This window comes from Zootoca vivipara, chromosome 8 (genome assembly GCF_965207765.1).
Source record: "Zootoca vivipara chromosome 8, rZooViv2.hap1.1, whole genome shotgun sequence".
NCBI classification, from domain to species: domain Eukaryota; kingdom Metazoa; phylum Chordata; class Lepidosauria; order Squamata; family Lacertidae; genus Zootoca; species Zootoca vivipara.
The window spans coordinates 31747111-31980600 of NC_142591.1; the positions used below are offsets into that span (position 1 = coordinate 31747111).

Genomic DNA, 233490 nt, shown 5'->3' on the forward strand with positions numbered 1-233490 from the left:
ATATCATTTGCTGGTTCAGAGTGCAGGATTTGGATCCGCTGCTGGATTGGTTTACGCTGGAGGGAATCTTTGCCATTGGTTCCCGCCAAAATGTATCTTTTCCCTGCTAGTTCTCTGTTACTATATAAGTCCCAGTTTTTCCCCATTCCCTGTGTTCTGGCTCTTACTTGTTCTTTGAAGTAAAGAGATGTTGTACCAGATCCTCGCCTCCTGCTTCTTATTTGCACTGAGCTGAAATCACTGAAGACCCACTACACAACATTAAGGATATTAAACATCTTAAGCAGACAGTGGGTGGGTGGGGGAACGGGGTGGTGAGGAGCTGAATACTTGTAGATTCCAAAAAAGGAGCTGTAGGTACTTGGCACTTAATAAAAAAAAATCTACTTAATTCCCCTCATCTGTTACTCATCAATAAAATGAGATAAAATGACCGAGTTTTGCAAAGTACCATTTGAGCTCCATGATGAAGAGTGTCATTATATTATATTATTCTAAAACTGATTATGCTGAGATGAGACATCATCACATGACCTCAGGTGGCTGCTGCCAACAGATGGCAAAGTAAAATCCTTTGGGCCCGATTATTTACTTATTCAGAAGATTTGCAATTATGAACAGTGGACAAAAAAATACATACCAGGTCTTTCTGATTTTATTTTAAAGCCTATTTTCTAGGTACCATATGACAGATATCATGCTATAATGGCATGCGCTTGAAACTTTAACTCATCACGGTTGAAACGTCTGTCTAGAACGTTCATTTTTGGGTTAATTTTTACTTGAGTAGACAATGTAAATCTGAGGATGATAGAAGTTTCACCACTGCATTCTGCTTCATGTAAATTGGCATGTGTGTGTGATTCAACTTGGAAAAGTTTGGCAAATCCAATTAATATCAATAAAACTGCTGGAGTTCCTAAATTTATCAGTTTAATGTAAAGGGTGAGGGGAAAGCAGAAGGGCTTGAATTTGGAAATAGCTCCACTTTTTACTTGAAGAAAGGAGCAGCAGGGAAAGGAGCAACAACAACAACAATAATAAAAATGTCACAGAAGTTAAAAAGCAGTCTATCAAGTCCATTTTCATTGGCAGCTTGCTTTTCCTCCTTCACTGTAATATTTTGTTCACTGGAGTTCTCCCTCTGCATACTTCTAAAAAAGAAATTCTAACAGAGTTGCTGTTTGTAGAGTTTAGGGGCTGTGCCCCAGCTCCTCCCGATTCTAATTGCATAATTTGATTTGCCAATTGCGAGGAGAGACTCTGGTGGCATACTTGTTTGTTTTATCTCCCTCTTTTGGAAAGGTCACTATCCCGTCTACGCAAGTCGCTAGCAGAAGAACTGTAAATTAATTCAATCTAGTGGTCAAAAGAAAACACGCAGCTCCTACTCCTTGGCTTCCCCCTGCCCTGCTGCAGATATTTCCACAAGTTCCTCCAAGTTACAGAGTCTTCCCTGAGGGAAGCACCTCTCCTTCCATGACTGAATCACCAAAAGCCTGGAGAGAGCAGGAGTGAGTTACGTCCCCTTCTGGAGTTGCCTGCCAGTGACAAGCCGAGCAGAGTAAATAAAAAGCTAATTTCCTCTTTCTTTCTTTTTTTGAAAACTATGTAGCTTATTGCTGAAAACACACACCTATGTATAATCTTTAAAAAATATTACTGAAATATGAGTGTTTTGCAGGAGTTGCTACAGAAACACGTAGTGCTATGTAGAATCCAAAATAGGATGTCTAGACAAACTCCTACTGTCTGACCTTTTATGTATTTCCTAATCCAACCAATCTTGCCAACCAAATTGGTGACTAAGCAGCAATTCACTTTATACACTGTCATAAAGACCTGACAGGGCCCAGGTCACCATTATAAATTTCAGTCTGGCTACTTCAGCAACTCTCAGCTTCCTTTACCAACACAACTCCCGAGTGGTTTCTAGCCTGTGATGTGTGCACTGGATCATCGTGAAGTAATTTTTGGGGGCCGTAAAATCCGAAAGCCACAACTCGGCTGGGAAACAGAGAGCACTTTCATCCAGCAAGACCCCAGAGTTTATATTAAACCGTAAAAGAAAGACTGGAGAAAGTCTCTGGTGGAAACAAAAATTTAAAAAGCAGTGACGTTAAGGTCAAGGGCAGCTGACTGGTTGGGCGAAGGAGATCAGCGTTTGCATCTTTGTCATTTTAAACGTCGAAATGGGCGTAAATAGCTCTAGCCCATATGAATCACAACCCCTCCCCCCTCCTTCCTCCATAGTCAAGGCATCCTTCACCCTCCCTAGTAGCCATGTGTAAAACAAGCCAAGATCATTTAAAATGGCACTCAACCAAAAAGTTAAAAGGAATGTCCAGTCCAAGATTCCTTCCACATTGAACATCCAAAATTGAGCTACCTCAGAAATCCTGCAAGGTACGGTATCTGCAGCCAGGAGTCTGCAAGCACCCCCCATTGTTGTTAATATTAATTTCATTTATGAATCTCTTCCTTGATTCAAATGTCAAAGCGATTTATAATACATCAGCGTTTCTGCAAGTTCTGTTGTGAGTCCCACGGTATCAGCCAGGATGGGCGTGGCAAGATTTGCTGGAGGAGGAAGAGGAGTTGGGGGAGCTTGAGCAATGGCATGAGAGCAGGACCCACCATGTTGTTGCCAGATGACACAGAAGGAGAGGGAGAACCACCTGAGTCAGTCTCCACTCCACCCAGCAAGTTCAATAAAGTCAGCTGATCTGGGTGGTCAGCATTGCTTCATGACCAGACCACATGCAGTGGAAACTGCAGATGACCTCAGTGTGAAGACTCTCCCACATATATTGCTTCAACACATCATTCTGACACCTAAGGTAGGTTTCCCCAGCCGCCTTCTCTCTGAAAAGATTGCTGGCTACTGAGGCAATTTACACAGCATAATCTGTTTGCTTAGCTAACGATAAGGGAGATGGAAGTTGTAGCCGAACAGTATCTGGCGAGGACCTAACTTGCGCCAGCTTGCTGTACGCCAGCTTCCTGTCTGTAGGATTGCTCCCTTATTCATCCTAACTGTACCCACACAAGTTACTAATAGTGTGATGCAAGCAGGGCCTGCAGCAAAATGTTGGCATGTAGAATGCTCTTCTTCAGGATACTCCATTCCACCCCCTGTTTCAGCTGGTTTTCCAGCCTCCTCTCCCACAGAGGAGATATTCTTTTGCTATGTATTGCACTTGAAAATTCCACTGCAGCTGAAAAAGATAATCATTCCGTGAGGTCTCAGAGGCACAATAAATTATTTGTGTGTGAGAGAGGTGTTTGGGGAGGTTTTTCTATTATGAAGAAAAAGAAAGTTACTGTTTTCTCCCACTATTCCCAGGGGTGCCCACCCCCAAACACTTAGACATCTGCATAATTTCAAAGAGAAGCCTTTCCAAAACACAGTCACACGGCTTCCAAGAGGAATAATAATAAAAAATGCCTCACCTTGTAAAACAATTCATAAGGCGTGTAATTTTTCTACAGGCATTTTTGTTGTTGTTGTTGTTTTCTATCCTTACATAGAACTTGTAACTTTGCTCCTGTTTAATAAAGTTTTAGGTGGTTGGTTATCATCACAGTTCTGCACTGTGGGGCTTTGTACATTGCACAAGATCCCCGAAGGAAGACTGAAATTTACCAAGGACAAACTGTTGCGCACACCTTTCATTCTAAGTGCGATGTGCACCTCACTGCTTCAGTGAGATTCTTCAGGGATGCAAGGCAGAGTGAGGGGACCCTCTCAGGCAGCTGCCTTGGGGTATCATGAAAGGGCACAGGGAATGGTTGTTATTTATTATTGCTGTATTTTTACTGTCAGGGAAAGGGAGAGCTGCTTGCAGGATTTTCTGCTGCAGGCGCCAGCATCATGACTTGGCTAGCCTCGGGGACCTTGACTTGGGTTGGGTAGGCAGGGGCACTATTTGTTGCCAGCCCAGCAGTTGCATAGTGCTAACCAAGGCTTGATTCCCTTTGGAAGGAGGTCATTTAGCTTTTTGTAGCATCTGTATTTGTTTATACAGGTTGAACACTAGACATATCAAGAGATCCAACGCACCCTGGTCACCATTTCTTTCAGCTCCTGCCATCGGGACGGAGATATAGAACTATGCAGGCAAGAACGAGCCGTCTAAGGAACAGTTTCTTCTCTAGAGCGATTTTGGCCTTAAATGGAAAGCCTGGACTTTGAAGTCATCTTATTTTGCTTGTTATTTGTATTATATTTACTGTTTTTAATTAGGTTTTGTAATTTTGGATTATGCAGAATGCTTTATCTGAGTGGATGTAGCAACCGAGTAATTTCGTTGTTCCCGCAAGGGGACAATGACAATAAAGATATCTTATCATAGGTGGAAGCACAGCTTGAAACACTCCGACCAAATCCATTCCTCCCACATAAATACCTTACGACCTTACGACCTATGCTTACAGCAGGGGTTGGCAACCCCAGCCACTGGGGCCAATGGCATTTCTTCAGGCTTCTCTCTCAAGCCCCCTGGACCGTCACCAGTCCTGCCACCCACCCTCCTCGAGAGCATTTGCCTGGATGAAATAAGCTCTTGAAGTGTGATGGTGCCTCTTAGATGCATCTGATGGGCTAACCCTCCAAGGAGGTGAGCAGCAAGGGATCTAAATTACTAAACAGGTAACAAAATCAGCAGCCTCTCAGATCACACCCACACACCATACATTTAAAGCCGTCTTACAACTCTTTAAAAGCTGTCGCTCCCTTCTAAGAATCCTGGGAGCTGTAGTTTGTTAAGGGTGCCATTAGGAGACCCTTAACTACAGTTCCCAGGATTCTTTAGGGAAAGCTCTGACTCTTAAAGTGATAGGAGGGTGTTTTTAAATGTATGGTTTGGATCTCACTCCCTTCAACAGGACTTGCTTCCCAGCAGCAAGAGTTCAAATGAGGTTTTATACATCCCAAAATGACTGCTGGAGCCCCACCTCTTAAGCTGAAAATGCTCCAGGATCTCTTTCTGTTGTCATCCCTCATGCCAGGGTGAAACTAGGATCCTGTGTTGAGATATCACATGACACAATGGCTTTTGACATACTTTGTGGTTTATTGATTGCAACATTCACAAAGCGCGACCGAAAGGGAACTGAATTATGTGAAATGATCTGGAATCCTACCAGCTCCTCACTCATTGCACTTATTCCAAACATGAGTTTGGTCGATGAAGAGCATTTCATATACTGACATGGAACCTATTTCACAGTATTTGAAACAAAACACCTTTTTTTTCGTTTCATTGGGAAGTGGAGGAGCTTAACGTCCAGATCCCATCTTAAAAGGGCTCACTGTTAAAACCTGTAAGAAGAATCAATTCTGTTTGTGTGAGATGGGATTGGTCAGAGTTTAGCTTTCTACAGGATATGTGAAAGCTTGAAATGTGCCATTGTAGTGATGTTTTTTTCCTTATGATGTGAACCCTACTGAGGTACACATAACGTAAATGCACCCATTAGTGATAATGCCTAGGTATCAGATATGATATGGCAAAGAAAGGCACAGTGGATTATCTCTTTTACCACCCCACCCCCCCATTTAGCAGCAAGCTATTAATTGATGAAGTGCAATTAATACGAAATTCCCTCTTTAGTTGTGCTTCCCCGCTCCCACTTCCACTCAGACCGTTCTGCTTAGGGAATGAATGTGTGTGGGTAAGAGAGGAAGATGCAATAAGATGGCGGAGATTAGGCTTACTGAGCGGCCGCCGAGCCAGTCTGGAAAAGCTGTCAAATCGCCCCATTTAGCTCAAGGGGGGGGGGGAAACGGTCTTTAGCTGGTGGGTGATTCAACGATCTGCAGAGCCAGCTCATGGATGCTGCTTTCCTGGAGCAGCTGTGGTTTACATTCCCACTTCTTTGGTTAATTCTGGAAGTGCATGTGCAATTGCAGTAAGTTCTTGAAACTGCTTCAGCAGATACTTCTGTAGCCTGGAACAGGGGAAGCACTCGAGAGGAAAAAGAGAAAGGGAGGGAAAAACTCCTGGCACAGAAGAGAGGAAACTCCTTTGCTGAATGGTTTCTCCATATCCAGAGTGGGAAGAGCAGGAAAAGCCTGAAACTTGCTGTTGCTGCTGCTTTGGATGAGTCATAGTGGAGGGTTTTCTTGGTCACTGATGTATTAGGACACATTTGCCTTTGGAGACAGAGATGTGCGCTATGTGGGCAACGGAGGGAAAAGTATTTAACGTATGTTGTGCTGTCGGGTGGGAGCAATGTGTTGAAGCTGTGGGTGTGAAAATGATCCATGGGTCAGTGAAAAAGCTAGTTGTATGTTGTTGTTGTTGTTTGGAAAGGGAAGCAGAAGATAGTTATTCAAAGGTTTTGTCCTCATGGGATAAAATCCTGATATTTTTGTTTTGTTTTGTAGCGTTTCGAAGCCCTGCACACTCTTGGCCAGAGGCCAGAAACTAAACATTTGCACAAACATTAGGAAACGATGACACTTTCAGCTCTCTTGAAAACTGCTGTCTGTCTCCAGACTTGGACTGTATTTGCTGTGTTGGTACGTACCACAACTTGCCAATAAAAACCAAAACAAAACAGGATGTGTCTGCAGTGTTGCCTTTGTCACGCATGGCTCTTTAATCATTTGAATTTGAGCTCGCGCTTTAACGAAAGCATTTGCGTGAGGTGCAGCAGTTCAGCATTACTTTGGTTCCTGGTATTATTTGTGGGCCATCTCAACACACATTCTACAAGCTGCTGGTCACATGTCCATCTGGCTCTCCTCTGCCTGTGCTTCCCCCCAATTCTTGCTGCAATGGCAATATGATCACAGAGTTCTTGCTCATCCAGATATGGAGCAGTGCTTCTCTTGTGAGAGGTTATGCTGTTTTAGTTTTATTGCTTTCAGAAACTGATCCAGAAAGTTGACACACAAGCAGACCTTGCCTGCAGGACAGCCCAGTTCATCCAGCATAATTAAAAGCATTCAGAAACCAGGAAAAAGAAACTGCGTGTCACTTAGAACAGCAATGTTGCATTGCTAAGACTGTAGTCCTGTACACATATACATGAGAGTTAACACCTTGCATAGTATTCTGCGTAGAATTGCATTCTAAGTGTAGGCTACTTAAATTAAGGGTGCAGAATCTGTGGGTCTCAAGGTGACACTGGACTCCAGCTCCCATAATCCCTGAGTATTTACCATGTTGGATGGGGCTGATGGGAGATGAAGTCCACAGGCTCCCCACCTTTGACTTTGTTTAATTACTGTAATTAAACAAAGGACAAATTAAACAATGTTAGGACCATGATGCAAGCCTGAACTATATTGACACTTGTGAGCCAAACCTGACCACCTCATTCTGAAATTCAATTCCCCTTCTTAGCCTCTTAGCAGCAGCTCCTCATGTGCAAACTGAAAACAACGGCCTGTTTTGCAAGTGACAGCAAATTAGTGCGACAGCACTTTGCATGCCACGGGAGGGCATGTAGAAGTAATAGCCAAATTCATTTCCCTTTCTGAACCTATTCGATGACTCTGTGCACCACAGCTAACTGCACAAAAGGCATGATGGGAATGCTTCCCATTTTAGAGTCTCAGGACGCAGAGAATTTAATCTTCTGTGACTGCTGGTCTCCAAGCACTCCTGCCAACTGAAGGCGTTGCTGGCACAAGAAGCACATTTGCCAGGTCTCCAACTAGCAAAAAATACCCATGGCTTGTAGTATTAATCTTTTCTTTTGGGTTTCGTTCAAGTAAGGTTGCCAGGTCTCAGGGTTTTATTAGCCTCCTTCTTGGGGACTCTGGAGAAAGGGGTTAAAGCTCAGGCTGAAGAGGTGGAAGCCAGGGTGCAAGCTCTTTCCCAAAAGACTGATCCCCAGGTATCCCCTCCGCTATATAGATCACGTCACTCTTTCCCAGCATCTCTCTCTCTCACACACACTCACTCACACACACAGTGAAAAAGAGGCAGCCACTAGCAAAGGCACAAAACATGTATTATGAAAGTATTTGGGAGCGAAAGCAATGACCCTACACTGGATATATATATTAAGTTTACCTTACACTATGGACTCAGCCACATTAGTAAAAAAAACCAATGATTTGAATGTGTTATAAACACGCAACACCAGGTGGTGCTAGAGAGCACAAAACCTTTCTATAGCGTTTTTACATAGGGTTTCTTTTGTTATAATGATTTAATTCAGGCATCCCCAAACTTCAGCCCTCCAGATGTTTTGGACTACAATTCCCATCATCCCTGACTACTGGTCCTGTTAGCTAGAGATCATGGGAGTTGTAGGCCAAAACATCTGGAGGGTCGCAGTTTGGGGATGGCTGATTTAATTTCTGACTTCTTTATAGTCCCTCCCACCCACCCATGTGTAGATCCACCCTGAGTCAGTCAAGTCATGGGCACCCTGAGTCAGTCAAGTCTTGCCCATTATGGTTTGCCCGGACTAATGTGCAAAGTATATACTCTACTACTGAGCTATGGCTCCTCCTCTAAAAAGATAAAATTGAGATCTCTCTCTTTTCAACAGAAAAAAAAATCACCATGAGCCTTGAGGCTCTGCTCCCTTCTCTGACAAGGTCCACCTTTAAGCTCCAAGACTAGTGTGGACATGGAAGATGACACCAATATCCTGAGAGTGGTAAGGTGCTTGGCTTTCCCAGAATCTTGGGGCTAAGAGGATATTCGCAGCTTGGACCAACGTTTGGACCAGGGCTGCCTCCGCCCTAGAATTGTGAAGAAAAGCTATATGCAGCAGAGTTATAGGCAGCAGATATGAGTGACCACTTCACACCTGCCTATTCCTACAAGAGGGGAGGGTTATCCATCAGGTATAGCTCAGGTTTGACCTCAGTAGTGTCAGGGGACATCATGGCTGGCCTCAGTGAGCATCTTGTAAGGACGACTTAGAACTACCTTCTCCACAGGGCTAGCCTGAGACCTATTGCTGTTTGAGTGAAGGCAAAATGGTGGACCTCCCATTTCTTGTATAGAAGCTGACCAGACTGGAAGTTGAATCTTAGGCTGGGTAGACAATAGGGGTGCCAACTTGAATAAAATATTTGGGTGGGGGGCAGGTAAGCCCCACCCACATAACTGATCACATGACGTGGTACACACACATACCATTTGAATGGCAATGCCCATCCACTTGGAAGGGGGCAAATATTGGAGATCCCTTGGCCCCTAGGAATTGGCAGACAACATACATTTAAAGCAAACACCCTCCGCCCTCAGGATTCTGCCATTAGTTAAGAATGTTGGGAATTGTAACTCTGTGAGGGGCAATCTATAGCTCCCAGGAATCTTTCTGGTCTGGATGTGCTTTAGATGTATTGCGAGTATGCAGCCTTGCTTGAACACTGCCTGTGTACTTCACTGCAACCGAAGGGATCAAGTTTGTTTAGTGGGTGGAGGTCACACTATCAGGCCTGTTTTCCAGCACCACTTGTCCCTGCTCTCCCCCACCACTCCAGTCTTTGCTGCCTGAGGCTGCCATCCCAGACAGTCTAATGGTAGAGCTTTCCTTCCCCCTTCACACTGGTCTTAGCTGATGGAATAGGCCATGTGCCTTCAATCAAACTGTGGCTTTGTTCATCCCATCTATTGGTTTCTTTCTTGCTCAGGCGGCAACGCAATTAGAATACAATGTTCAGCTGCTAACCCTTAATGATGCTAACCCACATTGACAAAACTCAAGGGAACTCAAGGAGGACGTTTAGAGCCATGGTGCTGGTACAGAATGTGACTGAGAGAAGAAGAGGGAAGTGGTTGTCTTTTTTGGGGGGGAGAGGAAATTACTGAAAAGCGTCGGTAAACTGCATTCTGTGGGTGGCAGGGTTTCTAAAATAGCTCTCCAAAAGGCAGAAAAGGAAGCAAAGATGAAGTAGAGGAAAAAAAGTGAAATGTGAAACTGGTGCAGATGCAAATGAAATGTAATAAATGCATGCCTAGACATAGCTATGCTTATGGTGTATGTTCCCTTTGACCTACTTAGCCGGGACCCTAAAACTGCAGCAGTCAACTTTTTCATGTCCAAACCCTTCTTAATTATAACATGAGACAGTTTTTAAAAATATCAAAATATATATATCAAAAAATCACCACCCTGAAAATTGGGTCTTTGGTCACAGCACGGCATTTCTGAAGCACGGATCAAATCGCTTATGGATCAAACTACACTGCAGAATGACTAATTGTGGGATGACTAATCCCCATTTTCCCTCCAAAACTCTATTTCATAGTGGCCCAGAAAACACAACCATCAAGATGTTGTTATCTCATCACGGGCTTTTGCATTGAAACTCTCACCCCTTTGCAAGGCACCAAACAGAATAATTTTTAGCCCACAAAATAAAGAACCTGCAATCCTGCACACACTTATCTAGGAGAAAGCCCCCTCAAACTCAGCGGGGCTTACTTTTAAACAGACATATGCAATATTGTGTTGCCAGTCAGTGTAGCATTCCCATTTTTTAAAAAGAATGTATTTATTTATAAAACAGTTCTGAGCTGACACTGCGTAAAAAGAGGAGAAAAAACAACAGCCCTCCTCAGAAGATTTTTAGTCAATGAACAGAGACTGAGTGGAAGAAATTGAAGGCAAGGCCATTATATGCTGGGCAGGATATTTTGTTCTTATAGTTGTGATAAAGGTCCAATGCCACCATCATGGTCTGTTTGTGATAGGAATGGATGAATAAATCAGTTTGCTGTTTCTCCCTGCTTCTCATTTTTTTCATTCCTCCCAATTTCTGCATCACTATCAACTTGCCACAATCAGTCTCTTTCAACTGAATTAAGTGTGTCAAAACCTGTATATAAAGTCAAATAAGCATTACTCAGCTTCCGGTATTCTTACTGGGTATGTGAGAGAAAAGCTTTCTGTACAAGAAGTGCTATTAAAGTGACACCTTACACAATCTTTAGACATAAGGGATGTGAAGACAGTGTGGCTGTAGTGGCTGAAGTATTGAGAGATTCCAAAATGGGCTCCTAGTCAGAAGAATCCATTTAACTCTCTCAGCTGACCTGATCCTTTGCATTTGAAACTAGTCTAATATTCTTGGCTTCAAAGAAATGTAGGAAACTGCCTTGCACAGGGTCACAGCAGTGGTTGCTCGGTGTTGTCTACTCTGACTACCCATGGCTCCTTAGGGTTTCAGGATTAGGGCCCTCACTCCACTGTGCTGGTTATCAAAATCTGCCAATGAAGGCAGTTAATCCAGTGTCAAGTTTTTGACACTAGATTAGCTGCCTTCATTGGCAGATTCTCCATTCCACATTAGATTTTCTGCTACAGTCCGTTCTGAGATGCTGCATGGGCAGTTACATTTGATCAAGGTGCAAGAGCTGGCCCTAGCATTAGGCAGAGTGAGGCAACCACCTCAGGAAGCTGAAATGGAGCGTCACGAAGGGGGATAATCTATTGTGGTTGGATTTTTAGTGGGACAGATACGAGAAGGCACTTGTGCGCTTTTCTGCCTTAGGCGCCAAAATAATTACCCCAGGGTTTTACGCCCAAAGGGGAGGGCACCATTTTCTGCTCTACCTCAGGCAGCAAAATGTCTTGCTAAAATGCTTGTGTGAATGGTCTTGAAGTTTACAAAGTGGTGGCGATGCTGACATTGTCGCCTGTTGCAACTTCAAAGGAGAGTGTTCATGCTTTGGGTGGAAGAAGATTATTCAGACTGACAGCAAATGAAAAACTTACCATACTCTTGGTTTCATTAGTCTTCATTATATGACCACGACAGCTTTAATTGCTGCCCTGCATACATAAGTAATAAAAATGTAAAATGTTTAAATGAACTGTGCCTCCCAGAAGCCATTATAAAAGATTAATGACAAGCACTCTTTGCTAATTTAAACGTCTCTAAAAACCACATCCGAGTAGCCCTTGTGGTTATGATGATACTAGAACAATATTTGCAAGACCTCTTGTCTTGAACTATTATGCACTGAGCTTTGATGACTTTGATTATTCCGTCCTTAGTGAGTCTGACTTCAATACATATTTGACTCCCATTTACTCAGGCCTGACAACCCATCTCATTCCTGAGGTCCAAAGTGGCTTCAGGTATTGATAACAGTCTGTCTTGAAGAACTGCTGATGGTGCTCCGAGGCCTCGAAGTGCAGGCATTATTAGCAGCACTCCAAACTTACCTGTTGCAAATTTCACTTCTTGGGCAAAGAGCTAGAGAAGAAAACAGTACTTGGCTTTTCTAACAAGCTTGGAAAATGGTTGAAGCCCTGCAGCCCTGCATCTAGCCCTTTATCCTATCCTTCCAGGAGGAAACGTGCCCTCTCCCCTCCTGCAGTTTCCAGCAACTGATATTCAGAAGCATAGTGCCTCTGACTGTGGAAGCAGAGCATAGCCATCATGGCTAGCAGCCATTGGTAGACTTATCATCCATGAATTGGTCTGATCCTCCTTTAAACCCATTCAAACTGATGGCCACCACTGCTCCTGTGGGAGCAAGTTCCATACTTTAACTATGCACTGCATGAAGAAGTTCCTTGTACTCCTTTACATCTTCCAAATCCTACCGACCTCATAAAAGTAATGCAGTACCAGCTGGTTGGCCTCCATTGCTCTTCTGGCTTCCCATCACCAAGGGTCTCTGGTACTTACTGAGAGGGAGATGGTAACATGCCTGGAGCGAGGTGGCAGCAGGTATGTCAGATTGGCTCCTTACTCCATGCCTCATTTCCCACACTTCTCCCTTTTAGAAAGTGGCAGCAACTCATTGTGTTGGGAAGCTCCACCTGCACCGCCTCATTGGCTGCTACTGAAATAATAGTTGACCAAGTTTAGCAGATGAGCCGAAAACTGTCCTGGCCTCAGTAGATACAGGAGATTATAGCCAATGCTAGTTTTGCTCAGAGTAGACCCGCTGAAGTTTATGGGCATGTCTAACTTGGGTTCATTAATTTCAACAGGTCTACTCTGAGTAGGACTAGCACTGGTTACAACCCCAAGTAGACGTGGGGATCCCTTTCCACGAATCAACTTCTGTTTGTGCAAAGGGCAAGCAAGCTCTCAGGAAGTACAGCATGCAAGCAAAACAGAGACACCGTTAATTGTCATCTAGATAAACAGAGACCGAAGTTACTCCCCAACACATATATTTTTAGCCACTTTTGGTAGCTACCCAATGAAAAGATCGTCTTACCTATTTTGTATCGGTTATTCCATGAATCCAACACAGCAACAGTTCTCCATACCAAAAAACAGATCAGATATAGTTAAGAATGGCTCATGTTTCTGGAAGAAAAGTGAACAGGATCAAGGGAGGGCTAACCTCAAAACCTTGGATTTAGCAATTTGGCAGAATATCCTGTAAGCAAGCAAGGAATGCTTGCCATGACTCCATTTTCTTCATTTCTCCATGTAACAAAGTGAATGAGAACCACTAAAACAGAAAAAAACAATAATTGATATATAATAGAACAATAACACATATATAAAAATTACTAAAACACATATATAAAAATTACTATATAAAAATTACTAAAACCATGCAAATAATTTCAATAAAACAGCTTTAATTTATAGCCTGATATCATTTGACAACTTGCTAAGCTATAGGACAAACAGTGAACTAGTTCAGACATAAAGATCAGCCTTGGTTTAGTGTAACAAAAATGAGTCACAGCAAACATTGGACCTGTGTGCCCCCACATATCCTACTCTAGCAGAGTTGAGAGGAGATCAGAAGCCATTTTTTAGTAAACAGAGTTGACCACGTCTGAACCCTAAACTGGATAATCTTAACTGTGGTTCCTTGAAACAACCAAATTCATAACTCATGCTTAGGAGCTGGTTTCTCCCAAACAAGTCCCTGTTATGATCAACCAGCTTGTTGAGTTCAGACCAAACCACAAGATAAAATAGTCACCAAACTCTTTCTTTTAGCAGCACTGGAGGACAAGGGGGTGGGTAACACACAAGCCTAAGGCCTCTTGTGGCTTTTAATGTTTGATGGATTTCTGTATTTTGGTGTTTTGTTGGAAGCCGCCCAGAGTGGCTGGGGGAACCCGGCCAGATGGGCGGGGTATAAATAATAAATTATTATTATTATTATTATTATTATTATTATTATTATTATTATTATTATTCCTGTGAGGTCTGAACTCTTCCAGTATGTATTACCACCAATGAATCTCATACCTCGATCCCCACTTCACTAGCAGCTTCTATCAGGGACGGAAATTATTCATTCATAAAGGCAAATAGAGACTAAAACAATCTGGGGACAGGAAGTGCCATGGAATATATGCTCCTTGCATACTTTCCCACAGATTTCACAGATGGCAACAAGGACAACTGTGTACAGTACTACAAACAGATAAATTATTGGAACGGCATGCCTCATTATGCGTTGCTGCAGGCTTGTCTCTGCTTACTGTAAACTGCATTAATTTATAAACTGCCCTGAACTGACTTCAGAAGCAGGGTAAAACCGCCCAAACAATTTTATTTAAATCTTAAGTACATTTTTAATATAATGAATGCTTGCAACCCAATCATTATGGGCATTTCAGAGAAGAACGCATGCACAGAATTGCAGCCTTTGGCGAAACAGGAGGTGCCATCTCATTTCATCCCATGACAAGTGATCATGGTGACTATAATATTCCGCACACTAACTCTACAGTAGGGATGGGTAAATTTAGCAGTTTCTGTTTCTCTCCGTTTCTCATTATTCCAATCTTAAATTCAGTTCCCTATGTTTCGACATCAATTTGCGATTTTAAAAAAGTGCTCCTGAAAATTCACCAGCTTTTCACAGTGCATATCTCTCCCAATAAACACCTTTTTGTATGCAATTTTGCCTATTGTACATATTTTTTTTGCAAAGCAATTTCCCCTAATATTAATGCTTTTTTTTGCACCTATTACTTAGCTGGAGAACCGAATTAATAATAATAAAATGATAAATAATAAAAATAATAAACCTTTATTTTCACTACACCACAAGTGCAGTGAAATTAAATGAGCCTCCACCTCATACACTCAGTCTTTTTTGCACTCTGTGTGCTTGTCAGAAGTCAATTGCACCACTATTTTTTCCCCATTCAGCAGCCCAACAGCCCACGGATAAAAACTGTTCTTTAACCTGTTGGTGCGGCTGACTATACTTCTGTATCTCCTGCTTGAAGGTAGGAGATTAAATAGGTGCTGGATGGGGTGTGAGACGTCCCTGAGAATTTTCCTCGCTCTCCTGAGGCAGCGGTCTCCTGCGATGTCATCTAGTGAACTCAGGGGACAGCCCATGATATCATGTGCTGTATTCACCACCCTCTGTAGGGACGTCCTGTCTGTGGCTGTCAAACCAGCGTACCACACTGTAATACAGTATGAAAGGACATTTTCTATTGTGGACCAGTAGACAGAGATCATCAATTTTTGTTTGACATTGTTCTTACGCAAGACCCTGAGGAAATGGAATATTCAAATTTGCAATATTCAAAGAATATTTTTTACTTCACATATTGTTTTGAAAGTGTGAACCAGGTAAATAAGAACTGGCTTGAATTTCTGTCCCATTCCCACTCTGCAGAGTGGCATTGAGCTCAGTGAGATTGCCTCCAGCCAAAAAGGAAGGAAGCCAGGGTCTCCAAGATCTGTATCTGTATTAGTGATCCCGAGAGCAAGAGAATGTTATTACCTTAGGTTATCGAATCCCTCCAAAGGGTCACTTCATAATACTCAATTCCTACAGGGAAGGTAGTTTTCAGCACAATCCTATACCTGTCAGTTAAGAAGAAAATCCCATTGAATTCAGAAAAGTAAGTATAGAAAATTTTGGGATTGGGATTGTAATGCATGAGAGTTGTGCCCTGGGGTTCTTTCCATTGCAAGTGAAAAAATAGCAACCAAGCATCTGTTTATAGGTGTCATGCAGAGGTACAGGGAGGTCAGCCAGAAATCTGGTGTTGTCCAGGAATCTCCAGCTTCCACCTGGACACACAAAACTACTGAAAGCCAAGTTTGAGTCAATGTTGCGGCTTTCATTTTGATCCAAATAGTTCAGCCACATTATTGAGATAGAAATCAGGGTTACATGGCAAATAGTGACCCCCCCTCTGTGCTCCCTGTCACCTTACAGAAGTGATGAACATTTCATTTTGCAGGGTTATGCCGCAATCTGATTCCTGTGTGTAAGTGCGTCAATTGAAAATGGATGGAATGTTTATTATTTCTAAATCTCATGGTGCTGGGTGTGGGGAAGGGAAAGGGAAATGTTGGGGTTTTAGGTCAATTACCAGACCTATAGGTAGCCACGCTGACAGATGAGCCCTTTGTTCGTTTGTACTCTTTAAGTACTACACCCAACACTGGATATTTTTTGTTCATCAGATGAATATATATCTTAATATGCAACCATTCCTGACCAGAAGCCTGTGTCCTAGGAATATTCCACTCCCCCTAGCATTGATGATTTGGCTGGACTATGAAATAAAGCAGAATAAATTCTAGACATTGCAGGGATTACTGCAATGGGAGGTACAGAACAGCTCACACTTGCTTGCCACAGTGATGGAATTTGGGCCAAATGATGGGGGAGATGCTTCCTTCACTCACATTGGCTCATAGAAACTCCACTTCTGAAGTGGAAAGTTTGGTTCCCATGGGCAAAAGCTCTAGTCCCAAATCAGAGACCACTGCACTCACAGAAACCTTTAGAAAACCGAAGTTATTTCTACAAATTCAAGTCCAAATCCTAGAGTAATGATCAGAGACAGGTGGTATCATTTTTAAATGAAGCAGAGGCTAAATGGTTATACATGGTCTCAGTGCTTTTTTCTGGCGGGACGCAGGGGAACACAGACCCCTAAACATTTTGTGAATCCTTGTACAGTACTTTTGTCCATTTACTGTATTTATTTTCCCTGATTTGAACTATAAAACGGTGATTTTTTTGAGTCAAAATGAGAGTGCCCCTATACATTTTTATTTTTTTAGAAAAAAAGCACTACATGGACTTATGCTTTGGCTTTGGAAAAGATGGCAATAGTTTTCCCCTTCAGAAAGATTGGAGTAATTTTTTTGACTATATTACTAATAACTGTAGAAGTTTGAAGATACTTGCAGGATTTAAATAAATCCTACGATGTGAACTGGAAGTAAAAAACGGAATTGCATGATTCAGATTGAGCAACAAAGCCGAATGGTGGGAGGGAGGGAAGTCTTATGCTCGGCAGAGCGAATGGTATTGAGAAGGGAGAATATATGTTGGATGTAATTTGTTTTATTTGGAAACTGCAATAAAAATTATTAAAAATAAAATAAAAAATAGGAGTACCAAATGCCCTACAAAAGAGCAAACTTTATAAAGGACTTTTGCATATTCTAAACAATAAATGGCCTCCATATACCTATGCAGTAGTCATAACCTTAGGTATCAATATCCCAGGTTAGGCCTCAAGTTGCATGTGGCGCATTAATTCTTCTACAGTGCCAGCCTATTGTAGTTAAACAGTTGAGGTTTCTAACAGTTGGGTGGGAATGGACCCTGTGAATCAGCTATGCTAACCCTTCACTCTGAGGCTGGCTGTTCTGTACTTAGCAGTTCACAGGTGCCTGTTGATATTCTTTTTGAATGGGGATTCTATAGGCTATTTGCAGATGGTGTGCTTTGGCGTCTGGTCTTAAATCAATATCCACAGGAGCTCCTGCTGGCAGACCAGTCTCTCCAAACACTATTGCTTCTCCCTGCTTTCAATAGTCCCCCTTCAACAGCTACTCTACGACTAAGGAAATTATCGTGGTTACGACCTGATATCACATATGCTATGAAGAGAAACTGGTTTACTTTGTAGCTTGTATAGTGTTCTAGACAATGTTCTGTACCCCTTGACCATGTAAAATGGTATCTGCCTCATGCAGAATTCTGAAATTCTGGGCTCTACTTTAGGTCTCTTCTGAAATAACTTGACAGCTGCTCCTATATCTGTTGTGGAGTTAACCATCGTCTGGCAAATAGTTGAGTTTTTTCCTCTGCTAAGAAAAAATGGCTGTCCAGAGCTGTTGTCACTTCTTGCACAATCCGCCTACAATACAGAATAGTAAAAAACGCCCTGTTTTTGAACACTTACTGCTGGACAAATTCGTCTAATGTCGTGGTTTTTTCTACAGGTAGTGCATAGTGTCTGAAAGGGTGTCTCTTTATTCCATTCTCTTCCAGGCTTCAGATGCAGACGAGGACAGAGAAGCATGGCTCTCTGATAGGTATCCACCATGTAATTTAGCAGCATGCCTGGTCTTCGCACTCTCAAGGAGTCACTGGTTTAAATGCGCTGTGGTATATGCAGTGTGAGTTACACTGGGCTGGCAATTTGCTGGGGGCGGGGGATAATTTCCTACGAATTTGCAAATCCCAAGTACAAATCCTGTATTAATCTAGCATGTTGTCCTATATAAGAACGACACACTTGTAATTAAAGGGAAAAATCACTGATTTATACACATGAGCAGTGAATGGGAGAGGTTTGGGCACTGACTTGCATGCATTTTTTTTTTTTACAAATCTATGCTCCTTAAAGCTCTCTGAATGCACATGTGCATGAGCACACAAAACCAGACCAGAATAAATATCTTACAAAACGCAAGGGAAAGAACAGAGACCTAAACAATGCCTGACTTGTTAAAGAATTGCAAATCTGACCCTCCAGATGTTTCTGAACTACATGACCGTGCTTGATGAGCATGAATGGAATTGTAGTTCAGCAGCATCTGTAAGGCCAAAACTTCCCCACATCTGCAATTCAGCATTCCCATGTAATTTTGTTTAGACATTGACTTCGTTTTTAAGATACAAGCCTTTTCTCTTAAAAAAATAAAATCAGTTAAAATAGATACACAGGCAGGTATTAGGTGCTACATATGCGACCCAGGTGGCGCTGTGGGTTAAACCACTGAGCCTAGGGCTTGCTGATCAGAAGGTCAGCGGTTCGAATCCCTGTGACGGGGTGAGCTCCCGTTGCTTGGTCCCAGCTCCTGCCAACCTAGCAGTTCGAAAGCACGTCAAAATGCAAGTAGATAAATAGGATTCCTACAGCGGGAAGGTAAACGACGTTTCCGTGTGCTGCTCTGGTTTGCCAGAAGCGGCTTTGTCATGCTGGCCACATGACCTGGAAGCTGTACGCTGGCTCCCTCGGCCAATAATGCGAGATGAGCGCGCAACCCCAGAGTTGGTCACGACTGGACCTAATAGTCAGGGGTCCCTTTACCTTTACCTTTATGTGAACTATATATGGTAACATTTCTATTAGTTTTCCTGTTTATTTTGCACAATCCTGAGTCACAGCTAGCATATATAACAAAAACTGAACTAACTGTAACTATATGACAATTTATATGCCTGTGGTGCTGTGTGGTTCTCCAAGGCCCTTGGCAGAGCTCTTTTCCAATCCTTTTAACTGAGATATTTCAAATGGAGTTGGAATCGTGACCACTGTGCATAGGAAATATCTGTTCTATCTTTGAGCTCCTTCCCTTTCCAAAATGCTTTCTGGAGATGCTGGGGATTGAACCTGGGATGGGCTGCATTCAAACAGCGTATCAAACAAAGTTATCCTGTTCATACAAGGACTTTCATTTTCATAATAGAACTTCCTCTCCATCCTCTGTCTCCCCAAATGTTCTGGAGGTTTGAAAGAACTCCCAGAATGGATCGTGGGCACAGGTGGGAAGAGAAAGGGGGGGGGGCTCTGTTGTGCAAGCAGAAGTCCTTGCCTGAACAAGATGACTTCATTGGATACAACCCAATGTGTGAGTACAGATTAGCATCACCCCTGATGTCATGCATGTAGGCTTGCCCCGATTCCTAATGTAATGCAATGCAATGTAGAAGACATTGTGCATACAACTGTACACACATCTTTCTCACTACAGACATTAAAATATGAAGTATTCGTGCCTTGAACTGGGACTTAATTACCCTGGTAAAAACTGCCCCCATAAATATCAATCCCAAGAAACCATAGATGGAATGCAATATCAGGCATTCCTGTTGGAGGGTGGGAGGCTACCTGGAAGCTAGAGTCAGGCAGGCCTCTAGCACCCTTCTGGTGTCACCTGACCTCCAGAGACAGGATGCTGATGGGCTGTAGTACAGGCATCCTGTATAGCCTACAACTCCCATGATCCCTAGCTAACAGGACCAGTGGTCAGGGATGATGGGAATTGTAGTCCAAAACATCTGGAGGGCCGAAATTTGGTGATGCCTGCTGCAGTATGACTGTAACTGACTTTATGTCCTGCAACTGATCATCACAAAGTTCTTTCTGGCTCTTACCCTGATAATCAATGGTTGTATGGTTGGACTGAGAATTATCTGGAATGAGTAGCACTAGCTGGCACACTGCTACATATACTACTGGGTAGTACAAATTCATGTTGCCAGGAAGCAAACCCACCATGGCTCTGGAACTGATGATCTCCAAGGGATGAGAGTCCTGCATACATTTTGAACTTGAAACAGTATGCTGTATTCTGCCAGAGACAGAATGAATGAGCCCTGGTCTATCTATGCATGCCACAGAATGACATGGTATGAGTGGTGTGTAATAGCTCAGAATGCAGGGCTAGGAATGCCATTTTGGGGTGCTTCTCTCCATGAAAACACACACACGAAAACTAGCATATCCTGGAGATATCAGCCTGCTCTGTGCTCTGCTAGTTTTGTTCTTGGAATACTCTCTCCCTCCTTTCTTCACCTATGGGAGCATCAAAAAATGTGCTTCTTTGTTTGCACTGCTATAACCCATTCTACATTTTTAAGACGTTCCCACCTTGTTCCCACCCCGTTCTGTTGCATGTGCTCATCTACCCTGAACCAACAGCATTTCTGCCAACAAATAAGCAAAAAAAACCCACAAAATGAATGTAAAATTCTTATCAGATACGGGTTTTTCATACCAGGTTTTTATTATTATTCATGGATACATATACAAGAGATGCATAGTTTTTCAGAGCTAGGGTTGAATGTAACAAACTTCCAAGACAGCTCAAAAGAAATGAAACAAACAATGACAAAAAGGGGGTGTGACATACTGGGAACAATACATATGATTATCTTGCTAAAGTTATTGCAGAAATGCAAACATTGTGGTGCTTGTGTGGTCAGCACCTCGCCCAAGATATTTCTGTATCAGAGTCAAAAATCCTTTGGCCCGCCTGAAGGTTCCTCCACTTTCACTCTTCTGACATTTCAGGAAAATCGAAAGAAACGGACGTCTGAGAATTACACTGGAACTCCCTGTCTTTCTTGGCAACTACATGTTTTAAATGTAGAATACATGAAGAAAGAGCAATGGTTGGCAAGGGACGTCCAAAAATATGTTTTAATCTATGGAGTGCTGCTCCAGCACAAGTTTCTGCTGCAACAGATGAAAATTATACAGAAGCACTTCTTGATGAATGGTACAATTATGATATTGGAAGACTGAAAGTTGCCTGAAACGGATGTGCCTGCAATATACAGAATACAGATGCTAACATATGGCATTTTAAAGTGTATCGTTTTATGAAAAATCCCCCTCCCGCAGGAGTCAAAAACAGTTGAAGCAATCTAGCTTTCTGTGGAAAGTTGTGCTTTGTTTGATGTATTTTCTAGCTACAGGTTTAGCTGAAAATGTCAAAGTTTATATGTATATATAATATGGCAGTCTAGGAGAAATGCATGCAACTGCTATAAAGCTGAGTACAGGATAAATATCTCTTGCTAAGCAGTTGGGAAGTCACCCAATTAGAAGGACCAGTAACGTTATAATATTTACATACAGCCATATTATATTCTTATGTTTTCACAGTAATGTGCAAATGTTACAAATATGGCTTTTCATTTTTTAAAAAAAGTAAGTAAGACATAATTGTACAGAGTAATATTTCTAAATGTTTAGGACTGTTTCACCTTTTTGTGAAACCTGTTGAGTTTGCTCTAACTGTACACTGCACTCATTCACCACCTTAGTAACTGTGGAGTTGTTCACTCGTATTTCCTAAGGCACAATATTAATGTTAAATGCTTTTAAAAATGGAGCCATGCTTTCTTTTTGTCTATGTGACATAATATGCCATTACTAGCTATACGGTAACAACATTATTGGTTGTATGAAATGCCATGTCAAAGACTACATTACATGCTTAAGTTTCATATGTACTCTATAAACTTGAAGCTGCTCTGAAAACATACTATACAGCATTGCATATTAAAAGGTTTGGGTTTTTTGGTAATATTTGTTGTACACAAAGCAGAGAGTTATAAGGCTTCAGTGGAATAATTATCTTATAATTGAACAAATATTTTACATTCTTTGAAAATGGTATTTACATTTGCTTTTAACTCATCTTTTGTCATTTGGTAATTAACACATGTTTCATATGCATCCTTCTGGACTGTCTAAAGTGCTTGCTTATCAGCTTGAGGAAAGAAAATGCATTTGTCTTAAACATAACAAACCCACAACACAGTAATGGCAAGAGTGTTTGCATGGGATCAGAACTGCATTCTCAGAAGCAGAATCAGAATCAGAAATTATTGCTGAATTCAAAGCATTCACAAGGCATATATATATATATATATATATATATATATATATATAAGCATAAATGCTAGTTTGTATGTATAAGCATATGCATAAAACAGTTGAGGAATATTTTGTGCTGTTCAATTTTCTTGTGCTATGTCTAGAAATTGATTTAAGTCAAAGTATTAACATGCAGTCCTATGATACATGAGCAACGACCTGCAATAGGCTGAAAAGTATAGAAATGAGATGACAATCTGGGTTTGTTTGTTTTTATAAAAAATGCATCAGGAATAAGGCAACAAGATGTAAAATACAGTTCAAAAGTGAAGAAATCCAGTAATTCAGACACGTATTTTACTTTCCATGGCTTGTAGCTAACTAAATCATACTCAGGGTAGACCCACTAGAATCTTGCCTATCATCTGAATGGATCTACTCTGAGTATGAATTAGCTGATACAACCCAACAGGGGTTTTTATACCCATACCAACAGACAGTTCCAACACACCCCAAGTTCCAGTATATGTTTGATGGTTACTGTGCCTAGAAATACTTTGGATGGCAGCATATCCAAAACAGCCAATGCAATGTCCTGATGTCAGAATCTAACAAAATAAGGCACTTCCAGGAGAGCCCAAAGGAAAAGAAAGCCAGTTTTCAGCCAGTCACCAGTTGTGCCACATTTCCTATTTCAACTTGCGAAACGCACCATTTCAGAGTTTGTGTCCTCCATTTCCCTTGAGATGATTTTCTTGACAGAAGGTGCTTCCTTGGTTGAAGCCAGCCAATTAGTCTTATGTATAGATATACAGAGAAGAGGTGATTGTTCCAAACATTCCAGAAAGGGAAAGAGCAGAGCGGTACCGGGGAGGATCTTCCCTTGATCTGAAGCCGATGTCTCAGCAGAGCTTAAAGCAGGGTATCTAGACGGCCAGCTATGAATGGACATTGGTGCTGGAGAGGTCGTTCCTTATTATTTCATTTACTGCAAGGAAGAAGGAAACAGAAGGAGAGAAGGATTATTGCTCTATACACACTTCTGCCGAAAGTGACACTTAAAGGCACTTGAATTAGTGTTGCCTGTTTCTCTTGGGTCACGGATGCTAAGCATAAAATGCCAGTAAGTAGCCAATCAAACCAGGACGGGACCACAAGAGCAAAAGGATCGCATAATCCTAAAGGAAACTCATGCAAGGCTCCCAGGCTCCCATTAGAAAGGAGTGCCTGGGGCCTTGTCGCATTGCATCACTCATATTCCAACCCTGCAATTTAGTTACATATATATATTTTAAAAAAAACCCAGTTGGGTTGGCTTTGAAGGGGAAAGGGACAAAGAAGAGGAAGTCTATAGAAGAACTGATCCATGGCATATAAGCTGACCTGAGCTTGCAAGCATAACACGCAAAACAGCAGGGGGCTGACTTGAATGCTAGAAAATGGCTATGACTCAGTTGGATTCTGTGTGCTGAAGTTTCCACAGTGGGAAAGAGAGTTGATGAAAGAAATAAGGGACCTAAATTGGTGTTTTTGCTCTCTCACAGCCGATAGCGGTGAAACAGATAAATCGACATGTTTTCCTCAACAGTGGAAAGCACACAAATGTGGTTTTTTTTGTTTTTTGTTTTTTTAAAAAACGCACAGCCCCTTATTCGCCATCAGAAAACTTCTGAGGACAAGGCAGCAAGCCATAGCAGGCATTTAATGAAAGAAGTTGACAGGGTCTATAAACTAAGCATTAACCTGCGGGATCAACAGAGTAGTGCAATGTTTTCGTTACTCGTGATTATCGTTCTTTCATTCCCTTCACCCCCTGCTCGACTTTTGAGCTGTACAGTTTCTCACACTCCGGCTATGTCCATTTATCGCTTGTGATTTTTGGCAGATGGGCAGGAAATGACTGAACCTGGCAGAGCATATCAACAGTGAGCTGCACAACATCCCTTCTATTTCCACCCCTCCTCCCTGTGGTCCCTGCCACTGCTTGATTTACATTAAGATAGACAAAATGTCATCAGGAAGGCTGTCACCACTTTGGAGCTTTCCTAACACCACAGGGAAGGGGAAACACATGCCCACGTCATGGAATTTGCCTGGAAAAGCCCACATTTCCCTTTGCTTGTGGGCTGTTGATCCTTTCTGCTTGGATAATTCCATTTGTTTGTGCAAGAAAAGACCATGCTGATCAAAAACAAAACTTCCTGTAGCTGTGAGCAGATGATTTTTTTTTAAAAAAAATGTTTTTAAAAGATGAGTTTGGGTTTTTGTAAAGTATTTCATCGCTATGGCACATTTTTAGAGAGAGAAAGCAACTTAAATTGGGTTCCAGGTTGGCATAAGAGAAACTGGACTATATAGCTTTGTACATCTAAATGCCAGTTTTCCTTAGGAAAATCTGTGTAAGGTATTGGGGCCCTTGAGCACCAGAGGTCAGCTACCTTAAAGGCAGCTCACGGCCTGAAAGGCTTACTGAACTGATCTTTCCTGTGCAGCAGCACCACAAACGTAATGGCCAGAGGAGGTATTGCAGCTTGCCAACCAGGCTGGGTCAGGTGACCTGATCAACCAATGGGGGCCTGATTGGTCTGTATGACTTCTGCTCTAGCTTTGCTTTCTTGGTGTGATCAGCTTGCTGCTTGCCTTGTCTGCTTGTCTGATCAGCTTGCAACACTACCTGCCTTGCCTAATCCAATTACTTATTCATATCAAGAAGGATGCTTTGGTGAACAACCATGGAAAGTAAGGGATGTCGTACGTCGTACTGCAGTAATGGAAAGTGCCCTGTGAGAAGTTCCTGACATAAAATCTTCTGAAAAGATGCTACAATCGGGGGGGGGGGGGCGGGGGACACACAGCCGGCCAATCATCAGCAAATATTTGAGCCTCTGCACCTTGGGCATTCTGACAGAACATTTGATTTTGGACTTGCTTTGAAATTCTATTGACACAGCACTTTTAAGCACCATTATGAGTCACTGCTCCTCAAGTAACCTCAGAAGTCCCAGGCCATGTGGAAGGGTATGCAGCTTAAATATACCACACACACTGATGTTTTGAGGACCATAGCTTTGTGGAAGAACATTGACTTTGCATGCAGAAGGTCTCAGGTTCAATCCCCAGCGTCTCCAGTGAGAGTTGGGCATAACTGTTGCCTGAAACCCTGGAGAGCTGCTGCCAATCCATGTAGACAACACTGAGCAATATGGACCAAGTTAGCTTTGTATAAGGCAGCTTGCTGTTTCCAGAAACTGGAGCAATGGCAGACTTCTTCCATATGGAGCAGGAATTGCCATGCCCATGAGAAGAAGCCCTTAATTGTATGTACAGTGGTACCTCTACTTACGAATTTAATGTGTTCCGAACACACATTTGTAAGTTGAAAAAATTTGTAAGTCGATGCAACCCTATCTAAAAATTCGTAAGTAGAAAAAATCCTATCTAAACTGCATCCAAGATGGCGGACGGAGCTCCATTTGTAAGTAGAAAAAATCATAAGTAGAGTTATTTGTAAGTAGAGGTACCACTGTATGTACTTGAGGATTCCTTCTCAGAGGCCTGACTTTTGGATCTCAAGGGGCCCTACTGATTGGCTGTCATTGAGAATATGTCATGAATATACTACTGTTACTTTAAATACCCACCAACATCTGTCTGAAAACAAAAAGAAGAAGAGTGGATATGCTTCTGGGTTAGATTCCCTTTATTAGTGCACTTGAAGTTGAAAACAAACCCCGTTAAGCCAGATGGGGAGAAGGGGAGGGAATCCAGTTTGTTTATTTCATTAGGGTCTACAGCTAAATGTTGTATTTGATGTTTGTCGTGGCATACTAATACTTCTTTTAAACAAGCAAAACCTGTGATCTTGCAATGGGGCAATGGGCACATCAACAGAGCTGGAGAAAAGCTACCGTATTTCAAATACCCCTGAGCATGAAAAGTTACTCTTTCGTCCAGACAGAAAGCACAATCAGTAAGCAGACAGTTTTGGGTCTATTCCCCAGCAACTGCCTGAAAATGTAGTCAATTTAAAAAACAAAAAACAAAAATTGTTGCCCAATTGATGTTTCAGCTGTTTTACAGCAAACACATTTTAGATAGCTTAATGTGTAATCCTTTCTTTTATGGACTATTGTATTTCGGGAATGAAAATGTGGTTCAGTCACTAATTGATGTCATTCACACACATATATCTAGAAGCAAACAGGATAACTAATGGTTTGTTTTATTTATTTTCATTTTTCAAGAAAGCTAGAACATTGCGTCCCAATGTCAACAGATGCAGGGATCCGTTCATAATTTTTAAAAAATTAACAAACACCTCTTCCCACTTGCACAGAACCCTTACAGAAGCCTTACATTAGTGGCTTTTATATAAACCAATCTGGTAATTACATCTCTTTAAGACTGGGCTTCTCATGTTAACACTCGTTTTGCACGTGAGGTAACTTAGGGACACAGGCAGATAGCTGGCACGCTAAAAATCATACAAGTCAGTTTGTGGTCAAACTGAAATTCAAGACATAAACTTCAGTCTAAGATTATACTGTTCTTGGAGATGAGCAGAATCCTTCCTATACTAACCATTCGCACAGCATTTTAAAAATATGTGAGGTTTTTTTGTGAGCTTGCCAATTACACCTACAGTTTCCCAACATGCTCTCCGCTTAAAAAAAATTGTCAGAGTGAAAGTTTCCATGTCATCCTCACTTTCCCACTAGCACCATGCACCCTCTCTCTTAAAAAAAAGAATTCAAAATAGATTTAAGAAAGGCAGGTTTGTCATGTGACCACGCTACCTGTCAAGGGACCTGAAAAATAAAATTTTCTGTTGTTAAACCCATCGGATGTTGCAGCAACAGGATGTGACAAGACTGTGGTTTAATAAGGAGGTTTATCTTCTTCTGAATTTAATTTTAAAATGACCTTGCCATGGAAATGTTTGCTTCAGAGTAAATAAAATAGCTTAACTGATAACAATAGTTTTCTTTCTTTCTTTTAGAGGCAACTATATTTCACCACATTAACATACAAAGTTCAAATACTTTGCCTACCAGGCAAACTCTTCTGAAGTTCCTCTACCCTCCCCCCAATATTAAATTGGATGCTCTTAGAATCACAAAGTAACCTTTGCTATAAAATAATGATCTATAGATGTAATCCTGGTCCTATCAAAACTACTATGAAAACATCTATTAATTTTATATTAAGCCAAAGCACAGACTATTTTAGCCAGAGATCAAAGCTTTCTTAAGGCTTATGACAATGAAAACAAACAGGAGATAATTGGCAAAAGAGAAAATAATGAAAATAATGAAAATAATAATAATAATAATAAGAATAAGAATAAGAATAAGAATAAGAATAAGAATAAGAATTCTGCCCTTCCTCCCAAAGGAGCCGTGGGTGGCAAACACAAAGAGTTAAAACAATAAAATTAAAGCGTCTTTTGTTTTCAGTACAAATCAAAACTCTTTTGACTATAGGCAGATTTAACTCAGATCTTCTCTAAAGTAAAGGTGTGAGTAACAAAGGCTTATTTTGACCCCCACAACATCTCTAGAGTATAATTCCAATTTTATTGATGAAAACCCTGAACCAACCCGGATCCTGTGACCACCCTCTGAGGCCCGTCTTTGTTTGCCTCTTCCATGAAAGGTCAGCAGTACGAGAACGAACCTTTTCTGTGGTAGTTCCCAGCTTGTGGAATTCTCTCCCTGGGGAGGTTCGCCTGGAACTTTCAATACATATCTTTAGGCACCAGGCAAAAACATTCCTCTTTTCCCAGGCCTTTGGCTAATTACACAATCTATGGCATTTATTACACAATTACACAATCTATGGCCAGGTGGCGCTGTGGGTTAAACCACCGAGTCTAGGGCTTGCTGATCAGAAGGTCGGCGGTTTGAATCCCTGCAATGGGGTGAGCTCCCATTGCTAGGTCGCAGCTCCTGCCAACCTAGCAGTTCAAAAGCACATCAAGGTGCAAATAGATAAATAGGGACCGCTCCGGCGGGAAGGTAAATGGCGTTTCCGTGCGCTGCTCTGGTTCGCCAGAAGCAGCTTTGTCATGCTGGCCACGTGACCCGGAAGCTGTCTGCGGACAAACGCCGGCTCCCTCGGCCTATAGAGCGAGATGAGCGCTACAATTCCAGAGTCGGACACGACTGGACCTGATGGTCAGGGGCCCCTTTACCTTTTTATGGCATTTAAAACTGCGTGGGGAAGTGTTTTTGTTTTGTTTTGTTACTGTGTTGTGCATTTTTGTGTTGTTATGTTTTAAACTGCCCTGAGATCCTTGGATGAAGGGTGGTATGGAAATTTAATAAATAATGATGGTGATGACTTCTAAGCTCGCTCTCAGAAGAACTTTCATCTGTCCGCACATTGTTCCACAGGCTGTGAGAAAGCTAACAAGTTAAAAGGGGTGCTGCCTTTTGCAGACTCTTCTCTCTCACGCAGGACATGGTCCCTTGGGAGGAGTTCAGAGTCGCATATCCCTTACTCACTGGCTGCAACACTGAGGTGATTTGCATGTTTAAAATAAATTGAACACCTCAGGCGTAGGCAGGGCTTGCATCATGCACCGCCTCAACCACAAGTCCTTTTCAACAGAGGCAGCTCACACCTTCGGCAGCAAGTCTTCAAGTTACAGGATACCCATTGATGTGAATGCAAGCGTGAATCAGCCCAGAGGAGCAGGATGACTTCTCACACATCATTAATGATGTGCTCCCACATTGAGCTGTAGCACAGGAAATAATACCAGCTTATAATAAGGGAACCTACTTAAAATAAGTTGGGTTGCATTTTGTTGCATTGACTCTCTTATCTGTCTTGTTTTGCAACATTGTGCCTCTGTTAGAATGCAAAGTCCCTCATATTTGAATGTTACAGCTTGTGTCATTTATTTGTCAGTTTTTCCTTGATAAGACTAGGCATAGTTCCTCAGGAAAAGAAAGGGAAAGAGAAAACCATAGACAGACATTGTAAATGACCCAAGCGACTTGTATTAAATAAAAATATATAGTCCACTGGGAAGAATTCTTTCGCGTTATTGGCATAAATGTTCACCTGCTCCATTGCTGTCATTTTTATTATTTGTTTGAGAGTTGGCCATGTACTCAATATTGTAAAAAGCAGCGGGCATTTTATTCTCTGGGAAGGAATTTACAATTTATTCCGAATTCAATGGAAACCAAGGGCATTCAGCTCTGAGAAGGATCAAACAGTGTCCTACATGTATAGTCAGATGTTGTATTGACATAATTCCATGCATTAAGGACCATTGTTAAGAGATGAAGCCAAATAGTTAGTTTTTCATGAAATACATTCAAGGATGACAAGTTTATCTTCCATCCTAGGATTCACAAAAATTAAGCATTTTACTGTAAGTTAGCTCCACCTGAAGTGGAAACCAAGTTTTCAAAAGTCAGGGACAAGTAAAAGCCAACGCTGTGTTTTATGTGTTTCTGGAGCACTGGGTCCCACAAAATTATGAGAAAAATGCATAAATGGTAGCAACTAAGCATGTTCCATTTCTGTACTGCCGTCTCTACATTAACTCCTGCCTGCCTTGCAGGGCCCTTGTGCTGATACAAGTCCTCGGTGCCCTGGTGGCTACAACAAAATCCCTACATGAATCGCAGCATGGATTTATATAGCCAGGATTTCCGCTCACTACTGATTAAAACACAGCAATCTTCTTTCATGTAAGAAAAGTGTAAATAGGAATATTACATAACCACAAAGGAAGAAGGGTGTTGTTAGAAACTCTGTCATGGATGGAAAGGCAATTCAGAAACTAGCAATATTTCCCTGAGGTAACAAACAAGAGATTCAGCCACAGAATAATAGAAATACAAAACAATTAGCCAACAACAACAAAAGGTTTATAGAGCAGTGGAAAATGTAACCATACATTCCATGAAGGAACCAGATCTTGTGTTACCTCAGGTATTCTGGATGTGTCTAAATCATAAATTATTTTTATCTCTTTCATCACAATAATCCACCGCCACAGGGCATACTATTTATGGAGCAAGAGAATAGGCCGGTTTAAACATGGAGTGACAACAAGTAGCAGGTTTTAACAAAACATGATCCTCCCATATGTGAATAGGGTTTTGGCATGACAGCCATTGGAGGGGAATAATTTTCCTACCTGAAATAGCCTTTCCTTTTCCTTTTGTTTCCTAGCTTGAAAAATCCAAATTGTAAATGCAAAACAGGCTTGGTTGGTAAATGTACTTTGCTGATGATGTTCCAGATGAAGCACAAAGCCTTTCTTTTCCCCCAGTCAGCTTTGAGGGTGCAAATTATTATAGTCACCTGCTGCATTGCCAGTCATAAAACCATAGACTCAGAGTTGGACGGGACCAGGAGGATCATCTCGTCCAACTCCCTGCAGGAATCTTTTCACCTAACATGTGGCTCAAACCCACAACCCTGAGATTTAGAGTCTCATGCTTTATCAACTTAGCTATGGTTTTTATATATATCCTGGCTATTACCAGCCTTGGCCTGCATGCTTGGGTGGAGCTGTGGAGCCATCTCCCTGACACCGTCATTGCTGCAGCGGAGCAGTGAGGTCAGGTTGGCATGAGCCCATGGAAGGAGTTAATCTAGTGCTCCTGCAGGCATGCCCCATGCAGACCTGACCTTGCAGCTACCATGCCCTGTCCAGACTAGGTAGGTTGCAGCAATGTTGGTGTCAAGAGGGTGGCTCTGCCCTACCACACAATCATACCTTGGTTGTCAAATGCGTTGGTCCGCATACATTTTGGCTCCCGGACGCCGAAAACCCGGAAGTAAGAGTTCCAGTACTTTTCCGAGCACAATTCAAAGTGTTGGTGCTGACCTTTAAAGCCCTAAATGGCCTCGGTCCAGTATACGTGAAGGAGAGTCTCCACCCCCATCATTCTGCCCAGACACTGAGATCCAGTGCCGAGGGCCTTCTGCGAGAAGCCAACTTACAGGGAACCAGGCAGAGGGCCTTCTCGGTAGTGGCCCCTGCCCTGTGGAACTCCGCCCCCCCACATGTCAAAGAGAAAAACAACTACCAACTTTTAGAAGACATCTGAAGGCAGCCCTGTTTAGGGAAACTTTTAATGTTTGACGGACTATTGTTTTTTAATATTTTGTTGGAAGACGCCCAGAGTGGCTGGGGAAGCACAGCCAGATGGGCGGGGTATAAATAATAAATTATTATTATTATTATTATTAATGATGATGATGATGATTATTATTATTATTACAGTTTTCAAATGTTCTTTGGAAGCAGAACGTCCGATGTGGCTTCCAATTGAGTGGAGGAAGCTCCTGCAACCAATCGGAAGCTGCATCTTGATTTTCAAATGGTTCCAGGAGTTGAGCAGACTCCTGCAACGTATTAAGTTTGACAACCAAGGCACCACTATATTACTATAACTATGTGTTCCAAGCTTCTAAAATTTTGTTGTCTTGTTTTATTTTGTGGGAAGCCATTTTGAACAGTGTAGATGAGGTACAGTATACATATTTTGAACGAACAAATGAATGAATACTGTACACCAATAACTAAGGTTGCAAAAATTATACCATGGATATGCTTTGGAAGGTAAACCAGGGAAAATTTCAACAGCGCTTGACATCTGTGTAGAAGGCACTTGACTAGAACTCTTGCCTGCGTTCCCATTCCATATCAGTGTCATTCCTGGATTCAGCCACTCACCCCAGGCAAATCTTATTAAGTTCAATATTTTCTGCCAAGCACAAATGAAAAGCTACGATAATTTGGATTTGTTTTGCTGCAAATGGGGTCAGATTGGTTGCTGCTAGATGTCAGTTTCTCCTGACCACTATGTCATCTATAAATTGTTATGTTGATCTGGCCTATAAATATTTGACAAAATAATGATAACACACAAACACCCACACACACAAGCTAAAAGTGATGCTGAAGATCTCACAGTCCTTTCTTAGTGGGAGTTTAAAGGTACAGAAATAGCTGCCCAGTATAATGCAAGTTGCAACTGTCCACACACCCCTCAATTCACACATACATATACGTATACACTCAAAAGAAGGAGGACTAGGGGAGGGGAAGCCACATTTTAACCAAAATTATGTATTTACATTCCTAATAGCACAAGTGAAGCAAAAGCTAGGCATGCATTCAAGTTTTACACAGAATTTCCATACCACAAAAAAAAAAAAAACAACCCACTGTAACCATATGTCAAATAAAACAGCAAATGCTCAAAACCTGAAGAGAGGTGAGGTGGACTCCATGAATTATTTATTCTATTTTCTAGTACTATCTTAAAAATAGTAATAGTAATGGTAATGGTAATAATAATAATAATAATAATAATAATAATAATAATAATAATAATAATATTTCATTAGGATTTTGTCGACATTTGATACCCTAAGTCATTGATGGCCAACGGACAGTTTGCAGACCCAACATGCCCTAGTAGTTCCATAGTAGTAGAAAAGGAAAAAAAAGAATGTTCTGATTAGCTTTCAGTACATGTGCTTCATAACTCTAAAGCCCTTCCTGCATGGGTGAGGAACTTTCATCCCTCCAGAAAAGGCTGGCCATATCATGAGGCACATGGAGCCATGTGACTCAGGCAGCAAATGGCGGGAAGACCTTGCCCTTGCCCATCTACAGCCCACAACCAGCCAGCCACTGGGGTCCTTCCTCAGAATGAGACACTGTAGGTGTGGTGGATTAGAGTGTGGTTGTGCCATCATTTTGCAGTGCTTTAAGATGCCACATTAAAATACAGCTTAAAATCCTCTTAAAACATAAACTGCGTTTCAAAGCTATATTTTCAAGCACCGCAAAGCAGTGCGCAAGTGCTCCCTGTGAAAATAGGCCACACTGGTATAGACATGGCCTAAGTCATCTCTGTTTTCTTGGTTCCTTTTTTTAAAATATTATCTTTAGTCCTGTTTTTCATAATAGAAGCAAATAACAATAAACCCAATAAAAACACCTCAAACAGTTTTCTTGGTCCTAATTGAATGATGATGAAGGCTACCCCACCATGCCTACTGGTCCTGATATAGGACTGTCATGAGAGCACAACTTAAAACAGGGTTTTTTTTTTTTTTAGGATTGCATTATTTTAAATAATTGACATTTTATGGTAAAAAACAAAACCAGATGGAATTAAGTGTGGCTCAAATTATGGTCAAGGACACGTCATCTCACTGCAAACATCTGGCAACAATTATAGTTCACACCAAATCTTGTCACATGACACTTAAAGACATATCACTTGTCAGCAGACATTTTGTACCCACCCCCCAAACATACAGTATCTAATGATTTTACTAGGAAGGAATGACATTTTCTCCAGGCCTATGACTGCAGCATGCAGTCTAATCTTATGGAAGTTGAATGGCAACTTCCACCATTAAGGCTGCAATCCTAAACACACTTCCTATGATACAATCAATCATAACATCCTTCTGGATCGTCTAGAGGAGCTGGGGGCTGGGGGCACTGTTATACAGTGGTTCCACTCCTTCCTCCTGGGCCGTGTCCAGAAAGTGGTGGTGGGGGACGAGTGTTCAGACCCCTGGGCCCTCACTTGTGAGGTGCCTCAGGTTCCGTCCTCTTCCCCATGCTTTTTAACATCTACATGAAGCCTCTGGGAGAGATCATCAGGGGGTTTGGGCTGGGTGTCCATCAATATGCGGATGATACCCAGCTCTACCTCTCTTTCAAATCGGAACCAGTGAAGGCAGTAAAGATCCTGTGTGAGTGGTTGGAGGTGGTTGGAGGATGGATGGCAGCTAATGGATTGAGGTTGAATCCTGACAAGACAGAAGTACTGTTCTTGGGGGACAGGGAGCAGACTGGTGTGGAGGACTCCCTGGTCCTGAATGGGGTAACTGTGCCCCTGAAGGACCAGGTGTGCAGCCTGGGAGTCATTTTGGACTCACAGCTGTCCATGGAGGCACAGGTCAATTGTGTATTCTGGGCAGCTATCTACCAACTCCATCTTACCAGATGAGACCCTACCTGCCCGCAGACTGTCTTGCCAGAGTGGTGCATGCTCTAGTTATCTCCCGCTTGGACTACTGCAATGCACTCTATGTGGGGCTACCTTTGAAGGTGACCCGGAAACTACAACTAATCCAGAATGTGGCAGCTAGATTGGTGACTGGGAGCGGCCACCGAGACCATATAACACAGGTCCTGAAAGACCTACATTGGCTCCCAGTACGTTTCCTAGCATGATTCAAAGTGTTGGTGCTGACCTTTAAAGCCCTAAACGGCCTTGGCCCAGTATACCTGAAGGAGCGTCTCCACCCTCACTATTCTGCCCAGACACTGAGGTACAGCACTGAGGGCCTTCTGGCGGTTCCCTCACTGTGAGAAGCAAAGCTACAGGGAACCAGGAAGAGGGCCTTCTCGGTACTGGCACCCGCCCTGTGGAACGCCCTCCCATCAGATGTCAAAGAGATAAACAACTACCTGACATATAGAAGACATCTGAAGGCAGTCCTGTTTAGGGAGGTTTTTAAGGTGTGATTTTTAATTTTTGTTGGAAGCTCTCTTTATTATTATTTTTACTATGAAGCGAACCCCACTGAACACACTAGGACTTACTTCTGAGTAAGCATAAATAGGAATGCACTATTAAGTGTGCAGCGCAAGAATTCCTAAATGTTGTATAAATGTTTTCCTGATCCATGCTTTCTTCAGATAAGTTACCATCCTACTTGTGTTTGGAAATGGCATTCCACTTTCCTCCTCTGAAAATCTGCTTTGGGAGGGGGCAGTTTTCAGGAGAGAAATAATGGGTGGATGGATGCGCAAGCTTTATTCCACCTGCCAGTTTCTCCTTGCAACTTGGCTTCACGCACTTCAAGAGAGTTCTAGACATGCATTTGCTATCCCAGGAGAAGTGGCATCCACAGAATATGTTGCTTTTGCCTCAAACCTTCTCTATCCTACTCCCCAAATCCCTAATTTCTCCACATATGCACTCTTGCTTGTAAAGAAGTTTCCACTGAAACCACTTGAGAGTTTCATCCACGAGAACAGGAAGCTTACAGTGGTACCTCGGATTAAGAACTTAATTCGTTCCAGAGGTACGTTCTTAAACTGAAACTGTTCTTAACCTGAGGTACCACTTTAGCTAATGGGGCCTCCCGCTGCCGCCGCGCCACAATTTCTGTTCTCATCCTGAAGCAAAGTTCTTAACCCGAGGTACTATTTCTGAGTGAGCGGAGTCTGTAACCTGAAGCGTCTGTAACCTGAAGCGTCTGTAACCTGAAGTGCCTGTAACCCGAGGTATCACTGTATTCCACTGCATCAACGACTTACATCAAGGGACTTACACCTTGGTCAGACCATATCTGGCACCACAATTTAAGGCGGTTACTGACAAGATGGAGCATGGAGGGCAACCAATATGATTAAGGGTCTGGAAACCAAGCCTTATGAGCAGTGTTCGAAACTCCCATTGCTCTAGGCACATTTTGTGACAGGGAATTTCATTAGTGCGAGCAGTAATGTGCCTAAGATTTCAGATTAAAATTGCAGAGTGGAAGGAAAAGAAGAGCTTTTTTTGCCTCCCCACTTCCAGCTACTCTCCGAAGACTAGAGAAGAGACCCTCTTAAGAATATTAGAGGGGTGGGCAGGGGAAGGACTAGACCATGTGAAAAACGAACATAATATTTTAGCTGCAGTTCATTCATTTTCAGCTCTGCATTCTTGTTATTAAAAAGTGTGCCTCAACATTCTGCCCATAACCTAGGTTTGAGGTGTTATTTAGCTCCTGGCTTTCATATCTCAGTTTCTAACACTGCTTAGGAGGAACAGCTGAGAGAACTGGGTATGATTATCTGGTAAAGAGGAGACTGAGAGGAGATATCACAGCCATCTTCAAATATTGAATGGGCTGTCACATGGAGAGTGGAACAAGCTTGTCTTATCATGCTCCAGAGTCTACGACACAAACAAATGACTTCAAGAAATGATATTCTAACATCAGGAATAACTGTCCAACAGTAAGAGCTGTTCAACAGTGAAGCAGACTCAAATGAGAGGTGGTGGCCTCTCCTTCCTTGGAGGTCTTTAATTAGAGATTGGGTAGCCGTCTGTCATGTACGATCTAGTTGAGATTCCTAGATGACCCTCAGGAGTCCTTCAAACTCTACAATTCTATGATTTTATTAAAAAATAAGTGCAAGGTGGCATAGGAGTATAGGATGCTTCAATGTGAAAATGGCATAAGTAATTCTCTCTTCTTGCTTGCTTCTGGATAATCAATATGCCAGCAGGCACTCTCATCCTGATATGAACTGTTGTGATAGCAGAATTTAAATCACAAACATTTCTTAGAATTGCACAATGTTTAAATAATTCAAACATGTTGTGGTTGAAATAAAAGCAGATGGCTTTATATGGGTATAAACTCCCCTAAACGCCTCATAATGAATAGTTCACAAAATATCAGCCTTTAAAATGCATTAAACTTTGATTTATTTTTTGTTAATGGCTGTTACTATGATCTTCTTATGGCCTCTACACTTACTCAAACAACCCTTTTAACCTGGTACTTAAGGCTATAGATTTCAGATTATTCCAGTCCTTACAGTTACTGCTGCTCATACTTGTAATTACATAAAATCAATTAGAGAGCATACATGTCTGGTCCATTGATTTGATTTGATAGTAATTAATGCTGCAGCAATGTGTAATTATAAGAAACCTAATGACCTCTCTCTACCGAATGAAACTATCATTACATCTAATATTCTTTGATGAATTGCTCATTATGTACAATGTTGAGAAATATTCTGTAATGACTAGTACTTTTTAAAATCAGTACCAAAATTTAGTCTCATTTGTGTTCACAACCAGCTGGTGCTTAGAATTATCCTGCCTCATTGATGACCCAGGTACTGTTAAATACAAATATCCCAATTAAACATTTGCTTGTAATCTGGAGAGACAGACCCATGCATTTTTTTAAATAACAAAAGCAGAAACAGTGATGTGGGTGTGTATTCTGATATCTCACACAGCTAGCCATGATAACTACTATCTCCCACCAAGAAATAAACTAACCAGTTAGCTGAATGATCTGAATTGGTCTGGGACTCACAACTTTCCGCCCCACAGAAAGCCACATACAGTGCACTGTAAATAATGATGGTGACAGAAGTTCATTGCTACTTGGCTGAGGAAAGATTAATGTGTGGTGGGAAAAGGAGAAATGTGTGCATGAAGTGTACAGAAAAGCTGAGCTCTGCTGTACAACCCCTCGCTATAGGTCAAGGGAAGGCACCCCCACCCTCTGAATTTTGTGAACACATACCTGTTTTCTTGGGAGAAACCATCTTCTGCTCAAACTGTGGAGAGTTTATAGATTAGCTTCCCAGCCTGAGAGCCACATGTGAATACCCAAGTCCAGGCTCTCAAAGTGATCTGGTGAAGAAGATTATGCAGGATGCCTTGAAAGTGAGAGCTGTAGAGCATCCATTTTTCACTAGAACTACTTAAAGAGTTTGCATGTACTACTTGCTTCTCCTCTCAGAAGAGATGCTACTCCCAGGACTAGCAGTTAGGTGAATCTAGGGCAGGGACAGTCAATGTGGAACCCGCCAGATGTTCTGAGACTACGGCTTCCTTCAGGCCCAGACTTCATGGCCAATGGTCTGGGGTGATGGGAGTTGTAGTCCAACAACATCTACAGGGCATCACGTTAACTACCACTGATCTAGGGGTAGTGGTTAATATGATCCAACCAATAGGCCCCAATCAGATTATTCCTTTCTCCTCTTCCTTGGCAGGTGAGCGAACCCAATTGTCAGAATATTCACTGTGGGAAACAAGGAAGAATATTCTTTCTTTTTTTACAGCCCACTGGAATGACTCAGAACATTCTGCATTGTACTTTCAAAGCAATCAATAGCAATCTGCCTGTACGATCATTTTCTGTTTTCTCTTAAATTTCCTGAGAAAACACCTCACCATATCGGTATTTGGAAAGTTACGATGTGTCATCCTGGCTTGGGTTGTGATTCCGCAGTACATAAGAAAAAAGATTCCCTGAAATTTAGCTGTGCTCTTTCTTCAATTGCTAGGCAGTTTAAATAATAAAAGAACTGTAATAATCTTGAGCATTCAGCAACACATTTTGCACACAAAACCTGTAGCAGACAAAACAGGCTGCCTGTATTAAAGCCGCAATGTTGATTTCCTTTGGTATCTGAAAGCAAAACCACTTGCAACCTGCATATTCAGGAGTCAAGGGGTTGCCTCCAACTAAGTTTTACTCAGAACAGAGACAGTGAAATTAATGGGCCTAGATTGAAAACAATCTTCATTGTTTTCAATGGGTCTTCTCTGCAGAGTAGCAGCATTGGCTACACAGCATATGGTCTACTTTATTGTTACACACTGGAGGCCTTATTCTGCATAGCACTTTGTGTCTCGGATCTCTAAGTGAGCAATATAAATGGGGATATTCTTCAGTCCTTATGCAACTCTAAACTGATACCAAATTTTTACTGATTGCTTGAGCATGCACAGATATATTCGCCCCATTAAATATGGCTAAAAGCTCTCCTGTGCCTTCTGTATGTTGTACTGTTTATTCTGCAATAAGCTTGCCTTGCACTGGCTTTCTGAAGCATAGGGCATTAGTAAGCTGACCATAGTAGTTACAGCCTTGGTTGATGAACCTTGGTTGATGAACACCTTAGCAGTTGAACATTTTGGCTCCCGAATGCCGCAAACCCAGAAGTGAAGAAAGCAATTAAAGGCAGAAGTACTTGAAAATGATAGGGGCCCTAGACAAGTTGTCCCTTTTATGTTTCATGGCTATTAATTCTATATATCTTTTAACTTATTTTATTGTTATTAACTTTAAACTAAATCGTGTCTGCCCTTGTCCTTGTCCTTGTTATGTCTATGAGCTTAAAGCTGAAATAAAGTAATTGGTACCATTGATTTCATGGCTAACCTGGCACTGCCTAAAAACAGTTAACATGATTTGTTTAAAAACTCTGATTAAACATTGTGCATCCTGAGTTTCTTCTTTGGACAGGTAGAAGTAGGAGCCTCTCCCACTTCACCACACCTTTTCTAAAGCAGCATTGCACAAATGATTATCTTGGGTAGCTTCCCTCTACACACATTTCTGAAATACTTTCATTCCAACCTGTTTTGGAAGGAAGTTTTAAGAAGAATGGAAATCTGGCATTTAACTCAACTGGGAAGAAGTGGTTTCCACTTCAGTGAGAGAGGGAAAATGCTTATAAAAAGAACACAGAATGTTACGGCAAAGCATGGAGATGGAAGATAAGAAAAGTTGAGAGAGAAAGAAACTCAGGCAATTACCTGTTTTTGAGTGGACGCTGAGTCCCTTTCACTTGCCTTTCTCTTATCCAACTGTGTAAATATTTTTAACAGCCAGGTGCCAGATGGATATTTTAAATCATTCTTTAAAAAATTGGGACTGCCCTGATTTTTTCCTTAAACCTAATGGGTGGGAGTTTTGCCGGCCGAAATCTGGACAAATCGTAGTTCTGGATTGCGGAAGAGAAGATACCAACTTTCTCCCACAAGACTTTAACCTCCCGTTTGCCACAGAACTTAATCTATGCAGGGACCTCTCCTTCTGCCAAAAGGAAATAACTTTCCTACACAGGGCATCTGGGAATACCAGAAAACAATCTTAAATCCATAAAGTAATTGTAGTGTAGTTTTACTGAGTTGCTCAGTTCGGTTCGGGGTTTTATTACAATGTCAACAAATGTTTAATTTGTTTTAAAGTTTAGGTTCTTTAAATCTGAGTGATATATGGTAGTTTACAGCTTGCTGGCAACTGCTACTGTGGGGGGAAAAAAGAAAGTGCATATAAAGGCAGTTCTACATTTTGACATTATAAAGCAGGGAGCAGAGCCAAAAGCAGCAACTAGCAGTTGCTTTCCCAGTGCTGGCCAGCTTTAGGGACTGCTCGCTTATTGACATCAGTCGCTGTGGGATGCATTTCTCTGCTCTTATCCAATCTCATCTGGAGAGCATAATTAAAAAAGAAAAGTCTTAATATGTAATTTCTCTCCCCCAAACATTTACAGATGTTAACTAGGGAGTCAGTCCACGAAACAGCACTGCTCTGTCACACAGTATCCATTAATTTCGGGAGACTGGGGGCAAGCTTAGACAAGCAATGTGGGCTGTGTGTGTGTGTGTGTGTGTGTGTGTGTGTGAGAGAGAGAGAGAGAGAGAGAGAGAGAGAGAGAGAATTGTGCTCTTCACTGCTGGTGGCTGTGGGCTGACTCCCTCTTTATCAGCTCTGAGGTGGCTCCTAGGACCTTATTTTGAAATAAGCAACTATTTAGTATATGAGAGGGGAGGGGAATCTGAAATTGATATACTATATGTATGTATAATGTCTGTGGTTTTTTTTTAAAGAAAACCTTGGCTACTTTAAAAAATGTACAGCCAATTGCTTTATTTTCCTGTATGTTTTATGTGCTTCAGCCCTCCTAAACATTGCTGGAGAAAACAGATAAGGCGGCATCCTATTCTCCTGACTTCAAACAAAGAAATATCAGAATGCCGTTTTGAGTTTCACTGAGTTTGCTCTCTATTTTCTGTCGGCCTCCTTGGCCAAATGCTTCTCCCCCTCCCCCCTTCCAGGTGCTGCTAAAAGCATTTATAGAAACGCAGTGAACAAACCTTGGAGGCAATGTGCTTTTATGCGTACATTGGGCATGAGAAAGCGATAGCATTAAACGGAGTGGCTTTATAGAAGGCCCTGTCCCCGGGGAAATTTAAGAAAAAAGGGGGGGCTTTCCCCAGCTGGCTGAAAAGTGTGTACGCAGACATCTCTGCTTGTGCTGGCTGCACACGTGTCAGTCCCACTTCTGCAATGTTAACTGAAGTGGAACTTTTTTCTCAGCGCCAAGTACTTCATGATTTACACAGCCGTATCAAATATCTCTGGAGTACCCTGCAAGAAGGTGATGGCTAAAACCTCAGTTCTGACATTTGCAGCCCAGACACAGTTGTCTGATTGAGGGCCTCTCTCTCTCTCTCTCTCTCTCTCTCTCTCTCTCTCTCTCTCTGGCTTTCGTTGGAGCCAGAGCCTTGAGAAAACCAGAGGAATTTCTCGATTTTTCTGAGGGCCGTGAGCACTAAGTGTTTTCCGGTACCCGCTTCCTGCCGTATCTAAAACAACAGCAGCTGCAAGGGCCTGATAGAGAAGCATCCCAGGGCACAAATTTTCATGAATCGGGTGGGAAAGAAGAAGGGGGGGGTGAAAGAAGACATTTATTCTGGAAGCTGATAACAGAGGCATACATACGGCATCAGATTTGTGCTTGCCGAAGATAGCCCTCTAGGCCGAGGGCAGTGAAGTTAGAAGCAAACCCAGCCCTCTGCTGTGACCATGGGAATAATAAGTTTCCATGCTGGTTAGGATAACAGAAAGAGCCACTGAGCACTGGTCCTATTGTACTGAGTATCAAACTTTGATTAGCTAATGTCTCCAAAGGACAGATAAGGAAGGAGAAGTGACTCAGACGCTAAGGCTTTCATGTCCTTTCTTTACCATGACTCTGGGAGAAACATATGACAGAACTCAGAAAGATTTCAAATAAATAGCACATAGTTTCATGGAAAAACTGGAAGATTTTTAAACAATATTATTGTTGACATTTTCTAGGCCACTGATTTCCAGATTGTGGGGAAGAGCCCACCAGAGGTTGCTGGCAAGAACCCAGAGGCTGAGTTGTCAGGCTGATGAGGAGCTTGCTCTGCTGCAGACAGTGATGCAAAGCGACTCAAATTGCAATGTGTTTGTACCAAATACATGGCACAGCTGCATTTGGAATAAGGTGGTACCTCTAGTTATGAACTTACTTCGTTCCGGAGGTCCATTCTTAACCTGAAGCTGTTCTTAACTAGAGCTGTGCTTTTGCTAATGGGGCCTCTTCCTGCCGCTGTGCCGTCGGCACACGATTTCCATTCTCATCCTGGGGCAAAGTTCTCAACTCGAGGTAACTCTTCCAGGTTAGCGGAGCTTGTAACCTGAGGCGTTCGTAACCTGAGGCATTTGTAACTTGAGGTACCACTGTACTACATACAGTACAGTGGTCTCCACCTTTTAAAAAGGATGTTGAAGAGCTGGAACAATTCGGAACAGACAATGCGCAACTAATTTATAGAATTAGCTGCCAGAAGAGGTGGCGATTGCCAGGAGCCTACTGGCTTTAAAAGAAGACTAGAGCCAAATTCAGAGAGGATATGTCTATCAATGTCAGCTAGTGTTCTCCAGGTTCAGGTAATATACGCACCATACATTTAAAACACTTTTGTGGCATCTTAACATTCAGGTCTTCCACCGAAGAATCATGGGAACTATAGCTGGTTCAGAGTGCTTAGAGTGGTTGGAAACCCCTCTGGGCTCCCAGTCCCATGATGCCCCATCAGGGCTCTTAGTTCCTTAGGGAGGGGATCAAAACTGAGAGAAGAGGATCTACTGTGGGTTTCTTGTCTAAGGGCTCCTCAAACCAGCCCTGGAAGTCTGATAGGAACAGTACAGTCATACCTCAGTTTAAGTACGCCTTGGTTTGAGTATTTTCAGTTTAAGTACTCCGCAGACCTGTCTAGAATGGATTAATCCACTTTCCATTACTTTCAATGCAAAAGTTTGCTTCAGGTTAAGTATGGACTTCCGGAACCAATTACACTCATACCTCGGGTTAAGTACGCTTCAGTTTAAGTACTCCGCAGACCGTCTGGAATAGATTAATCCACTTTCCATTACTTTCAATGGGAAAGTTTGCTTCAGGTTAAGTATGCTTCAGGTTAAGTACAGACTTCCGGAACCAATTGTGTTTGTAAACCGAGGTACCACTGTAACTGGCTGATTCTCTGTTTTCTTTTAGGGGGTCTCACTTTATCCCTGACAACGATGTGCCTAAACAAAATGAACTCTCACCAATAGGATCCATACCAAGCAACCTATCCAAAGACCCAGTGGGGAAAATGGCATGGGACAGAATTGGACTTCGAGAAGCAAAAAGCACACTGATTAGAACATTAAAATAGGCTTCTATGGGCAAGTCATGTATATTTGCAGTGCTGCATCACAGCCTATCATCGCTCGTTGTCTGATACTCACTAACAAGTTCTAAAAGAAGGCTCCAGGTAACAGCAAAGGAAGCTGGCAGTCACGCTTCACTTGTTGGAGCAGGAAACAGGATGGTAAGTTTCCGCTTTCATTTCTGCCCAAAGGTTTGGCCTCAACTGGATTTATGTATATTGCAAAAAGGGGGAAAGGGAAGAAAAGAAAAGATCTGCACAGTGTTGGATGCAATCCTGAGACTATGTTGCATTTCTGTAGCTCTAATATACCGAAGCAGGAAATGGAATGAAAACCCGCTCTAGCGAAACCCTGTTTTGCATTTCCACTTAAAAGTTCATCACATTCATTCAGTTTCTGGGTTTGAGCCATACGTTGCAGAAATGGCACACAAAGGAGGGCATTTCCCAATCCTTAATTATTTCTCACATAGTAGAACTATAGATCTCAGAACGACAAAAGGTTAGAATATTTTTTAACGCTTCTTTATCTTATAGGCTCATTTATCTCACATATAGCACTAAAGTGAATGGTTATGACTTATGTCAGGCAGCTTTCTTTTAATATATATATATATATATATAATGTTTTAAATGCAGCACTGTGGTAATTCTGGTCTGGAGGTACTTCGTAGTCTGAAAACTCCTTGCTGCAGGTGTTTCCCCCAATTAAAGTTAAATATAGCTTTAAAAACTTGTGCGGGTGGTTATGTTTTCTGCTTTCAGTTTCTTTTGTATTAGCCCGGGTTCCAGGCACACCCCCATTATGAAAAAAATGAGCGTTAGAGGCATACACCAGATAGCAATCTACAAAATGCCGCAAAATATCCATTGCTGCAATATTTTGACACATATTCATTAATTAGGCTTTTCTTTAAGCATCTTCTCCAACAGTCCCTTCCAGCAACCCATTAAGCAAGCCACAATTCTCATGTGAGCCACTTCTTGGATCTAGCCCAGGAATTTGGAAGCAGTTTATTAGTACTTCTTAAATCATTTCCATTAACTAGTCTTAAAACTCATGTTGGCATTTAATATGGGCTTTCCTATTAAGAACAGGACACCGAGGTCCTCCTCCGAGGGTCTTCTGGCGGTTCCCTTACTGTGAGAAGTGAAGTTACAGGGAGCCAATCAGAGAGCATTATCAGCAGTGGCGCCTTCCATGTGGAACACCCTTCCATCAGATGCCAAGGAGATAAAGAATAGCACAACTTTTAGAAGACATCTGAAGGCAGCCCTGCATCGGGAAGTTATTAATGTTTGACGCTGTGTTTTTTTAATGCGCTTTAAGCTGCACAGAGTGGCTGGGGAAACCCAGCCAGATGGGCAAGGTAGAAATATTATCATTATCATTACCATTACCATCTAATTATAATAAAATGTTCTGGGTCAATTCAGGCTTAGACATATATACCCATCATGACTAACTTGCGTCCCCTACACACTACTACGGGAGCAATCCTAAGTATAGTATGTGTAGTTTATACCGGCCTAAAATAAGCTGGTGTAAAGTATGCCAGATCCAAACTCGGTTCGGGAGCAGGGCTACTGCCAGGCTACGCCTGGTGCAGGGAAAACAAGCCTTTCAGATAGAGTTTGATATATACCACTCTAAGTTCCGACAGCTTGCCAGGTTATATGACCATGATTGCAGCCTCAGGGAAGGAATATCCAAGGAGAAAGGAGTGTGATAAAATATCAGTCAAGGCCCAGGGTCAGCAGAGCCTGGGTTTACAGTGTAGTTAGGCAAATGTCCTGTATTTCTTGTAATGTGAGGCAAATGCCCTGCATCTGGTTGGCCATTGTGAGAACAGGATGCAGGACTACATGGGCCATTGACCTGGTGCAGTAGGAGGTTCTTGCTTTCTCAGGAGCTGAACCGCCCTCATTTTATTCTCAGAACAACCCTGTGATATAGTGGGTGAATACATGAACCAGAGTCTCTCTGGCCCCGGTTTTTAGCTCTAACCACCATATTACACGGTATCTCAATCTTTGCAAATGCTATTTTTCTTTCCCTTCATTTGTAAGAAAAATAGTCAAGATCAACATGAATTCAAATTTTACAACCATAAAGAAACTTGTGAACATTTGGGGAAACTGGAGAAGCAGAAACGTAGCACACTCCGAGTCACTGACTGCGGCTCCTTATATCCATTTCTCATAATAAGCTGACAATCTGTTCTGTGGTTGAGCTTTGTAACCAGTCTTACGTTTAAATAAAAGTGGTAACAACTCCACACGCCACTATATCCCTACAGACTTATCCACTTTGTGAAAGATGACTATCTGGTCTTTTTGACTTTGCATTGAGATTCAGTTCCAATACCTACTGGTATTATTATTCTTATAACCCTGAGCCATCTGATGCTATTCCCAAACCTCACCTCTATTATGAAAACACTTGTAAGCTTTCCTGAATTACATATAATGCTTGGAAAATCCTTCGCAATCCATTCCCTGTGATCTCTGCATTTCTGGAGAGTGCAGACTTGAACCTCAATTCATGTAAACTGGCAGCGGAGGTGGGGAGCTGTTGTACAAGCAATAGCAGCTCTTCTGGCTTTTTGGATGAGGTGAGGATACAGCCTAAACATACCCTTTCATTCTTCCTGATCCTCTGCCTGGGACTGCATTTAGTACATGTGAGTAGAAGCCCTCCAGCTCTATGTTTTCTGTTGTCCATGTCTCTTGGAGGGCAATAATATTGAAATTTTGTCGATAAAAAGGGATGTCTGTAGAATGGGAAAGACATCTAGCCCATCCAGCCTAAACATACCTGTTTTCAGACAAACTTTGCAGCCGCCACACAAAGCCCTACTTTCTAGCAGTCACTGCACCAATCTGGAGTTGGAGAAATTTGTGGAAACTCCAAAAGGCAGGGCTTTCAGGACATACCACCAATGACCTCTTAAGCATATAAAAAGAGCCTTGCTGAGTCAGAACAAAGGCCTATCTAGTACAATGGCCAGCTAAATGCCTATGGGAATCCCACAAGCAGGACAGGAGAGCAATAGTAACTCTCTCATCTGTCAACCTCAGCAAGTGGTATTCAAAGGCATGCTGCCTCTAGCACTGGAGGTATAACACAGCCATCATGACCACTAGTCATGGAAAACCTTATCCTCCATGAATTTGCCTAACCAACTTTTAGAGCCATGCCAGTTGGTGGCCATCACTACATCTTGTCCGTGATGGACCTTGGAGTCTCAAATGTTTATTTTTATTTATTTATTTATTTTGACAAAGAAGTAATAATAATAATAATAATAATAATAATAATAATAAAATAATAATAAAATGTGCACCCCACCACCGAGACCATTCCATTGTAACTATCCAACCTCCCAAAATTTCAACACCTCTTGCGATAGTTTGACCCCTTTCCATTTCAACAGTACAAATTCTACAAACACCCTCCATATCTCCTCAAAATAATTTCTCCTGCATATTCCTTGTCTTACCTTAATGGCATGTTAATTTATCATTAATAGCTACATCCCACACCTCTTTATACCATTCTTCCATTTTATATTCTGCTTGCCCCTTCCATTTCACAGCTATATTAATTCGTGCAGCTGTCAATAAATTTGTGAGCAACTCCTTCATAGCCTGTGGACGTTCCACCCCATTGCAAACTGATAATAATGCTACCTCTGGACTTTTCGTCAGCTTTGACGATTTCTGTTGTGTCCTTGAACACCCTTTGGAGTCTCAGATTTTAGTGGTGCCCCTCTACCTTTCGTACTCCATTCTGAATCATAGTTGCAGCCAGGCACACGAACTCTAGGGGGCCAAATGCAGCTTGGCACCTTCAATATTTGCATTAATGGGGCTGGCCCCTCTCAATCTTCAGGCGACCTCATGCATGCCACAGGTCCAGTAACCAGTTACTCCAGAACGCTCTGCCTCCTGCATCATGCAACATATGCCAGCCCCCAGCCCCCATCTTGGGGGCAACCCAGCACCTCTGGTTGCAGTGTCCCAGCAATGCCTCTGAGGCTCCACACCCAGTTCATCTGAACCAGCCATGGTCCCCTAAATCCACCTCTGAACTTGTGGCAGCAAATAACATGGCTCAACTCTGCATTGTGCAAGTACTTCCTTTTTTCTATCCAGAATCTCCCAGTATTCAGCTTCATCTTAGGGCAAGCAGGTCCAAAGTCCATGGGGGGGGGGCTAATCTGGCCCCCGACCGGTTTTATCTGGCCCCTGTGGCAGTTTATGTATTGGGGTCAAATCCTTTTAAAAAGCTCAACAACTTCAATCCTATAAAAAGCTCAACAAGTTTGGTTGGCCCTCATGCATGTTCACTTCATCAAATCTGGCCCTCTTGGAGAAAAGTTTGGGCACCCCTGACTTAGGGCTTCAGTGTTATGAAAGAGGAGGGGGAAACATCTCTCTAGATACATCCTGCATACCTGCATACATCTCTGTTGTGCCTCCCCTTACTTACATTCTCCTCTCTCCCCCACCCAATGACCCTGCCCCCCAAATATTGCATCCTTTGCTGGTAGGGGAGTTGCATGAGCCCTTTGACCACTTTGGTTGCCCTTTTCCGAATCTTTTCTAGCTCTACAAACTCCTTTTCTGAGGGATGGTAACTGGAACTGTACATAGTACTCCCAGGGTGGGTGCACCATAGATTTGTATAACAGCATCATGATAATGGCAGTCTTATTTAGCAAACATAACAATGGAGATGGGAGCAGAGCTGTACAGTACTGAAGTGCATGCTGAATCTCCTTCCCATCCCAGACCTCTCCTGAGGATCTTGCAGTACTGAGAGAATCTGCTGAGTGCTTCAGGAACGCACTATCATGGGAGGGATCATAGCTCGGTGGTAGTAGAGCACATGATTTGCAAGCTGACGGCTCCAAATTCAACCCCTGAAATCTCAAGTTTTAAAAAGATCAAATAAAACAGCCTCTTCCTGGGACCCTAGAAAACTGCTTAAAATCAGAGGATGCAATATGGGATAGAGTAGGGGTGGGTGAATCTGCCAATTTCACTTCCTCTCAGTATCTCATTTTTCCAGTCTTAAATTCAGTTCTTCACATTTTCATGTGAGTTTGAGGTTTTGCCCTTTTTTGTTTTTTAAGATCCTCATGAAAAATTCCATTTGCAAGCTATTTCTCCATATATATATTAACATACTGCTAGGTAGAGGAACTGAATGACAAAATTCAGAGAAGTTCAAATTTCAAATGATGGCTGCATTTTGGTCCTTCTAATGTTTTGAAAAGTGCAAATCAGGGAGGCTTGCTTTTAAATGAAAACTGAATCAAAATTCTCCCCTGTCCTAGTATAAGCTCCCAGCAGGTAATGTTTATTTTGATGTGCCGGAAAATCCTAAGAATGCCATGCAAATCAAGAGGATTGTTGCACTGTAGTGAGCACTAATAGTCTCCAGGACACATTTTGTTGTTAACAGTTCTTTTTATATCATTATTAATAATCAACCTTCATAGAATATATTGAACACACTAAATTGATTCATACGCATTATCATTTGAAATGTGATACAAGCTCCCTTCAGGTCAAGTGAACACATTTCAAATTAATAGAGTGTTGGCTACAATAGTTTTTTCAAGATTACAAAGATTGATAGTCTGAAACAGTTCTTAATACATAGTCCAGACACTGTAAGGTGAGAACGATGTCAAGCATGCAGTGTAGTCTAAGATTAGGTTATGGAACAGCACAAAGATTAAACTCATATTAATTAACAACGGTAGAGAAATTTAATGTGGCATTGTGTTTTCCATTAAAAAAGAAAAAGGGGAACAGATGAATAGATAGGAAAAGGGCTCAGTTACTGTGCTGAATGTTCCTGAGCATTCTGAAACTGTATTTCGGAGCTATTACCTGGAGTACTGCTTTAGAAATGTTTCATTGCCTGGTCTCACCTTTCTTAGAAATGCTACCCAATAAATATTTGCAGAATACAGTATTCAGAAAGATCATGGAATGTGTTTTACAGGTACATACTAGCATTACCACACAGCATCTTTCAAGTAATTGAGAAGAAATGTTCTCAGCAGTATTTATACTAGGAATATAAAAAAGGTGCTAGTCAAATTAACATTGATTGGCAAAAATACCTGTATGTTAAGACGGTAAAGCAGCAACGCTGTGCAGCAGTTGTAGGCAGACCTCTGGCTAGTTGGATGCATTTGTTCTGGGACCTCAAGGTCTACCATCAACCAGAGCCAAAAATGCATATAATGGGGTAAAGTGTGCAAAAGAAACGCACACATAGTAAAAATAACAAACAAACATCCTGTATTTTAGGGGAAACCGCTTTGCAAAAATGTGTACATTAGGCAAAACAGATTACAAAAATGTGAACATCAAGAGAAATTTGAACTAAAACGCCGGTGAATTTTCATGAGGCCTCTTCAAAAATAATAATTGCAAACTGAAATGTGGAGAGGTGAATTTAGAAACTTAATTGTTGGATTCACCCATCTCTACCAGTCACAAATGTTAGGGTTGCTGTCAGATTATACCATCCCCTACTCACACTACTCTTGGTATATTTGAGCTGTTTTCGGCTTCAGCAAATCCTGCACTTTCCTATATAAATATGGCTCCTGCACATTGCAGACCATGCTATCTGTGCAACAAAGACGATTATAAGTTACTTTTCAGCAAAGCATTCCATTTCTGCCACCTCTGTTTCCGGTTTCTTGCTTTGCCCTTCCAGATTCCTTGTCCTTCTCAACTTCAATCTATTTGTCAGCTTTTATCTGCCTTCTCAGTTGTCTCCTCCTTCCTGGGTTCCTCCGACCACCTGGGTGTCTCCCACATCCCCTGCAGCTGTTCACAGCTCCACAGACCACCTTCCTGGACTCAGCCACTGCCAGTACATCTCTTTACAGTTTTGCCTATTACCTAGCGATTGTTTGCATTGCGCCCTAATCCAAAACAGATTACACACACACTCCAACATTTCTCTGTTGGAAATAGGGGCTTCCTATTCCATAGTAATTCTAATAATTTTATTATTTATACTCCACCCATTTGACTGGGTTCCCCCAACCACTCTGGGCAGCTTTCAACACGTATTAAGACATAATAAAACATGAAATAACTTCCCTATACAGGGCTGCCTTCAGGTGTCATCTAAAGGTTGAACAGTTACTTATCTCCTTGGCTCAGGGGGTCGCATAACTCCATTCCCTGCAATGAAAATAGTGGTGTCCTACCATACCCTCCCGGGGACCCAGGTGGCGCTGTGGTTAAACCACTGAGCCTAGGGCTTGTCGATCAGAAGGTCGGCGGTTTGAATCCCTGTGACGGGGTGAGCTCCCGTTGCTTGGCCCCAGCTCCTGCCAACCTAGCAGTTCAAAAGCACGTCAAAATGCAAGTAGATAAATAGGAACCGCTACAGCGGGAAGGTAAACGGCGTTTCCATGTGCTGCTCTGGTTTGCCAGAAGCGGCTTTGTCCTGCTGGCCACATGACCTGGAAGCTGTACGCCGGCTCCCTCAGCCAATAAAGCGAGATGAGCAGCGCAACCCCAGAGTCAGTCACGACTGGACCTAATGGTCAGGGGTCCCTTTACCTTTACCTTTACCATACCCTCCCACAGTTTGCTGATGAAAATTGGGATATCCTAAGGGAAAGATTCCGGGATCAAATCAGAAACCAGGGTGGCTTCTGTCAGTCTGGGACTGTCCCTGGAAAATAGGGACACTTGGAGGGTCTGAGGTTACCAGCCTTGATCCAGAAGAAACTAACCCCCAAGCCCACAGGTTTCAGAATGGCTAAAGACATCAACGCGCCAGATATTTCATGGCATTGTAAAAGTGTTCTTGAACCTAAGAACCCATCTTTCCTTCCACTCAGGCCTTTTGGCTAAGATCAAGTATAGTATCTTCATAAAACAGTATGCCACCAGGACTACTTTCCCTCACTACATTTGCAAAACTTATGCAATAGTCAGGAATGGCCAAAATCCTGATGAAAGAGACAACTGGCCCCACCTTGGCTCTAGGCCTAATTTTGAAAGAGAGAAAAATTCTCCAGAAGCATTTTTTTTTTTTTGCAAAGACAGGCCAGGTCATTAGAGTAACAAGAGTTTAAGCAGCTCCCACAGTGGCTGTGGATTGATCTGCCAACACTGCACAGCTCTCGGGTGACGCTCCCCAGAAATATTTCAAGCTAATATCATATTCCAGTGATGAATGCGAGCATCTGAACAATGCTTTCTCGGGACAGAAGGCTCTGCTTCTGCACAATGTAAATTTTCTTTGGCACCAGCCCAGGCTTATAAGCAAACAAACGTTACTATAACTTATGCACAGCAGGGCCTTATCCACTGAGCAAAATTGCAGTTATTTTTTTTAAAATCCTTTCTATTTGGAATGTTGTCGTGGAAGGAAACGAGTGGCTTGAAATGTGGAAGTGACTCTCGTTGGTCTTTCCATTTGTTTGCACAAGACAAATTTGGGCTAAAAGGCAGAGCTGGCACTGAATGTCATGAGGTTGAGCACAGTTGCTTAATTAAAATGTTTAGTGCAAAAGGAACAGGATTCTACAGGGCTGTAAGTCGCAGCGCACTTGTTCCTATCTTTCTCTACCAACATATTACCATGTGTGGTGTGCTGAAGTTAGTCCTTATCCCGTAAGAACACCTGCCCCAGCATCCTCCTGAAGTTACGCAAGAGACAATTAATAATGGCAGATAAGCAACACTTAGGACCAGTTTGTCCATCATCAAAAGTCTTCGCATTGTGGAACTTTGCAGGTCGTAGTTTGAAAACCATTGCCTTAGAGTTGATGTCAAAGAGAGCCTTTTCTAACTTAGCATGCTCACCTTTTATTTCTAAGCCTTCTTCTCGGGTGCTTCCTGTATCTATCGACACCATCATTATCCAGTCTACTGAGCAAGTACAAATCCTTGGCATTATCTTAGATGCTCCTTTGCTCCCCATATTGAATGCTATCAATTTATGTAACTTCTTTCTGTATAACATTGTGAAAAACTCCTCCTCCTCCTTCCCCTCCCCCTCCTGTTAAAACTCTGGTTCATCTCTCTGGATGAGACAGAGATGGGCAAATTATATTCTGACTAGCTAAACCAAATGAATTTACAAAACATGTTATATAACATATGACCATAAAATTTAATGAAAATTGGAATACCATTGATATAGCACCATACCCCACCCCAAGGGAGACCCAGGAGAACTGAGAGATTGGAAGTAACTTCACCACCTTGGGGACACCTCAAGGTGTAGGGGAGAGAGGGATAGAGACATAGAGAACCTTCACAAAGCTGGTAGCTGGAACAAAAAAGGAAACCTTAATATTGTGACCTGACCCATTGTGGTTTCATTTAATGGTCCACCACTCAAATGTAGACATTTAGGTACATTAAAGGTTTGACCCTGATGAATTATTTGAGTTCTATATTTTCCTCTCCTACCCATCACGTCTAACCTTCATCTCCAATGTTAGCGACCCAGCATGTTTCAACACAGTAGTATGTACGCTTTCAATCATCATTATAAATGAGGAGGGGTCCTCAACCCAGGCACTCAGCCAGATTTACTAAAACTTTCCACGAGGAAAGCCTTTTGTTTTCCCCTCCAGAGCTGCTAGACTAGGCCAAAAGAGAGGAAGAGAGGGAGGGGAAGAGAGGAGAGAGGGAGCTTGAAATCCACTCTGGTGTGTTGACAGTATTACTGGGCTTTGCAGAGTACCTGCATGTTGTTCTAATGACATCTGGACTACTGGAAATCAGTGAGCACACTCAGAAGTTTTTAAAAGGCATAATTGTGGCAGCAGCAGACTAAACCTAAGGCCTCGAGAGCCAATCACTTTAATCACAAAGCTGAGGTGCATGAAAAAGGATACATTTCAACGCAAGAATAATTCTGTCTGGTATAGTTCCTGTTCAAATAAACTATATGACCAAATCATGTGCATTTCAAATTTATATATAAGTTTGAAATACATATAACACCCCCGCCCTTCCCGAACATATGGTGTAGAGGCAACAGAATTTAATATATGCTGCATAGGAGAAATATGGACACGTCAGACATCTAACAGTTCGACAGAGTAAGCAATTCATGGGAAGGACATTAGCAATAGCTCATATTACCTCCATAAGTTACAGCTTTTACTGCAAAAGTTATTTTTAAGAGACACCTTTAAAATGGCTGGTTAGGCTGCAGCTTTCAATAACACTTTGCCTGTGGTTTTTACCTTTTTTTTTTTTACATACTTACGCGAGAGTTTAATACTCCCAATTTATCTTTTTTTTTTTAAAAAAAGAAAGCCATTGAAATGTATGCATTCATGGGCAAAGTGCTATAAAACTCACAGCTGTACAGAGACAACTACAAGGGGCAGAAGCTGAATGGCACTGGGGCAGGGGAGCTGATGAGGTGCTTTTGATGCCTGCTGTCAGCCATATATCAAAAATCCAGGCACCTCTTTGTTTATCATCTCCCTCTCTCTTTCTCTACACCCACTCAGGCAGACAGAGACTACCTATTGGGCGGGGAATCTGTGGCTCTCCATTTGATGTTGGATGACAACTCCCATTATCCCTGCCTGTTGTCCTTAAGGTTGGGGCTGTTGGGAGCTGGAATTGAACCACAAAGGAGGCCCATAGGTTTCCCATCCCTCTTACAGATAAGACCATCCAGCCAAGCCTTCAATTATAAAGAAAGAGGAGGAAAGAAATACGCAGTGCAATGAAAAAAAAAGAGCAACAAGCATTTTAGTTCCCAGATTCCATTTCCCAAAATTGTTTCAGGTAACTCTGACTTCAGAGACAAATATGACACTCAGTTTGTACTGAGGTGCTGTGGGCGGGAAAGTTAATGCCTTTTGTCCATGATGTGCTGTGGTAACAGGGCCTTCTCAACAGTGACCATGCAATTATGGAATTTATTTCCTATTAACATCAGGCAGACCCTACCTCTTTGAAGCAGGCCTTGGAGACACATTTCGTCTCTATAACTTTCAATGCAGGGTCATAAATAGTGGTTGCTTATTGGATGGTGGCCAAACATTATTATTGTCTCTTTGCTGGTTTTCACGTCATTATTGTTGTCAGTTGCATATTTTAAATGAGCTTTATGAGTTGGATTTATATTGTAAACATGTTGTAAGCTGCTTTATGGAGGACATCTCAGGAAGCCGATCATAAATCCCTTAGATAATTAAATTAATGTTCCTCGGGTAAAGGAATATTGTGGGGAGATGATCAACAGTGCTTAAACCAACGATTTTCAGCACACATTCTTAGAAGCAACTTCCATTGGCTTCACAGATCTTACTTAAAGTATGTGCATTTTAGGTAACCTTTTTAATGGTTTTGTTTAACATTTTGGGAAATTGTTTCCCATTAAGAATCAGAGATATCATTCAAATGATCATACCTTGGCTTAGTTACGCCAAGATGTGTATGGATCTTTCGCATAAACATGCAACCTCTTCAGTTCTTACTCTGCTGTGTGAAATGTTTAAACCAGGAAGTCTTGACTAAACCAGAGATGCCCATTTTGGCATGAGTTGCTTACCAGCTCCCAAACAAGGCAAGATATTACACCAACCTCAAACCGCTTTTTTTTTTTTTAATACACTGGCTTGATCTAAAGTATAACCATGGTTTCTAGGGGTTGTGTCCAGTGAAGTAACTGCATGAGGAGAAAAATCTCTGCTCACATGACATAACTTCCCCTCCTTCATCCGTATGCTGAAGCAGATTTGGGGTGTATGTAGGGGGCACACAGTGGGGAGGAGAAGGAGTAGTTCTGTTGTGCAAGACTGTTGGATTCAACTCCTGGTTAATGCGAATCTATGGCTTATTCAAGGTTTCCTGATTTAATTGCAGCTCACACAGAAGAATCTGAGTTATTTATTTATTTTCTGAATTCATAGGCTGTCTTTTAGGCAAACCTACCGTATGAGTTGTTCATCCAAAGTTTAGATGGAAATAAGCCAACATTAGTTAAAAGTTAAAAAGTTTAGAACATAAATGCCTCTGGTTTGAAAGACTATTGTAACTTGGCTGCTGGCTTTTTCCTTCAAAACATTATTCGTTATCAGTGCATTCAATGAAACACTGACTAATAATATCTCTTAGCATAGAAAAGTTGGACCATCAGTTACTTTCCAGGAGTTTCTTCCTGTTGGTGCTGACTGTCACTCACAAAGATAACATTTCTTGATAACCCCCATTAATTTCTTTGATGTTTTTAATGGTAGGAAATAACTTCACAATTGAATGGCATTTGCTGTAGGAAATGACCTTCCTTTGATACTGAAAATGACCAATTTGACTTTGCAAATTAGGAACAGTTAGAGAGTTCGCACATACTTTGCAAGGCACAAATTTTTTGAAAGGTGACATTCTGCTAGTGGCCAAAGACCTGCCAGCTTCAAGTGCAAGTGTGGTTGTAAGTCAACCACAGGGAATGCTCTGCCTGATTGAGAAATGTCCTACAAACTTTGAGCCGTTTTAGAAATATCTTACAGAAGACAGGTGGTGTGGATTCTATATGGATGTGCATGATTTTCACATATCTGAAAGTGTCTCACTTTGGTGCAATTTGATAATTTGATTAAACACCATCTAAAAAAAAAGAGAGCCAACCTTCTGGTGGAAGATTCCAGAAAGTGCCATTTTCCTGCTTTTTTTGAAGGAAGAAATGCATTAAAAAGTGTAAGGTAATCCTCATATACCTTGATATAAAATCATGCAAACCCAAGGGTTTTCTTGGGATTTTTCCTTTTGATTAAATTAATTGCATGATTAAAATTTGCATTGTCCGCATGAGTGCCATATAAATTCCAGTGGTGGAGAAGTTTGGTATTAGTCATAGAATATTTTTGATTGAGTCAATTACCTTTGGATTCCCACCCCCCTCAGATCTGTAACATATCTGAACAGGTTGTTACACAACCAGATAACATAATATTGCTCGAGCTTAAAAATTCAGACTTTTAATAAAGAATTCAGGAGGAGAATTAATAAAGTACTTCATTAAAAAAAAATTGTCATTGCTTTGCCCCACAAGACAATCAGATTCATAGTTTAAGTGGAACAATTACTTTTAAAACGGGATCTGTTCAAAGGTCTTTCTATACCATGGTGGATTTATATAATGTTTTGTGTCACTGAAGTGGGCCTCATTTATTAAATAAGGTGCAAGTTCATATGAACTACCAGGGCTGTAAACACCACATTGGCATTCAGTGAGTTAATAAAATTCCAGATTTTGCCCTTTGTTGCTATGAAGGAATAAATCTCTTGGAGTTTGACAAACTTATTGTAGCATTTTAACACTGCAGTGGTGCGTGCAGTGTGTGTATTAGCCAGCTACACATTTACAACAGAAAGTAAGGAAACTGGAGATGTGACTGGTGAAGCCGCCTTAACTTCAGATGTCGAAGAGTGAAAGTCATGATTTGATTTATAATTTCGACTTTCTTAGCTGAAACGGAGCAGTTTTATCAATTAATTCCAGATAGCAGACCTGCGCATTTCAACCTGCAGGATATGACAGGCAGTGGATCAATTCCAAATCAGCTCCTCTCAGTGCCATTCTGCAAGCCACTGGCATAGATATAAGCCAAGACCATATGGTTAAGATTATTGCAATGTAGCTGTTGGACATGCAGATACTTTGGCAATGACTAACAGCATTTAAACGTTTAGATTATGCGCTTTCATTATTGCTGATGACACTAAAGAAATCTTTCCCGTCCAGTTGTCACTCGAGCAAAATTCGGCAACACTCCACAAAGCTGTTAACGGGCAGCTTCCCCCATCAGAACGCTTCAGGAGGTTAAAAGAACTCAATGGCACATCAAAAATGGCTGAACATAAACCTCTACATCTGCAGGAGACTTACCATCGTCCAGGTATAACTGGTCCAATTCCTCGCGTTCTCGCTTGATCGTTACAGGAATAGGGGCCAAATTATGATTACTGTCCTCATGCAACTCGGGCAACGGCAGTGGCTGATTTGCTGGAGATTCATTTCTTTGAACATTCGGCAGTTGCTGCTGACCCATTACGGATGAGCGAGTTGGACTGCAGGACTGCAAATAGGTTGGCTCTTGGGTTACAGATGGAACTGGAGAGGAGGGACTGTTGGGATAGAGTGTTTGTTGGTAACCAAGGGAACAGCTACTGCTCAGATGTTGACTCACCTGCGGCTGCAGCATGATGTGAGATGACTGATCTGGAGAGCTTGGATGCACAACTATAGACCTTGGCACTTCCTGTATGGTGGGGACACCTCCAACCGTCTGCTGAAGTCCTAGGTGGCTGTGGCCTGGGTTGGTGATGCACTTGTAAGCAGGAGAGGAAAGATCATGCAGCTTGGGACTTGAGCTGGGAGACGATGACATCACGGCATTTCTCTGCTGACAGGAAGTGAAGCCAGTCACAAGGCACGAGCCAGGATCAGGAGGCATCATGATCTGCTGGCTGTAGTATGGCTTGGAGAGAGGGCTTAATCCTTGGTTCCTTGGTCCACAGGTTTGAGCAGGCTCATAGTCGTCAGTGGGTTCTGCTTTTATAACTGGAACTGTTGAAAGAAAAAGAAAGTGCTTTAAATAAACACGGAGTTGCACATTGGTATGATCAAGTTGGCTTGTGGCTAGGATACCCTTTGCAAAAACAAACAACGTCTTGAATAAGACTCTGTGTGTCCTTTGCCTGGTTCTCCCACCCCATAAAAAAATATGAATGAGTCATCCGCACAAGAAAGTCACAGCTGGTTCTAATATTGAAAAAGACTATTTTCTTTGGACTCTCCTCCAGCTCTAATGTGCTATAAAAATCTATTTGCAAATAGCTGCGCTGCAGTAGAAGCTCTGGACCCAAGGGCTCTATGGATTTGTAGTAATCAAAGGAAATTTTTTAACTTGGATGTACTACCACATGTCTACTGCTACTGATGGCCCATTTGATAGATGTCTGCACAATGGGTAAATTCAAGCACGGGGATTCAGAAAAGGGGCTTCCAGAGTTCACCAAAACAAAACTTCAGGAAGAACGGCATGCTTATGAAAAATGATGCATTTAATCATAAAGTGTTTTTTTCTTGAACAAGCTAGAATCTGGCTTTCTTTTTTTTAAAGCAAATACAGTGGAACAGGATCTACATATCATTTTTATAGCCCACTGAAGAGCACACCAATATATATATGGTATGCAAGGAGCATCCAGATCACGGCTTACTTGATTCAGAAAGATAGAAACAATCCTTTAAAGCCCTTATCTACATTCTACTATGCAAAAACAGGCTACCTTCTACTTGCTCAGTGAGGCAACAGCTCCTCCTACCACCACACCTGTAGGGTTGCCAGACTCAATAGAGGACAGGACTTCTGTGCCTTTAATTGCCCTGCTCTCTTTTGAGTCTGGAAACCTTAAAGAGAAACCATCAGACCCTTTGCTTGGAAATTAAACAAAAGGTCTGCTGGTTTCTCTTTAAGGTTTCCAGACTCAAAGGAGAGATGGGCAATTAAAGGCACAGAAGTCCTGTCCTCTATTGAGTCTGGCAACCCTACACACCTGGTGGCTGTACTTGCTAATCAAGTAGGAGTCATAGTTTCTAAAAATGCTGGGGAGAGAAGGTTGAAGGGCTTATTAAATGAATGCATACAAAAATGTTCATTTTAGGAAAACTTTGCACCAAAATGCAGATAATTTTGTGATGACATATTTTTTTAAAAGGAAGCAAACAGATGCAGAAATGTGGTGATCAGGAAACTGAGCAAAACCAAAAGTATCAGATTCATCCACCTTTAGACATAGCACCAGCCAAAATTACATTATAACCTAATTTCTGCAGCAATGCCAGCTATAAATCAGTGACGTCTCCATATGATGACATCACAGCAGTTGGATAAACACAATGAGCCCCTGTGTGGACACAAATGTGGTTAGGGTCATTTAAGTTATATAAACTGAAATGAAGGCTCTGAATAAGATATTACGGTAACACATCAAACCTTCACAAAATCCTTGCCGAGGGAGGACAAGTATGGTTGGTTGTGTGTGTTTGTGTGTGTGTGTGTGTGTGTGTTTTAATTAATTTGCAAAGGTCAGTTTGCTGTAATATACAGTATTAGAATCCAGAGTTTCTAACATTTATCTATTTTGGTTTGTAGCTATTATAATAAGTAAGAAATATGACACATACTACAAAATACAAGGCATACAGCTGCCATTCTTCTAATTAATTGGGTGACTGCTGTTAAACAACAACCAAAGGTTCTGTGTTGTATTAAAGTCTAGTTAGATTGTTGTAATCAGAGCTGTTTTAGGCAACATAATCAGTTGTGCATGCTGCAGTAAACCAGTTGGTTGAGACGTAAGATGTCACAGCAGATTTTCTGGTCTTCCTATAAAGAGCCACGCAAATGCATAACGAGACTTTATTGGCTCTGACGTATGTACTTCCATGGCTCACATCTACACAAAGTGTTATCCTGTTGGGTTATTCTACTAAAAACCCAATATTAAGTATAATTATATTTCCAAGTAATTCAAATTACTCAGTGATGTTACAATTCTCTTCTACAGTATTTCCAAATAATTCAGTTATTCAGTGCTTTACAATTGCCGTTAAAATGTCTGGCTGTTCAACAAACACCAAAAGAGACAGGACACTGTCAAACCATGGGCATTCAAGTTCTTCCAGAGGAAAACCCTGGGGCCTCCGATTTGCTTATGTGGAACTAATGATGCTAGAACATGCGTTTTTTATCATAATACATTAAGCACGCAATTCTGAAAGAGGTAAACTGAGTCCAAATTTGTCTTTACTTCTAAAGATGATTTTGGACACAAGAAACACATTACAGCCCCCTCCCCCACAGCAACGAAAACACAATGTGTTGCTTTGACCACTTCTTCATGGTTCACCAAACGCAAGTTTTATTGGTTTGAGAACACTAGGATGGGATGGAGCCAAGGCTGAATGAAGCACAGAGAAGCAACTGCCCATTATACTTTAGGGAACCCAATATTAGTTTCCATTGGGTGAGTGTTATAAAGAAAAGAGTGGAAGTGGAAGGGATGAATCTGATTAAGATCCAGAAAACAAGGATATTCCAGTTAGCAAGCTTTTTTGCTGGGAGGGGGCTCATATGCCTTTAACAGCTGCATGATAAATCAGACTTCAGCAGGTGAAGCTATTCCCATTACTACATCTCTACGCCAGAAAATTCTTTGTCTGCTGAATCCATGCTTGCCATACAGCTGTTGAGACTAACTAGTTCTGATTATATGCTTAGGGCGAACTGCATGCTGTCCTGTGATCCAACATGCAATTTACTGCCTGATCCAAAAGAAGCAAAAGATCGCCACGAATGCATGTGTGGATGTGTGCATATGCTGAAAAACAGTAAAAAAAATACAATGAAATTCAAAATGAATGTGAATGCCAGAAGAGGCCACAAATGCTAAACCAATAAATACTGTTATTAAAGAGGATTCCAATGCACCCACAGAGTATCTGCGAAGTGATATGATAAGTGCAATCTCTGGAATGCTGTCAAGCAAATCCCATAAATCCTCCATTGTTAGAGACAGTAGCATAAATCCGTTAGGGAGATTTGGTTTATGTAGTTAAAATCTTGAGTCAAAAGGAAGTGTCAGACTACCCTCCAGTTTCAACTATGCAGTTTTACTCATGAAGCCATGCACTGTGGAACATTCAGGGTTCTTCAGCAGGTTGTCAAGATCAGTGCTAAAACCACTGGATGACACATGTACTCTCCATCTGCAGCAAAATCCCAGTTACAAATGTAGGGAGCTATCCAATGAAGTTATACTTAAGAGTAGATGCACTGAAATCAATGAACGTAAATCAGTCACGACTAAAGCAAGTCCAGTTATTTCAGTGGGCCTACTGTGGGATTCAGCTGGACACAACCCCAACTGCTTTACTCTTGTTTTTAACTGTCTTTAATCAGTGTTACAAGCCAATAATCCAGTAACATTTCCACCACCGCAGATTAACTACATAATTGAAAATATATAATAAAACTGACAGGATTGCCAACAATATATCCCAATTTAAGAGCGACCCTGTTCTCACCACTGCAGTTTTTAGGCTAGCTTGTCAACAATCTTCTGTTGCTTTTAGAAAAAAAACTAATGGCATGATCTGATTTAATCAACAACCACTGTATAGTGACTAGTGCTATGTCAGAATTTTGAAATGTTTGATTCTTAATGTGAAAGTTGCAATGGAGGGCAGGGGTCAAGCTTTTCATGCATTCATAGCAATTGTTTCCCAGATTTGCTGCTGCTTTGGTGCTTTTTTTTTTTAAGGTTGAAAGTGTTCGATTTCAGCCAATCCGGGAATCATGGTGTGACTGTGACAACTACATGGTACCACGTAACAAATAAGTTGGGCTTTGTGATACTGCCAATGCAGTTGGAGTTTGGTATTTGGGCTGTTCTGGATAGGACTACACTTTCCCCTAAGGACTGTGTTTGCTGATTTTGGCTTCCTGGTCCAGCTCTGCTCCTGGGTGTCCAGGTGACATCTACAGCCAGGAGTGCTTGTATGCCAGCTGCAAACTGGGGAAAGAAAATATTGCTGCTTATAGCTAATAAGTTATAACATGCTTTATATGGGGCTGCCTCTGAAACACCTTTGGAAGCCTGTAGCTAGTCCAGAATGTGTCGGATAGATTATTAACCCAGACCTGCCTCTTTGATCATATTACATCTATGTTCAAAGTCTCGCATGGACTTCCATCTGGTTTCTAGACATAATATGGAATGTTGGTGCCTGCATGGTCGAGGTGCAGGGTATTTGAAAGATAGCCTTCCCTCATATGAACCTGTCCACGCTGCAGTTGTCACTTGAGGTCCTGCTTTGTGACCCATGTTTTCCAGTGTAAGGTAGGAGGGAAGGGGGCTATGGATAGAGCCTTATCAGTCATGGTTCCCAAATTCCAGAACTCTCTTCTCAGGTTGGGCACTTTGTTCCACTACATAATATGCTGGGGAAATTGAAATTCTCCCCCACAACTCAGAAGAGTTCTCTGAGTCCTCTCATTTTTAATATCAGATTTCTATCCATTTATCCTTTGGCATAGAAACTGATCTGTCTCGTCGACATAAATGGTTGGCAGATTGCATTGTTGGCAGATGATGGCATATATCATGTTAGAGGCTGTGCAGGTGAAAAAGCCCATAATTGTGTGGTTCATGTTGTTTAGTCCCATGATAAGAGAACTGACATTGCTGTTTGTAACAAGGGTTTGTTCTATGGCTTATATGATTCAAGATGCACATTAGGTTAAGGTTTTACATTTAAAAGGCAGAGTAATAGAAATGCTCCAATACTTTGGCCACCTCATTAGAAGAGAAGAATCCTTGGAAAAGACCCTGATGTTGGGAAAGATTGAGGGCACTAGGAGAAGGGGACGTCAGAGGACAAGATGGTTGGACAGTGTTCTCGAAGCTACGAACATGAGTTTGACCAAACTGCGGGAGGCAGTGGAAGACAGGAGTGCCTGGCGTGCTATGGTCCATGGGGTCACGAAGAGTCGTACACGACTAAACGACTAAACAACAACAATAGAAATGCTTACAAGAGGATCCAGGAACAGGATCTGGAATCTCTAACAGGCTTCTTAACTTTCCAATTGCAAATACATTATTATTTTCATAACTTCTTTCTCCCATTTGTAATTTATGCAATATACATTCTTCAAACTGCGTATATGATTTCTCTACATCTCCACTTGTACAGTGGACTCTAGAATATATGCCAGGATTTGCATAGAGTTATGAGTCTAGCTACAAAGCCGAAATGTTTCTATTGTCCATAACTGTGAATTGTTTAACAATGTTTTATGTTTTATTATGTTTTTGCATATGTTTGAAGTTCCCAGGAGTAGCTGGGGCAACCCAGTCAGATGGGTGGGGTATAAATAATACAATTGTTGTTGTTGTTGTTGTTGATATTGATGAAATACCTGTGACATCTGGCTATATTTTAGTCACCTTTGATATCAAGAAATATTTATGACGTTTGTAAGACTCGGGCCCTTTCCCCCCTTTGACATCCGACAGCTCTGCTAACCCAGCAAGGTTAAAGAGTTTGCTCAACGGAGCATGAAAGTTTAAAGCAGAAACATCTCAGGAGAGCAGCAATAAAAACACAGATCTGTGTCACAATAAAGGAAGCTGTAATATAGTGCATCTTGGTTTTACTACTTTCACCTAGTAAAAATAGCTTAATATTTCAGTTTAGAAAGTGAGCTAACAGTGGGCGGAGGATGCAAAAAAAGAAAAAGAAAAAAGCAGCGCGGCTCTTAAATACCACAAGAAAACTATCACTGTAAATAGTCAATGGATAATTACAGACACTGAACAGGCAACGGAGCCCAACGCTAGCAGAAGTGGTCAATAACCACTATTTTCAGACAAAATCTCAGAATCGCCACCACTTTCATTCTGCGGTATATCAGTAATCAGAAAGGTGACTCTAAAAAGGACAACGTCAGGCTCAGCATCGTAAACAGGGTGCAATGTCAGTGATGCACAGGCACACATGCTAAATGCATCTGATACTTTGACCACAAACTTCACAAAGGATGGTGATCTAGGTAGGAAACAACTGGAAATATCTATAATATAGTTTTCTGAGATGCATACAGCCCACTAAGGTTCAAATAATTTCTCTTTTAAGGCTGCTTATTACATTATATTTCAAAAGCATGGGAACTAGATTGTTTGTACTGCAAAACACTTGAGGTGCTTTTGAATTGCACCCAGTAGGAATTGGGCCAGTGCAGGCCCAGACCATGTCATGATACGGACAGCTGTGTGATTGCATGCATACACCAGCTATTCTGAATTGTGTAGTGCAGGCATCCCCAAACTTCGGCCCTCCAGATGTTTTGGCCTACAACTCCCATGATCCCTAGCTAAGAGGACCAGTGGTCAGGGATGATGGGAATTGTAGTCCAAAACATCTGGAGGGCCGAAGTTTGGGGATGCCTGGTGTAGTGGTTAAGAGGGTGAAGGTTTCTGGCAGAAATCTCAACTCAGCCATGAACTCACATGGTTGCCTTTGACGAGTCCCTATCTGCTAGTTCTGCCCCGATCCCGTCCCTATAGCTACCGTATAGCACAGCAATAGGGAGTACTGAGCCCTTAGTAAATGATACGAAGCAGCACTCTTCCATTTAAAATGGCTTTTTGGCGCCGTGCAAACAGAGTGGGCCTGACACCTATTCTCAGCATTGTGGACAGATGGGGTCACATTTAGAAAAGTTAGGATGCCGCAACCTGAGAATTGGCCCAGCCATGGCTGTTTATTTTGAATAGCATTTTATGATTCTCTTCATGAGTCTGTGATGGTTGAGACTGTTTGCATATGAGGAAAAAAGGGTTGCAAGATCCAACTTTAAGTAGGCCCATCACAACTTGGCAGCTTCCTGCTCAGTTGAAAGATGGAGACTTGACCACTCTGTCCAGCCTCTCAGACATTTTTGGTGATTTTTCAGGTCCAATAATGCTAACTTTATTTATTCAATAAAGTATTTTCATAGACTTTCTGAGTTTTTAGTTCATTGTCCTTGCTTCCTGTCACAAAAGGTTTTAAGCCATAAAACCACCGCTGAGAGGGCATTGATAGGAAATTAGAGAGTGCTGTGACACTGAGATTAGAATATCAAATGGATTGAGCCAGGCCCTCAGTATTTAATAAAAATGGACACTGCCAGAAGGGATTACAAGCAACTGAAAAAGAAAGAAGCATTGTTATCCGGAAAAATATATTTGGCAGTCTTTTAACTGACACTCATACCGTTGGCATGGGTTTTAAAGCAGAGTGAATGGTTTCACTTGGCCTTAAATTTAAGTTTCAAAACAGATGTTGGTTACTGAAAGTACTATAAAAAATTGGGAACCAATTCAGTTTCACATTGGTGGGTTTTAAGAGAGTATGATCTAAAATTACTCACTGCTATTAGTAGTAAAGCTCCTGTCAATATGATGGGTGGCAAACGCCAAGCATCATGGGGGGTAGCGCCGTTCGCTTTGCTTTTCCAGCACATGGTGCTAGAGCTCACTTGCCTTCACTCAGTTCGGCCCAGAAGGACTGGGCTCCATTGGGTCAACAGCAGAGTGTGGCAAAGAATAAGGAATGCCCACCCATCCCCACTATACAGTCCTAGGGCTTAAAGAATGATGACCACACAGCCCTTCGTCAAAAACCCTGTTGCCATGGTGAAGCAAGCAAGAAGACTCAGAGAATCAGGCCTGTTGTACCCTTAGTCTGCACTCTGCCAACATCATAGATCTTTGTGCTATGGAGCACAAAGGAATGGCCTGCATGATATGGGCAGATGCTGAAGAAAAAACTATCCTTCTTTCTCTCTCCTCCCCATTGTGTCAGGATCAGGCCTTGGGTTCCCTTGACAAGACAGAGTTTGGGCAGGTGGGAAACAGCCCTTTGTTGTAAAATGGCTCTCACAGGCTTCGTTTATCCCACTCAGAACAATGCTTGCTAGATAAGTTGCTTTTCCTATTTTGCTGTTGGAAAAACGAGGTTGAGAAATAGGAACTTGCATAATATCACCCACGATCTGAAGGCTGAAGTAAGTGGGACATGAACTCTTTATCTTGCAGATCCATGGTCCATTGTATATATTGCAAGTCACATTACCTCAGCAGGATTAAAACGGATCACTAGAAATCTGCTGCCTAAATCAACCACATTTAATACACTTTCCATTTTCACCATAATGACCGGCTACCTTCACAGACAAATACGCATATCGAATAATATTTGGGTCCCGTTCAACCATCACAAAGGCACCCCACAGTTAGCAGGGCACTGCTGTATATGATTATGGTTGCTATTTTCACATTCTCTTTTCCTTGAGTATATTTTGGCTCCAGCCCTCAAGCCACTTCCTCTGGAGCAGCCCCAATGACTTCTGTGGGAATGTCTTTCTCTCAGGAATTGTATGTGTGTATGTGTATGTAGGTTTAAGGATTATAGCCTTTTGATTCTGAATTATGGATTTACCATATTTACAATAGTATACCTCTTACACCAGGGAAAGGTACAGGACTCTGTTCCTTTCAATGTGGTGTTAATAACCAGGACTCCGTTTGATGTAGAATGAGGTGAAATTAAGATGGCAGGTAGTTTTGTTTGAAGAATTTTGGGTTTTGCTACAGATGTTTCAGCACAAAACGTCTTCTCCCCTCATGAAATCCATAGTATTTATTTGTTCAGTAAGCAAAATAATTTCCCTGCAAAAACATGACACATGCACACACACAATGGGTAGCCTGTCTCCTCTTTAAAACAGCCTGCTTTGTTTTCACCAATGAAGTCTAAAAGAAAATGTTTAAAATAATGTTTTGTTTTGAAAAGATGAGTGAATCAGTTGATGAAGCAATGGCTTATAAATAAGGTCCATGAAGCTACTCGCATAATTTTGTTACATTCAGGGGTGCCAATAACAAACATAGGTGTTTTTGTTCTTTGCCAAGGCTGACTTCTCTATTTCCACTTAGGCCTGATGAGCAGGGGAAATGACTGTGGAGGTACAATGTCAATATAATCTGCAGTATTTCCTTCTGAGCTCCAGGTTGTATGAGTAGCATCTATTCCAGTGTTTTCCAAATTTGGGTCTCCAGCAGTTTTTAGATGACAATTCCTATCATCCCTGACTACTGGTCCTGCTAGCTAGGATTGATGGAAGCTGTAGTTCAAAAAGAGCTGAAGACCCAAATTTGGGAAACACTGATCTATTGTCTACATTTGGTGATACTCAAGTAGTTCACAGTGGTAGTGGATTGTGAGAAGCAGGACAGACATCACAATGAGCTAGAGGAACTTTTGTTGTGCTTCTGGTATTATTTTGCACCAAACTTAAGTCCTACAGAGAGGTCTAGTGAAGCAAAAAAAAAATGATTTTTTTTGGCACAAGACACCCCCCTGCCTGCCCCAAACTATTCCATACATTGACATATCATCAGTTTAAGATTTAAAAGAGTTATTATAATTTTTTTTGTCTTGCATTTTTTTTTTCAAATAATACAATACTCATTCTTTGCAGTTTGAAGCTAGAAATATGTTGTTACCATTAGCAGGAAGGTAGGTGAAAAGCTGGTACTGGCTTCTCTTTCTCTTTCCATTGCAGACATAGAAATTAACTTGGACGGGACTTGTAATTCTCTGATTGCGGAACGGTGGAATCTCAATCACCAATGAAGTCTAAAAGAAAATGTTTAAAATAAAGATTTGTTTTGAAAAGATGAAACAATGGCTTATACAGAAGGTCCATGAAGCTATTCACATTCTTGCTAAACTTTAGGGATATGCCTCCGCTTTGCAAGAGCATTTCCTACACATTTGAATTTTCTTACTGTGTCCTGTGCCATGGGTAATCCGAGCACCTCAATGATATGGTTTTTGGTTCATTTTTGCAGTCATGCATTTCAGTACCAAATGCACCTGATGCCAACATGTGTGTATTTATTTATTGCTGTATATACTTAAGAACATAAGAAGTGCCTGCTGGATCAGGCTGATGGCCTTTCTAGCCTAGCATCCTGTTCTCACAGTGGCCAACCTTACGCAACACCACTGTCTCCTGCGGTTTCCAGCACATGGTATTCAGAAGCATACAGCCTCCAACTGTGGAAGTAGAACATACCCATCTAAGCTAGTTGCCTTTGGCAGCCTTATCGTCCATGAATTTGTCTCGTTCTCTTTCAAAGCCATCCAAGTTGGTGGCTCTAACCACTATTGGTGGGAGTGAATTCTACAACTATCTGTCGTTTAAGTACTATGTTTCACCTGTCCTGAATCTTCCCACATTAGGCTTTGTTGGATGACCAGAAAAAACTTTTCTCTATCAATTTTCTCCATGCTCTCCATAATTACAGTGGTACCTCAGTTTAAGTACACAATTGGTTCCGGAAGTCTGTACTTAAGCTGAAGCGAACTTTCCCATTGAAAGTAATGGAAAGTGGATTAATCCGTTCCAGATGGGTCTGTGGAGTACTCAACCTGAAGCGTACTTAACCCGAAGTATGAGTGTAATTGGTTCTGGAAGTCCGTACTTAACCTGAAGCGTACGTAACCTGAAGCGAACTTTCCCATTGAAAGTGTAATGGAAAGTGGATTAATCCATTCCAGACGGGTCCGCGGAGTACTTAAACTGAAAGTACTCAAACTGAAGCGTACTCAAACTGAAGTATGACTGCATATACATACTGATCGTGTCGACTCCTACACGTCATGAAATTAAGATAAGTGCAGATTTCAAACTGATTGCTGCGTTCTGGTTTGAATATTGTTTCGGAAAGTGTAAATTTGTTAGATTTAGCTTTAAATGCATATTGACTCAAATTTCTCCTCTATCCCTAACAATCACTCAGAATGTCTCTCCCACATCCTTACACAAACATACAGTTTATGCTAGCTGAGTGATGAATATGCACACACACACACACACACACAACTGTATATATATAGCATTATGATGTTTCTCAAAGGAGAGATACTTACTGGCTTACACAACTCTTTGTCAGTTTTGGCTTCCATTTCCCACACATGATGACCATCTAAAAAACAAGAACAAGAGAAGACGTCTAATTCTACACCGTTATCTCTTCACAGGTGTCAGAAATGAGATAGCCTTCCTTTAATGTCACACAGAGAGGATATGAAGTTGAAACTGGCTCTTTGCTTCTTTCGCCGTTTTTGATTCTCCAGTGCAATCAGCCTTCCAAGATGATTCTAGCAAACATTTCGCAGGATGTACAGGAAGGACAAATTGCAGCAATAAAAGTGCTAGCACATTTGCAAAGCTAAACATGATCTGGTATGGTTTCAAATTGAGTGGGGGACCACGTGTTGAGATTCCCGCATTGCAGGGGATGACCCTTGGGGTATCTTCCACCTCTATGATTCTGATGGCCCATGGTGGCTGGAGTCAATGGGAGTTGAAATCCAACAACATCTGGAGTGCCTTCGGTTTCCCCATCCCAAGGCTACAGTGTTGGACTTGGCTTCAAATTCTTATCCAGCCATAAAGCTTTCTAGGTAACTTTGGGCCAGTCACGATGATCCCTCTCTCTCTAGTTAACCTATGTCCCAGAACTGTTGTGGGCATTAGAAAGAAAAGGAGAAATTGGGCAGGAGAAGTCTATTAAGGGCAAAGGGCACAGACTAGATCCCACTCATTGTTTTAGCAGAGCTACATGGAAAAGTATAGGATGAAAATGCTGTACCTAGAACAGTTTGAGCTGGTTAAGAGTTTGTAGTCCTTTCAGCTTTGTAAATGAATCACCAGAGCTTCAATCTATTCTGAAAGATTAATTACTTGAATGGGGATTCTGTTTTACAGTTCCTGCCAACTCATCAAATCTTTCAATTATTTTTTACAGTGCCATTGCTGTATATTCCTTTTTCTTTTTCTTTCCTTTTAGGCTGATTACAAATGTGTGTCTGTTCATGAAAGTTTTTTAGGTGTTACGTTAAAGGAAGGGGTTGTATCGAGTCCTTTGACTATCTGAGAAACAGCAAGAGTTAGTGTTGCTCCGGTACAAAATTCTCTTGAGAATGTCCAGACTTTAGCTGCTGCAGAAAAAGTTGAGGGGAACAGATGACTCAATAAGAGTTAGTGGCATTTCATTTAACAAAAACATAAGGAGGAGAAACTGTTATGAAGCAGAGACCAAAAAGCAGAGAATTAAAAAAGCAAAGAATTAAAGAGAGAGAGAAAAAAGCAGGCAATTCCTCATGTTACGTCTGGTGAACCAAGAGGGAAATCTCTACACCCACGGACTGGGATCAACTCCAGGAGAGAAACCTTAGACCACTACGTCAACGTCTTACAGTAAACATGTTTTGTAGGTTTATCTGGATCAGCTAATTTTGTTTTGTTTTTTTAAGGGTGGGGGGAGTTGGGAATGGATGGAATAATTTTTAGGGGTCTCAAAATGCTAAAAGACTTGCTTATACTGGAGAAAAAGGTCTTATGTCAGTACAACATTTGCCAAGTATCCTACCCAAGTATGCTAGATGCCGTCTCCAGTCAGAATGTGCCGGAGGAGTGAGGAGTGATACACCACAAAAGTTTCCATTGTAAGGCTGCCACATCTGCATCAGCCTGGCTGACTCACAGCCGAAGGCAACTCCCTGCCTGGCTGAAGTCCAACAAAAGTACACCAGAGCAATTTATACCTTTCCAAAATGCAAATAATTCAAATTACAGACATAACATAAAGCTGAAACAGACACATTTCAGGCATTCCCTTTAAAGTTTAACTCACTCAAGTGATTCTCTCCGAATGGGCTGTGGTGTTGTTGTTGTTGTTGTTGTTGTTGATAGTGTGTGTAAAAGAAAGGGAGACGGAAACCTAGAAAACCACTCTCACCTATCCCCAGAAATCTTTTTTTGGAACACACAATGTTTCTTCAGTGAGGTGTTATTATTTTCTGTACTGGAGCAATTAATTTAATATCTGACCCTGGCATTAAATTTGTTTTGATTTCTTTCTTTCTTTTACAGTTTAACTTTCCCCCCCAAAGGCTTAAACAGCATTTTCAAAAATGAATTTTAAAAGAAGCACATAGACAACTGAAATAGTTCATAGCTTGCCTCTGAATGCAAAATTCTTGAATTGTTTGCAAACAGAAGAATTCTAAGATTATATCCATCATGGGATTGTTGCTGACACTGTGAAGCCTATCATTAGTCCCCCCCCCTCTTTTTTTTTAAGGGAAACAGACTCACTAAACAGCAGTCGAGCTTTCCTGTTTATACAGCTGAAAGGGGAGTGGGAGGGAAGTCCCAGAAGAAGCAAAGGCCACTGATATAATTTGAGGCTTCCACCTTCACGTTAATGGGCTTTCAATAAAAGGCACTAAAGAAAACAATGCGGACGAGGTGTGCGTTCACACATTCACTTCTTTGTCAAAGTCCCCACGTTTTAGTGTGTATGCTTTCTTTTCAGCACACGTGTGAAAGGGTTAACACGACTTGTGTTTCTATAAAAACATGTCTGTGGCTGGTTTTGTGTTGGCGCAATACCAAAAATAACCACAATTAACTCTTTCGAATGTGCACTTGTGCATGTTCTAAAGGACAGCACGCCATTATGAAGTAACATGATTATTATTTTTTGCGCATGAGACTAGGTGGCCATATCCAAACAATGAGAACTGTTTAAAATTTAAAAACACTGCCGCCAAGCCTTGCCATGTTTCCTTGCGGCATAACAGATAGGGAAGTTTCCACAGGAGGAGTGAGGTAAATTAGTACTCTTGCATGGGGGCAAGAGCTTCAGTCAGAAACTCTGGCATTTGGAGATTGATAACAGTGGTGGCCAATTCTGCACACCTACCGCATTACTATATAGGCTGGTTTTGAATTCCTAAAAATATAAGCAGGGTTCTGAAACGGAATGGCTGAGCGCTGAATGGGCCTTTGTAACTCACTCTGTATCAACTGCTCTCTACGGAGTTAAAAAGGAAACTCTGCAGAAGTCAAAAAGTAAAAATATTCCAAAACCATTAGGGAATTCCCTGCAGCATGAGTCACAGAAACGGCTTCCCCACCACACCCATCTAGAAGATTTCCACATAAAAAAGGCATTGTGGGCTTGTTCTAACACAGCAGCAGCAAGAGCAAAAATATATTTTGTATATCTCCCCACTTCAGTTATTTCTGTTGAGATATTGTTGCTAATTGTACTTAGCATTTTTCTCCTTATTTATTAGAGTCTGTGGGGAAAGAGGTTTCAGAGGAAACAGGCTAAATCCTTAATGAATGAGTGCCATGGATTATGCTTCCATTAAGATGAAATAATATATTTAATATGAATGCAATGGGTTGTGCTTCAGTTAACGTGAATATAATTAGTGTGCATAGTCTTACCAAAACCCTTATCCCATTCTTAGTACAATCACATTAACTATGGTTTGTTGGAAACATGAAACATCAAGCATGGATTATTAAACTATCTTGTTTCAACAAACCATAGTTAAGGTTAAAGATTAAGGTTTCAATGTAATGTGATTACCGGAAATTAGAAGCCAAGGCAGCAACACTGAAAGAGGAGAGGAGATTGCATCCACCTGAAGCCTACTCATTCCCATCAAGACAGACCATTGACTAGTTGCTATATGAACACAGCACTTTTAGGTCCTAATTTCAAGACTACACTGCCTGCCTTTATTTTTCAAAGATTTTGATAACATAATTGCCTGCAATGTGGCTGAGTAGTGATGAATTTATAGTACCATAGCTTCCAAATTACAGTATTAATTAATCTGTATGTGACCAGGGTCTTTCCAAGATAGTGCCGAAAATTGTGGAAACCCCTCCTTTAGGAGATCTGTCAAGCTCCTACCCTTCCAGTGTACAGGTAGGAAATTAAACACATTTATTTAAGCAAGTATCTGAAGAAGTGTGCATGCACACGAAAGCTCATACCAAAATAAAAACTTAGTTGGTCTTTAAGGTGCTACTGAAGGAATTTTTTTTATTTTACTTCGATCCAGACCAACACGGCTACCTACCTGTAACCAGAATTATTTAAGCAAGGTTTTGCTTAAATTTATTTAAGCAAGATGTTGCCTCTTCAAGTACTTAACATGTTTTACCTTGCTGCTGTTGTGCATCTTGATTTGATTTAATATTTGTGTGCAGTTTTTCCAACAACAAAGTGGAGCTTAAAGCTTTATTTTCTTTCAACTATTAGGAATGGCTATTTATGTTTTTTTTTGTGGGAGTTTTTAGAAGCTTTGTGGATATTTGCTACAGAAAGCAAAGTAAAAATATCAAATTAAATAATTCATTTTGCTTAATTATATTTCTCTTATTAAATTTTGGAGTTCGTTTTCTGCTGCTGTTGATCTAATACTTTAACCACATGTTCGAATTTCAAACTGAGATTATTGGTAAACACCCTAATGATCAAGGGTCTGTATGCCAAGTCTTATGAGGAACTGTTGAGGGGTTGACTAGATGGCCCTTGGGATTCAAGATGACTTTAACAGATTGGACAACTGGGTCCAAACTAACAAAATGAATTTCAGTAGGGATAACAGAGGAAGGCAATCAAGATGATCAAGAGTCTGGAACCCAAGGCTTATGAGGAACGGTTGAGGGAATTCACTATGTTTATCCCAGAAAAGAGGAGGTTGAGAGGAGCTATGATAGCTATCTTCAAATACCGAAAGTGCTCTCACATGGAAGATGGAGCAAGCTTGTTTTCTCCTGCTCTGGAGGGTAGGACTCAAACCAATGGATTCCAGTTATAAGAAAGGAGACTCCAATTAAACATCAGAAAGAACTTTTTGACGGCAACAGCTGTTCAGCAGTGGAACGGATTCCCTCAGAAGGTGGTGAACTCTCCTTTCAATGAGGTTTTTAAGCATACGTTGGATGGCCCTCTGTCATGGATGCTTTAATTGATAATCCTGTATTGCAGGGGGTTGAACAAGATGACCCTCAAAGTCCCTTCTAACTCTACAATTCTATAGTTCACTGAAAAAGTAAGTGCAAGGTGGTACCTACAGTTTACATAGGAGTATAGGATGTTCCAAAATGGATCGGGCATAAGTAATCTCTCTTCTTTCCTGCTTCTAGGAGCCACAGGTGAGAGCTGAGTGCAGGGTAGGGAACAAAGGTGAACAAACTACCCCAGAAGGAGCATGATGTGTCCCCCACCAGCAATACTACCCCTCCCCCAACACCCCATACTTCCTATTGGACTACAGCTCCCATTATCCCTAACCATTGGCTATGTCAGCTGGGGTTGATGTGAGCTGGAGTCCAATACAGTTTGCAGGGCACCATGTTTCCTACCCCTGCCAGAGCAAAATTGGGCTGAGGTGGCTCTGAACATCTGCCAGGAATCTGGGTATTTTTTTAAAAAGGGTTTTGGGGATTCTCCCAGTTTCACCCCATTATTGTTCCACCATTTGTTTGGGGTTCAACTCTGGTGGTCTTCCAGTAGAACTCTGGGGTTTGAAATGCCAATAATGGATTGTGTGTGGGGGCGCATGCACCCTATTTAGTAATGGCCGCTTACCCGTTTCCACGGTGAGCAGCAGTTGTGGCCCACCATGGAGCCTCACCGTGTTGTTTTGTGACCATTGGCTTACCTCCCCGGCCGCCACAGAGCATTGTGGGCATCGCCAAACCCTCTGTTCAAATTCAGCCAATCCGCAGTGGCCTGGGAGGCGGGGCTTGGGGAGCAGACCTGAGGAGATCCAGGTTCAGCACAACCAACCTCACATTGAGGTTGTGAAGCTAAACCGTCATGACTTCCCCCAAATAATTCAAGGAGCTGCAGTTTGTAAAAAGGGTGCTGAGAGTTGTTAGGAGACCCATACTCCCCTCCTAGAGCGACAATTTCCAGAATTCCTGGTGAAGAAGGACAGATTGTTAAATGATGATAATGATAATCTTATTATTTGCATGCCACCCATCTGATTGGGTTGCCCCAGCCACTCTGGGTGGCTCCCAACAAACCACTCTTGGAATGTGGGAGAAGGGGATTTGCGGTTCTGTGAACAACTTTCAGCACCCTTAACAAACTACACTCCCCAGTATTCGCTGGGGGAAGTCATGTCTATTTAAAGTGCTTCAAATGTGTGGTGTAAACTGTGGCTCTAATCCTAAACATACTTGGGAGTAAGCACCACTAAATCCAGTGCGGTTTATTTCTGAGTAACCATGCATAAGGTTATGCTGCAAGGCTGTGATTCTAAGTGTGCTTATTTGGAACAAATCGTTTAAAACTGTACACAAGTATCTAAGGGGCATATTGACCTTAACAGCCCTCATAGAAATTCTGTATGGCAAGACTCAGTAACAGTGACACCGTCTTATGTGGATGGCATGCATCCCATACTATCTTTGCCTTTTCCTGTGCTGCAGCCTTAGGAAAATCTGAAATGTATTTCCTACCAGCGACGTCATAACTACTGTGTGCTCGTGTCAGGATTCTGCACTTCAATGATTCCACCATCTGATTAAACTCCCTGCTAAAGATATCTGTTTCTGGTAAGCGGCCAGGGACCCCTTTATAAAACCAGCACCACTCCCGGAAATAGGGACAAGTGACCTTTCCATTAACTCTTGTGCTCCAAACTGTACAATTCTCAGGTTTCTAGCCCCTCTACTGGTGGCAGAGGCTTTCCAAGTGCCTTGCAAATGAGCAGACACAGAATTGGATGCAGCAAGCAAGTGAAATGGGTGTGGTAGACTCTGAGAGATAGGCAGCCGCAGAGAACAACATTATGCAGAAGGCATGTGACCAAGGGATATTCTGCCACTTAAGTTTATTACATGAACTGCAGCTTGACTACCAATCTGAAACTTGACCCTTTTCTGGCCAGTTGCCCCTCAAACTGCGACTGCTGCTGGCAATGGAAAGACCAATGGAAAGATCTCGGAGAATGTAAGATCTTTTACCAAATGGAGTTCAGCCAAAAGTCTGCTCACTAGTCTCCACGTCTCATCTCATTGGAACAGACACCAAACCTCGAGCCTTCAAATGCTGCAGTGCAAAACAAAATGTCTACAGAAGCAGAGCTCACATCCAAAGGTCCTTAAAGTATCTGAGGGACGTGTCTGTTTCAGGATCAATCCCTGCCCCACTTCTAATAATCTTTTTTCCTGAAGATTCTCCTGCTCCCCGCTCCCCCCCCCCCCGGGACAATTCTTTTTAAATTTAAGCAATATAATTCAGCTAAACTACAGTGGTATGTGAATAGTCTAAACTGCCCAAACTCAGTGACGACTTCATATTCCGTACATTAAAAGATGCATAAAATATAATTCTCAATACAGATCTTCTCCCCGGCAGCTTTCTTATCCCCAAAAAAACAATTAAGAAAAAATAACAAAATTAACTCATACCCCATCAAAAACTCATAAGGAAGAGCAAGGAAGAAAAGTACAGTAATTGAAATTGGTGCTTCTTCCAAATAAAACATGATTTAACAAAATGTCTGCTTGCGAGAAACGTATGATTCGATCATGAGGGCGAATTAATATAATTGTGCATGTGATTATAGATGTCACTTGATTAGGGCAATGTGTTCTGCTGCTGTGGTGAGCCATCCTTTACCCATCATATTGCCTGCAACAATATGCAGCAATGCCAAGCAATGCCAAGCTTATCACGTGTTTGCTGTTGTGCACACTGATTGTGTGAGATCATCTTGAAGATACCCTTAACAAACATGGAAGTGCTTAAACTGGGATGTTATAAAGCCAGGGATATCCAGCCTTTTTTGGGTCCATTGGTATATCTGCAATTTGTATTAAAACTGTCCTGGGCACTACACACCCCACAACCAATGGTACTCTCCAACCAATTATATTGGCTACAATAGAATGCTTCTTGGAAGTCTAAGCAGGAAGGAGATTTATTGGGTGCCAGGGAAGAACTCTGCAGGTGCATGTATGCTCACGGACACCACACAGGTGAGCCCTATATAGGCCTTGACCATCATAGGAAACTTGATTCTCAAAAGGCATCCCTCAGCATCCCTGAGATGGCTTTTGAAACAATGTCTGCCATTTTTCTCAACTATGATTTCGTAAATTGGATTGACAGGGTCACCTATGACCAAACTACAGTTTATACATTTGACAAAGCATATTACCAAATTATTTTAGAACCAAGTGCTGAATTATGAATTCTGCCATTTCTTTAAACACATGTCACATACTTCAGGAAGAATGTAGTCAACATTCCTTTGAGCTTGTGCCGCATACACACCGTGGCCGATACAGTTAATGTTAACTCTGAAGACATTGAAGATTTCTCCCGAAAAATGAATCTTATTACTGCTTCTCAAACTCTCTTTGTTGAATGCTAACCCAAATTTTTAAAGCAAGATAAATCGAAAGACGGCTTCAAACCACAACCCTTTCTGTGCAAAGAGGAGTTTGCAGCAGCCAAAGGAAGTACTGGACTCACTGCTACAAGGAAATCTTGAATTTAAGAAGACTGAACCTGTAAAATATAGCTGGCATCTTCTTCTTTTTTAATAACACTGTGACTGAGCGTCTTGGATACACATTTAATATTGACTTTCACTTCTGGAAAATATAGCTGGATGTGGAAGCAATAATTTATTGACCAAAAAACCCCTGAAGTAAGGGCTTCCTTCAACACTTTATTTTTTAAAAAAACAGCCTTATAAAATGCCTGAGGAAATTACAGTACGCTTCTGAAGACAGCATGCTATGGCTCTTGAAAGGAGAGCAATCCCAACCCCAGCTCTCACTACTGCATAAAAAAATAACTCTCCTTTCAGAAGAGGTCTTTGCACAATGTTTCTCCCCCAACAAGCTTTTTAGAGAAGTATGTTAAGCAGCTAATAATATCCTCCCACCTAGCTTTTCCTTTCAGCGTTAAGAAACACAGACACAGAGCACTGTAGGTAAGGCTAACGTCTCACACATCTTCTCATACTTCTTTTTTGAAAAGCAGTGGTGAGGGAATTAAGTTGAGAGCACAGCTCTGTTTCTGGCTTGAACTTCAAGAACGGACTTGATGATTCTTCAGGGCTTCCCTTTCATATGAGTCATTGTTAAGATAGGCCAGCCATGCCTCTTCTCCCACCTTTCCCATGCAAGGACAATGCTATTTCTCCAGATCCTAGCAAGTGAAAGCTAGCCCTTATAGGGAGGCAGAGTTCACAGCATTCAGTGAATTAATATATTGGAATGCTTTGCATAAGCAAATGCTATTATATTTATAGATCACATTAATTAACATAGACCTTATTATAGCCTTTGAGTTTGCCCTTAAGGATGGACCACAATTTTGGTAACTCGGTGCAGAATGTCAAAATAATATACAGATATATAAATATATAGATACATTCTATGATATAGTGTTATGAGTTTGGGAGAGGTAGTATGTATGCCCGAGCCTGCTTCTCATTCCTGAATCCAGCACAGATTCAGTTCCTGGAATAGCCCTGCTAGCTTGCCAGTGAGATAATGGCCCTCTAAATATGAGCCATTAAGGTAACAAAGGAAGCGGTTCTGTGTCAGATAGCAAATGGGCCTGTCCTCTCCCCCCACTTGCTGGTAGTTAGAAAGACAAAGGCCAGTGTTGGGAGTGTGAGTTTGAGTTATGTGATCAAGAAGCTGGCTGCAGGCTGAGCAGCTGAGAGACAGAGCCATTGCCTGATTATTGCTGGAATCGAAGGCTGTGGCTATGGGAGACGCAAGACCCTCTTGGCGTCTGAATGCTCTGAGGCCCTCCATTGTGGGCTCAAGTTGTGTATATGTGTAAATAAACCATATATCATAAAGACACCACAATCTCTGCTGTCCTTCGTTCCGAGGAAACCTGGAACCCCCTGGCACCACACGCAGCTTGTAGATGGGGTGGCATGCAACAATATAATATTACATTGCCATTAGCCATGCCATCAGCTACACTGGTAAAAGAAGAAATTGATCACTACACATAGAGTTGTCAACCATTTACAATGTTAAAAGGCATGCATTGAATTCTAATACTTCCTTTAGACTGCAATCCTATACACACTTACCAGAGAGTAAGTTCTGCTGAAACCCAATCTTGTGTAGACATGCATACAATTGCAATACTAGTAACATTATAGCCAGCTACTACATTGCCTGACAGCAAGTTCTTATGCTCCTGGTCAGAATGGGAAGCCCCAGTTCCCCCATACGTGGACTTCAGATCACATGTTTTTTTATTGTAGTGTGTTCTCTTAAAACTGCCTGGATTCTTTTCTCCTGGTCTGCTTCCAATGTGTGTGTTTTTTTGTCAACAGTTTACTGTTTTGTGAATCCAGCTCTATTTTTCCACAATGAAATTCAACATTAAAGTGTATCCAACACACCTAGTCACAGGTTTTCAGAAAGGAGGCCAGTTCCATTTTAAAGCTTTAATCTTGAATTCAAAATGTCCTAATAATTCAGTACTTACTTTGACTGCCACCAACTTCTGATTGCACAGAAAGTGTAGTTTTGTACTGTTTTTCAATTTATCTCACTATTTTATTCCGGGAGATCTCTTTCACAGCATTCAGGGGAGAGAGAGTTTCAAGAGCAATAATGCAGTTCTTCGTAGGACAAATCTTCCAAAAGATGTCAATGTCTTACTACTGTCTAACTACAGTATTCTGGCCAAGTTAAATATATGTATTGCACAAGCTCAAAGACATGTCGAGTACATTCTCCCAGAAGCAAGATGGCAAAGAAATCACAGAATCCAGAATTTAACGGCCAGTTCTAAAATAGGTCACACCTAAAGCTCTCCCTTCCTGCTCTTCCCCATGCAACCCACTCCGCTGGATTCGTAGTTTGAAGGCACCCACTTTATGTATTTTATTCACTTCTCCCAGCTTTGATCGCGTGGAAGACAGCAAGGGAGTCTACAAGAGGGCATTTGACTGACCCGGTCAGTTTGCATCTCGGTAACTGTACTGCAGTTGGACCCGACAGTTGCCAGAGACTGCCTTACTCAGCAAAAGCGCATTGTGCTGTTAGGGACAGTCAGAAGATTGCAGAGCGAAATGGCAATCTCTTTGGAACTCGGTGAATGTCGAGGGTTAAACGGCCGTGACCATCAAAGCCTCCGTTTGAACGGCTGGGAGAAGTTAAGTGCTCGAGAATTTCAGGAGACAGCTCAAAGTTCAGGGGGTTTCAGCAAGCAGCTGTGGAATGTCTCGTTTGTGCCAGCACCACGGAAACCTTTTCTAAAACAAGAAGGCATTTAAAAAGGAAGGCTCCTCCTCCTTTGCTCTCGCCTTCCCTGACCCTGCCTTCAGCGCTCAGCTCCCTATCTATTCTCCCTATCACTTGTGATCTTGGGTTTACTCTGAATTATATTTACTTAACCCCCAGTCCCACCAGTGGTTTGAAATAAAATGGCAGATCCAGAAAGATGTTCCCTCATCCCCTCAGCCACTTGCAGCTTAATACAGAGTCGACTCTACAGTACCTCGGAAGAGGAAGTTCAGGTTATAAAAGGACAGACAACAAAAGTGGGCTTCTTCAATGGTAATACATTTTATTTCGTTCCTGGTCTTTGTACGGCTGTCAGACATGTTTAGATCAGAAGTTGGTCTTCCTAGATGAGCACCTACTTAAATTTACAAAGCTTCACGTGCCCCTTACATTTACTACAACAATGAGAATTTAATTCCCTGGTGCGTCACAAGAAATGTTTTTCAATGCTTGCTTCCTCTCAGTAGTGCGCCTTGCCAACTAATTATTAAAATAATGAAGAGGGGGGGGGGGAATGAAATGAGAAACATAAATGATCAGCAAGCAGCAAGCAAGAAACCCCAAATCCTCGTTTTAAAAAATGGGAATTGAAAGAAATCATCTGTGAAAGAAACTATAACACTCCCTCTGACTAGGACATAATAAAATCAGTCACACACCACCAGAAGCTCCTTTACAGATTGTAGAGCTCTGTCCAGCAATTGTTATAAACATTATGTGCAATTACATCATTTGCACTGGCGCCCATCATTCAGAAAGGTTTCATCAGTAGAAGGTTATTATTGTTTTAACAATATAGGCTAAGGGCCAAAGTAGATGGGAGATCAGTAAGTGGCAACTGAATTTCTTCTTCATACATCACTAGCTTCTGCAGGTAACCATAGTGCAAACCCCACTTCCTACTCTTGCACTGGTAAGAAGAGTATTACAGGATCTAATCAGAATAGCTACGGGCTTATTTCTCTATACACCCTGCAATACCATATATGCCATTACGTGGAACAATGATCTGTTTATATAGGACAAGCAGGTCAATCTCTACACAAGAGAATAAATGGATATCAACCTGACGCCAAAAATTGCAACTTTATCTCCCACCCCCAACAATCCCACCCACCTCCCACAGAAGCACCAAATGTCTATTTAATTACGTTTAAGTTTTCATTCATTTCAGTTTTTAAACGAAGTGCTCACTCCTGCATTATTTGCTTATAGGGGAAAAAATTACATTTTCAAATGATGCAGAGACAAGCATTAAGCTTTCGCTAGCTTTCGCTAAAGTTCCGGAAGTAGCTTCTACATTGTGTGAAAGCTGAAATTTAATACACGGAAATTAACAGTAAGGGAAATGGAATAAACTGCTGTATGGATGCAGTTGCGGTCTTTAAAGTCCTAGAGGATGCAGTTGTTGTTTTTTTCTTTCCAACAGACTCACACAACTAACACTTTGGAATTCACACAGCTGGGCAGATGCTGGCGAATCTGTCTCCTCCTTCCCCATCAGTTCCCTTAAAAAAAAGCCTCTCCTCATTAATAGGGTGGTCCATAATGGAAGAGAAGGATTTCCAAATCATGAGGCACCTTCCATGAGCCAGTTGAAGGGGACAAGGTGGCCAATCCCTTTCTGCCAGTGTCCCTTTGGAATCAAGCATTCATTTAGATACAAACACAGAGTGCTTACCCTGATATGTAAACTATGGAAGCAGAGAAGATGAGTCTGCAAATACATGCTCTGTGTAGGTACACATCCTGTTGGGGGAGATTGGCCAAGGTTTCCTGATGTGTGTGTATTAGTGGCAAACACATGTTTGCTTCTTTCACTAGGTTTTTTTATGCATTTAAGAAAGGATAGCATTTTTAGGCTTTCCCACTAATGTCAGTGGGGCTTACTTCCAAACATGTTTAGGTTCAGGCTATTAGTGTCGCTTATGGAAGCCTCTAAAACAGCAGTAAGAAACCTGTGACCCTAGAGGTGTTGGACTAAGAACTCCTATTATCCCTGAGCACTGGCTGCTTGGCTGCAGCTGATAGGAGCCAGGCATCAGGCCACGTCCAGAGGATTGCAGGTTCCATATTTCTAAAACTGTCTGCATTAAAATAAAAAAGGGATAGGGGCCCATGTAACTTTTACTTGTCATGACATACAACCAGCAACACACAAACACAGATCTGTACTCATCTGTAGGACCAGTGTTTTAAATACCTGGAGCTTTCTCCACAAATATGACTTTGGAGTCTTGAAGAAAGTTGTGTCCGTTCAGTATCATCTTCTTTCCACCCATCACATGATAGCTATCAGCACTTTGCTTCTCTACCAAAGGCAGCTCCTGAGCAGATCTTTGAGCTGATGAGATTGAGAAAAAAGCACCGTTATTATAAGTACAAATTAAATACTGTGAACGCACAAACACATACACAGAGGTCTGAAGGATTTCGTCCCGATATTCAAACCACGATCCCTTCTAGCAAGCCTACCCAAATCAGGAAATGCCAATTTCTGCTGGAAATAATTTTGATTTTGGTTTCAGTGATGCAATGGCTGAAATATGCTTTGTCCTGGCTGGATTTTAAGGATGGAACAGACAAAGCAGAACATATTGATGCTAAGCGTGCACATGAACACACACACACACACACACACACAGAGAGAGAGAGAGAGAGAGAGAGAGAGAGACATTATACTCACAGCATTCAATTGGGTTGGATGCCACTTGGAGAGAAAGGGTTCTCCCATTAGGTTGGGGGATATGAACACGGAAGACCAGTCGAACCCGTGTATTCTTCCTTCCAATGTCAGTTTCTCCTTTCCTCAGCTCTATATCTGAATTTCTAAGTTTCAGTATCCCAGCACAGTCAATGCTGTCCAAATACAAACAAATAAAAATCGAACTTTTAAACCAGCCTTCATAAGCTTCCAGAACAGCATTTTATTTTATTTTCAAGGGGCGGGAGGGGAATTAGAATCTCACTGAGGAAAAGGTACCACATAGCTCCCATTCACAGAATTAAATCCCCCGGGGAGTCCTTCCCCAACAGCTCAATCCATCCTTGAATCAATCTAGAAATCAGTTATCCAAGCTTTCAAGAGTGCCGCCTCTGGAAAGGAGCTAACATGAGTTGCCCATTGGGCTCACTCTTATTTTAGCACTGCTTGCTAATTCGCCACATGGCAGCATGAGGCCTACGGAGTTGCTGGGCAACTGCTACCTGATATCCCTTAACTTTTATGGGACATTTGGATATAACAGCAAGGATCACGGGGCTCCCTTCCCACTTCCATTCACCTCCTGGAAGTAACTCAGTGGAAATCTGGGGCTTTTGGCTCCAGCTCCTGGGACTAACAAAAACCCCATGATCGATGTTAACAGGGTTAGACCCACGTCATTAATCTTTCTGGCATTTCTCTGACAAACAGGAATATACTGTCCCTAGCACTGCAGTTAAGAATCCTGAGGTGTTTTTGAAACTTCATTCCACGAATATTTATTACTGAATGGTTCTCTTAATGCTGTAACTCCTTGCTCTGACACCAGTGGAGGGCCGTTATGTTGAAAATTATTTAAGGGTAGGGGAATGTTGAGCAACTGGGTAAGAAAAGAAAAGAAAAACAGCTTCAGGATTTATGGATAAAGTTTAAACCAGGTGCCATTTTGAAAAAGGAATGTTACATCCTCTCCAACATTTCCCCAATGAAAATAGGGATGTCCTATTCTATCCCTGTCAACATTTCTCAGGTGAAAATCGGAAACTCCTATTGATTATAAAGATGTTTAAATCAGCAGCTGATACAGTGTTTCCCTTTTCATGGAAAGGCTCCCAAACCCCTAAACTGATATGTACCAGCAAGCGAGTCCAAAAGCTGTCCATTAGGTAGGAGCCCCAGACTCTGAGCTCTCATTTTGAAAAAGGAAGCCTCTAGCCCTCCTAGGTAGAAAGTTACGCAGCAAAATGTGCTGTTCCCTTCTAAGGCCCCATCTGCACGACAGCTTTAAAGCAGTATCATACCACCACTATAAACAGCCATGGCTTCTCCCAAAGAATGGCAAATGCAAAATGTGGAAACTTTGCAAAGAGGTTTGGGCATGACTTCTGCTGCGTTCAGGCACCCCTTAAGAATTCACTATATACTTAACTTAAAGTACAGTGGCACTTTCTCCTAGGTAAGTGGGTACGGGATGGTAGCCTAGGCTCTGGTTTAGGATCACTGGGGAAAACAGGGTTATTGAGCCTTTAGCAGCTGTATGGCAGGCAGCAATTCAACAGGTTAAGCCTTTTCTAGTATGGAGATACAATTATGGGAAAAGCTTCACCATGACAGCACTCTAACTCTGTGTTATGCCATGCCCCCCAGGTTGTGCTATGCCACGCCCCCATGGCAGCCATGTTGTGACTGGCACCCATCACACTCTCTCAGACATGAGTTTTAAAAGGTTGGCGACCCCTGCATTAGTTAAACTGAGTTCCTTGCCTCAGGTGGTGGTCACAGCAGTTGATTAGCCCCTCCCCCACTTGCCACAGCCCTCCACTTGCTTGCCACAGCCACCGTCATCCTCCTGCCCCTTGAGGGGCTCTCCAGAGTGCCTGACTGCCCCATCCCTGGCTCCGGGGAAGCACTAGCTCCCAACTGGATATAATTTCAAAATCCATGGGATCTAAGAACAGAAGGCGTAATTCCAAGGCTGTCCTCGGAATTTTCCTAGAAGGAAAATGGCAAGAATGAAAAAAGGAGAGCAGGAATATAAGAATGGGGAACCAACAACACTTGCATCACATGGTACTAATGGACCCCTTGCTAGGTAAAAGTACTACATTTTTGAAGAGCCAGCTAACAGCAATCAAGCTTTGAAGAAAACCTTAAAGAAATGAAATCTTGGGGGTGGGGGAGGTGATGAAAAATCTCCAACATCATTTACTCCGGAGTATCGTCTTTATCAAAACATACTAAGGGAAACAAATGGGACTTAATGCTTAATGGATCCCCGAGTTTGCTTTACACTGAATATGTCAGTATTTTTCTTCTTCATTGTAAACATGATTTGCAGAAACAGGGCTTAAATGCAAAGCACAATAATGGGAACAGCTTTTCTTCACGCTGGTCCCATTGTTAAGTCCACATTAAGTGTGAGGTTCTCAGCTCACAGACATAAGCAAGCCTTATAAATGGTTTTTTTAAATAAAAAAACCAACCACAAAAAAAACCTTGAGTGGAATGTTTGATTAAAATTTATTATAATAATGTCATGAAAATTTATAGACTCTGGCTCAGAGATCCACTCAACCAGTCTTTATTATAATGGAGGATATAAAAAAGTTTATAAAATTAGAGCAACTTCACCTCTTTTATTATCTTTCAATCTCTGGGGCTTTGGGCTGATTCAGACAGAATATGACTACATTCCCAGTAGTGATGTATGGAAGTGAGAGCTGGACCATAAAGAAGGCTGATCGCCGAAGAATTGATGCTTTTGAATTATGGTGCTGGAGGAGACTCTTGAGAGTCCCATGGACTGCAAGAAGATCAAGCCTATCCATTCTGAAGGAAATCAGCCCTGAGTGCTCACTGGAAGGACAGATCGTGAAGCTGAGGCTCCAATACTTTGGCCATCTCATGAGAAGAGAAGACTCCTTGGAAAAGACCCTGATGTTGGGAAAGATTGAGGGCACAAGGAGAAGGGGACGACAGAGGACGAGATGGTTGGACAGTGTTCTCGAAGCTACGAACATGAGTTTGACCAAACTGCGGGAGGCAGTGGAAGACAGGAATGCCTGGCGTGCTCTGGTCCATGGGGTCACGAAGAGTCGGACACGACTAAACGACTAAACAACAACAACAAATGACTAGATGCCATGAAAATTAGTCTTCTAGATGCTCCACGTTGCACATATCCACCTCCCCTTTACAACAACTCCTTTCCTGGTTTGGGGGTGTTTGTCTTCCAATCCAAGATAGACAACCATAGTTTGAACTTGGCTTCCAGCCCTGGTTTTAAGGGTTCGGATGAAGCAACAAACTATGGCTTGTCTCAGACTAGGAAAGAAGGAGGGAAGTATCTGGCTGCAGAAGATGAAGGAGGACTGTGTGGGCCCCTGAAGGCTTGCTCTTATTATGCAAATCAATGGTTTGGCTTTTTATCTCATCCAGCCCTTACCACTGCTGCTGCTGCTGCTGCTGCTGCTACTACTACTACTACATGGCACACAAAAATTCAACAGGTAAAACTTGCTCCCTTTTGTTTAGTTTCAGCACCAAGAAAAGGAGCATGCAATCTGCATAAACTGCCATTATGTTTGTCATTATGACGCGAGTTATGGGGAAGACTAATACGCTACGTGCTTGCCAAAGACAAGAAATGAGTAAATTTACTTCAGCAAACTGGGAAGAGGGCTGGCCATATGCTCCATTTGTATAAATTGATTGCATGCCACCGACTTCAGTGGAAGAAAGCCAGTTTCCACATACATTTTCAACTAGAATTTGGCACACAACACTCCTGCTATAAAATATCAAGAACGGTCGGAGCTGTCTCTGTCTTGGTTTTCGGTGGTGGTGGGGGAATTCTATGAGATGAGCTGCTTTGGTGGCAGGCAAGTATGTCCAATTAGACATAGGGCCAGACATCATAAACCCCAATGTTGTTCCTGTGTTGCAAGCAAACCAGAGACGTTACACAGCTCAAGACCATGCAAGGAAGCTGGCATTGCCCCTCTTTTGCTGGATGCAGCACAAAATTGAAAAAACCCTTATGAAGCCCCAAAATGACTAGGACGGGACCTAACACACGTACCATTCTAAAGTCCATTAGAACATTCCTATATCCCTGATATATTGTAATAAACATTTACTGTACGCTTGCAAAAGGCAAACAGCAGGGGAAACACCAGCTGATTCTTCTCAGCTATTGAGTGTCCCACATAGGATTGAGGTTTTTCCTGCCGTATATATCCATGAAATCCTCTTTTTAAATTTAATATTGGGGAGGGGCAGGTTAATAAAGGCAAACCCCAGCAAATTAAACTCTCCAATCATGGAGCTTCACAGTTAAAGCCAGGTCTCGGTGGAATAAATCTAATTTCTGAGAAAGATCTTACAATAAATATATGTGTAGCATTGCCTCATTGATCTAAATGGCTTGGCAGACACCAAAAACATTTGATTAGTCTCGGCATTCAAGTAAACAGCTGTGGTATTTACACATAATTAAACTGACACAGGGCAAGATTACGTAGATTGATATAGCGAGGCCTAAGCGTTTCAGGTTAACTGAGATCTGGGTAATCAAATCATCATTGTAATTATAGGGTCTGATATATTGCAGGAGCACAGAGAGGAGAAAGAGAGTGAGTTCTTTATCTCCATGTTCACTTTGTTGGATTGCTCAAAAACAAGAGAGATCCCATATTACCTTGTGTGTAACTCTCCAAAGGAAAGGCTTGGCTTTGCACATACAAGTCGGCCTTTTGCTTCAAACTGTCAAAGTGCAATCCCATGTATATTAACAAAGAACTATGTCTCATTCTATCCAATATGCCCAGGTAAGCACGTACAGGATTGTAGCCACAGTGAATTAGGGCTCAATCTTATACACAGGAACCTGGCATAAATTAAGCTAGTGTAAATTAACCTGGGATGACATGATACCGGATACAAACCCTACTTTGGTCAGCTACTGCTGCTACTCTAAGCCTGACAGTTTGTGGGAGACAAAACAAGAGTTCTTTACAACAAAAAATACTAAGGTCATCATCCCTGACCACTGACCATGCTGGCTACAGCTTGCAAGGAGTGGTAGACCCCAATATCTGGAAGGCACTGCATTGGCTATCCCTGGTTCAAATGCTTCAGGTTGAAATCATACATGCCATGAAGTTGTGTGCCTGTTTTCTGCAACTTTTTCAAACTACCAAAAACAGCTGCAAAGGCTACAATCTTCAATGAAGGACTGGCAGGAGGCACAATTATTTGCCCTCCTATCATTTCCCCCGCTCAAAATAATTTCCTCTGCTAACTACCTCCCCCCCCCCCCCCCCGTTGGAGGCAAAGTGTGAATAAAAATGCAAGCATTCATGAAAACAACATGCAAGAGTACATTGTGGTAGGTAAAATTGTTAGCAACATGTGATTGCGTATATTAGGCAACACTACATAAGAATAATTTGGGCAGATGTACACTACAGTGCTGTCAGATTTAAATAAGGCCATAAAAATAAACTTCTAATTAATCCAGAAATATGACAGACTGAATTTAAAACTGAAAAAAAGAGAAAATGAATTGACACGTTTGTCCATCCCTATTGGACGTGGGGAACTGGCTATATATATATTTCATATTCAGCCATTTTTCTTCCCCCACAAACTGTTCGTATGGTTGGTTACTTACATCTTCCCCTAAGCAATGCATTTTGTACCTGTTTTTGGTTGGAGAACCACAGTGCAAAATTCAGAGAAGTGTGAATTTTGATGTATAGCTGCATTGCAGAGTGTTTCAAGAACTGTGAACAAGCTCATCCAAGTTTCTCTCCTAAGTACAACCATTCTTTGCTCTAGTTTTCAGCCTCCTGTGGCTGCCTTTGGTTTGAAAATTAAAATTAAGAAGTCGAAAGAAACTTACCCAACCTTTTGCCTCATTTAGCTGCAACCTCAGAAAGGACCTGGACTAATTTTTTTCCTAAATACATACATACACAAACACACTCCTATTTTCTTCTTCGTAGGAAAGATTCAAATAGGTCCTTTATTGCAGAATAGCCTGCAGGAATAAGGTGGTGGTGTGTTAGGAACTTAAAAGCGGGAGCCGAGGCTGGAAATATTTGAGGCACTGTAAGTGATATTCAGATTTTAAATGGCAAAGAAGCACATTGTCGCTTTCTATCTAGAGTTTCAACCGATCAGTTGTCCTAAATAAATATCTGTAAATTTTAACTGAGGCATTAAAATGCTGCTGAGCAAAGTAGGCACACAAAAGCTAGGGAAATTTTCCAAATGATAAAGATATTGTACAGGATTCTATACCAGGGGCGGGTAAGTTACATACAGCTGGCACTCAGTTTAAAAAAAGGGGGAGGGGGGGAAAGGAGAAGACAAAAAGCGGAGAAGGGAAATGCAAAGCACCAAAAGTGTTGGGAGGATGTGTGCCTTACATTGCTCTCATGTTGTTTTCGGGAAGAAGCGGAATTTCCAAAACTTTGGTGTTGGAAAGTATGGTTTCGTGGCTGGTTGTGGAGACGGTCTTCCCGGTGATCCGGTGAACCTGGTAGAAGGCATGGGGTCTCAGCAGGCGGTCGTCTGCAGTCCCGATGAACAGCTGTAGCGTGAGCGGTTCACTTTCTAAGTAACCGTGTAGCTGGCAGGAGAACAGAAAGAACTCTGCATAAGCACCGTACACATAAACTGCAAGGAATCTATTAAATTTTTATATGCAAGGGAGTCTTAATTTAAGGAGAAAACTTGTGACAGGTGCTAAGTGTTAAGCTCTCCTCCCCCCCTCCCCCCACACCTACACATACTCCTTTTTTTGTGGTAACATAATATAGGGACAATAAAAAGGTACACTCCGGGAATGTATCATTATTGTAGATGACTTAAGGCACTGCAGTCAGACTTTGAGCAGCACAGATGCATACATTTCATGGGACCATTTTCGACAGAAAACAGGTTAGCAACGCCGAGAGTCTCTGTCGCTCCGGAAAAGCAAATAGGTAGCAGGAGGGTGAAAACCAGGAGGGTTAAGTTTCATCACTTTTGCTGTCAATATTGTGTGTTGGCGTAGAGAAGGCACCCTCAAAGGAGGCAGCATAATATGCCTAAGTACTCGCACAGAAATGGGGGCAAGGGAGAGAGAGAGAATCCAAATAGCTGGAGAGGTCATGTGGGCATCACAGTTTAAGGAGTCTGAGCAACTAGGTTCTTTCCAGCCCCTGGTACTGAGGCCTCCTTCACGATAAGTGAGCATATTTGTAGAATGGTTTTTTTATAGCGTGCCTAGGCTGAAGCCTAAGATACATATTCTATAAGCACACAGCATATACAGAGTGATGTCAAGAGAAGCAGTTTTGGCTCATCTCCTGCTGCTCTGGCACACCTGATTCATCAGAGAAAGAGAGGGGAGGAGGGGTTCAGACTGTAGTAGTTTGTGTAGTGGTGACATACAAGATGCTGAAATATAACAAATCAAATCAGCGGATTGGAAGAGGCAGGGAAGGGGGGGGGGGAAACCTCAAGTTAAGTAGTTCAATCTGCGCTAGTGTCTGGCTACCTCTTGGCAAGCTGCACACCAGGCAGAGCTTCTGATGTGCACACCACTAAAACTCTGCCAAAGGGAGCCCTTCTGCCGCACGCAAGGCCCATTATATCTGGCACAATTGGCCTTCCTTCTGTGTATGTTTGTGAAATGCCTTAGCTAGCAAAAAACAAAAGGAGAGGGGGGGTCACAAAATGTGCTGTTAAAGCTAAATGAAAGATAAGGAGTGATAGTTTTTGTCTCAATCTGATAAACTCATTTAAACAGTGGGAATACAGCTTGGTATGTGGGGTAGAAGTAATGTCTGGGAGTGCCTTGCTGGGAAGCACTGAGACTGCTCCAGAGGAAAGTGTCTCAGAAGCCCCTCTGCTGGCACAGAGTCCACCAGACTGTCCTTGCTAGCCAAGACAAAATAGCTAGTGCACAAAGGAGGGGTGATAGTGCTGAAAAGCAAGCCATTACTACAACTCTGTGTCTGAAGCATGCAAAAAAGACTAGCAGCACAGACCAGGGTGCATCATATTATTTTCTCCTTTTCTGGACTTTGCATGTATGTTCTTTAGAAAGAGCTAGGTGGACCTTCTGAAACCTGTGTGAGACCCAGCCTCAGTGTTTTCAAGAAATGTTTTGTCACTGATGGCATATTGCTGCATGGAGATTGCAGATATTGAGAAAGGATCACCAAATAAAAGCCTCCCGACTGCTTTGCCGGCTTTTTTCATGCTGAAAGTCATGAGACTGATAGGAAGGGGTGGGGGGGACATTTGGTCATTGGTTCCTTTTTTATGAAATGCTACATCAGGCGCCTTCAGCCCTACCTCAGAAGTACAGTGGTACCTCTACTTACGAATAACTCTACTTACGAATGTTTCTACTTACGAATGGAGCTGCGTCCGCCATCTTGGATGCGGTTTGGATAGGATTTTTTCTACTTACGAGTTTTTAGATAGGGTTGCTTTTACTTACGAATTTTTTCTCTCAATGCATTCCTATGGGATTCGACTTACAAATTTTTTCGACTTACGAATGTGCATTCGGAACGCATTAAATTCGTAAGTAGAGGTACCACTGTAATGTGAGCCAAATGTGTTCAGTACACCCGATGGATATGGAAGGAGACTGAAAAGCTGCTCACTGGTTCAGCTCTCCCCTGTGACCAAATCATGGCATGGCAATGTCTGTTTCTGTTAGTTAAAAGGTTCACAGGAAAAGTTTCCACTGATGGCTAAAAGAAAAAAAATATGGGAAGGGAAGGGAAGAGTTATACTAGTGTATAACAAATAATTTTTGCTCATCTAGGCTGGGTTGGGATTCATTAGAACAGCAGCACCTATTTTGTCAACTACAGCAGGAATTTTCAGGAAGCAGGTGCAGCCCAAGATATTTTGCAGCCTGAGGCAAAGGACAAGATGGCACCCCATCCATTCCACCTGCAGAAGCCAACCAGCCTGTCAACTGACATTTACTCCAACACTAGCAGCAGTGCCCTCCTCTACCCCTAAGGGCAGCAGGGTAGTTTAGAGGGTGCAGGGTAGGGAGTGCATGTTCTGTCCTTAACATCTGCCACCATAGCCAACAGCATCTGCCTCCTGATGTGGCCACCTCATTTTGCTAATGGTAGGACTGGCCCTGTTGGGAGGTCATCAGAAATCTCAGATGGTACATACAAAATGGGTGTGTAGCTTGAGCTGGTGTCTTGTTTACAGCTTATTTGCATTACTGCAGCCAAACAAGGAAGCTACAAGTAGACTGTTTTGTCTGTGCCAGATTTTTCTGTCAGCGTCACCCTGCTAATGGATGGGACTTGGTAGCTTCATTCCTCTTGAAATGATTTGCATATCAACGCTTAAGTGGGAAGTTACCTTATCTGGAAGCAGGCATTAACTTATTATGGGAAAGACTGAAGTGAAAGCATTATTGGTTTAATTAACTTCTGCAAACCTCGTGGAACATGGCGTCCAGCCAAGCATTACACTTATAGGATAAAAGGAGTCCTGAGATTTCATCAAAGTCTCGCTCTAGACAGGTGTCTTGGTCTATATATGCTAACTCAACTCAAAAGCTAGTAGCAGGACCTAACACCTTGCTTCTGATTTGCTGCCTGGAGGAGTTGTGATCAGCGGTTCTAGGATGCAAAGTTACATTTTCTGAAAAAGATTTATAGCACTGATCCACATGTAGGTTAAAAAGATTATCTTTACACTCTGAGGCACAACTTGGAGGTCTCACCATCACCTTGCTTCACTTCACTTTGCAGTTTGTGGTGGAATCCAGAGTAATTATTGAGACAACACCATTACATCACAATTACATCACCTGCTATTGATAGTTGGCCTACTTACATCACAAAAAGCAGCAGGGCACTGAAAACCCACTTTGCCCTATGACAGCGATCAATTCCAAACTGATATGTGTCTCCCACCAGGACCAAAGACAAGCAGGCAGATACTGCCCCTGATTTTCACACCTATGGTACCAATAACTTGATCAGAATTTCATGTAAGGCAAGTGGGGCAACTGTTTGGTTCTGCCACAGCAGTCAGTGCCTAACATATTTTCACCAGCACAATGGAATGACAGTATGAAGGAATGGAGTCTTTTCCAGGGTCCTTAGGGCACCATGACTGATAATGCAAGAGGCTTTGGTCCTACATGGGACTTTCCCCGCCAATAACAATTCAGTGTTGCCAATGGCTGCAGATGTCCGGCACAATGCTGGTTTCCACCACAGAAGCAAAGGCATTATGCACCAGTGATGAAGTCCTGTGGAATAGTCCAGTAGCTATTCCTGGATTCCTGCTGCCTTTGCACTGCAGTGCAGAATACTGAGCAGTTAAACTGTTAAGTTCTCGCCTAAGAAAACTGCAGCAATTTACGGACGCATTTTTCTCAGACGTTTGTTGCCACGCTCCCTCTCATTCTGCTTGTTTTGAATTTGAAAACAGATATTGCAATTCCTCAGGGTGATTATTCAAGCCAGATGTTTGCTGACAAATGTATCGTGTACTTAGTCATCCACTTATGTCAGGTCCAGACAAGAGGAAAATAAGCAAGTTGAATAAAACTGCGCACACACACACACACATCAACATTTTGCGTCTCTTTGTGATGGACAGTTCTTACTGCAAACACAAACCATATATCCCCTTCTAACACGCACTGTGCAGGGGACAGCCTGGGTCAAAACTTAGGGTCTAGCCCCCAATACAAAAACTCAGATGTTGCTGTCCCAAAGCTGTTATTTCCTTTTCAATTCCATCAATTGAATTGCATTATTTGCTGTTTACATTATGTCACCCAACCCTCACTATGCCATCCACGGCAATAAAACATGATGCAAGGATTAACATTTTGAAAGGACATATTCAGTGCTTGCCTAATTTTAGATCATGCACCTATTTCCATTAGCTATGGGACAGATGTAGCCGTACCAGCTTTTTAAAAAGTAGACAGAATGGAGTCAACTTTTGCTCCGGAAGGGCCATCTACACAAAACAGTTTGTGTCTTGCTAAATATTTGAAGTTGTATTTTACAGAGTTGCTGTAGGTCAAAGTTTGGACCAAGGAAATGGAGCTGCTTCTCTCTGCTCCCTGTCAGCTGGACACAGGCAGGTAAAGAAACAGATATGCATTTTAACTGTAAAAACAGGAAGGGGGAAATTAGCATTCCAAATTATTAGGAAAAAATGTGCATACACACACACATGCACATGTGCATATTTTCCACGCATGCTCTGGAATACTGTTCCTGGCTGGCAGCATGGGGACCATGTGTCACAGACCCTATTTTTATCCTTTTCTTTCTGTAACTTGGTCCCAAGGCTAAAGTGCCACCGTCAGCCCCTCTGCAACTGAACACTACTGACACAGAACATTCTTGACAACTTCAGGACAAGAATTAAAGGATGCATTTTTGTGGATGCAGTTTTTAAAATATATATGTCTAACAATATATGGCTCTGTCAAATCTGTGCTGATAAACATTACTGCAAAAAAAAAATCAAGCAAAAAAAAACAGTATTTGGCTTTTCTTCCCTCACCAGAGCTCTTCTTGTCATAGGTGGAATATCAGTACAACCTATGCTCAACCATAGACGACATTTAGCATTGCACTGTATGTCTAAGTACCACAGAATTTCAACGGGGCTTACATGCAGGTAAGTGTGCATCAGATTGCAAATAAAGCTTTCCAAATGTAAAGACACCCATAGATGATTTATCTCCATTAGAAAGAGAGATGAAAAAAAACCCACCTTTCCTGGAGGATCTTAAGAAATTTCTCTCACTGTACTGTGAAGCCACAGGCCAAACTCTGCAACTCAAATGAATATGCCTAATCCCCAAAATATCTTAAATCCCAGTGAAAGGAAGAATTAGATACAGGCCTGGTTAGCCATTCATTTTATTATGCAATCCAATAATTGACAATGCAAAGCAGAGATGATGATATTTCGTAGATAAGGGAAGCCCATCCATAGGTCAAATTGGTAATACCCTGAGCCTCAGTCCTTCAGTGTACACTGTTTGGACAATTGCTGGGCACTCCTACTATTTGTGAGTTCTTCAGTGCAACTCTCTGCAGTTGTCTCAGCAAACCTGTGCTTTTTAATCATTCTACCTTCTAAATGTTCCATTTACTTGTTCACCTCTGACCTCATTTCTACTCAAAGAGGGACAAGCCTAGCAAGGCTTTGGATATGGCAGTTACACCATCTTCAAGTGCCCCCCGCCAAAAAAAAAAATTATAATTGCAAGTTTACTCAATTCAGTCACGTCCTGCCTGGGAAAGAGGAATGCAAAATCATTTCTCAGTTGAGAGTAAACCTGACTACTCCACATGCTAGGCTGGGGATTTGGGGCAGTACCCCATCCAAATCAAAATAAGATAATCCTCTCTCCATACATCTTCTTAAGCCTCAAATGAAGTTGGGCAGTGAGCTGAAGCCCAGAGGAACAGGTACTGCACAACCTCCCTCCCTTGAAATTAACAGGAACCCCACAAGACAATGTGAGCCTGAACAACTCCTGTGGGTCACATGCAAGAGACATTTCCACTGTGGAAAAGTCAGAGGAACTTCTGGGAAGTGAAGAACATTTCCCGGATTGCTACCCCTTATAAAGGGAAGAAGAATTTATTGGTGGCTGGTGTCCATGAGGACCAGCAGAGCAGAAGGTAAGGGGAGCCAGTGACAGGCAGAGACAAAGGAGGAGGAAGCTAACAGGCAGGTCCACCCCCTGCTTGGATTGCAAGTAAGAAGGTGGGCAGACAGGTGATGGCTGGGAGCGAAATAAAGTTGGTTAGGAGGTGCCCTATACACTCTATGACACACAGTGCAATGGAAAGAGAAATATGGTGGATTTTGGACAAACCTAGTTAAAAAGAACACACACACCCTCCAACAAAAACTATCTCTCTGCTCTCCTAATAGCACAGGCCTGAACAACAAAACTTCAGGCACCAATCCTGAAATAAAAATATAATTGGGGTAGATTTTTTTTATGGCAGGAACTGAGGCAACAGAATGGGGATTATTAGATTCTCTCACCACTGAACTATCCAGAAAGTGAGTGCTTCCGCCAACAACCCCCCCCCCCCAAAAAGACTCGTGTTAAATTATACTGTTTCACATGGCTTTTTTGTCAATTTAAATAAAAATGAAATATGATCTGCATTAAAAAATATATGAGCAAGGAGGCTCATATCTTGTATCCACTTCCTTATGCAATGCTATAAAGCAAATGTGCATTGTCTCCCAAACAGTCTAGCTTTGTGTTAGTCCGCAACTATAATCTGGATTATTTAATACAGTTTCTTAATATAGTTCTCTCTGTGATGTGAGAAAGGGTAAGGCAGTCTACATCCATGTATGTGTATGTGTGCCTGCTCACACACTTACAACATGTCTATCTGTATATATCATATATATCCATGTAGGAAAGGGTTGTCTGTTCCTAGCTGGAAGTTTGTACGAGAATATTATTCATTTTGATGTGACTATGCTGTAAGGAATTATTAAATTTATAGTAACAGAGATGTTTTGCACTTAGTGACTAGCTTACCAGGCACTTGGGCACCTGTCCAGAACAGAATGCTATTTACAGCTGCTGTCTTGCATCATGCTCTCTGTCTTTAGGTCTATGCCTTAGCAGAAACATATCTGTTGTTCCAAAACGTCCCCCCCCCCCAAGACAGAATCATGAAGCCACCCCATCACAAACACACACAATTAGATCCATTGAATTGGCACTCAAGTGTTTCTTAAGTCACCTGTGGAAGCATTTTTCTTGAACAAGACTAACTAAATTTCAGACTGTAGAAACCTCCTTTCTGCAAAATGGCATTTTGGCACTATTTTAGGATATCTATTATCTCTTTTTTTTCCTTCTTCAGACAGTCCCTTAAGAGGAAAGAGATATTGTAGAGTTGGAATGTGATGCAGTCCACACTCCTACCGTACCTGAAGAAGCTTGGTGTACCGGGAGAAGTTTGACAGCTTAATCCAGACACCCCCAAACTGCGACTCTCCAGATGTTTTGGCCTACAACTCCCATGATCCCTAGCTAACAGGACCAGTGGTCGGGGATGATGGGAACTGTAGTCCAAAACATCTGGAGGGCCAAAGTTTGAGGATGGCTGGCTTAATCCATTAATTGACAGATTGACCCAGTTTGACAGAAGCGCTTGAGCTGAAGCCCTTCCGTAAAACTGGCTTCTGGATCAGGGCCAAAAGATTCCATAGTTGAGTCAAGACGTTCTGGTTGAACATTACAGAAAACTCTATATGCTGCACTTTCTTTATCACGTGTGCAGAGTACTAGTGAGAAGGAATAGGGGGAGGGGAACAGGCTTCACGGAGGGATTAATGAACAGTGGTTAATGAATGGGACTTTAAATGGTTAGTGGATAGTTCAGCAGACTGCATTTCCTACCACAAATAATACTTTAGATACTTGTTTGTACCAGAAGATCTGCTTTAGTTTTTTAACAAGCAGGAGCCCTGTGACACCTTAAAGGCTAACTTTATTTTAGCAGCCTTCTCCATCAGCCTCAACCAGTGTGTTGGCATGTTGGGGGAAATGGGAGTTGTATTCCAAAACATCTAGAGGATTCCATGTTGAGGAAATCTGTATTGTGGGCTGAGCCTTCATGGACTAGAGTCCACTTCATCAGGCGTATCTGATGATCACTGTAGTCTTCCAAGAAACATTACACCACAATACATTTGTTAGCCTTAAAAGTGTCACAAGAATCCTTCCTTTTGCTGCAACATAATGTCACGAGCATCCCTCTGGAAATACTAGTTTTTAATTTGGCTTGGATCCAACCACGCAAGAGGGCATTATGTTGAGATCTCTCCCTTTGGCAATGTTACATTTATGAGAGGGGTCCCCTCTGTCACTAAAGGATGGAAACAAGCCAACCCAGCTGATACACTGGCAACTTCATATGTAGGGTTGCCATATGTCCTCTCTTTCGCAGGACACGTCCTCTTTCTCATGGGTATGTAAAATGAGAGTCATCACAGCAATCCATAGTTAAAAGCAGAAGTCGGCAAATGTGTCCTCTTTTTTGCTCTTCAAAATATGGCAACCCCATAATCATCAGGCAAGGGGGGAAAGCTGAACTAGAAGGAAGTGGCCATGTGGGCAGGAAATCAACAGCCCCTTTGAAAGGATGTTTTTTCCCCAAGGGGGTGAAGGCAGTAGGGCTGAGCAGACAGGCTATGGTCTCTCTCTGCAGACCCACTACTTCAGGAATGAGGAACCTTTTCCAGCTCACAGATTCACACTGGCCAACCTTTTGGGGGCCAGATGGGTTAGGAACAGACGGGAAGGGAAAAGCTAAAAAACCCCACCCTATTCTATTAATTTCAATTGCATTGTCCCATTGCACCTTATTAGATTCACTAATTATTGCTTCCCATCCTTTTCTCCCCATTTCAGTATTTATTTCCACTCCATTGCACCTTCTTAAGTTTGTTCCATTATTACTAGATTATACACAATGACGAAGCAGATTCTGCCTCTTAGATGATAGCAAGCCGCACCAAATCCTTACTATGCTGTCCAAAGTGGTCAACATGGTTTACCTGTGGGTGGTTTTTGGAGGGGGGGGGGAGTTCTAAAAAAGCTCATCCAAATCTCCCTACACACGACTACTGCCAGCAGACAAAGTTGTGAAGCAGCCTGTGCAGGCGATCAGAACAGACAGTAAGTACACCTGGGAATTCTTTCCTGATCCTAGTTAAGAATTTGAACTTGGAAGTCGTGACCAGTCCCAGACACTGGAAACTTTTACCGGGGGGGGGGGCGTTTCCAGTTGCTGTTCCAGCCACCATAGCCAATGATCAGGGTAATGGGAGTCTAATAGCCTCTGAAGGGGTGCTGGTTCCCCATCCCTGACATGTGAGACCCATGAAGTTCAAGGTTTCGTTATCCAGATGGCAGTTCATCTTTGGGAACTAGTTGTGGGTGTTACTAATTCATACAATATACCTATGTACATGTAGACAGATTTTTTGGGGGGATCATCCTGTGTCTGATTTTTGGGCAGGGGTGGGGGAGGGAGAAAGGCAAGCAGCAGCTTTGATTATCTATCTAGAAGGCCCAGGGATCGCTCTGAGTGCTTAGAATTACACAACCGTTTTGAAGTGCTCATGGAAGACGAGGAACAGACTCCACCTGAGGATCTCTCCCTCATCACAGTTGATGAGGAATATGAAGACGAGCAACCAAGTCAGTCCTCTGGAAATATGCAGGTAACCTTGGAAGGGACAGCACATAGAAGAATCCCAACCAAGCCTATGAAGAGGCGTGTAGTGGTGATTGGGGATTCCCTACTGAGGGGTACAGAAGCAGTGATCTGTGGGCCTGACAAGATGTCTCGAGAGGTGTGCTGTCTACCTGGGGCCAAGATCAAAGATGTAACAGAACGGCTGCAAGGAATCATAAAACCCACCGACAAATACCCCTTCCTTTTGGTGCATGTGGGAACCAATGACACTGCAAGCCATAGCTTACAGAAGATCAAAAATGATTATGAGGCTCTGGGCAGGAAGTTGAAGCAATTAGATGCACAAATTGTCATCTCTTCTGTCCTCCCAGTTGAACGACATGGCCCAGGGAGAGAGGGAAAAATAGGGGAAGTGAACAACTGGCTTCGCAAATGGTGCAAACAGGAACGGTTTGGATTCCTAGATCACGGTCTGCAGTTTCTTGAAGATGGACTTCTGGCAAGTGATGGACTGCACCTCAAAAAAGTTGGGAGGAATGTTTTTGCCACAAAACTCAAAAACCTCATCAGGAGGGCTTTAAACTGACTTATGTGGGGGAGGGAGACAGTGGTCCTGAAGGTAGGAGTCTATCAAATGCTGAAGATGATCATCCAAATGTCAAGGACCAAATGGAGCAAGCAGCATGCAGACCTAGTGGTGGGACGAAAATATCCTTAAATAAGAGACATGGGGGAATGATCAACGGTCTTCAATGTCTGTATACTAATGCACAGAGCATGGGAAATAAACAAGATGAACTTGAGCTCTTGGTACAGCAAACTAAATATGACATAATAGGCATCACTGAAACCTGGTGGGATGAGTCTCATGACTGGAATGTAGTAATAGAGGGATACAATCTATTTAAGAGAAATAGACCAAACAGGAAAGGAGGAGTAGTAGCTTTATATGTTAGGGATATGTATACCTGTGAAGAGATCCAGGATTTAAAACTTCAAAGCCAAATTGAGAGTATCTGGGTCAAAATTAAGGGAGAGAAAAACAACAGTGATCTCATTGTGGGAGTTTACTATAGATCCCGAAGCCAAACTGAGGACACAGATGATGCCTTCCTGGAACAGATGGCCAAGCATTCCAAAGGAAGTGAGATAGTAGTAATGGGGGATTTCAACTATCCTGATATTTGTTGGATGTCAAACTCAGCCAAGAGCATAAGGTCGAACAGATTCCTCACTGGCCTTGCAGACAACTTCATTGTCCAGAAAGTGGGAGAAGCAACAAGAGGATCAGCCATTTTAGATCTGGTCCTAACCAATAGTGATGACTTGGTTAGTGGGGTAGAAGTGGCAGGATCATTAGGTGGGAGTGACCATGCTCTTCTGGAGTTTATTATCCAGCGGAAAGGAGCAACCAAGCATACTAAGGTCCAAATTCTAGACTTTAAGAAAGCCGACTTCAGAAAACTTAGGGAAACGCTGGGTGAAATCCCATGGACAGTAATACTAAAAGGGAAGGGAGTTCATGATGGTTGGGAGTTTGTTAAAAGGGAGATATTAAAAGCACAACTTCAGGCAATACCAATGAGACGGAAACATGGAAGGTGCCTAAAGAAGCCAGGCTGGCTATCTAAAGAACTTTTGACTGAGTTAAGATTTAAAAGGGATATGTACAAAAAATGGAAAAGGGGGGAAATCTCCAGAGAGGAATTCAAACATATAGCCAGCACGTGTAGAGACAAAGTCAGAAAAGCTAAAGCACAGAATGAACTCAGGCTCGCCAGAGAGGTTAAAAGCAACAAAAAGGGCTTTTATGGGTATGTCCGTAGCAAAAGGAAAAACAAGGAAACAGTGGGGTCACTCAGAGGAGAAGATGGTGAAATGCAAACAGGGGACAGAGAAAGGGCAGAACTCCTCAATGCCTTCTTTGCCTCAGTCTTCTCCAAGAAAGAAAACAACGCCCGACCTGAAGAATATGGAGCAGATGATTCAGCAGGGGAAACACAGCCCAGAATAAGTAAGGAGGTAGTACAAGAATACTTGGCTAGTTTAGATGTATTCAAGTCTCCAGGGCCAGATGAACTACATCCAAGAGTATTAAAAGAACTGGCAGAGGTGATTTCAGAACCACTGGCAATAATCTTTGAAAATTCCTGGAGAACAGGCGAAGTTCCAGCAGACTGGAGGAGGGCAAATGTTGTCCCTATTTTCAAAAAGGGGAAAAGAGAGGACCCAAACAATTACCGCCCAGTCAGCCTGACATCAATACCAGGAAAGATTCTAGAGCAGATCATTAAGCAAACAGTCTGTGAGCACCTAGAAAGAAACTCTGTGATCACTAAAAGTCAGCATGGGTTCCTGAAAAATAAGTCATGTCAGACTAATCTGATCTCATTTTTTGACAGAATTACAAGCCTGGTAGATGAAGGGAACGCTGTGGATGTAGCCTATCTTGATTTCAGCAAGGCCTTTGACAAGGTGCCCCATGATATTCTTGTAAAGAAGCTGGTAAAATGTGGGCTAGACAATGCTACCATTCAGTGGATTTGTAGCTGGATTACTGACCGAACCCAAAGGGTGCTCATCAATGGCTCCTCCTCATCCTGGAGAGTAGTGACTAGTGGGGTGCCACAGGGTTCTGTCTTGGGCCCAGTCTTGTTCAACATCTTTATCAATGACTTGGATGATGGGCTTGAGGGAATCCTGAGCAAGTTTGCAGATGACACCAAGTTGGGAGGGGTGGCTAACACCCCAGAGGACAGGATCACACTTCAGAATGACCTTAACAGATTAGACAACTGGGCCAAAGCAAACAAGATGAATTTTAACAAGGAGAAATGTAAAGTACTACACTTGGGCAAAAAAAATGAAAGGCACAAATACAGGATGGGAGACACCTGGCTTGAGAGCAGTACATGTGAAAAGGATCTAGGAGTTTTGGTTGACCACAAACTTGACATGAGTCAGCAGTGTGATGCAGCAGCTAAAAAAGCCAATGCAATTCTGGGCTGCATCAATAGGAGTATAGCATCTAGATCAAGGGAAGTAATAGTACCACTGTATTCTGCTCTGGTCAGACCTCACCTGGAGTATTGTGTCCAGTTCTGGGCACCACAGTTCAAGAAGGATACTGATAAGCTGGAACGTGTCCAGAAGAGGGCAACCAAAATGGTCAAAGGCCTGGAAACGATGCCTTATGAGGAACGGCTTAGGGAGCTGGGTATGTTTAGCCTGGAGAAGAGAAGGTTAAGGGGTGATATGATAACCATGTTCAAATATATAAAAGGATGTCATATAAAGGAGGGAGAAAGGTTGTTTTCTGCTGCTCCAGAGAAGCGGACACGGAGCAATGGATTCAAACTACAAGAAAGAAAATTCCACCTAAACATTAGGAAGAACTTCCTGACAGTAAGAGCTGTTCGGCAGTGGAATTTGCTGCCAAGGAGTGTGGTGGAGTCTCCTTCTTTGGAGGTCTTTAAGCAGAGGCTTGACAGCCATCTGTCAGGAATGCTTTGATGGTGTTTCCTGCTTGGCAGGGGGTTGGACTGGATGGCCCTTGTGGTCTCTTCCAACTCTATGATTCTATGATTCTATCTATCTATCTATCTATCTATCTATCTATCTATCTATCTATCATCATCATCTCCACAGCCATAATGAGATAGCGTTCAGTCAACTTCTGCTATTTTTAATACAGAAATTTAATTGTGTGCATACTCTAAAATATTCAAACATCTTCCTGCCAAGAGGAAGCTTGGTTTATTTAACAGTAGACTGTCGTTTGAAGAGATAGAATAAGGAGCTCCATTTAAAAGCTTTGTTTCTGTAAATATTTGGAGAAGGGTAAGAACGAGGAAATATTGAATCATAACCATAACATTTTGCAATGGATGCCTGAAAATGAATGGGGAGAAAAATCAGACAAATCAAATGGTGATTTGGAAAGAACTAAGGAATGTTGAAGTTGATGTATTTCAACAACACTTAAATATAAAATTGTAATTCTAAGGATTAAGGTTAGAGGTTTGTGCGAACTGCATAGTGATGGGGTGAGAGAGCGCTCTCATGCTCATGCCCTGCTTGTGGGCATTTGATTTGCTACAGTGAATAGAATGCTGGACTACCTGGCCTGATCCAACAGCACTATTTTGTTTTTTACCCACCTTCCACAGAAATCAACAGCATAACACCCGGTGTTTTCAATGGCTGGATTGCTATCTCTACACACATACACAGTGCCTTTCTGTGTGGCAAAGAACTAGAAAAAAGCATGCAATGCCACTAAATATGTACTCAGTAGAAATGCTGACCTATCATTTAGATACAATAATACCTCTGCGAACATCCACCTTGTCTAGCGTCCATTCCAGCGAACATCCACAGCAAACCCAGAAGTACCAGAATGGGTTACTTCCAGGTTTGCCACTCGCGCATGCAGCAGAAGCGCTAAATTGTGCTTCGCACATGTGCAGAAGCACAAACTGCTCCACACGCGTGCACAGACGCGGCACTTTGCCCTGCGTCCTTTTCAGCTAGCAACCAGGGCTCCGGAACAGATCCCAGCCACAAAACAAAGTACAACTGTATCTCGTACTCCAAAACTCCAAGCAAGGAATTCGTAGAAATGTTTCGGGGAGAGTGCATGCCATTAACCCCAAAGATTAGAAAGATAAGATTATGAAATAAATTCCCTAAAGTGTGTAAATTGCTTTCATATCAAGTCGTACAAAGATTTTGTAGAAGAAAATAAATAAGCAAACAAACATAGATGCAATTCACTTTCTCCTGAAATTAATGGCAAAATTCTCACTAGACGCAATAGTCAGATTGCTAACTGATAGCAGATAGCAATCCAGCCATTGCTACCAATGGATGGTGGATATATATGTAATTATATCATTCTGAGGTGAAATGATCTCTCAGATCTGAGTCCGGTACTCTAACCTCTACACTGGCATGCACATCACTGCATACCGTGGTGAACACTGTGTCAGGCAAATGGAGACATGTTTTTATTTCAATATGCAATAGATATATAGAAGGGATCTGTCAGGGGGAAGAATAGGTTCCCAGTGCTTAGCTTGTCATGTTTACAGAGACACATCCCACTTTCACCTTTTACAACATTCACTGTGCCAATCACTGGTGTACACTCAGCAAACCCATATAAGGTTTGAAATCATAGCTGCATACTCTGAAATGCATGTTTATTCTATAACTGCAGTCACAATTTTGCAGAATTGTTCACAAAGCATGCTGAAAATACAGTAATTGACTCTTTGAGTTCTCATCCATAATTTCTACTCCAGCCAGAGGAGTGTGCAAAACGAACTGAAGACCAGACCAGGAGGCAATGAAGTTTTGTTTGCAAGGCAGCCCTAGAAATGTTTAAATTGCCATTGGACAGCAGGACATTTTGCTCTGAAAAGCCAAACAAGCATTTTCAATTAAAAGCATGCAGCAAAACTGGTATCAGGGACAGTCATATTAGCGATAGTTCTTCTTCTTTTACAAACTGGCCAAACAACATTCAACAAAGCCATGGTAGAAATTGTGTTTCAAAGTACGGAAAGACATTGGGATTATTTCCACAGTAATAGGAATAGCCAAATGCCACCGTTGCTACAGCCTCTGTTTAGTGAACTTTGAGACCAATACTAAACTGAGTGACCAATACTAAAGTGAGTGAAGATCTACATCAGGAACAAGGTAAGAATAAAGATACAAATTGGGAACAAGGGTGGGAGGAGATCAGCAGTACCTCCTATTCACCAGGAGGCTGCTGTGGAGTTGACACTGGAAGAAGTGTGCTGCAGCTGTCGCTGTTACGGCGGCAGCAATGGCGGCAGCAGATGAGGCATTCCTTGTAGGCCAGATCTGCTGCCCTTGTGGGTCCTGATGCCCGAGGCAGTCGCCTCGCCTTGTCTCATGGGTGGGCCAGCTGTACTCTTGAGCTTTGCTGCTTGAGGGAGTTGAGGGCTATGGCTGAGACACTGGTTCACTGACCTCCACCAACCTGTGTTGGCAGGGCAGAGAGGTTGTAGACTCTGGCTTTCTGGAAGACCTTGCCGCAGCCATGGGAAGTGGACCAGGTAGAAAGCTACTGCTGGGAATGTTCCTGCTAATGACAACCAGAGTAGGGCCCAGAAATAGGGAGTTATGGAGGTGGAGGAGAGCCAAGCATTGATTCACTGGATGCTAAGCCTCACCATTCTTCTAGAGGCAATGTAGTGACAATAAAGGGAGGGTGGACCTTTCCAAGCTGGCATGGCCTGAAATGTGGCAACAGATCTGCTACCCTACCCTACCCGCCCCTCTCCGCCCTGCCCTGCCCTGGCAGTCTAGGATTGCTCTTCCTGTTTATCCTGCAGAACTCCTATAACTTCCCTGAAAATGCAAATATGCAGACTAACTGTACTACTACTAAACTAATAAACAGAAAAAGAGTAAATGCAACCAACATCTCTTCCGACTTTGTATCAGTTAATTCAAGTGGTCTTCATGAGAAACCAACACCCTCTCCTGCAATTATTCATAGCACTACTAATTTAATTTTTGCAGTGTCCACAGTTTCCATGAAAACATGAGGGAAGGAAAGGTGAAAGGTAGGATAATCATACATAGGATTTGTGTTAGATAAAATGCAGTATGTGCTTTATTGTTCAGATGGTAGTATCCACATTTCTCCTCAACTCCTCCATGGTCTCCCAATCTCTCCTGTAAAATGGATGAGAAGGAAGAAAATGCCATGGATCGCAAGAGCAATGCCATTGTTTTTGTATGTGTGGTCAACATCAGGCATTACTTCTTCAGTCTGCGAACAAATAAGACAATTCACCCAATTCTACACCTTTCTCTGATGCTGTATCTGCCTGCCCTGTTGGTGCTCTGTGACCACTTATTGGAAAATAATATATATGATAAGAATAATATTGGAGAAAACTGGGTATTGAAACTTGCTTAATCTAAATAATATATCCCAGTTTATAGCGGCCCTTTAAAGCACGCTTCACGCAGAGTATACGCAGTCAGAAGTTGACCTGGCTAAGAAAACACCACCAAGAGCGTAGGGAATTATCTCCCTTATATGAAACCCCTTACTAGCTGCACACTTGTAAAAGTATGCAGATAAAAATACAAACGGTTGGGTTTCTTTAACTGAAAAACAAACGGAATCTATAGAGACTTTAAACTAAAGATAAATGCTTTCTCTCTTAGCAACATTCCAACCTTCAACCCATTCCAAACCTCCCACAAACTCCCACATAACTCCCATTAAACTACCCAAGAATTAACAGCAAACTACCGTAGCTTTATAACTAAGCAACTCTCATACTAAGATTCAACTGGGGAATCTCTTAAACTGAGAACAACTGAGAGAGTGATCTACTACGAGATGAATCAAACTGAAAGATCTAACTAAGAGATACAGAAGGCTTTCTGGCAGAGCCTTATATACAAAAAGCAGAGCCCACGCCTGTGAGCAATTAACAGAAACACTGGCACCTGTTTCTCTTAAACAGACAGTATTTACATTAGACTGGCTCTAAAGTAACTTGACTACTAAAGAAAAATCCAACACCACTGCGGCCTCCTCCATCATGCCCCATTCCAAGCTTTTATATGGCCAGTCACTGCCACCCCCTGTCCAATTGGGTTCAAGCATTTAAGCCAATTAGGGGCATGAACACCTGTGGTTCTAGACAACCTTTGCTTCTAGCCTTTATTTCTTGTAAGCTAGAACAGGTATTATTTATGTTCAAACATCTGTCAGTAGCCTCTCTTTTTGCTGTATTGAAGCCAATGGAAGCCAATGAACATTTCGATGAATATAGGAGGCTGCCTTCCACTGAGTCAAACCACAGAGCTATCTTATATCAGGTTGGTATTGTTTACCTGGAGTAAGCCAGGGAAGGACTCCTAGCTAAAAGCCACACCCAGTGACTGCAGACAATACAAAGCTCGATGGACCAGTGGTATGGCTCAGTTAAAGGAGATGCCACCAATTTAACCTGGGACTTTCTTGTTGAGCTATGACCCTTCTCACAAAAATGAGAGTTGATCTAGTTTAGTGGTTAAGAACATGATCTACAGCAGGCATCCCCAAACTTCAGCCCTCCAGATGTTTTGGCCTACAACTCCCATGATCCCTAGCTAACAGGACCAGTGGTCAGAGATGATGGGAATTGTAATCCAAAACATCTGGAGGGCCGAAGTTTGGGGATGCCTGATCTACAGTCTGGAAATTACCCATTCCCCCCCCCCCCCAGCCATGAACTCAATGGCCTACTCCCATATTGTCTCTCAGTTCTCCATCTCCCTGGAATAGGTGGGTAATGCTACCCTGCCCACCTGACATGGCTGCTAAAAGGGCAGTTAACAGGATGTAAATGTGCCAGGCTCCCATGTACAGGCTGCCCAAAAGCATTTGGCCATGTTGGCATTTGATTTTATATGGCAGACATAATGGTTCTAAAGGTCCCTAGCCCATGAGTATGCAGCTTCTGCGCATTACTCTAAAAAGCCATCTGGCCACATTGTACTGGCAGAGTCCAGAGCATGCAGCCAGAGCCTTATAAAGATTAGAGCTGTCATGCAGGATGCCAGCAGAATTAAGCACGGTATTGTATAAATTGGCCCTGTAGTCGAGCCCTTAGGAAAAAAACACTATGTCAAGAACTATGATGCCGTTCAAAAAGACATAGGCCCGTCTTTAACAAGGCTGGTTACAAATATCACAGTAAAGCTCGTTGTCACCCCTTTTATCACACCGTTTCCTGAGAATTTGGCACTGAACATGCAGAAGTTTCAGGGAATGTATTGGAACTCGTGCCTTGCCAAAAAGAACCCGAAAGCCCACCCTGCTTTTGACTCTGAATAGGGATCAATTTCAAATGTTTATCTAAGACTGATGCCACCTACAGTATTCTAGCTGGCATGGAAATAAAATTTAAAAAAGCAGAGTCTTGCTGTGGCACCGGAAAATGCACTGATTAAGAGCTTTTAAAACAGAATTACCCACAAGCTTGTAGGTAGCTTACGCTGCACTGTATCGTTTTATCACATGGCACTGATCACTATCAGACTACGAATAGTCTGTTAAAGAGCCTGAAAACTCTTCCTGCCTTAAACACTTTGCTGGCAGGGCGGGAGTTAAGTGAAAGTATGTGAGAAGTTTGATTTGCGTTTATTTGCATGGTGGATGTTGCAATGAATTATCTCTCTACTTATCACCAAGATCTCACTCTCTGCTTCAAGAGAAGATAAATGATGAGCTCGTAGTCTAAGCGAAAAGCAAGGGAACGTAGTTTCAGCCTAGTGGCGACCCCACACCGCATTCTCACCTTTTTGGGTGGGGACTATGAGTCACTAAAGTGGAAACATGCACTGTTATTATGCATAGTGTATTAATAGCTATATCGTTATGCCTTCATAACTTTCTAGCCTCGTAACCAATGGAAAAATGTATATTATAAAGAATGACAGCAGGTGAGCTGCTCTGGCTTAAAAACAAATGAAAGAATAGAATTCATTCTTCAATACATAATGGCCCCAACCCATGGAAAATTGGTAGCGATTATGTTTAGTAGACAGGTTGACTACTCCGTAAAAAAAACAAAAACAGGATGGAAATGCCAAGAACAAGAGAAAAATGTTATTCAGAAGTGATCTGAGACAGGAATCCTGATCACAATTATTTCACATTAAATACATTTGATGTAACTGAGAGGTGGTTTGGAATAGGTTAACATGTGATGGAAGTGAAGTCCAACGTCAGCTGCAAATCCTATTAATTTCAGCAGTACTTGAGCACAACTACCCCCCCCCTCGAGAAAACAATTAATATTTGTGTGTATGGTCTGCAAAAAAAATTAAAAAATTGCAGAGCTCAAAGACTGGGTTTAAAGTCACTGGCATTATTATAGAAAATAAAATAAGGGACCACAATTGCCATCATCGCTGACATGCTGGCTTCCCCAACCCGATGCTCTGCTAATCCAACAAATTAATCAATCCTACGCATGGTCACTTGGAAGTAAGGCTAACTTACTTAGAATTACAGCCCAAATCAATAGCATGAGTAGTCCTGACAAAACCCTAGAACTCTGCAAATTGAAAATGGGAACTGGTCGACATCTTATGGCACTGCTACAACATTTAAAGACCAGTCAACATGTGAGTGGGCCCAATAATATGGGTTCTCCTTACCACCAAAGTGTTGCCTCAGCTGTTGGTAAGAAGAAGTGCTGCTCAAGGCACAGATGGAAATTGGTCCATAACCAACCACTGTGATCAGAGACAGAATTAAGAGGTATCTCACAATGATGAGCAGATGGCTAAGAGGTAACGCAAGGGCAACGGCAACAAATTTCTGTTTAGTGGCCCCTTAAGGCTCCTGGCTTTCCAGGCTGAGCAGAGACATTATAGGCTATGCTCGTAAAATGCTAATAAATCATCATTCCACACACAAAGTCCCAAAAAGTGTCCCCTGCTTCTGAAATGCTGCAGCATGAAATTTTGCAAGAGAGAAAATGGTTCTTCTGCGTCCCGTTCTCTACCACATTCCCGCCTGATGGTCTGAGAGGGAAATCTGGTCATATGCATATAACAAGTGATCAAAAAAGACAAATGCAGATTTATCCAGGGACTCACAGGGATAAAAATGCCTCTCAGGCAGTCCAGCTATGCTGGGAAGTTTCCACTGAAACATATAAAATATAGAAGTGATGCTGGCTATGCTTTGTCTCTCATCTATCAGCGACAAAAATCAGCCAGAAGCTTCCTCATGCTGCATATGATGTATTTGGTGGTATTTTGCAATGAAACCTCTCAAGTTTAGCCTCCAATCAGAAAGGACACCATGAGAAGATAAGGAAGAAGAAGCTAGAAACAGAACATTTTGCCAATTTTTAAGCCAGTCAGTTGAGAAAACAGAGGGAAACAGTGCAAATTTTTGCATCCACTTAATCCTCCCTCCTGTCTTCTGTATGTCAAGTGCTGACCTGTCTCATACCAGTTGTCTCTACAAGCATGATAAATGGATTTTTGGAAGCTCACTATTTCCTAAAGGGGGGAAAAACACCACCTTCAAGTGCTGGTCCTTATCAATCAAAAGAGCACAATCAATGTACAAACACAGGAACAACACAGGAAACTGCTTTATACCAAGCCAGATCCTTGGTCAATCTGGCTTAGTAATGTCTACACACTGGCTTGCTATGGCTCTTCAGGGTTTCAGGCAGGGCTCTCTCCCAGGCCTACCTGGGGAAACTGGGGGCTGAACCTAGAACCTTCTGCAAGGTTCAGAAGTACAAAAAATGGGGGACTCTTGGAGGGAAAGGACCCCCCACAAATCAGCCCAATGAGAACTGAGCATGGGATACTGACTGACTCCTGGAGAAGCAGAGGAGAAAAATGTGGAGAAAAATGTGGAGACTCCCTTCTTAAGGTTTTAGAACTGTTATGATTAAAATAAAACACAAGAATACGCACACAGCATTCTCAAAGTCCATGGGCTTTTTAACAGACAGCATCCTCCAGAACAACAGCTGAGCTGGCAACCATCTAGGAACAGTGGATAGCATGTTGTACAGAAGTCATCAACTATGTGCTTCTGTTCACGGATAGTTCTTTGACCCAGTGGAAGCTCCCGTGAACAGAAAGCAGGGGAGACAACTTTCACTGATACTCCTCTTCCTTCCATCAAGACCCTCCCAGAACATGAGGGGCAGTAGAACAGGGCTTTTACCTGCAGGGGTTGCAAGAGAAAGGGACATTTGCAGACGTCACTTCCCTCCTCCCATTCACCAAAGCCCTTGCTAGATGAAAGAGCCTTTTATTAACAGAAGGGACACCATTACAGTGGTACCTCGCGTTACAAACACTTCGGGTTACAGACTCCGCTAACCCGGAAGTAATACCTCGGAATAAGAACTTTACCTCAGGATGAGAACAGAAATCGCGCAGCGGCAGCGGGAGGCCCCATTAGCTAAAGTGGTACCTCAGGTTAAAAATGGTTTCGGGTTAAGAAAGACCTCCGGAATGAATTAAGTTTGTACCACTGTACATACAATGAGGGATGTTGGAGAATTCCATGAGAAATGGTAATTGCCACAATTTGCATGTTTCCACGAGGCCAGGAACGGAAATCACACAAGTGAAAATGCGCAGTATTTTACCGTGGTTGTTGTTATTGTTGTTTAGTCAAAGACTTTATGTAAATAATTAATTTGTTTTTTACATCTCCCTTCTGTTGAAATTTATTATGTTCATTTTGGCTGTAGCAAATGGCAAGGCAAAAGTAGGTTTTCGTGGAAGACAAACTGCAGCGAAACAGAAACAGCTCTGGTTGGAATGAGCACAGGATGGGATGGAAATCCTTGCCTCCTTATATCCCTAAAGTTTGGCTACATTTCTTTGCAACTTTGATTCATGAGTCAGGTTCCCCCCCCAATAAGACCACATCCTATATGTTATTTCTTTGAAGAACCCAATGTCAGTTGCATTTCAGGTGGGCAGTATGCTGTACATCTCTGTTTAACTCTGATCAGCGGTCTAACTTTCTAATGTAGTATACGTATGAGACGTTCCACAAGGATGAAGTTCCAGGAACAGCCCTTAATATCTCTAAATACTATGTTTGGGGGGGGGGGAGCGGGAGCACAGAGAATCCATAGCCTCCTACCTAGTCCCATGGCACACTCTGCCCAAACTGCCCCACCCTAATTATGCCATCCAGATTTCACTGATACATATAATTAACTATGTGTAATAACATACGCTTTCAATTTATTTCAGTCATTCCAGCCCTCCCCCCACCAGCCCAACCCTAACTAGTAATACCATCCGTTCCTGTATCATTATAAAATGGTTTGAAAACATGCCCAAAACCTCCTACCCAATCCTAACTTTGGCTGTCATAGAGACAAATTCTCCACCTTTCTGGAGAGGACAACTCTTTTTTACTAGGCCTGCTCCTATACATAGATAGATACTGTATTGCCATTGTACATAGCAGCCTAAAATGAAATTGAATGCCATCCCATAAAAAACAAAACAAAAACACAATTATAGCCACACACGCAAATACATACACACCCACCACAACTCCCCAAGATCATATTATTTGGTTACAGCATTTAAGATGGTTATACAAACTGTTTTTTAATCTATTCATTCTTGATTTAATCTATGCGTTTTATCGCAGCACTTCACACAGAAATTAAGCCGGTGAAACCTTTCCCATCAGTTAGTTCATATGCATTCGAGGAAAAGTTCCACCTGCTAAATTTCTGCAAGACTTACTTTTAAACGCACAGGTGTAGGGCCACCGAAAATGCTGGCAAGCCTAAACCTATCCTAACTACGTACAATCACCCTACTAATTCCACTTTCCCTTCAGAGCAGCCATTCTGGGCCCCTAGCAACTAAAGTTGCCCTGAGGAGAGGAAAATAACACCAACATGTTATCATGCAGTGATATTTTAGAAAAAGTGAGTCACTTTTGTAAAGAGAATGCAGTAGAACAGTAGCTATGGGTGATGCTTCAAAAACAGAGCTAGGTGGGAATTAAGGTTAAGATATGCACCACAAAGTTGACCTTTTTATTTTTTTAAAAAAATCAATTTTATGAGAGTTTTCAGCATAAAATACAATTAAAACCAAACTAAACTAAAGAAGATAAATAAAAGGGAAGCAAGGAAAAGCAAGAGAAGAAAAAGAAAGAGGAGGTGAAAAAAACAAAACAAAGAATAAGCACAAGGTCCTCTGTTGTAATTATATATTAACACTTGTTCCACACACAGAAGAATGAACCCTCCGAGCTCTCACCTGGGAGCTTCCCCCTCTTCTTCCAGCCTCCCACCCTGGAAGATCCTCTCTACTCTGTCTCTTACTCAGGGCCCTTGATCTTCCATCCATCAGCTTCCTGTGTGTATCTTCATTAATCCAATACAGAAAACTTCCAAAAACATAGCATAAATCTATATATAATTAACAGAGAGCAAGCAAAAATGAAAGACAAAAAAGAGGGTTTTCCGATTCTCTGTCTGCCTATTGTAAAGTAAAAGGTAAAGGGACCCCTGACCATTAGGTCCAGTCGTGACCGACTCTGGGGTTGCGTGTTCATCTCGTATTATTGGCCGAGGGAGCCGGCGTTTAGCTTCCAGGTCATGTGGCCAGCATGACAAAGCCGCTTCTGGCAAACCAGAGCAGCACATGGAAACGCTGTTTACCTTCCCGCTGTAGCGGTTCCTATTTATCTACTTGCATTTTGACGTGCTTTTGAACTGCTAGGTTGGCAGGAGCTGGGACCGAGCAACGGGAGCTCACCCCGTCACAGGGATTCGAACCGCTGACCTTCTGATCAGCAAGCCCTAGGCTCAGTGGCTTAGCCCACAGCGCCACCTGGGTCCCTGTCTGCCTATTGTATTTATAACAATTATTTAAAGTACTCAAGGTATCCACTCCCAGATGACTTTTAGCTGTATTAATGTCCAGTCGCCTCCACTCAACCTACTAGGTGTTATATTTTCAATCTTCACTTCCCAGTTGTATTTTCAAGGCTGCAGTAGCAGTTGCACACTTCAAATGTGTGTTTGGGGAACACTTTTCTGCCATGTCTAGACAGCAGGGCTGCTCCAGTGGAAGCTGTCAGGCCTTTCAGCTCTTTACTCTGCTCAATTCATATTACACGGTAAACAAAAGGACAGAAGAAATGACAGGTGATGAGTAAAAATATTTCAAGCGGCATGGAGGGGTTGGGAATAAAAAATAAAAAGCCCTCTCCACTCACAGCCTCTGAATCAGCAAATTCTGCCTAAACTTGAGAGTCTGAGTGTTGATGCCTCCAGAGCACATACAACATTTGCCGCAGCAATTAATTTAGCCATTTCCAAAGATGGATTTGGGATTCAGCTACATTAGTAAAAAACAACAACCAGCATTTAAATGTGTTATAAACATGCAACACCAGAAGGCGCTGTAGAGCACAAAACTTTTCTATGTGATTTTACATAGTTTTTCTCTCTCTTTTGTTATAATGATTTAATTTATTACTTATTTTTAGCAGGGGTTTTTCCTGTGTGTAGATCTGCCCTAGAGAAAATGATGTCAGTATGTTGATGTGGTTTATGCCAAACTCCACATTTATCTGCCGTCCTTTCTGACTGGCTCTGTGCCTGTACCATAATTTCATGACCGGTAGGCTTCTGTAATGTTCAGCCCTCTCAAGTATGTCCTGGTGTAGAAAGTCTGAGGACCCCTATCCTAAATCATTATTCCAAAAACAGAAGATATGCCCCCTTTTTTTGTTGTTACAGCGTACACACCCCAACAAGCCACCTGGTTCCATGTAACATGTACCAGCAATGAAATGATCAAAAGCAGCAGCGCACCCTATTTCAGTGCATCCTATTTTCACTCTGAGGTGTACTGTTCTTTTTGTGATCCAATTGACTATCTAAAATATATAGCATTTTACTTATAAGGCATTTGGAGAGACCAACACGACACACCAGTCTTTCAAATCTCGGCAGGTTTCATGAGAGTAATCCTTAGCATTTCTATTTTCTGAAGAATGCATTTTGGGGAAGCGTAGATGGCTACCTTTGGCAGCTCTGGTTATACAGTAATCCTGTGGAGCTGGCTGTATGTGAGCTAAGGAAGCTTCCCCACCCTAGATAATTCACTAATGATGCACAGCCCTGCTCCCATTTTATTAGATTTATGGCAGCAATAATATGCATAAAACATCTGCCAGGCTATTCTCCTTTTCAATTCTGATTATCTGTCTGCTACTTTGTGGTTAGCTTTAACTATGCAGAGGCAAGATTTGTGAAAGCTATTCAGCTTAGATTTATTATTTAAAAGTACCGTCTGTCTAAAAGCAGAGCTATAAAATTTAGGCTCCCTGTCTGGACCGTAGTACAGCTCGGCGGCTGCATGCTATTAACTGCAACCTGGCTAACAGGTGCTTGCCAATTTCTGTATATTCTCAGTGTGAGACGGGATTACAATTCCCTCTGGTTGGAAGGGTAACATTTTCTTTCAAGGGCCAGTTACCAAAAGAAAAAGAAAAAAGAAAGGCATAAAAAGGAAGCCTGCCATATCAGGGTGAATTGAATCACAGCATACCACTAAGTCTCTGTATTTAAAACTTTCGTCTTATCTCTCCTCTTGTCAAACTGCACTTCACACAGTACTTCCCTAGTCATTTGGGTTTCCATGTCTAAAAACAGGTTTCACCTCACTTCAGCAAAAACCAGTGATTAGCAGCAGGTGAGCAGGACAGTCGCTTTGAACGTCACAGGATGGTCCAGTGGGACCTCACTTTCAATTATCCCCCGAAGTTATTTGTTGGGCTATTGGGGGGGGGGGTTTACGGAAGAGGTCCTGTCTCCAATTGTACTTTCAGCCAAACCACTAACTCCAGCTTTTCTGTTGATGTTGAAGGCAGTGTTCGAAATTAGCCAGGAACATTTTGCACCTGACCATTGGTCACTTGCGACCAAGTGAAGATGCCTGGGTGCCAGGGTGGTGCATGCCTAGGGATCATTGGGTCTTGCCTGTTCTCACACACTAGCAACATATCCTGTAGAATACTATCAGTTATATTTTTTCTGCACAATCAAAACGAATTTCAGGAACCAAAGCGCTTTTTCTGAGCAGGAGCAGTAGACAACATTATAGTTAATTGCTGTCACTTGTCTTCACTTACCTCACCCCCCTGCCCTGCTCACAGTTGTGAAGAATATGTATATAAATTCTCCAGTGCTGTCCTTGGATAAAGTGACTTTTATTCTTTCAGTTCTCAAAGTTCTTAAGCTAGCTCAAAGTTCTCATCTGAACTAGCCAGATGTTTGCATGACGAAGCTCCCAGAAATCCCCCCTAAATAACTCACAACTCACACATTATTTTAGGTTTGGGTTTTTGGCATTGTTTTGGCCACAACTTTATTTAAAATACAATTTTATTCTGAGTGTTGGCTAAGGCTTTGGTTAATCCATCTGTCCTCTCTAAGGGACAGGACCATTTCCATCTGCCCCGCTTGGGGCAGGACCAATTCCATCTGACCCATTTGGGACAGGACCATTCCATCTGAACCCCTTTGGGTCAGGACCAGCTCCGACTTACCTATGGGTAGGTAAGTCAAGTAAACACCCCAAGGGAGTGGAGGTACTGTTCAACAGACACTCTCCCCTCGACCCCGGAATGTTCCCCAAGGCTCGGCTCTGTAATGGCCCATCATCCCCACCTGGCGGGTATGTGACTAGCATCCCTGAGCCCCAGGATTCCTTTAATGGAATACTTCTATGAGGAGCAAAATAGGGGAGTAGGCAATTTAAAGCCAGGCCCCTCCTATAACCAATTTATTAACCAAAGCCTAACAGCTTGTGACAATTTGCTAAGCAGTAGGCAAAAACCAAATGGCAACAGCCAATCAGCCAAGTGGCAAAATTCCTACCGGGCCCCTGAATACAGGCGACCCCTGGAAAGGCAAAGCAATGTCAGGCTAAGGCAGGGGTCCCCAAACTACGGCCCCCGGGCCGGATGCGGCCCAATCGGCCTCCCAATCCGGCCCGCGACGACCCCAGCCGCCCGCTGCCACCGCCTGCTCTTACGGCGCGCGGCACAGCGACGATCTTAAAAATCGGCAAAAAATCGCCGAAAATCCTTTGTGCGCATGCGTATGGGCCTCTCCCAACCCAGAAGAGGTCATTTCCAATGCACTTCCGGGTCGGGGGAGGCCCATACGCATGCGCACAAGCGATTTTCGGTGATTTTTCCCCGCCCGTGTGCGTGTGCGCATGCGCACGGGCGCGCACTCCCCCGCCCTCCGGCCCGCTGCGCGCGCACTCCCCTGCCCTCCGGCACGCCGCGCGGTCGGCGCGGCGGGCACCGGCCCACTGCGCGGTAAGTCTGGGGACCCCTGGGCTAAGGCCTCAAGAAAGCAGTGGGCGGGCGGGAGATTCAAAGGTTATTCGAGAGTGGGCTAGAAACGAAAGTAACTGGGCTTAAGTAAGGTCAGCCTGTCAATCAAATACAGCTACACGCCCCTATGACTCAGCCTGAACTACAGCCCACCCCCTCCCAGATTTCTTTAAGCTCTTCCGCAATCCCCATTACCCTCTATGGAGGGTAATGGGCTTTAACTGAGAATCAATCACAGTTAGTCCATCATTTGAAAATTAAGACTTTAGAGCGGTCTTGCCCCCAAATGGCAACTAGGCATTTCGTTTTGGCAACTGTAACCTTGGTTTAAGGAGCCATTTGGTAGCTTATATATCTGAGTTTCTAACGCTGGTTGAAGGAGCATCTAAAACACATATTTCCACCACCCCCTTTCATCTACTATTGTTTTAAACTCTTTCACTATGTGCAACAAGACTCCAGTTAGATTACCATTTGCAATCCATTGGGTGGTTTTTTAAAAAATATTTTTTAACTCAATGGCTCACAAAAATGATTAAAAACATAATGAAAAGTTACTAGAATTTAAAACCTCAAAAAACCTGTCATTTTAACAAGCAACAGCTTCATTCATCTAACGAATAGCAAGTGTCTGACACGCACTGGATGCAATAGGAGTTGTTTCTGAGTAAAGAGGCATGGAATCACGTTTCCCCAAAGAAGCATCTTCAGCAGAGAGTCCAAATTCCAAAAGAGCTAATGACACAACTAAGTAGGATGGACTGTCACACTTCTTTAGAACTTGCTGGGTTCCTTCTAAAGAGACAGGCTGTTCTCTTATTTGTGTGGCAGAGGAGTGACGCCATCACAGGGGAGTTCTATCAAATCCCTTTGCACCCTGGGAAACGCATGAGTTGTCTAGGAGTTCAAACTGAATAGCCACAACAACTCATGTTCCAGTCATGCTTCCACTACTGCATGTTCACCAGCAATGTGAAAGGGTCCTACACATAGACAAAGGCACCTGAGCTCACAACTCCATGCAAGGGGGAGGATTCTGATTTTACACACATTGCTTCACCTTCAAAAACTGAATGCATATCCATTAGGGGCAAGTCTGGTATAAACAGCAACCAGAAGACAGCGAACACAGTGGAACAATGTGTGAAGGGGTTTGAGTTAACCACATAGTAAACTCACTGTAAGAAGCCCTCCTACAGCCACATATTTTATTCCTCTCCTCCTCTTCCCCCTCCCACAATTAATAGGTTTTGAACTCGAAAACTGGGTGAAACTCTGGCATTGTCAGTTTTATGGAATGTTCTCTTACACCGTATATGCTTTTATCAGAGTTTGTAAATGCTTTAAACCTTCTTCAGTATATAGACTTCCAAAATATGTTATCTCTCCTTTTCTCATTGCAAAAACAAACCACACTCGGGAGTTAAAATTAAGATATCTTATCTTTATTATTAAGCATCTTGTGGTGATGCTCAGGCACCCCAGAGCACTACAGGCACAACCAAGAAATTGAATGGACATAACTGAAAGTGAGCGCACCAGGACATGTCTAAACAGCTGCTTCCCCCACTATCAGCAAATTAGTATAAAAAGCAACAACAAACCCCTTAGAAAGTAGCAAAAGGAAGTATGGGATTCCTTTCCCACAAGCTGTGGCATAGCAGCCACATTCAGACAACCACAATCTAGGCTCCAGAAACTAAAATATGAACCAGTCTTTTGGTCACATAAACAGCCCCACCACTCCTCCCTTCACACACAACTGAGCAAACAACTTGAGAAGACTTCCACTAACCATGGTTTCCCATTTTGTCCTAACTGGGAAACTGTGGTTAATGTCTTTGGAACGAACCTGGATATGAAACAAAATAAAAAAAATTCCTTCCAGCAGCACCTTAAAGACCAACTAAGTTTTTTATTTTGGTATGAGCTTTCGTGTGCATGCACACTTCTTCAGATATGAACAAAGCCATGGGGCTTTTCTACGTTTTGCTGGACAGGCCGACCAACAAAGGACTGAGAAATGCTGAGAGATAAAAGGTGAAGTGGCAGGCAAGTCCAAAACTTTACAGTTTAATGCTGTATTGTGTTTTTAATATTCGATTGGGAGCTGCCCAGAATGGCTGGGGAAACCCAGCCAGATGGGCGGGGTATAAATAATAAATTATTATTGATGATGATGATGATGATTCTATATCCACTTGCTGCCGAATGGAGGGGTTTGTGAGCTCTAACCCTCGATTACCCTTTACTTCCTCTTCTGTTTCCTGTGTACGAGGCCTCTAGTGCTGAACTACCCCATAATACTTGAGAGTGAAAATATGCTGCATGTGCTCAGTATCAGAGAAATCAAATCAGTTGCCTAGGGCCACACAGGATGTTAGTGGGAGGGCAGGATTTGAAATCCAGATTATTCAATTCCCAGAACAGAAGATTCTTTTTCTCCCTTTGCAAAGTACTGAATATAGAAGAGTCATTATGATTAGCAACACAGTTTTCTGAGACGGGGCATGAAACCCTTTGCCAAGTATTACCTCACGGCGGCCAATTAACCAGCACCTTTGATTAGCCAGTGTTCTCAGAACATTTTTAGCTCTTTCTAGGTGTGTCAAGCTCATCTCACCCTCCAAGCATTTAGAAATCCTCAGCATAACTCAGGGCTGCCATGGTAGCTAAACAAGTATACAGCAAATGTGTAGGAGTGTGGGAAGTTAGATTAAGTGCTCAGGTGAGTTTATGCATATTCATTCTGAGGAGGGCAAAAATAATAAGTCACAAAACAGTTGAGTGCGTGAGGCTGAGGTCCCTCCCTGAAAACAGGTGACATCTCCCTTATCACTAAATTATCTCACTTGGTTGAATAGCGGTAGGGGGGAAGAGAGATGGCTAAAGAAGGAATTGAACGAGGAAAATGAGGAATGAAGCTCAGCAGAACTAGATTTAACGTTCATCCAGCCATTGCCGTATCTATGTTGTAACAGACCACCCAGCTTGTCCAACTGCAATGATAACATACACATGCAAGTGCTGGTTTGCATTGGCAATTGTAGCGAGATGAGGAAGGAGTAGAGAGCCTAATAATATGCAGCTCAGAATATGTTGAACCAACACAGAAACTAAATGTGGCAAATAAAATTGTGCATCAGATAGAGACTGCTGCAGGGCATGGCTCCTGTACATTTAATAGTTGTGCTCATGAGGAAATTAAAAGCAGGCAGATAGAATACTCTTCCAGTTTTCCTTACACACTGTCTTCAAAAGAATACAGAGAAACCCACCACAGACCCAGTGTGAGGGCTCATGCCTCAAGTGGCGTTGGCCCAGCCTGACTTCCATGGCGGGACATCACAGTCCCTTCTCCTCAAAGCCCAGGCGAAGATGGGCTCACGCCATCGCTAACACTGTGCCCAGAGCCTCTTTGCCCTGTCTGCCTCCTCAGCGAGCCCTATGGCCGATACAGCAAGGTCCTTCCAGGAATAGAGTCATTGGAGGACATCCGTGGGAACCAGCAATTCTCAGCAAAAGAAGAAGAGGGAAGGAAATGCCAACTGAATAACTCTGGCACCATGTTGTCTCTGATCCTGATACCAGACTTGAATGGAGCTTTTATTATAATATTTTATATGCTGCTTTGAGTGCCTCTTGGGGCTTTAAAGCGGGATGGAAATTAAATTTAATTTACACCCCGCTTTAAAGCCCCAAGAGGCACTCAAAGCAGCATATAAAATATTATAATAAAAGCTCCATTCAAGTCTGGTATCAGGATCAGAGACAACATGGTGCACACTGGTGTGCAAGGCTCTAGCTGTCTGCTGAGGTTCCAGCCATGTTTTGCCAGCTGTCCTCCTGATTTCCAGCTCTTTGGCTTTCTATAGACTGACCCCTTCCCTCAGGAGAAGAGGTGCAGTTTAGATGTTGGGCTGGCATGAGTCAGGATGCCTGAATGTTGGCGTCCCTTCAAATAGATAGATAGATAGATAGATAGATAGATAGATAGATAGATAGATAAATAGATAGATAGATGATAGATAGATAGATAGATAGATAGATAGATGATAGATAGATAGATAGATAGATAGATAGATAGATAGATAGATAGATAGATAGATAGATAGATAGATAATGGAGACTGTGGGGAGGGGAAAAGGATGCTAGGAACAGAGCCGTCTTTCCTATTGCGCTTAGTGGTGCGTTGCGCCATGGTGATGGCCTCTCAGGGGCGCCCCAGTGAGTGGGGAAGCTGCACAGCTTTGCCGGTGGCCTCCCCATTCCTTGCACGCCTGCCAGCTGCACCCCGTCAACCATATGGCTGGCGTGCGTGCAGCTTCCCTCCCAAGCCTCCGCAGGAGGAGAGCGATTCCCACAGAGGCTTGGGGAAAGGTTGACAATTCTGAGAAACGGGGGGGGGGGTGTACCGCTGGAGGGATCTTTGCACCACGGCACCAGATATACTTAAGACGGCTCTGGCTAGGAATAAAACAAAAATAATTAGGGAACCCCTTGCTCCACCCAGAATCCTGGTTTGTTTTTTTTCATGGAGAAGGAGAACAAAGAAAAAACAAGCTCCACTTATTCCAGAGACTGAAAACTAGATTCATATTCATTACACCCATGGATCTGAGGTTTGCTTTCCTCTTTTTTTTTTTTTACTACCGGTACTTCCCTTTCCTTTTCTTCAACCCTGCCTATGCAGAGACACACAGCAGACTTCGTTTTATTTCCACACACTGTAGAAAGAGATTGCAGGGGAGTGCCAGGACACATTTAGCCCAATTAAATGTTGGCACTGTGTTCCATTCCCCCCCCCCCATCACCCGGGTGGAAATTTTAAAGGTCAAACTGGCCACTGTGAATTGATGCCTCCCATCTACATTTCCTTGCACTGGGCTGCTAGTAGGGTACATACAAACAAATGTATCGCTACAAATTTTAATCTTAAACATCACTTGTTGTTTTTGCTTTAAATACACAAATAATGTGATAGGAGTGATGAAATTTCCACAGTGAAATGTGCTAAAGAAGCTAAACGGTGGCAGTAAAATCTTTAGCTATCTCTCTGGAATTCAAGACTTAAAATTATTCCCAGCTGAAAACCACCCCAAACTTGCATTATTGGTGTGGTTTCCCCCCCCCAAAGAATGAGCAGAGAGCAAATTTCAAGAAAGATTCTCCCCACCCCACCCCCCAAAAAGCTTTTAAATAAATGCAGGCCACATGAGAGAAATTTTAGTCCCCATCAAAGCAAGTACTTCATGAGCTTCCATAAACACCCAAGCATTAGCCAACCCTATTTCTTACACAGGTATACACTGACTCTCTTGTCTATTCTGCTTTCCATGCAGAAGGTCTCAGGTTCAATCCTAGAATATCCAGGTAGGTTTCAGAAAAGACTCCTGTCTGAAATGCTGCAGACTCTCTCCTAGTAAGCATCAACAATACTAAGACATCCCAAATGAATGAATTTATTATTACGGTCACAGACCAGTTCCAGCCATCCCAAACAGGAGGCTCTCATGGTATACAAATGGTATCTTAGACTTCAGTAAGATTTCTTATGTAAGCAAGGAAATCATGATGTTGCCCCTTTATTACAGACAGAACCATAATTCAGCTACACAAGATTTGACGGTACGCTGTTCAACCTGTAGCTTTCAGGGGACAAATGGGTGTGAGAGGAGGAAAAGAGTAGACAAAGAGCGCTTGCCTGCCAATTTTGAATTATTCACACTGGAAACAAGCTTATTTCCATATGAAACAAAATGCAACATACTCTGAAAACATTTACGAAGTAAAAGCCATTCCACCCAACAGACTTTGTAAATACAGCAAAAGAAAACTCCTTCCTGCTTTTCCCTCAAGAAGCCTTGTTACAATCTTGTGCATGTATCAATTTGAATATTGGAGATGTAACAGCATCAACAAGCCAGAAACATCCTGCATCACACAGAGACTTTGAGCAATTATCTTTGGACATAGAAGTGTGGAGTCAATACTGTGGAATACGTTATTGCATATTCTGAAAATGTGCAGTATTAAGGAGACTGGGAAGTAAACTTGCTCTGGGTATTTGTAGTGCAGTTGTTATCGCTCGTCTATCACTGTATCTTCTTATGCACATCTCCTGAGTACAAATTCAACAGTGATATATGGCTGTTCCTGAAAATGTTTATTCATGCTGCTGTAATGCACAAGGATGACCATGCCAACCAGCTTGTCCCTGCATCAGTTGGGCACCTTATTTCAGGCTACCAGAGCTCATGGACAAACACAGTCTGATCGTAGGAGTTAGGCTCTTCTAAGGCCCCTGAAAGCAATGGTTTTAAACACACCTAACACTGCATAGAATTGCTGCCTGAGTGGTATGTCAAGTGCTACATAACTGTCAGCAAACAGAAGCATTTTGATAGTAACCACATTATTGTGGTTCTGTATGAAGCACACTGTAGGGCACACATTCAGTCTTTGGAGGCCTGTTGTTGTTGAACCAAAGAAGGCTTATACCCAGTGCAAAAGAGTATTTAACATGTAATGTTTGTTTGTTTGTTTGTTTGATAGAAGATCTCAGAGCGGTACACAGAATAAAACAAGCAAATAATTGGAACAAAACAGCAAAACAATAACCTCCCATCTTCCTACAGACACATTTAAAAGGCTGTAGAATATTAATCAGCCCAAGGCCTGGTTGAAGAAGAACATTCTCACCTAGTGCCTAAAAATATACAATGAAGGCACCAGGCGAATCTCCCTGGGGAGAGCATTCCGCAAGCGGGGAGCCACTACAGAGAAGGCCCATTCTCGTGTTGCCACCCTCCGAACCTCATGTGTAGGGGGCACATGAAGAAAGGCTTCAGAAGATGGACACAGAATCCAGGACAGTTTATATGGGGACAGTTTATATGGTTCAATGGAGGCCAAGGCTTAACTTATGCAAGTAGCATACCAACCAAGGTCATCAAAGCTTGTTTGAATTTGCAAGAGATACACACAGGGGTCCTTGCCCAAACAAACAAGCCATCTTAGCTAGCATGGGAAAGGCTATTACCTGCACCACTGGGTGTCCCCCCGCAGACGCCTTGACAGCCCCTCGACTCCCTTCGGTCTCGTAATGGGCTCGGTGGTGGGACTTCGGCTGCACTTCAATCCGAAGTTCATAAGGTCCTGAGTGAGACGGCAGCTGCCAATCCAGAGCAGGCAAGGATGGGCTGTAATGGAAAGCAACCGCAATTAAATATTAACATCCAGTCCACTATCATAAACCGCAAGAATCTGGCACTATTACTTTAGAGGCCACGTTTAGCAGTTCATCCTTCACCATCTTACACTTAAAATTTCATCAATGGAGATAATGGTATGACATAAGTAATTTAATAGGTAATGGTTATTTTATGAAGATTTATGGATGGCACAGATTTGATAGGCCAGATGCAATCAGATGCTTAAACAAAAATGGAAAACATTTTTAAGCTTGGTTTTTTAAAAAAATACTTAATGTATCAACCCATTAATCAAAATGGACAAATGCAGACGTAAGATGTGCGCATTGGGCGGGGGGGGGGGGTCTATTCTGAGTTAGACTCTGGGTGAGGTTGGGTATCAGAACTTCAGTTTCTCCAATTTGCATTCAACCTACTTTGTTTTTGATCATGTTTCAGCAGCAACCAAAATTATTTAGTTGGCTTCAGCCACAGATTGGCTCAGCAATTTTCCCTCTGCACTAAGGGTGTATCTTTGCTTTCTTCAGCATAGGCAAACCATATGGTGACTGACTTCAGCCAGCAATGAGTCCATGCCTTTCTGTACTGCCATTGTGGAGAGTTCACCTCTAAAGCAGGCAGGGCAGATGCCAGAACAGGATCTCTCAGGTGATGTTGCACCTGTCTTTCAGAGATTCCCCTCCCCTCTCTCAACAACATCTAGAGGGCCACACTCAAGGTGAAAAATGAGCCCTAAGTTGTTGCATAAGCACAACCATTTACAGTTTATGTAGGCAATATGGGCCAGTGATAGCCAATCTTTTTGACAAGGATGCTACAAGTCAAGTCCAAGATATCAGAGTGACCCTCTCTTCTATATGCATGTTGCCTCACATGGCTGTTGAGTTGGGGTCTAGGCAATGTCACCTTGCAGGAGGGGCAGGTACAAATACATACCTGACAATTTATTGGTTGAAATTATTTCTATCCTGCCTTGCAGCTTGAGTTTCCAAAACAGAAACAGATAAGATCCAGCAATAGCCTAAATATGGCATTCAAAAGTAACAATGAAAGTTAAAAGGTCTGAATTGCCATTAAAAGCATGCATGAATCTAAAAGCCACCAGGTAGGACACTGAGAAAATGAACTGGGGAAGAATCAGTCCACAATCAAGGTGACACAACTGATAGCTCAGCCAGTAGAGGAAGAGACTCTTGATCTCAAGGTTGTGGGTTTGAGCCCCATGTTGGGGGGGAAAAAAAGATTCCTGCATTGGACTAGGTGACCCTCGTGGTCCCTACCAACTCTGTGGTTTTATGAAAAGGCCCTGTGTTTCATGCCTACCCACTCCTCTCAGAAGGTGAGGATACTTTGAGCAGGGCCTCTGAGGAAGATCTGCACAAGGAAGTTTTGTGTAAGAGTCAACAGTCCTTCAAGTCCTTCCAGTCCCAAGCCACTTACAAAGTCTTAAGATCAAAGCCAACTTAACTATGATATAGCCAGGCCCATGGCTCCTCCTGCTTCCATCCAGGTATGCCATAAAGTCCTGCCCTCTGTGCCACAGACCACTGAAACTCAAATCTGAGTGAATGACTTATCCCCCATTATAGACTGAATGGTTAGTGTGAATAGGACTCAGGGTAAAATCTTGTACCAAAACACAGTATTATCTACAACTATAGGAGCCAGATACCTTTCCATCATTTTAAGTCAAAGCTGCTATGATTACAGTGTTACCATGCCACACTGTCTTGAGAAGCCTGAGGTGACTGGCGTAAAGTTTTCACTCGAGCACAATTGGCCAGTTCATGAGGCTCAACCTGCTCTGTGTACATCTATGTATGCTAGCATTTAAACATTCCTGGATAATTATCTGGAGCTCCCGCTTGACTGCAAGAATAATTTATATAATATAGAGCAGCTGCATAACTCATGTTGCTGATCGCTTCATGTTATGAAACAGATGCTTCCATCTTTAAGCCAGTTCATATATGATGGATTTCTCTCTCTCTTTCCCCCAAATATCTATCCGATTGTGACATTTTCAAGGTGTTTCGTTCTTAAAAGCTCTAATCCATCAATCGTCCCAAAGTTTGGATCCTCTAACTTTTAAAGGGAGGTGGGGGGGGGGGAAGCAAGGTGAAGCTGGCTGAATTAAAAAAACACACAAACAAAACTTTATTTTCTCTGCTTAAGATCTTAGAAGAGCACCTGAAACATTGACTGAATGCAGTTGCTGTTTCTGTTATAAGGCAGCCATGTAGTTAGGCATGCCATGATTAAAATCCCACTACAAGGGCCGAGCAACAAAAGCAATAATAATAAATTGAGAATTAAATGCAGTTTTCCTGACAGAGGAAGTGGCATGATGCTTTAAACAGTTTCATGGGTTGTGGCTTGGCAATGCAATTTCCTATTCTAGGTTATCTGTATTGTGCACTTAATTTCCTGCAGCACAACTTGCTTAAAAGGAAGAGATATCAAACATATATTTAGATTGTAGAAGTTCTTTCATGGGGGAGGGGACCAGGAGAGCCCAACTTCATCACACACAGGATAATATCCTGAAGAAAACATGGTCAGATGCTCAGTGAAGACAAGAGCCGTACACCGTACTATTCCATAAGCATCAGCTGTTTTGTGTAGATCTAAAATTAATGTAACATATGAACGAGACAAACGTGTTTCAAAACCCATGTGCCAGGGTTGGCTGACTGTTGACTTATCTTATACCCTCAGTGACAAATCTGGGTTTCCTGCCATGTTCATGTGCGGATTGGCCCCTAATCAGCAAAATCCCAAAGTCTTCTTTGGAGCTAGCCTGGCAAACTCAAACACTGTTATTCTAGTATGAAAATTCAGTACTCTTTCAGGACTAGCTTGGCTGTGTGAAACTGATTGCAGCCACACAAATGCTTGGAGCGAGGCAGAGTGGGTGGAGCCAGTGCAGCAAATAAAGTTGTCACAATTTTTCCTGTTCTTTCTTCTTGCCTTTCACAGCCACCCGCCACACCCAAATTGAGCGAGTAAAATTAATCCTATCGTGTCATGAAAAGCCTTCACTGCTTAATTTGTATGCATCGAAGGGGAGCAATCGAGGATAGAGGAGTCAGATCAGTTAACAGAACTGGCAATGGTTCAGAACAGCAGTTGATCGGTTTAACAAGAATAACACAGAGACTGTCAAACTGCACAGGTGATGCCTAGTGACATCTTATATGTAGTGATCACATGAAATATCATTATCTAGCCAGATCCTTTTCTTTAAAATACCTTTCTCTCCTTTTGCAGAAAGGGACTGAAATAGTTCACAGTGGAAGGAAACTGGAAATTAAGTTTCCAACAAATCCCTGTTTTCCAGCAAAATTTTAAAAGTTAGGAGAAAGAGTGATCTTACTTAGGGTCCCTAACGCTGAATTTTACATATGGTATTTCAATACTCCACAGTGGTGCTGAAGGTGGATTTTTTTTAAAAAAAACACCCTATTTCTAGGAGTATTCCAAAATCAAATTCATGAAATGTCTTATGATATAAACAATATCAGGAGCTATGATTGGGGGGGAGGGCTGAATTTTGGGGTTTTCATTTCGTCAATTGGCAGTATAGTCCAAATGCTAACATTTATTGTGAAAAGGTGCAAGTTGCATTACAAATATGTTGTATACAGGCCACACTATCATATTACTTCGCTGCAATCATTTTAAAGCAAGCCTACTCCACTTCTTCTTATTATGTGAACTGGGGCGTGCACAAACAATATATTAACTTTCTCCCTCCTAAACAGCAAACAGACAAAATATGTGAGCCAAGAGGATCAATAACATAATAGCAGCAAAATTGATAAACTTTAACTAGGTAGCCTACACATAACACGTGGAAATATGAAAGCTACTAATGATCCCACAGATGCTGTGTCAAGCAGTAAAAATGCCCACAGCTGTGGTTATTTCAGGCGCACGGGTGATGTTCTCCCTGCCAAAGCCTTCTTGGCAGATGGGGCATATATTGTACCCTGTGGAATCAGACAGCTCTGTTGATCAGTGCTATTTAGATGCCACCTTTCAGGGCAAAGCCCTACTCAAGTGGCTATCGCAAACAATTAAAGGAGAAAATGCAATACACTGCATTTTAAAATATTAAATATTTTAAGAAAGTTTAACATGATGCAAAAAAATCCAACTCACAGCATGTTTTTAGTTAAAATCTGGTTGAAATAGGCATGCCTTTAAGGTCCATTTACTAACTGCTACTGATGTGGTCACGTGTATCTCCCTTGGGAAGGGGTTCCATAAATAGAGAGCCACCACCGAAAAGGCCCTGTCTCTAGTTCCTGTGGGGATTCCCTTGGGCTTAACCTAGCGCAGCAGCTAGATTGCTGGCTGTCAATGCCATAAAATACCTCTGCTGAAAGAGCTGCAATATGCTACTAAGTGCACGTCAAGGTCCTGCTTTCAGCATTCAAAGCCCTACTATAAACTTGGGGCTAGGATACCTAAGGGGCCACCTTGCCCTCTATATCCCTGCCTGGCAACTGCACTCCTCAGATGGGGCAATGCTGAGAGTACCATATGGCCCCAAAGTGCACTTAACCTGTGGGGTGGAAACCAGGCTTTTAGTGTTGTAGCTCCAGCTCTCTGGGATCAATTACCAGCCAAAATCAGACAGGCTTCTAGTTAGGTATCCACTGAAGACATTTTTGTTTAGAGAGGCTTTCCCCAAGGTGCAACCTGTTCACTAATGGTTTCCAGCAACTGGTACGCTGCCTCTGACAGGGGATGAAGTACATAGCTATCCCAGTGAGTAGCCTTTGATAACCTTAAGGTAAAGGGACCCCTGACCATTAGGTCAAGTTGTGACCAACTCTGGGGTTGTGGTGCTCATCTCGCGTTATTGGCCGAGTGAGCTGGCGTACAGCTTCCAGGTCATGTGACCAGCATGACTAAGCCGCTTCTGGCGAACCAGAACAGTGCACAGAAATGCCGTTTACCTTCCCGCCGGAGCGGTACCTATTTATCTACTTGCACTTTGACGTGCGTTTGAACTGCTAGGTTGGCAGGAGCTGGGACCAAGCAACGGGAGCTCACCCCATCGCGGGGATTCTGATTGACAAGCTCTAGGCTCTGTGGTTTAACCCACAGCGCCACCCGCGTCCCTTAGCCACCATGAATTGGTATAATCCTCTTTTAAAGCCAATGCTTTATGTAAACCACTTTGAGATGCTTATTAACATCTTTTCTACTTACAAAAGCAAGAGCTGTAACCTATCAGAAGACTTTTGCAAAATTCACAGTGGGGTGGTTCCTTTTGGCATGGTACATGCTGGTACATACTGATGCTCGATACCGATACATTTGATTATCTAATCTTGTGGTACAATACCAAGAGGGAAGTATGTATTAATACCTGGCTGATGTTGCACACAACCTGGTTGAATGAAGCCAAATGTCTCCCAAATACGTACACTGGAATTCTCTGCACAGCACTAAGCATATTGTGAAGGGAGGCTTTGATCTTTAGGAATTCCATCTCCCTAGCCATGTACTCAGCTGAACCGTCAACCAGCTTTGAGTGCATTGGTGGCCTCATAAAAATTCTGCTGGTGCACCAAACACCCCACTGTCCATCTCCTTGTCTGAGCTAACTGAGGTGGTTTCAGGGGTTCTGTTGAAGCCTCCAAAGACCATTAGCCTTGGGCATCTTCAACATTCATGCCAAAGTGGTCTGCCTTATCAGGAATAGCTAAGGATTTCATGGCCTTGGTGGTATTCAAAGACCTGCGTATATCTGGGCAGGGCAGCCTCCTGATTCCTGATCGAGTTTTCAGTAGTGGACTAAGTTAAAATTATTTGTGTGTAGGAAAGCCATATTTGATTCCATTGTCAATACGGATCATTCATTACCTGGATTTACCTACAGCTGTCTGCAACCTCTACAAGAACAGATGCTGAGTGTAATAGGACTGCCCCCCCCCAATATGGATGAACCTGGATGGTTTTCTTAGGTCACCAGGAGTTTTTCCCACAGGTTTAGCCAGCAGTCTTATTGAGGCTCTGATCTCCACAGGGAATGAGGGACAGACCCAAGCTATCAATACGATCACTCCCAAGTGTTATCAGCACACAGAGCTCTATCAGCATAGCGATCCTTTCTCACAAGCAAGATTGTGCCAAGATTGCAGCTATACCTAGATGCTGGATCTTTAACTAGAAACCATACGACGTTCAAAACCAGAGTATGCCTTTTCTATTACAACACATCGCTAGACAATTCCCTGTCAAAGACACTTAAACAAAAGCTAAGGAGGATTGTTGAAATATTTCAACTTCCCTTCTTTCTGCCTCACTAAGCTGTAATCATTTGCCTCAAGAGCATTTTCCATCATAGATGGAGAAGTTTAGATAAGTTATTCCATTTTGCTGGAAGCAACGCGATTCACGTGGCTATTAATCTGCTTGTATCAATACTTCCCTTATGAACTGCTGGTTCTGCTGTAAACATTTTCTACATGCTAAATCTTGGCATGCAAGATTAAAGGCTACCTGGTTGCAAACAGAACAGAACCTTAAAATGCACACAAATACATCCACACACAAGGCTCTCAATGAGGGCTTTGTGCAGGAGCAGCACCCAGATGTTTGGGATTAATCCAGAATCAGAATCTCAGTGCCAAGCATGCAATGAGGATCCACCGATTATTATGAGTTTAAAGAACTAAATGCCAGTGATCTCCACAGTTCTTGGACAGGCTGGCATGGCAAGTATTCTCCCCAGTGAAATCTAAGGTTGTAATATTGAAACCACTTTCCTGCAAAAGGTTGGCCTCTCACCATCCCACTCCAAACCCCAAAGTGTTTGCAAAAAGGGGTTGAAGAATTAGCATCTCGGGAACGTTTCCTTGTGAATGCTAATACAGGAGGCTCCTGGAGACGCCATTCAGAGTTTGCATGAAACTCAAACACCATTGTGAAACTAACCAGCCATGCACACAGTGGGTGACTCTAGGTAATTCCTTATCTCACAATTTCAAATCCCCAACTATAACATGGAAATAAAAATGATCTCACCCAGTTATTGTGGATACAAAATGTGAAATTATAATCACACCAATTCTTACATCCAAATAAGAACTTCCTTTTAGGATAGAGGGGCCTTGTTGACATAGAGGCAGGTGTGGTCTTCCATATGATCATAGATATGTGAAAAAACAGGAATTTTCCAATCACCCTTTTGTTTTAGGATTCCTTCCCCCCCCCCTTTATTACAGAGGTAATATAATAGTTTTGGCAAATAAACCATGCAACAGGGTGGATCTTGGAATCTGTATTATTTGCTGGAACCTAACCCAGACTTTGAAACAGAGCAGATGTATCATAGGGTGGGAATCCCAGTTCAATTGTGACCAATTATTGCTGGGGAGGTGGGTTTTTTTTGGAGGGTGTGTTTGCTTAAAATAACAATTTCAATTGTGTGCTCCCATGATTGTATTGACATCTGCGTTCAGTTGTCCAGGATTATTTCATATATAATACATATAATGAAAAGTATTTATGGGTTAAAGGAAGCTTGGTCAGGGCATTTGATTGGTAAAATAACTTAAACCACAATTTTACAGTAGCTTCCAGCTGTCCTGGAGCACGAGTTAATGAGATCACATGGAAACAGACTGAAAACCAGGAAACTTTTTTTTTTTACACAAAAACAAAACAGTGGAAAAATGCTGGATTTTACTTTCATTAACACACTAGGGAATGCTGTGTTCATTTTAACTGCAGGTGATAAAACGTTTATTTCCTTTTTAGAAAACAAATCTCTGTAAGCTACTGTACGATAAAGATTATGGTGGTCTAATCGCCACTTGATTCCCCCCCCCCCCGGATGTTAAACACACACGTGCAGGGCCCTAACCTACCCGCATTTTTTTCTCAGCTAATGCAAACTTTTGGGGAAATAGCATGAGATACCAACTATTCTGAAGCTATATATGAATACTAGGAGAAACATTTTAGAAGAGATTCCTTTATTGCAAGGGGTTGGACTAGATGGCCCTTGCAGTTCCTTCCAAGCCTACAATTCTATGATTCTAAGTCATGTAAAATAAGGAGGAAATGAACAGGAAAGAAGGAACTCTGATGAGTTGGAAGGGTGGCTACAGAAAACTCCTGCAAACTGCCAACCTGTGCCCTTAGGAATAGGGCATTAAATATATAAACAGGCCATTAAAAACTAGGCCATGCCAGTCAAAATCCATGCAGTAGTGTGCAAAGTTAGGGCGTGTCATTTTAAACTTTTTTCCACTGTGCTTTTTTAAAAAAATGTTATCCTGTAACATCTATTTTGTTATATTACTCTTATACAAAGTTATACTGTTTTCAAGGTTGGAAAAACAAAAGAGATACAACAATAACCCAGAAGCAGCAGTATAGCAATTCCAGATGCTGCCATGTTATTGGTCAATGTGAAATTAACCAGGGAGCACCACAAAAGAAAACTGAAGCACAATGTTGTAGGCCTGATTCTAACAGGCACCACGAGGAATCTTGCCTTTGACTCTTTAGATGAAATAGCAAAAAAGGGTGGGGGAGGAAGTGGGGAGTTAGCAGGGACAGGGACAGGGCATTAGGAAAAGTAAAATGTGTATCTTTTTACCCCCCCCCCCCAAAAAAAAAAATCCCACAAACTTGTACCTCATGTAGGATGATGGGGACAATGGCTTAGATTTGGCCCATGGATAGGGATGTTGTGGCACTGAAAGGTACTGATCACAGAAGCTTCCTTTCCTGATGTGCTGAAACCCCGGAAACTCTTCTGGCGACAAGTCGGCTGTTGGCGATATGGTCCCATGATCTTCCCCGCTCGGTTCGGTCTTGAGCGCCATGGACTGGGTGTGATCGATTGCCGTTCTCCTGGACTTGGTAGGAATCCCATCGTTCATGTCTATTGTGCTGTCAGTGGTGAGGGCATTGATGGCTGCGACGATGGCCGAACTGGTGTACTGGTTAGTGTTTCCTAGCCACGTCTCATCGGTCACGCTGACTCTTGGAGAAGTCTGGGGAGAAGGTGTTGGAGAGGGGTGTGGCGAGTAGGACGTCTGCCTGCCGTTCAGGCTGTATTTTCTTTTGTTGCAGGGAGAAGATGGCCGGGAGTTGCGAGTGCCGAGCCAGTTTTCCTCGGTGATGCTCGTTCTGGGAGACGCAGATGGGGAGTGCCGGGGCGAATTAAGTAACGTGCAGGTCACCATGCTCCGTTGATACGCTTCCTCGGCGTCGGTGGTCTTGGGCGACACACACGGCGATTGCCAAGGAGATGTCTGAGGCGAAGTATAGGGATAAGAGTAATTGGATTCATAAGACGATGCTTCTGAATTGCAACTTCTGGAAGACAGGCTGCTTGCTGGACTCAGGCACGATGGGTCTCGATAGGCCTCTATGTTCGGCAGGTTCAACGTCGCAGTCGTAGGAGATCTCTTTGCGTTTGGGACGGGCTCCTCGATTTCTGGATCGTGGAAGAACTGGTTGTTGTTATGATGCAGCCCCAAGTAAGAGGTTATTTCGATTCTAGGGCTTTCTAGCGCTGGCACGCCATTAGGTCTGACGTTGGGAGACAGATAATATCCAGCGGTGCCACTTTCAGCATGCCCGCCATATCCCGAAGGATGATTAGTTGATGGGACAATCGAAATGACTGGATTGGATGTCTGAAGGCCATGACATGGAGCTGACAATGAAGGATGTGCCACGCTTAGAGGCAAGCTGGAATTTATATTTGAAGATGCATAGTTATAATGTTCTGTAAAAACAAAACAAAAGATAAAAAAACAAAAAAGAATGGCATGAGATGTTGCACACGCAAACGAAATTCATTAGCAAACTAAATCCCAAATGTGATCCAGTGGATAGGATGAGAGCTTCATCAGGGTTCAGACACCACTTTAACTATTTCTATTCAGCAGGCTTTTGCTCTGAAGTGGGAATTACATTGATAACCTAGAGCAGGGTTTTCCAGCAGGGCCAGTGATCAGAGATGATGGGAACTGTAGTCCAAAAACATCTGGGAACCCGAGTTTGGGAAACCCTGACCTAGAGGAAGGGGACCAGGGGCTCTTCAGATGTTGTTGGACTCCAACTCCCATCAGCCCCAGCCAGCCTTTCCAATGGTTAGGGATGGTGGGTGTTGCAGTCCTGCAACATCTGGAGGGTCACAGGTTCCCCACCCCTGCTTTCTAGAAATGATTCCACAGAATCGGAGCATTTGATTGCACACTGAAGGCATCTTTGGATGCTACCAAGAAACAAAATGCAAGCTATCTCTCCGTGTGTGTGTGTGTGTGTGTGTGTGTGTGTATTTCTGGTGCAACCGACATTGCTGTGACTCACAAAGCTCCCCAGCAGAAAGAAGCAAGGGTTTGATGCATATCTTGAACTCCCACATCTAATTCACAGAGGAGTTTGAGCTGCTGCTCTGAACGTTACAATGGATCACACAGAGAGAATGGCAGTCGCTCGTTTATCTTTTCTCAGTGCTTCCAATACAGATTCAAAGCTGTCCTAAAACTTCATCGCCATTATATAGAATGCATGGAGCCTTAGCAGCCAATCTTTTTTTGGAAAGAGTGGTGTAAAATATGAAGCAGTGACTCTGAGGTGCCCAAATAGGTGCCTCTGTCTGTGTTCTGGTGTAGCTTTGCTTCTAATCTACTGAGCTTGAGAGCAGAGAACAGGGCAGCACGGGAGAGGAAGGTCTGACTCTATGACGTACCTGAGCCCCATGGGTCCGTGTGCTTTTGTCCAGACATGCCTGCTACCTGTGTGAATTGGGGCGCCTGTAGATTGGCCACACATGTTATTTGCATAATGTGCATTATGCTTTATGCAATGTTCCCTACAATGACTTTCTTTCAGTGTAGCTTCTGTCAGAGAACGGTGCATTTGAAAACGCTGTGTTTCCATGCTTAATAACGTTGCTATGAGGAAATGAAGATTCCAGCCTTCCTAATAACTTCTCTCAATATTATTTCCAGGCTCAGCATCGGCACGCATAGGTCCCAGAACTCTGTTAGAGCCCACAAATGTCCTTTAACCCTAGTCAACCTTTTTTTTAAAAAAAAAACTTCTTTTTTTAACAGCACTGGGCAGTTGAGTCTCAAAGCCACCATTTTAATTTCCTCCAAAGACCCTTACATAGTCCTGCACCAGGGCATTGTGGGAAATTTGAATGGTGGCTTTCTGCTGCTAAGCAACACCACAGCTGCCTGCTGTTGCCAGGTAAGCCTGCCAAAGTTCACCCACAGAGAAGGGGAGCCACCCGAAGGACCTTTACAGAGAGCTCCCCTCAAACTTGCACCCTGTTCCTGATGATCTCTTCCTAAATTGCACTTCAAAGCAAAGTTTGTGAGGGGCAAAGGTCTTCACGGGAGTTTTTAACACTGACTCCAACAAGCAAAAAGTGAATGAACAAAATGCCTGAAGATGAATAAAAAAGATACACAAAACTAAGATGGAGATAAATGTTATATGGAAAACCATTTTTAAAATCTTCTTTCCAACTACAACTCATACAGATTGAAATGTATATGCAATTTGTCTCAGACTGTTGGTATTCATCACAAACGTTTTGAGATAAAGTGAGGGAGAACGTATTTATGCACAGTAAACACATGAAACACAGACGCATGTTGCGCAAAAGAAAAGAGAGCTTCCTCTTCCACACAAACAAGCACAGCTGATCAGCCAGAGCACAAGCAACTGCCCCCCCCCTCCACTCTTCTTACTTCAAAAACTCAACTTGGAGCAAAACAGCTCCATTCACTCTCCAACATCAGATCAGTACAAGTTAGTCCTTTTCTCAAAGCCAACACCAAAAACAAACCCAATTATCCTTGTGTGTGTGTGTGTGTGTGTGTGTGCGCGCGCGCGTGTGTGTGTGTGTGCTGTTAACCATGAAAAAGCAGCTGCAGTTTACAAAAGCACATAGAAATGGAGGTTGTTTGAAAATATTTAGAAAGTTGTCTTTCATCGGAACTTCCTGTAGCCACCAAATTTCACCAGACAGGCCCTGCTAGCAACTCAGTCGGAGTGGAACTACATTATACACTTAACCCGCTTCAAGTTGCGAGTTTCCTTGCAGCTTTTCCACGTCCCTGGCTGCTGCTGGTGGTGGTGAAGAAATTAACACTACGACATGGGCAAGCATCCCTAAACATTACAGGATGAAGAAGTGATGACTCGACATGGAGCAGTCCTGTGCCATAGACCCACCCTTTGAACACGTGCAATTTTATACTCTCCTTGTTGAGAGGTGTATTAATCTGTTGAAAAGCTCCTTGACATCACTTTGAGCAGCAGCAGAGTCCTTTGCGGCTAATGGATTTCCCCTGGCTACTCCTTAGCTGGCTACTTTTTTGACCCTCGCATGTTTGCATTTCTGACATTCTGCTGAAGTCCCATTTTCTACCTAGTCCTCTGCAACCATGAGGACTAAAAATGTATGTGCGTGCGTGTGTGTTTATTATTTAACTTGACTCAGTGGTACAAGAGTCCCCTTGCACTCATAGGAACTAGCAGCTCTGACCCCACTACAAAATAAAACCATGCGTTTACCATTCAGGTTATTCTGTGTTTCTGTATTGAAGCTACCTGCAGTTTAAACATGTCTTTTTCAGCTTCAGGTGCTTTTAAAGAATCCTGTACTCCTGATTGATTGAAACAAACAAGTCAAGGCTTCTTCACTTCCTTCACATACAATGTTTGTTTCCTTCCTTCCCAGGAGACAAATGCCCCAAGCGCTGAGTCTTCCCTACTTACAAACCCGAGATCCGGAAAAGCTGTTAATGATCATGGCTGTATTCCCAACACAACTCAATCCTCTCTAGCATTGCATGCACAGCAGAGACTCTGAGCTCCTGGCGGCTTCTCTTGTTCTCTCTCCCACTTTTTTGTTTCTTACTAATATACTCATCTCCCTAGTATTCAGATTTGATAAATGATTCAAAGTGAGACATTGACACAGGACACAAAACACCCAGCTGCTCCATAAGCAGAGTCAGAGAGAGATATGTTATGCTGATTTACATCAGGCCGCGCATCATTAATATATTCAACACCCATACAAATCCTTTCACCAGATGCCTTAGGAAACCTGGATATTGACCAAAAGATGTTCATTGACTTAGAGGGGTGGAGCAGCACAAATAAAACGGGGCTGCATTGCTCTCATCCTGCAATTCAATAGCAGTTCAGATCAATGTTGTTTGCATTATATTCGTACAAAATATACACTGTCTCAGGGGTTGGGGAACCTCACACCCAGGGGCCAAATGTGGCCCTCCAAGCCTATCCATCCGGCCCTCCAGACTCTCCCCACACAGCTCCGCACCTTCCTCATTAGTTTTTGCCTGGCTGGAATGTGTGTGGATCTGTAGAGAAACTACTGCATAAAGGAAAAATATACATTCGCTACTCTGGCCCACTTCTGGTCTGCGGCCCCTGGAAGATTGCGCAGAAAGGAATGCGGCCCTCTGCCTCGAAAATGTTCCTCACCCCTTGCACTGTGTGTAAAAGTACTTGGGGCTGCAGAAAAGGGCAGCTACTGAACTGAACGCAATCCACTGGAAATGCTGTAAGACAGCCATTTCGAGGATAAAACAGGTTCTTAACACTGGGTGGTAGTGGTCTAGGGGAAGACATGACCCTGTCCGTACACTTTTATATCCTGCTAGATCAGATCAGGTGAAAACCTTACTTGCCCTTCCCTGGCCACATCCCCATCCCCATGGGATCCCATTGCTATCCAAGATATTGTTCGTTGGCTTGCCTGCCCTTCACCATAAGGTCCCAGGGCAGGCAACATATGTACCCAAATATAAAACACAACATACAAATTAGTTGGAAACAGGTTTATTTCTTTTAGCGCAGGATCTCCCATAGCATTTAATCTTCCAGAGTGAGGGGGATTCTCGTGCTGAAATAACAACAAGATTTATTGGTGTGGCTGTTCAGATCTGCCTGTACTAAGAAGAGCTGAGGAGGTGGAAGTGGTGCTTGAACTTAAAGGCCACACCCGGCCTCCTTCAGGAACAATACTGAGAGGGGAAGAGGAAGACCCTCAAAACAGTCTCCAGGTAAGGCATGCACTTCTCCTGTGCCATTTTTTGTTCTGTGTTCCCTAACTAGATCCTCAGACAATGTATGCATCTGTGCCTGTCCTCATCATACCCACAGGAGACACAGGAAGGACTGGTACTTCCTGTGGAACTTAGTCATATAAATATCTTGCTCTGTGCCTCTGGGCTGATTTACACCGGTGAATATCTCTAGCCAGCAGTGTATGTGGGTATGCAACTGCCTGAGGAAATGTTTAGTATGAACTGGTCTGTGCATGTTCAGAGCTGGGAGCAGGGCTGGATTTGGTTTGATGAGGCCCTAAGCTACTGAAGGTAATGGCGCCCTTTATATGTCCAGTTGTCCTTTGTCAACAACAAATTGTCGCTGTTTTTTGTATTGAATGTATGCTATATGGCAGGCATCCCCAAACTTCGGCCCTCCAGATGTTTTGGACTACAATTCCCATCATCCCCGACCACTGGTCCTGTTAGCTAGGGATCATGGGAGTTGTAGGCCAAAACAAATGGAGGGCCGCAGTTTGGGGATGCCTGCTATATGGTAATTTATGGACCTAAAGCCATTTGCACATAACAAATAGGAGCCTACACAACACAAAACATTGTTGCTGTATGGTTTTATTTTATTTGTTTTTATCTTATATTTTGGAAAGGTACATCCAGTGGTTTTTTCCTTTATTTTTGTGGGGGGGGGCCTCCAAGAGAGTGGAGCCCTAAGCTATAGCTTGTTTAGCTTATACAGTACATAAATCTGGCACTGGCTGGGAGTCATCTCAGGGATTGCAGCTAGACTTTTTCCAGGTGCCACAGATATGACACACTTCCAAGGAAAGTGATAGTATTGGGTCATGTTGCACACTGATATAAAGTTGTTCACAACTGGATTGTAGCCTAGCATGGATCAAACCAACAGTATCACCATCCTGTCTGTGAGAGAAGACTGACTCATATATAGCAGAAAATGTAAGTGTTGCAGGCCAGATCTGAAAAAATGGAAGAATGCTCACAATTCACAAGATCAGTGTTTCTCAACCGGTGTTCCGCGGCACAGTAGTGTGCCGCGAGACACCGGCTTGTGTGCCGCGACGTGCGGCAAGGAAAAGGGCGCTTTGCATTGCTGACGGACTTCCAGCGAGGCAAGATGGCGTGCGGCACGGCAGCGCAAAGCTCCTGAGAGCGACCAGCGTGCCCGTGCCGCCAGCCTAGCCTCCGGACCGCCGGAACCGCCGCCGCCAGTACACGGGCACCAAGTGAGCCCGGCGGATCGACCGGGGAGCCGCTGGAGGCCCCCCCCCCGCAACCCCACCAGAGCGACACTGAAAGTGCCCGGCTGGAGGATCGGCGGACCCCTGGGCTCCGCGGCAGCCGCGTGGGCGTCGGAATCGCCCGGCGGATCAAGCGGGGAGCCGCTAAAGCCCCCCCAGCGAGCCCGCCTGCAGCCGGGAAGAGCTCCGAAGCCCGGGACCTCCCACCACGCGACGGCCCTGCCTCGTCGCCGCAGCCGTCGCCACCCCAGCTGCCCCAGGAGAAGAGGAAAAGGAGGGAGCCCCCCCAGGTGAGGGAAAAAGGGAAAGATAGGGAGGAGAGGGCCCCTTGCCACCCCCCAACCCAGGTGAGAGCGTCTGGTGGGTCCGCCTGGCTACTGCGCAGCAGTTCTTCAGTGGCATGCTTTACGTCTCCCCTCCAAACTAAACTAAATATAGGGTGGCACAGAGTTGGTGTGCCGCAGGATTTTTTTTCATAGAACAAGTGTGCCGTGGCCCAAAAAAGGTTGAGAAACACTGCACAAGATGCTCCAAGAGTAACTCATTAGGGAATGTTTAAGATCTCAAGCAAACCTGCATAAGGGAAAAATATGGATAGGAATAGCTATCCAAATAGGACAAGCACCTACCCTCCAACGTAAGAGGTACAGGGGTCCTGTTCAAACATAGAATTTCTCTGGTTTCTTGGACTGGAAAGATGTGAGGTGCCTAAATTGTGCCACCACACATTTAAGGGCTCTACTATATATATTTGTCAGTCTTCTCTCAACAGATGGTGGGGACACCAATGGTTTGACCCATACTAAGCTCCATTCAAAGTTCTGTTTTGATCAGGGTCCTGCCCTGTTTAGCACCTGTTTCCCCAGGTAGGTGCCTCCACCATCTGAAATAGGACAAGTGGCAACCAGAGACAGTCATTTTCAGTGATGGCTCCTCGGCTTTCAGAGGTCTTCCCTGGCAGCCACTTTTACTATCGTTCAAGGAACAATCTTATACACAAGAAACTGGCATAGATAGAGCAAGCTGATGAAATTAAGCCGGCATAAAGTTGCACCAGATCCAAACTCTGTTCATCAGCAGAATTACTCCTGGCTGAGCCAGCCTAAGCCTAGCAGGGGGGAAACAAGCCTTTAAAATAGTGTTTGAGTTGCACCATCCCTTTTATGGGCTGAACTTATGGTGAGCTTTCCTCGGTCATGTTACCCAACTGAAAGGGCTTAAGATTCACCCTAAGTCCCCCCACTCTCTGGTTCCACCACACCCCTTTTTAAGGGCTTATGCCAGTTTAAGATCCACCAGGCCCGACTCAGCTGGCTGGGTGCAGGTTGAGTTAGGCTGGGGGAGATGCACCACCACATCTCTGGCTGAGCCAAGAATGAAGGAATTAAGCTGATGTACTCAGGCCATGCCAGGATCCTCCCAGCTTAGCCAGAGATCCACTGGATCCTAAACCAGGGGTGAAAGAAGGCCAACCGACACCTGGGGCAGGGCAAACCGCTGGCTGTGCATGTGTTGCACCACTACGTACGATGCATGCATGGTGTTGCTGCGTAGGACGCATGTGCAGCGTCGCTATGTACAGCGCATGTGTATGATACCGTGCATGTGTTGTACATAGCGGTTGCAGCTGTAGCGGCGACGGAGGGATCCCACTGCCATCCATACGGCGCTTGAGTGGCGCCAGCAGCAACCCGCTATTTACAGCACATGTGTGGCGTCGCTACATACAGCGCATGCATGCGACCCCGTGCATGCGTTGTACATAGCGTTTTGCCGCCGGAGCTGCTCAAACGCCGTACAGACAGTGGCAGGATCCTCTGCTTGCGGCTGCAGCCGTGAACGGAGGATCCTCCACATGTGGCTGCGTCAGTGCGATGGCTGCTCGCGCTGCCACGGCCGGGGCGGCCGGGCGAGCACCCCGTGGGGTGCCTTCTTGTCACCCTCCCAAAATGGCACCCGGGGCACACCGCCCACCCATCCCCTGCCTCACCCCGTGACACCACTGTCCTAAACCACTCATCTTGGTGGATAATGCTATAGGATTGCACTCTTAGAGTTCTATTTTCATATGCTTTAACATGATTTGGTGATGATAGTACTTTTGGGGCAGTTTTGGCGTGTGGGGGCATGTGATTGTTATCTGAATTGTAAAAGGCAGTTCTCAGACCACCTCATAACTCCTTGGTACTTTTTTCCTGGGGAAATACATGCTTATGCTGTAACTGGCTGAACTGTAAGGCGTCACACTGCCAGTGGAACCCAGATACTTACTCCTATGTATCCACAGAATTCCACAGAAAAGTGATGGCTAATTTCTCAGGATGGGGGATGGGGAGGCTGCTGCTGCTTACATTCAAGCTGTTTGCGAGGACTGAATCCTCACCCAGTCATCACCAGTCCCTCCTCCTTCAAGCAGCATATGGCAAACAACCCCCCCACCCCCACAGAACTTCTCGAGCTGAGCAATCAGGAAAGAGGCTGGCCCCAGAGGCTTCCTGCAACTGCTGGGCTTGAGTAGTATTGCTGGGAACCTTTCATCAAGGACTGTCTTCAAGGGCCCTTCTGTTCCCAGACTGATGCAAGGACCAACTCAAGTTTCCCCAAGCTGAGATCTTTAAGATCCTCCCATGTCTTCTAGCCAAAGGTTCCTATTGAGCATGCTCAGAGTACACAAATGACTATGCAGAGAAGTATATATACTTGGTTTTGACTATAAGAAGGTGGCATACAAATAATTGACAAGGACTATGATGGTGATTTGTTTAATTGCTATGCCCAGCCCCACCCTGTGTGACACTAGGGTTTGATGTGGGCACCATTGCCATTCTAAGAGAACATTCTAAGAGTTCATGGTGAGTTCTAGCACCTCTTTTTCTAGGAAAATAGCACTGGTGTAACCAAAGTGTAAAATCTGCTCTACAGCCCATCCCAAAGCACAGGCTGCCCTAGCTCTGGGCCTTACGTGGCATTTCCCTCCCACTCCCCTTACTCTTTCTTCAGCCTCTTTGACCCTCCAGCCTGTCAAGCCCTTTGACTCTCCAGCACAGAAGGCAGCTCGCTGCCACGTGCCTTGATCACTTTTATCCCACTGACCTCACAGCAGCCACACAGGCGGCAAATGCTTCTGAATCCTAGTTGCTGGAAACCACAGAAGGGGAGCACGCTCTTTTTCTCACCAGCAACTATTTGGGAACAGGACGTTGGCCTAGATGGGCCATTGGCCAGATTCAGCAGGCTCTCCTAGATGCTCCATCCAAGAGAGGGCCTTTCCGCAAAAAGACACTTGCTTTGCCTTTACTCCTCCTAGCCACACACATCTGCAAAGGCTTCTCAACACGCATCAGTGAAACCTGAATTCTACTTTTCCCTTTTCCATTCTTACTTCTTTTTTTAAGGTTACACGGGTGAGAAAAGGAGGTCACATTACCCTGAGACAGCACCACCACCACCACCTATTTCGCAACAGGCAACCTCCTAGAACCTTAGAGTTGGAAGGGACCCCAAGGGTCATCAAGTCCAACCCCCTGCGATGCCGGAATCTCAAGTAATCCAAGTTTGCTCTGCTTAAAAAAACTTCCAAGGGAAGGAGTCAAGAGTGCCCACCACCTCCCATTTCCAGCGGGGAAACTCTGCTCGCTTCATCCGAGCTGACCCGTCCCGTCCCTTAGGGGAAAGGAGAGAGACGCTTCCATCGCAGCCACGGGAGGCGCCTCCAGATGGCTCCCTCCCTCGGCTCCGCCTCTGGTGAAGACCGTTCTTCCTCCGTCCCAGAAGAACCGCTATATTTAACGCGCTGCAAATAAACTAACCTCTCATCTCCCCCCCCCCCTTAAATCCCGGGAGGCCGGACGCCGTTGCCTCGCCACCCACCTTTGCTGCCGGCGCCCTCATCGCTCTGGTTAAACTCGAAGAGGAAATCGAAATCGAACTCGGGCTCTTCCTCCTCCAGGCTGGTCATGGCTTGGGAGGGAGACGCAGCAGCAGCAGCAACCTCCTCCTTCTCCGACGGCGCGGGGGGAAAGTTGCCGCAGCCCCGGACACCTGTTGCCGCGCCAGCGAGCGAGGAGCCTCCGCCGCCGCCTCTGGACAGGCCTGGGGGTCGCGCTGACCTCCGCGCCGGGCAAAGCTACCCGGGAGCTGCCTGCTGGCTGGCTGGCTGGCTGGCTGCAGGTCCCGGGGCGGCGCGGCCCCTCCTGGGCGGCTGTAACGCGAGCCTGGGGCGCGCGTTCGATTATCGCCCGATCTCTGCCTGTCTGCGGGATCCGCCCCCTGCCTTTGTTGATCTACACCCGGAAACATCAACAAGCCACTTGCTCTGCCCGCCTCGCGCTCTCGCTCGCTGGCTGGTTCCTCTTTTTTTAAAATAAACCCTCTCTGCTCGGGTTACAGGCCCGGGGAGGGGGGTGCAGCCAGGAGAGGGACGCTGGCCTCTCGTCTCCTCTGCCGCGGCCACCTGTCCGAGTTAGGCTCCTGGGTGGGGAGGGGGAGGGGGGTCTACCTCCTTCTCCCTTTCAAGTTGGCTGCAGTTTTATTTGCTTCCATTTCTCTCTGCACCACCACCACCCTTTCATGTACAGGTGCCTTGGTGGGTCTTTCTCTTCCACAACCCCAATGGTCTTGGTGATGTGGTCTGAAAGTTGCCTTACATCTTAGCAATCGGGCATTTTCCCGCAGATGCATATCCAAAGGCATAACTCCTTTGCGGAGGCGTCGAAATTTTATGAAATGACTATTCCCTTCCAAAAAGAAGAGTACATTCTTTGAAGGTATTTAGTGGGTGACCAGGAAACCTGCCCACCCCCCAGCATGTTCCCTTATGCGTTTAAGAACCTTCCTGCTGAAAACCCATAACTTTTCCAATTTTGTTGTGCTATAGCCATTCAGACAGCAATAATGTAGCATTGGGAAAGCACAGAACTAATAAAGCAGAATAAAGCCATTGGTAATATACCTCCTCTTTCCATATGAACTGATCTGGACCCTGTGATCATCATCTGAAGCCCTTCTTCGATGCCTCATCCATGAGAGGTCTGGAGGGCGACAACTTGAGAAACGGGCCTTTTCTGTGGTGGCTCCCCATGTGTGGAATGCTCTCTCCAGGGAGGCTCAACTAGCACCTTAGTTACATATTTTTCCTCTATGACCAAACCTTTGGCTAATTAAGAATTCCATTGCTTTTTAAAAGTTATTATTATTATTATTATTATTATTATTATTATTATTATTATTATTATTACCATACCCCACCCATCTGGCTGGGTTTCCCCAGCCACTCTGCATGGCTTACAGCACATAAAAATGGTAAAACGTTAGTCTTTTAAAATTTCACAATACAGGGTTGCCTTCAGATGTCTTCTAAAAGTCAGATAGTTGTTTACAGTATTTCTATGACATCTGATGGGAGGGCGTTCCACAGGGCAGGAGCCACTACCAAGAAGCCTGGTTCCCTGCAACCTTACTTCTCGCAGTTTCTTCTGTTTTATTAAATTTATTAAATGGCCTCGGTCCAGTATACCTGAAGGAGTGTCTCCACCCCCATCATTCTGCCTGGACACTGAGGTCCAGCTCTGAGGGCCTTCTGGCGGTTCCCTCACTGTGAGAAGCAAAGCTACAGGGAACCAGGCAGAGGGCCTTCTTGGTAGTGGCACCCGCCCTGTGGAACGCCGTCCCATCAGATGTCAAAGAGATAAATAACTAACTGACATTTAGAAGACTCTGAAGGCAGCCTGTTCAGTGAAGTTTTTAATGTGTGACATTTTAATGTATTTTAAAACTGTTGGAAGCCGCCCAGAGTGGCTGGGGCAACCCAGCCAGATGGGCAGAGTACTATTATTATTATTATTATTATTATTATTATTATTATTATTATTATTATTGTGTGTGTGTTCTTGTTTGTCTTCTCATCTTGTATTTTTATGTATTTTAATGTTGTGAACTGCCCTGTGATCTTCGGGTGAATGGTGGTATAAAAATTAAACCAATAAATACTACTATTGGGTCATTAACATGTTGTACAATATACCCACAATAAAACACCAGTCTAGAGGGGCCCTACATCAGTGGACATTTTTACTGCTTGATCATTCCTGGGCTTCTGGAGAAAGGGCAAGATATGCACTGGGGGAAAAACAAATAATAAAATACCCAGAGGATATTAGCCCACAACAGCCAATCGTGGAGGAGATACTGAAGCCCTTCTCCCTGCCCTCTTTTCTATAGTCCCTGTGTTTTGTTCTTCACGTTCATCAAAGGGCAAACATGATGACAACCTAAAGTAGATCCATGAAGCTTTGGCCCATCTCAGAGACAGCAGGTGAGAGAGTACAAATAACCCGAGCCCGAAAAGCCCACACCTACAACCCAGATCACAACTTGTTCAAAAGAGAGCGGAAGTTCTTGCGGAACAAAACATGCAGGAATGGTGTGAACCAAACCCACACACCAAGTTATTCCAAAGAAAAGAGGGTTATCAATCATAGCCCCAAGAAGCCAGCCAACAACCTGAGGCATGTTGGTGCCAAAAGTTGCCAACTCTTGAAACTCACGTCTGGTATTTGGTGCCCAGAGCCAGGGCAGGTGGTGGGGGTGGCAGCGCTGGAGCTAGGAGCAGCATGCAGCCCTCTTAGGCAAGCCAGGGGGTGGAATAAAAGCTGTTTTAGATAACCAGGTACAATTAAAATAACAAATGAGGAGTGGGGGGGGAATCCCCCTCGGTTTTATGGCAACGGGGGTGAAAGTAAAACAAAACCAAAAAAAAACAGCCATATCTTTTCTTTTTTCTTTTCTTTTTTCTCTTTTCTTTTCTTTTGTCCTCATTGCTTAGCAATGCACTTGCTGCCTAGGGGGGGGAAATCCAAATGGCTCCCTCAAGGTTTGGAGGTAAAAGTAAATTGGCCAGGAGTCGGGACACATCTTACAGGGGACACCCTGCCGCAGCCATGTGTTAACATTTTGTTTCTAGCAATGGTAGTCCTGGGGGGCAGGGGGCAATGAAGCTGTCGGGCATTTACTTCACACCATAAAGGCAAACCCACAGGTACTTTGTTAGGGGCACCATTTCACATTGCACGTCTTTGTGAAGGTGGCAGTGCTTGTCGACTGAATGGGCTGCACACCGATCCATTCAACCTACAGTCTCAGCCAGGCCATAGGAATTGGCTCGGAGTGTTGCTTCCGCTGTAGCCAGAAACAGTGGACACACTCGTGCCTCCAAAAGCATGCAAGAATCAGATGTACTTGTGTGTGTGTGTGTGTGTGTGTGTGTGTGTGAACATTCTGCCAATTTCCCTAACGCTAGTCACGAGAATGCCTGTGTCTGTTGCAAAGTTAAACAAGGGTGCAACCCTTTCAACAGTGCTGGCCTAAAATGTTTTGCCCATGGAAGCACCAAAAAGTGCCTCCTTCCAGCACGCTACAGCCCGACGTTTCAAGAAGCCTCATTCAGACATCTGTTCCTGCCTTCTCATCATATATCCCTCTGAATTTCACCACCTGAAACAGCCTGCATGGGACAGACGGCCTTGTCTTCCAGCATTACATCTCATCTGGGTTTCTTTAGAAGTTACGTATGTACAACACACATGTTAGAACTAAATTGTGGGAGGGGAACAAGGTTGTGTTTTGAAAGACGGTTTACATCTGGGAGCCAACAACTGGTCCATCTTAAATGCCCCTAAGAGACACATTTGTGAGTCCAACCTGTGTCTGAAGGCAACTGCAGATGTCTCAAAACTTTCAAAAATGTGATAAGAATATATGAATGTAAGAAGAACCAGCTGGTCCATCTAGTCCCGCATCCTGTTCTCACAGTCATCAACCAGATGCCTGTGGGAAACCTGAAAGTAGGACAAGAGCACTCTCTCCTCCTGGGTTTCCCAGTACAGTAACTGGTATTCAGAAGCATACTGAACTATGGAGGCAGGACACAGACTCCATCATGACTAGTCGCCGTTGATAGACTCACCCTCCATGAGATGCACCTTACAACTCCAAGAGAAAACTTGTGAACTTTAAATCTGCTTCAGAAATTTTGGATGTACTAATGTCTGCTTTTGGGGAGCATGGTGCATTGTCATTTTCTGAGGATGCCTACCTGCCACTTAGATATGGGTATAGAGAGAATCCAAGAATTCTGGCATATCTACCTGCAGCCTATAAGCAGGCACCTGGGCTTTTGTCCTGTGTTCCTCTCATGTGATGAATTTTTATCATGGTGATCTCTTGCGGAAGCATTCTTGGGAATTAAAATTTAAATGCAAATGAAATACGTAAGGGCTGTTCCTTAACACCAATTGTTGTTGTTGTTGCTGTTGGCACCTGCAAACGCATTTTTCTGTCTTCCTCAACCACTGTTATTTACTCTGAACTATCTTTTGCTAGGTCACCAGACCTGGATGATTAAGTGCTCAAGATACATTTTGCTTTCTTTCGGTGTGGACACATTGGCGTCCAGGTCAATCGCATGACCAGTTTTTATGCACTGAAGTCAGCCCAAGCTGGCCTTTGCAGTAATTTTGTCATGCTTAACCAGCTGCACAAATGCCATCCATCATCAAGCACCCACAAATGTGAGGGAAAACAACTTTTCTATGAACAGTAAATCCGAGTGGTACTGTTGAACCAAGGAATTCCATCTGGAGCAAGCAGGACAGGATTGCATTTTTGATAACTTACTTTGAACAGCTTTCCTTGGAGAATAACATTTCTGTTCGAAAATTGGGAAGCAGCTGATAAAATAATGATTTGCGCCCACGGATTTTTCCTTCTCTTCAATCTGAGATGTTTACGAGGCAAGTTCAACATAACAAATTTACTAGAAAATAAATAAACTATGGCTGACTCGACTTCCTGTTTAGAAAAAGTGCTGTGAATGGGTCCTTAGAAGGTTTTGTAGTTCCAAGGAAGTAGGGTTGTTCCAGTTGATGATTTCTGAATGTTACTTACCCCCCCCCCCAAAAAAAAAAAATGCACACACTTTTTGGTGGAAAGACTTGCATCTCTCACATTGCTTTTCTTCACCTCTTCTGACTAACCTCCTACAAAGAAAAAAAAGCAATAGCAAACTAACTAGCAGGGGCGTAACCAGGATCAAAACTAGGGGGGGGGGCAAGCCATGGTCGTTCAGGGGCGGGGCCAAGGCACAGAAGGGGAGGGGCCACAAAGTGGGCGGGGCTAAAGGGCCAACGGGCCTGATGACATCGTGGCGGTGGCAGCAGCGGCCACCTTGTGCTTCTGGGGCTGGTAGCGTTGGCGGCTACCCTGCTTGGCTGGAGAGGACGGGAGGGTCGGGCAGGCGAGAGGGGGTGGCAGGGCGGGCGAGGCAAGACACGGCCGCAGCCACGACGGCTCCGAGGCGTTGCTGCATATCAGCATAATATTTCAACCATGGTTCAAGCCCCACCTTAGGAAAAAATCCTGCATTGCAGGGGGTTGGACTAGATGACCCTTGTGGTCCCTTCCGACTACAATTCTATGATTCTATTGATATATTACCATAGCATATGCATCATTCTGCTTTCTTGAATTGTCCTACTCCTAGGCATAGCATCCAACTCCTAGAGGCCTAGGTGCCCCCCCCCCAATTACTGGTAAATACCGTATTTGAAAGAGTCATCCCCCCATGTTGATGGGCTTTCTATGTGGGGCTTATCTGCCCCCCCCCCCGTATTTTATTAAGGATGGAAGAGGGAGGGAAGGAAGGAAGAAATAGAGAGAGAGATAACTCATATTTGTGGGTGTCTCTGGATGACGCTGTGATGCTGGAACTCTGCAGCAAGAGGACAGGAGGGTCGGGCAGGCGAGAGGGGGTGGAAGGGCGGGCAGGGGCGGGGCAAGGCATGGCCGCAGCCACGACGGCTCCGAGGCGTTGCTGCATATCAGCATAATATTTCAACCATGGTTCAAGCCCCACCTTAGGAAAAAATCCTGCATTGCAGGGGGTTGGACTAGATGACCCTTGTGGTCCCTTCCGACTACAATTCTATGATTCTATTGATATATTACCATAACATATGCATCATTCTGCTTTCTTGAATTGTCCTACTCCTAGGCATAGCATCCAACTCCTAGAAGCCTAGGTGCCCCCCCCCAATTACTGGTAAATACCGTATTTGAAAGAGTCATCCCCCCATGTTGATGGGCTTTCTATGTGGGGCTTATCTGCCCCCCCCCCGTATTTTATTAAGGATGGAAGAGGGAGGGAAGGAAGGAAGAAATAGAGAGAGAGATAACTCATATTTGTGGGTGTCTCTGGATGACGCTGTGATGCTGGAACTCTGCAGCAAGAGGACAGGAGGGTCGGGCAGGCGAGAGGGGGTGGAAGGGCGGGCAAGGGCGGGGCAAGGCATGGCCGCAGCCACGACGGCTCCGAGGCGTTGCTGCATATCAGCATAATATTTCAACCATGGTTCAAGCCCCACCTTAGGAAAAAATCCTGCATTGCAGGGGGTTGGACTAGATGACCCTTGTGGTCCCTTCCGACTACAATTCTATGATTCTATTGATATATTACCATAGCATATGCATCATTCTGCTTTCTTGAATTGTCCTACTCCTAGGCATAGCATCCAACTCCTAGAGGCCTAGGTGCCCCCCGCCCAATTACTGGTAAATACCGTATTTGAAAGAGTCATCCCCCCATGTTGATGGGCTTTCTATGTGGGGCTTATCTGCCCACCCCCCCACCCCGTATTTTATTAAAGATGGAAGAGGGAGGGAAGGAAGGAAGAAATAGAGAGAGGGATAACTCATATTTGTGGGTGCCTCTGGGTGACGCTGGGATGCTGGAACTCTGCATGTACAGGAGCCTTGTAAGCAGCTTTCTCTCTGCTTGATTTACAGCAGGCACGTCCAACAGGTAGATTGTGATCTACCAGTAGATCACTGGATGTCTGTGGTAGATCACTGGTAGGTCACTGGCACCCCTAAAAAAAGCTCACCCAAAATTTTCCTCCTCCCTCAAAAAAGTTGAACTATGACCTGAAGCCCTAAACAAAAATGGACCTCCCTCCCTCCTAAAAGAAGCTCAACAAGTTTGACCTAAACCCCAAAAAACAGGGCTTCCCTTCCTTTAAAAAAAACTCAACAGCTTTGACCTGAACCCCCCAAAAGGGGGTAGATCACCCCCAGTTTTAAACTCTGAGTAGATCAGAGTCTCTTGGGAGGTGGCCACCCCTGATTTACAGTATACAGATGCAGGAGGAGGGGCAGACTGGAACACCAATGCTTTTTATAAACATCACTGTGTCTGTCAAAGCTACAGCCCCCCCCTTTCTTATTCACTTCTTTTTAGCCTTGCAGAGCCACCTTAATCAAATTGAATCCCCTGAGTCTGCACCCTCATTAAATCGCCAATAGAACTCTTAATGCTCCTGAATGCTCATTAACAGCTCCCACTTAAGAACAATAGGGTGAAATGGTCAGCTATCGAATCTTGCCTGGGGATATATGCTCCATTGTCTTAACTGCTTAACTACTGGTAGCCACTTTGCTTTATTTATTTGATGTGTTTTTGTTACTGCTGTGTGTCCCCCCCCCCCAGCAAGCGGAGACTTAGCTGCTCTTGCTAAAGCAAAGCCCTTTCCACTTCAGTTTTTGGAGGGGAAAAGTGCTGGTTATGGTCTGTAAAATACATTAATTTTTTTGCTTCTAGGGGGGGCAGCTGCCCCCTCCTGCCCCCCCTGCCTACGCCCATGCTAACTAGGCTTAATGTCATAAACAACACATCCTTTTGGAAGGCAGAAGGAATGGGGGGGGGTTCAGCTAAAAAAGTCTGATACAGTCACCAGGGGACCTGGCAAGTGATAAGGTTTGTATTTCATTCCACTGGCAGACAACAGTTTCCAGTTTCCCAGAGCACACTGATTAGGATGCACTTGTATCTTCTTGGCTGACTGACACATGATGAAGCCTTGAGGATGAATGGCAGCTGCTTGTCTGAGTGGGCTGGCAATTGTGAGAATAGCTGATCCAGAGCTTGCAAGCACCCCACTTTTGATTCCAACCAACAAGACCCTCTGGGAAAGGAAGGGGAATTGCCTGCAGATACGTTGCGTTCATATGCTATGAAATAACAGCAAGTTGTGTTGCAACCAAGGTCAGCTGAACCTGGGTTTCAAATCTTCACCTGCTGGGTCTTATTTTAAGCTCACCCAGTACATTTTTTTTAGTCCTTACATTGTGTAACGGTGTATTTGGGGTGGGGTTGGGTTTTTGGGGGGGGGATTGCACTGCCTGACCTTGCAGTAGTCAAGTTTTAGGAATGGGCTGCTAGGTTGCGATCCACAAAGCGGTTCAACTCAAGTCTTTGGCTTCCATTACACTAGTGCAGCTTAGATCTGAGAGCTTGAGTTCAAGGGATTTGTGGATCAGGCTAAACATACATTTCCCTTCAAGCTGTTTCTGGCACCCCATTTGCTAAGGATCACCAATCTTCTGGGAGGGGAGAGTGAATAGCATTAGCAGTCATCATTATTACCACATATTACTACCACCCAGTGGTGCCAATTATTACATAAATCACACGAGAAAAAAGAATTTTAATAACAACAGACATCCATACAATGTACTAATTAAAATGTATGTTCCCAAACACTGGGACTTCACATTATAAAATGTGCTGTCATTAATTAAAGCCCAGAATAATGCCCAGAACAATAAACAAAAGACTAGGGCAGACATGAAGATCATATGTTCCAACCAATATTCCTATTGCTCACCAGACCTGTACCCCTTCCAGTCTATAATTTTAGCTCCTAGCACCCACAGACAGTACTCACACTCACTCTGAAATAATTCTGGAATAATCCAGTACAGGGATTCCCAAACTTAAGTCTCCAGCTGCTGCTGGACTACAATGCCAATCATCTCTAGATAGCAGGACCAGTGGTCAGGGTTGATGGGAATTGTAGTCTAAAAACAGCTTGAGACCCAGGTTTGGTAAACCCTGATCCAGTAATTTAGTGGGAGTGCCGCACAGTAAGTGTCTTTAGGACCACAGCCCAAAGTAGTTGCTTCCCCCACCCCTTTAACAAGAAGCTGTTATTTGCATTGCTTGGCTTGTAATTAAATCTTTAAAAATGAGGTTTTTTATAAACAAGGCTTTAATTGCCTGCTTGAAAAATACAGTGTTTCCCTTTAGCCAAGATAGTTTTAAAGTCTGCAACATGCAAATGACCTCACCGTCCCAGAAGCCAGCACTACGGAGCTCCCAGATCTTCAAGGCTATATTTCAAAGGAATAGTTTTTAAAAGCAGTTATGGAAATGGTATTCCTCTATAGACTCTGGGAATCCCATTTTCCAGGATGATGGCTGAAAAGTCCATCAAAGAGTGCCAGGAAAAAAACAATTTTTTTCCATAAGATCCAGTATGCTTCTCCCTTCTCCCTACTTTCCATAACAAAGTACTATATTGCCTTACACATTTTCTATTATGGTTTACACTGCTCTGGCAAACATCTGCTCCTGGTCCGTCCGTCCCCCCTGGCAGTTTGCAGAATCTGATACTGAACTGGTGGCAGTCACTGCTGGCCCCTTTACACTGTTTCTTCAAACATTCTTAGCAAATATGTTACCCAGGCATCTTGACAAGGAACTAGCTAGGCACTCTGATGTTGGGCAAGGGTGTGTTTGTGAGTGAGTGAGACCTGGCTTTGAATGAAAGAGGTTGTTGTTGTTGATTTAAGAGGCACATCTGCACCGCCGATTGGCAAGACAAACTATGTTGTGAAATGTACCAGCTTTCCCTGCCTTTCGATTTCTTCTTGGCTCCCAGCTGTTTGTTAAAAGTTTGCTAGGCTGAATCACCAGGGCATTATTTTTTTAAAGGACTTGGCATCAGTTTTTAAACTACCATCCGGAAGATCAGAATCATCATGGCAATTTTTTAATAGGAATTTGAGGGGGCAGGAGAGGAACCGAAATAAATAAATGAAGGGTGGGAGAATAAGCGCCTTTGTCTCACAGTTTCTCCCCTTTTCTCATTCTGTTTTTAGTCAATTTGATTTCTAGTCTTCGTTTTAAATATTTAAAAGTGAAGGAACGCAACAGCACCACTACTGGCACAGGAACTCCCATTCCATTTAACTGAAGAAGCCTCACCCCCAAATACTGCACCCATATCTGAAAGTTAAGGTCAAAATACAGTAAGAATTTATGTTCGCAGTGTATGTGTGCGCACATGCGTGTGTGTTTCCATTGAACAAGATTCATCTATGGAAACAAGTGAGTACAGAAACAGACAATGAAATATTGGAAGCAATTTTCGGAAAACTGTTGTGCCATGCAGCTCTTAGAACCCAAAGATGCCTACGAACACTAAATGAATATCAGGAACAAAGCGGTAATAATGGCCGTCTACCCAGGGAACTTGAGAAACTGTCTTATACTGAGTCATTGGTTGCTGCAGCTTGTATCGTCAACCCTGACCCTCCAAGTTTTCAGCCAGAGGCCTTTCCCAGCCTTCCTGGTGTTATGAACAGGCAGGACAATAGGCAGGAGGCTTCCCAGTGGTGGGACCCACCGGCTGCTACAATCCTCTTGAGCACCTTACCCCCAAAAGGGGATATTAGTCACTAGGCAATAATGATTCAACACATCTGGGTCCAAGGAAGTATTTTTAAGGAGGGGATGCGCCACAGACTCCTTCAAGGCAAGTGGTACTTCCCCTTTCTCCAGTGAAGCACTGATCATTCCCTGCACCCGCTAGATTTTGCAAACCATCATGGAGTCTTTTAAAGAAAAATCAAAAGAAAAAAATAATTTATAAGAGAGATACGGCTGCCTCAGTGAGTTAAGCAAGTCTTGGGACAATTTTGCCTAAATGCCCTCCACAATTCACGCACCTGCAAAGCAGGCATAACTATGAGGTTGCTGCAATTTCATTCTGCACTCATCTCTACCTGCATAGGAGACATACCAGTACGGTATGTCCAAAGTTGAGACGTAAGTTAATGAGAAAGGGGGAAAGCTTTTGCTTCTTTTGAAAGTTGGTGATAATATTTAGCATCTCTCAAACAGAAGTGTGACATGCATAGGTGACTTAGCAACATATGCTTGCCGGATCATATTTGGTTCAGGCTGTTTGCAGGATGAATCGAAGAGATCTGCTGAGCACTAAAAACACTGAGCCAACAACAACCAAGTGAGCATGCAAATATACCCACGCAAGCTAGAGAGTCTCATTGTGAGGAAACAAATGAAACTGTTGCAGCATTAAAATGCAGAGAAGGTTTTGGACACTGTAGCCAACGACTTCATCAAGAACCAAAGTGATTTTAAAAGTCCTCTTAGGTTCATTATTAGATTAGAGTTTTGTCGTGTTAAAAAGAGACAAAGGGCTAGTAGAGAGCAATGTGTTGCTGGAATTGGCGCACAGAGTAAAGCAATCTGGGGAACTCTAACAAAAAAAAAAAAAACGGGAAGCTGCAGCCCAGTGTTGTTTGCTGCTAGTAGTGCATCCCAGTCCCCTGTAGCATCATTTTACAAAGTTTGTGCAGCAAATATTGCTTGAAATACTTCAGTGGGTCTTGAAATACCTAAGGTCAATGGATCAAACTTATTGCATACCCAAGAACTAGGGGGTCACATAGTTGTGCTTCCAGCAAGGAGCTTTTGCTTTTAACAGCTACATCACAGGCAGGAATTATGTGCTCAACATGTGATGAAAATAGACTCGTTTGTATAATATTTGACTGTTTGTCTTTCTATCTTCTGTTCAGCCATTTTGACTGCACTAGAAGCTATTGTCTTTCTTCTTTCCTGGCAGCCTTTAAACCTCTGTTAGCCAACATGCAAATATATGTGCCAGTTGTCATGTTTTCCTTGATTTAATGGCTTCATATGCGTACAAGCCTGAGGGAGAAGCCTGCACAACTAATGATTGGCCAAGCTGAGCACCAGCAAACTATCAGACCATCCCCAAGCTTTGCAGTTCTAGGCAGACAGTGACAATTGGGAAGGTTTATTGAGCTCATTTTAATGGTTCAAAACTGTACAGGCCTTCCAAAGGAGAATGCAGACAATCATATACCAAACAGTGATGTACAACAGAGGGTATGCAGCTATAAAGGGAGCTACTCAGCCATCTCAAGCAAACATCTGTAACTTAGATCTTCCGTGAAAATCACGATGAATGTCAGTTAACATGATTGTGTTTTCAGCCTTCCTCAGCCTGGTAGCCTTTAGGTCTTGTTGCACTCCAACTTCCATCAGCCCCAGTCATCAATACCCAATGGTCAGGGTTGATGGGAGCTGGAGTCCAAAACATCTGGAAGGTACCATGTTGTAGAAGGCTGGTGTAAATGAGCCCACAGACTTAAGTCTTGGCATCATTTTTTTTAGGAACACTACACATATCAAAGCAAAGGTTATTTCAAGCCAGAAGCCTTATTTGAAAAAAGAAAGCTTGAAATATTACAAAGATATTCAGAGCTGTGCTAAGTCTCATGCAAGAAGCTGTGAAGTTCATTTCACTTGCCTAAACAGATAGAGGGCTTCACTCCTATATTCACAGGAGCAGGTCCCATTGAAGTAGAGGTGGCATTATAAAAAATAAGTTACAGCTCAAAGGAAGATCTCATTTTTTAAAAGGAACAGTGATAGCTCTTTCTATACAATATAGTACTGTGCAGAATCATTAGCTATCTATGTCAGTGTTTCCCAACCAGTGTGCCTCCAGATGTTTTGGGACTACAACTCCCATCATCCCTAGCTAGCAAGACCAGTGGTCAGGAATGATGGGAGTTGTAGTCCCAAAACATCTGGAGGCACACTGGTTGGGAAACACTGATCTATGTAATACATAGGAACCAACTCCTGGAGGCTGAGGGCCCTTTGCCTCCTCATATAATATTTGAGGGGGGCAGGGCCCACCAAAGTTAATGGTCATTGCCTTTCAAATAGTGTGCAAGTGTGCTGTGTCTTGTAATTGATTATGTGGAGCAGGAGTTACCTGCCCTCCCGGCCAATATTTTGTTCAAGTTGGCACCCCCATGCAATATATGACCATATGATATAATACTCCAATAACTTTAAATACATAGTTTACATATTAGTATATCAAGTGATAATTGGTTTTTTTGAATGTTCATGGTATGAAAGAATTGTCTTGATCTATTATTTAAGGCAATTTAGAGGTGACATTTGCTTCTTCCTGCCTTTTAAAATAGTTGGCTACTGCACAGTAAAAGGTAAAGGGACCCCTGACCATTAGGTCCAGTTGCGAACGACTCTGGTTGCAGCGCTCATCTCACTTTATTGGCCAAGGGAGCCTGCGTACAGCTTCCAGGTCATGTGGCCAGCATGACTATGCTGCTTCTGGCGAACCAGAGCAGCACACGGAAATGCTGTTTACCTTCCCGCCAGAGTGGTACCTATTTATCTACTTGCACTTGACGTGCTTTCAAACTGCTAGGTTGGCAGATGCTGGGACCGAGCTATGGGAGCCCACCCTGTCACAGGGATTTGAACCACCAACCTTCCGATCAACAAGCCCTAGGATCTGTGGTTTAGACCACAGCACCACCCTATTGCAATAGTACACTTAAGGGGGCAATCCTATGAGATGAGCAGCTTCAGATGCAGTGGATCTCTGGTTCAGACAGCCAGGCTCAGATGATATTCCCTGGCTCTGCAGAATATATGACTCAATTAACTTGTTCATGCCAGCTCAGTCCAGGCTCAGCCAGCTGAGCTGAGGCCAGTATAAGTCCCCAAAGAGGGGCTGGGGTAGTGGTGGGAGTGAGATTTAGGAGGGAACCTAAGACTGTTCAGCTCAGTCACATGACCTGCCAACCCAGGAGCAACTCAGCTGCTGAATGAGGTTGGAGCTGGCGTAACTTTACGCCGGTTGAACTTACACTGTCTTCCTTCGTGTCCGTTTCTTGTGCATTGGATTGCTCCTTTAATTGTCATTCAACAGACTATTTGGAAACTGAAGCACTTTAAACTAATTTCCCCCTAATCCTAATCATGAAATGAGCCTCATTGGACCTTGATCCTAAACGTATTCTCTCAGGCGTAAGTCCCAATGAGATCAGTTGGGATGACTTTTGAGTAAGCATGCTCTGACTTGCAGCTTTCCATTGAGCTGATTTCCCTTCGGAGCATCAGGAATCACTTGCAAGTAAGAGTACAATCGTAGGCACCCCTGTGCAAAAGTGCATTCCACATTAATTTGAAGTAAATCCTATGATGGTCACTAAGGCATAGCTGCCAAGTTATTCCTTTTTTTTAAGGGAAATTCCATTATGCTGAATAGGCTTCCTCGTGAGAAAAGGGAAAACTTGGCAGCTATGCACTAAGGTAGCAAATGTTCAGGTCTAGGGTGTAGCTCCTTACCTGTTGCCTTTAACAGAGATGTTATAAAAAGTGGAGTGAAAGTGAAGGGTGCAATCTTTTGCATACTTACTTGGGAAGAAGCCCTATTGACCATGACCATGAATTCTGAGTGAATATGCATAGGGTTGTGTTTAAATCCAATTGCTCTAGCGGTTTAACTGGTTTGTAAGGTGGGGTTACTGAAAATCGCTGCCGTTTGGCATCAGGTAAGGCGCCTTCACTGTTTCCAGTGCTTGGAAAAAATGTTTCTGTTTAGACAACCCTACCCAGACATGTAGAAAGTTTACATGTGTATTGATCTGTTTTATCACTTACTGCTGAATTTAATTATTTTGATGTTTTAAATGGTGGTTTAAACTGGTTTTGTCATTTTATTCTTTTACTTCTTTGAGCAAGCAATATAAAAATTATATGAAATAAATAGAACACTGTTACGTTCTTCTGGGAAGTGTTGCAGTTCAGTGGTCGACCACATGCTTTCCGTGCAGAAAGTCTCATGTTCAATATACCTGGCATCTCCAGGTAGGGCTGGCAAAAAGCCTTTCCTGGCAACCTTGAGAGAGTCTTTGCCAGTCCATGTAGGTAGACAGTGCTAAGCTAGATGGACCAAGCATTCTGAATTGCTATAAGGCAACTTCCCACGAAACCAGTTGTTTTGGAATCTTAAGGAAGCCCATAGAACTACTGTACTCTAGAACAGTGACAAAATAAAAAAATTCCTTCAGTAGCACCTTAAAGACCAACTAAGTTTTTATTTTGGTATGAGCTTTCGTGTGCATGCACACTTTGCTTTTCTGCAATGCAGTTTATCCAAAGGCCATTTTATTAAAGTTTCTTGAATCTCCACAACAAGACAACAGGGAGGGGAGAAAGATGGAGGTAGCCGAACCAAGGAAACAGACCATTTTTGAAAGAAGTTCGGGAAGGGGAGGAGACTAGCGTTTTTTCTTAAGGTTTGAAAGTATTCCTAGACTTTAGAAATCGAGAACGGTAAAACGGTTTTAATTAGAGCAGGGTGTGTGCTCTGTCAGACCTCGGCTTCCTCCTACCCCAGCCGGCGCTATTAAATGCTAGCATTTAGTGGTTAGAAGTAATTTGAAGGGCTGGATTGGTTCTGCACACTGTTAACTCTGTAAAATATCGGCGCGCACAATGCACAGAGGCAGCCGCATACTCTGAGAACTCCACTGTGTCCTGGGATTCCTTTGGTTTCAGAAGGAGGCTGCTCCACCCCTCCGATCCCTTTCCACCGGCTCCCATAAGCATTGCTCTGTTGCACATCCCGCGTAAGCAAGGCGCCTGCCCACACGCATCAGCCGGCAGATAGTCAGCCAGCCCACCCCAAGGGACTCCGGCGATGCCCCTTAGAATAAAAATTAAAAGAGTGGGGGGGGCAGCCTCTCCCTCTCCGCCTTGAGCTCAAGGATCTCGCAGCGCCCAAGGCCAAGTTCAGAGAGGGAGAGGAGACACCTATTGGCAAGAAGTCGCAGCAGGCAAAACGAAAAAGGAGGAGGAGAAAAAAAACTGAAGGCTGCTTTGGGGAAACACCAGGGGGACACCGCTTCCCTCCTCCCAAGCGCAGCCGCCAGCCAGGCCCTCCTGCCGGTACACAGAGAGAGAGAGACACGCGCACGCGCGCACACACGCGCGCACACAGCCCGGCGCCTGCCCGGGTTTCCCTTGGCGCGGCTCTCCACAGAAGCAACAGCAGCAAAAATGTCAGAAAAGGCAAAGAAAAATCTGCATGGGGAGAGGAGAAAGCGGGAGAAAGCGGCTCGGGGAGAGCGAGCCACGAGCGGTACTTTACCTTCTTCTGCCGATTTCATGCTTCTGCGATGGGACGGACGCGCACCGAAAGTTTCCCTTTCACCACTGGGCTGGATCTCGAGGCGCCAAGAGGATTTGGCTCAGAGGGTCGCCGCTTGGCATCCGCTCAGCACAAAAAGAGAGAAAGTGAGGTGGAGGCAGAGGGAAGAAGGTAGATCCTCTCTCGCGCGCGTGTCTTCACGCCCACGTAGCACAGCGCGCGTCTCCAAAGGTATTAAATGGAGACTCCAAGCTGGTGTTTCCCTCTTGCCACGGAATTTGGAAAGCCAAAGGCGCGCACTGGGGGGGGGGGGGGGTTTAACAGAATAAAGCTGGATCCTAAGCAGATGACATTGAAATTAGCGTTGAGTGGGACGTGGGGAGAGAAGGGAAGGGAAGGAGGGGTGGTAAGGGCAGGCGCAAGGGATCCTGCCCCAAAGAGGAGCGAGAGAGAGCGCTTAGGAAGTTACTCACACGCGCTCTCCCTCCCTTCTCCTGGTGTCTTATTCAGGGCCGGGGTTTATTTTGATCAGGAAAGTTTGCAGAGTCTCTAAGTCTCTCTCTGACGCACGGCTGCTCGGTGACTGCTGCCTTTTTAAAGCTGGAAAACACCCCCCTCCCTCCTTCCCCCTCCCAGCCCCTCTCTCCGCCCAGAGCCCCGTGATGTCACGGGTCCTGAGAGCTCCTCTCAGCTGCCTGACGAAGGAGTCAACCAGCCAGGCCAGCAGAGAAGAGCGCTGCAAGCTGGAAGAAAAGTCCTAGAGGAGGACCCCACTCTCGCTCCGCTCCACCTCCACCGGAATCTGCTGAGCAGGCAGATCTTCGCCACCGTCGAGGCTGCGACCCAGAGCACCCACCTAACCGATTCTATCTATCTATCCCCGAAGTTGGGTGCGCGGGGGACCTGGTGTCTGAGAAATGTGAGCCGCAGATCAATAAAGGTGGGAGGAAGAGGGGCTGGAGAGAGCAGCGGAGAGGGACTACGCATGTTGAAATCATTAGGCTGAGAAAAGGGGGGGGATCTCAGGCTTCCCCCGCTGTGGAAATTTGGAAAAGAGCATCAACTGGCAAGCATCAGGAAGGAAAATCCCATTCTGCTAAATTACTAACAGACTCCGTAGAGTTAGTTTCGATAACTGAGATTTATTGAGATGGGTCTTATTCTGTAAATATTTCAGCAGCGCTGTTTTGAAATGGCAAAATCAGCCCGGGAGGAGTGAAGTGGCGCGTTTACAGCTCCTCCCTCTTTAAAGCAAAACACACACACACACACACAATGCACTGTGGCACTTGAAAGTAAAGGCTGCGATAACTTTTTATGAAGGGCCCAAATAGTATGCTGGGCTTTGGTATCGTTCAAGCCTTCTGTTAATTCAATCCTTTCCCGCCGAGCGTTTTTCATTATATCACTCACTGCGGCTCTTGATTTGCCAAAATTTAAATTTTGGGTATAATTCCTCGCTGGAGTTGACAAAAAGAAGATCTGGGCGGTTAAAATCTCGGGCGCATGAATAAAAATAACAACCACCACCCTGTAAATCTACTTCACAACACTCCATTTGTCTGGGGGGAAAGGAAGCTATGCCGACTCAGTGAATAAGAAGAAGCCGGTTATTTGTGTTCGGGAACTGCTGAAAACGTGCTACATTTGGCACGGACCTCAGACAGAGCTTAGCGTAACTTCTGGGGCGGTTTCCTCCCCATACGAGCTCGAGACTCCTAAGTGCTTCACAACGTCAGTGAAATTCTAGTGTAGCGAGAGAGATCTCCGAAAGAAGGGGCGCCGCACGGCCCTCCCCACGCTCACGGCTTTTGCGCTCCTGCAGGAGTTCTTTGCAGAGTTGAGTTCGGAAGGAGAGCGAAGGCGAGCACGTGCGCGCGGAAACAGGCTTGCTCAGCCTGTGGATATGTTTGGGTGGAAGAGGCTCGTCGCGATGCGCTTTTTGAGACTTTCTCTGGGAGTGAGAAGCTGACAAACCCTTCACAGAAATCAGTAGGGTTGATCCCGAGTCAATATTGCCACGTTTCTCAGGTTAGGAGCGCTCAGTAAGATTGGTAGAGATTAGACTTTCTCAGGCTCGTGAGTTCGAGACCCACGCCTCGCAAAATGTTCCTGTTTTGCAGGGGCTTGGACTAGATGACCTTCGAGGTCCCTTCCAACTCTACGTTTCTATGATTCTACGACCTCTCTTCCTATCCGGAAGCGTTGCAACGGGCCCTTCTCCTCCTGATTTTGCAGTTCCACCCCGAATTCTTGAGTGGGCAACAGGTATAACTCATTTGATACCCAAGTTATGTGTGCCCAATATGTGGCTCCATCAGCCGGTCTAATTATCATGCCACTGCTACGATTCTGCTACTACACACTGGACAGAATCCGACCCGATACAATAGGGGCATTTCCTAGTTTTTCTGTTCCCCTTTTGCCACTGTTGGGCGGCTTGGCGCTTTCCGGTCTTGAACTGGGAATGGCATCCGGAGATGCACGAAGGGTCGCGCCCGCCCTTTGTTGGGTAGGAGGGAATTGGGGGACAAACGAGCAAGAAAAACCAAGGAGGGGTGTTGGTGGGAGGAACATGACACGAAGCCTCCTTTTAGTGAGTCGAAACACTGATCCATCCAGTCAAGGGTCGTTCACATTGATTGGCAGGAGTGGCTCTCCAGAATTTCTGGCAGGGGGTTCTCCCTGGAGCGCAGAGGACCTTTGGCCGCAAGGCATGGATTCTAGCAACGGAGCGCAATGGCCATCCCTTGAGTTTTAGTTTCCACACGCTTTCGGAGTTTGGGGAGTTCCCCGTCATAGTGAAACCACCGGCGCTATTTCTTCAAATATAGAGGAAACAGGAGGGTGCCTCGTGGGCGAAGGATTAGGGTTCAGTTCGCTCAACCTGCATGTATTTTGATCTAGCATTTATTCCGCTCCTCTTGGCCGTTAAAATCGTAGGGGTACATTTCCAGAGCTGGGGTTGAAGGGACAAGGGGGGGGGGAGGAGAGACAGAAAAAGGAGAATTGTTGACACTTAGCGCCTGCGGACCCGCAACCACGATGCGCTCTGGTACACAGGCATGCACGCTCACACGTCTCCAAGTAGACGTGCGGATGTTCCGAGCACAGCGGGATGTGCCGGACTTCAATCAAATATACGGAGGCGAAGCAGGAAATGTCTATCTCCTCTTGACACAGACCACTGCAGCGACACGCGTGCGTCTACAGAAGCGCAGCATTTGCCCGGGTATTCGCTACCACCGCAGAAGCAAGAGTTGGCACCCTGGTCTTTGCACTGCGGACCTGGATATACCCAGTGGAGGACCTACATTTTCGTGGTCCTGAAGCTTGCTGGGGGGCCCTTCGCAACCAGTAATGAGGTCTGGGTAACCACCGTTGTCTTCTTCAGTGGGGTTGTTCCATGACAGATCACCACACCTTTACAACATCTGCGCTACTGACTCTCAGACTTTGGGATTGTTGAAATATACACAATATAACAACAAAATAATAATCAATTTGAGGATTAGGGGCCCTGTAGTTCAAGCTTCATTCTTTCTATAGTAGATCGCCCCTGGGCATACCACATTCTTATAGCATCGTGTGCAGGCATGGAAAGACATCCACAGCCTACCGAGGTGTTTCCCCCACCCCCCAAAATGAATCGTACTTTTAAAAAAAAAACCCGAGGTGGGAATACATGTGGAGGCAGAGGAGTTAATGAATTGTTTAAGGCTATGGAGGTCTATATTTGGTGGAAGTTTTTTGGGGGGAGCTTGTGGAGTTTATTTCTGTTTTTCTCCCCACAGCTGACCAGAAAAAGTATCCACACATGGTATCAATGTTCCCAGCAGGAGAGCATTCGATCGGAACACCAAGCGATGCGAAGGGGCCATCACGGATCTAATACCCCCGAGCGGTGCTTCCATGTTCACGCATCCAGCGGCGCGCGCACACACGCAATCAAGCTGTAGGAAAGTGGCGCACGCGACGGGGGCGGCTTTTATCCCGGTGAAAAGTATGCGCTAAGGGAAAGTTGAGCGCGCGCGCTGTTCATCCTCAACACGGTGCCCTACGGAAGCACCGCATGGGTGCTGGACGCCTCCTGCTGCTATAGTCGTCACTTTGAATGGAAACAGGGCTGCATTTTGGGGAGTAGGGGGGGAACCATCCCTTGCGGGAGGGGCCGTAGTTAAGCTGCACAGCAGCACATGCCTGGCTGACACGCAAAGAGCACGGCTTCCATCCCTGCCGTCTCCAGTTGGGCTGTGAGAGAAGCAACACACACACACAATCTGAAACCGCGGAGAGCCGCTGCGAGTGTCCCCCCCCCCCAAAGCTGTAATTCGATGGAAAACAGCTCCCTAGGTTTCCTCCATGCCACCACAACACACACACGCACGTGCGCAATAAAGCCGTCTTCCCCACAGCAGCCCTCGCCAACGCCGGCCCAAAGCGACGCAAACCCCACCCCGCCAGCCCCACGCGCGCGCCTCCGTCCCGTCAGAAGCCACCCAAATCCTCTCTCCGCCTCCTTCCCTCTTCCTCGAGCCCCCCCTCCACACACCAGCCCCCGCGCTGGCTCTGAGGCAAGGGCTGGCGCGCGGGTGGGAATTTTGTGTGTGCGCACGCTCGAGCGCGTGAATGTGGAGGCTTCCCGCTTGAGCTCCGACAGGCTGCTGAGTGAGGATGAAAGCTGCTCCCTCCCTCCCTGCCTCCCTCCCTGCCTCCTCCTTTCCTGTCTGCTTCCAGCGAGCGCTCGCTCGCTCGCTCTCCCTCCCGCTTCTCCGGCGCTGAAATGATGGAATCCCCAGTCTGTTGCCTCCTGTTTAATGCCGTTGCCTGGACCACCGTGGCTCGGCTCCAAGTCCGAGGGAGTTTTCGAGGGAGGAGGAGGAGGAGGGCGGCGGGAGCAGCAGCGGCGGCAGCGGCAACTGCAGCCAGCTAACCTTGGCCGCCTGGGCTGCGGCGCGCAGCTGGCCCCACCGCCAGATGTTCCCGCTTGCTCGCTGGGCCCAGGCGGCCCCCAGCGCTGGCTCCCCACGCCGCCGCCGCCGCCGCCGCTGTTCCCGCCACCAAGCTGAGGGAAGCTGTCTCCTCCCGCCTTCTGCTTCTCCCTCTCTCTCTCTCTCTCTCTCTCGTCTCCTGAAGTTTGTTTACAAGCGCTACCAGGAGAGGCTGCGAACCTGACTTTATTTTAGGGACTGGTGATGACTAACAAAGTTACAAGGGAGCTTTTAGTACCGAAAAACAAGCCTATTTTTAGTCGGGCCTGTTGTTTCAGTGGCTGGACTGTAGCAATTTCACCCCTACGCTGCTTGAAGATGCCAGCTACGGAGAGGTGCCCTGAAAGAACAACACACAAATAGAGAGAGAGAGAGAGGCCTGTTCCAAGTTTTCCACCAGAAGGCATGTAGTAGTCGTTAAGAAATAAATAACCTGCCTGAATCAACTGGAGGAATCCCACACACCATTGTTTTGGATACAATCGGCTTTAATTTAATTTGGCGTTTCCAGGACACAGGCCCCACGGCTGTTTCCCACCTCCCTTCAGGCCAAAGGCAACCCTCAAAAGAGTGTCAGGTGCACTTTCTGTGACCTCTCTGCATTGGGACAGCCGAGCCCTGATGCTGGAGCGGGAATAATGCTCTGCATTCATCAAGGACCCCTCCTTTACCTTCCTATTTATTTAAAACATTTCTTCGCCACCCTTCGTCCGGATGGATTGAAAGAACCGGGGCCCTGCAAGTCAGCGGGAGAAGGTGTGTGCCTCCTTTAAGCACAGCAGGGAAATATATGGCATATTATATATGTCTCTCCTCACTGCCTTGCTGTGGGGAGAGCTGCGCTAGGTAACACAGTGACCACAGCCAATGCAGGTCAGGAGCTGGCAGCATTATGGCCCACATCTAAGGAAGTGGAGAACTTGGTTCTATGTGCCCAGTGGCTTTCCCCAAAAGCACATCCCTGTGCTTCACAACAACCTGGAAAATCAGTAGAATTCAAAGGGTGGAAAAGGGAACTCATTCCACCTGGTGTGTGCAAAAGGCCTGGCATCACCTAAAAGCATAGCTGCCAAGTTTTCCCTTTTCTCGTGAGGAAGCCTATTCAGCATAAGGGGAAATCCCTTAAAATAAGGGATAATTTGGCAGCTATGCCTAAAAGTATAGTGTACAGACTAGGCACCAGGAAGTTCCAGATTCAAATCTTTCCACAGCACACACTAAGCATGCCAAAAAACCTAGAGTCCTTCAACCCAGTAGTCTCCCAATCTACAATATGGTAATAACAACAATAAAAATGTCATCATCATGTCGTAATAATTATACAGAAATCACATTATTACTATATCCCTTCCTCTTTTAATGCTAAAAGGAATGCTAAAAGGAATAATGCATATAAAAGGAATAATGCATATAACAGAAATGTATCATTAAACGATGGTTTTACTACACAGGGTTGCTGTGAAGATTAAAGAGATCATGTAAATGAAGCGCTTTGAACTTTATTTCGGGGTGGGGGTGGGAATTGCCTTTTCAAATTCAGGTTGGCTGTGTCCTAGTCACTTATAAGTTTAGTTTTATAGCTTTATGATCATGGCTTCCAAACTGTACACCCAAATTTTGGGGGGGGGGGGGTTGAGTGGGTGTATGTTTAAGTTCCAGGCCATCTAACTAATTAATCTATTTTGGCTTTGGGACTTTCATTAGCATATAAGTGCCAACCCCCCCCCCCTCACTCCACCACCATCAGTTTTCCTACCGATTTAATATTTCTGTATGATTCTTCTTGGTTTCTACAAGCCTACTGATTACCTTTACTTTATGGCCAAGCACAAGAGGCAATCAACCCTCCTGAGGGTGGATAAGAGTGAGAAAAGGTTGCTGGATTGAGGTGCAGCATTGTCCAACCTTAGCACAGAATCACTAATCTGGCTGAGAGTATATTCAAGAAACGGATGTCATCTTTCCCTAAGAGCCTTATATTAAATTTAAGGAGATGGCAAATGGGGGCCTAAACCTCAGGAGCTAAGGATGGTTAGGTCAGACAAGTAGTTTTTTAAGAGTGCTGGAACTGTAGCTCTCTGAGGGGTGTACTGATATATGGGATACAAACACAGGCTGTGCACACCAAACATTTATTTTACCCTCCACCAAATATTTTGAGGAACTGTAATTTACCCCCCCAGAGAGCTACAGTTGCAGCACTCTTAACAAACTACAGTTCCCAGGATTCTTTGGGTGTAATGTGTGTGCTTCAAATGTGCTTTAAATATATGGTGTGTACTAAGCCACACTTGGCAGGACCCAGTGACTTGAAGAGTAGACTAGGGATGTCCCTCTAGTGGCCCTCCAGATGCTGCTAGACTACAACTGCAATAAGCTCAATCCAGCATGGCCAGTGGTCAAGGCTGATGGGAGTTGTAGTCCAACAACAGCTGACAGGCCAAAGTTTCTCCATCCCTAAGCTAGAGGTTCCCATGCTGGGTAATGCCAGACAGACTAGAAGTTTCTGCATCCTGCAGCAGAGCAACAAGGGCATTAAAAATTTCAGGACAAAATGCCCCAGGCTAGGCAGCAGTGCCTCTTCTTTCAAGAACTTCCTCTCTGGGTAGCTAAAGAATCTCCCACCTGGAATAGCACTTCCCCATGGTTGCTCAGCCAATGTTTCTATCATTTTCTCAACTAGCCCAAGAGCAGGATCTCAAATCAGCTGGATCCTTCCATTTAAAGTTCCAGTTTTGTAGAGTCACAAATCTGCCAGTAATGCCCCCATAGTTCTCATAATTGCAGAGACAACCTTGATAAACAAGGCCCAGCAACCCACAAGTGCCAGAAGCAGCGTAAATAACAATAACCCAACATTTATGTTTAATCTTAAAATATTTATGTTTAATCTTAAAATATATATTTTAGTCCCGTCCCCCCCATTTACTCTCATTATTTTAATGGCCAGGGTTAGTAATCCACAGAAAAATACCTCGGGAAATATTGCCAATCTTTCAGCTAGACTCATTGCTCTGTGAAAGATTTCTCTCTCTTCCAATTTGCTCTTATTTTGAACGATAGCTTAGCATAGATTCCACATGACCTCAGCCTTCTCCCTGCTTGAGAATTAGCTCCTTTGTTTATACCAGTGCATATCACTGTATAGCTCCTTATTCTATCACAGTTACCCCTTCACTATTTTTATCGTTGCTCACTCTTATTCCCTCATCAGTCTATAGGTTTCATTAACTTTCCATTTAAACGTGCTATCGGTTTTCTTTTAATACATAACCCTTCCATTGTGTAATCGTGAATTCCAGCACACTGGCCTATTTCCCAAGTGTATCCAAATCCTTTCACAGTCTGGAGCATTCCTGAAATTTATCAACCATCCCCATCCTATTATAATGTCATTGGCGTGTCTGGGCCAGCAGTTCAGTTTATAAGCCTTAAACAGAGCAGGTCCGTCTCAGCATTCAGCCAGGAGGGATCCCCCTCCCAAATTGTCAGCTCCATGTGTGGGGAGGTTAGCCCTCCCCTGCCACCATGAGTCATATCACTGTTTCTTAACTGCTCTGCAGGGCCTGATATCTGGCCTTGAACTACAGCAGAATTACACAACCGTGGGACCCTCCAAGATGAACATTGCCCACCAGCCACGTTCTGCAGCTTGGCAGCCCTGCTGTTTCTGTAGTCCAATAGTAGTAGTAGTAGTAATGATGATGATATAATTTATTATTTCCATCCGGCTGGGTTTCCCCAGGCACTCTGGGCAGCTCCCAACAGATTAAAAACAGAATAAAACATACATCAAACATTAAAAACTTCCCCAAACAGGGCTGCCTTCAGATGTCTTCTACAAATTATTTGTTGTTTATTTCCTTGACATCTGGTGGAAGGGCATTCTACAGGGCGGGCACCACCACCGAGAAGGCCCCCTGCCTGGTTCCCTGTAACCTCACATCTCGCAGTGAGGGAACTGCCAGAAGGCCCTTGGAGCTGGACTTCAGTGTCCGGGCAGCATGATGGGGGTAGAGACGCTCCTTCAGGTATACTGGGCCGAGGCCGTTTAGGGCTTTAAAAGTCAGCACCAACACTTTGAATTGTGCTTGGAAACGTACTGGGAGCCAATGTAAGTCTTTCAGGGCCGGTGTTATATGGTCTTGGCGGCCGCTCCCAGTCACCAGTCTAGCTGCCACATTCTGGATTAGTTGTAGAAAGCAATACTAGGGGGGTTTATGGTGGGTCACAAACACAGATAGTTAGGAACATAGGAAGCAGGTCAGTCCATTGACCCAACTAGTTTAGTATTGTCTGCCCTGAGGTGCAGTAGTTCTCCAGGATTTCAGAGGAGTCCTTCCCAGCCTTACCTGGAGATGATGCCAGGAATTGAAGCTGGGACCTCATGCAAACAAAGTGCATGCTCTGTGACTCAGCTACATCTCAATTCTAGGTGGCTTTGGCTGGGTGGGTCACACATCCCCCCCCCAAATCCCTATGGTTCTAGGTTGCTTTGGTTTGGCGCATCATACATAAATCATGCTTCATGCCAGTCCTCAAAGCAAAGACACCCCCCTTTTTTTGTTGGCATTTTAACCACATAGTGACTTTAAACAACAACAACAAAAAAGCACACCATCTTCCCTAACTCCAAGCATGCCTTTAAAAACTGGGTATCAGGGTCAAAATCTTGAGAGGCCCAAGTTATCATGTAGAGAAGCAGCAGAAGAAAAAATAAAATAAAATAAAATAAAAGGGAAGGCGCAGAGGGGGTAAAAGTGAACTGGTGGGATGGGGCAGCTTTGTCCAACATTTTAGATTTCTGAAAGAGAAATCACTGTGTATTTCCCTTTAGTTCTTCTGTCTTAAACACAGTCTTTCTGCAGCAAGTCTTACAGATTTTGATCACTTTGACTCTCGAGTGATCATGCTTAGGACTGCAGCCTTATTGCTTGCCTGGATGGATGGATGAATTCCTCAGTATTTTGGCATATACTGGAGAAAAATAACACCACACGACTATGGGTTCTCTCTCTCTCTCTCTCTCTCTCTCTCTCTCTCTCTCTCTCTCTCTCTCTCTCTCTCTCTCTCTCTCTCTCAGAGATGACTGGACCCAGTCATCATACAGTTTAAGAAGTACAACTGAGCAAGAAGTTTTGAAGCACGCTGGTGTATCAATTGGAAGCGAAGTAAAGAAATGGGAGAAAAGTGAAAGTGATACCAGAGAGAAGCAAGAAGAAAGCCTTGGAGAGGGAGAGGGAGAGAGGGAGAGGGGCAAGGAGAAAAGAAAGGGATCAGGCAAAGTGAATAACTGTGCCAGAAAAATAGGTAGCTCTGTGAAATTTCATAGATCTCTGACGGCTTTTGAAGAGGAATGCTTGCAGCTGACTGTATGTAGGAGAGGGGTAGCTTCTGATATCTATTCCATCTTATTAGACATGAAATTTGGAAATTTCCAAAGGCTCTGAGCAGTCTGGGAAACTGATCTTGGGGAACGCATTTCAGACTCTGTATGGAACTTAATGTGGACTTCTATTCCATTTAAAGTGATCTCTGTTGCAGTTAGAGAGAAGCAACATTCAAGGTTGCGCATCTTAACTCTGGAGAAATTAAGCTATACGAGCTCATCCCCATCTCCTAATTGCTGGAGAAGTTACAGCCGCTACTCTAACTTGGGGTCCCTATGTGTCCCACTTCTAGGATGTTGTGTTTAACCATATCTCTAAAAATCACTGAACAAGCAGTTCCAAAGGCTCATTTTTAAGCTCTGCTCTGCTCTTCCTCTTTACTAATCCCAAACTATGTTGCAAGGACCTTATCCTCCTCTTGTTCTCTGCAGCCAGAATAACTGTAGCTAGTGGTTGGAAAACATCCTCTGACTTCTCGATTGCTAACTGGTACAGCTATGTTTGGCACATAGGCTTTGATGGAAACATTTACAAAGGCCATGCCCAGCCTGATGCATTTACTACTATGTGGTTTCCTTTCCTTAGGTTCACCAACTCCTCATCTGTAGGTTTTAAAGATCTGACCTGCAGTCTTTTAATAAAGAGCAGTATATAAATCACGTTGTTGTTGTTGTTGTTGTTGTTGTTGTTGTTGTTGTTGTTGTTGTTGTTAATTCACATGCTGACCTATGGAAGGACCTGATGAGATAGTCTGTCCCTTCCCAAGTGAATATTTTTGTTGTATGAATATTGCTTTGCCCACATGCTCTGTAAAATGAACCACAAGAGACCCGTGATCATTGATTTGTTATTGTTGATTCTGCAATGCAAAGTTCTGATGGTACAAAATCAATAGTATATATAGATTATCTATCTATCTATCTATCATCTATCTATCTATCTATCTATCTATCTATCTATCTATCTATCTGAACAGGGATCAGGTGGTCACTGCTGATGGGAGAAATAATGAAGAATGGTGGGTGGTGCTTTACAACAGACAATGTGTATTAATTCACATCCTTCCACATGTGGAAAGTCAGCCTTGCTTTTCCCACCTGCTCTTTCAGCTGAGAGGGGCCCTGGATTTCTGCCCACAAAGCCTCGGTGCCAGACTCTGTGAACTGAGATTCTTAGGAGTGAGTCTCCCAGGAGCGGCATGGTCTGTCAGATTCCTCCTTCATCTCAATGCTGCTGCTTGTAGAAATTAGCAGGGGGGCGGATTAGGGCAAAGCTAGAATTAGTTGACTTTGCCTGCCCTTAGCTCTGGCCCTGCCTACTTTCTGCCCTACTAATCGCAATGGGTGGCAGCCACCACTGCCTATGACCACGGGGAGCCAACTAACTTCTTCTTCCTCTTACAAAACCTTTGAGACTTGCTGCTCATGATTGCTAGATATGCAAGGCTTTGGGGGGGGGGGGAGAGAGTTGGTCTCTGCATGCATACAACACCGTATGTTAATACGCAAGGATTCAGAGTTGTTTAGACTGAAACAGGTGTTAGCGTTCACTGTGAAATGCATTTAATGTGGCTTTAGTGACTGTGGTTGATCCATGATCCGGGTTGCAAGCATAGCATATGAAGGGAGGGAGACTTCATCATTCCCTTACAAGGTGGTCCTGCCAAATCCCCCCCCCCCACCAAAGCTGCTATTAGCTCCAGAAGCTAAATTAATAATGACCAATTATTCTATATGAGTTAGTCTGCAACAATTCAGTACTAACTCAAAAGGCATGGTAGAAGTTCCCAATGCAGCCAATGTGTCTCAAAGAAGAGCATAAGCTAGGGAATGCCAGAATCTGCTCTCTACTAGCTTTTCAACCTATAATGCATTCCTTTTCTGATCACCCCCCTATCATTAGGAGTATTTGTAACTGTGCACCAGATGTCTGGAAAGGGAATCTCTCCCCTCTAATCCCCAACACTAGCGAAGCTATACCAGGGATGGTTTGCTCTGTGTCCCTTCCTCAAGCAGCAAAGAGGACTTCCTTCCTGTCCAGTTTGTAACATTAGGTGAATTGCAACCTGCTTTACTTTAGCCATGCTACTTACTAACGCTGCAGAAAGGAAAAAGCGGGAGAGTGGTGTTTTCGGCTGGTTTGCTTCTTCGCAAGAGAGTCGACTGTATTGGGAAAAGGGCACCCCGCACCGCTGCAAGATAAGTTAGATGTTAGGAGCAACAGGGAGACCTGGCAGGGAGTCACCATTTCCTGCCGTGAGAATGGGGGGCAAGGGGGGGAAATCATGGTGGGATATGGAAGATGTGCTCAATGAAGGACCTTTCCTAGGCACCATGATTCACTGTGCTGCTGAAGTGCAGCAGAGGGAGTGAAAGTGGGGTGGGGTTTCAGGAAGGAGTTCTCTCCTCCCCACCCCCAAAATCACATCTGGGAGTTGTGAGCAAAACCAGACTGTTTTGACGCTCTGCTATGAGCAGGCCAAATTAATAATCTGGCAAGACAGCTGCTACTGTTCTTTCGTCTGAGCAACTCAACTCATCACCTCAGGGAGAGACTCTCTTTCTCCAAGGCGCCTGCCTGCCTGCCTGCCTGCTTCCTTTGCCTGCCCAGGTCTTCTCCTCAGCTTTGGGCTCAGCTCTGTCCCCTTGCCCATAAACCGCCTGCCACTACGGTTTTGACAGTTTGCTGCCCACAGAGATTGTCACCGCTTCATCTCATTTGCACCTCTGCTGCCTGTGACTACAGAGGACCATTGCCAGAGGCCGATCTTTCCAAGGTCCAGGATAAAATACTTCTGAGGCACAGGGAATTTGGGAGACAGTCTGTATGAGAGAGAGAGAGAGAGAGAGAGAGAGAGAGAGAGAGAGAGAGAGAGAGAGAGAGAGAGAGAGAGAGAGATTTTCATGGGAAGGTGGAGACTAAGGACTATTAGGGACGTGGAAGAAATGTAGAAAGAGCATTTAATGTACAAGAACTCTGACATGGGCACACCTGACACCTGCAAAATACTCAAGGGAAGGTACTTCTGTTTCCTGAATGACTACCTAGTCTCTAAATAAAATTCCTGTGATCTGCAGTTCTATTCCCCCTAAACATGCTTTCCTCTGGCTGTTGTTCAGACCTCGGCAAATGGCAATAACTTTCTCTAACAAGGTCTATGACTGGACTGAAGCACTACCCCTTCCCCGGGGAGCAGCAGAAGGCCTTAAAGCAGCTGGACTCATATTTGGAGCTGCGTCTTCTTCCTGGGCAATTTCCACCAGGCTCATGGTCTGCACTGATAACCTGACATGGCGGATGTGGGCTACTGATGTGAAGCGGGAAAGTTCTTGAGAGAGGCACAGGCCAGGAGCATTTGGGTTCTGGAGATCCAAACTGAGACTATCTTCATTGATCAAACTCAAGGTCACCTGATCCAGGAGACTCTGGCTCAGTTCATGTCGCTAAGGCCCTGGCTCAGTTTCCAACGCCTCTGCCTCCACCTCAGATTGGCTACTCCTATCTGAGTCAAGAGTAAGGAGCAGAGTCCAGGTTGCTGCTCACGCTCAGGGGTTCTGATGGCTATGTTGCATATGTAAAAACAAATACTTTCTTTTTTTAAGTGAGTTTTTTTAAAAGTTGGATTCTGAATAAAGTTTGCATGCCAAGCCCCCTGTGCCTATGCTTTGTGGATCTGCATTATAAGTTCTGCACTCAGAAGCTGAGTTGCCTTGGCAAGCACCCAGTATCAAAAAGCCTTAGTGATAGAAGGATGATCTGAAAATATGAATCCATGACTGTTGGGAAGCTGGCAGAAAGGCTGTTCCACCAGCCATTCCCAAAGTCTAAAAAAATTGGCAGTGTGGTGCTGTGGCCGAAAGGGTCACTACAGTGAGTAAGGATCAACAAGAGAGTCAGGGGGTATGTGCTGCAATGACACAGATTTTACTTCTCTATTCTTACTTTTATATAACTATGAGTCACGACCCACTTCTTGAACAAGCTCCATTTATATGAGTGGAGCATCCATCCTCATACATGGGAAACACCTTATTTAGGCTGCAATTTTTATGCACACACTTCTCTGAAACCTAGCCCAACTAACCTCCATAGGTCTTATTTCTGAGTAAGATATGGGTAGGATTGCACTGCTAGTTTGGTGCAGGAAAAAAAACACACAAACTGGATAGTGTGCACCGTAACTTACAAACCAATATTTAGGCTAGACCAGGCACCCCCAAATTTTGGCCCTCCAAATGTTTTGGACTACAATTCCCATCTTCCCTGACCACTGGTCCTGCTAGCTACAGATCATGGGAGTTGTAGGCCAAAACATCTGGAGGGCTGCAGTTTGGGGATGCCTGGGCTAGACTCATCCACCAATTTTTATTTTATTATTATTATTGGAGTAAAAAGCTAAACTCTCTGCCCAGTTGAACTACTCCAGTGCACATATTTTCCCAAACAACTTGCTCATTTTCTACCTTGTCCACCAGGCTTTGATTATGGAACAACTGCCCTAGTATATCAGCTATCCATTTTGTAGTGCAGATGTATCCTTATCATTAAGGACTACAGAAAAGCGGTCATTGTGCGAAGGGGAAGGCCCATGCATTGCACAGGAACAAGCTTTCTGTTCAGCCAGACCGTTGGCCCATCTTATGCCCAGTATTGTCTAGACTGACTGTCAGCAACTCTCCAGGATTTCAGAAGGGGACTCTTTTCCATCCTTACTTGGAGATACCTGGGATTGAACCTGAGACCTTCAGCTTGCAATGCAGGTGCTCTGCCACTGAGCTGTGGCTCTTCCTCACTGCAGATGTCTTTTTGTGTTATGGTGTATGAGATAACACACTGCACTCTCCTTGGGATCCCTGTCAGTGAAGGTGAAATAATCCTATGTCAGGAACGGATAGCAGGTTTTTATCTCCACTACAATAGTGTCCCTTAGTGCTTTGATTCCCCCCAGTAGTGAACCATCCTTACATGTGAGAGGGTAAAGTTGAGTGCATTTGGGGATTTTGTTGGACTGGCTGAAATCTGCCTGCAGCCACTGGTGACTCTTTCGCCTGATGCAAAGAGGCACTTATTGCTCTCTCCCCATAACTATGGTGGAATCTACAAACATACAAAAAAAAAAAGTTCTGAAAACGCTTTAAAAAAAAACTTTTTAAAGAATACATTGAATTTTCCATAAGGCTCACTATGGCCATCTAGTGTCCCATTGTATATTGCACTTAAAGGTAAAGGTAAAGCACTTAAAACACACTTAAAACATGTGCTCGGAAACAGTTCTGAGCACAATTCAAAGTGTTGGTGCTGACCTTTAAAGCCCTAAACGGCCTCGGTTCTATATACCTGAAGGAGCGTCTTCACCTGCGTTGCTCAGCCCGGACACTGAGATCCGGCGCCGAGGGCCTTCTGGCGGTTCCCTCACTGCGAGAAGCAAAGCTACAGGGGACCAGGCAGAGGGCCTTCTCGGTAGTGGCGCCCGTCCTGTGGAACGCCCTCCCATCGGAGGTCAAGGAGATAAACAACTACCTGACATTTAGAAAATACCTAAAGGCAGGCCTGTTTAGGGAAGTTTTTAATCTGTGATATTTTAAAGTATTTTTGTATTTGTTGGAAGCCGCCCAGAGTGGCCGGGGAAACCCAGCCAGATGGGTGGGGTACAAATAAATAAATAAATAAATAAACCGGTAATTTTATTTGAAGCTGTATAGCTGGGTCCTATGTCTCAGATTGTAGCCCATTTGCTACAAAGGGCAACAGAAGCCACCAAGCCAGGCTTTGGTGTCTTGGTTAAGCTCACTTTCCCCTTTGTAGGTTTCATGAGAACACTCTGGTGTGGGTCTTTGCTTACAAGAACAAAGCACTGATGAAACTAATTTGGAAAATAAATATGAAACAGTAACAGAGTTAAGCCGATACAGCTTTAATGCTTGGGATTGTTTCTGCTTGAACAAGTGACCGAGATAACGTGAGCAAAATCCCACGTTTAACAGAGCAGCACATTTACTCAGAACTCCTAATGTGTTCTCCCAGGCTACTTTTCAGCTAAATGTGCATCAAATGGCAACCTAAGGGAATTGGCTGTATTGGGTGGTATATGTGCGATTTCAAAAAGTATCTTCAAAAAGTACCGGTATCTTCAGTATCTGGTAGGTTTATCAAACCGCTCAATGTAATTCATTTCTTGGTATACAGCTCCCCCTCCTGGCATACCACTGATAAAACAGGAAAACAGGATAGAAAAATTCTGATAGACGGGAAGGTCTACAAGGATACACATAGCAAGCTAGGAGCTGCATCACACATACGTGTATGGGGATAGGGAACATCTTCATAATGGGCATCCTGTTTAGGAATCTCATGCCCCATTCTCCATATGCTTGGTTTCCATAATCCAATTTGCGTCTCGTGCACTTTTGGGCGCCTGTTGAAGACCTTCCTCTTTCAAAAAGCCCTTTAAGCGGAAACATTTGTCCAAGTCCATATCTGTACTGGATTTTCCATGTGAAATTGCTTTCATATATGGAATTGTTCTCAAGCATCTTTTACATGTGGATTTATTTTCGGTTGCTTTTGGGTTGATGTTTATGATAATTTTTTATTTTTATTTTTGATGCTCTGGATCATTTTAAAATGTGCTTTCTTTTGTTATTATTGGATTGTGGGTGGCTAAGGAGAAAATACAGAACAAGTGTTCAGTACAGTACTAAGTGAAATAGTCTGTGACAAGATTGCATTCTACCACAGATAATAAAGTATTGCAGGAAAACAGTGAGGCGTGGCGCTGATAGAGGAGCAACAGCTCTGTTAGTTTCAAGTATATTTATGGGTTTGCCAATTTATATATATGTTATAATCCCATAGAGGTGACTGTCCTGGGTGCATTGATAATTGAAATCTGATCTGAGCACTGTTTGGACCACAGTAACAGTATTACTTCCGGTCACCCAAATTTAGGAAACTGTTGAAATGATTGAAATAGCAAACTATCAGAGCTGTGAACTGAACAATAGCAAAGAACGCAGAGACTGTAATGAGGGCAAAAATCTCAAGACACCTGGAACATGGGGGGGGGGTCCCCTTTTGAATTTTTAAATAACTGGAATATATAATTGATGGTATTATTATTCATGTAATTTGAGATGATTGGATTGGATTTGCCATGAATTGGAGGATTTTATGGAAAATGAATAAAAGAATAAAAAGAAGAAAGAAATGGCAAACTCCGAACTGGGATAGAAGGTACCTAGATGAAGAGTATCGCCAAAACCTGACCCTGAATGCATGTTAATCACTCAAAGACTGCAACACCAGGTGATACCTTGCATGTGCGAATGCACCGCCATGGCTTTAACAGAACTGTAATATGTCTCCCCGCATCAGCTCAAAGGCAATGCTGAAACAGGGAACCGTTCCACCCAATGGGTGCCAGTCACAAAATGTTCAGGGGGAAAGGACCGACATGGGTGGAACAGGTCTTTAGGCCTCTATTTTATTTTGCCATGCAATTTTCAAAGGAAAACCCCAAACCCCAGTGACAGACGACCAGGAGGGCTTAGGATCCTTTGGATCACAGCCACTTCACAATAGGACACACACACACACACACCGGGCATGTCCCCCTTTTGGCAATTCTGCCATCAAAGATCTAATGCACTAAGGCCCGGGGGCCAGATGCGGGCCAATCGCCTTCTAAATCTGGCCCGCGGACGGTCCGGGAATCAGCATGTTTTTACATGAGTAGAATGTGTTCTTTTATTTAAAATGCATCTCTGGGTTATTTGTGGGGCATAGGAATTCATTCATTCATTTTTTTTTCCAAAATATAGTCTCCCCCCCCCCACAAGGTCTGAGGGACAGTGAACCGGCCCCCTGCTGAAAAAGTTTGCTGACCCCTGATCTAATGTTTGGGTCAGGCTTTCAGAGGAGCTAATGGACTCGGGAAAGTAGGTTCCAACACTGGATCTCCTCCTCTGATGTTACCGGGATAAAGTCACTCTATTCTGTGGCCCCTGAGGTGCCCTTCCAGAGACCACCAGATTGCACTCTAAATATGAAAGAGGCAAAGTGCCTCTGGGCGCCAGGCCTTGATGAGGATTGAGCTGCTGCTGCTGCTCTCTGTAGCTCAGTCACTCTCACCCCATGATGACTCTGACTTATGGAAATTTCCTCTCTTATGGAAATTTCTCTCTGTTCCTCCTTTTTCCAAAAAAGCTGCAGCATCCCTGATGCGGATCCTCCTGAGGCTGAGACTTGTCTTGAGTCAAGACGCACACAAGATCAGCAGGCTGCCTTGTCGAGAAGAAAACAGGCAGCCGGATGACTCACAGCCCAGGAAAGGAAAGAGGAAGAGGTGGCTTGCTCTTGAGTCACAGAACCTTTTGCAACATAACTGTCTCCCGCCCCCCATAAAGATATGCGTGCCACCCAGGGGTGCCTTGTTCTTCCTGCCCGTTGCGACGGTTCTTTTGCTCCCTATAGAAATGTCAAGTCCTGGCTGTCCCCGTTTTTTTGCAGCATCTGCCTGCGGTTTCACAGTTAAGTGTGAAGCGCGCTGTGCTAATCCGGGGAGTTAGAGCTCCATCTAGTGGACATAGAAGAAGTGGCCAGAATGCAAAAAACAAATAAAAACCAATCCAATGTTATCCGCAAGTTTTCCTCTGAAGGGCAAACAGCTGCTCCAGGAGGCAATTTAGATGAGGGAAATAGCACCACCAGGGCTGATGGTCAAGCCCCTGGTCTATAGCCGCACCCCACCCCCATAGGCCAGCTCTGGCTATCCCTTCCCTATGATAAGGTTATAGGGTTGCCAGACTCAATAGAGGACAGGACTTCTGTGTCTTTAATTGCCCTGCTCTCCTTTGAGTCTGGAAACCTTAAAGAGAAACCAGCAGACCCTTTGTTTAATTTCCAGGCAAATGGTCTGCTGGTTTCTCTTTAAGGTTTCCAGACTCAAAAGAGAGCAGGACAATTAAAGGCACAGAAGTCCTGTCCTCTATTGAGTCTGGCAACCCTATAAGGTTACCAGATTTTTTTTCAATGAATCCGGGGGCACTTTTCAACTTCAATGGATTTTGTATGGGGACTGATGTGTAAATCTGGGGACTGTCCCCAGGAAACGGGGACATTTGGGAACCTTATGAGAATATTGGGATGGGTGGGGATGGGTGCGATTTTCAGTCCACATAATTTAACTGGGATAGGTGAAGAGGCTAAATAAAGGACTGGGAGTGTCGAAGCCAACATGTATGAGAAAAGCTGTTTCTCTGCCTGTAGCTGCTGCCTGTAATCAACAAGGAAGCTAATAGTTATTCAGCTGTTGCGTTTTGAACTTTCTCCCCACGTTTGCTAATGTAAAATAGTGAAATGTTGTGAAAAGCTACTTTAAGAGACTGCAAGGAGTGTCTAGGGGGCTAGTTTTTGAAATAACTTTGGTCTCCCATACCAAAAGTTGTCCAGGTATCCTAGTAGAGTCCTGCTCGCTCCCCATCCTATTTTCTGAAGGCCAAAGAAGCAAAGCCTTCCTAAGAAAATGAAAAGGAAGGGGGGAGCAGAGAGAGAAGGGTTTTCACATGGCTGCTTTGTTATAGGTAACGGGTATCTTAGGGACCACCTCCTCCTTCTTATTCACCAGAATCTCTATGATGATCCAGGGGGCAATTTTGCAATACCATCCATTCATAGCATAGTATTGGGCAGGCTACAGCATGGGGCTTAGATGTCCTGAGAAACCCAAGTTCAAATTGCCACTCAGCTATGAAAATCAGTGGTCTAAACCTCCACCCCAACCTCCAAATTATTAAAAATGTGCTTGTTGGAGGCCAGGCCAGTTCAAAATGTACCAGATGAACAGCAGAGGCGGCTGCAGGACACAATTATGAAATCTCTGTGAAAACAGTCCTCTTTGAGGGTCCATGCTTGTACACCTTCTGGAAACACTATGAAAATGGAGGTGGGAACAGATCAGTGGAAACCCTTCATAACTTCCTTGTCTGATTATCAGGCAAATACCCAAATGCTCTTCTACTGATTTTTGAATGTGTGTTTTTTTCCTGGGTAGGAGAAAGGAGCACCATGTCTGTGAATATACCTAGCATGGTGCCAATCCCTTGCCATTGCCTCATTATGCTGCTAACAGGCCTGCACACAGAATCACAGAATTTAGAGTTGGAAGGGACCCTGAGGATCATCTAGTCCAACCTGAGACCACCTTGAGACCTCCGGGTATAAATAATAAATTCAATCAATAATAATAATAACCTCCTGCAATGCAGGAATTTGCAGCTATCCCATATGGGGGGGGGGGTTGAACCTGCAACCCTGCAACACACACTATCCAACTGAGCTAACCGTCTCTCATATCTAACCAGCTGTTTTCAACATAACACACACACACACCATCCTTCCTTTATTTCTTTCCTCTAAGAACTCTACAGCTTATTGTGCTCATGTGTCTTAATGGCAGAATGAGTTAGCTGCGTGTCAAGAAGAGGGACACATGTGCTCCTGAGTAGTAGGTCAGTGACCATGGCTTGTATAGTCTGCTACCAAGGAGGTATAGCTTCTTTCCAGGCCTTTATGCCATTTGGAAGTAATTGCTTTTGGACAGATGGCAGGTGAACAGGGAGGCCCTGTGACCGCTTGCCTCTTCTCCGAACTCCTTGACAAAAAGACTCACTTCTAGACAACTGCAGCTCGATTTCTCTCTCTCCTGAAAAACCCCAGCACTTGAATTAACTTCACTGTGAAAGACACCAGACATGCTATTCTCCAAGTCTACGCCCAAGTCCCCTGCATCCAAGATCCTTATAAAGGCTGCTAATGCCTTTCCTGATCATTGCAGGATGGGGTCACCAACCTTGGTGGGTGCTTGTACACATTTGTACATATTTGCACTGGGGGGGGGGGACCCATTGTGGGCACCGCACACACCAGTGGTGGACCTTGGGCTTTAAAATTGGATGGTGCCCTGCCTCTCGCCTTCCATTGTTCACCAGTGTTGTAGCACCCCTTGTGGTCCCTTGGCTTGGCGCCCGGAGTGGGCGAACCAGTCACGCTCTCCTAAATCTGGCTCTGCACACAACAAAGCCCAAGCACAGACTGCACTCTCAGCTACATTTGAAAGCCTCTTTCAAGCCAAAATCCCAAGGGGAAGAGGAGGAGGAGGCAGGAACCTTATGAACAAGGAAGCCCTCTATGGGCATGTGGGCACCGTGCCAGCACCCCCTGATTTATTCAATTATTACTTATGACCACAAAGATTTTTTTTGGCAGTTAAGATGAAGGCATCACCTACCTCTCTAGGTGCAGATTGTGGGACTGTGCATTCCCTTCATCCCAGCACTGCGTAATAGCATAATAGCCATTTTGCACTGGATATTCTCCCAGTGACAACTTCTTCACTAGATGCAGTGTGCAAATAATTCCGCAGTAACACAGTTCTCATGGAAGGACAGGCAATAGAACTGCTTTGCAGGGATCACAATTCTGCGAGAACGCACCCTGTATCCACTCTGTGTAAATTGCACCCCAGGAATACAATTTTGATTCCCTGCCTTGGCAAATAAGTGCTTAGGATTGGATATACTACCACCGTGGTGCCAAAATGTCTTAAGGGTTTGTGTGTCTACGATGAGTCAGCTTTCCCCAACTTGCTGCCTTACATATGTTATGGTCTACAACGCCCATCATCTTCAGCTAGTTCACTTGCTGGTAGTCTAAAACACTTGGAGGGCACCTGGTTGGGGATGTCTGACCTAGGTGAATTAATCACCACACTTATCAAGACTGTGGCAGCACAGCAGTGACATTGAGGTTAAATCTGTACCTTTACGGCAGTTTGATGTGGAGCATTTTATGGAGAACATCACCCATCCATGACCTTCTAAAGGGACTTTAGCTACCATCATGGAACTGGCTACATCAGCAGAACCATAGTCTTAGAACTGAGTGGCAGCCTTTCATGATGAGTTCACAACTAGCAACTAGCAGGACCCCACAGTTGAAATTAAGTATGTGGAGCAATGGAAGTCCAACTTGTGTGCTGGTGGAACTATGCATACCTACAAAATTTGGATATCAAGTCCCCACTCTCAAGCAGTTTAAGTGGAAACAACACATCAAAGGGTAATTTGTAGTCATTAATTTTGATGTATAGGCTTCCCTATCCAAAAGGGCTCAACAGAGGTTGTGAAATTATAAGCTAAGTAAGAGGTGCTGACTGCAAGAAATAAAAACCCTGAACCTCCTCTAAGACATCTTGCCAGCAGCGCTCTGTCCCTGACTGTCCCTTCTGAATTTCCATCACATACTGTACAGTGCATCCTATATCTTGGGCAGCATTACTTAAAATCAATGAATTTATTGCCTGTACAGTTGGTAACTGTACTGACATCTAATTGTCTCCAAAATAATTTACTTTCTAACTAGCTCATTCTGTCTGTTGTCTTGTTTTCTCACCCACCCTTCCTTTCATTTTATCTTAGAGCTGTCTTTCCCAGTCTGATGGATTTCCTCCACCAGTCTCCACTCTTCTGTTCTCTTTCCATCCATCTTTGCTCCTTTAATTATTGCTGAAGTTCCCCACGGGTCCATTTTCCTCCTCAGGTGCCCTCACTCCTCATCCTGCAATCTTTGCATACTACCACAACAGGAGTGCCATTTTTACACCTGCCCAAACTTTTCTTTGCTTTGGATTCTCACGTTTCTCCTGTGCCTCTCAATTATGGGATCTTCTTGACAAGGGCTTTAGTTCACTTTCTTTCTATGAGGGTCTTGGCACCCTGATTTGAGTTCCGTTCCAGCTCATATATACAGTACTGGAAATCTATTTTTTTAAAAAAACACATTTTCTCAACAATCAGATTTCCCTGCAACTGCAAACTCTACCAGCTGTCTCCCAAGATTCATCAGCTCCTATATGTCTCCCAATACAGCTATGCTGGTAGCGGCTGATGGGAATTGTAGTCAAGAACATCTAGAGTTCACACATACTGCTAAGTCATGGTTTCATAACCTATAGTTTCGCATTATATGTGAATGACATGGGCTGTTTGAATGAAGGGTTGCCTAGGTAATAAGTTAAATGAAGAACCACCTGAAACCTTTGGAAACTGTGAATCCTCTTCCCCCACACCTGAAAGATCTTGAAAGGTCCTTAAATTATAAACCCAGAACCTGCTGCTTGTGTGCCTAGATAAGCAAATGAAGGCTTTTGAATATTAGCCTGAACCCTAATTTGGAATAGAAGTAACAGCAGAAGGGAGAGACATGTGATTGCAAAACGGTTCATGAATGTGTTCTGTTCCAGGCATCTGACTGTGCTGACTCTGCTGCAGAATGCACTCATCAAATCTATGGCTTTCAGCTGATGGAGTGGCAAATAGGCCTTTGACTGTAGTTCCGTATCTGAAAGGGAAGATTTTCACCGGCAATTGGCTGAGCAAAGACCTACTCACACAATAACAGCTGTGAACCCTGCTGAGGGCATCTGTTGGGTTGTTAATACTGCTTGGGAATCATATAGCTCTGACTGTGTTTTGTTTACTGGAGAAATTCCTATGCTTTTCAACAGCGTTAAAAGATATTGTACCTCCTGTTTGTTTACATATAATGCTGGGACTGTGTTGTCTCTGTTCCCTACTGCTGATTTTCTTCCCTGCAGGGGGGCTAGCATATTGAAGGGCTTTTTTATTATTTTCATTTCAACTGAGTTATAATAATAATAATACCAGCCTAAATGTACAAATGTGCTGTTAAAACAAAGAGCGTTGCAGGGAGCTAGGGCCTGATTCTCTCGCTATTCTTACACCAGCATCTGTACGGAGAATCATCAACTATGGGATTTGAGAAAAGCAAGAGAGGCCTTGCAGGTAGAATCACAAGACAATGTCAGCCTCAGCGTAAGTAATGACAATTTTAGGAAATGGGTGGGGAGCAGAATGCCTCTCAGAAACAAGAATAGGAATTCTGGTAGTAAGCAAGACGGTAGCTAGCCCCCCTAAATTAATCCATTCCATCACACAGTAAAACTCTTTCTCTGCTGAAATGGAAATATTCATTCACTGCCGTGTGACAGGCTCTTATATCTAGATAAGCCCCAGTGATTCAGAAAGTTCCTTCCACCCCTGTAATAGTTGGTTTTGGCGGGGTACAAATAATAAATTATTATTATTATTATTATATATCATATAAAAAGAAATCACACATTTGATACAGACATCAACAGGTCTGCAATATTTGGTTTAAATGGCTAATGAAGTCCATTACCTTTTCATGGAAAAACAGCGGTTCTGAATTTGTCCATAGGCTCTCTAGAGATAATTGTGTGATGAATAAACATGAATCAATCCATCAATTGGGTGGTGATAAATCAATGCTATTTCAACAGGGAAGTCATGTTTCTGATGACCATACCTTGCTGCATTCAAGGATTTTATATGTCATAATAACGGCCTCAGCATCCTGAATTACACTTGCACATGTCATGCAATTTCATATATCGAATGACATGTGTGCATGCAACTCAGGGCGCTTACAAGTTGAAATATGCCTAGAGTTAACCTGCAAGAAAAAAACCATAGCTCCTCCTTACAAAGTATGACACAAGCATCAAGAAAGGGGAAAGGTGTCAAATCGCTCCATCTTCTCCCCAATCTTGTTGTAGCATGGGCTAGTATGATTGTTTGCTTTTGGGGCAAACAAGTTTTAGATATTTGCACTCCATGTACACTTGCTTCAGAATGTTCTCCTGTTACAAAGGACGAATGAGCCCACACACTTTAACTCTCTGTGCCCTCACATAGGAATAGGTGCTGGAAAAGGAAAGGTTATGTAACAGGTACTGTGCACTGCACTTCCACCTACAAATCTCGCAGTAGAAGTACCACAAAAGTGAAATGCTTTTCTTTCCTGTTTGCATTAGGTATAATAAGATGCAAGTAAGTAACAAATATTGGTTGTGTTCTTTTCACACAGTGCTCTCACACTAACCATGTAATAGTCAGTTAATTTTTAATATACATATGTACATATATATATATATACATGAGACACACAATACTCTTATGTATATTTGCGTTCTTGTACACAGATATGCTCAGGTAAAACGACTTGCATTTCTTAAACCAGGTCTGTTTTTCTTTCTTATTAATTTAGCCCACAATAAAAGTTATTTTATATCAAAAGATGACCAAGCACCTTTTGTTCATGTACTGAATTTAAACACGGTGAGGTTTTTGCCTGCTTGGAACATATGGATAAATAATTACAATGGAAAATGGACACTGGATATAATATTGCTGACTACTCTGTTCATAAGCTGATGGTCATTTGCAATTGTTTGTTTATAAGTATTCCAAAAGAACTGGACGTATTTTAGCTTTCTGTTTTCATTTACAATAATTAAAACACAGCACAGATAAAAGCTTAGCAGATTTCACATATCATGAGCAGAGCAGTGTGCCAGCACATAACACACACACACACACCCCCAGCAACAACCTGATGACATCTAGTGGGCACTGTGATTAACTGATTGTTCCAGAAGTTCACAGAAAGAAAATTAATGAGCAAAGCATAACATAAACACTACCAAACAAGTTTATTTTACAAACTTTCAATAAGAATATTTGGTAGAAATGAGGTTTTATTGCTTTTATAATGGAAAAAAAGTTTTTTATTTAAAAAAGAAGAAGCAAGGATCAGTTGCTATTAAAACATCTTCAAAACAAATGGAGTTGGATTGTAGCTCAACTAGCTTGGCAACAGTCTGTCTGTGGAGGTGTCCAAGATTAGCATCATTATAAAATAAGAAGGGCATAAGATGATGGTTCTAAGTAACTATAAAAGGAGTTGCGAGAGAGTCTAACAAAACAATGTGATACAAAATACAATTATCAATTGCTTAAAACATACAAATAAACTATTATTTTTAGTAAAGAAGCATGGGTAAATTATATTTATTCTTTCAGCTGGTACTTGACTAAGCTAAATAACCTAGTACATTTCTTAAAAAACGAAACAGCACTGAGGAGAAAAAATATCCTGCATAATAATACAGTACATAAGATTCAGACAAATATCCATCAAGATTACATCCGATTAAATTGTGTTCTTTTCTTTTCTTTGTTGTAACTAACTCAGAAATATAAAGATTAAATTTTGGAAGATGATGGATTTTCTGCTATTATTATGTTGTCCATTTTACCCTTTTTACCTGAGTAACCTTAAGAAAACAATTACAATGTGCATGTACTTGCCTGACTCAAGAGTTCCATGTACAGTCTATGCTCAAAGGAAGTTTGTGCAGAGACCCTCATTAATTCAAACAGAAAGTCAATACACATGTACAAAGAGGAACCATGTATGTGGATCAGTTCCATCTACTGAAATTAATGGGGAAAACATTCCAGGAAGAGGAGTTGTGCATAGACACAGAAACTCCTGCACCCAGAACAGACTGTTTGGGAATGATCCATTAAGCATGGTTGATACATAACCATTTCCCATGGGGCTTGAGCAAAATCCCCACTAAAATGACGAAAGCTGCACAGAACCCATTGTTGGTGGATTTTTTTTTCCATTCAAGGTTAATTTCTATATATGTTGTATATGAAGTGTTCAGTAATGCGCTTATGCTTCTGGAGTATAGCTTTACAAATACAAAGCAGCTAGGAGTTTATAAAACATTTACTGAATAGTAAAGTCTAGGTCAATCTGTACAGATCGGTAGGTATAATGTAAATATGTACAGGAATTCATTTCCATCACGTTTTGTGCAATGTGGCCTCCATTTGCAATTGAAAGGCTGCTATCTATGACACGGATTTCTTAATGCAGCTAGCAATGGAGAGTACAAGGGAGGAAAAAAGGACCACAGATCCCAAACAAATACTGTGCTACGCAGACAGCTTACATAATTCATATAGTGCATATATCGGTTACATAGAGCAGCAAATACAGACAATCGCATTTACAGTTTCTAGGCTTGTTACGTGGGAATTAATGAATATTCCGATGAAAGAATGTGTCTATCAGTAAATTATGAGCTTATAGGAAAAAAATGTTTTCCGTTTCATGTGCAGAAAAATAGTGCAGTAGGAATAAATCCTTTACAGTAGCAATTAAATAATTCAGAAGCACTGTTAACTCAGTTTAAAAAAGCTGTGTACAAAAGGAAATATGTTTCTTCTGAACAGTTCTGCTAATAAGCTCACTGTAACACCTCGAAGAGGTTCCCCATCTTTTTTGTGCCGTTTGCTCCATTTTTCTGGTTAGGTAATGTTTTTCTTCTCTCTGTTACAGACTGAAGTAGAGTGTGAATGCTTGAAGCAATTTCTAGGTATAGTCACATTGGTGGGAAAAAACACAGGTGTGCAGTCATTTTTACGAGGTAAGTTTGGAGTAACTTGGAGGAGAAAATTTACGTTTTAAGTACTTCAGAATATAAAGTGGAAGACAGCTTACTACAGTGATGGCTGACACTTTCCACAGGAAGGTCACAGTTGTGATAAAGGCAAGATCTATAGACATAAAAAGGGGGAAATAAGTTATAAAAGCGGGAAATTGGGGGAATGTCCAATGTGCAAGATCAATAAATATCACTGAACTCTTGTCAAAGGCTATTTTAAAAGACTGTGAGGTGGTGGGAGCTGATTAATATTAGGCCACAGTTGTACACTGTCATATATGTTTCTTTTAAAATTGCTTTATTAAATCAGTCTCTCCTGAAAATGGACTGAATAACACCAACATGTCAGATTTGAAAATGCCAGGCTCTTGCTCAAAGGCAAATGACCAAGCACAAAGGGAAGGTGTTCAAATATGTCACCTTTTAAAAATCCAGCATGATTTAAACAAAATTAAAAGCAAATTTTGAACTTGGAAAGTTGAATTTTATAGATTTCAGGATTGTTGAAAGACACACTTTCACTGATATTTGCACATGTAAATTTAAATACATATTCAATTAAACAATTAAACAATTAAGAACCTGATTAGTCCTTTTCAATATAAATCCATTAAGATTCCAAGTAATTACCATGCAGTGGAATATGAAAAGAACACTTTGTTTTTCAATGCTAGCAAAAAAATGATGCTTGTTACTGTTTGGGCAAAATTGTCCTAGTGCTCTGTGGGGCACTTTATCTTTAAGAAAATAGCAATTATACCTACCTAAGAAAGCTCCAAAAGACACTCTGCCTATACCTGCTCCGATAAGGTAGAAGAAGAAAGGACAGATTTATAGAAAAACAAGGAAATAAGAGAAGATGCAATATATAAAAAAGGAATATGTTAAGAGAGAGCTGAAAGGTTCGAAAGTAGTTAGTAGTATCTGAAGGCTACTCTCCTACAGGCCATACCCTTTCAGATTTAAAAATACATTCTGGAGTATATTCTAAAAGTGAATGTTATTTTTAAGAGCTAAGTTAGATAAACAGAAGACAGAGGTCAGTACTGTAACTCCATACCTCCAACAGCATTTTTAATGTGAATGCTCTGGCAAAGAGGAATCCTAACACAATCGCTTGTGATAAAGGTCAGATTTTTATATATAATGAAAGTTGCCCGGTGTTACCTTTGGCGACAGTCCACATATCTGGATCAAATTAATACAGCTGAATTGAATTCAGACAAAAACTACTGGAATACTGCTCACAGCTGTGTAAACATAGCACATCTTAAAACAGAACAATAGATGCTACCCATTATGTAAGTGATAACTACTCACCAAAATATTCATTTAGAAATGCAAGCGAGGCCACGTAACAGCAAAGGCTGAAGATTTCAGCCACCACCATTAACCAATGCCATGTTCGTATGGTAAGTGCAACCATCAAGAGCTCAGTCAGGATTAGTGCAGTGAAAGAAATGGCAACAACATGGACAAATTCAGATTCGAAAAGCAAAAGAGCTCCGTACATCAGAATGCCACCTGAGAAAGATATACAAGAACTTTAATTATGGATTCACTGTAGAGCTCATCTTCTTCATGCACGGTTAGTTACAGAACTTCCACTCCTCATTCTAGGCATTCAGGGACTGCATGGAGAATATGGCAAAATGCATGGAGTCTTGGCAAAAAAAGATCAATGTTGAACTGCAATTAATAGGTCTGACACTACTTGAATATCTTATTTCAAGATAAACATGAAGCAATTTTAAAAGCCCTGTGGGTGAAACATTAAGTTCTGGAAATTTAATTGTGAAAGCTGAAATGGAACTGTTAGATGACAAAAAAAAAATTACTCAAGGAAAAAAGCCAAGACAGATCTCTTACCTTGGTAAATACTGATTAAAACCCAGATGAGGAAAGTCTTAAATGACAAAGATCTTCCCTAAAAGAAACAATGAAAAGAAGTTTTTAAGCAACTTTGACAAGGCAAAATATATTCAATTAGCAAAAAACTATGCATTTTTATTATATATTTTGGGACTAAAACGACCTGATTTAAAAAATAGAATATATGGGCTACATTTCAGCAATTACATTTGGTAAGGTAAACCTAAAAGATTTATTTAAACTTTTGCAAAAGGATTCAATTTCTCTATTGAATATATAGTGCTGTGGTTTAATTTTGCAATAATTATAATCACTTCTGGAAAAAACAACCTCAGCTGTAGTTTTGAAAGGGACATTTGTTTTTCATTACTGATATAACACACAATTTCACTTTCTCCCTTAAAATCAACACATGCAACTATAATATGCCAAAGGGTATCCATGGTATCTCACTGCACACAGGTGGAGCATTCTCCCATGTGGCAGGATCTGGGAATCCACCAACCATCTAAATTACCCACAATGCCACTGAATGATTCCCAGAACCAGCTGTGGTCAAGACAGTGGGCGACACCTACTACTTGGGTCCCAGCAGCTGCTCAAGGGTGCTGATGCTGGTCTTAATATGAAGAAACTGCCCAGTGTTCAAGGCAAGATGTATGCTATGTCAACTTATCACTATAATATTTTGCTCTGGAAGTGGCAACTCTTTTTGTAAACTGCTTTAAGGGTTTTTGGTTTTTTTTGCAATCAAATGGTGTACAAATTTTATGAAATAAATGAACAAGGGCCAAGGGGGGGGGAGAGAAAAAAAAGGAAAGAAAGAATGTTGCCCACATGGACCCGTTTTGAAAACTCTTACCTTAGTAAGGTCTTTATAAAGTTCTGGATAAAGGAGTGCCGTTTCCGGTTTCACATCCTGATCCAGCACTAAGGAGAAAACTGGGAACATCGTGTATATGGTTGCATACCTCAGGGAGAAATCATTTGAAAAATATTTAAAAATGTATCCTTTACATAAAGTTGCTTTCACTTCCATAATAATATCCTGGTGCCCATGGCAAGCTATGGCGTATGTTAGTCTTGCTTTGGACATATTTATCTTCACCAATCAAAATAACACAATCTGATTATGTATTTGTTTTATCCCGTTTATACTTAAGAGGGACGTTCGCAGGAACTCATTGAAAATTGAGGCCTCCTGCTGCATGTGGGTTAGCAAGCATGAGATAAACTAAACAAGGGATTTGTGTACTTTTCTACACGTAACTCACTTTTATGTACTAAATTTGACTTGTGTGAAGTAGCCATTAGTGGCACATGCTTCAATTCACTGGTTTCTGTCTAGAATTAGTACTGGTTTTAAGGCCACAAGAAAAGGATTATAGTGGCCATCTATAATGGTAACATATTACATGCCATAATAGTGGTAACATAATGAATGTTACTGTTCATTATAACTAATAGCCATTAACATAATGACAATGGCTGTTAAAAAAAAACACCCCAAACACCTCTGAAATAAAGTTTTTGTAGAACTGAATCTCTTACTTACCCTACCATGAGGAAACCTTGGTATAAAGGAACAGATGCAAAATAGAAGACTGAAGAAAACACAGCCTAGAGGAAGAACACAGTATATTATATTGGGATTCCTACAGATAATCTGGGGAAATTATTTAAATGACTAGAACAATGTTGGTAAACAGTTCACCATGAAAGCAAAAAGAATTAAATACCTGCATAGTTGAAATAATAAGGCCTCTGTGCATGACAAATTGACCAAGTGCGGCAGATCTTTTGTAACTATTTCGACCATGTACCATCAGCAGCCGGCCAATGTGTTTAAATTGTGTAATTGAAAAATCAGCAGCCAAAGAAGCTTGTTTCCCCTCCTAAATTGAAAATAAGAATCACACATTTTAAAAAAAAGATCAACACTGTAAACATCACATTGGAAAAAGTACAATCTATTTATGAGCACCTCCAAATCTGAAAATTCAAGTGATTGTGATTTATACCCAGCATGAACTTTTACTATGAACTGAGTAAGATATACATATACCAAATGTATTTACAATTTTAACCAGTGGATTCCAACACATTATAAAGTATACATTTAAAAAACTCTGTAATAAATATACCTTTCCTTCAATTCCAATTCCACAGTCTGCTGCTTGGATCATATTGACATCATTTCCTCCATCACCTGAAAAAAAGTACAATCACCTGTCACATTATAGACCAGTTCCACAATCTTTAAAATTTGCTTGTTGAATTTAGTTTCACTTGGAATTAATTTAACAAGTTATCTGAATTAGCGTTTAGGTTAGAAGGTTATTTCTAACCTCAGTTTTGGTAATGCAAAACAAAAAGCAGACATATTACAGGTCAGTATATATCTCTCACTTCAATGATTTCTGATCCCTTACATTTAAATTGACCATTCAGAGATATGAAATACTGGAGATCCACTTATTAATTGCACATTTTTATAAAAAAAATGTAGCAACTGAGCCTTCTTAAACCTATTGATTTAAATGGGCTTAATTATCTGCTGGGCAGTAGCAAGAACCTGCTATATTGCTATTATACAGAAATTCATGTATCAGCTTGAACTATCACTGAGCAAGGAATAAGCAGCAAAAAATCTTTTGATGTGGACGCTCTTCGTCAAGTACTTGAAAATGTAAGTTTATGATCCAAGACTATGATAAACAAAACCTTTTGAGAACCTGAATTAGAATGAATGGGAAGTATCATGAAATTTATTAAGAAAAAATAGTACGGTACTTGTGTATCTGGACTATTTGTGTGGCATAAAGGATTTGAATACTGTCATAGAAAAATAAGCTCAAAGTAAAATCAAAGGATACTGGGTGTCAGGGAACCACCAGGGGTCAGCGAAGAGCCTGGTGGGTCGGAGTGAGACCTCCTGGACGCTGCCAGAGCCCCAGCACCTAGCGCCTGGCAGCTTCCACCGGAAGGTAGGACTGAGGCTCAGGAGGAGTTGAAAACCCTTAGGGATGTTGAGGAGAGCTCCAGAAGAAGAGTTGCAAAGGGCGGAACCAAGCACTCAAGAGGAGGCGGCTCCAAGAGCCACAGCGCTGGCCCCTCAACTGACCAGCTCTAGTGGAGAGGGTGCTCAACCAGCACCCTCACCCCAACAGAGGATGGGGGAAAAGAGGAGGGAACAACGGAGGAGGTTCCGGGTGCCCCGGGGGTTATGCTGGCGTAAATCACGAAGGGACATGCTTCCGGATTCTGAATCGGATTAGTACAGTCATGCTTTTGTTGCTCTGTCTTGTACATATGTATATAATAAAACCCTGTAAAACCCAAGCACAGGGCTTGGAGCCGGTTACTCGTGAGGAAGCTACACACATCATTACACATGATAATATACTTTTAATAATGCATTTTAAATATTTTTAGTACCAAGAATTAATGATTAAAGCAGAGCATTTTAATTCTTCACATTTTTTCAATGTTTTTACGAAAATAAATAAATGAAAGTATAACATTCACATATTAAATTATCCAGGACAGTTCCTTAGTCATTATTGTACTTGAGAGGACAGACATATCATTAGTTTGTCAACAGGAATAAAACCAGAGTGGATGCTTACCTATTGCACAAGTACGTTTTCCTGTGTGGTGTTGCAACAATTTTACTATGTGGGCCTTTTGGGTGGGTGAACATCGGCAGCATACTACAGCTGGACACTGACAAGCTAGTTCCACAAATTCATGCTCGTAGTATTTCAAGCAGACCTACAAAAAGCAACATATTGGGGGTTTACCACTCAACAGAACTCCAGCAGTATTTTTAGCTTAAACAACATGAGACCAAGCAGTTAGTTGAAAGTTGGATCACTTTTCAGTGCTATTCCCATGCACCAGAAGTACATGTACCATGGGCTATGGGCAAGATAGAAAGAAATGGTAGATAAATGTCTGCTATTGTAAAGTCTAAAAGGCAGTTTGTTTCTTCATCAATGGAAATCACTGTGGTGTGTGAATGAAGATTAAAGAACATACTATTTATCTTGTACCTTAATTTTGATACAACACAAAACAGGATCTATTAGAGCATGTTAATACAGTACATGCTTTGAATGCAAAGGTTCCATTCATGTTATCTCTAGAGAGAGGTGGAAAGGGCTTCTGCATGAAAACTTGAAGTGCTGCTGCCAGGGACTGTCAACAAGACTGAGCAAAAAGACCAATTGTTTGCATAAGGCAGCTTCCGATGATCATGTCCATGACAGATATTCCTGACCTCCTCACAACTCATCGTGGGGCAAGCTCATCCTTCCCAACAGGAATAGACACTATTGCAAGAACAAGAGGCTTGCCCACATATTGACTCCTTCTGCAGAACTCAAAGAAGGAGCAAACAGATTTGCTAGGGGACTAGCTGAGGGTGGAACTAATTTGTTGCTTCCAAAAAAGATGCAATCAAGAATACCTACAACTCACTCATGGACAACCCGTATGGAGTACAAGACACTTAACAGAGTGTAATTATTGTTACATATCTGCTTAATGTTTGACTATATAAGCTACATTGTGTGTGAAATGAATGTTTGTTGCGGGTGGGATATATGGAGATTGTTTAAGTGTTTTTAGAAACTGAAAAAATAAGTTTAAAAACTACCCCCCCCAAAAAAACACACACGATAATGCTGATTCTTAAAACTTTCCAGTAAAAATCTCCTAAGTGATTCTTGTGCCAGTGTCTCTGTAAATTGTAACTGGTAGTTTGCAAGCACACTTATATTGCTGAATGGGCAGGGTAGGGCACTGCAACTCTTGGAGAGGCTCCCCCCCCCCCCGAATTTAAATTGGAGAATTTAACTCACAGAAAGTTATTATCATCTTTGATATTGTGAAATGACAAACAAGTATTTTTGCAGAAGGAAGGTGATAACAAAGTTATACTCAAAGTAGTTCCATTTATTTCAATGAGTCCAAGGCTGGTATCAGATAAAAGATATTCTGGGTAACTGTTCCTCAACTTGGTTTGATCTTACAGTATTAAGTGTCTTTGATGTAAAACAAACTGCAGACCAAAGGTGTTATTCGGGTCCTCTTTTGGCAGTCTGGTGGTAAAAGTACTTAGAATCAATCAATTTTTAAATTACCTTAACAGTACAGTCACTGACAAAAGTCAGGGCCTTACCTCCAGAGAGTCCCCAGATATTACCAATGCACAGTCATGTTTCCTTCTGAATGCATTTAGCTCCAAATGAGCCTCTCCACGACTTGTAACCTTAATAAAAAAGGAAGCATTCAACAGTTTAAGGTGTGACCGTAATATACCAGTATCTATCTATCTATCTATCTATCTATCTATCTATCTATCTATCTATCTATCTATCTATCCATCCATCCATCCATCTATCTAATCAATCTATCTAATCTATCACCCATCTGCTTTTTACTATGGTGGAATTACTCTGATTTTTTCCATCCTTAAATCTCTAGAAGAGATTTAAATATCATTTTATGGAGACAAAGACCAACACCCCCCCCCCATTCCTGCAACACCTCTTGCCTCCCACTGTAAATAATCAAGATACAGCAATATCTTCAAAGCTGAAGGGAGGCTGAGTAGGTGAAATTTTCTAAAACTCCCCTTCGGAATGATGCAAAGCTGGGGAGTGGGGAGAGGAGCAGAAATTGCACAAATTGTGGCACATTCTCATAATGCTAAATCATTGGTTTAGTGCTATATCAGACCAGTGCAATACTTCATAGAAGATGAAAATCTATTGCAATGAGAAACTGTATTCTACCCCAGGATTTCCAAAGAGATAAGATATAAGATACAGTCGTACCTCGGGTTACGAACACCTCGGTTTGCGAACAGTTCGGGTTACGAACTGCGCAAACCCGGAAGTGTTTTCGGCGCGCGCGCGCGCGATCGCACGCGCGCGATCGCGAGATTTGCGCATGCGCAAAATGGCGGCACCCATAGCGCTCGGTTTGCGAACTATTCGGGTTACGAACTGCGATCCGGAACGGATCGCGTTCGTAACCCGAGGTATTACTGTATAAGGAATGTGGAGCAGAAGGGACATTTTCATGCAAATATAATTCCAAGAGAGGAAGTCCTCATGCACTAAGTGAGGATGGGTAAACTTGCAAGGGGTACTCCAGGAATATGGGCATAGTCTGGGGGAAATGACCATGTGAGTCAAAGCCAGCAGACCAAGATTAGCTCACAGACTGGAGTTCCTCAATCTCTGGCCTTGACTATCAGAAAAAGCTGTCAATATGTTCTCAGTGTAGTTGGAAAGACACTAAGCTGGCTTTACTGCACTTTAGCTATCCTCTGACATGGGGTCAAATTGAAACATAAGACTTTTTCTGTATGGTTCCCATTGACATGGCCTGTGCAGGCGCATAGTACGTGGGCATGTAGGTGCATGAGAACATGAGTATACAGTATGTGCATAATTCAACAGATGTCATGAAACATAAAAACCAAATTATACTGGGACAGCTAAGGGTGTATAGCATACCCACTGGAATTCATTCTTTTACCATACTGTCTGTCTGTCTGTCTGTCTGTCTGTCTGTCTGTCTGTCTGATAAAATGAATGACACGACAAAATGAAAGAACACATATCACGTCTTTAGCAAACACCACAACAGTTGCAGACATTGCTAAGGGTGACAAGAAACAAAGTACTGGTAGCAATACTTACAGGTCTGAAAATATGAATATCTTGTGCTCTGGATACTAGGTGAGAGCTTTTTGCAATACAAGTAGCTGTCTCCAATTTATCTCCTGTTAACATCCATATCTATGAAGTAATTGAGAGTCAGTTTAGTTGACTATTACTTGTCTATTGTGTTCACAAAAAATGCAAATGTATCTCTGTCCTGAGCATTGTATTCAATTGCTGTCTATCAAAGCAAATTCTTATTATATATCATTAAACAAAAAAGTATAGGTCCCCCTCTGCTAAGGATATGGTGCAGGGTGCAGCTGTTGAGCCAGTAGTGGATGGTGCGATGGGGCAGAAGTGCTCACCTGACCTCTTAGCAGCAGATTTGCTGCTTTATACTAAGAGTGGGAGGTACAAGTTTGTGGGGAGGTTAGGGCTGTGCAAATGCACTGAGGGAGTTAATACAGCCCTCCTACCAGCATGTTCACACAGTGCTGAGCTCCCCACCATCTTGTATCTCCCACTCACCTTCCCAGGAAGCAGCAGTGATTCACCAGCCAAGAGATCAGGAGAGGAGCAGCACCACTCCTGCCCTCGCCCCATCTGCTACTGGTTGAAGCTCTGTGTAGGAAGAACAGGTAGTTTAGGTTGATAGGACAAATAATAATAATAATAATAATAATAATAATAATAATAATAATAATTTATACCTCGCCCATCTGGCTGAGTTTCCCCAGCCACTCTGGGCGGCTTCCAACAGAAAAAATAAAATACAATAATCTATTAAACATTAAAAGCTTCCCTAAACAGGGCTGCCTTCAGATGACTTCTAAAAATCTGGTAGTTGTTTTTCTCTTTGACACCCGATGGGAGGGCGTTCCACAGGGCAGGTGCCACTACCGAGAAGGCCCTCTGCCTGGTTCCCTGTAACTTGGCTTCTCTCAACGAGGGAACTGCCAGACGAAGGTCATGTGAGGTAAGTCAGTACTGTTATTCAAACAGATGTGTCTGTGGCTGCATTCATGGAATATTTCACAGAGAAACATTTTATGACCGTTGCAGGTACAGAATATATTTATGTGTACTTTTGTACACATTCTTCATGGAATAGTTATCTATTGCTGTAATAGTTAAATAAGTCTTCCATGAGAAGTGACAACATGGGTATAAGAGAACAGAGCTGGGCTCCTCCTTTCTCTCTCTTTAGTTCTGCGGCCTGATCTGCAGGAGGTTATCCAGTATCCAAACGCTCCTTGTGTTGCTTCCTTCTCACATGGTAGCAGACTGAATCATTTGCTATTTGTGGAAATAAATCTACCATGCAAAGACAACAAATTTAAAGAAACAAGTTAACTATCTGACAAAACACAAGCTAGTACCTTTATTCCAGCATTTCGAAGCATCTCCAGAGTTGGCCTGACATCAGCCTGTAGTTGATCTTCAACTCCAGTGAGACACAGTAATTCCATTTCTCTTTCTAAACTCTCCACAACAGCGGCCACCTTGAGGGTTCTGTCATGTATACTTAATTTTGCTTGGTTGTATCGATTCTATTTACAAGACAAAAATCTAACTTTATATGCATAAAAGGTTTTTACTTGTTGCCAGCTGGGACACTACCACAAGGATGTAAGAGCAGTCCCGCTGGGTTAGTCCAGCACTTTGTTCTCACATTGGCAAACCTCAGTACAACAAATTCCCCCCCCGCCCGCACTTTGATTCACAACAACTGATATACAGAAGCATACTGCTTCAAGACAGAAATTTTCAACCTTTTTGAGTCCACGGCTCCCTTGACCAACTACATTGGTCAAAAAGGAAGGAAAGAGGGACAGAGGCCAGTGTTCTCGTGGCACCCCAGACCATCATTCAAGGCACCCTAGGGTGCCACAGAACACTGGTTGAAAACCACTGTCTTAGAGGAACAACATTCCATAGCTCAATGCACAGGAGACAACAAGCCTGAAAACTTAAAGATGAGGCTTCAACTGTTGACAGCCTTCCTTGCTGCCAGGTTTTCTCCTCCACTCAGAGATAAGTTTGAGAAGAGGGCAAGAGCTGTGATGATGGAGGTCTGGGAGAAAGCTTCATGGGGCTCAGTGTATTTTCAAGCTTTCTTGAGAAAAGTCCAAGTTTTCTCAAAGTTTTCTCCTAAAAGCCCGCAAAGACTGAGCCTATGATAAAACAAGCTAGAGTAGATCTCGCTCATCATTAGTCTATATTAGCCAGAGGTTTAACATTCTAAATTATTTTGAAACACTGAAGTATTTTGGATTAAGTGTGTTGTTAAACCCAGAGTAAATCAAAAGCATCAGTATAATACAAGGGTTTTCTACCTCAAAATCCTGATACTGTTCTTCGGTTAATGATTTTTTGGCAACAACCAGAGTGCGTAGTCCTTCTCTTGCCATGTTACCACACTAAAATTGCATATAATAAACAATAAAGCATAGTCATGAATCATGCAGAAATGGCTTTACAAGTGATAGGGGCCAATTCACCCAACTCATATTAATAGGCTTTGATATTGCAAATGAATGATCAATGAGAAAAAACTCTAAGGCTGGAAATGATGCAACATCATTTTGCAAGTTTCTCCCAGCTATTCAAGGGAGAGTTATACCAGCTCCAGCCCTTTCTGAAAGGGTGAGTCCAGAAGGTGGTTCTGGAGGGTGGCCTTTTCCACCCCAGAGCTACTGGCTTTTGTGGCGCTTCAAGCTTCCAGCCTCTCACATTTCTAATGCTCACTTCCATCTACTATTCAAGAGAGGCAGTGGAAACCTGAAAGAAGTGGCTGGAGGCAGTTCTGGGAGGGCAAGCAAATAAACTTAATCCAAATAATATAGAAGTATATTGGTTGAGAAGACCACCGATGTGGTTTGCAACCAGTTTTTAACAGGATTACTCTATGCCGTGCTGGGAAACGGGACGGGGCGGGGGTGCTGGAGGGATCCGTTGCACCACGGTGCCAGGGCGCCAGATATGCTTAAGACGGCCCTGTTTCTAAACTGGTATGTACCAGGGTGAGGGCCTTTTCAGACGTGGAATTCCCTCTCCCAGCAATTCTTTGCCCCCCCCATGTCCTTTAAAGCTGCACCCAAATACCCTTTTTAAACTTATCCAAGCCTTGTATTGATTTTACTGCTGTCCCCTTATATATTTTTTACTTTGATGTTTTAAAAGATTTAACATGTTTTATATGTTTGTTTTAAACATTTTTATTGAAAAATGTGATGACTTACCATAAAAGGTGGGATAGTAGTATAATAAATACATAAACTGATAGTAAAAACAAATAAGTGTCATGGAAGTTCTATGTAAAAACAGCAAATAAAGCTGAAAATAAGGAAGCCTGATTGTGAATATTCAACCAAACATTTATGTGGTCCTCTACATGATTCGTAAGCCATTGGTTTATTTCAACAAGTTTCATTCCTGCCCACCCAAGTTACACATATTTAAAATGATTTTTAGATTAGTTTTACAGGCTGATGTATCTATGTGTAATAGGTGAATTATATTACTATAGCATAAATATAATTGGTAGTAAGTTTACTTTGTTAAATTAAAACACAAGAATTAAAAATAATACAAAACAGCAACATTAATGATTCTTTAAAATGCTTGATGCTGTCTAGTGCAAAATGATTATTGATTTGACCTCATAATGCTAAATAAATTAAGCAAGTATTTTACAATTAATTGTGCATCATTATCGCCAAAAGTAATTTTTATGACACTTTATTAGCTCTTCAGGGAGTTTAATTTATTCATGCCCCTGATTAAATCAAACTGCCTGAAGCAGGTATTGATTTATATTGCCAATACCATTATGAACATGCATTGTGTGATCATCACATTACCATATTGTCTATATGTAAGGTCAAATTAAGACAATTGCTGGTGTCTAGTACAGCAACACAGTGCAATGTATTTAGTTTGTGAAAATAAATTTATTTATAGCTTAATGATACAGTAAAAATGTATGGTAGTTAAAAAGAAAATAAAAGAAAAAAGTTGGGTGCATCTAAAGAAGCTCTTTCAACCTCATTTTATATGTTTATTTGTTCTGGAATGAATTCTGAATACTTAAAAAGGACACCCATCTGTTGTTTAATTTGAGAGTTAACTTTCTTCTTCTTTTTGCATTATACAAAATTTCTAAACCACTGCAACTCTTTAAAACCTATTAGTGATACACTTAATTGCATTTCACAATCCATTATTTCTTTGGTTCATTATTTCTATCTTAGAAGCAGACAGATGTTATTGGACTGGAAGCCATTACTATTTTGTTTCTGTTCTTTAATTTCACAGTTCTACATTTCCTTATGACAAAGTAAAACAGTTACTTTTTCATCTCATATTGAAACAACTGTTTTTAACATTTCTTACCTCCTCTTCTAGCCAGTCATTATACTGAACAATGGAGGACATTGCAACATCTGCACCTTTCATGTAAAACGTAATTTCACCTGTAGATTCATCCTGCAGGGGAAGAGACTATATATTGGAAAACAGCATAGTCTACTCATACCACAGGCAAAGACCCATAGCCTTTGGTAAGTTATTACCAAAGACATAAAGTATTTGAGGACAAATTTATATTATTCATATAGTTAGCCAACTTTTATATTTGAAAACTTGTACTCATTTTCAAAACAATAAACTTTCATAAATATATGATCTGCAAAACAGATGAAGAAAAAATACTGACAAAACTTACTCTCACTATGATTCCCATTCGTTTGCTTTCAGATGTAAAAGGGAAAATTTGCAGAATATAGTATGTCAGAATCTGTCCACTGGGGGTTTTCAGCTGCATTGAAGTGAAATCCCTGCTCACCAAAGTAAGACCAACACTTTCTGTCCATTGTACCAGAGCTACCTAAAAAGAGAAATAAGTTTTGATTGTCAATTGTATCCAGTGCAAATAAAACTGCACACAATTGTCTATGATTAACTGTAGAATCTAAAAACTTAAAAAACAAGAATTTTTTGTACCATATATAAGCCAAGGTATGAAATACCAGGCCAACAAAATCCCTTAAGGATTACAATATACAGTCGTACCTTGGAAGTCGAACGGAATCTATTCCAGAAGTCTGTTTGGCTTCCAAAACATTCAAAAACCAAATCACAGCTTCTCATTGGTTGCAGGAAGCTCCTGCAGCCAATCAGAAGCTGTGGAAGCCCCATTGGATGTTCAGATTCCAAAAGAACATTCGCAAACCGGAACAATCACTTCTGGCTTTGCAGCGTTCAGAAGCCAAAACGTCCAAGTTCCAGGGTGTTCGGGATCCAAGTTATGACTGTACAGGTATTCATAAATCCATTACAAACAATGATAAGCTCTAGTTACAGGTAGGTAGCTGTGGTGGTCTGCCATAGTCGAAACAAAATAAAAAAATTCCTTCCAGTAGCACCTTAGAGACCAACTAAGTTTGTCATTGGTATGATCTTTCGTGTGCATGCACACTTCTTCAGATAATGAAAAGCTCATAACTGTTTCCCATACAGTTTGGTACCAGTGATGTGTATACCTTTTTATGTTGGAAATTGAAGGAATCTGAAACACTGAGTGTTGCAGCCCAAAGGCCACATGCAGCCCCCAAGGCCTTTTTTGGCGGCCCTTGACAACATTTGACCCCACATTGCCTTCCCAAAACCAGGTTAATGAGGCTCTGGGTTTTGGTAAGGAGGTGTGAGGGCTCTGCCATGTTCCTGCAGTCTACCCATCTCCTTCCCAAAGCCTAGTTACCTTCAGGACGGAGGTAGGAAGACTCTAGGACCCTGCCAAAGCCTTACGCCTTCTCCCCAAAGACTTGCTTACCCAGCTTTGGGAAGGCAGTGTGAGGGCTGGGGAGCATCAAATTTTAGGCTCACTCCTCCCTCCCCCCCCCTCCCCGACAGGACAGTAATCTATGTTGACGTTCTCTTGTGGTCCACTTGGTATGAAAATTCGAGCTGCCCTGTTCTATAAAGAACCCAAAGAAGAGCTAGCTAAACTGACCTGCCTTCATTAGGCATGCATCAGGAAATAGATGCTACTAGTAAGAAATTAAGAAAGAACTCAGTGCCTAGTAATTAATGAGCAAAGTTTATTTGAGTATAGGGGGGGCAGTCTGAAAGACATGCTGCTGCATGTGTATTATTGTAAGCATCAGTAAATTAAAATATGGTGAAATGATTACTACATGAGAAATAGTCCAAAATAAATACACTTTAAAATGTCATTTTCAGATGCACAACAAAAGCTGTTTTAAGTTCGTCTAACAAGCTCACTATATTAGCTGCAAATGATCCAATACCCCAAAGGTTAATTTTCAATTTTCACAGTGAAAGGTTACTATTACATTCTGACCTGTAAATTGCATCTTTCCGTTAATACCCTATCATCTCATTTGTGTCCCTTTGCAACGAGGACTTGAGTGTTCTATATTTGGTGACTCACATCTGTTTATTATTTAGTTTATGCTTGGCTTCACATGCATGTTGAGTTGGCAGTTTATAGCACAGCTACATTTTAGAGAGTTATACCTGTGCTAACAGATAAGGCCAAGGAGCCAATAGAGAAGAATCACCAGGCTTATGCATTTATTAGAGAATCCCAAAATATCAGTATCTGGTAGTTCAGTCAAATATGTTAGCCTATCAACAGTACTCAAAGAAAACTAGGCTTGGATCCTAATCTTCTTCATTTATGGGAAGAAGTTTCTTTTGACAAAATGAGTCTCATGCTCATGGAAGGGTCCATGAGTGCAATTAGGATGAGAGCCATAGCAACCTGGAATACAGTGTCTCCTGTGCTACCACAAATCATTTGGCCTTGCTCCAAATGGAAATGGAACAGGGAGAAAACTTGCATACAAAAGGAAAAAGACCACCTCTTAAGGGTGTTGTGCCCTTTTCTCTGACTCAAAAGAGAGTTGGCAACTGAGGCCCTTCATGTCATTCCACAAATGAGTGAAGCCCAAGGTGCTTTAGTTTGGTGGTGCCACCCCCCAGCTGTGGGATGCTCTGCTCCCTGCAGCACAACTGCTACCAATGCTGTTCAGTTATCCACACTGACTGAAACCCCATCTCTTCTTGAGCTATTAAGGCACCTAGCATTCTCATAGGAAGCAGATTAAGCGATGCAGGTTTTGAGATGGTTTTACTGGTTTACAGGTTTACAGATGGATTTTATATAGTACTGTATGTTTTTATATTGTTGTTATTTTAAGGTGACCAGCCCTGAGATTATGTACAATGAAGGGCAGAATATAAATCTTTCAAATATATAAAACAAAAAGCCTTCCCTGTCCCCAAATTAGGTTGCTGATAAAAAAAAAAGTTTGGAGGAGAAACAGGGAGTGAATTTTAAAAGTGAGTTCAGTTCTGTACTAGAAACTAATTCTTATGCTGAGCTTGTGCGCAGATCTGCTATTTCTGATATACAGTGGTACCTCGGTTTATGAACACAATTGGTTCCGGAAGTCTGTTCATAAACTGAAGCGTTCATAAACTGAAGCGAACTTTCCCATTGAAAGTAATGGAAAGTGGATTAATCTGTTCCAGATGGTCCGCAGAGTACTTAAACTGAAGCGTTCATAAACTGAAGCGAACTTTCCCATTGAAAGTAATGGAAAGTGAATTCATCCGTTCCAGATGGGTCCGCGGAGTTCGTAAACCGAAAATTCGTAAACCGAGGTGTTTATAAACCGAGGTTCCACTGTATATATATAGTAGATGTGACAAGCCTTGAGTCTGCCCCACCTCTAATTTAGAAATGTAACAACAGCAATATCATTTTTGTGAACATTTTTTATTAAACTTTGTATTACTTTTTATTTTACTTTAATTCCATTGCTCTTCCCCCACCATGTATTCACAAAATATTGAAATAAAGTTTAATATTTCAAACGTTGGATGTTTTGGTATATGTGCAGGTAAAGTGTAGCAAATAAGAAGCTAGTTCATTAGAATTAGCCATCATTAAAATTGTGACTAATCCATCTTCACTGACCAAAGAGGGGCAAAGGTCTTCAAAGGCTCCTGTTCATAGTAAGTATCTGAATTATTTGGGCTTGTGACCTTTGAACTTACTGCTCTATTTACTAAGTTCATATCCTTTTATGACTGTTCATTTCATTAGTTTATCACCAGCTTTCTATGATTTAACTGGGCATACATGTATGATAACAGAGCATCAGCAGTTAGGTTTCATCAGTGGAATTCTCAATATGTTCCCTTTCCTTGGTATGCTGTAGAGGGCACAAGGAGTAGACAAATGAAACTTTCCATTCTTTCAGAGAAAATGAAATATTGATCACTTATCATAAGAAACAATGAGCTTGGCATAAGTAGAGCTCATGCTATGAATACAGAATAAGTTACTTATCTGAAACTACAGTAGCTACATGCATTATAATGAAGCTTCCCATTGGTCTTAATTCCTTCAAAATTTGTTATCAGACATTTCAATGCCCATTAATACTGTGCATACTTGAAACTGGGTTCTTCCTATTCATTCATTTATTGTGGAATGTTTTCAATATATTCTGTAAAGTTTTAATGTTTTAGCAAAAGAATGATATATGCTTGAACTATTTACATATTTTTCTTGATCGTCGGCTGTGAACATTTTCTGCCGTTTTAAGACTATATGGTGCATGCTGCAAAGAATACTAGTATATGCTGTCACAAATGCGATCAGCTATAAATTATCAGAAAACACTGCATTGTTTAAAAACACTGAATGCATAAAACCAGTCTGTCAAATGATACTATTGCTTATTAACCAAATATGTTTTGATAGGTCAACAAATGAGGTTAAAAAGAAAACATCAATTGAACCATTTCCCTAAATAAAGCTCCAGGGTGCAATATTCACAGCAGTATATTCAATAAAAATGCTTTTAAAATGGTAGTTGTGTGATTGGGAAACATTGCATCATCTGTCAACCTAACTGCAAGAAAGTTCAATAAGCTAAATAATGAACCATTTACATTATTTTCCTTAGGCTCCAGTCATTTGCAAGGATAGCATCAATAGAGCTCTTAAAAAAATTATGATAAAGACCTTCTGGTCTTTTCAGTTGTAGCTTTCTTTTTGTGATACAAAGATTTTTAGGTTATCGGAACATTTTCACAACTTTATTTTTGCTTACGACTAACACTTTTTAAAAAATTCTCAAAAAAAATTTTTTTGCAAGAATTTCAGGAGACATAAAGTAACTGTAATGATCACAAAGTAAAGCTGATATTCACTGAGGATGGTACCTAACTAGATTGTATTCAGAACAGATACACTAAAATGAACAGATGTAAAGCTGGTCATGTATAACTTAAGTCCATTAATTCCAATGGGTCTATTTTGAATTTTACCTAGCCAGATATCACCATAAGATTATTCCCTTCATTTTGTCTATTTTTTACTACGCCAAAATTAAAGGGTGGCTTCCAACAGCACCAGCCCTCTTGCAAATGGACTTCAGCTTTTACAACAGGACTCCCTTCTTCTCCTTTCTCTCATAACCACAAAATCTGTTTTACACGATTGGGGCACCCTCTGGAGCAGATGGGGTCACAGGGGTGGCTGTGGAATGAAGAAGGGGAGTCCACTAGTGTGACATTGGATATGGCCGATAATGGATATATGTTGTGATCATGCATATCAAGGCATGTGAACTGCCTCTTACTAAAATGGTAACTACCAACCGGTAAGCTTGACATTGATACCAGGTATCCTACAAAAGGTATCTACATAATGGCTTTCAAATTTAAAACCAAGATAACATAACATAACATAACATAACATAACATAACATAACACAACACAACATAACATAACATAACATAACACAACATAACATAACATGACATGACATAAGATGACATGACATGACATAACATAACATAACGAGACAATTAAAATAAAGGCAGCACTTCAGTGATAAATGAGTAATCCACTAAAATACTAGCTACCAGACCATCTCAGACTTCATGAGGCCAGCAAATGCTATTCTAAAAAAAAAAAAGGCTCGGAAAGCATTTACCAGACTCTTCTAGGCAGAAAGTTCAATGGGGCTGGTACTGCCAATGAGAAGGCCTCAGACCTGGAGGCACCCAAAGTAGAGCACCCTCATTTTCAGGTACCCACTAAAGAGCATTTTCTACCCGTTACCCGCACCCCCAAATTCAAATTTAATAAATTCAGAAGACCATAAACAATTCAATATATATGTAGCTAACAAGCCATTTTAAAAAAGGAAAATCAAATGGTTTTTCTTTGTGAATTCAGAACTAATTATTTAAACATCATTACTGAATTTTATGGGACGTGGGTTAAACCACAGAGCCTAGGGCTTGCTGATCAGAAGGTCGGCGGTTCGAATCCCCACGACGGAGTGAGCTCCTGTTGCTTGGTCCCAGCTCCTGCCAACCTAGCAGTTTGAAAGCACGTCAAAAGGCAAGTAGATAAATAGGAACCGCTCCAGCGGGAAGGTAAACGGCATTTCCATGTGCTGCTCTGGTTTGCCAGAAGCGGCTTTGTCATGCTGGCCACATGACCTGGAAGCTATACGCCAGCTCCCTCGGCCAATAATGCGAGATGAGCGCGCAACCCCAGAGTCGGTCACGACTGGACCTAATGGTCAGGGGTCCCTTTACCTATATTGTGGTTTATGTATATGCTGATTTTTGGTCCCCAAAGTGGTAAATATAATAGTAATACAAAGAAATGTACAATAAAAATATAATAAATATGATAGCTAGCAAAACAATACAAAACAGCAAACAAAAATGCCGGATAGTGCCTGACCTAAGCGGTGAACCAGCCAAAATATAATGGTGAATGACTAACCTGGCACTATCTCACTCAATCCAGTGACTGCCTTTCATTCAGTCTTCAGTGTTGTTGTCACTATTCCCTTCTTCTTACATCAGGGCACACAAGCAGGTCCCTATGCCCTAAACGGCCTCTCACCAGGGTCCTTCCATAAAGAGGCTAGTCCCTCACCCTCACTAAATAAATGAGTTTGTTTCCAACCATGGGCTGGATCCAAACATGACCTTCCTCAGATGGATTTAACCAACTGAAGATATATTGTAAAGATTGCCGCACCTTCTACCATTTATTTGGCAGATGAATTTTCCTTTAAAATCACAGCACAGTAGTACTTCTACTTACGAATAACTCTACTTATGAATGTTTCTACTTACGAATGGAGCTCCGTCCGCCATCTTGGATGCAGTTTAGATGGGATTTTTTCTACTTATGAATTTTTAGATAGGGTTGCTTCGACTTACAATTTTTTCCTCCCAATGCATTCCTATGGGATTCGACTTACAATTTTTTTCGACTTATGAATGTGAGTTCGGAACGCATTAAATTTGTAAGTAGAGGTACCACTGTATTTCAGAGGCAGTATAGCAATGGCTCTTGTATTCTAAACATATCAAACTACGTACCCGCACTACGTGCCATTAATTGTTGTCTGCAGTTGTAAATGTTGTTGTGCTCTAATCTAAGCATTGCAAATACAGTATAGCAAGGAGAACCCAATTGTTATTTACTACATTTCCTGTAAAGGTAAAGGCAAAGGTACCCCTGACCGTTAGGTCCAGTCGCGGACGACTCTGGGGTTGCGCACTCATCTCGTTCTATAGGCTGAGGGAGGCAGCGTTTGTCTGCAGACAGCTTCCGGGTCATGTGACCAGCATGACTAAGCCGCTTCTGGCGAACCAGAGCAGCACACGGAAACGCCATTTATCTTCCTGCTGGAGCAGTACCTATTTATCTACTTGCACTTGACGTGCTTTAGAACTGCTAGGTGGGCAGGAGCTGGGGCCGAACAACGGGAGCTCACCCTGTACATTTCCTGTAGCAAGTGACAAATATAAATATCACAACTTAGTTGAAAATATAAAAATTATGATGAAAGCCTTACCTCGTCAGGGCTAGAAGCTTGGTAAGTTCTGTTTTCATCACTGAAGTCCTGATCTACCTCAGCATATTCTGTTTCTCCAGTCACTCCTGCTCGGGATTCATATACAGGTGTAACGTTGTGACACAACGCAATAGCTTTTACTGCTTCGTGTATTCGACTGCTGACAGTTTTGCGAACTTTTGGTGCAGAAGACTGCATCTTTCTGGAAGGTGTTGAGCTTGTACCATTTCCACTTGACTGGGAGTGCGCCTTTAAAATATACACAGAATAACCAGATCAAATAAAAATATAGCTCATATATATTGCAGCAGGGGTGAGAAACTTCAGGCTTGGCCTTCCAGGCCTCTTTGTGGAATGAGGATAGCTGGTCATATATATATATTTATTTATCTATCCATGTGTGTGTGTGTGACTGGAAACTTATGGCTTCTGTCAAAAGTAGTCTACTCTACAAAGGCAAAACTCACATCCATTGCTCTGTGAACACACCAACCACTGGAAAACAGCCCCTGGAAGTTGCCCACAAAAGAATGAAGCCTGAGGGAATGAAAGGCTTCCCCATCCCTGCATTACAGGTATGAGTTGAACCTGTAGTTTCTTGCCAAGAATACCTGACAGGTTTGTGTGGTGTAGTGGTTAAGAGCGGTAGACTCGAATCTGGGAAACCGGGTTCGCGTCTCCGCTCCTCCACATGCAGCTGCTGGGTGACCTTGGGCTAGTCACACTTCACTCAGCCCCACTCACCTCACAGGGTGTTTGTTGTGGGGGAGGAAGGGAAAGGAGATTGTTAGCCGCTTTGAGACTCCTCAGGGTAGTGATAAAGCGGGATATCAAATCCAAACTCTTCTCTTCTTCTTCTTCTTATGGCAGGGATAGAGAACTGGATTCAGCTGATAGGCTGGATCCTTATCTTTCCTACCCACTTACAAGCTACTTTTGACAAGCGGATGGGGCTGTCCATAACCTGATGTCACCATGATATCAAGTGACCCATTTTCCTTTGCCTGTTTGAAATCAACCCATAGCAGGCACAGCCCATCACTTTGAAAGTGTCAGCCATCTGTAGAGAGATTCTCTCTCTACAGACAGAGAATCTCACCTAAGAGATCTACAGCAAACCTTTTTAGAACTAAAATATCCACCTGATGAAGTTAAACAACAGATCAACAGAGCCAGACAGATACCTAGAGAGAACCTGCTGCAAGACAGACCCAAAAAAGAAAATAACAGAACACCACTAGTCATCACATACAGCTCCCAAGCTAAAACAGTACAACGCATCATCAGAGATCTACAGCCTCTCCTGGACAATGACAGCTCCCTTTCTCAAGCTCTGGGAGGAAGACCTTTCATTGCCTACAGACAGCCACCCAATCTTAAACAACTCCTCACCCACAATAATACAACCACCAGACTTAACATGGACACTGGTACCAGAGCCTGCAATAAACCCAGATGCCAACTTTGCTGCCACATACACCCAGACAACACCATTACTGGCCCCAACAACATCCAACGTACCATCTCAGGACTATTTAATTGCTCATCTTCTAACATTGTGTATGCCATCAAATGCCAACAGTGCCCTTCAGCTCTCTATATTGGACAAACAGGCCAAACCCTACGCCAAAGGATAAATGGACATAAATCTGACATCAGGAACCAGAAGACAGAAAAACCAGTAGGAGAACACTTCAATCTCCCAGGACATTCTATACAAGATCTCAAAGTAGCTGTCTTACTACAAAAGAATTTCAGAAATAGACTGGAAAGAGAAGTTGCTGAATTGCAACTTATCACCAAGCTCAAAACCATGGAGGGACCTGGTTTGAACAGAGATATCGGATTCTTATCTCATTATACATGATAAGCGATCTTCAGCCATCTCAACCCTCGCTTTTTCATGCAAAACCATTTGCAGTCGTTTGCGGTCATCAACAGCTATCAGTCAGTCAATCACCCATTTCCACCACCCTTCTGAGTGATCCCCCCTCCCCATCCCCACCCCTCCCCACCCCTTCTCTACATAAGTGCCTGGAAACTTCCATTTCACTGTATCTGAAGAAGTGTGCATGCACACGAAAGCTCATACCAAAATAAAAACTTAGTTGGTCTTTAAGGTGCTACTGAAGGAATTTTTTTTATTTTACTTCGATCCAGACCAACACGGCTACCTACCTGTAGCCATCTGATTTGTTGGCCCTTGCAAACCCCGTGCCTCTTTGGCTACACTAGGGACTTCCTGGTAGTAGACTCCCTAGTGCTAGTGTTTGTTATGGTGTCCTCTTTATTAAGCTTCCCTAGGCCTTATAATTCCAGTTGGAAATGAATATATTTCAGACAAATTCTTCAAAGTGACTTGCAAAATATTGCTCCCCCTTTTTGAGGGATATTGTGAATTGAACAGAGCTTCAAGTTACATGCTTTCTTATAAAGCTGGGGGGGCGGGCGGTGGAGAATAGAAAATTACACGACTCTTCCATTCAGCAGGAATGTACAGTGGTACCTCAGGTTACAGATGCTTCAGGTTACAGACACCGCTAACCCAGAAATAGTACCTCGGGTTAAGAACTTTGCTTCAGGATGAGAACATAAATCACGCGGCGGCAGCAGGAGGCCCCATTAGCTAAAGTGGTACCTCAGGTTAAGAACAGTTTCAGGTTAAGAACGGACCTCCGGAACGAATTAAGTTCTTAACCAGAAGTATTTTTCATGTTACTTTTCCTGGTGTGTTGCCAAGAGGGGTACTGGGAAAGCCAGGTGTTTCTTTGCACCTTCCAAGCTGTCAAAGGTGGCCAGGACACACTGTATTTCAGGAGTTGGCTATCCACACGTTATAAAACCTTGTGGCTTCAGGCTGTTTTCAATATGTACTTTAAGAGTATGCATCAGGAAAGTTAACATGGGCAGAGTTCCAAGATGGGTTGTACCTTGAGAACACAGATGATCACTGTTATATACATGACGAACACAGATTTTACTGACTGCTAGATTTTAATATTTTTCAATGCCACAGTAATGTGCTGAGCTACCGGAGAAATTTGCTCTTGTAGCGGTCACAAATGTTTCTGTAAAAAGGCAAGATAATGTATGCTAATGTTGCTACTTCTTGGAAAGAGATATTTTAGGCTAGTATTACTAAACAATTCCTCTCACCTCACTTGTATTATCAAACCAACTTTTTGTTCTCTATAGGGTAACACCACTGAAACCCTGTTTGGCAAGCAAGCATTTCTTTTTGACTCCATGTACTGATCCACTGAACCGTGAATATTCTGCCCATCAAATTACAGTGTAGTCTAATAAAGGGTTTAACTTTCTGATCATCTGGCACTGCTTTTCAGCTATTGCTTTAAACCTTTGCATTTACATTCTGCTAACACTGATGCCATTATAGCCACAAATAAATTAAGCTGATTTACTCCTTCTGAATTATGTTATGTTTATTGATGCTTGTATAATTTAATTTCACACAAATTCCATTAAAGATTATGCCCTCTATCACAAAATGCTTCCAGTGGGGAAATATAATCAGGTTATAATAGATTTGTGTGTTGCATTAGAGTGGACCTACTTGACTATTGTCATCTTAATAATAAAACTGAACACAAACAAGGGGAAAAATCAATGCCACGCAAGAACTACTGTATAACTGGCTGCTTTAATAATCATTGCTTAAATAAAAGAATATGCCATACATACTTTTGGAAGCAACAACTATTAAACCATTATTTCCCAAATGATGACTATTTCTCCATTTTTCATACTAATAAAATATGGCAGAAGTAAATTTGTTTATTAGGATATTTATAACTGGGGGGTGGGAGAGAAATTGTCCTAATAAAATAATTCTTTCTCAAGCGAAAGAAACTATCATGTGTTGTTTTTTTAATTGCAAAGCTTTTGATTTTAAATATGCTAAAATCCTCCAGTTTGTTCTCTACCCTTCATTTCGAAGTTAGTTTAGGCTTTGAAAAAGAGTGAGGATGTATCAGGTAAATAAAACACACCTTTCTGCCTGGTGGTTGTAACAGCGGCATAATGCATGCATGCACTAACAACTATCAGCTAAATGTCAGTTTCAATTAAGCTGGTATGGATGCATGTTAGATATTTTTTGACCTACATGAGGTTGCAAGCATTTTTGTTTTTCTTACAAAGGGAATATAATGCCACAAACATGTACCCCAAATTAACAAACAAATTAACAAACAGAGGTTTATGAAATATAAACTGGAATGAAGGAATGGGACATTTTTTTAAATAAAAACCTTTTTGAAAAATCTGACTTTTCAGCAAAATAAGATACCATATATTGACACTGCATCAACCTCCCCACCACCTCCCCTCTCCCCCAGCCAGGGGATTGTCTGGCTGGTCGATGACGTGACCAGGATCCTCCAGGCAACGCGGGACTCCACCCCCCGCCCCCGGAGGGGAGTGGGCAGCCACGTGGTCCACCACAACTCCTCCCCACATTTAAGTGGAGCGGATCTCTGACCAACTTGGTAAAATTAACACAATGAACATCAAGAACACTGGGATTTTGTCATAGTACACATTTTTCTAAAACCTGTATTTGGCTCTGAGTAGTAGTAAGGAAAGTGACAAGCACAAAATACCTGGGAATAGGAATTGATAATATGATTCTGAATTTCATCCATTGTATCTGTTCCATATGACACAGTGCCGAGATGGAGGCGTTTAAATATCATCTCATTCTGGGTAAGTGTACCTGTAATATAAACATCAAATATCCAGCTCAAATATTAATTCAATAATCAGTTTCTTTTATGGGAACTTTCTGCCATCCTAAAGAGCCTCCCATCTTATTTTTTTTAATGTATCTCAGTAAAACTGCAATCCTATACCTACTTACCTGAGAGTAATAAACAGAACATGAAGGCTGCTGTGAAACTGGGCTCAGGATTAGAATATAATTGTCAAACTCCAGTATTCTCAAGGTAGTTGAGCTGAACAGCAGATACCGCTATCAAGACTAGAAATTAACTTTGGTTCTCTAGTAAGACCTGACAACACTACTGAATATATAGTTTTGTGTTTTGTTTTAAAGCACTCAGTCTGGATAATGGGAATGTGTGTGTGTGTGTGTGTGTGTGTGTGTGTGTGTGTGTGTGTATGTATATTCACTTAAACTATTATTTAAACAAACATTGGTCCATTTATTTTAAGTGTTCACAGTACTAAGTTATCCCCAGATGGCATAATACAGTCCAGTTTTCCTCTCCACACCTTTATGCATAAGCACTTGTCAAGCTGTTGTCGGGAATAGGGATTCTTGGCACAGTCTCGGTATCTCTGTCCAGCCCATCCTTCTTTATTAATAAAAGAATGTGAGTAGATGGAAAAGGACATGGAAACTGCACCCAGGACTCACCTTCAGCCTGGTAAGGGCAGAGTGCTTGTGTTGTACACACATCAAAAAGCTAGAAATGGGGTTACATTATGTGTTACAGGAACCTTAACATGGGCAGCTACTGAACTCTAAGCTTTTTTAAAAAAAATAAATGTATCCGTAAATTATCTAAGAGTAAATTACATCAGTAAATGAAAAACATTGCCAATTTGGATGTGAAAATATGCACATATACAAAAAATTTAAGATCCTGGCACTAACTGATTGGCTACAGTCTTCATTAGTTAACACAACATCTAACTGTTAAAAAAATACTATAATCCTAAATTACTTGAGGTTTCAATTTTCTGGACCTTTGTGACAGATGTCACATTTCTATATTTTCACTAACTATCTGTGCTATAGAAAAAAGTATACAATTTTTAATTTATTTTTTATCCAGAGTAGTGAGTGTCTGAAATTATTCGAACAGTAAGGCACACCAGTATACTGTACATTCACTGTGTTCCAATGAGATTTAAGCATGCTTATGTTTCTCATATTGCACAGCACTCACAGTTACAATATTGTCAATATTAATCAAGAACTGCAGAAAAAGAACATTTTGACAACCAATTGGGGAAATGCGTGGAAAATAGCATGTGGCAAAAATAAAATCCAGATACCATGTTGTCTTAAACAGGTCACTGGGAATTATCACTTCCCATTTCAACAAATTTAGCCTGCAATCGGTACTAAACCTTGAATTTCAGAATCGACATAAATAGTATGCTTTTAGAGATCACTTCCGATCTGCAAGAAACTACAGGGTGTCAGTCAACGAGTGACATTATGTTCACCGCTGTCAACGGTGACATGCTTGATTCCAAGAAAGCTTTAATTGAAGGTTGGGTGATGCAGGGTGTGATGATGAGGCAGAGGCCAGAAGTCATCACTGGACAGGTTCATGTGCTAATTCAGTCAAGGAAGTTTGCATACCATGTTATTTAAGCCTCAGTACAGGGTGAATGATCCCATTCTTTGAACCATGGCGAAACTGAAGTTACTTTTGTCATTTAACAATTCCTCAGGATGTATTATTAATTAACCTCTCCCCCCCTTCTGTTTTTAAGCATTCTAACATAATGCTTCTGAAAGATATGGAATATCTTTATTTTAATTATTTTAATATAAGTATGGGGAAAGGTGACTAACATAACATACAGCTCAATACCCTTTCGGAAAACAGAAAATATTCTTTTCTGTAAATTTAAGTCTTAGCTTTGATCTCATGTTCTCTCTCAGTGTGTCAGCTAAACACAGCGTCATAGGAAAGAAGAATGCTAAAGTATTGGAAACACTATAATTACTGTTCTGAGATTGGATATTGTTTAGACAGTTAACATGCAGCTTTTGCACCCAAAAGGGGACACCTCTATTTGTGCTCTTGAGGTATGTTCATGGTTGTCTGATTTAGATCTTTCTTTCCAACTGCACATGGCAGAGATTCAACTCCACCCTTCCCTCAGTTTGTACAATATTCATGACTTACTCTTGATCATACAATTATCAGACCAAATCAGTTTGTAACATGTCTTTGGAGAAGTAACTTTACTCCATTTCACACATGGATGTATTTATAATAAATTAAGGTACATATTTAGAGTTCAGTCCAGAACCATAGTAATCAATGGAATTTCTGCAGTTTCCTTCAGTGAGGCATCAATCACTATGTGTCGTGATGCTGCATCCAATTATGTGCACTTAGTCCCACTGAAATTAATGAGTATAAGCATATGCAGTGTGTTTACAAAGCATCCTAATGTGCTAGCAGAATTTAACACTAGAAGATACGCTCATGGAGTTAATTCCATCACTGTAAAACCTGGAAATAGACAAAGCAAACTTTCCTCAGCTGATTTAATAGATATAGGTAAACAAAGAGGTATTTTATGAGGTATGCAATACCCAGGACATAGAAAACATTACAAATTTAAAACTAGTGCTCCAGTCATGCCACGAAACAAGCATAGTAAATAATTAGCAAGTTTGCTTAATATTAGAGATGAGCTAAAGTTCAGAAGGTGCCAATTTTTACATCATTTTTTAATCTTTCAAATCAAAGTAGATTTATTGAATCCATAGTCATGACTCATGACTGCAATACGGTGCACGAAAAGCAATTGCTAACAGTGATTCAAAGCCTTTGAGCAAGGAAATGTCCTCCTCATATGTATGATTCAAAGAGCATGGCAAGTGCTGTTCATTTCTGTTTTTTCTCTAGATTGATGTAGAAGCAACTAAATGGAATGTGTGAAGCTGGGAAGGAGGATGGAACTGTGTAACTGTACAGATGTAACTGGTTACGTATAAGCAACATAGTTTTCTTCTTTGTACAGGCATATACTGTATATGGCGGAGGGTGCAACTGTAGGTAGGATAACCAAACCACTGAGGGCAGTCAGCCAAAATTCTGTTGCTTGAAGCATAATCATTTTATTTGTATGCTGCCTTTCCATAATTAAAACTATGCTCATGGTGGGTGGGTTACCCCACTAGAGCTGACAGGTTGCAAGTACTAGTTTGCAGGATCCTGAATCCCAACCTATATAGGAAGATAACACATGTGTGCCTTCACGGAGACCATGAAGCAGAACAAAAATTACAATTTAATTTTCATTTATACCTTTGAAAATAGGGAAAGAATCCAATGGTGCACAAGCAAACTACTGCTTGCACAAGGCTTAGTTTCCTCCTCTCCTCCCTGCAGCTCCCTGTGCATTGCCAGAATCTACTATGGAGAGTTTCCCTATCCCCTGAAGCAGATTTTGAGAGTGCTAGTAATGCTGCAAGTAATGCTGCAGTGGGGGAGAAAGGAAGATTAAGCCCCATTGCACAAGCATAAGTCTGTTCCTCTTGCACACATTGGATAGAACCTTGGTTTACAGCAGTTACACTAAAATGTTAATCTCATATAGTTTATCGTAAATGGTAAATTACAGAACCTTTAATTGGTGAGGTTTGCTAGTTTGAACAGAGGTTTCAAAGACACGAAGCGGGCACAGCAGCCATCAAATGATCAAAAGACACTCATTTAACACATAAGGAAAGTATCTTAAACAAAAAGTTTGTGTGGGATTGTTATAGTGATTTTTTAAATGCTCTTTAATGAAGCAAAGAGTTTTGTCTATGAGTGTATCATTAAACACAGAAGAAAGCAGGCAAATAAGAAATTAATTTCTAAAGATAAAGTCCTGCAGGCATCATTCCATGGGTGGCAACAGATGTAGTTCACAACAGAATACCAGGGAAGTTTTCTTAAAGCAGATGCAGGGATCTCTGATTAAATATTACTAGATGCTAGTTTGGCCTAATACCAAAATTCTAATAAAGCCACAATGAAACAAGCAAATACTGCTTAGGTAATTATAAGTAACTTTGCCAGGAGTTGCAGGAGAACATAACCTTTCATATTGTGTAAACAGTTGCTTAATTGCTGTGATATTTTCAACAACATTTAGCACTCAGGCATCAAACTCAAAAAGGTTGGAGAACCAAAATCTCTCAACCTCAACCCTGCACAGGGGTCACAGACAAACTTGCCAATTTTAATGGTGAACCAGTAACAGATCAGTGGCTAACTTATAAAAATAGCCCACAGACAACACCAGCCACACTCACTTCACAACTCTTTCATAACTTGCTTCTAAAAATTCCAGTTTCCACTTTCCTACCATCTAAAACTTCTTTCAATATGCCATTGCTTACCCTAAAAAAAGCAAAGAAGCAGGAGCAGCAGGTCCCCAAATCTGAGTATTGCCGAGCAGTTTGGATAAAGCATTGCAGAGACTCAGAGCCTCTTTAAAAGCCCCATGGGTCTTAATGTTTGACAGCCCTACACCAACAGCAATGATGTAGCTCCTTATCCAGTCCATAGGAACAAGGTAGTTCTTCTAGGAGAGCAAGATGGTAGATGGTATAAGTATAAAGAACCTTTACTAATTATCTAAATCAAAGGTGGGGAACTTGTGGCCCTCCAGGTGTTGCTGACAACAATGCCCCCAAAGTTACTAATGATATGCATAATGAGATACGTACGTGCAAATCTAATTAATCACACAAACCCAGTGCCACATCAAATGCAGAAAATGCCACTAATCCAGCCATTAATTATTCCTTGCAAGTGATATCTTTCCTTCAATAAGCATACTGCACTCTTAATTAAAAGTACATGATATGATTGGTTAAGATGTCTGTTTGAATCTGCTACAACTCTGTGGCAGGAAATTTAATTGATGTGAACCTTGACAACTGCTCATAACCTCTGTATTTTATTTAATATTACCTTGCTCATTCCAGGACACCAGTGAAAACCCCGTTATAAATTCAGGTCACCACCCACTGATAAGCCACTTCGCTATAAGTAAACCCTCATATCCCCGGGGTGATCCGCTTTTGGGGACATATCCAGAAAGCTGCTCTGCATCTTCAAGATGCTCTAATACCACCGACTGCTGCTGGAGCTTGCTTCTCTAGCTTTAGCCATTATCCTTTCATTGCCCCTCTCATCCCCATTTCCCTGCCTACAATCTGTGTTTGTTATTATTATTTTTTAATCTAGTATGGGTACCTCACAGGAAGGCACAAATCAGTGTCTATCTAAATAAGAAGGTTTTCCCCATACTTTTAAGACTATGAGGGTTCTAGAGAATCTGAAGCATATATATGTGGCCTTGGTGTTGGCTAGGTGGCACTGTAGAATCCTTTAAACCTAACTGTGATTGTGTACCAACATGTTGCAATAAAATCCACTTATCATCTTTCCTGTATTCAACTGCATGCCAAGCCTCTTGTGTATTTCTACTTTTCGTATGGCATAGATATTGCTCATTTACAGCTCTTGCAAAAGCTGAATCTCAGCTATCTGCAAGTGATCCCTTCTTCCAAGTCAGTCTCCAACCCCCCTTCTCCTGCTGCCCAGTCATTAGTATCCAGCCACCACTCCTCAGTGTTCAGACAGTCCCTGACATCTAGTGACTGAGTTGACATCCGTTTTATCCTTAAGTCTTTTCTAGTCAACTGCTTTCATTGTAGCAAACTGACTGCAAAAAGCAAAAGATCATGTGTGTATATGACCTCCCAATCAAATTTTCACATTTGAATTAGTACCACTATGGCATCATGTATGCAAAAAACACAGATGTGTGTTCACTCTGCTCACTATCACTCTTTCCTTCCCCGAAGTAGGTGTGGGAGGGTAGGTGACAGTCTGGCATAACTATATTGTTAAGAACATATCTCTAAGAACATTGCTATGCCTTTCACTCAAAAGAGAGACTTATCTAGATATTACTGAGAAGTGCTTTTCTCAAAGGAAGAGCATTCTTGTTGTAGCTGTCTCCATTCATCACTCCTGTGCTGAAAGAATAGTGATTCCACATAGGATTCATAGGAACAAATTCTCTCAGAGAGAATATATGTACATATGGAGGCTCTCTAGTTTCTAATAGTTATGGAACGACTGGATATTATAAAGCATTCCCAAAATATGTAGAAGTGGAAGTGACATGAGCATTTCCAATGGATTCTTGCTCAGAATAATAAGCCTGTGGTCTGCATTAATCTCATAAAGTGGTACCCCTGGTTTTCTTCATGCAAAGCTTAACATATGTTAACTCTAGATTAATTTTAAACACAAACCTCCACTGTTAACACATTAGTCCCTAATACAGGGCTTCCCCAGAAGATTATGAATTCCATTACTCTCTGCATCTGTTCAACTATTACATGTGCTAAGTATCTCATTTGGTCCACACAGCCGCTAAAATGTTAATTACAGCACTCAAATGCGAGCGTATGCATTAGTAAATAACTGTGCTTGGAAGATGGTTTGTGTTTGTTATAATTGAATACTGTGGTTGCTGTCAAGAAGGGCAGGGAAGTTGCAGTATCAGACTCTAGATGTCAAAAACATTCAATAAATATTGCCAAATATCTTTTTCTTCCTTTTTGTTGTTAGGAACTTCTTGTGCCCTCAAGAGACTAAAATGTCATGCTTAGCTGCCCTTGGAAAACACACTGCAAAGAGTCCCCCACCCCAAGTAATGGATGACGCCTTTCTGTCAAACTTATATGTGATTCAAGTCCAAACAGCCTGGCATTTTGGGTAATGGATGCTATAATTAAAATGTGAGTCCTAAAGAACCTGTTGTTTTAGTGGGTGTTTTTAGTAATGGCTTTGTTCTACATGAAGATAAAAACTCCCTAACAAAGGAATTAATGTATTGCTTTAATAGGCTGCACCCTGAGTTAAGTTTTAAAATTTATGAGTTCTCTGCAGCATTGTTCTTTAAACAATGGTATTGTCAAATGCAACCAGTGAGAAGATTAAAGTTCTCCCAGCAGATTAAGTACAAATTATCTGTCCTCCTGTTTCAGCATCATTTGTTCATTTATCACATAACGTCTAGTATTTCTGGTCAGTGTCAATATGCTCTGCATCCTTGCAGTTAACAGATGTCTTCTCTTGTCGAATGAATTACTTTATGTTTCACGCACTGGTGGCCGCAGATGTGTCACTATAGCAACATCATTAATTTCAGATCTTACCGGAAACATGCACTCCAATCAAACCTAATTATACCACATTGCTTTCTTGTCCCACAATAAGGAAACTATAATGCAATTATTGGGATACTTCATTTTCTATTCTGCTGTGGCAAATGAGAGAGCCACTGTGATGGACGCTTCTTGTCAAAAAGCTTATTGATGAAGCACAAACCCAATTTACAATCATACAAAGGACTACCTTGCAATTATGTTAGTAATGTAATGCTCCTTAGACTCTACAAATAATACTTAATCATTTCAAGAGAAGCTAGAGCCACCGTGTTAAGATTTTTGCAAGCTATTTTCATTATTCTCTTTTCATTTTCAATACAGGGAACCCTACTTTTGGGATGGGGTTAAGTGGGACACCCCATCAAAATATCATTAACCTGGGTGGTCTTTTTTTAAAAAAAAAATCACAATAATTTGTTTTAAGTTGAACATCCACATTTTAATGGTGAAACAGTACACATTATTGCACAAGCCAAGTATCTTTTAAACTACTGTGGAAATGCAAAAGTACATATTTGCAAAGGACTTAAAGTATGGCCACTCCAAAGGATGAGTGCCCCCCCTTTTATTAATATCAGTTTAAATACAAAACAGAAATGACCAACAGCATGGGAGATCTTGTTTGAAATTCTGGGCAAGTCATTTTCATTTTCAGTCATTCCCTGTAAAATGGAACAGTAAATCTATCTCATAGGGCAAACAAATAATTATTGTGAGCATTCCTAGTATAAAAATTGTATCTCTTTTTTCCACATATTGCCCTTCTGTATCCAGAATTCTGTATCTGTATTCTGTATCTTGAAGCTACGAACATGAGTCTGACCAAACTGCGGGAAGCAGTGGAAGACAGGAGTGCCTGGCGTGCTCTGGTCCATGGGGTCACGAAGAGTCGGACACGACTAAACGACTAAACAACAACAACAACATCCACAGAGAGGCAAGGGATGGTTGTCTCTTTTATTGGACTTTGGCCATAAACATATAGTTAAAACATTAGCTTAAGTTAAAGTAACAGGTGTTATATCACGGTTACCGATCTTACAACATTTAGACTGGGGCACCCAAATCAGGAAATATATAAACAGCACTAATTCTACAAATAACATTCATTCATAGAATACAGTTAAAAGTTGTACCTGTTTTATCAGTCAGTAGATACACCAGACGACCTAGTTCTTCAGGTATGGTGCTCGTTCGGACAACTGTTCCAGGTATATTGTCATCTTTCATAATCATCCATCCATAGGCTGCTTTGCCCATGTCTAGGTTCACACGTAAACTGAAAAATACACATATGTCCCTCTTGTGTTTAACAACTTCACCCTTTATGACAGTAAACAAAATGTTAAACCAATAGCTGAGTTTATCTAAATAAGCAATTGATGGTCCTTTGAGCTGGAGCTTTATATCAAGAGGCAAGACTGTTCAAATTGTATTTAAAATAGTTTGAAGCGCTAGTTACGCATTAATCACTCAATTAACTATGGGTGCAACCCAGGAAAAGTTTCTTCCTGACTCTCACAGAAATCAGGATTTAGGCACATCTAATCTTTCCTTTTATCAGTAATTATTCAACTTAGTGTTTGCACTTGACATTTCAATCTTAGACCACTACACTGATATATTTTCTTGTTGAGCTGTAGTGTAGTAAGGTCCTGGTTCGTAAAGGCATTGTGGCAGATGAAAATCCTGAGCATTTTATATATATACACACACAGAGAGAGAAATCACAATAAACACATTTTCAGGTTTTAGCATGTTTGCAAACACAATCACAATGCTGCAAGTGCGCACTTCACCAAAACAATTAGCCTCTTGTCACTCTGGCCACACAACATCCCTCCTTAAAAACCTATGTTGGCTTTGTGTGCACATATGGATCCACCACAAACTCCTTACCCTTCAATGTCTTCCATTGCCTTGTGCTTACCACTCTCTCTTATATCCTCTCATGTCCCTTCTTGTGGTTTCATTCATCCAGTCCTACAAACTTCAGCCTGCTAAAGGTTTCCTGCTCCCTGAAACAACTCCACCTTTTCTTGCCTGGTATCGTCTCTTAAAACACTTGCATGCAACCACCTTACTTCCTTCAAATATTACCTAAAAAACTCTGTTTTCTATGACGCTTTTGTCACAAACCCTTATCTACTGTAACTATACCTAAGTTTGTATAATTGGAAACCATATATTCTTCCCTTCTAATTCCTGCATTTGTATTCACACCTCATGCTGTTCTTTCCTTTGCACTGAATTTTACATTGATGCTTTAGATCTGCAAAACACCGTGCACGCTGATGGCATCATATTAAATAGCCTTTTCTTCGCATGATACTGTAGCAAATGCAAGTTATTAACAAGTATCTTCTTAAAGCAATCCTCTCCTTTGAACCTAGTATTCATTAAATTAAATAGAAGCAGAACATATATATTAAAATGTTACAGTGTTGTGCCCCTATCTGGACAGGTATAGCTTAATTACTGTTATCTATTCTCTGGTAACTCCTAGGTTAGATTACCGTACCCCAACTTGTTATAGGTGGGGCTGCCTCTGAAGACAGTTCAGAAACTTTAGTTAGTGCAGAATTCAGCAACCAGGAACCTCAGTGGGATAAGATGGTTTGAGCAAATAACACCAATTCTGGCCTGACTGCACTGGCTGCCAATTAATTTCCGAGCCCAATTCACAGTGTTGGCTTAGACTTATAAAGCCTTAAATAGCTCAGGACCACAATACCTAACTCAGACCCTGCCATCATTATTTGAGGCCCTTGTTCGTGTGCCAGCTCCACAAGAGTTCTGGAGGGTGGCAACATGAGAACGGGCCTTTTCTGTGGTGGCTCCCCACTTGTGGAATGCTCTCCCCAGGGATGAAAAGGGTAGGAAGAGTGACTGAGGGAAGGCTTTAAAAACCCAAAGCACTTTCTGTCAAGTTCTGCCTACTGACATGAATGACAAGTAGTAGCAGAATAGCAATGAATGTTCATTGCTGAAAAGATGAGAATGATTGGAAGCTAACATGCCAGATGCATATACTGTACAGAAAAAGGGCAACTTTATAACAAACACCCTTTGGGATATATCTAAAACTGAATGCATATTTTCGTCTCTCACCAATCTTCCCTACAGTAAGCCTTAGATAAAATGAGAGAAGCTTTTATAGATATCCAACACTCGTGCCCATTAGGGACCCTTTGTGGTCTATAAAAATATTTTTTCCTCTTTGTGCTAGCATTATCATGGCATCAAGCTGTGTTAATGTTCACTGCTTGCTTTGAAAACAAACAAACAAAAAACAGAGTGAATGTGTGTTTACACACTGGAAACTTTGAGTACACAGCTTTTAAAGACCAACATAAATAAGAGTCCACTAATTGGTGACCCATTCCTGAGTGGGCAATCTTGATGGCATTTTCCTTAAAAGAACAGAGGAGCACCTCATTCTAAAGAACCAACATAAATATAAAACAGATCCTTTAAAAATATAGATCAGGGAGTGGGTGGAAGCGTTATGTAATTTGTCCCTAATGATAGTTCTGGAATAGCTAATAATTGAAATTGGGTCAATATATATATATGGGCAGGTTTGGAATTCTTGGTTCTGTATTGGCACTGCTTAGATGTAGAATGAAGCCAGTTTTCTGATATCAGAAACAAGTTGCAGGATTGTGTGTACTCTAACCATTTGCATTGAAATCCCCCACCACTTGTCTCTATGCAATGACATTCCACAGAGCACATACAATTGAAGAGAACATGTTACCTGCATGGGGGAAACAGCATTTCCCCAGCCACAAAATATCACACTCTAAGCACTGGGCAAATATCACTGTAAAAGCGCAACATTGAGAAAGAGTGTCAGGATTCCGCGCAACAACCAACAACTGTGCAATTACTGTGCTAAAAAAGTCATCTGGAAAGGCCCTAAGATAATGTTCTGTTATTCTGTTAGTCACTACCTTGCCAGCTTTGCAGAGTGCTGATCTCCTGATGGGCTAATAGTATCCTTTCACCCAATGATTTACTTAGAATAGTTTTGTAGTGTCATGCACAATAACTTCCAGCTGCCTTTAGTCCAAATAAAATTCCTTAGGAGAGCTGCGATAGAAATATTTGACCTGTACTAGCAAAAGAACTAAAAGGGAAGCAAATAAAACTATTTCTTTCCAACTTTGTTTGCTTTATTTCATTCTGCTTACTGATGCCCAAAACTTGATGTACGGTGCATGAAACACTCATAGATGCTTGATTACATACCAGCAATTGCCAACTTCACATGATTATTATGATCATGTGGTTAAGCATCACAACAGCATTGTAATAACTATTACGGGTAAATCTTTGGGAAGTCTTAAATATCCCCCAAAAGCAGCATTTTCTAGATTCTAATGGAGACAAAGCCTTGTAACAACACATTTTCATGATGTAGAAACTGGCAACTCAAAAGTAATGCCAATACTATGTTACCTAGTAAGATGTAATCTAAAGGAAACTGTGCAACATAATTACAGTGTGAAAAGTGTGGTCAGAGCATTGTCAACTGAGTTAAAATGAAAACTGTCAATGAAAACCCATCATTTCAAATGCATAATGCCAGGCTCAGGTAGAGGAGGGAGGATACCCATGGTCTGGCAGTCTGTTCTTGATCTGTGAATCGTGTTACAGGTAGGTAGCCGTGTTGGTCTGGCGTAGTCAAAACAAAATAAATAAAATTCCTTCCAGTAGCACCTTAGAGACCAACTAAGTTTGTCACTGGTATGAGCTTTCGTGTGCATGCACAAAAGCTCATACCAGTGACAAACTTTGTTGGTCTCTAAGGTGCTACTGGAAGGAATTCTTTCACTGTGAATCGTGGTTCTTCTACATCCCTGAAGTGCCAAATCAAGAATTTCAAATACTGCTCATGTATATGGGCTCCATTTTTGAATCTGTGATAACAGAATATGTGATTTAACTTTAGAGAGGCACTTGATAGCTTAACAAACACAAACTTGTTTCCTTTATCTGGATACTCCTAAAGCTTATAACATGTTTTTTTTAAGGGACAGGAAGACAGACCAAGAATTGACTTATTAAAATGACGAGCATAGAGCTTCCTACATCTCTAGACACACAAAATTACAGGCACAAATATACACAGATTTATTTGTAATGATTAACAAAAGGTAGCAAAAAGTAGCAAGCCAATTTACTAAGACAAGTTTTACTAAGAGAAAAATAAAGCTCTAGCCATCATTATGGTACCAGACCTTACTTCATATCATGCCTTACTTTCCAGAAATAGGTCGTGTGAATTATTTTTACAAATGAAATTCCTATTCCAGAACAGTAGTTATTGAAGAAAACATATGTTTTGGTTTCTTTTTTTAAAAAAGCCCTAAAAACTAACCAAGCCATGCTTGTTCCGGTGAATCAGCAGTTTCCTACTAAGATCTAATCAGAGTAGACCCAATGAAATTAATAAACCTATGGTCATTAATTTCAGTGAGTATATTCTGAGTAGGAATAACTAGATCCAAAGTTACACATCTGAAGAGTAACTACTGCCTTTAGTCATCCAGTTTGCAGCACTGCTGCTCCTCCCATCTTCACCAGTCACACCAGAAAAAGTCTTGGAACTTTAAAAGTAATGAACTTCTAAAACGAGATCTGGTGGAAGTTAAAGCTTTGTGTAAATCACAACTACTACTTTGTTGCTCCTGATCTTTAATCCCACTTGTATGAAGCCTAGTTATTAAGCAGTTTAAGGGAAAGATACACGCTGAAAGACACACTATTTCAAAGGCATTTTCTTTATAAGTTCCAGTGCTAAACCATGGCACTGGAAACAGGTATTGGGTAATAATCCATTATGCTCATTCACCCAAATTAGACCCTCTTTAGATTACTTTTGTATGCATTCAGTTATTTGTGCCCTTCAGGGTACATTTAACTCTTGGACCAATTTTTTCATCAGATAGTGGAAGAGAAAGAAAATGGAGTTGGCGGCAGCGAGGAAAATCTGGCTAAAGAATTGACCCAAGGAAGCCAAGGAGTCTGCTAACACGTTTGTCAAACAGCTACAGAGGTAGAAGAATTCTAATCAGATTGTGGTCCATGCATGTCTTAAACCCGTTTTATTCTGGGTTTCTGCAACTCCTGTGGACAGAGGAAAATGACTCATCACTTAGATCAGTGTTTCCCAACCTTGTGCCTCCAGCTGTTTTCGGACTACAATTCCCATCATTCCTGACCACTAGTCTTGCTAGCTAGGGATGATGGGAGTTGTAGTCCCAAAACATCTGGAGGCACAAGGTTGGGAAACACTGACTTAGATCACTGTCCAGTTTGGCTATCTGCAGCTTTGTTATATACAGCGAGAATCTGTGTTGATTTTTTAAATGTGTTGGTCACTCTTGTCACACCAGGTCTACAATTACGAGCTAAAAGGCAAAATATCAACCATTAGCATGTTACCCTTCAGTAGTCCAGAGTGATTTTTTTTCTACTGAGGAATATTCCACCAAGGTAAAATGTTTTAAATGAAAGCTGGTTTTGCAAATTACAAGATCACAGTAATGTCTGTTCATTCCTTTGTTTTGCATAACTAAATAGTTAATAAATTGAACTATTCAGAAGACATGTTATTTGCTTGTGATCTCCAGCATAACCTAAAACATATCTATCTTTAAAATATAGAGGGTGCCAATAACCTAACACTAAAGATATCTAAATAGCAGTGTAAAAAAGTTTCCATGCACAATGCTTTAACTAGAAGAATAGGATAAATTATGAATGCCTGAATAAAATCAAGCAAGCCTTTAAAATACACAATGTATTTTCTGATATACAAATATTACACCCTTTTAAAAGCATTAATGCAAGTAATATGGTTATTACATGGAATATTTCAGCTAGATTTAACATTATACAAACAAGCACAACAGTGTGGTTTTTTGGTACAGTGATCTCTTCAGTATCAACAGATTTGCTGGTACCTTCTATTTCCTGATAAGATCAATTTCTTTCACAATGAGAACTGAAGGTACAGTGTTTTTTGTCATTTTTTAAAGCCACATTTAGTGAAATTAGACATCTGTGTTTCTCTCTTGTTCTTATACGTACCTGATAGGGATTATGTAGGAAAAAAGAAGAAGAAATCGAAAAAGGTTGCGGTACCATGGTCCCACAAATCCTTGCAAGGTTACCATAACAATGGAAAGTGCAACTAAAGCCAAGAACAGTGCTTTGGTCAGTTGATTCAGTTCAAGATCCAGCAGGCCAACCTAAAGGAAGCAACATAAATTCAGAAACCTATTAGGCTGTACAAATACTTCTACAATGCCATACTTATATACAGTATTAAAATAAATAAATAGAAAAAACAGTTACTCATTTTGCAATCTGAGATTTCTGAGGCACTCTCGATGTGAGTGACTGTGAAGGTGAGAAAAGTTGGTTTCAGAACAATTACTCAGTCAACACTATTTTCAACCTTTGAAGCCTATCCCAGGCTGATCACTTCTGAGGGTACTTCACAAAAGTTTCCCTAAGAGTGGCATAGATGTTACACTCCCCACGGTAATTTCTATGTAACCATAGCCCTCTTTGGGCATTGTTTGCTCCTGAATATATCATCGAAGGTGCAAGGATTGGGACCATGCTGGATGCCCCCTGTCCGCAATGTCACGTGCACTTCTTCCAACGTCTGTGTGCACAGCACAAACATCTGTAAGGATGGGCCATTTGTGCATAATTGTATGCATGGAGGTTCCACCTACAAATAGAACTTGGACAGTTAGGATCCGAGATCCTGAGGAAACCTTGGCATGTAGAACCATATATGTGAAGGCACCTTCCCTGCAGATGTTCATGTTCTATGGAAGGATACTAGGGAAAGAACACATGAGATCTGCAACTGGTCAACTCATGAAGAAAACCAACTGCGTAAAGCTAGTGCTGTATGTACTACATGATATTAGGAAGATAACGTGCCAACTAATTCAAATTTTGTAGTAAGAAAGGCCAAATTGCCTTTATTTATTCAAATTATGCATACTTGCATGAGGTGCTCCTTACATAATTTAACACATAGCTTAGATTTTGCTGTTCTGGTTCTACTGGTACTAGGAGGGAAATTCAGACCCCTGAAGCATTGTTCTTGAATACTGGATATCTTATTCCATGTCCCTCAACGCTAATTCTTCAGGGATTTCAAACTTTGCTTGTACACTTTCAAACATTTTGGCTAACACAAAATAATGACATTTTGGAACTATTTTTAATGAAAATTGGCAAAAACAATACTGCAGACATTTTGCCAGGACACTGCTTCCAACTGCAGTATTCAGGTTATGTCTGGGAAATCTGGATGTATGGCAACCCTATGCTTATTCCTATTAGTATTTTAATATTTTTTAAATGAAAGATGAAAAAATCATAGGAAATTGAATTCTGTGTTTTAGTTGCCTTTTTTATTTTCACAATTACACAACTATGGTTTTAGCCTTCTGATAAAGCAGTTTCTACCCGCATATTTTGGGCATTGTTACATTGTTGTTTTAAAACTGTTTCATTAGATTGTTATGTTGTATAATTATATGGTTGCAAGCAACCAGCCCTGGGACCTTATAGTGAAGTACAGGTAAGAAATCTCTTAAACAAACATTTACTCAGGGCATGAGAATTAAGGTGAACCTAAACAGCATGAAAGGCTCTCAGTTTCTGGATTTAATTTGTAACTGGACAAAGGCCCCCTCTTCTACGGAAGTTGTTCCTCTGAAAGCAATCTGAAATTTTCATAGGAGATATTTCCCCAGTCACTGTCATTCTGAAGCTCTCAGCCTTTGCTTCAGCTACCCCTATTAATCCCAAAGGCATGTATCCAAGTGTGACAGAAGTAAATCCAAAAGGCGAAAAAGTTGTTGTTTTTGATGTTGTTTTCAGATATGGCCAAGGCCATAGAACTCAACAGAAGTAAATGAGCATTAAATGAAGATGAAACTCCCCCCTACACACTGGAATTAATTTAAATCTTTGCTTTAAAAAGCATTTGAATTTAAAGCTTACTGAATTCGAAGATCAAAACTAAATAAAAAATACTACAGTATCCACAGTCTTTTACCATTTATATTTCAAATACCTCCATTTCAAAATCAAAGGCTCATATTGGTACAAGGAGCCCTTCAGACCACTGTAATACTTTGATTGGCTCTTCTAGATGACACTATGGCGACAGCTGGCTAATTATCTCTGAGGGAAATATTCCTGATAAGAAAACTCTTTAGCTCCCGCCAGAGAGACAAATAGGGTATAATACTTCAAGAGGAAAAACAATTTGTTTAAGAATTATATTTAAAATACTTTTGGAAAATTCCAACATTCTTGCTTAGACGTCTCTGGGCTGTTCCTTCCCTTGAGAACTAGGCAGCTGAAGACCACAGTGGCTGATTTATCAGCTGCATTTAAAAAGCAGCACAACGAGGACAAATATCTTGCAATTTCCGTTGCTTCAACTACTACATAGTTTATGCTTGAATTATTGAGAAAAATAGGTTTCTGGATTAAAATGAAGAAAAATTAAGCCAGGGAAGTAGAGCATGTTTCAAAGCCCAGGTCTTTTTGCATTGACAAAGGCAGTCTAAGTTTCAGGCCTCGCTGAGGATCAGATGAAGTCATTATTCATTCAGTCAGGGAAAAAAGACTCAATTACCTCAACCTAAAGATGCTATCAATGAATGCAAAGTGCATATTTTACTCTATTCATCCAAATCCCATTAAAAAGTGAAAGGAATGATTTAATCTGGCCTTCTAGAGTTGGTCTTTTTTTGTAATAAAATAAAGAATCACTGTCTTGCAATATGCATAACCAGTACCTCACACTTTTCTTGCTGCATCATAGCACTGAAAGACTGTGCCAAGACAAAACCTGACAGAAATGAATACAAAGTTTCCTTTGAGAAATGGCATTTATGGCCCCAAACATTATACATAGCCCACTGGATACACATATGTAGATAACCAAAAGGATAAAAACTTTCCTAATTGATGAAGACAGATTTGGATGCTAGCTTGGGGTCTATTCAATAGGCTTAAACAACTTTTAAAACAAAGTGCAAAAAGTTTGAGAGGTAAACATTTTTTCAACTGCTCTAGCAAATTTGTCTTTTCGGCTAAAGTGATTGGCTATGCATGGTAACTTTTCTCCCATGGTCATATGTCTATCACGTTACCTTATCATTTTTATATACACAAAGAAAAACTGTGCTCTAATACATGTTAAAAGGCAAAAATAAATGTAAAATTTGTAAGCTGTTTATCTCCATGTCTTGCGTTGTCTTTCTAAAGAGAAGGAATTCATCTTTTTTATGGCTAAAAACCTGTTATCCTATTTAAAATGACCATAAACAACATAAAAGACTTCATTCGTAAATAGATTTAAATTTTATTCTGAGTATTCTTAACAGTTATTACAATTTTCAATACCTGTAGAACAACTTTCCTTATCAAAATATTTTGTTTTGTTTCAAACTGTGATGACAAAGTCGTATATGCCACTAGAAATTTTAATCTCCCAGGGAAAATTTGTACATAATGTTGAAGACAACCACAATAGTTTTGCAAAGGGGCTGTTCCGGGATAATGAACGCAATAATTGCCTGTATAATCTAAAATGCTACTAATGGCAACAATCACATATCCATTTAGCTTCTCTTTAATTTATGTAGCAAGTTTTAAATAGCTAATCATTCTCAGCCAAATAATGGTTTATACCAACAATAAAGGGTAAGTATGGCATTGTCCTGCTTAAACAAGAAAATATCAGTTGTCTTATTTGTTTAATTTTCAAATCACTGAATGACTAATCTCTGAAATGTAGTGCTATTGTGATATGTCACTGAAAAAAGCACAAAATAAAATAATTACTTATTTTCATGCGCAATAAAGAGGAACATGCAAAGCATTTAAAATGAAAAAGAAAATTTTATTAATATTCCTAATAACTGTTTAAAAGTAAAATAAAAACTACCATAAGTCATTTTTTTAAATGGATAGCTTCACAAATGCAACTTTTGCAATGGAATACTTTTTGACAGGCAACCATTTTTAATTACAATATGATTCTCAAAACCGAGCACCACTACAGTGTCCCGAGTGCTTTGAGGAGAGAAGCTAGGCAGCCTTATTCACAAAGTACTTAAAAGGTCAGCAGGAGATCCAAAGAATGTTAGTGCCATTCCACCCTAATACATGAACTAAAGGAGTAATCCGCCTACTCTCATTTGAGATTCTGATTAATAACATGCAGCGACTCTCAACCATATTTGCATTGTAACATCCAAGGATAGTTTGATTATTAAAACTGAATTAAGCATAAATGATGCTTATGAATGCTTTACTTTTCAAAGTTAATACTCAACAGAAGCCAACGTACAATGCAGTTGACCAGACAAATGGTTAAACACTGGTTTTCTAGTTTCCATTTGATCTCATTTTCAATTTTAAATATTATAGATTATACAAGTCTGGTGTTCAATTAGAGAAAACCCATCTACAGAATAATAAGTTTTAATAATATTTGCATAGTGTATAGTATAGTCCAACAGAAAACATGTAAGTGATCTGCAAATATGTTTTACAATAACCTAATTGCATGAGAAATATTTCTCTTTTTTGACTGCCTAATTTAATTTGTGCATCTTCTAATTATTGCAATTTTGAAGTCTAAAACTTTGATTCCTGTCAGATCAACTGACAAAGTTTATTGATTAATCTGACAGCTCTCATATAAAACAAAGTCTTCTACTGATCGGGTAGTAAAATCTGCAAAAAACATTAAGATTATAACGCTAATTAACAAAATGAATGACAATTACTTCTTTGTGCATCTCTTCTATTTAACTCTTCTCACTTCATGCTTGGTTGATACAAAACAATATGTAAATTTACGCACAACACCTCATGTACAGTCCAAAAGCTCTGTCTGTCTTTTGATGAGTAAATTCAAAAGCAAAGGAAAAGACCTAAAATAAGAATTCCATTGGGGGGGGATCTATTTGTCATTGTCTGTATTTTGCCCAAGGCTTCACAATTATTTAATCGCAAGGGAAAGCAATAACTGAGCATGGGAATGCTTATCAAAGAAGTAAAAAGCTGTTGCAAGTCTACTACTATTTGTACAGGATAACAATTGACTGCTCGTGGAAAGTAAATTTTTAATAAATTTAATAAATAAACTTGATTTCAAGAAGCTAAAAATGCAGAAGAACCTGAATGTGAAAAACAACAACAACTCTGGCACTGAGAACTGAAATTTAAGTAAATTGTTCAAGTGATCATCTTCTAGGAAACATTTTTAAACATCTCTATTCAACAATTACAGTTCAGTTTAATTACCAAATGGACACTGCAGTAGTGTCTATCTTGTCTATCTTGAACTAAGTCTAAGTTGCATAGAACTAACGTTTAAATAATATGAGAGATTTGGTTTGTAAGGAAATGTTGCATTTATCTAGGTATAACTCTGAATAACAGCTTTTGGGGGAAGTACAAACACATGGTTTTAGTATGGCACCATTACTTTGGATGACATATATTAAAATACACTGAAGGCATGCAAAGATCTATTGGCAGCAGTTATGTGAAATATGTATCTTTACAATTCTGACTGTCAGATAGTTTCGCAAATAAATGTTTTGAAATACTTTGCAAGAGTAACAAAATGTCAAGATCCAACTTCACAGCAGCAGCTGCTATTTCTTAAATTTCTTGCAAATTATTTCATTTTCCGTATTAAAATTTAAAATCTTATCACGTCATAAAACCGTAGTGCCATTTATAAGTAATGTTGTTAGTATGATACAAACAGGCATAGCCCAATTCAGACAGCAGAGGGCACTCAAGAACGATGTTAACTAGTTTAAACTGCAAAGTCTCTCATAAAGCAAGCAACTTTTCCTTTCATTTGGTTTCTTCACAACCACAGCCCAAGGGAAATATCACTATCTGAAATGTTTTACAGTACACTTTGTTATTCAAGAGAACTCTGTTGTCAAACTGTAATATATTGCTATGTATACATGTAGAGACAAGACAGATTTGTGGATATGGTTTTGACATGCACAATACCTTCTTTTTCTGTGTGTAATATATCTTCTCTTGCCATTTGCCCTTCACAGTCTCAAATACTTCCCCATGTGTTCACATATATGCACATTCACACAGATGC

The 233490-nt window shown here is 42.3% G+C and overlaps 2 protein-coding genes across 8 annotated transcripts in view; both read right to left on the reverse strand.

The window, feature by feature from the left end:
• Positions 1 to 23010: 23010 nt before the first annotated feature.
• NFATC1 (nuclear factor of activated T cells 1) lies at positions 23011 to 160627 on the reverse strand. 4 transcript variants are annotated; one of them, XM_035126467.3, is made up of 10 exons: positions 143769 to 144232; positions 133202 to 134303; positions 124366 to 124525; positions 89561 to 89763; positions 83109 to 83281; positions 82626 to 82766; positions 69184 to 69239; positions 67752 to 67884; positions 57517 to 58197; positions 23011 to 23512 (listed from the first exon to the last, which is right to left on the reverse strand). In XM_035126467.3, exons 1-10 carry the CDS (start codon positions 143854 to 143856, stop codon positions 23463 to 23465), a joined length of 2787 nt encoding a protein of 928 aa, XP_034982358.2. In that variant the 5' UTR covers positions 143857 to 144232; the 3' UTR covers positions 23011 to 23462. The 4 variants fall into 4 exon arrangements, with proteins under 4 accessions (XP_034982358.2, XP_034982360.2, XP_034982359.2 ...); XM_035126469.3 differs by having other exon boundaries at positions 23378 to 23512; positions 57818 to 58197; XM_035126468.3 differs by lacking the exons at positions 23011 to 23512; positions 143769 to 144232 and adding an exon at positions 160043 to 160627 and having other exon boundaries at positions 57350 to 58197.
• Positions 160628 to 185409: 24782 nt separating this feature from the next.
• ATP9B (ATPase phospholipid transporting 9B) overlaps positions 185410 to 233490 on the reverse strand; it is a 123184-nt gene continuing 75103 nt past the window's right edge. For all 4 annotated transcript variants that reach the window (XM_060277933.2, XM_060277931.2, XM_060277932.2 and 1 more), the window contains exons 12-29: positions 227388 to 227548; positions 221423 to 221565; positions 212932 to 213044; positions 208310 to 208558; positions 201103 to 201264; positions 200772 to 200864; positions 198713 to 198796; positions 197756 to 197926; positions 196413 to 196511; positions 194882 to 194971; positions 193326 to 193470; positions 191841 to 191905; positions 191436 to 191591; positions 191252 to 191316; positions 190559 to 190667; positions 189694 to 189751; positions 189145 to 189348; positions 185410 to 187936 (exon numbers count right to left, since the gene is read on the reverse strand). In XM_060277933.2, the coding sequence (XP_060133916.2) occupies positions 187800 to 187936; positions 189145 to 189348; positions 189694 to 189751; positions 190559 to 190667; positions 191252 to 191316; positions 191436 to 191591; positions 191841 to 191905; positions 193326 to 193470; positions 194882 to 194971; positions 196413 to 196511; positions 197756 to 197926; positions 198713 to 198796; positions 200772 to 200864; positions 201103 to 201264; positions 208310 to 208558; positions 212932 to 213044; positions 221423 to 221565; positions 227388 to 227548 (2304 nt within the window). In that variant the 3' untranslated portion in view covers positions 185410 to 187799. The remainder of the gene's footprint in view (positions 187937 to 189144; positions 189349 to 189693; positions 189752 to 190558; positions 190668 to 191251; positions 191317 to 191435; positions 191592 to 191840; positions 191906 to 193325; positions 193471 to 194881; positions 194972 to 196412; positions 196512 to 197755; positions 197927 to 198712; positions 198797 to 200771; positions 200865 to 201102; positions 201265 to 208309; positions 208559 to 212931; positions 213045 to 221422; positions 221566 to 227387; positions 227549 to 233490) is intronic.

Bases quoted from the DNA above. Each gene is read 5' to 3' on its own strand.
- NFATC1 (XM_035126466.3), bottom strand. From the start codon at position 143,856: ATGACCAGCCTGGAGGAGGAAGAGCCCGAGTTCGATTTCGATTTCCTC. The intron at 124,526-133,201 runs GTACAAGTTTGT...TTTCCATTACAG, and splicing joins TCCCCATCATCCTACATGAG to CCCATCCTTGCCTGCTCTGG. The intron at 82,767-83,108 runs GTGAGTATAATG...CAATCTCATCAG, and splicing joins ATCCAACCCAATTGAATGCT to CTCAAAGATCTGCTCAGGAG.